Source organism: Capricornis sumatraensis, chromosome 1 (genome assembly GCF_032405125.1).
Source record: "Capricornis sumatraensis isolate serow.1 chromosome 1, serow.2, whole genome shotgun sequence".
In the NCBI taxonomy this organism is placed as follows: domain Eukaryota; kingdom Metazoa; phylum Chordata; class Mammalia; order Artiodactyla; family Bovidae; genus Capricornis; species Capricornis sumatraensis.
The window spans coordinates 201,849,478-202,137,835 of NC_091069.1; the positions used below are offsets into that span (position 1 = coordinate 201,849,478).

A 288,358-nucleotide genomic window follows, 5' to 3' on the forward strand; every position below is an offset into this window, starting at 1 on the left:
GCACAAGTTAGGCATAAAGGATAAGCACCTCACTTAATGGACTGTAATTAGAATTATTTTAACACAACCCAGGCAAGCATTTCATTCTCATTCTTTCTCATGAAACCAGTGCTTGTGTTGACACCATCTCCTAATTCCATCCAGGATTTTTTTTCTCAATTTATTTGTTTACTTACTGAGGCATAGACCCTTGATCTGATGATTTCTATACAGTAAATTTTTTTACACCCTGATTTCCTAGTACCAGTGGCTCAGGAAGGCTATGAAATCTCCCATAACTTAAAAGGACCATATGTTCATTGAGAAGGAATTACTAGAAATGATGAATGTAATTTTTATTCTTTGTCATGACTCACAAACCAAGTTGGGTCTGGGGCAGGAAGGTGATGCCTGACTTCAGATAAGGCTTGTGTTTCTTTGGCCTTGGGGTCCTCCTCACCAGTACCCCCAGAGCTGGTGCAGAGCAAGAGAGAGTGCACAGCTCTGGGGCAGAGGAGAGTGACTACCTCAGCTGGCAGTGTAATACGTCCTGAATGGGTCTCTGGGCTCACCAGCCACCCTCGAACCTCTTCTCAGAGGACAGGCCTGGAGAACTCTTTTGGCCTAAGTAGAGGCTTGATTTTCTTCGATGTGTAGATCCATTGATTAATGCTGCAAAAATGGGCCTAGAATTATATTCATAAAGGATGTTTAAGCGACCATGATTAATTGAAAATACCCTCATCATTTAGTTCTGCCTTGTATCCCTCAGCGTTGTAATCAGTCCACTTTGATCTTATCCAACTTACTTTCCTACTGTTGCTGATTGTTGATTGAAAAAAAAAATGCAGGAAAAAGATAGCTCTGAGGGGCTGCTGTGAAGAAGTAAGGGAGGAGCCAGGATATGTAGGACTTCTTGCAACAAAAACCAGGTAGTCGGAACATCCAGAGGTTGCTGTTAAAGAAAACCAGACATCTCAAGTTAATGAATTTAGTGCTTTTCTGTGTATGGGAAGATGCAAAAGTCTGGGTTCATTAAAATTATTCCTTTGACACCTGACCTGCCTCTTGAGAAACCTGTATGCAGGTCAGGAAGCAACAGTTAGAACTGGACATGGAACAATAGACTGGTTCCAAATAGGAAAAGGAGTACGTCAAGGCTGTATATTGTCACCCTGATTATTTAACTTATATGCAGAGTACATCATGAGAAACTCTGGGCTGGAAGAAGCACGAGCTGGAGTCAAGATTGCCGGGAAAAATATCAATAACCTCAGATATGCAGATGACACCACCCTTATGGCAGAAAGTGAAGAGGAACTAAAAAGCCTCTTGATGAAAGTGAAAGAGGAGAGTGAAAAAGTTGGTTAAAGCTCAACATTCAGAAAACAAAGATCATGGCATCCAGTCCCATCACTTCACGGGAAATATATGGGGAAACAGTGGAAACAGTGTCAGACTTTATTTTTTGGGGTTCCAAAATCATTGAAGATGGTGATTTCAGCCATGAAATTAAAAGATGCTTACTCTTTGGAAGGAAAGGTATGACCAACCTAGATATCATATTGAAAAGCAGAGATATTACTTTGCCAACAAAGGTCTGTCTAGTCAAGGCTATGGTTTTTTCCATTGGTCATGTATGGATGTGAGAGCTGGACTGTGAAGAAAGCTGAGTGCCGAAGAATTGATGCTTTTGAACTGTGGTGTTGGAGAAGACTCTTGAGAGTCCCTTGGACTGCAAGGAGATCCAACCAGTCCATTCTAAAGGAGATAGTCCTGGGTGTTCATTGAAAGGACTGATGTTGAAGCTGAAAGTCCAATACTTTGGCCACCTCATGTGAAGAGTTGACTCATTGGAAAAGACTCTGATGCTGGGAGGGATTGGAGGCAGGAGGAGAAGGGGACGAGAGGATGAGATGGCTGGATGGGATCACTGAGTCGATGCACATGAGTTTGAGTGAACTCCAGGAGCTGGTGATGGACAGGGAGGCCTGGCATGCTGCGATTCATGGGGTCACAAAGAGTCAGACACAACTGAGCAACTGAACTGAATTGAACTTAGCTATCTAGGGCCAGTATCCTGCTTTTCTCCATCCTGAATCCTCTTAGGATGCACAGTTGGAGGTGGCTGCAGTGGTTGTTGGCTTGATGGTCAGAACATCTTTTGCTTACTGATATGGCAGGCGGTATTTCTCATTCACATGATTACACCCGGGTCCTCTGCACTGCAGACAGATTCTTTACCCTCTGAGCCACGAGGAAGCCCTATACAACAGTAGGACAATCTTACTCCACCAGTGTGGGTGTTACCTGGATTCAGTGGCTTGAGTGCTTTTCCCTTCCCTTTAAAGTTTCTTTTGGTTTCACATTTTAGGGGTCTATCATTTTACAAATAAGTCATGAAAAAATAGAAAACAGGTTTTACTATTCTCACATGACAGCCATCACAAAACTCATAAGGAAGAACAGGACTTAACAAGTAACAAGTCTCTAAAAATTCCAAAGATTGAGATAAAAGGAATGAAATATCAAGAATTTAGCCAACTTTAAATAGAAGGCCCCAAATACATGAGAAATTTTAAAATGTATTCATGTTGGTCCATGCGAGGTTTTTTTTTTTTTTTTTTCATATTTGCATGTTTTGGTCAAAATCTGTTTACTTAAAAAGTAATCTTGAATAATTCAATAATCTCTTAATAATTCAAAAAGTAGAAGATAACCACAATACAGTATAATGTGGTTTTAAAAAGGCTGAGTTTGCCTCAAAAAACCATTCTGTGAGCATAATTTACTTGTTAATAGAGACCCCAGTGTGAAGTTTGAACAATATTTCTTCAGTGACTGCTTATCCTTCTGTTCCTATAGAGTTTCACCTTTCATGTAAACAGGGCGTCTCTAAGTAAACCTTCTTGGCCAGCTCAACTAATTCATCATTTTGAAGATGACAGATTGAAAATGGCCTGATGTGTTTATTTTACAATCTGTCATAATTAGGTAATGCATCTCCTCCTCACTGTAGACTTCTATGCATGGATTCAAATGGTCTAAATTCCCTATCAGAAACTGTGGATGTGCTGCAAAGAACTCTGGTCTGTTATGCAGGACAACCTGAGTTCTGGTTTTGTCTCAGCAACTAGCTCAATGTGAGCCTGGGCAATTTATTTTCGGAAATTCTGCCAGTCCTCTTATCTGTTTCAGACCGGGCCTCTGGAGCTAGGATGAATTCGTCTTGATCCTCACCACTGCCCTCGGGGGATTTATGGTTTAGTGCAGCCGTTCTCACACTCCACTGTGCCTAGGATTCCCCTGGAGGGCTCTGAGGGCTCAGAGTGCCGGGCTTCACACTAGAGTTTCTGAGCCAGTAGGTTGGCTGAGCTGAGAATTTTTGCGTTTCTAACAAGTTCCCAGATGCTGCTGATGCTGCTGGTTTGGGGACTGTGATTTGAGAACCACTGGTCTAATGGTTTAGCTGACACATCAGTAACCACAATTCAAAGATTAAATGCTGTGAAATAAGTACAAGTAATGTGCAATAGGAAACAGAGTGTGGAGAAGTGGGTCAAAAGATTAACAACCAGCTGGAGATCTAAGAAGCCCTCATGGAAGAGAGAGAGGTTAAGCAGGATCTTAACAAGTGGATAAAGCCTAGACAGGTAGGACATTTGGCAGGCTGATGCTACCCAAGTCTCCTGATGGGAGGGAGAGTGCAGAGTGTGTGGGGGAGCAGGGATGTCGGCTAGCCTAGATGGACTGGAGGGTTGATATGGGGGAAGGAACAACCAGAAACATGGAATTGAGAATGAGAGAGCTGGAAATTTAAACTAAATATGTTTTTGTATTTTGTATTTTGGCAACCAGGAAACAGCACGATCAGAGTCACATTTAATAAGGGCAACTCCAGCAATGTGATGGATGGCTTGGAAAGAGAAAGAATGATTTCAGGGGAGCTGGTTAGGAATGACTGGGGATTAGACTGGTTAGGAATTCTAAGCAAGAAAAGCATGAAGTGGGGAGGATTTGTGCAGAAACCACAGATTTGGTCATTGATTGGTTCCTATGGATCAAAGAGATGGAAAGGTCAAGAGAGAGAGAAGATTCAAGTCTGAGTTGTTGGGGAGGAACGAGGGTGGCTGGATCTCTCAGGGGAAGTAGTTTGGATAAAAAAAAAAAGATGAACCTAGTGGGACCTTGGTTTCTTGAGGAGGGGACTGAATCAGGTACCCTTAGAGGTCTCTTTTTGTACAATTCTAATCAATGTTTTGAGGGTTGTTGATTGTCTTAAATATTACAGAATATATTTGTACAGAAAGTAAACGGCTTATATGTAACAGGTACTGATATATTTGGGCTTCCCCAGTGGTTTAGGAGTAAAGAATCCATCTGCAATGCAGGAGGCTTGGGTTCGATCCTTGGGTCAGGAAGATTTTCTGGAGGAGGACATGGCAACCCACTCCAGTATTCTTGCCAGGAGAATCCTGTGGACAGAGGAGCCTGGTGGGCTATAGTTCATGGGGTTGCAAAGAGTTGAACTGAAGTTACTGAGCACGCACGTGTACACACACTCATATATTTGTGGATCGGTTGATCAGGGTTAATTATTAGCTGTCAGATATTTGCATTTGTAAATAGGCTTCTTTTCTGAACTTTTCTTCATTTTGCTTATGGTTTTCTTAGTATGTTGACTTGCTCTTCCTCCATTTTATGTACTATGCATGTGAACATGTTTTTGGTGTATGTTCTACGTGTATATGTATATATATGTTTTTTTTGAATGAGTATAGCAAATATTTTAAACCCTCTGGCCTCATTCTTCCATTATAATCATCACACTCTGTACTGGTATATTTGTGCACATCCCTAACTTTCCCTCTGGATATAAACTTGTTTTGAGTAAAGAGCATGTCTTACTCAGTTTTGTTTTCCTTCCTACAGTCCTCATAAGTGCTTGTATAAAGTGGCTAGAAATGTTTGAGGGATTGGGTTGAATCACTGAGTAAAAGTCTATTACTCCCCGCTTCTTTAGGGAGAGACAAAATGGTTCAGGCAATAAAACATAATTGTTTACAGAGAAATGGAAATCCATGTATCTTGGGAGGCTGAAAAGGAAACATTTAATTCAGGAGACCTTCAGGACTAGAGTAGAGATATTCATGGGCACTTTAGGAACCCGAAGCAGAAGCCCATAAAAACAAGGAGCGTTTTCAGCTCTGTCTTAAATTAGCTCTTGAAAACCTTGCGCCAGACCTCCGTTTTTTTCATTTGTAAGTTTATAGTTTTAGTACCTCCCTGCACATCCTTTGGGGAGAAGTCTAGGCAGAGGGAACGGCAGGAACAGAGCATCAGAGGTGGAAGAAAGTGTGTGCATTCTTTGTGACCAGTGTGATACGCTTGGGAATGAAGCAGGAGAGGGAGGTAGAAGTCCAGGTGCAGAGGGCCATTGCTGTTGAGATAGGAAGCTTGGACCCTATCCAACGGGAGAGTCTTGGGCTAGGTAGTTTACTTGGGAATGCCATCTGGGGAGCAGGAGTGCAAGACCAGAGTTACACGAGGAAGGAAGCAAAACCAGTACAAAGAGGAGTTTAATGAGTTGGCTGTTGTTCTCAACAACTAGTTGTTTGTTCACAAGGGGTCTTCTTAGGGAAAGGCGTATGAAATGTGTCTCAGCATAGTTCAGCTGGAGAAAAAGACGGGAGAGAATTTTATTCATTTTTCTCATCTCCCATTGATTAAAGGCAGCCTGACTTTTTCAGACTGGGCATGTCTGACTGCCATGCAGGTTCCCCTGGGCACCTCATGAAACAGCATCAGAGGAGCTTGGGATGGAGAGGCCCTGGCAGGTTTCACATGTGGAGAGCTGGCTGGATTCTTCATGGAACTGGCTGCCATTGCCATGGCAGGAATACGAGGTGAGTTTGAGAGGATCTGAAGTCGTGCATACAAGGTGGCTGACACAGGGAGCTGCTGAGGGAATTTTAACAAAGGAACCAGCTGATCAGATTTATACAATGGTGTCCTTGTTTTTTGTTTTCTTTTTTTTTGGTCACGCCGTGTGGCAGAGGATCTTAGTTCCTCAACCAGGGATCAAACCCTTGCCCCCTGCTGTGGGAGTGTTGGTGTCTTAACCACTGGATTAGCGGGGAAGGCCTACAGTGGAGTGCTTGTAAATGTTTAGCAAATGTTTAATCAGCTGTCCAGAAAAATAAGTGCATCAGTAATAACTTTTACTGATATAAAAGGATGTATAGTACACAGTTTACAAATAATGATAAAATAGACAATATTCTTTATTGTAAAGTCCACATAGCTAATTGATTCTGACAGGTTGGCAGTTTTCACTGAAGTCTTGTATGCATAGCCAATCTATGGTTACAGCTGAGGAGAGAGGATAGCTGATGCTTTCCTATTACAGTATGCAGTAAGATGAAAGTGAAACAATGAAGGCATAGCCCAGAACTTCCGTTGCTCATTAAACATCTTCATGAATTGAATAGTATAGAAGAATATTTTCTCAACTTTTTGTTACATTCACAATATAACTACAACGGGCACCACACATTAACATTTTCTCTCTCACCTTCTTGAGCTTAGACAATCAACTGAACAAAAAACAACAACAACAACAAAAAGCTTTGATTTGTCAATTTCCATATGAGAACATACCCATCATGACCAATTTCAAGTTACAGGGAATTAGGAAAGGATATACAGTAGACAACATTATAATAGCATTTCCACAGATAGTAAAACAGAACTAAGTAACCCAAGAGCATAGATATTGCTCACATGTTCTAAAGCAATAAAGAAGGGATGAATTTCAAGTGTTTATTACCTTTGGGGATAATATAATTTATTTCATTGTTTACATTTATATAATTTAAGCATTAATCCTTGTTAATGTTTAACAACTGATGCATAAAATTTCTGAAAATTTACCAGTCACTTCTCAGAATCTAGGATCAACCAGCTCAGAACACTCCTGGAGTTATAGTTTTAGGAGATCTGGTAGCAATCTGTAGGAACATTTTGAAGGAAAGTAGTCCAGGGTTCGGGGGGGAATGTACCTGAGCTATGTTAGAAGTCCACATCTAAGGTCAGGAGTGGGGGCTGCACTTTGCTAGAGTGGCCGTGAGGAGATACTCTACGTCTGATGGCAAAGGAGAAGCCCCAGCGAGATGATAGGAGGGGCAAATTCGCATTTAGAGTCAAACCCCATTCCCACCAGAGATGCTCAGAGGGCTCAAACAAACCTTGTGTGCACCAGGACCCAGAGACTCCACAGAGTCTGAGACAGAACTGTGTTTGAGTGTCTCCTGTGGAGGTACGGGTCAGCAGTGGACTGCCGCAGAGGCGGGGGCTCTGGGTGCAGCAGACTTGGGTGTGGCATAAGCCCTCTTGGAAGAGGTTGCCATTAACCCCACCATAGTGCTGCCAGAACTTACACAGGACTGGGAAATAGACTCTTGGAGGGCACAGACAGAACCTTGTGTGCACCAGACCCAGGAGAAAGGAGCAGTCCCCACAAGAGACTTAACCCAGACTTGCCCAGGAGTGTCCAAGAGTCTCCAGTGGAGGTGTGGGTTGGTGGTGGCCTGCTGCAGGGCTGGGGGCACTGAGTGTAGCAGTACATGCATGGGATCTTTTGAAGGAGGTCACCATTATCTTCATTATCTCCACCATAGTTTGGTCTCAGGTAAATGACAGGGAGAGAACACAGCTCCACCCATCAACAAAAAATTGTATTAAAGATTTACTGAGCATGGGCCTGCCCATCAGAACAAGACTCAGTTTCCCCCTCAGTCAGTCTCTCCCATCAGGAAGCTTCCGTAAGCCTCTTATCCTTCTCCATCAGAGGGCAGACTGAAAACCACAATCACAGAAAACTAACCAATCTGATTACATGGACCACAGCCTTGTCTAACACAATGAAGCTATGAGCCATGCTGTGTAGGGCCACCCAAGATGACCCAAGGGTCATGGTGGAGAGTTCTGACAAAATGTGGTCCACTGGAGAAGGGAATGGCAAACCACTTCAGTATTCTTGCCTTGAGAACCCCATGAACAGTATGAAAAGGCAAAAAGATAGGACACTGAAAGATGAACTCCCCAGGTCCGTAGGTGCCCAATATGCTACTGGAGATCAGCAGAGAAATAACTCCAGAAAGAATGAAGAGACGGAGGCAAAGCAAAAACAACACCCAGTTGTGGGTGTGACTGGTGATAGAAGCAAAGTCTGATGCTGTAAAGAGCAAATTGCATAGGAACCTGGAATGTTAGGTCCATGAATCAAGGCAAATTGGAAGTGGTCAAATGGGGGATGGCAAGAGTGAATGTCAACATTTTAGGAATCAGCTAACTAAAATGAACTGGAATGGGTGAATTTAACTCAGATGACCATTATATCTACTACTGTGGGCAAGAATCCCTTTGAAGAAATGGAGTATCTTAGTCAACAAAAGAGTCTGAAATGCAGTACCTGGATGCAATCTCAAAAACAACAGAATGATCCCTGTTCATTTCCAAGGCAAACCATTCAGTATTACAGTAATCCAAGTCTGTGCCACAACCAGTAATGCTGAAGAAGCTGAAGTTGAACAGTTCTATGAAGACCTACAAGACCTTCTAGAACTAACATCCAAAAAAGATGTCCTTTTTATTATAAGTGACTGGAATGCAAAAGTAGGAAGTCAAGAAACACCTGGAGTAACAGGCAAATTCACCCTTGGAGTACAGAATGAAGCAGGGCAAAGGCTAACAGAGTTTTGCCAAGAGAACACACTGGTCATGGCAAACACCCTCTTCCAACAACACAAGAGAAGACTCTACACCAGATGTGGACAAGGGACATCACCAGATAGTCAACACCGAAATCAGAGTGATGATATTCTTTGCAGCCAAAGATGGAGAAGCTCTATACAGTCACCAAAAACAAGACCGGGAGCTGACTGTGGCTCAGATCACGAACTCTTTATTGCCAAATTCAGACTTAAATTGAAGAAAGTAGGGAAACCACTAGACCATTGAGGTATGACCTAAATCAAATCCCTTACTATTATACAGTGGAAGTGACAAATAGATTCAAGTGATTAGATCTGATAGACAGAGTGCCTGAAGAACTATGGATGGAGGTTTGTGACATTGTACGGGAGGCAGGGATCAAGACCATCCCCAAGAAAAAGAGATGCAAAAAAGTAAAATGGCTGTCTGGGGAGGCCTTACAAAGCTGTGAAAAGAAGAGAAGTAAAAAGCAAAGGGGGAAAGGAAAGATATACCCATTTGAATGAAGAGTTCCAAAGAATAGCAAGGAGAGATAAGAAAGCCTTCCTCAGTGATCAGTGCAAAGAAATAGAGGAAAACAACAGAATGGGAAAGACTAGAGATCTCTTCAAGAAAATTAGAGATACAAAGGGAACATTTCATGCAAAGATGGGCTCAATAAAGGACAGAAATGGTATGGACCTAATAGAAGCAGAAGATATTAAGAAGAGGTGGAAAGAATACACAGAAGAACTATGCAAAAACGATCTTCATGGCCCAGACAATCACGATGGTGTGATCACTGACCTAGAGCCAGACATCCTGGAATGTGAAGTCAAGTGGGCCTTAGGAAACATCACTATGAACAAAACTAGTGGAGGTGATGGAATTCCAGTTGAGCTGTTCCAAATCCTAAAGATGATACTGTGAAAGTGCTGCACTCAATATGCCAGCAAATTTGGAAAACTCAGCAGTGGCCACAGGACTGGGGGGGAAAAGGTCAGTTTTCATTCCAATCCCAAAGAAAGGCAATGCCAAAGAATCCTCAAACTACTGCACAATTACACTCATCTCACACTAGCAAAGTAACGCTCAAAAGTCTCCAAGCCAGGCTTCAACAGTACGTGAACCGTGAACTTCCAGATTTTCAAGCTGGTTTTAGAAAAGGCAGAGAAACCAGAGATCAAATTGCCAACATCCACTGGTTCATCAAAAAAGCAAGAGAGTTCCAGAAAAACATCTATTTCTGCTTTATTGACTATGCCAAAGCCTTTGACTGTGTGGATCACAATAAACTATGGAAAATTCTTAAAGAGATGGAAGTACCTGACCACCTGACCTGCCTCTTGAGAAATCTGTATGCAGGTCAGGAAGCAACAGTTAGAACTGGACATGGAATAACAGACTGGTTCCAAATAGGGGAAGGAGTACGTCAAGGCTGTATATCGTCACCCTGCTTACTTAACTTCTTTGCAGAGTACATCATGAGAAACGCTGGGCTAGATGAAACACAAGCTGGAATCAAGACTGCCGGGAGAAATATTAATAACCTTAGGTATGCAGATGCCACCACCCTGATGGAAGAAAGTGAGGAAGAACTAAAGAGCCTCTTGATGAAAGTGAAAGTGGAGAGTGAAAAAGTTGGCTTAAAGGTCAGCATTCAGAAAATTAAGATCATGGCATCTGGTCCCATCACTTCATGGCAAATAAATGGGGAAATGGTGGAAACAGTGTCAGACTTTATTTTGGGGGGGCTCCAAAATCACTGCAGATGGTGACTGTAGCCATGAAATTAAAAGATGCTTACTCCTTGGAAGAAAAGTTATAACCAACCAAGACAGCGTATTAAAAAGCAGAGACATTACTTTGCCAACAAAGGTCCGTCTAGTCAAGGCTATGGTTTTTCCAGTAGTCATGTATGGATGTGAGAGTTGGACTCTAAAGAAAGCTGAGAGCCAAAGAATTGATGCTTTCGAACTGCGGTGTTGGAGAAGATTCTTGAGAGTCCCTTGGACTGCAAGGAAGTCCAACCAGTCCATCCTAAAGGAGATCAGTCCTGAATATTCATTGGAAGGACTGATGCTGAAGCTAAAACTCCAATACTTTGACCACCTGATGTGAAGAACTGTCTATTTGTAAAGACCCTGATGCTGGGAAGATTGAAGGTAGGAGGAGAAGGGGATGACAGAAGATGAAATGGTTGGATGGCCTCACTGACTCAATGGACATGAGTTTGAGTAAACTCCGGGAAGTGCTGATGGACAGGGAGGCTTGGCGTGCTGCAATTCACGGGCTTGCAAAGAATCAGACACGACTGAGCAACTGAACAGAACTGAACCATTTTAGACATGAAAAGTGGGACACAGACTTAGGAAATCTCTTCGGGTCCCACAAGCATGAGGCTTCAAAGGAAGTTCAGTTACTACAGACAAGGCAAATTTCACTGGTTTTTGTCCAAATATGGATATGTAGGACTTTTAGTAAGTCTCCTCCAGATACTCTTGGAGCCTCTGAGATATCTTACTTGTCTTTCCTTTTTGGCCTTCCTGTTGATGACTATGGGTCAAGGGGATTTGAAGGTGAGGCCCCACCCCTGCCAGAGCTGAGAATGGGATCCGGGCCAAAGAAGCCACCTGCTAGACTGCTTTCCTAAGTTTGGAGATCTGGGAGAGGGGGCTTTCAAAGGATGTTGGAACCCGGCATTTGCCCCACAGAAATTTATCTCCAGGAACATGAAGTCACTGGGTTTCTCTATGACTCACAGAGGCAGGGGGAAGACAGCCTGCTCCATTTCTTCCTGTAACCGCTCACTGTCGCAGCCCCAGCCAGGCTGGAGCTGGCAAGAAAACGCCCCCTCCCCTCTCCTGGTGTGGCCCCCGGAAGTCATAGAAGTGTCTCTAAGACGTCCCTCTCCCCTTGCAGAGCAGCTGGTGCAGTTGAGTTCCTGACCACCAGGAGCCCTTCTGACCCATCTGATCTCCCAGAGCATATGGATTTCATATGGGGGTTGTATAGCCCCCACTGCTCTTAGCACAAAAGTGAAGTGGAGCAGATAAGGGCTTCCCTGGTGGCGCCAGTGGTGAAGAACTCGCCTGCCAGTGCAAGAGACAGAAAAGATTCAAGTTCAGTCCCTGGGTCAGGAAGATCCCCTGGAGGAGCGCATGGCTACCCACTCCAGTATTCTTGCCTGGAGAGTCCCATGGACAGAGGAGCCTGGCAGGCTACAGTCCACAGGGTCACAAAGAGTCAGACATGACTGAAGCAATTTAGCACACATGTACGGAGTAGATGAAAGGTGGAAGTGGGCCCTGGAAATGTGGTGGGGCCAGTAACTGAGCCATGGAGTATGGTTCAGTTCAGTTCAGTTGCTTAGTGAAAGTGAAGTGAAGTCGCTCAGTCGTGTCCGACTCTTTGTGACCCGTGGACTGTAGCCCACCAAGCTCCTCTGTCCATGGGATTCTCCAGGCAAGAATACTGGAGTGGGTTGCCATTTCCTTCTCCAGGGGATCTTCTCGACCCAGGGATTGAACCCAGGTCTCCCACATTGCAGGCAGATGCTTTAACCTCTGCACCACCAGGGAAGCCCTTAAATACAAGAATACAGTCTCTCAGAAAACCTCCTATAGAGACTAACATCAAAGATTTCAAGGGAGGAAAGGAAGCCATGTTGAAAGAAGAAGGGGGAGGAGGCGGGAGAGGGAGGCGAAAAGGGTGCCTTACAGACGTCTCCTGCCACCTACAGATACCCAGGCATTATGGGACTTTTCCCTGGGCCTCCAGAGAAGGGAGGACTGGAACTCGGCCCTACCAGAAATCAGACCAGACCAGAACCAGAATTCAAGTTCTCTACCAAGAGGAGGTGATCAGTCTCCAATCCTCAGCTTAGGCTGAGGGCCCTTCGACCAGATTCCTGCATCCAGGACTGGGGGACTAGAAAAACGGGAAAGGATAGGAAGGGTTAAGGAGAGGAAAGAGAGAGGGAAGAGGAAAGAGAGAGGGAAGAGGAAAGAGGTCAATAAAGTCTCCTGTTCCTTACCCAGTCGCTTAGTCATGTCTGAATGTTTGTGACCCCATAAACTGCGGCTCACTAGGCCTCCCTATCTATCACCAACTCCCAGAGTCCACCCAAACCTATGTCCATCAAGTCGGTGATGCCATCCAACCATCTCATCCTCTGTCATCCTCTTCTCCTCCTGCCCTCAAACTTTCCCAGCATCAGGGTCTTTTCAAATGAGTCAGCTCTTTGCGGCAGGTGGCCAAAAGTATTGGAGTTTCAGCTTCAACATCAGTCCTTCCAATGAACACCCAGGACTGATCTCCTTTAGGATGGACTACTTGGATCTCCTTGTAGTCCAAGGGACTCTCAAGAGTCTTCTCCAACACCACAGTTCAAAAGCATCAATTCTTCAGTGCTCAGCTTTCTTCATATTCCAAGTCTCACTGGAAAAACCATAGCCTTGACTAGACGGACCTTTGTTTGCAAAGTAATATCTCTTCTTTTTAATATACTGTCGAGGTTGGTCATAACTTTCCTTCCAAGGAGTAAGCGTCTTTTAATTCATGGCTGCAGTCACCATCTGCAGTGATTTTGGAGCCCAAAAAAATAAACTCAGCCACTGTTTCCACTGTTTCCCCATCTATTTGCCATGGAGTGATGGGACTGGATGCCACCATCTTAGTTTTCTGAATGCTAACCTTTAAGCCAACTTTTTCACTCTCCTCTTTCACTTTCATCAAGAGGCTCTTTAGTTCTTCTTCACTTTCTGCCATAAGGGTGGTGTCATCTGCATATCTGAGTTTATTGATATTTCTCCTGGCAATCTTGATTCCAGTTTGTGTTTCATCCAGCCCAGCGTTTCTCACGATGTACTCTGCATATAAGTTAAATAAGCAGGGTGACAATATACAGCCTTGACGTACTCCTTTTCCTACTTGGGACCAGTCTGTTGTTCCATGTCCAGTTCTAACTGTTGCTTCCTGACCTGCATACAGGTTTCTCAGCAGGCAGGTCAGGTGGCCTGGTATTCCCATCTCTTTAAGAATTTTCCATAGTTTATTGTGATCCACACAGTCAAAGGCTTTGGCATAGTCAATAAAGCAGAAATAGATGTTTTTCTGGAACTCTCTTGTTTCTTCGATGATCCATACTCCATGTGGCTGGGCTGTGGGAAGGGGAGGAGGATGGAATGAGGTTTGAGGTAGAGAAGTTTAATCTTGCTCAGTTCTGAATTTCATAAAAATAGATGCCTGAGGGACAGCTCAGTGGGTACTCGGCATTCAGAAGAAAGAGTGGGAGCAATGGTGGCATTGAGAGGAATAAAACTAGTGAAACCACGGATGACTGTGAGACACCCTGCCCTCCCCAAGAGGATGCAGAATGAAAAGTTGACAGGTGGCCTAGTGAGGGCTCGGAACCTCAAGAACAACGGTGTTGAAGGGATGGTGTGGGGATTAGGATCCCAAGAACCACCGAGAGAGGAATATCCAGGGAATTCTGAAGGGAAGGAAATGGCATGAACAGAGGAGCTGACGCAGGACTGTGGCTTCTGCTGGGAATAATTTGGCCTATTGTGTTTTCGGCTTACAGTTTCCCGTCGGTTTATCTCTTTGGAGTTATGATGATATTAACCTCGCCTCTTCTCCGCCCTCTAATAAAAAAAGGAGTCAACACTGCAGTATCATAAATGATCCAGGGATGGGAAGACATCTGACACTTTTCTACCATGTAAATCCTTTGATCCAGCCTTTGATAGTCAGGGTGAGAAGAAAACAAATTTACTTTAAGCTAAAGGTTTTGAAGCTAAAGGAAATGTCAACTTTTCCCTGTTTGATGTTTCTTGCTGTGTTTTCCATATTAATCATTTCATTTTCCCCTTGGTCACGGGCTTGATTTTTTTTTTTTTACAGTTGTCAGCTGCCTGGTGTGTCAGACAGTTTTTCATCATGATGTAGGGACACATTAAGAGCCCAGGCTGGCAAAGCTACCGCCCAGAGTGTTTGCCACTCTGGGTGGTTATGCTCATGAACGTCCAGAAAGCTCAGTGCTATTGAAGTGAATTATAGGCTTTGAAATGACTGTGTGGTTTGTATTCAGCAAAAAAATATACCCCAGATGTATTCAAGGGTTATTGGTTTGGAAGAAATTAGATGACTCTGACATGAAAAGGCAGAGCCTATCTAAAGAGATACTGCCCAAATCTGTCGAATAAGTGGATTTGGATATGACCACAGGTCTGCCATATGAAATTCTATTCCATGGGAATTCAAGTTAGTGGCTTTGTGAAGGCATTTATCGCAGACTGTAAACTTTTCTTGTTTTCTTTTAACAAAGCGTAGAAGCATAGAGAAAGGTGGGCTTTTTCTGTGATGGCTTATCTACTTTAATCTTCTTAAATACTTAATGTGTCCCCATGCACATAGTAGTGAAAGTAAATACACCTATTTCTTATAACGTGGTAACTTAGATGTATTGGTTGACTGCTAAAGGAGTCAGAAGAATAGAACAAACAACCCTTATATCTGCTGGTTATTGTCTTTAGCTACAAGTATTGGAGACTCCCAGACAGTGGCTTTATTTCCCATGTAAAAGCAGCCTGCGAGTAGGCAGTTGAAAGCTGGCATGATAGCAGGAATCATTAGGCTCTCTTTAGCTCTCCAATCTGCCATCTCCAGGATGTGGCCCATGTCCAAGAGGGCTGCTGGAGCTCCAACCATCGCAGGCGGCCCTCCATTATCGTCTGGTTTTGCATCCAACCTGGACTGAAGATATATCGGGAAAAGAAAAGCATTTTCCAAAAGGTGGATTTCTAAAAGCAAAACGGGAATTTATCACACACTGGCAACTATTTGCATAGCATTTACATCATATTAGGTATTATAAGTAATCTAGGGATGATTTAAATAAACTAGAGGATGTGCATAGCTTATATCCCAATACTATGCGATTTTATTTTAATTTTTGGTTGCTCTGGGTCTTCATTACCGCACGTGGGCTTCCTCTAGTTGTGGTGAGTGGGGCTCACTATTTGTTGCGGTGCATGGGCTTCTCATTGTGGTGGGTACTCTTGTTGTGGAGCACAGGCTGTAGGCTCAGGGGCTTCAGTAGTTGCAGCGTGGGGCTGCAGTAGTTGCGGAGTATGAGCTTAGTTGGTCCGTGGCATGTGGGACCTTCCTGGACCAGGGATCAAAACTGTGTCCCCACAATTGGCAGGTGGATCCTTATCACTGTACCACCAGGGAAGTCCACTGTGCCATTTTATATAAGGGAATTTAGCTTTGGCAGATACAGGTAGGGAGTGGTTCTGGAATCAATCCCCAAAGATACTCGGGATAACTGTATTTACATTATAGGCAGAGAATGAAGAGGGAAGAAGGACTCCCTTCTTCCCTTTCAAAAGAGCCATCTCCCTTTCAAAAGAGTTGTCTCAGATTTCCAATATTCCTGCTCACCTCTCATTGGCCAGAGCTTAGGAGCATAGTCCTAAAAATAGCTGCCAGCATTGTGTTTAATTCACTCCATACCTCTAAATAGTTATACATCTCACTTTTTGAAGAATTAATTAACCCACAGTCTTATGTTCTCCTGGTCATTATTGCAAGAGATTGAGAGGGAGCATGTGCAGGAGTCTTTAGTTCTTTCTAGATGACTCCCACCAAGAGGTCTTCTCTGTGCCTTCTCAACAGTAATAACTACATCATCAGGAGTCAGCCAGTTTCACCCTAAAGGCAGAACTGGTAGGTTATATGGATTAGAGGTTAATCTATTTTGAATTGGTTTACTCAGTTGTGAGGCTGACTAGGAATGCTTGAAATTCATAGGGCAAGCAGTCAAGAGGAGAGTTGCTATTGGTGGGCTGGAGCAGGAGCTAAAGCTCAGAAACTCTGAATTCAGGGAGGGCCGAACTCCTCTTTTGAAGGGCTTTGAACTGATTACAACAGTTCCACGTAGTATACTTTTGACTGATTAAAATCAACTGATTAGATATGTTAATTACATCTGCACCGTCCCTCCACAGCTAGATTCATCTTTGATTGATTACCTGGGAAAGGGGTATGTACACTGCAGCATAGCTGCTGCCTATCTTTTCCCCAGCTCTCAGGAGTCATTATCCGTCGTAGTTAACCCAGCTGGAGACACGTATGAAAGGGAATTCCGGGGAATGTAGTGCCACTAAGCCAAGCTGACACATCCCAGAGCCATCATATGCTATTCCTTAGTTGTCACCTAGAGAGAGAGAGAGAGAGAGAGGGAGAGAGAGAGGGTCAAAACAAATCAGAGTTTATTTCTTGTATTCTGGCAGAAGGTAGACTGATGCTCTGATGCTCTGGCAACTAAAATGAGAACTTGGCATTTTAATTATTTTTCTGCTTTGTTTTCCTTCTCTGGTTCTCATAGATAGTTAAAACTTTATTTTTGATGTCTTATTAGGCAAGTAAAGAGCCTTTAGGCTCATTGGAATCATTATGAACTCATCAAAGTTAAGAGAACTTAAGATTTGTTTTTGAAACTAATGGTGAGCTGTTCAGGTTTTTCCTTTCAATTTTATTGACATATAACTAACACAACAGCACTGAATAAGTTCATACAGCATAATGATTTGACTCACGTATATCATGGAATGATTGCCACAGTAAGTTTAGTGAACATTCGTCATCTCGTACAGATAAACAATTACAGAAATAGGGAAAAAATTTGTGATGGAAACTCTTAGAATTAATCTATTAACCACTTTTATGTATTACATACAGCAGTGTTAATTGTATGTATCATGGTTGTATGTTACCCTAAGATGTCCAGTTTTTTAGTCTTTTGTTGAAATAATCCTCTATTCTCTTTTTTAAGTAATAGCTTTATTGAGATACAATTCACATACCATGAAGTTCACCATTGTAGATAGTACAATTCAGTGAATTTTAGTATGTTCACCAAGTTGGGCATTGGTCATCACTAATTTAGAACCTCTGTATTCTTTTGTATTAAATAGTAAATATAGATGTGAATATTTTAAGACAAATGAAGAATTTGAAAAACTCAGTTCTGTTGTCTGATTTAAATTCACGTGAAAGCAGAAATTGGTGACATTTGATCAAGGCAGAGATGGCAAACATTTGGTCTTAATTTTGTGAGGAGAACACACATGAGGTCTTCATTATGGGATTTTCTACCAATTTATGTATGTAATTCCCTCAGAGGTAGCACAGAATTGGGGCTTTCATTCATTTACTTAGCCAGTATTTATGGAACCTTTACTTTGTGCCAAGCTCAGTGCTGGGCACTGTCATTCCCAAGTAAAAGGAGGCTTTCATGGACACCTTGAAGCCGGGGGCAGGGGGGGCGGGGGGGTGGAGAGGTTGATGAGGTCATTCTCTGGCCTTTGTGGTGCCGTCTTGACTGTGAGCTCAGAAGGCATGAAGCCATCTGTGCTAACATACATGTGTGCAGGCATCCACATTATGGGAGGGAGGGAAGTGACCATATGTGTAAAGAAGGCTTTGAGAACATATCTTGAACATTCCACGGGAGACCAGGTTTTGTGTGGGGCTGGTTTCACAGTAGCCAGGGGTGAAGTTGCTAATCTCTTCTAAGTGGGTGCATATTCTGAGAAGCGCAGTGAATGTTGCTGTAGTTAGTGAGAACCGAAGGTTTCCCTCTGCAGTGGGGTTTGCATCCTCACGTCCTCTAGGGCTCTATCATAGCACCTATCGGAGAGGCCTTCCCTGACCGTCACTCTCAAATAGGGCCCTCTTCTGCACCGCCACTTTGCTCTGTTTTCTCTCTTCTGATCACCATGACGCTGAACTGCCTAACCCAGTGGCCTCGCTGCAGTGTTCAGCTGGTCCATTGTGGGTTTCTGTTTCAGCCTGCTGACTTACACCCCTGTCCTCCTGAAGCTGGTACCATGACACTCCACTTTCCCTCCACCCTCTAGTTTGCCTTTGCAGATCTCTGGAAATGGTGTTGCCCACACCTCCTTGTTTAAGTAAGAAATGTGGTCGTCTTTAACCTCCTGCATCCCTGCCTCCCAGCTCAGCTCATTACTAACTTCTTCCTTGATGCCTCCTTTCCATTCTCACTGTGGGCACTGCCCAGGTGGGCCCTTAGTGCATAAAATACTGGAATATGATAATTCTCTGCCTCCAGCTTCACAGAATGCTCTTTCCTAAGACACTGGTTGTGCTAAGGCCTTCTATGCTCCCCATCTCCAAAGACTGGATCTAAAATTCCTTAGTATAGCATTCAAGGTCTGTCTCAGTCCTTCATGCTGTTGTAACAAGAGACCACTGACTGGGTAGCCTATAAACAACAGACATTTATTGCTTACCATCTGGAAGCTGGAAGTCCAAGATCAAGGTGCCAGTGTTGTAGGAAGTGGTGGGGGAGGGCCCTCCAGGGCCCCAAGAACGGGCTCTTGTCTAACACTCGGAAAAGAATTGTCCGAGGAGACACGTGCTGACAAAGCAAGAGACTTTATTGGAGGAAGGCACCTGGGCGGAGAGCAGCAGGGTAAGGGAACCCAAGAGAACTGCTCTGCCACGTGCCGCGTGGCTCGCAGTCTCGGGTTTTATGGTGATGGGATTAGTTTCCGGGTTGTCTTTGGCCAATCATTCTGACTCAGAGTCCTGCCTGGTGGTGCACGCATCGCTCAGCCAAGATGGATGCTAGCGAGAGTGATTCTGGGAGGTGGGCGGACACGCAGCGTCTCCTTTTGACCTTTCCTGAATTCTTCCGGTTGGTGGCGGCTTATTAGTTCCATATTCCCTACCAGGACCTCCTGTCGTAAAACAACTCATGCAGGTGGTTACTAGAGAGCCTGGTCAGGGTGCTTCCCCTAACACCAGCGTGGTTGCTTTCTCGTGAGAGCCCTCTTCCTGGTTCCTAACCCAGCCTTCTCACTGTGTCCTTCCATGGCTGAAGGGGCCAGGGGTCTCTGACTCTCCTTTATATTCATTCCATTCGTTAGGATTCCACCTGCATATTTGGAGCACCACCCCAGGACCTCACATCCTAATACCATCACCTTTTGGGAGTTTGGATTTTAACATGTGAATTTGAGGGGGACACAAGCGTTCAGACTCACAGCAAGACTGTGAGTGCGGCAGTCACGTGGCTTCTCAGTTTTGGTTACAGCTTCCCCAGTATATGTACACACAGCCTCTCCGCCTCCCTGCCTTCTCCCCTTCCTCCTCCCACCCTGTCTGTCTCTGTCTCTGCCAGTCTCCCGTCTCTCTGCAAGGTTTCTTGTCTTAGAGCATGCCATGTGCTCTCCAGTCTCACTTGTTGCTGTATTATTTTTGTCTGTGGCTTTGGTTTTTATTTGCGAAGCTAAGGAGAGGCAGGCTGTTAGAAAACCCTGAGGCAAGCTGTTTGGCTTATTGACATATTAGCTGAATGGATTCCGTTATATGGGTGATCAAGGAATCCATACATTAAGGAAAAACTGATCATCACCACCTCGCTGGTGTTGGTAGCCTGTGAACTTGGCCCGGTTTCCTCAGCAGGTGGTAAATTGATCATGCCGTTTCTCTCCGTCCATCACCTGTCTCATCAGTTTACAGGTCAACATATCCTCTGTTCAGGTCTTACAAAGAGAAAATGCAGGTGCACTCACAGACACAAAGGTTCATTTTGTCCTGTAGGCAGATGATAATAATACTTTCTTTTAAATAAAAAAAGAATAGCTTTCTTCTTTTTCAAAAAACCAAGTTAGCTCTCCTGTTATCTGAATTTCATTAGATTATTTAAAAAAAAAAAAGAGATTTCCTTTTCCCAAATGAGAATGCAGGTACTATGGAGTTGCTGCTTCAAAGGAGGCATCAGCCCTTAACTTGTATCAACCTTCCTTGTTTACCTGCTCCTCCACCCCCAATACACAGCACACCATAAGCGTTAAATACCATAAACACAAACAATTCCCCAGGAATGTTAAAAAAGGAGAAAAATGTCCTTAATTTTATTTTCTCAGCCCGTTGATATCTAAGTGAGTTGTTACATATGCCAATATACGTTAGATTCTTTTCCTGGTGAGTAAATCCATAAGATTTTTTCTTGGGTTAGTATTATGATTATAAAGTTTTTCTTGGGTGCTGTATTTTGTATAGCCAGCTCTTGTAGTATGAGAGAAACTTCAGCCACTTGGGGGCACCCAGGTATTTACTTAGTGAAAAAACTGAAGGAATTGCCAAGGGAAAGTAATTTGATCATAAGAAAGAAGGGAAAAAATACACAGTAGAGATTAATCCAGAAAGTAGGTTTGTGTTGAACACTGATGACCATATCCTAAGGAAGGAAATTCACTAGACAGCCTAATTTATTGTACAGAGGCAGTAAAACCCCAGAGAGTTTCCTGTTTATTAATGGGACTTCTGCAGAGGCACGCAGCCTTGGGGATCTCAGATCTCCGGTAGTAGACAAATAGAATGGACAGTGATTGGAAAGAGAATTCAACTGTAAGGTTACCCAGGGCCAAAACAGTGTTTTCTTATTCTCTGTTGTGTGCCAGGTGCCCAGCAATCTGTGGAGATGTGTATCCAATAAATGCTTGTTTTCTGCATAACTTCATGGGTGAACTGAGTAAATATATGAAGGGTGTAACAAAAAAATGGCTAGACAGAGGCTGGAAGATTTGAAGCAATGATAACGTGTTAATGAAGGGAGCTAATTAATTAGCATGAGATATAACTACAAGGCATTGCGGGTATTATAAATATTTGCTTGGCTCAAACATTTGCATGAAAGATGAGAACTGGTAAGGAAAATCCCACATCACCTATTCTAGTTGAAATTTTGTCAGGTTGAGCTATTGTGTTATATACATTTTATATAATACATATAATTGAATTTTTCATTTGCATTTTGAGTATGTAATCGAACAACACAGAAGCTCAAACAACATGGATGCTCAAATTATAATTTTTATGGTAACATCCAGTGCAAATTTATGATTATAATGTTGCTGTTTGAGGCATAAGAGATTCTGAAATGCCTTTTGAATTCTCAAATAATATTCAATTTATGTTAAAATGTATTTTTAGTGTTCCTAATTTTTTTATCCTGTTCTAGTTCCTTGAGAATTGGAGACCCAAGCAACTGCTTAGGTAACCTGATTTGGTCGTCAACCCTGATTCAGTAGACAGGAGTTTGGGATGGAGGATCCATCTGACCAGCTATTTTTTAGATGGATTTAGGAGTGACTGCTCCTTGGTTTTAGCTTCCTAAGTATTTTCTTCAGTTTTATAGCTTTGAAAATTCACTTTCATAAAGTCAGCTAGGAGTGAATAAACCCTACAACATGTGCTAGAAATCAAACTCACTGGGGACTGATGAAGACAGTATACTATTATATTTATCCTGAAAAATTATTATTTCCAATCTAGTTAGGATATATTAATTATTAGTGGGTAAAATATTCTACCAGGAATTTCTGCCATGGAATCACAGTAAGTTCATGAGGCTTCTCGGAAAGAACAGAACAGAATAAAGCTTCTCTTCCAGTATCACGCTGGGCATTTAAACTGGGGAAAGTTTTTTGAAAGACAGTTTGGCAATATCTCCTAAGGATAAAGTCTAGATGTCTATGCTAGTTACCTTAGTATTAGACACAGAATGCTGAGCTTAAACTGGCTCCAAAATCACTGCAGATGGTGATTGCAGCCATGGAATTAAAAGACGCTTACTCCTTGGAAGGAAAGCTATGATCAACCTAGATAGCATATTCAAAAGCAGAGACATTACTTTGCCAACAAAGGTCTGTCTAGTCAAGGCTATGGTTTTTCCAGTAGTCACATATAGATGTGAGAGTTGGACTGTGAAGAAGGCTGAGTGCCAAAGAATTGATGCTTTTGAAGTGTGGTGTTGGAGAAGATTCTTGAGAGTCCCTTGGACTGCAAGGAGATCCAACCAGTCCATTCTGAAGGAAATCAGTCTTGGGTGTTCTTTGGAAGGAATGATGCTGAAGCTGAAACTCCAGTACTTTGGCCACCTCGTGCGAAGAGTTGACTCATTGGAAAAGACTCTGATGCTGGGAGGGATTGGGGGCAGGAGGAGAAGGGGACAACAGAGGATGAGATGGATGGATGGCATCACGGACTCGATGGACATGAGTGTGAGTGAACTCTGGGAGTTGGTGATGGACAGGGAGGCCTGGCGTGCTGCGATTCATGGGGTTGCAAAGAGTCGGACACGACTGAGCGACTGGACTGAACCATTGTGTTTAACTTTCCCTTAGCAATATCTCTGAAATATATCTTTGAACTGGCAATAGCTGTTTATGTGTGTGCTCAGTCGTGTCCGACTCTGTGGCCCCATGGACTGTGTAGCCTGCCAGGCTTCTCTGTCCATGGGCTTCTCCTGACAAGAATACTGGAGTGGGTTGCCATGCCCTCCTCCAGGGGATCTTCCCGACCCAGGGATCGAACCACGTCTGTTACGTCCCCAGCATTGGCTGGTGGGTTCTTTTTACCACTGAGCCTCCAGGGAAGCTAGAATTTTCCAGACAAGAATACTGGAGTGGGTTGCCATTTCGTACTCCAGGGGAGCTTCCTGACACAGGGATTGAGCTGGCATCTCTTGCATCTTTTGCATTGGCAGGTAGATTCTTTACCACTAGTGCCACCTGGAAAGCTGTTTACTGATTAGCTTTTATGCCAGGCACTATGCGAGGCATTCTGAGTCCAAGGCAAAGGCAAATCATGGGCATGTCCAGATAAGAATGATCCTCTCTAAGGGGGCAGATTCTATAGTTCTCAAATAGCTAAGATACCAGACACAACAGCTTAAGAGCTGTGGATGCAGACCTGTGGTAGTTCCAGAGGAATGTGGTCTGTGTTTGACTTAGGGTCTGTGCTCCGGCTGGAGCCTGAAGGATAACAGGTGTGTGTGACCAGAGACAGGGCAGGTGGAAGGGACGGCCTGGTTTAGGGAGCAGCAAGGGCAAAGGTGCATGGGTGAGGCAGGAGCGGTTTTGCATAAGGAATGGGAGTTCACTTGCCTGGGACATGATGTGTGTACAGGGGAGAAGGAAGGGATTGGAAGCCCAGGCTGGGGAAGCTGGACTTTTTCCTGTAGTACGTAAATGCCAGTGAGAGTGTGGTACCTTAAAATGGTTTTCTTTCTTTCTATTTTTGATAGGTAACAATGCTTAAATGTTTTAAAAAGAAATTCTCTTGAAATAATTATTAATACTATGAGTCTAATTTTCTTCAGATCCTGCAAATGTAGTATGTGCTTTTTAAAAAAAATCTTATTCATTCATTTACCTTTTTTTTTTGGCCGTGCTGGGTCTTCACTGCTGCATGGGCTTTTCCCTAGTTGTGGTGAGTGGGGGCTACTCTGTAGTTGAGGTTTACAGGCCTGTCATTGTGGTGGCTTCTATTGTTGTGGAGCACAGGTTCTAGGGTGCGGGGCCTTCAGTAGTTGCGGCTCCTGGACTCTTGAACACAGGCTTAATAATTGCAGTACACAGGCTTACTTGTGCAGCTGCTTGTGGGGTCTTCCTGGATCAGGGATCTAACCCATGTCTCCTGCATTAGCAGGCAGATTCTTTACCAGTGAGCCACCAGGGAAGTCCTGTGGTGTTGCAGGAAGAGGGAACCCTTCCAGGGCCCGAGAGTGGGCTCTTGTCTAACACTCAGAAATGGATTGTCCAAGGAGACACACGAGCTGACAAAGCAACAGGCTTTATTGGGAAGGGGCACCTGGGCAGACAGCAATAGGGTAAGGGAACCCAGGAGAACTGTTCTGCTGCATGGCTCACAGTCTCGAGTTTTATGGTGATAGGATTAGTTTCTGGGTTTTCTTTGTTTCATTATTCTGACTCAGGGTCCTTCCTGGTGGTACATGGCATTGCTCCGCCAAGATGGAGGCCAAGGAGAAGGATTCTGGGAGATGGAAGGACACGTGGCATCTCCTTTTGACCTTTCCTGAACTCCTTGAGTGGGTGGCAGCTTATTAGTTCTGTATTCCTTACCAGGACCTCCTACTGTAAAACAACTCATGCAGATGGTCACTACGGTGCCTGGCCAGGGTGGGCAGTTTCAGTCAGTGTGCTTCCCCTAACAACTCCCCACTGAAAGACTTCATACTCAAGATACTTCCTGTAAATTGGGGCAGAGGTCTCTTCCTTCTGTAACTACTTCCTGCTGGGTGTGTGCGTAGTCCTGCCTAGCAGAGCAGAAGTCTTTGATCTAAGTCACGGTATTCCATACCTTTAACTGGCTTCCACCCTTGTAGTAACAGCGATTTAGCCTGAAACTGCTGGACCCTGTCAGAGATGAAGCAGACAGGGGTCAAACAGGAGGCCAAACACAGTCATCACTGGGCCCAGAAAAGGAAGGCAAAATTTGGGGTGAGGGCTTCAGGATGTATGACTTTCTTCTGATTGATTGGTGGTGAGGCAACCAGGGTGGTGCTCCAGGAATCTTGCAGTCAGCCCAAAGTAATCATCCTCTACCTGGGTGGGGCCCCAGTTCTGCAGAAGACCTTAAAGATATTTTTATGCATAATCCTTGAGTAGGAACCCAGATCCTGCCCCAAGGCTGTACCACCTCTTGATTGTGAAGTCGCTCAGTCGTGTCTGACTCTTTGTGACCCCGTGGACTGTAGCCCACCAGGCTCCTCTGTCCATGGGATTTTCCAGGCAGGAATACTGGAGTGGGTTGCCATTTCCTTCTCCAGGGGATCTTCCCGATCCAGGAATTGAACCTGGGTCTCGTCATTGCAGGCAGACGCTTTACCCTCTGAGTCACCAGGGAAGCCCAACCACTTGATTGCTCCTGCCCGGTTTCTGTATCCCCTCCCTTCTCTGATCAGCAGCTGTTTGAATCTGCCCTTTGGAACTCATTAAGATCAATGAGGCTGAATTAAGTCTATATCCTACAAACAAGAAATGTGGGACACAGAAAGACCCCAGAGCCTCACAGAGTCCTGTTCAGTTTTAGTGACTTTTAGCCAGGTAGCCAGTTGCCTAGTTTTATAAAAAGTAAGGTTGCAGTGACTAGTTGCCAACAGACATTGTTTTGATAATGTTCAGTGACATCCAAGTCTGACTTGACTCAGGAAGCTCAAGTTCTTAGCAATACAAGGACTAGTCTGAAATTACACCTTATTATTTCCTTGGATGTCTGAACCATAGCTACTCTATTTTGACTTTCAATTGTAATATTCTCCTTAATAGCCAAAGCAGATATCACTATTAATGATGTTACTGTTTCTCTAGGTATGAGAAGATGCAAGAATTGGTACTCATAAAATCTTCTCCTGGAAAGAATCTAACTCTCTGAAGACCTTTTCTGCCAATTTTTCCTAGAACACAGAGTATCTCATTCCTGATCTCCATCCTGAACTCCTTTCAGGGATGTTGAAGGTCAGCAGCTGCAGTGACCATAATTTAATCTTTGTAGAGGTAGATGGCAAACATCAGTTTCCAGTTGGCAGAGCCCCTTCATGGTTATAAATTTAAGCATGACTTGTGTGTGGGGGGGGTGCATTTCCTGACCATGTTGTCCCACTGTACTGAGAATGCTCATTCCCTCTTCTGGCAGATTTCACCATAGGCCACTCAATGTACTGTTAATGGACTAGGCCAAAATTCTCTGGACCACCTGTCTCTAGCCTCTTGGTCCAGGAAAATATTCCCTCCTGTTGCTTCTTCCCATATCTTATTGTTGTTGTTCAGTCACCCAGTTGTGTCCGACTCTTTGTGACCCCATAGACTATAGCATGCCAGGCCTCCCTTCCCACATCTAGAGTTACATTATTACAATCATTGATCTCATATTTATCTATATATTATTTTATCAGAGGCTCAGTTACACATTTGGAAATGTAAGAAACAACAATTTTATAAAACAGGTGAAATACAGATTACACAGCTAGCAGTATTTAGTAAAGTCATAAGTAAGACTTAAGCTAGAAGCTTTAATGGCTTGGAGGGTAAAGCATCTGCCTGCATGGTGGAAGACCTGGGTTTGATCCCTGAGACCTGGGTTCGATCCCTGGGTCAGGAAGATCCCCTGGAGAAGGAAATGGCAACCCACTCCAGTACTCTTGCCTGGAAAATCCCATGGATGGAGAAGCCTGGTGCAGGCTACAGTCTATGGGGTCTCAAAGAGTTGAACACGACTGAGCGACTTCACTTTCACTTTCATTAGATGCAGCCCAGTATATCTCAGGTCAATTGACTTAGTCTATTTTATATCAATCCTTATCTTTCAGGGAAATTATATACTGGCATTGTCCATAAGGCACACAGCCCAGTTTTGTGGTGTTACTAGACTGATTATTTTAAGTATGATTTAATTGTTGCCAACATAGAGGAGATTTGAAACTTAAATGACTATAGCCTGGTGGTGTCAACTTTGGCCACCTCATGCGAAGAGTTGACTCATTGGAAAAGACTCTGATGCTGGGAGGGATTGAGGGCAGGAGAAGAAGGGGACGACCAAGGATGAGATGGCTGGATGGCATCACAGACTCGATGGACATGAGTCTGAGTGAACTCTGGGAGATGGTGATGGACAGGGAGGCCTAGCGTGCCACGATTCATGGGGTCACAAAGAGTTGGACACGACTGAGTGACTGAACTGAACTGGTGGTGTCTATATAAATCCATTCCATAATTGTGGGAAATATTATTCCTTGGCTGAAACTTTGCTTGTTGCTCTGATTGAGCTTATTTTGAGCTTCTGTTACTCTATTACTATTGAGTAATAGGAGAAAACTCGTATTTATGGCCAGGGTCAGAGCAGGCATTATTAACTGACCAGATTCCACCTAGTAATAACAATTGTGACCTGATCATGACTATAATTTTTCCTTTAAAGTAAATTTCTTCAGAGAAACCAATTAGAGCCTTGGAGTGCAGAAATTCACCAAGGTGACCCAGAAGTACTAGACACAGTACTAGACACAGCCGTAAACCCAATGTTTGGATTGATTTCTAAAACTAGCATAGGATCGTTTCTATGACAGAAAAGCATTTGAATCACATGCAAAGGTTAAGAAGTTAAGAAAACATTATAAATGATCATACAAGTCACATCAAGAATCTTGGGCAAGCTGTCTATCTCTGATGTCTTCTTTTTCTTGTCTTGGTGTGAGTGTAGTTCCTCTTCTCAGAGTCATTTTAAGCTAATTTTGAGGTCAGTCACCCTCTCTATAGGCCAGTCCAGTGCAGGGGCCCTACAAGGGTCCCTGTGTACAGATTGGAGCCAGCACTTCAAAGAATCATGACTGATAACATTTTACTAGGATATATCAGATTTTTAGCAACTCCATATAATCTCTAGAATATCTATATTAGTAGTATTTACCATCCAATATAGCCAGCACTGGCGGGTGTATCACTTAGCTTGCTCGTACATCACAGTGAGTGTATATGGAGGCTCAAGGTCTAGTGAAGTCGACTCTGCCATCTTGGACCTCGTTGGTTCTATGGCTATGGCATTCCTAACAAAATCCATTTACCCAACTAAATGCAACCCACTCTTAGAAAATCCTGGTCATCCATAACTCATTCTTTTCAGTACTTTTTCATTTCTCACACCTTTTACTGAAAACTTTTCCCTTAAAAGTTTTTTTTCCCCCCACATTGACTTACTTTTCTTATTGATAAATTTGTAACAGAATACCAGGTATTACTTTAATACAGAATTTTTCCCAGTTCATATGAACCTGAAATTCATTTAGGTTAATTTTTCTTTTATTTAGAATTTTTTGATTTGTAAGTGCTTACTTTTCTTTAAGCCAATTAAATAGAGCTAATTTACAAATTAACCACAGCAATATTATCCATAGATATATTCTGAGACATACATATATACAGACAGACATGAGAGATCTAGTTTCATTTTCTAAACTTGGTCATGAATCAGATAGCACAATAGAAAATTCACTAATTTATAAATAGCATTTTGAATAAATAAAAATTTTAAGGCCTTCTTCCTTTTTTCCCTCAGTCTCAGAAATTAGAGATGATCTAGATAAGAGCCTGGTCTCCTGAGGAGAGCCTGGTCTCCTGAGAGCCTGGTCTCAAGGCACAGGGAGAGAAAATCAAACTCTACTAGAACTTGTTCCATCTCAGGGCCAAAATTCTGAAAATTCATTTAATCAAGCTTGCTTTTACTAACTGATTGTGCAAAAAGAACTCGCTTTGGAACTAATTTTTAACACTCTTACCTAAACCAACTTTCTCTGAGGTCGAAATAACATGGCAGCAGATCTAGACAAAATGGTGGACACACAAAGCAAAATGGCCGTCACAAATCACAACACAGAACGCTGTACACAAGCCCAGCCACCCTAATCAAACACTCCCTTAAATACAAGATTGCAGTCTCTCAGAAAACCTCCTCCGGAGACAGAACTTCAGATCCAAGTACTAACAGAGTAAATGGAAATATCTCTTCAGAGATTTCAAAGGGACGAAAGGAGGCTAAGTTGAAAGAAGAGGGGGAAGGAGGCAGGGGAGCGGGGGCAAAAGGGGTGGCCTTACAGATGTCTCCTGCCACCTGCAGACACCCAGCCGTTGCAGGACTTTACCCTCGGGTTCCAGGGAAGGGAGGACTGGAACTCGACCCTACTGGAAATCAGACCAGAACCAGAATTTGAGTTCTCTGCCAATTGGAGGCAATCAGAATCCGACCCTCAGCTCAGGCTGAGTCCCTTCTACCAGGCTCCTGCATCCAGGACCAAGGGACAAGAAAAAGATGGTAAAGAAGAGAGGAAAGGAGGCAGAGGAAGGAGGCCAAAGAGGTGGGCTTATAGACGTCTCCTACCACCTGCAGACACCCAGGAGTTACAGAACTTTCTCCTGGGCTTCCAGGGAAGGGAGGACTGGTACTCAGCCCTACCAGAAACCAGAGCAGGCCAGAAAGAACCAGAACAGAACTAAAATTCGAGTTCTCTGCCAACCGGAGTCTATCAGGCTTTGACCCTCAGCCTAGGCTGAGGCCCTTTGACCAGACTCCTGCATCCAGGACTGGGGGACTAGAAAAAAGGGTAGGGTAGGAAGGGTTAAGAGGAGAAAAGAGAGGGAAGGGGAAAGAGGTCAATAAAGTCTCTTGGTCCTTACCCTATCTGGGCACTCTGGCCATTTGTCCATGTCAGGAAGAGACCAGGGACAAAAGAGCCTCAGTTGCAGCCACTGGGTCTTGTGCATTGGCAGGTGAGCAGACTCTGAGTACCCCAGGTGGTCAGCTGCAGCAAAGAAAGTCCCCACCAGAGTTGCTATTTGTTGAAGGAAGGGGGAACTGTTCCAGGTTCCAAGAGTGGGCTCTTGTCTAACACTCGGAAATGAATTGGCCAAGGAGACACACAGGCTGACAAAGCAAGTGACTTTATTGGGAAGGGGTGCCCGTGGGGAGAGCAGTAGGGTCGGGGAATGCAGGAGAACTGCTCTGCCCTATGGCTTCCAGTCTCAGGTTTTATGTGATGGGATTAGTTTCAGGGTCCTTCCTGGTGGCACATGCATTGCTCAGCCAAGAGGGATGCCAAGGAGAAGGATTCTGGGAGGTGGAAGGACAAGATGGCATTTCCTTTTGACCTTTCCTAAACTCTTCTGGTTGTTGGTGGCTTATTAGTTTCGTTTTCCTTACCAGGACCTCCTGTCATAAAATAACTCATACGTGTGGTTATTGTGGTACCTGGCCAGGGTGGGTGGTTTCAACCAGTGTGCTTCTCCTAACAGTGGTATGTGTTTTGTTCCAAGTAGCAAAAGGGTTGTTTTAGTAGTGGGAAATAGTAAGGCATAAAGGGATGTGCTGAGAGACAAGAGAATAACTTTTTTCTCTTGTAGCCAGTTTGTTGAAATGAAGCACGTTAGTCCCTCAGTCATGTCTGACTCTTTGCTATCCCGTGGACTGTAGCCCACCAAGCTTCTCTGTCCATGGAATACTTTCCTCTGTCCAGGCAAGAATACTGGAGTGGGTAGCTATTCCCTTCTTCAGGGGATCTTCCTGACCCAGGGATCAAACCCTTCTCTTCTGCATCGCAGGCAGATTCTTTACTGTCTGAGCCACCAGGGATGAAAAATCACACCAGCTCTTTGTCTTGTATTTCCCAATTTCATGAAAATAAAAACACTTTCTTTAAAACTTATTTTTGAGGACATGAGGGCACATCGTGCCACTGAGTCTTGAAAAGATCAAATTGGTACACAGATTGTCCAAACGCAGAGATTTATAGAGGACAAGAGTGCTGAAAATGCTAGGCAAGGAGGGGTGGGGGAGTTACAGTTAGGAGCATGGACTTAGGAATCAGACATCTGAGTTCAAACCCAAGCTCCACCATCCACCAACTTCTCTGCTCATTTATGATATCCCAGATGAACAATTTCACCTATGATCCTCTGGCTCTGCCACTTCTGCTCTCCATCAATGACCTGTATATTCCCCCTCTACTCACGTTACATCCCATGGTTTACTGTTGTGTCACCTTTCTCCTTCCTCTTTCTCACTCTCCTGAAAAACCCAACCCTGGTTAAAATCAGGGTTGTCCAGGCATAACCTTGTACCCTACCTAGACACACACACACAGCTTTGATGATACTGAATTAATTAACCTACCCACTGTACCGACACTCAGCACTCTCTGGCAATTCTACCATGTTCTCTAGTAAATTCATTCTCTCACTTTTCTAGGTGATTATTCCACACCTTTGTCTCTTTGCTCAAACCTCCTGCATCCCCTCCTGTCTCTCAGCCAATGATCTTCCTGCTGATTTCAATAGGAAACTAGAAGTAGTCAGAAGAAAAGCCTCTCATTTCCCGCCAAATCCTACTGCATTGTCTTATAATTCTATTCTCCAAACCCCCACTCTTTGCTACAGGGGAACTGTGTGTGCTCCTGGCTGAAGTCTGTCTCATTCCCCACCCACCAGATCCTTTGCTCTTGCCTGTTTGGAACTTTCTTCTACAGTATCCTCCCACTAGCTTCATCAAAGTTCCTCTTTTTACTGGATCATTCTTATTCAAACATTTTTAATATCTCCCTTCTTTAAAAATACCCTCCTTAATCCTTTGTCTCCAGGAAGCTTTGCCCCACCTCTCTGTTCCTCTTTAAAGCAAAACTCTTTGAATAAGTTGTCTGTGCTCTCTGCCTCCAATAACTTACCTCAGACTTTCCACCCCCACTCCATCTGTTATTATGAATATTTTCAAACACATAAAAAAGTTGAAAGAATTTTAAGTGAACTCCATATAACCACCACCTAGACTCTACAATTAATGTTTTGCTTTATTTGTTTTATCTTTTCATTCCGTGACTATTTCATCAATCGAACTTAGGTTTTGGATGCATTTTAAACAAGTTGCAGGCATCAGTACATGGTCTATTAAACACTTTAGTGTGCATATTATTAGTTAGAGCTCAGTATTTATTCATAGCTCTTCTGTCTTTGGAGATTAAGTGAATCACCCAGGGTTCTGACATATGAGTACACTACCTTTGCAATCCAAACATTTAAGATATGGAGCACGACTATCACCACAGAAAGTTCCCTCATGCTCCTTCTCAATCAATCCCCAGCCCATCCTCCCATCTCCTGCCAGAGGCAACCTCTGTTCTGATTTTCCCCCACCGTATATATGTCTGGATGTGAGGGTTGGGCTGTAAAGAAGACTGAGCGCCGAAGAATTGATGCTTTCAAACTGTGGTGCTGGCAGAAGACCCTTGAGAGTCTCTTGGACTGGAAGGAGATCAAGCCAGTCCATCCTAAAGGAAATCAGTGCTGAATATTCATTGGAAGGACTGATGCTCAAGCTGAAGCTTCAATACTTGGGTCACTTGGTGCAAAGTGCCAACTCATTGGAAAAGACCCTGATGCTGGGAAAGATAGAAGACAGGAGGAGAAGGGAATGACAGAAGATGAGATGGTTGGATGGCATCACTGACTCAATGGACATGAGTTTGAGCAAGTTCCAGGAAATGGTGAAGGACAGGGAAGCTTGGTGTGCTGCAATACAAGTGGGTCGCAAAGAGTCAGAGCCACTGAGCCACTGAAGAACAGCAACATCGCATACAATTGTTTGAATTGTACATGTACACTTTTGTGTCTGTTCTTTCACTCAGCATAATGTAGTTGAGATTTAGCCATAAAATATGTGTTATTCATACCTTTCTATTGCTCAGTATTATTCTATTGTTTCTACAACAGTTTGTTTATTCATTTTCCTGTTAATGGATCCCTAGGCTGTTTTGGGGCTTCCCAGATGGTGCTAATGGTAAAGAGCTCACCTGCCAATGAAGGAGACTTGAGACGTGGATTCAATCCCTGGGTCAGGAAGATCTCAGTGGTGACATGGCAACCCACTCCAGTGTTCTTGCTTGGAGAATCCCATGGACAGGGGAACCTGACGGGCTACAGTCCATAGGGCTGCAAAGAGTCAGACAACGACTGAAGCGACCTAGCACACAGCACACACAGGCTGTTTTTAGCTTGGGGCTGTTATGAATAAACTTGCCACAAACAAACACAAAGTTCTTTTTTGTGGATGTAGGATTTCTTTTTGGCTAAATACTTAGAAGTGAAATTATTGGGTCATAGGGTAGGTGTATTTAGTTTTATAAGAAACTGTTAGAACTTTTTTAAAAAATGGTAGTATTGTTTTACACTCTGACCAACAGTATATAAGAATTTTGATTGTTCTGTTTCCTGGTCAGTAGTTGGTTTTGTCAGTTTTTTTCATGTTTATCCATTCTGGTGAGTAGGTAGTGACATCTGCTTGTACTTTTTATATAAATGTATTTGATGAATATTAACATTCAGTATTTTTCACGTCCTTATTGATCATTCGTTTATCTTCCTCTGCGAAGTTATCAAAGCTTTTGTTCTCTTTTTATTGAATTATAAGCGTTCATGACATATCCTAGATATGAGTTCTTTGTCAGATATATGATTTGCATATGTTTTCGCCTAGACTTTGATCTACCTGTTCATTTTCTCTCTTTTTTTCGTTCTTTGGCTGCACTGTGTGGCATATGGGATCTTAGTCCCCCAGCCTGGGATCAGTCTTGCGCTGCAAACAATGAAGGCACAGAATCTTAACCACTAGACTACCAGGGAAATTCCCTGCCCCAGCCTTGCACCCATTCATTTTCTTAAAGGTGTCTTTTGATGGGCAGAAAATTTTAATTTTGATTGTCTATTTTTTTTAAGTTAATTGCTTTAATATCTAAAAGTTTTATAGTTTTAGCTTTTATATTTAGGTCTAGGATACATTTCAAATTAATTTTTATATGTGGTGTGAGGTTGGGGTCAAGATTTAAATATTTTGCCTTACAGATATGTATGTTGCCTTAATGTCATTTGTTATAAAGCCTTGTCTTTTGCGGTTGGATTTCTCTGTCAACTTGTGAAAATTCAAACTATCATATAAGTGTGAGTCTGTTTCTAAGTTCTCTGTTCTGTCTCATTGATTTTTCTTATTGATCCCATGCCAGTGTCAGACTGATTACTATAGACTTTCTAGTCAAAGTTTTAAAGTCAGGTAGTGTAAGTCCTCCAACTTTGGTCTCATTTTTTATAATTGACTTGGCTATTCAAGGTCATTTGCATTTCTGTACACATTTTAGAATTAGCTTGTCAATTTCTACAGAAAGCCCAGTGAAATGATCATGATTGGGTTTATTGAACTAATAGATCAGTTTGTGGAGAACTTACATCTTAATATTTAGTCTTTTAATCCATGAACATGGTATATCCATTTATTAGATCTTTAATTTCTCTCAGCAATGTCTTATAGTCACAGTTTCATTTGAACCTATTCCTTTTAGGTTTTGTGCCCAAATTCCCCTGAAGCCACTCTTGTCTAGGTCACCAGTGACCTCCGTGCTGCTGTGTCCGATGGTCAGTTCAGTTTTCCCCTTCCTTCATCTTTCAACTGCCTTTGACATAATTGATCACTCTATCCTTGAAGCATTTTGTTCACCTGGCTTTGTCGCCCCATGTTCTCCTGGTCTTCCTCCCATCTCATTGGCAGCTCCTTTTTGGCCTCCTTCGCTGGATCTTTTTCTTCCAGATGTGAGAGGTCCCTAAGCCTCAGTCTTCAGAGTTCTGTCCTTTATCCATTATCAGTCATTTCTCATGGTGTGACTATGTTATATAAAGCCATCACAGTGTCTAAAGCCATAAGACTCCCAATTTCATATCTCAGTCCTTTATCCAGGACTTAAATATACAAACCCCAGACTTATATATTCAACTTCCTATCCATCTTCATCTGGAGATCTAAAAGGTATCTCAAACTTAACCATTCCAAATGGAACTCATGATTTGCCTTTGAAATGTCTTGCACCTTCTGACTCCCTACCATCCACCATGTTCCCCAACTCAGTAACTGGACTTTTATCCTTGTTCCTCATATGTCAGTCTTACAGTCTTCCTTGGCACCTCTCTTTCTTTTACACTGTGCATCACCCTATAACCAGGAAAGGTTAATTTTGAATTCACACTGGATCTGCTCTGTGACTTTAACCCTTATCTTGCTGCTTTTGTTATTATGCGTGCGCATGTGCTAAGTGGCTTCAGTCATGTCTGACTCTTTGCAGCCCTGTGTACTGTAGCCCACCAGGCTCCTCTGTTCGTGGGATTCTGCAGGCAAGAATACTGGAGTGGGTTGCCATACCATCCAGGGGATCTGCCAGGCCCAGGGATCAATCCCACGTCTCTTATGTCTCCTGCATTGGCAGGTGGATTCTTTACCACTGGACCACTTGGATATCTCAAGGCTTCCCACCTGGGCTTCCCAGGTGGCGCTAGTATTCATGGGGCTACAGTCCATGGGGTTGCAGAGTCAGACATGACTGAGCACAGCACATTTCACATTTGTTATTATAGGCATACATAATGGCCTGCCTCAGGAAGATACCCTGCCCCTGCCCACGTGTGATGGACTGTGACATTCTTAAATTCTTTGTCTGGCAAATGGCTCAGCATCTGGCTCCCCTGGACTCCTGCTTACCAGGGTGGCCTAGAAATTCACATTTGGGTAGGCCAGAATCGCAGATAGACGTGGCATCTTTGTTGATATGACAAAAGATGTTCCATTTTACACCACCCAAGAAATGACTGTAAGGAAATGAAACTAACCCATCTCCCTGCCTGAAGCTTGCCATTCTAGGAGACTTTGCAAGGATTGAATTGTCTTTTTACTTTGTTTCCTCACCTCCCCCATCTCTGATCCATTAAAGAACCTGGCATCCAGGCCCCAGTGAGATGGCTATTTTGAGGCATTAGCCCGTCACGTTCTCAGTCAGCCACCTCCTGAATAAAGTCCCTTCCTTGTCCCAACACCTGCTCTCAGATTTAATGGCCTGTAGTGTGGGGAACAGAGTGAGCTTGGACTCGGTAACAACCCTACATTAGAAAACCCTCTTGGCTCTATCGTAGAGCTCTTTCTACTTCTTAGCCATCACTCTACTCCAAGCCACCATCATCTCCACCTGGTTTACTCCAATGTTCTTCTAAGTAATCTGCTTTGTCTCACTCTATTCTTTATATAACTTGAGTCACCTTTAAAAATGTTTAATCAGAGGAGCATTTCACTCCCATGATTAAAACCTTCTAGAACCTTTCCATTATATTTAGGGGGAAGAAAACTTCTGCAGTGGTTTAAAAAGCCTTAGATGATCAGACTTCTCTATTCACTCTCTGACTTCACTCCATTCTGTTGCTCTTTCTTTCACAATACTCTTGATTTCATCGGCTTTTTTGTTGTTCTTGCACAGTCTAAGCTTCTTTCGGCCTCAGGGCCTTTGTGATTTCTGTTTCTTCTGCCTGTAACCTTTCCCCTAGATAATTATAAATCTTGTTACTTTATTTCATTCTGGTCTCTGCTTAAGTGTCATCTCCCCAGAGGGGCCTTTTTTGGCCACCCTATGTAAGGAGAGTGTCCCCTCACCCCATTGCTCTCCACTTCTTTACTCTGCTTTGGTTTTCTTCTTACCACTTAGCATTATCTGGTTTGATATGTGTTTTATTTGGTAATCGTCTGTTTCCTATTAGAATACATACAAACTCCCCGAGGTCAGGGACTTTCTACTTTGAAGGGTTAATACTGTTACCAATGCTTGTCATATAGTAAGTGCTCTATAAGTTTATGTTGATGAATGACTGTGGGTAAGTTAAACTTGCTGGCCTCATTTTCTTCATCTGAGAAATGGGGAAAGTAATGGTATTTACCTATACAGCAAATGTGAATGCCAAATAAGATATTGGGTGTAATAAGACATTGTGGCAATAGTGTTGGCTGATGTGATTATTACTGCTATTCAGTAACATAAACAATCTAGGACTTTGCTGGTGGTGCAGTGGATACTAATCCACTTGCCAGTGCAGGGGACACGGGTTGACCCCTGGTCCAGGAAGATTCCACATGCTGTGGTGACATGTGCCGCAACCACTGAGCCTGCGAGCTGCAGCTACCGAAAGCTGAGCACCTGGCGCCTGTGCCCTGCAACCAGAGAGGCTGCTGCAATGGGAAGCCTGCACCCCGCGGCTGCAGACAGCCCTCGCAAAGCAGCAGAGACCCAGTGCAGCCAAAGATAAACTATGTACACGATTGAAATCTCTTATGATTAACCAACAGATACTTACGCTACGTAGGGTGGACTTTGCCTGCTGTATACTTTTTACAGTGGTTGATGTCAGAAGTATAACCTACAATCCAGTTATTGGTAATTTAGTTGGAGGGAATAGACATAAGTACATGAAAAGTCAAATGCCAAGTGAAAGTCGCTCAGTTGTGTCCAATTCTTTGCGACCCCATGGACTTCACAGTCCATGGAATTCTCCAGGCCAGAATATTGGAGTGGGTAGCTTTTCCCTTCTCCAGGGGATCTTCCCAACCCAAGGATAGAACCCAGGTCTCCCACATTACAGGCAGATTCTTTACCAGCTGGGCCACACAGGGAAGCCCAAGAATACTGAAGTGGGTAGCCTATCGCTTCTCAGTGGATCTTCCCGACCCAGGCAGATTCTTTACCAACTGAGCTATGAGGAAGGCCTAAATGCCGTTGAATATTTAAATAACCAATCAAAACAACAGAACAAATGTTATCATAGTAATAGTTGTCTAATACATTTGCTGATGATTGTTCTAGGTCTAAGAAATGAAATAAAAGCTTTTTATTTTTTATAAAAATAAAAAGCTTTTTTTTTTCTTTTTTAACTAGAGTCGTCTGAGGAGGCTTCATGGAGCATGTGGATTTGGACTGCCTCTTGAAATGCTGGGGAGGATTTTAATCCTTTATTGGCCATGAGGTGGATGGGCATCAAAGGTGGGGCAGTGACATAAACCCTAAGAACTAGGGGAGGTAAAGAATGTAATAAATCGGTTTGGCAGGAGGGAGAGGTCTTGTGAGGAAGCAGTTTGAGAGCAGCACAAAGAAAACAAGGTAGGAATGAAAGCAAATGATTCAGGCTACAGGAACTGCCAGGGTGACAGGAAGCCCGTCCTTACTTGGGTTGGACGAGCAAGGAAGGAAGTGCTTCTGGGTGGTTAGGAAGAAGGTAACGCATCACAGGCTTGCCATTGCCAGCTTCACTCCCTTCTCCCCCACAGCACAAGTGCCCTAGGGTGTTAACTCTCTGATGCCCAGACAGTGGGCTGGCTTGCGAAGTCCACGTGTCCATGTATCCAAGGAGAGGCAGCCACAGGAGGACACTGCTCTTCTGTTCCCAGAGCCTGTAAGATAACTTTGAACTCTTTTTTTTTTTTATCCACAAGAATTCTCACTCCAAGTGGCTATGACTCAAAGGCAAGGGACAGTTTTCACTATGGTTTCTTATTTAAAAGAGTAGAAAAACTACATACAAAAACTTAGCATTGGATTTGGGTTTCCTGCATCATTGGGAAGGGGTGGGAGGTGGGAGGGAGGTTCCAGAGGGAGGGAACATTTATGTATCTATGGCTGATTCATGTTTATGTATGGCAGAAACCCACACAATATTGTAATTATCATGCAATTTAAAATAAAATTTTTTAAAAGACTAGAGAAACTTAGAAATTAAAGGCCAATAAACATAATAATTTACATTTTAATATGCATATTAAGAAATACTCAATTTTTTCACTCCTCAGTAGTGGATGAAAGTGGGAAAAGAGCATGTTAAGCATTTCCTTCTTTTTTAAAAGAATATAAAGAAGTAGACTAAGGAACAAATAAAAATATTCATATATTTGTTCAAAAAAAAGAAATACTCAGGTTTTCTGAACAATATGAAAGAGAAGTGTATGTCACCCTAAAATATGCTACTTAGGTGTATTGATTATTTTGAATTAAAGTTATTTAAGAAACAGCTGATACAAGAATACTCTGATCCTCCTTTGTCTCCCTGAGAGCAGGAGATAAATCTCCCAGGTGGAAGGGATCTTCCCTGTACCAGGAGGGTTGAAGGCATCCTCATTGCCAGAGTCAGGGAATTCAGGGCCAAGAGGGTTGTATAAACAAACTTTGTTACTTCACTGATTTGCTGGACCAAGCCCAAACCCTTGAATTTTGTCATTTCTTCACAAATTTATTGTTTCTTTTGTCTAAAAATTATAAAAGCTACCTTCTTTGGCTACTTCTTTGCATCCCACATTTTTATCACCTCTCATATATACAAAATTAGTTTTTCTCTTGTTAATCTGTCTGTATCAATTTAATTATTAGACCAGCCAAAGAACTTAGAAGGGAAAAATTTTCCACTCCTACAAGCATATTTGGTCAGTCATGTATAGCCACCTTCTCATTATCATGTGAAAGGAAACACCTTATATGAGAAGAGGCCAGAGTAACCTGTGAACTGATCAGATCGTTTTTTAAAAAGATGGGTTACCTAACCAACTATGAGATAAAATTTGCTTTAATAATATAATGTTATGTAGATTTGCATCAGTCTAAAAGAATGTGTGTGTGTCCATTAAGTTTTTTTTTTATCAGCAAGTTAATAAATGTAACCTTTTGGAGCATTAGAACAGATTTCAGAGCAATTTGTAGTAATTAAGAAAATGATCCTGTAAAAATAAGAGAATCAAAATAAAACAAAAAAAGATGCAGAACAGATATGAGCCATGACATGTGGCAGAATAGGGAACGGACATGAAGACAATAAGACACATTGTTGTTAACACAGCCCTGACAACACGTGTCCCAGATTAAATAATGAATGCGGTTGGTGGGCATAGCCAGGAGAGAACAGAGAGCACATTGTTTTAGCCTGTCTATCTATTTTCAGACTAATTGCTTAAGTATAGGCTTCTGTTCTGGTTACAGCCAGAGGAAAATCAAACAGTTGAAATACTGTAAGTCCTGTAATTCACCCCCATCACAAATCAAAATGAAATAAGAGTTAAGAGCAAAGCATCCAAGTAAATCGTTAGGCCTGCCTGCAAATGGAAGCCTGAAGAGAAGCAGGGTCTGCTTGTGCAGTCACTCTTCCGTCCTCTCCTGATCAGGTTCTAGCTAATGTGATATGAGGGCTTGTCATCGCCTCTTCTGCGCTCAGGACTACAGCTTCAGCTCCGTAGGGTGGGGCGGCAGATCCCAGGTTCCATGCCTGGGACTGGCCCAAGGAGTGGTGTCTTCTTGGGCAGCGGCTTCTCTGAGGTTTCAGGCAGATTGGTATCACCTGCCTTTTCCTACTTTCTACTGGGTCTTTGTCATGAGCTAGTGAGCTGTAACCTGTGAAAGTACTTTGTTGACACAAATGAAGGGATTCTGTTTTTATTGTTTTAGAGTGTAGAGTTGGTGGAGGAAAGAACACAAATCAGTATCCTGGATTTGAATCCTGGTCATCTCATACTCCGTCTCCCCTTTTCTGAATTCTTTAAGTGTCTTCCTGTGTTACCTGCCCCCCACCCTTTGTATCGGACGTTCTTTGCTCTTTTGAGAGTTTGCAAGGACCCCTTTGGCATTCTAGTGAAGCTAATGAATCCCTTTACAGAATAATGTTTAATGCATTAAATTAAATGCATACATTTAAGTGAATAAAATTAGAGGTTCTAGGCATTTCTGCAGTAAATATCTTTGCCATAAAGCAGTTTTACTGCACAACTAATTGGCCGTAAGGCAGTTTTGCCATAAAACAGAAAGTGACTGGTTGACAGTTGGTTTCAACTGTGTTATAGCAACTTGATAGAAAATACAGTGATAAGAAAACTTACTGAAGTGTGAAATAAGAGAATGTAAAGCCAGACTGAATACTGTACTAGAAAATGATAACAACAGTTTGCTAATCATTTCATGGGCACAGCCATCTCTCTCTTGTCAGAACCAAAAGTTTACCAACCTATGGCAAATATAAAAGCAGAGGCTAGTGATACAGGACACTGTTTGAGAGTATTACGTATTGGTTCTTTAGCTCGTTTTGATACAACATCTCATCTTGTAATGTCGCCTTTACCAGATTTATCACTCAGTATTAGAAGTTGAAAGCAAAAGGAGACTCAGACTCCTCCAATATCCCCCAAATAAATGGTTACATGATTCTTGGTAAGTTTTATGAAAATGGTGACATTTTTTGTTGTTTGATAGTGCAGAACATGATGTAGACAGAATTTTGGTATTTGGCACAGAATCTGGCTTAGGTGATTTGATGAAATGAGGACTGTCATGTAACATTTAATGTAGTCCAGATATGCACTGCTTTGTATATATATGTTTGTATATGTTATATATATATATATATAAAAGCATCCCTTGTCTGTTCATTCTACTTACAGGGAAATCTGAAGAGTCTTACCGCAGGTTTTTTTTTTATACCATGGAGATGTATGTCCAACATTAGACCCTGCATCATTAATGATTGACTTTGAGAAAGGAAGTATCATTGCTTTCAGAATGTTTCAAGTAGTTTTAAGGTTTTGTTATTAGTTTTTCAAGCTTCATTATGTCCTTTTTAATGTCCCTATTTTAATTTATTTTCATGATTTTGTCTTTTATGGTAAAGCTGTCCTACACCCAATTAGTTGCAAGGCAAAAGTTCTTGCAGCAAAGATTCTTAAGAGAAAATACCAGACTGCATAGGGTTACGAAAGAAACCAATTAGGCTGATATACAGTTATCAGTATACCAAAAAAGTAATAACATAATACCCACCCCTTATTGATAGACTCCAAAAACCACCTCCTTGTCTTGTCCATCCCACCCCTCCTTCTGCCAGCCGACTCTTCCTCTGTGTGCCCAATTCTGTTGGTGGTATTAACAACTTCCACATGGCTCAGGCCCCGAACCCAGCTTGAGCAAGTGAGCATTGCTGCTGCCAGGATTGCTGCCCCAGTCTCCTTGATAATATCTGTGGAAGTGTAGACTTGTATATTTTAAAGCACTGGTATGTCATTTCCTTTACCTAGAATGTCTTCTAAACTTCTGCTTACCTTTCAGGGTCTAGTTCCTCCTTGCTTCTCTTTCCAACACACATATCTGGTCACATTATGGCTTAGAATCTCTTGGTGATGCCTCTTTATCTCCATGAGGTGACATCAGAGGACTCCTGTCTCCCTCACAGAGTTTCTTCTGTTGGTCTCCCAGCCTCATCAGGCTGCCTGTGGTCCCTCTGGTGGCCTGCTTCCCACTACCCCCTTTGCTTTGGCAGGCTGAGTGAGTGCCCTCTGCTTGGGGATCCCTCACCCGCCTTATGGCCTCCAGGTCTCAGTTCTGTGGCCTTTCCCAGCCAGCACTATCACAAGGACTGTCCACAGAAAGTACTTGTCCAAGCATCTCCTGCTCCCTTTCATTTGACCAGAGTCTGGCAGAGTTTCACAAGTGGTATGCACAGAGGAGGACAGCTTTATTATCGTACGTGATTAGCAGCACTGACTTTAGAGCCAGATGACCTGCGTTCTAATCCCAGTTCCACCACTAGCTCTTTGATCTTGGCAAGGTACTTACTCTTTAGAGGCCTCAGCTTTCTCATCTGTGAAACTGGCAAAATAATAGATTGGTGTGATTTAAATGAATTAATCTCTTGAAGCACTTTAGAACCATGCCTAGCTTATTGTGAGAGCTTAAATATTAGCTATCAGTTTTAGTTTCAGTAAGTTTTGTAATATTAGTCTTAGTTTCAGTAGTATGGCTTGGGCTCCTTTAAAAGTCACATCCTATTATACTTTTATTTTTGCTGGAGTTTTATTAAAGACTGTCATGTAATTCAAAACCCAGTGTTTAACTGTTCTTCATCTCCGCTGAGGATATCAGAACATCGATTTTAACAGGAATAATTTATATTAGACAAAAGGAAATACTGTTTGAAAGAAAGATAGGAAGAATCCTGGGGATATAGCATCTTAACAGAATGATGGAGACACAGTCCCACCAGCAGTTAGCTAGCTGAGTTGGGATGTATCCAGGGTTCTTACATTTCAGAGATTATGCTGGTCTCACAGGAATTTTTCTTTCAGCCTTCTGGGTAAAGGAGAGATCAACATTATTTTTCAGAGTATGTCTCTGGGAATGCAAATCATTATATATGCTTGCAAACCAGATCCACAGGTTTTGAATGTAATTATAATACTTTTTCTTTTGCATGAATATTTTCATACCCTCTGTAAATATTCTGGTCTGTTGTGCTCTTATAACTCACCCTTTTCTTCCCCTTCTTTTTTTTTCCAACGGCCAGTATTTCCCCTGAGGTTTAATTATTTCAGCCTATTCTTGGTTTTGCCACCAGGTGGGGCACTGGCTCCTTTATAACGCATGGGCCAAAGTCTTGAGGCTGGTTTTCTCATTGAGGTGGCCGCCTTGCTCCCCCTCATTCTGAACTGACTCCTGCAGAAACTGTTGAGCTCTGACCCTGGGAGTGGATGGGGGAGGGCGGAGGGCGAATATTAGATCTGAGGGAGTTACAGGGCTTTTCATGCCTGATTTTGTTGAGCTAATATGCTAATGACTTATGTTTCACAGGTTTTGAGTAACTTGGATTTTACCATAAATACATGTAAATCTACTTGGCAACAAAAGAATCAAGTGTTATTAAAGTACGTGGTTAGTATTGCAAATTTTCCTTGGGAATATTTGGTCCCATCTTCATGGCTCAGAAGAAACATTGAATTTGGTAATCTTGACCATTGTGTTAAACAGGTCTTCTAAAAATAAGGTAGAAATCGTGGAAACAAGAATTAAAACTGCTCTTGGTGTTGAAAACTTGGGAAAAATTTTGTATACCATGAGCACTTTATGTTAAAAAGCAGAGCATGGATTTTTAATTCTTTCTTAAGAAGCAATATGTTGGAATATTATTTTTTAAAATAAATGTCTTAAGGAAACTATCAATTGTTTTTTAGAATGAAAAATAAATTTATTATTTTAAAACCATAGTGAGTTATATTAGGCTCTAGTTTAAACTGTAAACAATTATAAAACTACCAAAAAAACTTTTTTGTTTTATAAAATAACCTAACTGTAGATGGTAGAATTGAATTACAAGTAATTTTCAGATTTATAGACACCATGTCAGACTCAGAAGTTAGGTAGTTCTTTGATAAGTTTTCCCCCTGAACTTTAACTTTTAGACTTCAGTGATTAATGAGGTTATTTTTCCTTATTTAATGTATTTTAAGAGACTTCCCTGGTGGCAGTAGTAAAGAATCTGCCTGCCAATGAAGGAGGTGCCGTTTCAGTCCCTGGGTCAGGAAGATCCTTTGGAGTATGAAATCACAACCCACTTCAGTATTCTTGCCTGGAGAATCCCATGGACAGAGGAGCCTGGTGGGCTACAATCCATGGGGTTGCAAAAAAGAGTCGGACTTGACTTGGTGACTAAACAATAACAGTATATTTCAAAAATGTAGGAATAGTGATAGTATGTAACTTTGATTCTTACTAACAATAATTTAATATGGTCCCTCTTAGGCAATGTGAAATTATAGTGCTATGTGTTCCAACACCACCACCACCAACTTGGGCAATAATATAAAACTCATTTCATGGCCCTAGTTGAGGGCAGACTGTATTCCTCTTGTTTAGAATGAATGAGTCACTTTAAGTCTCTCTCTGAAGGGAGAGAAAGGAGTGAGAATGCTCTTTGTTTAAGTTGGTGTGTTACAGCTTTCTTGGGCAGCAAGTACAAAAACGAAGCCCGAAGTCTTAGCTCATTCTGTACATGGATTTTATTTCTCATAGTAGCCCAGTGTCTATTTAACATATGGGAGTGGTTTCAAGTTCATTACTAAAGCTTATAGGCTAAAGTGCTTTGTGGGCTTGGCTACGACTTAAGTTGCCTTTGGGGAGTCAGCCAAAAACGGGGCTTGCTTTCCTGTGTCTGTGGATTCTCCGGGTGGTCAGTTTCTTTTCCCCTCTCAGCTGTCAGCTGCTCTGGAGATTAGTTTCATAGTAAGGATTCTTTCTTTAAAGCAATATGAAGCGACTACTTTCACGGGGGCACCAGGTTAGTAAATAACATTTTGAACTTTCTGCTTCATGTGTCAGACTTTCTTTCTGTTCTCACGGGGCAATGACATGACAGTTGGCATGGCATTTTGTGCTGTTGCTGTGTTTTTTAAGAAAATAATGTTCATTGATCTGTGGAGGTCTGAGGTTTATAGTCTTCCTTATCATATCTGCATTGTTGGACAATATTAAATGCAGGAGGAAGCCATGAAATAATGACTGGTTTGTGTTAGATGTGCAGTCTAGAAATCTGTACTTGTTTGTATGCATTTTCAGTTCCTTTTTCAGAATTCCTTTCATTATATCTTCTCATGATGTCTTCTAGGAATAGCTATGATTTTATACATGGTTTATTTTACTTTTTGGAGCACAAGGCAACAGTGTGCTGTGTCCCAGCAAGCATGCAAACTTGTCTGATGTATGGTTTTCTCTAGGGCCTACTACTTACAGTTAAAGGAACCAGAATATCATTTTAATTTTCTTTTTGAAAAGCCTGGCATTTTTCTAGAATGCCTCGGAAAATACCTGTGTAACAGTTGACGTGTACAGACTGCACAGGTGGATCCAGCTGAACGGAATCCCTTCCTTAGTCATCCCTGTTTTCCTTCTTAAGTAATTCCTCAGGATTGAAGATTACTCTAGGAGTAAATATGACAGTCAAAACGGAGTGTGCCTTGTAAGGCATGAAATTATCGCTAATAGTATTAAAATGAAATTGTCAATAAAGTGAAGTATCAAGAGAATATCTTCCTTAATTTCATTAACTTAGACATCTCGAGAGCAATTTTACCTTTGTTCACTTGTCACCAAAGCAATCTGGTATTAAATAGTTTCACAAGAGTAGTTCGATTTGATGATATTTTCAATTTTGTATATGAAGTACTTATGAAGTATACTGGCTTTTATGTAACTTTAGGTATGGTTTAGTTCAAGGTAAGCACTAGTGTTTTAAAATATGTGAATATACTTCTATTATTACCATTTTAATCTCCTCTTTGTTTGCCCTGTTGGGAAATACAGTGTTTCAGAAAGGGTCTGTTCTCTCATGTTCTCTTCTGTCTAAAAATATAAACCTGAGGGAGAAGGAAGACAGAAATAGATATTATACTTAGAAAAATCTCTGAGGTGATTTGCTAAACTTTAGAGTTCCCAGTCCTATCTCTGCTGAAGCTGTAGTTATAAAGTTATGTCTGCATGCCATCTCAGAATTGCAAAACAGACTGGACTTTATCCCCTCCGAGACACAGTTGTACAGCTGTATTATTGCCCCTGTGTCTGCAGATATTTTCTTCAACAGTAAATCCCAAAAAAGAAAAAAAGCAGAGATTGCTGTGATTTGCTTAATATTAATGTGTTAGTACTGCATAATGCTATTATTATTAAATACTATTAACTTAAAATTTTAAAGAAGACTTTTGTCAATCTGAATATACCTGCTCCCTGATTTTAAAGGACAGTGTTAAGACATTCTGCTTGTTGATTACTCGTTTGTGCTTAATCGGCATTGATAAGTCTTAAAAAGCTCACGTCAGACACATGTATGTCTGGTAGGTCTCAATTTCTATATTCCCAAGTGCTTCACAGCTTTTTCTTCTACAGATGTTAACAAAACAAAATATTACTGATTAGAAACAGAAAAAAAACAACGTGACAAAGGATAGAATAAGAGAAGAAACTCCATAAAAACCAGATTTTAGGGTTTTCCTAAAGAGTATCCATTACAGTAAGCTTCCTTCAAACACGACAGGAAAGAAAGACTGTACAAGGGAGTGCTCAAAACCTGTAACTTGGGATCAAAGCAAATCTTACTCCTGATTCCAGGCTTAGCACACACATTGGAGTTCTCGTTCTCATCTTGCCAGACTGGTTTACTTTTGTTACATCTCTGCCTTTTGGCTAAAATCAAGTAGAGACGGGCATTTTTCCCATTCCATATCAGGTTAAACTCTGAGCCGATTAAATTTTATCCAACATGCTTTCTTGTTAACAGTCAGAAGTACTCCAGATGCCTCATAAATCTCAGATGGTTATGAACACAGTTTATGTTCCAGAAGCATGTGATCCTTATTTCCTTTTAAAACAAAGCTTAGATTCAAAGTTGGAGACAAATCCTAGGGCAGATTATTTCAACACAAATTGGCCCATACCCCAAACACTGGGAATGATGGATGTCACTAGAAAATAAGGACTCAGAGGAAAGAAATGAATGATCAGGAGGAATGATGATATTAGGAGTTGGTTTTCTGACTTCTGAACCTTGATAAATGTTCACCTATCAGCCTGGTCTGTTCATGTCCCAGATCAGTCTCATTCCTGCCCGTAAGCTTGATCTTCAGTGTGCATGTTTAGGGAGCTGTCAGCTGTTGATTTACAGTTTCTGGTCTTGTCAAATTCGTGTATGGCCACCTTTGCCTTTTTCATGCCTGACTCCCTGAATTCTTGTTCCCAACCCTGCTCATTGAAGGTGCCCGCATGAATGGGTCTTGTGCTTATGTTATCAGCAACTCAGACAGAAGGCAAGAGGTGCTGTGAAATTCACTATTTTAGTAATGACAGTATGTACTAACTTCCCAGAGGGATTGCAAAGGCTGAGGACAGATTCTATTCCCAGGGCTGATCTGACCATAGACACCCCCCATTCCCTCTTTCCTTCTAAAGAACCCAAATTAAGTTTGACCTTCTGGCATTTCTGGAGGTGATGATATTAGTAATCATGGCAGGAGTAGTAGAGGCAAGGTAATAGTAATAGTAACAGCTAACACTCAAAAAGCATTTCCTAAGGGCCATCCCTTGTGTCAGCTTCTTATTTAATCTTCACAACAACCCTACGATGTCAATTGTCTTTATTATCCCCACTTTACAGTTGATGAAACTGTCCCAGGGAGTTACGTAATTTGTCCCAAGTCATAACAACTAGTTGGCAGTAATATTGTTGTGCTTCAGAGAGACGATGTGGTGGGGAAGAAATGGAGTGAGAAGTTGATGTCTTTGGGAAATATAATCCAATCCTTATTATTACTGAGAAGCAACCATGAAATACTATTATCTGTGCTGCCCTTCCTACTCAAGGATGCCCCTGTTGACCCACCATCAACCAGTAAGGCATGTGCTTTGTGTTCTTTTTCCCCTGGGTGAGGGTTGAGCTTGTGCTCTGCTTCCTCACATGCTCTGCTGGTGATGAGTGGGGAGAACCAGTGGCAAAGCAGAATGCAGAGCTTGGTCAGTGGTCAGTAAAAGAGACCAATGGTGACTAGTCCCCGTGGAGAATAAGCCCACAGTTTTAAAAACTGTCTTTTAACTGCATAAGCTAATCTTGGGACTTTTGAGACTTTTTAAGGCTAAAATAATAAAACCACTAAGACTCAAACCTGGGCCTTTTGCTTGTTTAGCTTTTATTTGGCCTGAATGAGTGGTGTCCTCTTCATTCCTGACCAGTATGATTTCCTGCTGACAATCAGAGTTCTGGTTGTTTTGTCATTCCTGAAGGCTTTCTGAAGTTTAGTGGAAAGCCAAGAATATGAAACATGTATTTCCTTTAAAAACATAAATGTGCTTTTGAAAATGTTGTGCAAATAGCTTACTCTAGATTTGGCCAAAGCTTAAACATGTGGCAAATAAGTTTGGAATCTTTAAAAATACAGTCCATAGGTTAAGGAGTTAAATTTAAAAAAAGAAATCAAACAATAATTCTAACCATTGGATTGGGAAGTCCTTTCTCTTCCTAAAACCAGTAGTTGTTGTTTAGTCAATAAGTTGTGTCTGACTCTTTTTTGCAACCCCATGGACTGTAGTCAGCCAGGCTCCTCTGTCCATGGGATTTCCCAGGCAAGAATTCTGGAGTGGTTTGCTATTTCCTTCTCCAGGGGATCTTCCCAACCCAGGGATCAAACCTGCATCTCCTGCAATGGCAGATGGGTTTTTTACAACTGAGCCACTTGGGAAGCCAAAAACAATAGAGGAAATCACAAAAGGATTAGGGCAATAGATTGGAATTTTCCAGATAGGAGTGCAAAAGCTTTAACTACAAAAATATTCATTGAAGTATTATTTATTATCATGAAAAGTTGGTAACAATTGAAATACACACTAGAATAAAATTGTGCAATGGATCATTAAGCTGCTATTACTACTTAGGAAAAATTATCAGGGGAGGAAATGGTGGTGACAGATATTTAAGTTAAAACACTGGATCTCAAACTATTTGTGTCTCTCATACTTGGCCATGTTTAAAATATATCTCTCTGTATGTGTTATTCTTAGGGAGATAGCAGAAGGGATGGTCACCTCAAGTTAATATGGATTTAGGGATTATTTTAAAGGTAGGAATTTCTGGCAGTTTTAATTTTCTTCTTGTATTCTTCTGCATGTTAACATTTATGTTTCCTTTCAGTTCAGTTCAGTCCTTTTATATTTGAAAAATATATAAATTATTCATGGAAAAAAGAAAAATGAAGACAAGATATACAAAAATTTAATAGTAACTTAACAATCACCCATAATCTATTTAAGATGGTAGCTCTAAGAATGATTTTAATTTCCTCAAATAGTTTGTAAATTTAAGGTTTCCTTTAAGAGGAATTTATGTTTTATAATAAAAATTAAAATAGATGAGGAGTTAAGTTAGAGTTCAGGCCAGATAAATTTCTGTAAGGGAGAGGATATTTTTATTCAGAGGAGCAATTATTTTGCTGCATTTATACAGCTGCCTTTATTTTGAGGTGGGCATGGCAACCCACTCCAATATTCTTGCCTGGAGAATCCCAAGGACAGAGGACCCCGGAAGGCTACAATCCATAGAGTCGCAGAGTCAGACACAACTTAGCATGCATGCATTCATTATTTTAGGAAACTGCCTTTTGATTTTTATGTACCAGGTTTAAAATCTTAGTCAGATGTTATAGCTAATAAAATGATAAGATAGATAGTTTATTAAATAAGGGCTGTGGGAATAAGTACACTTAAATACTTGAGACATCAGTCCAAGAAAGACACTCATGATTTCCAGTGTGTCCAGATGTCTTGATAACAATTCCCCTTTGTCCAAGCCTGTTGCTGGTGTTTAGAATGGGACATGGGGCTTCCCAGGTGGCTCAGTGGTAAAGAATCCACCTGCAATACAATAGACACAGGAGACACAGGTTCAGTCCCTGGGTCGGGAAGATCCCCCGGAGAAGGCAATGGCACCCCACTCCAGTATTCTTGCCTGGAAAATCCCATGGACGGAGGGGAGGAGCCTGGTAGGCTGCAGTCCATGGGGTCGCTGAGAGTTGGACACAACTCAGTGACTTCACTTTCACTTTTCACTTTCATGCATTAGAGAAGGAAATGGCAACCCACTCCAGTGTTCTTGCCTGGAGAATCCCAGGGACGGGGGAGCCTGGTGGGCTGCCGTCTATGGGGTCGCACAGAGTCGCACACGACTGAAGCGACTTAGCAGCAGCAGCAGCAATACAATAGACACAGGAGACACAGGTTCAGTCCCTGGGTCGGGAAGATCCCCTGGAGAAGGAAATGGCAACCCACTCCAGTACTCTTGCTTGGAAAATCCCATGGACAGAGGAGCCTGGTGGGCTACAGTCCATGGTGTTGTGAAAGAGTTGGAAATGCCTGAGCACACACATGCATGCCCAATGGGACAAATCAGCACACTGAGACAGTCCTTAGAAGATACGATTTGACTGGAATGTTGAAGATGGAGAAGAACCTTGGAGTAGTTGACTTCATTCTTCCCCCTCGTCCTATTCCAGATGAGGTCCCGGAAGCCCAGAATGATTGAGATCCCGAGGTTCTAGTTGACTTAATTGGAATCTTTGGGAGCCTTTAGAGGTCATTTGATTCCCTTGTTACTGCTATTTTTAATATTTCTGTCTTACAAACATTTTAGTAATAAGGAATGAAACTGTGTTTCCATTTTCCCTGGGTTGGTAAAAATCAAAAGCTAATACCATTCAGCACTAACCTCATAACACTGGAGAAAGAAGCTGAAGGCTCAGTGTGGCTTCCAAGGAAAACTGACCAGCTTCACAGGTGTGGCCTTTATTCTCATCGTTGTTGTTCGAACATTTTGTTCTTGGATAAAGGCTTACTTAATGCACATCTGGTTCCCATGTTTATTCTGGAAGACAGCAGCCACAGGGAGTCACTGAAGATCACTGGACACCGAACCCTGGGAATTATGTTTTAGCAGCTTTATTGAAATTGTGTATTGTGTAATTTACACATCACAGGGTTAACCCCTTCAAATCATACAATTCTGTTTCCTTTAGTGTATTTACAGAGTTGTATAACCATGTGTGCTGTGCTTAGTTGCTCAGTCATGTCCGACTGTTTGTGACACCATGGACTGTAGCCCACCAGGCTCCTCTGTCCTTGGGGATTCTCCAAGCAAGAATACTGGAGTTGGTTGCCATGCCCTCCTCCAGGGGATCTTCTCAACCCAATAATTGAACCTGGGTCTCCTGCTTTGCAAGCAGATTCTTTACCAGCTGAACTATCAGGGAAGCCCTGTATAACCATCACCGTAACCTAATTTTAGGACATTTTCGGCACCCCCCAAAGAAACCTTGAACCCATTCTCTCTCCCCCACTCTCTTCCTCACCCAGCGCTAGGCAACCACTGTTCTGCTTTCTGCCTTTCTAGATTTTTCCATCCTGAACATTTCATTTGAATAGAATCATACAGGTGAGAAAGCTGGAAATTTTAATGTGATGGTCAAAGACCACTTCGGTGAACATGACCTGGTTACTCCATGGCCCCTTTCTTCTCAACAGTGTCCTGAAATGTCAGATCGAAGCCAAACGAACTCACTGTTGTCACCTATTTACTAGATTAAATGGCTTATTCTTGTTTTCTGGAGTCCCTACATTTAAGATTTAAATAAAAATATTTAGTATTCAAATTTTTAAAATATGTGGGAGTACATATCTATTAGTATGTGATTGTTGTAGGCCATGTTACAAAATTGTTGGGTTCGACCACTGCTTGTTGGAATCTTGAGTGAAAACTGGACTTCTGTAAGACTCAATTTCCTTATCTATAAAATGAGGATTATAATACTAGTACTTACCTTTCAGAGTTCTTCTGAGTACTAAATGAAATAATTTATATATAAGGCCTCCCAAAATACCTCATGCACAATGAGTGTTAAGTGAATGTTACCTATTGTTGTTATGAGTGTCATTTATAATAAACTATAGAAGTTATTTTATTTCATTCTTTCTGACATCATCTATTAAGGATCATCATCTACTAAGGATTTGAGGTGGTTTGCAAGAATATTTGCATACCATTAAACACATACACCCACTCTCACAGGAATAAAAGCCAGGGATGATAAGGTTACTAGAAGGACAATATCGAGGAAATAATAACCATAGCAACAAGAGCTAACATTTATAGATAGCAGGTTATGAATGGACATTTCTTTAGTGTTTTTCCTGGTGAGCTGAGGGAATGTTGCCAGATCAGAAATGGGCAGAGACATTCAAATAAGAGTCCCAGGCTAGGACATAGGAGGGAGCTTGATGGTCTCTAGTCTACCTCGACTTATACCCCAAGCATTAGACATAGCCAGAGATGACAGCTTGGTTTGGTGTGGATACTCACAGTGTGAAGATGAGTTCTCCCATCTCATAGTATGGATAGCCACTGGTTATTAAGCGCTTACCATGAGCTAAGCTACAATTAGAACGGAAAGTGACTCCAAAACTAGATAATTATGAAGTAAACTTGTCTACTCCAGACAACCAGTTTCTTTGTTAATAGTCCTTCTTTAAAGAATGTTCTTGTATATATTAAACTGAAATGTACAATCTCATAGGCACCCTGCTTTCCAATTCTTATAATACCTTCTACATGGAGAAACAAAGACCTAATCAGGTTGTCCCCCAGATATCTGAAAACAGTTGTCGTGGCCCTCACCCTGCCTCACTCTGCTGCTCACACACGCAAGGATATTGTTATTGTTCTTTAGGTTAGGTAGTCCAACATACTATCACTGTTCATTTGTCTTGGAATATGCTTTCTCTTCTGTGCTCAGTAAGGGCTTCCCTGGTGGCTCAGTGGTAAAGAATCCACCTTGGTGCGGAAGATCTGGGTTCAGTCCGTGGGTCAGGAAGATCTCCTGGAGGGAGCACATGGCAACCCACTCCAGTATTCTTGCCTGAAGAATCCCATGGACAGAAGAGCATGGCAGACTGCAGTCCATAAGGTCGCAAAGAGCTGGACACGACTGAAACGACTAAGCATGCAGACATGCATGCTCAGTGAACTCCTACCCAGCCTTCGAGATTCCTTGCCAGTGTGCCTTTCCAGCAGTAACCTTCCCCATACCTCAGGTTGAGCAACTCCTGCTCTGACCTCCTACTGCACTTCTTACACGCTAAGAGTTAGCTCTTAAAAGCCTGTCTCCTTCCCTGGACTGTGAGCTTCTGATGAGAGCTGTTAACCTTTGTGCTCCTAAACTCCATTCTACCACCTGACTCATGGTAGTTGCTCAACACTGTGGAAGAGAGAATTTTGATCTTATGTTATGTGAATTCCTAACTATACCTGGTTTTACAGAATTTTCAATTATAAGAAATGTTTTTGACAAAAGAAGTTTAGGTAAACCTTGACTAACAGAGGACTGAGCCATAGCCTATGGCTTCTCTTGGACCCAAAGTAGCATCATCGGGGAGTAAGACTGAAGCCCTTCAGGAGGTTGGTTACTGAGCTATTCATCTTCACCTGGTAGAAGTATCCACTGATCACTTGATGTAAACAAGGCACTTGTTTGTTGCAAAAGGTTAACACCCACCGCCTTTCATCAGAGAAATTTAGATAAAATGATTGCAACACTGATGATGTAGTTGAATCACAAAGTTCACAGTAAGCTTAAACCAGGGTTCATAAATGTTAAGTTACAGTCCAAAGTTACGCATCTGTTTTACTCTGGGATCTTAGCAGGTTTTCATAGAGTATGGGTAAAAATTATTCCCTAAAGCATGGATAGAGGCTTAACTTAAGGTATGGAACTGGGGCAAGAAGGCCTACATCTGAAGGAAAGAATGTGGATCTCACCAAGGCTTTGCTGTCATTTGTAAAACTGGCCTGCACCTTAAATGGACTCATTAGGGTTGAACCAGAACATTTAGTAGGTCAGGCGCTGGCACTGCCTCTTGCTGCACAAATTCAAATCCGTCAGTTTTCATCTAAACTGCATCTTTACCTCCCATGTGAGTTGCTACAATACTGGACACCCCAGTGAATCCGTCTTCTCCTCCCTTTGCTTTTTGCCAGGTTCATGGTTTTGTGCTAGCTTTTCCCTAGACGGAGCCCCAGCTGGTGGAGGCTGAGGGGGCCACTTCTGCTCAGGGTGGTCCCCAGAAGTCTGGCCTGGGTTTGGAGGAGGAAGAGTCAGACTTGGTATTCTAAAGCTGAAGTGGACACAGGGTGCAGCCTCTGAGACCAAGAAGGAGGCTTTTCTGGAGCAAGCTGACACGGCGCCATCCAGGCACTGATGGAGCACTTCCTGTTTTAGGAAGCTCTCCGTTCACCAGGACTCTCACTCCTAGAGAGCTCAAATGAGAAAGCATTCTCATTTCTGCTCAGCTTAAAAACTCCAGCTTGAAGGGAACCCTCCTACACTGTTGGTGGGAATGCAAACTAGTACAGCCACTATGGAGAACAGTGTGGAGATTCCTTTAAAAATTGCAAATAGAACTGCCTTATGACCCAGCAATCCCACTGCTGGGCATACACACCGAGGAAACCAGAATTGAAAGAGACACATGTACCCCAATGTTCATCGCAGCACTGTTTATAATAGCCAGGACATGGAAGCAACCTAGATGTCCATCAGCAGACGAATGGATAAGGAAGTTGTGGTACATAGACACAATGGAGTATTAGCCATTAAAAAGAATACATTTGAATCAGATCTAATGAGATGGATGAAACTGGAGCCGATTATTCAGAGTGAAGTAAGCCAGAAAGAAAAACACCAATACAGTATACTAACACATATATATGGAATTTAGAAAGATGGCAATGATGACCCTGTATGCAAGATAGCAAAAGAGACACAGATATGTAGAGCAGACTTTTGGACTCAGAGGGAGAGGGAGAGGGTGGGATGATTTGGGAGAATGGCATTGAAACATGTATACTATCATGTAAGAATCGAATCGCCAGTCTATGTCCAATGCAGGATACAGCATGCTTGGGGCTGGTGCACGGGGATGACCCAGAGAGATGTTATGGGGAGGGAGGTGGGAGGGGGGTTCATGTTTGGGAACACATGTACACCCATGGTGGATTCATGTCAATGTATGGCAAAACCAATACAGTATTGTAAAGTAAAATAAAGTAAAAATAAAAATTAAAAAAAAATGAAATAAAAAAATAATAAAATAAAATAAAATCAATCAATATAGTATCAATACATCACACTGATATAACCAAGGGAAGAAAATACATAATCATCTCATTAGACACTGAAAAGGCAAAAAAAAAAAAAAAAAAAAAAAAGAACTCCAGCTTGTTCCAACCCTTCCTTATAATGTCATGTTTTCAGACTTCTTCAGCCTGGTCCCTATTCTCTGAGTATCCATGGTTTGCCTTTGTCGTTCTGTGACCTCAGTCAGGTCCAAGTGTAGACCGACCAGCAAGGTGGAATTGTTGGCTGCTTCTCTGGGTACTGGGCTTCCCAGGCGGCACCAGTGGTAATGAACCCACCTGCCAAGCAGGAGACATAAGAGACATGGTTTCAGTCCCTGGGTTGGGAAGATCCCCTGGAGGAGGGCATGGCAACCCACTCCAGTATTCTTACCTGGAGAATCCCATGGCCAGAGGAGCCAGTGGGCCAGAGCCAATAAGGTTGCAAAGAGCCAGACACGACTGAAACAATGTATCCTAAGAGTGTATCAGTTCTTAATAATCAATGTTAACATGTGCCATTTGCGGGGGACAGTCACTATTTTCAAGGCAACGTGCTGAAGTCCTTTATATACCTGATGTTATTTAGTCTTCACAATGATACTAAGGTCAGTGTTACTATTGTATTCCTTGATTCTAAAACACTGTTCATGACAAGATAATCCCGTCAATTAAATTTCAGCTTTTCGGGGAAAAATAGAGAAAGAAAAATGCCATCTTGTTAAACAGAGACATAAAATGCAATAGTCATGCCAGTTTCAGAAAAGTTAAATGTGTATTGGGGGAATGGGGACAGAAAGCACATGTGAGAATCAAAGAAATATGTTATCTTCCTTCTGGAGATGAAGAGCCTGTCGACTGGAAAAAATACATGCAACCTAAAAGTTGAAAGTTAGGTTTTATTTGGTAGGAATGTTTGGACTCGAGCCAGAGTCCTGACTCCCTCTCTCCTGATGGGAGACAGAGAGCTGACTCCGAAGAGGAAGGGGAGGGTCCCGGCTATATACAAGTTTTGCAGCAAGGGGCAGGTAATCTGAATATTAAAAGATTACTGTTAAATTAAGAGGAGTTAAATTTCTCACATGAGAAGATTTAGTAATCTGTGTATGGGAAGATGCAAACATCTGAGCTTGCCAGAACCATTTCTTTTGTATACATCTATACTGGGGCCAATCTGGCTTTCTTTATTGTTCATTTCCTAATGGCCACCTCTCACATCCCCCTAGCTCCCCAGCGCTACTGGGGAGAAAATAGCTGATGGCTTGTTTCACCTGGGCTTAGATATTTGCATTTGGAAGAGGCTTGTTTCCCAGTAGATCACAGAGCAGAAACATTTCATTTCACTTAAGAGATTTGAGTGACTTATTGCAGTCTGTGGGCTTCCCTGGTGGCTCAGATGGTAAAAAAAAAAAAAAAAAATCAGCCTGCAATGCAGGAGATCCAGGTTCAAGTCAAGGGGAAGATCCCCTGGAGGAGGGCATGGCAACCCACTCCAGTATTCTTGCCTGGGGAATCCCATGAATAGAGGAGCCTGGCAGGCTATAGTCTGCTGCTGCTGCTGCTGTCGCTTCAGTCGTGTCCGACTCTGTGCAACCCCATAGACAGCAGCCCACCAGGCTCCCCCATCCCTGGGATTCTCCAGGCAAGAACACTGGAGTGGGTTGCCATTTCCTTCTCCAATGCATGAAAGTGAAAAGTGAAATCGCTCAGTCGTGTCCAACTCTTAGCGACACCATGGTCTGCAGCCTACCAGGCTCCTCCATCCGTGGGATTTTCCAGGCAAGAGTACTGGAGTGGGGTGCCATTGCCTTCTCCAAGGCTACAGTCTATGGGGTCACAAAGAGTCGGACACGACTGAGCCACTAACGCTTTCCCTTTCACTGCCGGCTCTAGAAGGGAGAGCCGATTCAGACCAACTCTACTGACTGTGGTATGTGTTCCCACCATTCTTGTTACTTCCTCCTCAGGAGCCCTGAAGTGAAACTGGTTCATCCCAGATCCCCAGGGCTTTTTCACGAAACGGCTGCTAATCTGGGCAACCACAGTCTGTACCTGTGAGTGTTTAAACCTAAACGCAGATGTCTGCATTTGTCCTTGGCAGTGAACCGCTTTCTGTATGTCCCTTTCTCTGTATTTTTAACGTGTGGTTACCAGAGCAAAGACCATAAATATTTTGTGACTCTACAAACATAGCGCTGAATTATGCTCCGAAGCGGTGGGTCTATGAGCAGTGCCACCGGCAGTGAGGTTGGGTTAGCACAGTTGCAGCTGGTTTTCAGTATGGTCCTTTGCTGGCCTCATTGAGATTGGGAATTTGGGTCTCTTGTAGGAAACTCTTGTATATTTGATTCTCTCATGGGACCCCTCAGGCCTCTACACACCCCATCGTTGACTGACTCAAGCCTGTGGGTTACACCTTCAGTGCTTCTTGGTGTTAATACATGTCTTCCTGTTTCTGTAGTTTCTGGACTCAACTCTGAATCAGAATCCTTAGGGCTGCACTGCTCTAAACTTTGCTCTGCTTCCCTGCTTGCCCTCTGACTTTGAGCATGCCCAAATCCTCTCTTTGACTTTATTGTAAAACTCGGACATATTTGATGGCGTTTGTATAGAATCTCTGAATTCAGAGGACAATTCTTGATGGTAACAGAACTTAAGTGGGTTGAGTACTAAAAGCATTTCTTTTTTCAGATGCACTGTGGTGAAAGCAAGCCTTCCAGGAGATATCTGGATGGTTACTTAGCAAGAAATCCATTCTGATTGTTCTAGTTCTCCCTAGATGAAGACAGGAGGAAGTAGAAATTGTCAAGAATATATAGTTGAAAGTTTGAAAGAGAAGAAACTGTCTAGTAGATTTCAAATGACTGAGAGCATAGAACTGAAGAAGAGAATGGATTTCCACCTGTGTGGGGCACATTTAGTGCTGGGAAGCATAGAATTGCGACTAGGAAAGGACTGTAGTTTTTTTTCTTTTAAAAGTGGAAATAAAGACAAAAGTGACTTGTATATCTCACTTCCTACTAAGATAACTTTTAGTCATGTGTGTGACTTTTAGTTGTGTGGAGCTACTGGGGTTTTATAACTCTGTTTAAGTGAGTAAGAAATAGTGAGTAAAAATTAGCTCCTTCAGATGCTTGTTTAGATTCTGACTCAGTGCAACACAACTCATACCTCTTGTGAGAGAAGAGTTGCTGTCTTATACTTCTTGGCCAAAACTATAGGCCACTTTCTGTCTGGAAATGTAGGTGTGTATTTTGCAAAGAAAGCCATAAGCCATATTGAAATAGCTCAAGTTTATTTATTTAAAAATTTTTTTAAATTTAAATTTATTTATTTTAATTGGAGGCTAATTACTTTACAATATTGTATTGGTTTTGCCATACATCAACATGAATCTGCCACAGGTATACACGTGTTCCCCATCCTGAACCCCCCTCCCTCCTCCCTCCCCGTACCATCCCTCTGGGTCATCTCAGTGCACCAGCCCCAAGCATCCAGTATCATGCATCGAACCTGGGCTGGTGATTCGTTTCATATATGATATTATACATGTTTCAATGCCATTCTCCCAAATCATCCCACCCTCTCCCTCTCCCACAGAGTCCAAAAGACTGTTCTATACATCGGTGTCTCTTTTGCTGTCTCGCATACAGGGTTATTGTTACCATCTTTCTAAATTCCATATATATGCATTAATATACTGTATTGATGTTTTTCTTTCTGGCTTACTTCACTCTGTATAATTGGCTCCAGTTTCATCCACCTCATTAGAACTGATTCAAATGTATTCTTTTTAATGGCTGAGTAATACTCCATTGTGTATATGTACCACAACTTCCTTATCCATTCGTCTGCTGATGGACATCTAGGTTGTTTCCATGTCCTGGCTATTATAAACAGTGCTGCAATGAACATTGGAGTACACGTGTCTCTTTCAGTTCTAGTTTCTTTGGTGTGTATGCCCAGCAGTGGGATTGCTGGGTCATAAGGCAGTTCTATTTCCAGTTTTTTAAGGAATCTCCACACTATTCTCCATAGTGGCTGTACTAGTTTGCATTCCCACCAACAGTGTAAGAGGGTTCCCTTTTCTCCACACCCTCTCCAGCATTTATTGCTTGTAGACTTTTGGAGCGCAGCCATTCTGACTGGTGTGAAATGGTACCTCGTTGTGGTTTTGATTTGCTTTTCTCTGATAATGAGTGATGTTGAGCATCTTTTCATGTGTTTGTTAGCCATCCGTATGTCTTCTTTGGAGAAATGTCTATTTAGTTCTTTGGCCCATTTTTTGATTGGGTCGTTTATTTTTCTGGAATTGAGCTGCAGGAGTTGCTTGTATATTTTTGAGATTAGTTGTTTGTCAGTTGCTTCATTTGCTATTATTTTCTCCCATTCTGAAACCTGTCTTTTCACCTTGCTTATAGTTTCTTTTGTTGTGCAGAAGCTTTTAATTAGGTCCCATTTGTTTATTTTTGCTTTTATTTCCAATATTCTGGCAGGTGGGTCATAAGAGGTTCCTGCTGTGATTTATGTTGGAGAGTGTTTTGCCTATGTTCTCCTCTAAGAGTTTTATAGTTTCTGGTCTTGCATTCAGATCTTTAATCCATTTTGAGTTTATTTTTGTGTGTGGTGTTAGAAAGTGTTCTAGTTTCATTCTTTTACAAGTGGTTGACCAGTTTTCCCAGCACCACTTGTTAAAGAGATTGTCTTTAATCCATTGTATATTCTTGTCTCCTTTGTCAAAGATAAGGTGTCCTTAGGTGTGTGGATTTATCTCTGGGCTTTCTATTTTGTTCCATTGATCTATATTTCTGTCTTTGTGCCAGTACCATACTGTCTTGATGACTGTGGCTTTGTAGTAGAGCCTGAAGTCAGGCAGGTTGATTCCTCCTGTTCCATTCTTCTTTCTCAAGATTGCTTTGGCTATTCAAGGTGTTTTGCATTTCCATACAAATTGTGAAATTATTTGTTCTAGCTCTGTGAAAAATACCGTTGGTAGCTTGATAAGGATTGCATTAAATCTATAGATTGCTTTGGGTATGAAATAGCTCAAATTTAAATCAAGATTTTTAAACTCAAATTTAAGTTGACTTTAGTGTTATGCTAAAAAAAAATGTGTTAATATTCAAAAGGATAAAGTTACCTTGTTAAGAACTGACTCTTGGATTGTGATCGAGCGGTAATATCTATCATCCAGGTCTTGAGTTTTATCAGTCCATAGCACAGCTCTGCCCTTAGCCTGATGAGAGATTCAGTATTTGCCGAAGATTTTGTATATTTTTATTTGCCACATGATATGTTCTTCTAAAAACACGGGTTTGGTGATTTTAAGAGGGTGGGAGACTATAGGTATACTCCCTATAGATTCAGCTGTTGTCTCATCAATTCCCTAGGCATTTTGCTGCTGTTGCTGCTGCTAAGTCAATTTTGCTAGGTCCTTTATAAATATCTGTGTGCCATTATCTAGGTGAATAAAGGTCCTGACACAGCTGTAGCAAGCTGGTTTTGTTCTCACTGACTATAACATTTCTATTGTATTTTCCTTCTCAGGCCTACTTTCCTCCTGTCATAACATGTATTAACATCATTTTGGAGCTAGTCTAAATCAGTGCCTGTCAAACTGAGGTCTCTCTGAATCACTGGGTGTCTTGTTAAAGCACGGATTCTGTTTCTGGAATATGGCTAAGATTCTGCATTTCCAGCAAGTTTCAGGGTGATGTTTACATTCAGTGGACCGGGTTTTGAGTAACTAGGATCCCAAGGTTAATGCTCCTAGGAAGACAGGTGGTGGCAAAAAGCAAGCAATAAAAGAAACATTAAACCGGAGGAGCCTCATATGTTCATTGATGACTATGATTACTTTGGCCAATGCCCAGCCGAGTTCAGAGAGGCAGTAGTGCATAAATGCACGCTGATTAACAGCTCTGGGCCCTGCAGTCCTCTTTCTGACACTCAAGCAGCTGAGTCACATGGGCATATTACTAATCTCTCTAAACTGCAATTTCTGAATTTGTGATATGCAAGCAATATGAAAATCTACTTTATAGGATTACTGTAATGATTAAATGATATAGTGCATATAAAGTACTTAGGGCTTGCTCAATGTTAGCTATCTATAGTGATAATTCAGAAGACATTTGTTGAGCATCTACTATATGCCTGGTATGGAGGTGTGTAAAAATTCAGAAGCAACTCTTTCCTTTCAACAGGTATTGAATTCAGTTTTTGGAGAGTTCCCAGAGTTGAGATTAGATCTAAAACTTTGACTCTGAGGCCAGTGCTCTTCCTGCCTAATTCTGTGCCTGATTCATTGGTTGTCTCTTGTGTACCATATTAAAGCTAGTCTGGCTTCAGGCACCTTTAAGTGACACCTGTGTGCTGAGTCACAGTGGATTCAACATGTTTTAACTTAAAGCCCAAAGTGAGTTATGTTTGGTTCCTTGGGTTTGAGCAAGCGATCTCAAGGATAAAAATTGAAGGGTAGGTTTTTGTGTTGTTTTATATCATCTGGACTGTTTTGCTTGATCAGCTGAAACTGAGTGAGATCAGAGGACAGGCATAGTTAATTTCTATTCCAGTGGATCATATTCTGAGCATACACCTACCTTCCACTTTTTATTTTATTGTATTTTATTAATTTTTAAACTTTCTGTTTTGTATTGGAGTATCGCTGATTAACAATGTTGTGACAATTTCAGGTGCACAGCAAAGAGACTCAGCCATGCATGGTATCTACCTTCTGAAATGATTTCCAAAGGACTCTGTCTTTGCATGAACGAACTTGTTTTTCTGAGAGAGACTAAAAACGTTACACCTTGCGTCTTTCCCAAAAAGTACCCAGCAAGTGTGCTTACAAGGAGCTGAGAGTTGCCGCTTTTCATCTATCTTTCATACATTTCTTTCAAACTCTGTCTTGAAAAGGAACTGATCACTGAGAATTTGTCTTTTCTTTATCGAATTGTTTCTCTAGTCATTGAAACTTGCATGCCTTTTCTGAGCTTGTAATAGTTCTCTTTGTGATACATATTATAATTTCATAGATACTAATTTGGCAGAAACTTCCGGATGTGATTATTGTGTTTGTGAAAACATAATAATCTCACTGAGCAGAGTCTTCTGGTAGTGAAAACAGTGAAATTAAAGCAATATTCAAAGTAGAAATGGACAGATTGCTTTCTTTAAGTGTTTTGACAATGTCTTTCCACCTTTTTTTTTTTTTTTGGTTATTAGTAGTTTGCCTATTTTTGTTACAAGAAATAAAAATGACTTTTGTTGTTGGTTGTTCTGTAGGATCAAGGAAAATTACTTGTTCTTTCTTTGAGTATTGCTATGTGTTGACTGATTTTTACAACTCTACTCATTATTTCTGTCTTGGCAGATTTTATTAAAAACAGCTTCTTAGGGATATAATTTATAAGCCATAATTTTCACTTATTTAAAGTGTACAATTCAGAAGTTTTCAGTATATTCACAGTGTTGTTTTTGTAAATTTTTACTAGTGTATTTTTCTTTGCTCTTTCTACTGTGTGTGTCCACCCTGCCTCCATATTACCATACCTTTAACAAATTTGGTTAATGTTTATAGTTTGGGGCAGATATAGGTGGCATAACAAGGTACTCTTGGAAACTACTAACTTAAGGTACTTCCTGATTACTGTATGGCTTTTTATTAACTTTATATTAGTGCCATTTTAATGATGAATTGATCATCTGTTAGCTGTGACTGTGAGTCATTAGACCCAGCTTGTTTCTCATCTCTCCTATCCTCCTGTCCCCTAACTCTCACCCTCATATGCATCCAGTTTAACTTGTTTACCTTAAATATTGCATTGTTTCCCAAAGGTGGCAGAACTGAGCTCTGATGGTTCCATGAAGGCACTACTTTATGTCCCTGAGACTTATCTGGAAATCATTATTGTCTACAGTAACTTTATAAAGAGAGCAGCCCCAGTATTCTATTTAGCCCAGTATCTTTTTTATTTGGGAAACCACATTGGTTAGTTGGGGAGTAAAAAAGATAACCAATTGAAAATAATGTTACTTATCCTACAAAATCCCATTTTGAACAGCTCAAAATTATTGTCATTGAATACTTTTTAGCTCCAGGACTCCAGCATCAAGAGTGGGAAGTGAGAGCTGGCGGATGAGGACTTTGAGATAAAATCTAAATACCTTAGCATCACCTGCACTTAACCCTATGCCCAACTACACTGTACTTTTTTTCATTTCCTGAAACCTGTCATGATTATGGAGATAAAATATAGTGGTTAGATTGAAGATATATTTAGAATTTGACAGGACTTATTGTTTGGATATAGAGAGTTAGGGGAAAAGTATGGCTGCAGATGAATTCCAGGATTTGGTTTATGCAGCTGGGTAGATGATGTTCCTAGTTCATTCAGGAAGGAAACCCAGAACGAGGAAATGTTTTGGGATTTGGAAGATGATGATTCTATTAGGAGAATATCAAGTTCACCCAAGTGGGATATTCACAGGTAGTTGGGTATATATGTCTGAAGCTTAGGAAAAATAATAAGGCTGGAAAGAGTTACCAGAAGCCCAGTAGACACCAGTGTCTGGGAATACAGAGGTGGCTCCTTGTTCAGGGAGCTCCCAGTCTTCCAGGGGAGACAGAGGGCAAGTGGGAAGGAATGTGTTCAATGGCGGTATCACCTGGGAGCCATAAAAACACCAAAGAAAGGAACCAGAAGTATGTATTGTCACCAACTATTGCCATGAAGGAAACCACCCCTGGGAGGTGAGGAGAATCTGAAAGGAAGATCGTGGGACCCTGAATACTACCAACATGTAAAAGTTGAGCAGAAGAAGAACAGCCTCCAAGAAGATTACCTCTCAGTGGCTGAAGAAAGAGAAGGAAGACTAGAAGAGTGCGGGAACATGAAACCCAAGAGGAGACTCTTCAGGAGGGCGTCAAGCAACAGAAAGGTTAAGTGAGAGAAGAATGGAGACAAAGGCAAAGTGGAAGAGAATGTTCTCAATGGACTCATCTAGATGTGGTAGGAGCACCGAGGAGAGTCATCTGAACCAGGCTGCAAGGACAGGGAGGTGTCCTGAAGGAGGTGGCACCCGGGACAAAGAATGAGTGACAAGAGTTAATTAGACAAAGAAGAAAATCGGAGTAAGGCAGACTCCAGAGGGAGCAGCCTGTTGGAAGGCTGAGATGTCAGAGAGCATGAAGCATGTGTGGTTCAGTCTAGCTGAGCAGGGAAACAGAAATCCTTCAAAGACTTGACTCAAGTCACAGCAAGAGAAGTTGAGTGGAACATATATGTAATTGAGGTGCTTGTGAATATTTTAAACAGCAATAGGAAAAAACAGGAAGCAAGAGAGGTTGATAAGGGAATTGATTAATTGAGTGATGAGAGGAGGGTTGGAAAGAAGCACAGGTGGGAGATAGCAGATATGGAAGGAAGGGCATTATTCTGGGGTTTTAACAGGGAAGGAGGTAAATACACAGGTGAGGTGGAGGGTAATGAGAGTGTGCTTTTCACAGTGAAGTAAATTGTGGGAAGTCATTTTGTTTCCCCAGCACCCACTATGGTGCTCAGCATATTGTGGTTGCTCCATAAATACACGTTGAGTGAATTATATCATCCTGAGTCGCTTGAGAAACCCACAAAGAGGCACGCCTGGAAAGCAAGATGGCTTGCCAGTCTGGCTGGCACACACTGACTCTCTCCAATTCACTGAGGTTTGGCAGCCTATCTTTGTCTGCCATTTCTTGTTAGCATTAATGCAATCCATGTGCTTCTCAGGGATGTTGCAGAATTAGGTGTCATTAGAGTAGCTCTGTCCCTTAGTGACATTCATAAGAGCAGCTATTTCTTGAGCAAAGACCAAACTAGTTCTTTCCCTGTGAAGCTGGCAGTCAGTCCACATGTACTGAACAGAGTCTGCCTGCAGCTGAGACAATAGCAACTTATTCTGCCTGTCTGGTCGTACTCCTTACGCATTTGGACATGGTTCACAGATGCATTATATGGAATGAATCTGGCCCAGAAACAGGCTTGTGTTAGCATGTGGAGCATGAAAGAGGCCTCAGTTCCAGTCTTGCTTCTGCTTTCTCTGTGGGATCTTGAGCTTCTGTCTTCTTCTCAGTGCATCAAAGGATGTGAACCCAAATGATTGCCATTACTAGAATGGTAATTATTAGAACTACTAGATTCTCATGTGTACTAGAAGTCACCGACCAGGGTTTGTATGCACTGGTTTCATCAGTCCAAAGACTGTATCCTCAGTTCTTGACTGAGGATATTATTATCCTTATAGATATAAGGTATAATTATATCTTCATTATTCACCTTGTTTTATGTTAAAAAACGTAAGAAGGCCAATTTTTAATAACAGCAGCTTGCAAGTATCTAGCACAAATTTGGTCCAGATATTATTTTTAGTATTTTGTGAAAAAAGCGAAAGTGAAAGTCACTCAGTCGTGTCTGACTCTTTGCAACCCCATGGACTATACAGTCCATGGAATTCTCCAGGTCAACATACTGGAGTGGGTAGCTGTTCCCTTTTTCGGGGGATCTTCCCAACCCAGGGAAGATCAAACCCAGGTCTCCCGCATTGCAGACAGACTCTTCACCAGCTGAGCTACATGTTGACTGATGTAATTCTCACAACAATCCAATGCAGTAGGCATTACTACTCTCCCCACTTTATAGATTGGGAAATTAAAGCACAAAGAAGATAAGTTACTCACATAGGTTCACACAGCTTATAAGTGGTGGCATGGACATTCAAATTCAGGTGTTCATATGACTCTACTATGCTGCATCTCAGCTGGAATCCAGGTGGTAACTGGGCCAGGGACTCAGGTGTTTCCCTAGTAGGAAGGCTCCTCTGTATCTCTTTACAGTCTGAAATATCTGTTCTCTGTTATTTCACTGAGACACATATTTTAAGCCCTGGCCCATGGACACTATAACTGAGAGACCAGGCACAGAGTCTCAGCTCACTCACCTTGGCTGTGGAGATGACAGTAATGCCTCCTGTCCAGGCTCTGGAGTTCAAATGAGATCAAGCCTAGAAGAATGTGTTAAAAGAAGGAGAAGGCTGTTGGTCGTAATTTTAATAATCATTATTACCTGTGCTTGTATATTTTTGAAGAATTTGTGAAACGAGTTTCACTGTATTTTAAAGCTTGGATTCCTACAATAAAGGAAGGAACTTCCTAATTTAGATACCCAGTGCTAAGGAGGGGAAATTTTAAAATGAATTTATCAAAGCTTTCTTGCTTTAGAAGTTTAATCGAAGCAATTTTAATAGCTCCTCCAGAAAGAAAAACTTAAATAGAACTTCAGTTTGATGACTTTTTCCCTTACTGGAACATCACTACTGTTAATAGTGGACACCCCAACTTTATAGACAAGAGCCATGGAGCATCAAGGCCCTGTTTTGAGAGTTAGTTTAGTTGTCTCAAAAGAGGTCAAGTTTACTTTCAGTTCCATATGGGCCTATTTAACTTCATGTTTTTACTGTTTTTTTAATTAATCCTCAAGCATGACCAAGAACTGTAGATGATTACTGTTTACTCTAAGGGGAATCAGGTTGAAGTCTACAAATATGCTTTCCAGAGGGTGAAGCAGTTTAAAATATCTTGCACATTGCCCTGTTAGTGGGTCACACCTACTGGCTGAATTTAGAAAGAAGAATGAATTTTATTTGTTTGTAAGGAATGCAAAAGTCATTAACTATAATTGAATTAAGGATATTAGTAAAGTGTCGCATTTGGCAGTTATCTTTTCCAATTGTTTGCTTTAAATGAAGTATTTAAAAATAGGAATATTTAGGGGAAAAACCCTATATACCTATAACATCCAGATTGAAAGAAAATATATATTAAGTCCTCTTTATACTTCTGATTATTCGCATAGTTAGAGGATACCCACCCTTTCTCCATAAAGGTAACTATGCTTCTGAAGTTGTCATATAGTTATTTACTTGATTGCTTTTTACATAGACAATGTACAGGATTGTTTTGTTTTTTAATTCTAAATACAACTGTAAGCTAACTTGTTTTTCACCAAACTTTGTGCTGATACATTTATTTTCTCTGCTATATAGTATTGATATCTTATTTAAAATATAACCCAACTATCCATTCTCTGTCTTTTCCAAAATTTGATAAATTGTTTTAGTCATTATTTCAAACTTTTGTATGTGTGTCTCATTTTCTCTCTAGCCTGACCTCCTGGGACTCAAATCACATAATTGTTAGATCTTTCGGTATCATCGTATAGGTCACTGAGGCTCCGTTCATTTTTTAGAAATCTTTCTACCACTTTGTCTGTTCTTCACTTTGAGTAATTTTGATAACTCAGTCTTCAAGTTCACTGATTCTTTCTGTCATTGCCATTTTGATGTTAAGCCCATCCACTGGGCTTTCTTTTTTGCTGAGATTTTCTACTTGTTCATTCATCGAAAACACATTTTCCTTGACATCCTAGTGTGTGTTATGATATTTGCCTTAAAATCATTGTCAGTTAATTTCTACATCTCAGGATGGGCCTCCATTGATGTACTTTTCTCCTTAGAATGGATCACATTTTCCTGTTTCTTCTTTGTCAAATAAGTTTAGATGATATTGTAATTGATTATATTATAGACTCTGGATTTAGTTATGTTCTTTGCAAAGAGTTTGTTTGTTTTTGGAGGCGGTTAACTGGGTTGGAGTCATGCTTCACACTCCGTATTTCCTGTGGTGAGGAGTAGCAGAAACCCCTACTGAAGTCGTTGTGGTACTGTCTGAGTTCTTTGGCGTGTACGCTTGCATACATGGTTCAAGGGTTGGCCTAAGCAGAACTGGATGCTCCCTTGGTGTGGCTGTCTCCTCTCCACAGTTTCCCAGTGTACTTTTAAACTGTTGTGGCTGCCATTAAAACTGTTTCCTGGTTCTTAGAGCCAGTACAGTTATGGATTTTCTTTCTGAGTTTTAGTCATCCCACTTGGCATGAATTAGGTGTGTCCTTGGACAAGAATAGCGCCTTCAGTTTCTTCCCTATGTCGGTCCCTTTCCAGTTTCTGCTTGCTTTCAGTTGTTTTTCAGTCACTTATGTTTTATGTTTTGTCCAGAATTTAGAGTCATCTTCTGTGGGATGGCTGGCCTAATAGAGCTACACCTGTATTACTAAAAGCTAGAACTTGCGATCCTGAATAATTTTTATATGAAATGTCTTATTTTGTAGTTTCCACAGTTTCATGCGGTTCCTTTTCAGAACTGCTGGGTATGCTTCTTCTGGTCTCATTTGAACAGATTGTGCAGCTCTTTGAGGCGCTGCATTTTTGTAGGATTCTCATTTCTAGGTCCCTGCCTCCCATAGTCCTAAGATCATGTCTCCTTACAGTCACATGGGGACAGAAAAGTAATCTCAGACCCTTTATCTATGATCAAAACCCTTTGGGCCTCTTCAGCCTCAGTTCCAGTATACCCATCTGACTTTATTTCTTCACTGTTGGAAACTGGAAGCTTTTTCTCATTATTGTTTTTGGTGCTGCTGTCTCTGTTTTTATCTTTAACTAAGTATTTTTAAAAATTGATCTGCAGTTTATTCAGCAGTTCCATGTTTGTAGTGGGAAATGGGCACCTGCATTAGCTTAAGCCATTTTGTTTTCAGACAACTGTAGTATTTTCTTTGTTATTCTTAGTGGGAAACAAATAGACCATCCCCAGAACACAACTCTGGCTGCTAATTCCTTTACTAATGAGGGAACTGAGTTCTAGTACTGATATATGGAGTTTGGACAGAAGACTTGTAGCTCTTAGAATAGCTAAGGGCGTAGGAGGAACTAACATTGTTTCAGCATTTACTATGGCCTGAGCTCTGAGCTACTCACATCATTTGATTCTTGTAATTCCTTACTTTAGTAGTATTACCTCCACTTTAGGCAATGGAAACTTCCAAGAGCCATGAATACCTTGTTTTTCAGCCTAAGGAGAATTAGAAATCAAGCTATTTGATTCAAAAGTCACATACTTTCCGTGGTACTCTGCTGTCTCAAAAAATATTTTTGTAAGTATATAGATGATTAAAAAATTGAGAGTTTGCTATGTTTACCACTAGTCAAGACAAAAGTTTGAGAGCTCATTAGCGCTGTAGAATGTCTAGAGGAGTTTACACGTGTATTCGCCAACTTCATTCTTTTCATGGGTGAAATTCATGGGTTATCAGTGAAAATGCTTTCTGTGCTGACTCACACTAATGGAGGTTGTTTGCCAATTCTTTGGAGGGAAGTGAAAAAAAGGAATCATAGAGTTTTAGACAGCTGGACAGAGTTTTAATGATCAAGTCTATGTGTAAGAATATAGTTTCGTCAGTTAAACAGCACTGCTGTCATAAGATGCACAGAACAGTTTTAAGAGAAAGAAGCAACAAAAATAGAATGAATGATTATATGAAAACTCTTGAGTTAATATCTATAGTTTTTTGGTCAACATGTATCATCAAAAATAACATTGTGTTCATTAAAAAAAAAATGTTTACCTTTCTGAGCCAGTGAAAGAAATTTTTTCTTAAAGTGATTTTAATAGAGATTAGCTCTACCGTGGAAAAATGTTTATCTTGTTCATCTGTTGTTCACCCACTGAATCACTGGTGTTCTTAATCTCCCTTTGTAAGAAAAATGTTTATGTTAATATCATTTAACATAATTTATCAGCCAGAATGGAGCATGTTTCTATAAATTTATGTGCAGTTAGCTTCCTCTGCTGAAGACCCATCACAATGCATGCATATTCTATTCTTGACCATAAAAACTTGAGTATTCATTTAACATTGAAGGATATTATTTTTAGAAGTCTGACCACAGTTTATAGCAATGTTAGTTACCTTTCTTTTTATAAAAAAGAATGTTTCCTTTGGGATCCTTACTAGATTTAAGTCAGTTTATTGGCTGTACCAAGTCTCTCACTCATCATATCTAATAGCGTATTAACAAACTCTGGAGTCAGGAGGGCCCCTCTTACGTTTTCTCTTCAGTACAAATGTTGATATGTGCATTGTGACTTATAGAGGCAGGAACAAATCTTATTTAGATATTGGCTCAGAATCATCACCTGAATACCCTTTGCATTTGGGCTAGGTTTTAATTTCCTGGTTGGGGTTCCTTAGAATGTGTTCTTTTCTCTGACATTTAATGGTGCTGAAAGAGGAGTTTTCCTTATAATAATGTACTTGCTGTAAAGTCCTAAATATAGAGAGTTGCTTGTTAATTTCAGTTTTTACCTGAGGAAACTGAGTACTAAAGTCCAGGTTAGTAAGGCAAAGATAGAGCAAACCAGGCAGCTGACTCCCATCAGATTGCTGTGTGACCCTGAGCAAGTCACTTAAGCTGTCTGTGTCCTCAGTTTCCTTGTCTATATAAAAGGATGTTAGAATAGAACCGTCTCCATAGGGCTGTTGTGAGGGCAGATTGAATTAGTGCATGCAAAACGCCTGTATCACTGCCTGGCACATGGTAAGCACCATTCGAGTTTACTTTTTATTATTACCTTTAACTTCAGCATAAAAGGAGTTTCTGCAAGAGAGGAGATAGTTCAGTGGTTCACACTGGTTCTAACACTATCTGAACCCAATTTCCTGGATAATAGAACCCTAGGGCAGCAAGAAGGAGAGGGAAAGAGAATAGAGGCAGGAAAGTGTCGAAGGTGGTACATTCCTTGGCTGGCCATAGCTTCACAAAAGTCAGCCAGTGGTTTGGTCACATAGGAGAGTTTCCACATCAGCTGTTTGGGAGCAGTGTGCTCAGCACAGTCAGGCGAGGAGAGGGGAGAGGAGTACATCTTCCATTCTCACAGATTCTGTGGCTTGGCCCCCCATCCCCGCTTTGCCCCCTCTCCCTGCCTGCCCAGCACACATGCACAAATCCCGAGGAAGCCAGGTTCCAGCCCCTGGTACTGTAGCTCCTCAAGAGCCTCAGAATGAAGCAGGCCTTCTGCCAGTCTAGCCAGTGGTGGGTGGAGCCAGAATGCTGGAGCTATGATAACTCCTGCTGAGTTGCACCGTGGAGGCTGTGTGGAAGCCCTGCCCTTAGCCAGGAGGAAGTCAGGATGACTGGCAGCATTAGGAGAAGAGGTGAGAGTGGTGGTGATGGGCATCTCTAGTGAGCTAGAGGCAGAGGCCAGGGGGCCACCCCCCACCATTCACGTCTGTGCACCCTCAGTAAGCTGCTGTAGCTCCATGTCTTTGATTCTAAGTGAGATTTTTTTGTGGATAAGTGATTCATGTAATGTGCCTTCAGTGCTTGGCTTAGAGTTGTTATTTAGACACTAAGTCGTATCCCACTCTTTCGTGACCCCATGGACTGTAGCCCACCAGACTCTCCTGTCATGGGATTTTCCAGACAAGAATACTAGTGTGGGTTGTCTTTTCCTTCCCCAAGGGATTTACCCAACCTAGGGATGAAACCTGTGTCTTTGGCATTCACAGATGTGTTCTTTACCACTGAGCCACCAGGGAAGCCCTCAGCTCAGAATAGGTGCTCAATATATAACAGATAATATTTTCCTATCCACTCATATTTGAAATAGACATTGGTTTCTCTTAACACTTGTATTTGCCTCTGGAAATGAAATATCTATTTGAACTCAAAGATATGACAGAGATGAACTAGAAAAAGCTGATATCACTGCAAAGAGGGTAATATTTAATCCTAGAACGTGTCAAAAGAAATGACTGAGAAAGCCTGAGGCAGAGAACAGAGGCCATCAAAGAGGTCAAAGGATTTAGGGAAAAATCATGGGAACTGAGAAATTATTTTCCTGCTAAAACTTGCTTTTGTAATTGTAGATTCATTTTTGTTTTTAGTTAAGGAAAAAGAAAAGAGAACATGGTTTCCAATTCCTGTTCTGTGGACACAGGGAATGAGATGTTTTGGCACCGTCGTCTCCAATCTTGATACCTCAAGGGAGAAAAGCAGTCAGTGTTAGGCCAGATATTTATCCAAGGCTTACTATGGTGTCACTGGAATTTGAGTTTAGTACTTGAAAACACATGTATGATTTTTGCATTTCAGGGAGTGTCAAATAATTTTGTACAAATCCTTGCTGTGTAAAATGTTTGGGGGGATTATATAGTATGAATCTGCCATTTAATTTCATCAAAATGAAAACTCTTGGTATAAAACCAAGAAAGAAGGATGAGTAAGTGAGAGATTTCTGGGCTCTGGAGGCTTCAAGACCAGATTAGATATGAAGCTCAAAAGGAGGATAGTGTTTGGGAAATAAACTTCCAGCTCTGGGAACCGTGTAAGTAATAGCAAGTCTGTCCTGTTTGCATTTTACAGAGGAGAACCCATGGAGGCTGTTAGTTGCCCAGATTACACTGATAATAAGGGAAGAATGAACTTAGATCATCTGACCTATTCCCTACACCACTGACATTTAATTATCTGTTCAAGGTTCAGAAAACCCTCCAGTGATATTTGTATAACCGACGTTCTCAAAAAAATTCAAAGATCTAAATTCTGAAGGAGATCAACCCTGGGATTTCCTTGGAAGGAATGATGCTAAAGCTGAAGCTCCAGTACTTTGGCCACCTCATGTGAAGAGTTGACTCGTGGAAAAGATTCTGATGCTGGGTAGGATTGGGGGCAGGAGGAGAAGGGGATGACCAAGGATGAGTTGGCTGGATGGCATCACTGACTCGATGGACATGAGTCTGAGTGAACTCCGGGAGTTGGTGATGGACAGGGAGGCCTGGCATGCTGCGATTCATGGGATTGCAAAGAGTTGGACACGACTCAGCGACTGAACTGAACTGAACTGAACTGAAGTAAACATTGAGTTGGGTTTTTTTTCTATGTTATTTTCTCAAAATATATAAATTGGAATGTAAAATATGATAATACCATTTACTTTATTCAAAGTCAGCTAAACTCAAAAAATTTTTATCCAAGGCTTACTATGTCACCAGAGATTGAGTTTAGCACTTGAAAACACATTTATGGTTTTTGCATTTCAGTTCAGTCAGTTCAGTCGCTCAGTTGCGTCCGACTCTTTGCGACCCCATGAATTGCAGCACGCCAGGCCTCCCTGTCCTTCACCAACTCCCGGAGTTCACTCAGACTCACGTCCATCGAGTCAGTGATGCCATCCAGCCATCTCATCCTCTGTTGTCCCCTTCTCCTCCTGCCCCCAATCCCTCCCAGCATCAGAGTGTTTTCCAATGAGTCAACTCTTCGCATGAGGTGGCCAAAGTACTGGAGTTTCAGCTTTAGCATCATTCCTTCAAAAGAGCATCAAGTCATTTTGTACAAATCTTTGCTGTATAATATGTTTGGGGAGGTTATGCTGCTGCTAAGTCGTGTCAGTCGTGTCCGACTCTGTGCGACTCCATAGACGGCAGCCCACCAGGCTCCCTCGTCCCTGGGATTCTCCAGGCAAGAATGCTGGAGTGGGTTGCCATTTCCTTCTCCAGGTTATGGACCTTCCCAATTAATGGGGACCTTCCAATTAATTTCATCAAAATGAGAAATGGGAAGACAAGAAATTCCCATGACTCCATTTGGTTTTAAATGATCTAATTATAATTCACTTCATAGTCATCTGTTGTGATCTTTTATTTAGAAATCCATTGCATTTATTTCCCTTGGTAAGAAAACATCACATATTAAAAAAAAATGGAGACAACTTTCTAAATTAGAAAGAGAAGCAGGAACTAAATCACCATCATCTTCACGAAACAGAAGTTGAAATTATTTTTATTATTATTACTATACCTTTTTTCATTGTTTTATTCTAAGAGTGTGCAAAGTAAGGAGTACAAGTGTCCATCCATCCTGCCATTCCCCAGTTCCACATCTGGCTGGTTAAGGAGCTGGACTTTGGAGTCAGACCAAGCAAGTTCAAGTCCAGCTCTGTCACTTCTAGCCAGGTGCCCCTGGACAAGCTGCCCACCTCTCATCTTAAAAGTGGGAGTGATGATGGGACTTGGTTCCTAAGGTTGTTGTGAGGAGTCACTGAGGGCATGCAATTAATTTTTTTGTATAGCGCCTGGCATATAGTACATATTCAGCCAATATTAGCTAATGTTAATATTTATTTTAACATTAATAGGTGTAGTTAATATTATTATTCTTGTAGTTTAGCTAAGGCAATATTTGTGCACAAATCTGGAAAGGAAAATATCTGTTCTCTTTGATGTTCTGCTTCCTGATCATGTTGAAAATTAAAGATCAGAAAACTCTAAATTTCTCTGATTTCACTGTTAGATAAGTGTAGGTAATTATAATTAAATGTTCCCTGAAAGGATGTTTAATTCTAGTATTTAAAACCAGAAAGGAAAAAAAAAAAGCAAAACCATTTACTTCCTGGATACAGATGCAAATAGAAATAAAACACAGCTGCTGTTATCATTCTGTGGGCTCCATCTCTACCTGGTACCAAAAGAGATAATGATCTTGCAGTATATTTATAAGGAGGTAACAAAATAAATCACATTATCTCAAGTGTACACACTGTAGGCTTTATCTTGTTGCTGGTTAAAATAGGCTATAACTGTGACAACTGCTCACCCACCATTGTAGATTATTTCAAATGAAAGAAATACAGGACAATAAATTATGATTTGACAACATAGGAGTGTCAGTGGCCTTGCAGTTTGATATTCAAGAATAAAACCAGCAGTACAATTGTTGGACAAAAACTCAACACAAAGCAACCATGCATTCAAGTGAAGGCAGTGATGGAGAAATAATTTGGTTCTTTTTCCATTATTAAATGGTAAGATCTTCAAAAAAGCCTGAACAAACCTAGAAAGCCTTTGGGTCAGCTGAATTTCCGTGGAACCTTGTAAAATATTACAAACCATAAAAATAAAGGCTAAGACGAAGTTGAGGAGAGTGTCAGGTTCTGTTGTTTCCAAAACTGTAAGGACAGTGGAGCCAATAGGATCACTTAGAGGGGTGGTGATTAAAGCAGAAAGTATCTGTTGTTACAGAAGTTTAGCTTATATAAATGACTAATTTATAGACATTCAAGCCCATAAAATAAAATTAATAATTACAAACTTATATAACTAAGTCCATGAGATTTCAGAGCCAGACAAATCTGTTTTATAAATTCAACACTGACATGACTGAAATAAGCTTAGATAGATTATTTAACTAAATAATCAAGGTTTTGAATGCAAATTATTCAGATTAATCATAAGTACCAGGTAGGATCTTTGTGGGTACTAAATAACATAACTGCTAAAACAGTGCTGCGTGCATAGTAAATACTTGAGGATAAATTATAAGAGGATTCCTTTCTGTTTCTTTTCTCACTCTTAAGCTTTTCACAGATTTATATCCATTTACCTTCCTTACCTGAAACATGATATCTTTTGTTAGATTGATCCAGTAACTCTGTACTATTTATTACAATTAGCTTGCAATGTGTAAATTATTCTCTGTGTATCTTAAATTCAACATGCATTTTTAGCAACATTAACACATTAACATTTTAACATTAACATTTATTCTTTTAACAGTAACACAGTCCAAATGGAAAGTTATTTGAAGCAACCCTTATTTTCCTTTGCTGTGCTGAGAAAGTTAACTAAGTTACCCATTAGACTGTTTAATCAATGGAAAATACCTAAGTCTTGACAGATTCACAAGTAGCAATGATATGATGTAATTTCTTACTGGTTTTTCCTTGTTTCATTTCCTCTTAAGGTTTTCATTACCTTGTATTTTAAATAAAGCAAACCCTGGCTCATTGTTGGCATTTAATAGGTGTCTGTTGAATTGAGAGAGAAGGAATTAAATGTTTTAATTATGGCCAGAGGCACTGACTTCTCATATTCATATGAAAAACTACTTCAGTTAATTTCTTGGGATGGGAAAAGGGTTAAATGGATTACATTGTAAGGAAGACTGAACAATTTATAGCATCTTTTATTTACCCTTAAGGTTTTATTGTTAAAGGAATCCTGGAGATGAAATGGCTCAACCTCTTTAATTTATAGAGAAGGAAACCAAGGTCCTGAATTTAAATGGCTGAAGGATGCAAGAGGAATTCATTTATTTTTCTTTACATTTGAGTCAGCTTCTAAAGGGACTTGCTCAAGGGCACTGATTTTACTAAAACTTCCATCTACTTTAGGGGCACTTACATATCTACAAAAAATATACAGAAGATAAAGACTATGGTTAAGAACATCAGCTTTTGGGTCAGAGAGACCTGGTTTCAAATTCCTTCTCCATCTCTTACTGGTTATATGACCTTGGACAGATTGTCCAGAGTAATCAAATTATGCAATCTCTCCATGCTTCTCCGTATTTCCTTATCAATAAAGAAAGAACGATAAACCCTTGTCCTCTTCAAAGTGGAAATAACAAACCTTCATAGATTTATTATTAATGATAAATATGATAAGGTATATAAAAGATTATCACCAAGCCAGGTGATGGTAAGTAATCAGTATACATCAACTATTATTATAACATGAATTAGAAGTGGGAAAGTTGAAGGGAAGTGATAGAGGCAAAGATAGTCCTGTATTTTGTTAGTAGTGGGCCACTAGTTGGCCCCAGGCTTCTTACAGCCAACATGGAGGAGCAAACTTAGACATATTGAGTCTGTTTATCTGGCCAAATCAGAATCTCCCTCCTCTACTCCTTTCTTTGTATTTTTATACAATTTCTCTTTCTACCAAACATATCAGTATAGGCTTTAGAGACTTGCTGAGTAACAATAAGGGCTCCCCTAGTCTGCCCAAGACTCTCTCTTAGCACTTCTCACAAAGCCTTCCTCTGCTCCCCACCCCACAGTTCTTGATAGCTCCTGAAGGAGAGAATCCGCCTAAGTGTCTTCCACTTAGCACATGCCATTCTCCAAGGCCAAGACTGTGGGGGAGGCCAGGGATGGATTTGAGGCCATGTAAATGGCAACCCACTCCAGTGTTCTTGCCTGGAGAATCCCAGGGATCGGGGAGCCTGGTAGGCTGCTATCTATGGGGTCGCATAGAGTCGGACACGACTGAAGCGACTTAGCAGCAGTAGCAGCAGCAACTCATTTCTCTCATCTGCATTAGAAACTCCTTCCTCCCAGGAACCAGCCTTCTTCATCTTTACATATTCACTCACTCCATCTCGCAGTGAGTAGGTGGTGGCCAGTCTTGCTCATCTTTACATATTCACTCCATGTCACAATGAGTAAGTGGTGGATACTCAGTAAATGTTTGTGATTTGCAGTAACAAATGCACCTATGTGGAGGAGTTACTGGTATGGAAGCCCTCCTATTTTTGAGTCTGGTCTGGAGAGATTATTACAACCAATATGGATTTTTCACCCAACTCCAACGACAGCACTCACAGCTGAAATCTCAGTATTTTAAATGAAAAATAAAATCTCTATGAACTCTTCTTCCCTAGCTACTGATGTGCAACGACCTGTGTTATTAAATGTCAGAATGAAATAGAACCAGTTTTCTTAAAAAGAGAGAAATATAATTCTTGCATTTCTGGTATCTTTTAGAAAAGGTACACTAATCAGTTACCTTCCAGGACACGTACATCACTGTAACTCACGTAAAGTCAGGGCCAAACCTCAAATCTCAAAAAAAATAGAATACACTCTGCTTGGGATGACTCTTTGTGACCCCATGGACTGTAGACCTCGAGACTCCTCTGTCCATGAAATTCTCTAGGCAAGAATAGTGGAGTGGATTGCCATTCTTTTCTCCAGGGGATCTTCCTGACTCAGGGAGCAAACCTGGGTCTCCTGCATTGCAGGCAAATTCTTTACTGTCTGAGCCACCCTAGAAGCCCTCTATCACCTGTAGGGGAAATGTATTGACAGAATGGTTATACTACATAAAAATACTTTTAAAATCTGTATATTGAAATTATTGTAAAATACCTTAAATTTTCTGTAGAAAATATTTAAAGTTAGTTATTTTGATGATATTCTTTCTTTTCATGTTTTTGTTAGAGTGAAGAATCAATTCCTTTTCACTGAAAAAAATGATTTCCAAATCCATCTATCTTGAGTCTCTTCTTCTTAACCACATTTAATAAAATTAGATGAAAGATAATACTGGCACTTATTCAATGTGGTGTTTCTTTTTCTTGCTTGTTTACTTACTTGGTATACAATTAAGTATCTCACTCCAATTTAAATTACAAGCTAGGAATACTTTAAATGTTAAACTGGAAAATAAATTTAAAGGTTGTTTGAGGTAACAAGCTAGGAATACTTTAAATGTTAAACTGGAAAATAAATTTAAAGGTTGTTTGAGGTAACTTGTTTCCATATGCTATATGTAAGCCTGGATTCAAATAATAGAATAGGGCTTAGGGTTTTTTTGTTTGTTTTAAATAAATTTCTACTGGAGTATAGTTGATTTACAATGATGTGTTAGTTTTTGCTGTATAGCAAAGTGAATCGGTTATACATATACATATATCCACTCTCATTTTCAGATTCAGTCCCATATAGGTCATTACAGAGTATTGAGTAGAGTTCCCTGTGGTATACAGTAGGTCGTTATTAATTATCTATTTTGTGTATCATAGTGTGTATATGTCAATCCCAATCTCCCAATTTATCCCTCCCTGTCCCCTTTCTCCCTTGGTAACAATAAGTTTTTCTGTGTCTGTGGCTGTATTTCTGTTTTGTAAATAAGTTCATTTGTGCCATTTTTTTTTACATTCCACATATAAAGAATCTCTTCTGATATCTGCCTTTTTCTGTCTGACTTACTTCACTCAGTATGACAATCTCTAGGTCTATCCATGTCGCTGCAAACAGCATTATTTCATTCTCTTTTAAAATTTGACCGAAATAGTAAGCCTGGTAACTCTTTTCTTCTTTCCCAGCCCCTTTGCTTTTACCCTGTCTCAAGCCAACATGTCACTGAAAAATGAGCCAAGAGTAAATACCTCTGCACTGCAGAAAATCGCTGCTGACATGAGTAATTTGATAGAAAACCTGGATACGCGAGAGCTCCACTTTGAGGGAGAGGAGGTGGACTACGATGTGTCTCCCAGCGATCCCAGGATACAGGAAGGTAAAGAGTGATGATCTGAGTGAGGAGTAGAAAGTTTATCATGGTTGCTTGGCAGAACACAGATTTGAAATAACCAGCAAGTGATTGATCATCCTTGCCGATGTCACAACACTGGGCTGAGTTTCACTAGCTATTTTCTTGTTGTAGCACATTATAATTCTTAAAAAAAACGCCTGTAACAGGCAAGTGATGCTAGTATCATTGTATTCTTATGACAATTTTATTTACTTTTTTATTTTTTAGTGTATATCCCTTTCTCTGCTGTTTATAAGACTCAAGGATTTAAGGAGCCTAATATACAGACGTATCTCTCCGGCTGCCCAATAAAAGTTCAAGTTCTGGAAGTGGAGCGCTTTACATCTACAAAAAGGGTCAGAGCGTATATGGACTCAACTTGTATTCATCAATATTTATGACTTAACACATTGACTTTCATTTTCCTTCCTCCTGGCTATGACTGTCTTTAACTTTCAGTTTGTGTTTATGTTTATCACTTCTGAGTCCTCCTCACCTCAGATTTTTGCATCCTTCTCATTTAGCCTTTATTTCTTACATGCCTCTTCCCCCACTCTGGAAAAAAAATTTTTTTTAAGGTAATTAAGACAGTTTACAAATATGATACATTGCAAAGTGCCTCTCCTACTCTTCCTCTCTCCCCAATTTTCTGTTCAGTGTGGACTCAGGGGGTATTGCTATTCCACCTAGAATACTGGTTATAAACCAAGGAAAAGTTTAGCTTTCTTAATACTTGTTCAGTAAGAGAATAATAATGCCACCTGACTCTCAAAAGGAAAACATTTGGGAGGCTGCATGGTCAGTGCCTTTGCCTGGAAGTGCTGCTGAGAGATTTCTTTGCACGTTCTCTGCCACTCTGGCTTGTTCCTTACACCACCCCTTATGTGAGAGTTGGATTGTGAAGAAGGCTGAGCGCTGAAGAATTGATGCTTTGAACTGTGGTGTTGGAGAAGACTCTTGAGAGTCCCTTGGACTGCAAGGAGATCCAACCAGTCCATTCTGAAGGAGATCAACCCTGGGATTTCTTTGGAAGGAATGATGCTAAAGCTGAAACTCCAGTTCTTTGGTCACCTCATGGGAAGAGTTGACTCATTGGAAAAGACTCTGATGCTGGGAGGGATTGGGGGCAGGAGAAGAAGGGGACGACCGAGGATGAGATGGCTGGATGACACCACCCCTTAAGCTTCATTCATATGCTTTCTCTTTAAGCTCTGGAAAGGCACTGGGAGTAGGATCTTTTCAACAAGGAAACCTGAACCTCTTGAAGAGGACTGGACTAGGAGCCGCTGTTAGGGTAGTTGTGTTTGCTGTATTCCTGACTGAGTTGCACACTTGTTAGGTCTGAGCGTAGAGAACGTTGCTGCAGGCTGGTGGCCTTTGTCCCTTCCAGTTAAGCTCTGACTGGCAGAATAAGGCTGTCGTTGACTTCTGCCTCTGGGGAAGTGGGGAAAAACCTTTCTGCCTGGGGCAGACTCTGGAGGGTCGCCTGTGCTGCCTGCATTTTGGTGGTTTTGCCTGTTGCTCTGACCTGAGCTTTTCCCGGTAGCGCAGATGGTAAAGAGTCTCCTTGCAATGCGGGAGACCCGGGTTCAAGCCCTGGGTCGGGAAGATCCTCTGGAGAAGGAAACGGCAACTCACTCCAGTATTCTTGCCTGGACAATCCCATGGATGGAAGCACCTGGCAGGGAACAGTCCATGGGGTCACAAAGAGTCAGACACAGCTGAGTGACTTCACTTTCACTTTCTGTCCTGACCTACCTGTGCATATCCTAACCTCTAGTTTACAGCCACCTCCGTGTCCAGCTTTCCTTCAGCATCTTCCTGATGAGTTGGGTCCTTATCTCCGATACACCACTGAAAACAACCTACCAAGAAATGTCTCTAAGATGATTTGCCTTATATCACCTACCAGCATTTAGATTGAGAGGTGATAACATGTGGAATGGGTGAATTTAACTCAGATGGCCCATTATAGCTACTACTGTGGGCAGGAATCCCTCAGAAGAAATGGAGTACCCATCATGGTCAGCAAAAGAGTCCAAAATGCAGTACTTAGATGCAATCTCAAAAATGACAGAATGATCTCTGTTCATTTCCAAGGCAAACCATTCATTATCACCGTAATCCAAGTCTATGCCCTAACCAGTAATGCTGAAGAAGCTGAAGTTGAACAGTTCTATGAAGACCTACAAGACCTTGTAGAACTAACACCCAAAAAAGATGTCCTCTTCATTATAGGGGGGTGGAATGCAAAAGTAGGAAGTCAAGAAACACCTGGAGTAACAGGCAAATTTGGCCTTGGAATGTGGAATGAAGCAAGGCAAAGACTAATAGAGTTTTGCCAAGAAAATGCACTGGTCATAGCAAATACCCTCTTCCAACAACACAAACAAGACTCTACACATGGACATCACCAGATGGTCAACACCAAAATCAGATTGATTATATTCTTTGCAGCCAAAGATAGAGAAGCTCAATACAGTCAGTAAAAACAAGACTAGGAGCTGACTGTGGCTTAGATCATGAACTCCTTATTGCCAAATGCAGACTTAAATTGAAGAAAGTAGGGAAAACCGCTAGACCATTTAGGTATGACCTAAATCAAATCCTTTATGATTATACAGTGGAAGTGAGAAATAGATTTAAGGGCCTAGATCTGATAGATAGAGTGCCTGATGAACTATGGACCAAGGTTTGTGACATTGTACAGGAGACAGGGATCAAGACCATCCCCATGGAAAAGAAATGCAAAAAAAGCAAAATGGCTGTCTGGGGAGGCCTTACAGATAGCTGTGAAAAGAAGAGAAGTGAAAAGCAAAGGAGAAGAGGAAAGATATAAGCATCTGAATGCAGAGTTCCAAAGAATAGCAAGGAGAAACAAGAAAGCCTTCTTCAGCGATCAATGCAAAGAAATAGAGGAAAAAAACAGAATGGGAAAGACTAGAGATCTTTTCAAGAAAATTAGAGATACCAAGGGAACATTTCATGCAAAGATGGGCTCGATAAAGGACAGAAATGGTATGGGCCTAACAGAAGCAGAAGATATTAAGAAGAGGTAGCAAGAATACACAGAAGAACTGTACAAAAAAGATCTTCACGAGCTGGATAATCATGATGATGTGATCACTCATCTAGAGCCAGACATCCTGGAATGTGAAGTCAAGTGGGCCTTAGAAAGCATCACTACGAACAAAGCTAGTGGAGGTGATGGAATTCCAGTTGAGATATTTCAAATCCTGAAAGATGATGCTGTGAAAGTGCTGCACTCAGTATGCCAGCAAGTTTGGAAAACTCAGCAGTGGCCACAGGACTGGAAAAGGTCAGTTTTCATTCCAATCCCAAAGAAAGGCAATGCCAAAGAATGCTCAAACTACTGCACAATTGCACTCATCTCACACGCTAGTAAAGTAATGCTCAAAATTCTCCAAGCCAGGCTTCAACAATATGTGAACCGTGAATTTCCTGATGTTCAAGCTGGTTTTAGAAAAGGCAGAGGAACCAGAGATCAAATTGCCAACATCCACTGGTTCATCAAAAAAGCAAGAGAGTTCCAGAAAAACATCTATTTCTGCTTTCTTGACTATGCCAAATCCTTTGACTGTGTGGATCACAACAAACTGTGGAAAATTCTGAAAGAGATGGGAATACCAGACCACCTGACCTGCCTCTTGAGAAATCTGTATGCAGGTCAGGAAGCAACAGTTAGAACTGGACATGGAATAACATACTGGTTCCAAATAGGAAAAGGAGTACCTCAAGGCTGTATATTGTCACCCTGCTTATTTAACTTCTATGCAGAGTACATCATGAGAAACGCTGGACTGGAAGAAACACAAGCTGGAATCAAGATTGCCGGGAGAAATATCAATAACCTCAGATGTGCAGATGACACCACCCTTATGTCAGAAAGTGAAGAGGAGCTCAAAAGCCTCTTGATGAAAGTGAAAGAGGAGAGTGAAAAAGTTGGCTTAAAGCTCAACATTCAGAAAACAAAGATCATGGCATCCGGTCCCATCACTTCATGGGAAATAGATGGGGAAACAGTGGAAAGAGTGTCAGACTTTATTTTGGGGGGCTCCAGAATCACTGCAGATTGTGACTGCAGCCATGAAATTAAGAGACGCTTACTCCTTGGAAGGAAAGTTATGACCAACCTAGATAGCATATTCAAAAGCAGAGACATTGCCAACTAAGGTCCGTCTGGTCAAGGCTATGGTTTTTCCAGTGGTCATGTATGGATGTGAGAGTTGGATTGTGAAGAAGGCTGAGTGCTGAAGAATTGATGCTTTTGAACTGTGGTGTTGGAGAAGACCCTTGAGAGTCCCTTGGACTGCAAGGAGATCCAACCAGTCCATTCTGAAGGAGATCAGCCCTGGGATTTCTTTGGAAGGAATGATGCTAAAGCTGAAACTCCAGTACTTTGGCCACCTCATGGGAAGAGTTGACTCACTGGAAAACACTCTGATGCTAGGAGGGACTGGGGGCAGGAGGAGTAGGGGACGACAGAGGATGAGATGGCTGGATGGCATCACTGACTCGATGGATGTGAGTCTGAGTGAACTCCGAGAGTTGGTGATGGACAGGGAGGCCTGGCATGCTGCAATTCATGGGGTCACAAAGAGTCGGACATGACTGAGTGACTGAACTGAACTGAACTGAACATGTGGAGGTTAAATGCACAGATTACAGAGCCAAACCATGTGGTTTAATTCCTGCCTTTGTATTGTGACCCCTAGCCAGTTATTTAACATCTCTGTGTTTGAGTGTCCTCATCTGAATAATGGGTATAATAGTACATATCTTATAGGTTTGTTATGAGGATTTAGTGATAATTATAAATGGTATTGTATAATATGGACTTCCCTGGTGACTCAGATGGTAAAGCATCAGCCTGATATGCAGGAGACTTGTGTTCAATCCCTGGGTTGGGAAGATCCCTTGGAGAAGGGAATGGATATTTAATAATAAGAATAATACATGGTATTGTATAATACCAGAATATAATATATTGTATTATACAAGTATATACTATATAATACTGTTTATTATTATTACTATGTATCTCCTACGTTATTCATGAAAATAAATATTCAAGCCACCAAACCAGGACTTCTCTTTGCTCATACTTTTCTATTAGTAAAATGTTTAGTTCTATTCTTTTTTTATATATATTAAAATTTTTATTTTAGATCCTAGTTTCTAAAGTATAGTTGATTTCCAATATTATATTAATTTCACACTTCAGTTCAGTTCAGTCACTCAGTCGTGTCCAACTCTTTGTGACCCCATGGACTGCAGCATGCCACGCTTCCCTGTCCTTCACCAACTCCCGGAACTTGCTCAAATTCATCACCATTGCATCGGTGATGCCATCTACCCATCTTATCTGCTGTCGTCCCCTCTCCTCCTGCCTTCAGTCTTTCCCTCATCAGGGTCTTTTCCAGTGAGTCAGTTTTTCACATCAGGTGGCCAAAGTATTGGAGTTTCCGCTTCACCAGTCCTTTCAATGAATATGCAGAATTGACTTCCTTTGGGATTAACTGGTTCGATCTCCTTGAAGTTCCAGAGACTCTCAAGAGTTAATTGATTTCACATTTTGTTTTAAATCTTAGTCTGTGTAGGAAAAGCTAAGGATCCTCCTTGTCCTACTTAGTGTTTAGTTCACTAGGAAATATGAACTGACTCCATGTAGTTTGAATGTCATTCAGGTAAATAAAAATAACACCTTTCCATGACTGAATCTGTTCTGTGTGCCGGCTCATGGTAGGTGCTTCTCTGTTCACTCTCATGACAGCCCCCTAAGGACAGATGCTACTACCCACCCTCCCCAGCAGGAGGTCTCCCACGTGTCCCTCCTGTTCCCCCTCCCTCCCTTTGCCTCTGCCTCTCGAGACTCCCCTGCCCTTGTCCTCTAGCAAGCTCCAGCCATGGAGAGCCCAGACCCGGCTCACTCTGGGCTGGATGCATCCCTTGACCTAGGCACCCCCCCACACACACACCCAAGGTAGCCTCTTTAAGTGGCCCTCTCCTTCCTGCTCCAGCACCTGGTCCTACCCTTTGTCCCTTGAGAACGAGGTGTGCCTTCCTGAGTCCCAGGTTACTGCCCTTGTGATTTCCTTCCTCTTATCACGCCTTCATGGGCAGTCCCTTTATTACAACTTCTCACACTATTCCAATTCCAAAGCATTCCGATAATTCTGCTGAGATATTATCTGACTGAAGTGATGCTTGGTTAAAGCTTCATAGCTAGTAAGCTGTACCAGGCAATTTCAAACCTTTAGATGCTTCAAAAAGGATGGGACAGGCAGTTGCCATTGCCCCACACTGTCTTAGAATGGCTACAAATTGTCCAGAATTCTTGGTTTATGTGTGAGGGATAGAACTTGACATTTGTAATGTTTTTAAGTATTCAGTTTTGTTAGATTGGGAAATATAATCCTAGAATATGTGGCGGCTTGCATAAATTGTATAGTTGTTCTCATTTATTTGACTTGTCTTAAACTGAGCATTTTTCACTCAAATGCAGAGTTTCTGGTCACTCTGAGTTCTCCTGCATCCTTCTTTGTGAGACACGATGCAGCGTGATGCCTGTAATGTTGGTCAAGGTGAAAGGCAGCATATAATATTAGACCCCAGAACTGGGTCCTTTTGACTTCTGGCTGTAGTCATTGTCATGGATCCCAACTGGAGGCAAAGCAGGAAATAGATTTGAGTGTTTGCCAGTGATATATTTGGATTCTAGACCTAAGAGCACAAGTTACGTTGATTCTGGGCTCATTTTTTTTTTTAATTAATTTATTTTTTGGCCACACAGTAGGGCAGTGGGATCTTAGTTCCCTAGCCAGGAATCAGATTTGCTCCCCATGCATTAGAAGCACAGAGTCTTAACCACTGGACCACCAGGGAAGTCCCCTGAGGCTCATTTCTTTATACTACAGTTATACAGAGTGGTCACGCTTTAGAAGTGACATTGCAGAATGTACCAAACATCGGTAATGAATGGCACCAGGCGTGGTCACCCATTGGGTTACTGATACCAAAGCCTGGATAAACTAGCAAAGGAGGAGACATTTACTGTTTCTTGCCCCAACACCTGTCAACACATATGGGGCCTGGATCTCCCAGTAGGGGCCAGTGTCCTCTAGGTGATCCAGTGTCCATTACCCTCCCTTACTCCCCACACACCATGGGAACTTTCAAGATCTCCTGTGCTTTATAAATCTCTCTCCATCTTCTGACACTTTTTGCTTTATCAAAACTTTTATCCCTCAGGTCTGTTAGTGCTTCTGACTGAATCACTAGTCACCAAGATATATATATCTGCATTTTAAGAAGAAATGTTTTTTAAATGTTAAGTGGAAACTCATCCTAGTTAAGTAGTTAGGGAAATATTTTGTGTGTAGGAAGATCAGTTGTCCTTTTCCTTCTAATCATCCTGTACCTTCCTAGTCACTGGTGTAGCTAAGGGACAGAGAGCTATTGTAGACCAGGATGGACCTCTCAAGGCATTTCAGGAGAGGGCATTAGTGTCATTTGTGAAGAGCAAAATTGCACTAAGATTGTGCTCCACAATGGAACTCATTTCCTTCAGCTTCCCTCTCACCCCCTGCGTTGTCTGTTCACTGCTTGGACAGTCTCTTGATGGCTAATTAGGGCTTTCACTCACTGTCTCTTTTACCTGGCTTCTTGTTTCAGAGGTATGTCTGTATGTCTTTGTATTTAGAACAATAAGATTTGTGGAGATTTGATTTGATATGTCAGTTTGTCTTGCATATATCATAAGATGAATATTTAAGAGAATATTACTTCTGTAATCAGTCATTTTAAAAAAACATTTTGCTTCCTTACTTACACAAAATAAGTAAGCTGGATTTAAAGGTACTTCCATGTTACTTTTTAATTAGCTATTGTACACAGAGAGATGTTGTTATCTAAAATATCAACCATTTTTATTTACCACTGTAGGTACCAAGCATCAATCTTTACACTATTGAATTAACACATGGGGAATTTAAATGGCAAGTGAAGAGGAAGTTCAAGCACTTTCAAGAATTTCACAGAGAACTACTCAAGTACAAAGCCTTTATCCGAATCCCCATTCCCACCAGAAGGTAACCCAGAATTGATCATAAAATTATCTCAGTATATGGGTTGGATAGAAAGAATATTTTGGTTCATATTATTGGTTAACTAGTCCATTGTTGCTAGATATTTCTTTTTATTAAATAGACTCTTCTAAAAATAAACCATCTCATGAAAAGTACTATGAGAGTCATGGTTCAATTAATAATAAATATTTACATTGTGTGTGTGTGTGCATTTTAGACACACGTTTAGAAGACAGAATGTCAAAGAAGAGCCTCGAGAGATGCCAGCTTTGCCCCGCACATCTGAAAACATGATCCGACAAGAAGAGCAGTTCTTTAGTAGAAGGGTAAGTGCTTTCACTCTTCTGTTGTTCTGAACAAACTTCTGGTGCACTGTAGAAAGATGGCATTGACTGAAGGTTGAGGTGGGCCTCGATGCAATTTCCCTTACCCACTGATCCCTCACCTAGGCTGGTTTACCTCTCGGGAACTAATTAGGGAAGGCTTCTTCCCCATGCCACTCTGGCCCTGGGGAGGTTGCATTTCCCCAAGGAGGAAGAGGGTTCTCCATCAGGAGTGATTTTATGAGGAAGCTGCACTCCCTGCAGGAAACTTTTGGGATTCATTGTGAGTCAAGACTGAGCTCATAGTTGAGGGCTTTGAGATCTACTCTTTTAAAATAATCTATTTCCATATATTTGCTTCAGAATCTATGGTGGCTTATCCTAAATATATGTAAACTCTCATTCCCAGACCATAGATGGAGCAGGGAGGGTCTGAGAAGAGTAGGACAGAGTACAGACACATACAGCAGGACAGACACCTCAGGACAGGGGACACTTCTGCCCACTCGGCTTCAGTGATATGGTGCTGCCTAGGGCAGAAGATTAATTCATTTTTAAATTGAATTAACAATTAAATGTCAGTGTTGGGGGCTTCCCTGGTGGCTCAGTCGTAAAGAATATTCCTGCTAATGCAGGAAACATGGGTTCGTTCCCTGAGCTGGGAAGATCTCACATGCCTCAAGCAGCTAAGCCCATGTGCCACAACTGCTGAGCCTGTGCTCTGGAGCTTGGGAGCCACAACTGCCGAAGCCCATGTGCCCTGGAGTCTGTGCTCTGCAACAAGACAAGCCACTGTGATGCGAAGCCTGTGCACCAAACTAGAAAACAGCCCGCGCTTGCCACAGCTAGAGGAAACCCCAGGCAGCAACAAAGGCCCAGCGCAGCCAAAAATAAATAAAAATTATTTTTTTTTAAATGTCAGGTGTTTTTTGTAATCTGGAACTTTTATGTTTTGAAAGAGACGTGTTCAATGTTCCCTGTCCAGTGATAACATTAATGAGTAATTGAATGACTTACTGAAGATGGAAGGATCGTGCCATTGTCATTAACTGCTTACATTTTCCTTTAAGTATGATGGTATCTTTAATCTGAAATATATGTATTACAGAAACAGCTGGAAGATTACTTGACAAAGTTACTAAAAATGCCCATGTATAGAAACTATCATGCAACAGTAAGTACTTTTCAGTGATTTAAATTCTGAAGTAATTTTATAAAATTGTAAAGTGTCAGCTACATTTTAGATCATTTTATTAACACAAGTGCTTGTCCACTTCTGCATTATTCTTTGAGTTAAACTAAACTAAATAAAATGAATACAAAATTGATTTTATTGTATAGCACAGAGACCTATAGTCAGTCTTCTATGATAAACCATAATGGAAAAGAATATTTTAAAAAAGAATGTCTATATGTGTACCACTAAATCACTTTGCTGTACAGAGAGATTGGGATGACACTGTAAATCAACTATACTTCAATAAAAACGTAAAATTAAAAAATAGGAAAACAAAATTGATTTGACAGCAAGGATCCAGTTTAGGGTGATGCTATTTTTAAAATATCAACTATGATAATTAATATAACAATAAATTTAAATGAACTTGAAATACTACTAAAGATTATCTAGAAATCAACCTCCTTCACTCCTCAGGCTTTCAGAGGAGAAAATGCCAAAATGCATTTCTAACACTGAAGAAAAAAAATCATTGAGTAGTAAGTGATGAAGACAGCTGAACAGAGTTGAATACCCAAAGACTGTGCTGTAATTACCATCTGACTGGCCTGTGATGCCCATGGCAGGCCTGTCTTTTCATGTGAAAGTGAGAAGCATGGGAAACGCTAAGGAGAGGAAAATCTCTTGAGAATTCTCAGAAAAGAGAGGAGAGGTGGTGGGGCTTAGAAGCAACTGCAGAGGTTACGTTTGGGAGGCACTTAACTGGCAAGCAGGACTGAAGTGGGCTTTACAGAAGGTATCAGAAAACAAGAGCTCTGCCTTCAGAGGCCCTTGAAGGTGGGATTAGATATTTAAAGGGTTAGCTTTCGTTATCCAAAGGTATCATTGAGAGGTTATCATTTGAGAGGGTTATCATTGAGAGGACACCGGATTGTTAGAGTTTGCACCTGTGTATGTATAAACTGTACTGCTGTGGAGCGTGACCATGTGTATATGGTGTATATGTAGAATTTCAGAGTAGGTGCGGTTATGATCCTGCCTCTGGTTTAGAGAATAGCATGAACAGGTGAACAGAAAGAGCGAAGCCCTCTGTATTTAGGAAAGGAAGCAAGAGTGCCTTGACTCTCCGGAGTTTTCTTGCTGCCCTATAGATGCCTGCCTCTGTTATTTGGAGCCGGGCAGGGCGTGCACCCAGCTGATCCCCTTTACACACAAATGACCTGGGACTAGAAAACCTTCTGCAGCAGCTTGCACTGTGACATTTGATGGTCTTAAAGGAGCTTCTGTGGTTTCAGAGTCCTGAAGAAGAGTTTTCCCAGGGAAGCCAGCAATTTGGGTTCAACCAGAGACTCTCAAGAGAAGGCTAATGGGAAATATTTCTTCCCTTCTAGAACTCAGGAATGTGCTTCTTTGAAGGAACATAATGAATAAGGATGTTACTTCTATTATTACTAAAAATGGGAGTCTAATGTTGGTTTTAAAATGTTTACTTTTATTCAAATGTTCATATTAACTTCCTTTCCAATCATAAAAATCTTTTAAAAGCTGAGCCATGTTGTATTTAGATACTCCAGTGTCTTCTAAACATTTCCTTTGGAAAGGGAAAACTAGTTACAACTGATAAAAAAAAATGAGAAGTAACATATATTTATTCAGTTTTGTTTTTTGGCCATGCCTCATGGCTTGCAGGACCTTAGTTCCCCTAGAATTCCCCCTGGAACTGAATCCAGGGCCCCAGCAGTGAAAGCACCAAGTCCTAAATACTGGCCTGCCAAGGAACTCCCTCATTTTTTTTTTTTTGGAACTCCCTCATTTTTAATGGCTACTTAGATTATTCTCCCCATGAGTGGTATACTCCAAAAGGCTTCAAGTGTAGGATACAGTTTTATCTGTCTGAACATTATTTTCCTCTCACACTAATGATAATCTGACTTGGAGACTAGCTTGCAGGGCTCTGCCTGTTACTTGTGAAAATAGATTGGCATCCGTGTGTCTCTTTCAATAATTGTGAGACATATTCAAATTTCTGTCTGCAAAAAGCAGATAGAAATATTAAAATCATTTTAATATAATCATATATAATTAATTTATGTTTTTACAAGCATAAGACTAGCCCCAGAAATTTTGAGAAATTTTTTTCTCCTGAGTTTGTTACTTGTCCTTTAGCATGGGAACCCTTGGTCCCCTATTTTCCTAGCATTTAAATTTAAAAAGTTCTTTTGGAAAGACAAAGGATATTGACTAGTACATTATTTAGAGATCAATAGCCCAATGGAATATTGTCAGACTAAATTAATCATTAAATTCTTATTCCTGAGATTTGCCTGCTCAAGTCGAGAATAGGATTTTTATCACCAAAGATGCATTGAGATATTTGGGCAATACAAAGTTTGTAAAATTTCAAATTGTATTATTTAGGTTTGTTTCTAAATTGACTTGGTCACATTTGTTTTCAATCCCATAAATCTATATTAGAATATTTATTGCCAAGGATTTTTTTTCTATAATAGTACTAGTTCTTTATTCAAATTTCTCTTTAGTAAGACATTAGGATAAATTTGAATTTTTTCTTAATACACAGCTTTAAATTTTCCACATTGCTAATGTGTGTTTTTTTAATTTAGATGAAATTCTCTACACTTAGCAAATTTTGTATGATATTCTGAAGTTATGGTTTCTGAATTATTTCAAATAATATTCCTGTTGTCAATGATTTGATAATAGCTATATGTACATAAGAAAATATCCAAGTATTAGATGAATAGTTTCCCTGATTTTTGCTTTTCATTTCCTATTCTTCTGTTCAGCTAGTCTCTGACTTTGCATAAATTAGTTACACCTCTGGAGAAGTTTCTTCCAGTATAAACTAGGATTAGTATTTTTCTCTCTGCTCCCTAGAGATAAAATGAGAAATTCTGGCTTAGGATTTCAAGACATTTCAAATTCTATGGCTTAAAGTCTGTAATATCATTTCTAATAACCTATGTATTTCTATATTTTCCAATTAGAATACATTTCCACAGATCAGAATTTTAAAATGTATGATACCGAATCACCATGTTTGATGTAAGAAATAAAATATAAAGACCTTGACTTTCAAAATCCTCATAAAAAGTGCTATGTGAGAATATGTTTGATCTGAGGTTTTTAAAGATATTTAAATCCTTTGAATTTTAAAGACGTCTTCCAATCACCCTAAGAAAGAAAATCAATTGGACCTCACAGTACTGACAGCTTTGAGAGATGTGTAATTTTTTCTTACAAGGTTAATATTAGGCAGTCACAATCACATAAACAAAACTTCAAAGGAAAATTGTTATAGTTCATTTTATTAATCCCATTTATAAGCCCAGATCAAACGCCATTTCCTCTGCAAGGTCCCATTAGCTAGGAAGTGGTCATCCTCTCCCTGCACCTCTATTAACAACTACTTTCACGTGTAACTGTCATGGTTCTTCCCACAGAACTTGATTGATGTGGACTGTTTTCTGTGTCTGGTCTCTCCTCTGCCTCCTAATGCCAGGAGTGTATCTTTTTGTCTTTGGTTTTCTATTTCTTTTTGGTTGTCTATGGTCTACTATTGTTGGCAGGTCTCACCATGACCTTCTTGAGCATTTTGTCTCTACATCTTAGAGCACATGTCACTATCTTGATTGTGTTTTAATTGTGTATATCCTTCTAAAAAATACTTTTTCAGGGCAGTGCCATTGTGATCTGTGTAATCTGTAGAGTACCCCAGATGTGCTTATACATGGAGATACATAATATTTTTTGAATGCCTGAATTTTTCCTCTTCATTTTTTGCTTTCTAACATACGGATATTGGGCCTCTTTTCAGACAGAATTTCTTGATATAAGCCAGCTGTCTTTCATCCATGATTTGGGACCAAAGGGCATGTAAGTTTCAGTATTGGATCTATAAGGAGAAGTATGAAAAGTTGATGAGCATTGTAGCCTTTGATTTATTGGTGTACCAAGGTGATGGAGCTCCCCTGGCTTCACTGTTTCCTTCCCAACAGAGTCAGAGCAACTGTGGGACCTATTTATACAAAACAGAATATCTTGCTACATTAAACAAAGGTGCCAACTGCTCTGCACTCCTTCTCCTCTTACCCCACAGTAGTGGGTGTTTAACACAGATAACAAATATGATGTGTGCAAGAGTGCATTAAAAATCAAATATACAAGATCCCTTCTTTTTATCACATATAAAAGTTAGCTATTTACCATTTATTTTATTGACTAAAAGTAATACTGTATAAAATGTATGTTATGTAACAAGATTGAAATTTACTTAATTCTTATCTTCTGATGGGCTACAGTCCATGGGGTAGCAAAGAATTGGCCACAACTGAGCGATGGAGCACATCCTTCATGATATGAGAGCTTGATATTACAAAGAGTTTAACTTTTCTAGTCAAGAACATTGTTGGTAGTTCTTTTAATTTTTTGTTTGTTTGTTTGGTTGGTTGGCCATTATTGTTTTTTCACATCTTTCAGAGTTAGGATATTTCTCCTGCCAAAGTAATGGCTTTGCTTTACTTCTTTGACATGGATTGGTCCTAGAATTGTAGGTGAAGGGACGCAGAAATACCCTGGAATCTGTGGGTGAGCATTCTCAATGATCTCCATAGCAGATGAATCTTCCCCGTGCCGGCATTTGGCAACATGTGGGCTCTTTTTCAGGCTGTCATGGTGGCTGGGAGAATGCTCAGCATTTAGAGCCGGAAGCTGGGATGCTTAAGGTCCTGCTGTGTGTGCGGTATGCTGTCCCCACTGCCAACAGGCCTACATCCACCAGGGTGCTTTTAAAGATTGGCTTTGGAGTTCTGAGCCTAGTTAACATAGCATTGACCTATTTGACAGTAAAAGCAGAAAAAGTAGAGAGGTAGGGCATGGGAGAATAGAACAGTTTATTTAGTTCCCAATTATAAGGCTGTATCAGCTAAGTGTGAGCTGGAAGTTTAAAGATGATGGGTTGACTTAATGTCTCTTTCAGAGAAGGTATGATAATGAAAAGATCCGGAGGGCACAGAATACCAGGCCTGAATTGCTGTGGCCAGGGAAGAGCCTGCTATCGGTGGGCAAAAAGGTGAGACTTGAGAGTTTTGTGTGTTTGTCTTAATAAACTGAGTATTGGGGGAGTTTTTATATTCTAGTTTTCAATTATAAATCTTTGAAAGTCATGGCAGAGCAAATTTTAAATTATTTTTAAGTTCCAGGTTTCGGCTCTATTTAAACACTCTATTCAAAATTGCACTTGTAGGCAGAGTATGCCAATTACATACATAAAAACCCAATGGGCCATAGGATTCAAAAATTGGTCAGCCAGGGAACATAGACAGTGGCAAATTAGCACAATCCATCATGCTTAACATCACTAGTCATTAGGGGAAGATAAATCAAAACCACAGTGATCTATGACTTTACAGCCACCAGGATGGCTGTGATAAGCAAATTGGACAATAGCAAGTGTTGTCAAGGCTGTAGAGAAATCAGAACCCTCATACGTTTCTGGTGCATCATGTAAAATGATACAGCCAGTTTGGAAAACAGGGTGGCAGTTCCTCAAAATGTTAAACATACAGTTACCACATACCCCAGACATTTCCAAACAGAACTGAACAAATATATCTCCATTAAAACTTTTTAATGAATGTTCATAGCAGCATTATTCAGAGTAGCCAAAAAGTGTAAAAAGCCCAAATGTCCATCCCCTGATGAGTGGCTAACCAAAATATGGTACAGCCCTGTGATGGAATATTATTTGGTCATAAAAAGGAATGAAGAATACTAAAGGATATGGGATTTCTTTTCTGGAAAATATCTGGAATTAGATGACCATGGTGGTTGCACAAATTTGTGAATATATTAAAACCACTAAACTGTACATTTTCAAGGGGTGAATTATATGGTTTTTTAAATTATATTTGAATATTTTTTAATTTTAATGAAAAAAAATTAAAAAAAAGAAATGAAAGACTGATGAATGTTGTCATATGAATTAACTTGGAAACATTACACTAAGTGAAAAAGAAACAGCCACAGAAGGTCACATATTGTATGATTCCATTCACATGAAAGGTTTAGAATCAGTAAATCTGTAGAGACAGAGTATATTCATGGTTTCCAAGGGCTGTGGCACAAGGGGAATGGGGAGTTACTATTACTGGGTGTGGAATTCTTTTTTTAAATTAATTTATTTGTTTTAATTGGAGGCTAATTACTTTACAATATTGTAGTGGTTTTTGCCATACATTAATGTGGCTGGATGGCATCACTGACTCGATGGACATGAGTCTGAGTGAACTCCGGGAGTTGGTGATGGACAGGGAGGCCTGGCGTGCTGCAATTCATGGGGTCGCAAGGAGTCGGACACGACTGAGCGACTGAACTGAACTGAACTGAACTAAATGTGAATCAGCCATGGGTGTACATGTGTCCCCCATCCCGAAACCCCTTCCCACCTTCCTCCCCATCCCATCCCTCAGGGTCATCCCAGTGCACTGGCCCTGAGCACCCTGTCTCATGCATCGAACCTGGACTGGCGATCTGTTTCGCATATGATAATATACATGTTTCAATGCTATTCTCTCAAATCATCCCACCCTCGCCTTCTCCCACAGAGTCCAAAGGTCTGTTCTTTATGTCTGTGTCTCTTTTGCTGTCTCACATATAGGGTCATTGTTACCATCTTTCCAAATTCCATATATATGCGTTAGTATATGGTATTGGTGTTTTTCTTTCTGACTTACTTCACTCTGTATAATCGGCTCCAGTTTCATCCATCTCATTAGAACTGATTCAAATGTATTCTTTTTAATGGCTGAGTAATATCCCATTGTGTATATGTACCACAGTTTTCTTATCCATTCATCTGCTGATGGACATCTAGGTTGCTTCCGTGTCCTGGCTATTGTAAACAGTGCTTCGATGAACACTGGAGTTCATGTGTCTCTTTCAATTCTGGTTTCCTTGGTGTGTATGCCCAGCAGTGGGATTGCTGGGTTGTATGTCAGTTTTATTTCTAGTTTTTTAAGGAATCTCCACACTGTTCTCCATAGTGGCTGTACTAGTTTGCATTTGGATGTAGAATTCTTTTGGGGTGATGAAAATATTCTGGAATTATATATTAATGGTGACAGCATGCAAATTTACAAATATAGTAAACTAAAATACACTAAGACCCACTAAACTTTACATAAAAAAATAAACCAAAAAAAAAGGTAGTGATCAGGGGTAATTTTAGAGTTATATTTGTGAGGATGTATATTGTGATAAGTGTGATATAGACAGAAAACTTTAATTCATGTCCTATGTCCTGTCTAATTAAAGACTCCTTAGAGAGGAGTATTCTTATCTCATTCTTATTTGTTACTCAAAGCATCTATGACAACGTTTTTAACATAATAGACAACAGCTATTTGTTCCAATAATAATTTACTGGAATTTTAAAAACTATTAAGAGATGTTTGTTATTTTTCTAACCTTGAAAAAAAATATGAACTCATGTGTAAAGAGGAAATTATGTGTGAGTTGAAGATAAATAAGCTTAAAACTAGGATCTTTAAACGTGTATTTCAGATACATTGCCAACCAAAAATACCATTAGATCGGTTTCTTATTTTCTGAGTTTTTAAAGAATAGAAGAAATTACAAGGGAAAGATCAAGACATTAAGCTAGAGGAAGTTGAGGATTTCTATATAACAAAAAACAAAAGATTTTTTAACTACAGTAAACAGGGGACTAGTAGACTAGACAATATTTGTTTTCAAATAAACTTCTGTAATTTATTTAAATGTCCCCAGAAACTTGGGGTATAAGTAACATCACAGGAAATTCAGAGACCCCCACTTGAAGTAGCTTCCCACCCTCTCCTACCTGCAGTGGTACAGAACCCTGGGGAACGGTGTGTGCCAAGCCAGGAGGGGCGCAGAGCGTGAGCCAGCCTGCTCCTGCCCTTATGAACTTCCCTGGTAAAGAATCTGCCTGCAGTGCAGGAGACCTGAGTTCTATCCCTGGGTCAGGAAGACCCCCTGGAAAAGGAAATGGCAGCCTACTCCAGTATTCTTGCCTGGAGAATTCCACAGACAGGAGCCTGTGGGCTGTAGCCCATGGGGTCGCAGAGAGTTGGATACGACTAAGCAACCAACACTTTGACTTCCTGCCCTTGCTTCCTGATCCACACCATGCCTCTCGGGGAGGCAGAACCTCCAAACCCCTGAGGCCCTGGCACAGATTCCTCTCGCCTACTCCCCGGTCATCAGCTTTGCCTAAGGTTGCTACTAAGTGTTGAGTATGGCTTTTGGGCTGTAAGCACTGGTGAATCTTTGACTGAAGACTTGCTCTGGGCTGCCTGAGCAGAGTAGGCTGGAGGCATTTGCAGGCCCTAGCAACAACCTTAAGCCAAGAGCTGGCGGGAGTCCAGCCCCCTCACCCCTCAGGTAGGGTGATTCTCCAGCAAACTCTGCACTGTCTTGCGAAGTTCCCTGGAAGATTTGCAGCACAGCTGCCCGCAGTCCAGTGCATGAAAACACATCCTTGATGGCTCCCTTCCTGCCCTTGCTTCCTGTCCTTCCCTTCCTCTGCTTCCTACTAAGCTCCCTAATAAGTACCTTTACAAACCGCTTTCATTGCCATCCTTGTCTCAGAGTTGACTTCTAGAGCAACCCAACCTAAGACATCTACTCAAGAAATGGAAGCCTGGATCTGGTCCATTCTGTCATTTATTGAGTGCCTAATGTTTGCCAGGCTGTGTTCTAGCCACAGTAAGAACAGCGGTGAACAAGGCCACGTCCCTGCCCTCACAGAGCACTATTGGAGGAGATCACAGACAGTGGAGAAGCCGACAAGCAGCATGAATGGTGTTAGCACAAGTGTTGATCAGAGCTTTGAAAGAAAAAGAAGGTGATGGGACAGTCAGGGACACGAGGACTTCAGACGGAGGCTTTAGCTACAGAAGTCAAGGAACTGACCTTTGAGTTGTAACCTCTGTGAGAAGGGGCAGCCCAAAAAGATAGAAGGGGGAGGCTTCGTTATATAAAGGAAATATACCTCCCCCACTTTTTAAAGTCTGATATATCAGATTTCAGTCTTCCCTGGTGGCTCAGTGGGTAAAGAATCTTTCTACGATACAGGAGACACAGGAGATGTGAGTTCAATCCCTGGGTCAGGAAGGCCCCCTGGAGGAGGGCATGACAACCCACTCCAGTATTCTTGCCTGGAGAATCCCATGGACAGAAGAGCCTGGTGGGCTACAGTCCATGGTGTTGCAAAGAGTGGGACACAACTGAAGTGACTGAACACGCATATCAGACTTCAGCCAGAACAATCTAAAAAGATATGATCTTCCCTAGAATAAAACGTCTCTTCATTTTAATTTCTATAAATTTTTCCCTGAAACTTGAAGCCTTAGTTCCATATTAATAAGTATTCCCTGAGTTACATTCATGGGGTATAAAATGTCAGTACCAAACAAAAATGATAAGATGTAGCTGACAAATTTTGTTTGGAAAATTTCCCACACTAGAAGACTGCTGCTGCTGCTAAGTCACTTCAGTCGTGTCCAACTCTGTGCAACCCCACAGACGGCAGCCCAGCAGACTCCCTCGTCCCTGGGATTCTCCAGGCAAGAACAGTGGAGTGGGTTGCCATTTCCTTCTCCAATGCATGAAAGTAAAAAGTGAAAGTGAAGTCACTCAGTCGTGTCCAACTCTTAATGACCCCATGGACTGCAGCCTACCAGGCCACTCTGCCCATAGGATTTTCCAGGCAAGAGTATTGGAGTGGGTTGCCATTGCCTTCTCCACACTAGAAGACTATTGGTGTCTAAATGAGAGTTACTTTTAAGGGCAACACTTGGTCATATCTTTTTAAAAAATTTTTGCATCCATTAAAAAAAAAAAGATTCTGATCATTTTGTATATTCTGTATTGACAAACTGACATAGGCAAACAAGGCCATCAACCTTTCAACCAAGTCTCAGGCACAAGTATGAAGAAGAGAAAACAAAATATTTCTTCTGTTCTGCTGGCAAACACAGCAAGCATTTCTCCCCTCAATTTAAAACATCTGCTTAAACAGCACATCCTATTGATGGGCTCAATGATAAGTTTCTTATCTCAAATAATATCTTAAGAGATAATTTATAAGAAATAAATTTAGCATTTACTAAACTGTGAACTATACCAAGAATTACAATTTTTAGACAGTGACCATGTCTAAATGATTTTATTTATGCTCCAGGATCTATTTGTGCAGCTGCTATTCAGGCAAGAGTGTTGCTTTGCCTGAAGAGCTTGTCTGGGCCCTGGGGAGATACCAGTGGACATGACACACATTCGCTGTTTTCAAGGATCTCACTTTCTAGTAAAGGAAATACAAGAAACAAGCAGACAAATAAATAGTTCCAGACAGTGATAAGTGCTATGAAGAAGCTAAACAGGATGCAGAGGCGGGTGGGATGGGAGCCAGGAAAACCTTCCCGTGGAGAAATATTTAAGCAAAAGATTGATTGACAGGAAGGGACTGCTCATGGGAGGATCTGGAAGAAATAATTTCTAAGTGAGGAAGAGCAAATGTAGAAGCCCAGAGAACAAGGTTAGCAAGTCTCAGGACCAGTGAGACCAACGTGGTGGGAAGGAAGAGTAGGAGATGAGGCTGAGAAGGTGACGTGTGACTTCGGTGGCTTTATCTGCATTTTCATAACACAGTTTATAGTAGAACAGGTCACATCTTGTTAGAACAGACCATAATCTCACCTGGTATAGAACAAGAGAATTCATAAAAGCTCACATTTATTGGTTCCAGGCATTGTGCTAAGCAACATCCTTAAGTCATCTCAGTGAATCCTCAAAAATACTTATGAGCTGGATATTACTCTTATCCTTGTTTTATGGATTTAGATTTCAGGCTCAATTACCCCAGGTCACAGAAAAGGGCAAGTGACAGAACCAAGACTGGAGCCCAGGGAGGCTGACTTCAAGCAGACACTTAATCCCTGAGCAGCAGGTGCTGACTCCCAGAAGGCTGCTTGACGAATTCCTTTCTTGATGCATATCCTCCTGCTAAAGAAAAAAAAATCTATTGACAAAAGAGACAAAGAGGAGAAACAAGAAAAGGTTAATGAATGGCATAGTTAAGAGAAGCTTTAAACAAAGGCCTGGCATCAATTCACCTTATATCTAATAACTGTTACAGAGAACAACTCATCATCGTCAAAACAGAAACCACTATCTTTTGCCTTCAGATTTCAAAATCCAGCAGTCACTATTAAACACTTCTGTACTTCTTCGTCCATCACTGTTGTGTCTGGTGTGGAGCTCTGGCTAGAGCTGCCATTCAGGGGACCTTGACTTCTAGGCAAGTCCCCAAGTCCGGTACATTTGACTTTTCTTTGTCAGTTTGACACACCCACCAGCTGTGGTTTTCAAAGCCTGTGGCTCCTTCCTGGTCAGCAACACTGCTGCTCTGGGCCTGCCCTGCCATCTGCTCTCTAGCTTACATAGAAAGTCAGGCTGGGACAAGGGGCCACAGCTGAAGAAGGACCTTTAACAGATATGTGATCTGTCTACTCTCTTTAAACCTTGACCGACTTTTCATCAAGTAGTTTTATGTAACTCATAACTCAGCCCCATCAGAATGACTGAGTTTCTATTTGATATCATGACCTTGGCAGTTATATTGAGCAGTGTTAAGAGAATTCTTGTAAAACATGAATTTCTGCATTTTCTGAAAACTATTGAGAGTGTTATCCATGAATATTGTTCAGTTGCTTTATGTTAGGTTCCAAGTGAGAAACTTTCTTTGGAATTTATCTTTTTGTTGGGTGACTTCTTTATTTCCTTAATTTGTTCATTTGATAAGAAAAACCAGGAAGCTCAAACCCACATTGGTGTGTCATCACCATAATTATATTAGTGTTGTGGTTAGATATTTGCTTTCTCTGACCTTGATGTTTTCCCTTTTGTTAATCATAACACATGTATCACCTTTACTGTGTTATCCTAAATCCATCCCACCCCCTTTAATTGGAAAGGAGACAGCCTGTATATTAAAAAACAAATGAAATGAAACCATGTGGAAGTCAATGTAGATTGTCTACATTAAACCCTAAATTAGAGAGCCACTAAAATGTAATGTGGTTAGCAATTTCACTAATGATTTGTTATAGGTTTCCTTTAACTTCTGACTTCACGTGTTACATTTACAATATTTGTTCATTTATGTTCAGGTATTCTGGCCTTACCTATTTCATAACGTGCTTTATGTTGCCTAATATGTGATATAATATTCCCATTGTTCGTTTCTTTAATTATTGACCAATTCATTTCACCACTACACAATTGCAGGTGACTATGACATTGCCTACATGGCCTTCGGACTCTCCTCAATGTGGCCTTTGCCAGGCTCCTACCCACTCCCCACACCTCATCTGCTACACTTCCTGAAACCCTGGCCTCCCCAGACTGTCCCCCAATACAGGCAGCGTTCCCAGCCCTAGTGCCTTTGCTGACTCTTCCCTCCATGTGGGATGTATACCTGGACTACCTCTCTGGGCTCTGCTTGTTGGGCTCCTTCCTGGTTTTGCTCAGACAACACTTTTTTGAGAAATGCCACCAAGCTCTTTCTCTTAGATCTGAGGACCCCTTCCTTACACACATCTCTTTTTGCTTTCCGCCTCTAATACCTATCCCATTCAGCCTAGCATTGTAATTGTGCCCCACCAGCCTAATAAGTTCCTTCGAAAACATGTCTGATTTATCTTTGTGCCATTCCTACCTCTGCTCTAACTCCCAGTTTATCACTGTACTTTTCCATCAGGAAGCTCTTAAATATATATTGAATTGATTGCAGATATACCTTTGAGAGATCATGTTCCACTGAGCATCATTTATTAATAGTCCTTGCTGCTGCTGCTGCTGCTAAGTCGCTTCAGTCATGTCCGACTCTGTGCAACCCCACAGACGGCAGCCCACCAGGCTCCCCCGTCCCTGGGATCCTCCAGGCAAGAACACTGGAGTGGGTTGCCATTTCCTTCTCCAATGCATGAAAGTGAAAGTGAAGTCACTCAGTCGTGTCCGACTCTTCGCGACCCCATGGACTGCAGCCTACCAGACCCCTCCGTCCATGGGATTTTCCAGGCAAGAGTACTGGAGCAGGGTGCCATCGCCTTCTCCGATTAATGGTCCTTAAGCCACCAATGATTTGAAATGAACAATATGCAGAGTACTGGATGCTTATTGAATCTTTTTAAAGGGGAATTTTTACTTACACAGAGACTCAGTTGCCTCTTCTGTGCTGGTTTATTTCGGCCAGCACTAACCCACCCCGTTTTCCAACAGCTTTGGTTCCTGCTGTGCACCCTGTGAGCACCGCCCACCCACATCAGGGACATTCTTCCAGGCTTTGCCGTTAGTGTCTAAAGGGCCAGTGAATGGTCTTGAACTGCTTGGTGCCAGTACTTCTCGGAAACATAACAGGAAGATTTTTGTTTGTTTGTTTTTCTGTTTCATAGTGTTTTCATGTTTTAAAAAATAGATCCCTGTGTAAAAGATAAAATTATGCTTACTGTCTGCTAGAATGCTTGCTTTAAACTTGTAATAACTTGTTCCCTTTGTTTCAGTAATTCAGTACGACTTCAAAAATATGTGTTTTCTTCTTACAGGTGGTTGATAGTAAAAGATTCCTTTTTACTGTATATGAAACCAGACAGTGGTGCTATTGCCTTTGTCCTGCTGGTGGATAAAGAATTCAGAGTTAAGGTGGGGAGGAAGGAGACAGAGACGAAATATGGACTCCGAATTGATAATCTTTCAAGGTAGAATTTGGAAAGATTTTTAAAAGATTTCTCTAAAAACGGTTTTTCTCCCAACCTTAAGTGAAGAAGAAGGTAAAATAATTTAGGTGTTAGAAAATTATTATTTAGAACTCATCCTCAATTAAAAGTAATTAAACTACTTTTTTATATCTTTAAGATGCAGAGTATCCTATATGCAAGAGTCAGAATAAATGGTACCATGTATTGCTGTGTGCCTGTTTTAACAAAATATATGCCTCCTTTAACAAAATTGACTACCCATTAATACCAATTTACCAAACAGATAAGGAGTAATAGTTCTTGTTTTTAAAAAGTAGAATTTTACTTTATAAATGGATACCCTTTAACTAATAAAACGTGTACAAAGTGATCTGATTATAAAAATTCCATTTACATACAGAGTTTTAAAAAGATACCTTGAAGGATACTCAACTGTACATTTATTATAGATTTTATTAGTGAGTTTGTGTGTGTGTTGATAAACATTTCTTTCTGAAAGGCTGTAGTTATACAATATATGTGTGTCTTTTTCTTTCTGATATATATATGTGTCTCTATAAAGTTCAGGGTCATGTATATGAATACATTTTTGTTGTTTAGTTGCTAAGTTGTATCCCACTCTTTTGTGACACCATGGACTATAGCCCATCAGGCTCCTCTGTCTATGGAATTCTCCAGGCAAGAATACTGGAGTAGGTTGCCGTTTCCTACTCCAGGCAGTCTTCCTGACCCAGGAATTGAACCCACATCTCCTCCTTAGCAGGCATATTCTTTACCACTGAGCCACCTGGGAAGCCCATACGAATACATACAGATATACAAAGGTCCATATAGTCAAAGCTATGGTTTTTCCAGTAGTCATGTATGGATGTGAGAATTGGCCATCAAGAAGGCTGAGCACCGAAGAATTGATGTTTTTTGAACTGTGGTGTTGGAGAAGACTCTTGAGAGTCCCATGGACTGCAAGGAGATCAAACCAGTCAGTCCTAAAGGAAATCAACCCTGAACATTCATTGAAAGGACTGAGCTGAAACTGAAGCTCTAATACTTTGGCTACCTGATACAAAGAGCTAACTCTTTGGAAAAGACCCTGATGTTGGGAAAGATTGAAGGCAGGAGGAGAAGGGGACAACAGAGGACGAGATGGTTGGATGGTCACCAATTCAATGGACATGAGTTTGAGCAAACTCTGGGAGATGGTGAAGGACAGGGAAGCCTAACCTGCTGCAGTCCATGGGATCTCAGAGAATCAGACTTGACTGAGTGAGCTGAACAATGACAACAATACATTTCTCTCTATACACACTGACTGACACCAAATATATATATATATTTACTATAAATATGCTATTTGTACTAATATATTTGCATGTGTGTGTGAAAAATGCTGAACTTACCAATCTCAGACAATGGGAGATTCAGGATGTTATTGGAAATATAATGATGCTGCCATTAAATCTTCCTCCTGGAAATTCCCTGGCAGTTCAGTGGTTAGGACTGTGTGCTTTCACTGCCAAAGGCCTGAGTCCAATCCCTGGTCAGGGAACTAGAATCCCACAAGCTACACAGTGTAGCCAAAAAAAAAAAAAAAAAAAAAAAAAGCCACGTCCCTCCTGGTACTACTTCCCTGTTTTCTGGAAAACCATAGAAATCAGACCACAATTTTCAATGGTCGCGGTGACAGTTGCTTTACTGGCCATCTTATCTCCATTTCCTGCCATCACTCACTTGTGCACCCTTGCCAAATGAATCCATACAGATCCAGGTTTCATCGGCTCCCCCTCTGGTGTAAGTGGTCCCCCTCCTTGTATCAAAGAAGCCCAAATTCCTCCCTTTACAGTCTGAGGCCTTTCGTCTCTCTACCTTCATTGGCAATCCCTCCCTAAAGCAGTCTTTCTGTTCTTTAGGGACAGTTCTCTTCACACCCCTCCTCACACATTGTTTAATTTCACCTTGCTTTCTACCTCCATGTTTGGAATGGTTCTTTTTTTTCCCCCTAACCTCTGATTCACATCCTGTGATAAGACTTCTGTTTGTCCTTTATCTCTTCTACAATATCTTTTTCTCATAACTGGTTTTCAGAGGCATTTCAGCTCAGTTGGAGCAGTGCTTGCATGCTGGGTCAAGCCCAGGCATTTCCTGTGCCCTGGTGACCTCTCTGCAGAACCCTGTATCTGCCTGCTGCGGCCAATGGAGAATGCCTCGCTCCTCCCACCACATCTCACCTCGCCTCTCCGTACACCCCAGACAAAAGCCAAGCCTAAGCCTAAGCCTAAGCCTAACCCTAATTTTTTATTATTTACCAAATAATTTTTCTTTTTTTCTCAATCTCTTTTCTAGTTAACATCAATATTAACGCTGACATATCATAACTCTAGATATCTCTGACATATCTAGGGGACCAGTTTGGACATCCCTAATCTTTAGAAATAATTATTTTAGGGTCTATACATATACCTCCTTCCCTCCTTCTTATCAGGATCATTGCATTTCTTCCCAAAGCAAACTCTCCCTGCTCACTCACAGCACTGGTCCTCTATTGGGGCAAGTTTCTGCCTAAATGGCAGGGAGACTGCTGGCTTCAATACCTTGTTTTCTCTGGGTTTTTGTTGTTGTTATTGTTCTTGTTTTTTTTTTTTTTCTTCATTTTGGCAGTGCCTAGAGAATACCCCATGGACGGAGGAGCCTGGTAGGCTGCAGTCCATGGGGTCACTAAGAGTCGGACACGACTGAGCGACTTCACTTTCCCTTTTCACTTTCATGCGTTGGAGAAGGAAATGGCAACCCACTCCAGTGTTCTTGCCTGGAGAATCCCAGGGACAGGGGAGCCTGCTGGGCTGCCATCTATGGGGTCGCACAGAGTTGGACACAACTGAAGCAACTTAGCAGCAGCAGCGGAGACATACAGATTCCTATTTCACTGACCTGGGATAGAACCTGGAGTTCTGGCAGTGAGAGCATGGAGTCCTGCCCACTGGATTCCCAGGGAGTTCCTACACCTTGTTTTCTCTGAACTTCAAATTTGGATAACTCATTTCCACCTCTTAGTGGTAGTCACCTCTTCTGGCATTTGCTGTGTAATAACTTTTTGTAATCTCCCACTCTGAATTTTTTTTTCAGCACTGACAAATCTGTAACCATTTAGGATCATTTAGTCATTTGCAATAGAAAAATCTAGTGCAGTCTGGGTTACATCAGAAGTAATTAATCAAGTATGTTAACCATGACTGATTCCAGGGCTCCAGCGATGTCACTGAGGTGCATTTTCCTGAAGTTTCTCAATTCTGTCCCCTGGGATCTGCTCCATCCTAAGGCTGATCTCCTGGTGGTAGCAAGATGGCTGCCTCTTACACTCAAACCAAGTTTGGTGGAAGGGGAAGAGTCTCCTGCTGGCATTTCTGAGCAACTCCTTGATTTTATTCTCACTTTTTGGGTGAAATTGGCTTATGAATATCATCCTTGAACCAGCCTTTGGAATCAGGAGCTGGAGTATGCCATTTTGTTGGCTTTGGTAGACCCAGAGAAGGCACGGGATGATCAGGCTATTTCCAGAGGCTGAGGGAATGGACACCAGGTGGGCCAAAGGGAAATGTCCTTTACAGGAACCAACAATTTTCTAAGATTTAGATGTAGGACCTCACTTTATGCCTCTTCCATGTCTTCCTCACAGCTTGGCCCAGAGAGCTCTAGACCTTTACACACGTTTGCATAAGTGAATGAGGGAATAAGTAACCTGAAAGTTTGTTGGTGCTACATTGAATATATTTGTATATACTGCCAAGACCATTTAAAAGTCTGTTTTTTTTTTTGTATCAGTAGGATGCTCTTTTGTCTAAAATGTTCTTTGCTGCAGTACCAAAACAAATGGGACATGTTTAATTCTTAAATTATTTAAAGAGATAGAGCATAAAGTGACCATTCTTTTCCACATTTTGCTTTTCTTTGAAGGACTCTGATTTTAAAATGCAACAGCTATAGACATGCTCGGTGGTGGGGAGGGGCTATAGAAGAATTCGTCCAGAAGTATGGCCCCGACTTTCTCAAAGATCATCGATTTGGATCATATGCTGCCATCCAAGAGAACACTTTAGCCAAATGGTAAGATCTTTTTGCTCTAAGACTGTGAAGATAGTCATAGCATTTAATATTACAGTGGTCTAAGTTCACCTGGAATCAATTTTTGAAGCTGTGAAAAAATATTATGTATTATACTTCACAAGAGCCTTTATAGGACTACCTGAGCATAAATTATTTTTCCATTTTTTGTTTTTATGATTTTTTTAAAAATGAACTTTAGATAGCTAGCTTTAGATTGTGAAGTCTGATTTTAAAAGTTAACTTCATACATTTTCTTAATGATGCAAATGAAAAGTTTATTTAAGTCATTAGCCATAATTTAAGCCAGAGAAATTTACTTGGTAGGTATTTCTTTTAAATAAAATTTTGCTTAGCATGTTATTCTACCCATGGGTTAGAAACTGGTCTGCTTTCAGTCTCAGAAGAACAATGGTGTGTGAGTTCAGCAGGGTGGGAGAGTGCATCTGACCTCATACAATGATGAGAGCATTCAATTTGTTATTCTCTCAGCAGAAAAGAATCAGATTGCCTGCTTCTGTCTACTTACTGTATTTCCTGCATAGCAAACAGAACATAGTATTCTCAGTTTTTGTTTCCAGTTATACAAAGTTAGCTGGTGGTTTTGTAGAGATTCTAGGCAGTGGCTTCCGTCTTCTGTTTTGCCATATGATAGATTTCTTTTTTTATCTTTTTTGTTAAAAAAAAATGAAACAGAAAATTTGTCTTTCAGGTATGTTAATGCCAAAGGATATTTTGAAGATGTGGCAAATGCAATGGAAGAGGCAAAAGAAGAAATATTTGTCACAGATTGGTGGTTAGTATATGTCCCTGGGGAGTTTGGAGATCTCTGTGTTTAGGAATATACAACAGTGTTGTACTGTTCTAGAATCAGACATTAAGAAAGACAGCAGTATTCACAGATGTTTTGGTCAAAATCCCAACTAACTAATTGTAGTAGCCTCCACTGAAAGGTCTTTTCAAAAAAAAACTTCACATCCATATCTATTGTTAAAATATTTAGTTTAAGCAATTTTGGTTTTGTTTTTCCCTTTGGAAGCAAATAACCAATATTTATTGTAGTAAAGATTATTTTGCAATGCAAATATAGGTGTAGAGATAATGGAAAATAGTCTTCCTTGGATATCTTCCATGATGCTGGTATGTCTGTCACAAGGTCCAGTGAATACACTTCCTCTGAATTGTCCCTTTGAAACTGGAATATTTCCATTTACCTATTAGTATTAAAATATCCTTTGTAATGACTAAGCCTGGTTAGCTTTTCTAGAGATGCATCAGATTTCAACTTTCTAATCCCCTTTAAAATCATCCATGAGAGTTAAAATGCTCATTAAAGCCATTGCAAGTCTCTTGTATCTAAAATTCACTTAGCTTTTGGGAAATTTTACTCCTGGAGTAGGTGTAGGCCTTGTAGTATGACTTTAGTTCCAATAACCCATCTGCCTGGATGGTTAAAACCCATTGCTGATGCTAACATTTCCTACAATGGAAATGAAAATGTCTAAAATGTGTTTTCCTTCTAAGAACTTAGTTGCTTAAAATGCTCCTCCCACCCCCATTTTTCCCTCTCCTATTTCTTTCCAAATGCTATCTTTATTGAACTATGAAAATAGCATCATAATTCATTTCTTCCTAACTCTAGGTTTTGGGGGGAAAGGAGAGTAATTAGGAATGTGAACTCATCTTTTTGTACTGTTTTACCTCAGTGATGAGGAAATGTTTAAGTCTAGGGCATGCTTTCCCAACCTTGGCACTACTGACGTGTGGAGCCAGATAATTCTTTATTGCGAGGGCTTGTTCTTTGTATTGTGGGGTGTTTAGAACCATCAGCATCTCTGGCTTTTGTCCACTTGATACCAGTAGCAAGGTCCCAATTGAGATAACCAAAATATCTTCAGACGTCATCAAATGTCCCCTGGGGCGCACAGCCCCTCTTGGTTGAGAACCATTGATCTAAAGTCAGCAGATAAGGCTTGTGATAATCAGTGCGTCTGTGCTTCTGTTTATTCTCACATTTATGCAGGAGCTTAATCTTTGTCCTTTTATTCTTGCCAAATTTTATCTCTTCAAGTCAGCTACCAGAAATAAAAGAAAGTTTCATGCTTATGAGCTATTTCTTGATTGAATACTTTCTACACACTTATGAGAATAGGTTCAAGCTTAATGTAGTAGGTATCTTCCTTTAAAAAGTATTTCTGAAAGTTTGACTAGGACATGAAAGAGACTGTAAATAGCATTTCCATTGAGTCCATGTTATCATGTTTTACACAAGCAAATAATAGATGTTTTGAAGGTTCTGAACACTGAAATATAGGCTGTCATTTAAACATCTAAAGAGATGGAATGTTAAATGTTTCTTCTGTCAGCCAAAAAAAATAAATCAGCAGGTTATTTCTTTTTCATGACTATGCTAGGATAACATCTTATTACAACACTCTCTTTGAAATAAAACCTTTGCAGAACCTTCCCTCAAAACAAGTGAAGAAAATTGTTGTACAATTATATTGCAAAAGTGAGCATTCAGAAACTTTATCACACCCTGATATATCTGGATCTGAGAGAATGAAAAGCATAGTGAGAAGATGCACATGCCCTTTAGAAGCTTCTAATCTAAATCAAGAGACATCACATACATGAGTGAAAACTGTGTTACTTTCTTTTTGAAACAATTAATATGCAAGCAAAGGCAGATTTGAGCAATCCCCGGCAGTTGGTGATGGACAGGGAAGCCTGGCGTGCTGTGGTCCATGGGGTCACAAAGAGTTAGACACGACTGAGTGTCTGAACTGAACTAAAAGGCAGATTTAATGAAATGAGAAACAACCTGGGACCTAGAAGTGCTTAGTTCTTTTGTTCGTTAATTCATTTAACTACCCATTCTTTCATTTGTTAATTTATTTACTCATTCATTTCTGAGATACTTAATGAGCAGCCACTATGTGACAGGCACATGTCCAGAATGATGAATGAAAAGCAGCCCCTACCCTGGACAATACACAGTCAGGAAATTATGTGCAGGACAACAGATTGGGGCCTGCTCAGTGGTGAAGTCGCTCAGTTGTGTCTAACTCTTTGCAACCCCATGGACTGGGGCCTACCACATTCCTCCATCTACGGGATTTTCCAGACAAGAGTACTAGAGTGGGTTGCCATTGCCTTCTCCAGAGAAGTCGACTGAGCAACTTTACTTCTTCACTTCAGTGGTGAAGATCAGCATAGCAGAAGGCACAGGGTGAGGGTGGGGTTGGGGGAAGCTCAGAGGAAGGGGCAGTGACTGAGCCTGCAGGAGCTGTGGAAGCTTCACAGGAGAGGAGGCTGGCCTGAGTCCTGGGTGATGGAGCTGTCCAGATAAAGATAGGTGAATATTTTAGGCAGAGAGGTAGTAAGTTATAGTTAGAATTTTATTGAAATAATGCAATAAGAAAAGGTAGGAAAGAAGACAAATGAGAGTTGCAGCTTAAGTGGAAAAATGAAAGTGAAAATCGCTCAGTCGTGTCCTACTCTTTGTGAACCCATGGATTGTACAGCCCATGGCATTCTCCAGGCCAGAATACTGGAGTGGGTAGCCTTTCCCTTCTCCAAGGGATCCTCCCAACACAGGGATCGAACCCAGGTCTCCCACATTGCAGGTGGATTCTTTACCTTCTGAGCCACAAGGGAAGCCCTCAGTGGAAGTTAGGGGTATTATTTTGTGCAACTTTTATTTCAGTAGTCAGTAGAAGACTGATTGATAGGTAGGTAGGTAGGTAGACGGATGGATGAAAATACTGGGATGAATACATAATGTATTCCTGTGGCTTATGACCCCAAAAGTCCAAAAGCTTCTGACTTTCAACAGGGTTGGCGAACATTTTCTGTAAAGAGCCAGAAAGTAAATATTTCAGTTGTTTCAGGTGACATATAGTCTCTGATGCATATTCTTGTTTGTGCAAGTGTGTGTGTGTTTAATAAACCTTTAAAAATGTAACAGCTCATGGGCCATACTAAAAGAGGCAGTGGACCAAATTTGATTCATGGTGCATAATTTGATAACCCTTATCTTAAAAAGTAAATTCAAGTTATTGCATTATATCAATACTAAGAGCGACTTTCACTAAGAAACTGTCGATCTGTTTTCTGAAGTGCGTATACTAACAGTGTTTGGGAATTTCATCCCTCCTCATCATTGCGAGCACTTGCTGTTGTGAGTCTTTTTCGTTGTTGTTGTTCAGTCACTAAGTCGTGTCTGACTTTTTGCAACACCATGGACTGCAGCACACCAGGCTTCCCTGTCCTTCACTGTCTCTCAGAGTTTGCTCAAACTCATGTCTGCTGAGTTGATGACACCACCCAACCATCTCATCTTCTGTTGCCCCCTTCTCCTCCTGCCCTCAATTTTCCCCAGCATCATTCTTTTTTAATGTTAGCCATTCCAAAGGGTATTCAATAGTCTCTCGTGATTTTAAGTTGTATTAGCATGTCTTTTCATGGCAAGCATATTTTCCTGTGACTTTTGGACATCTGTTGAGTTTTTTTTGGAGGAATGTTCAAATCTTATTTTTCTTCTTTTTTTTATTGGATTGTCTTCCTATTACTGAATTGCAGAAGATCTTTATGCATTCTAGTTACCATTTACTCCAGTTCATTCTGGCCTCAGTGTTTTCTGATGAAAAATTCATGGTCATTTTGATTTATTGTTCCCCTCTTATATAATGCATTGTTTTTCTTCTGAGTGCTTTTAATATTTTCTTCCTGTCATTAGGTTTCAGCAATTTGATTGTGGTGTTTGAATTTATCCTGTTTGGAGTTCACTGAGTTTCTTGAATCTGTAGGTTTATGTCACTCATCAAATTTGAGAAATTTTCAGCCATCATTTCTTCAAACTTTTTTCATGCATTTCCCTCTTTCTCCTCTTTTTTTGAGTCTCTGATGACACAAATCAGTATCTTTTTGTGTTGTCCTATGGGTCTTTCAGGCTTTGTTAATTTTTTGAAAAATCTTTTGTTACTCAAATTGGATAATTTTTCTTTATCTCTCTCTAAGTTCATGGATTCTTTCCTTTGTCACCTCTGTTCTAGTGACCCTATTCACTGAGAGTTTGATTATTGTAGTATTTTTCAGCTTGAAAATTTCTCTTTGGCTTTTATTTATATCTTTATTTCTTTGCTGAGACTTTTTGACCATCTATTCATTTTAAGAGTGTTCACCCTTACTTGTTGAAATATTTTTATAATATCTAGCAAAGAATTATATTAAATAATTCCAGCATATCATTTTGGAATTGACATTTGTTGAATGGCTTTCCTGCAAGTTGAGATTTTTCTGATTTTTTTTTTTTTGGTATGCCAAGTACTTTTTCATGTATTCTGGAAGCTTTGAATATTATGACTCTGGGTCTTGTTTAAATCTTACAGAAAATACTGGTATTTCTGTTTTAGCAGGAAAGTGGTCCATTAGGTCCATGCAGAATGTTCCAGCTAGTCTTCTATCTGTGTGTCTTTGGTGACATCTTTCTTTTTAAATCCTTTGCAGTGCTGTCCAGATCTGTCCCCCATGTTCTCCACCTAATGGCAAATTTGGGCAGTGATTTGTTTCTTATTTCAGTTCTCAAATTCTTCTATATAATATTTAGGATCAAATTTATGTGTGTGCAGCTTGGGAGTGAGCTAGAAGTTCATAAACAACTTTATATAGCATTACTTTTCTGAGCTCCTTTCCCTCCATGATCTGCCCACTACTTGTGGGTTGCCTGTTGCTTCCCTTTTCAGTCTTCTGGCTATTGAGAGAAATGTGCCCTGCTCTGTTACACAGTTTCTGCAATGATACTTTGTATCCAGAGCCAGGCAATGAATATTTGTGTCATCCTCTTGGAACCACATTTCTTCCTTTGGGAGGGAAAATTCCACTTCCTCAGGGTTTTTGATGCCTGTGGCCCAGTCCCTGCCACCGCTAGCACTGCCAGAAGGTCCCACTCTTCCTTTCCTCAAGCCTTAACCAGAGGACTTCTGAGGCTCTCTCTGCCTGTGCCAATGCCCATTTCCAGTTCTCTTCCCAACTGAGAAATCAGAGGGAAAAGAACAGTAAAACCACTACTCACTAGAAGATATGTCAAGAACAAATGTGTTCGTTCTCAATATTGAGTCTTCCAATTCATGAATACTCTGTATCTCTCCATTTTTTTTTAGATCTTAAATTTTCTCATCAATGTTTTGTACTTTCCACATACTTGCAGTTATCACCAAGTAATTCATGTTTTTTATGTTTTTGTAAATGGTATTTTTAAAAGTTCATGTTCCATTTATTTGCTGCCAGCATATGGAAATACAGTTGATTTTTTAATACTGATCTTACCTACTACAGTCTTGCTTAGTTCACTTACTAGTGCGAGTAACTGTTTTGTAGATGCCTTAGGATTTTTCCCCATAGATGAACATATGGTGTGTGAATAATGACAGTTTTCCTTTTTCCTTTATAATCTGTATGCTTTGTATTTATTTTTTCTCTTCCTTTCTTTCTTTCGCCTTATTGTCTTGGCTAGCATCGTCAGTAAAATGTTGAATTGAAGTAGTGAGAATGGACATCTTTCTTGTTCTCAGTGTTAGATGAAAAGCTTTCAGTCTTTTATTATACGCTTCAGGTATATTTTTAAATAGATGACTTTTCTTTGAGGAAATTCCTTTCTACTTAAAATGTATTGAGAGTTTTTATGCTAAATGGGTATGGAATTTTGTCAAGACTTTTTTTCTGCATATATTGATATAATCTTTCTGTTTTCTATTAATGTGCTGAATTATATTGATTGATTTTAAACCAACCTTGCATTCTTAGGAATAACCCCATTTTGTCATGATCCTTTTTATAAGTTATGAAGCTTTGGTAGAGATTTTTACCTCTGTGATCGTTAGGGATATTGTACTTAATATTTTCTTTTCTTAGATTCTCTTTTTTGGTTTTTATATTAGGATAATGCTAGCCTCATTATATGAGTAAGTATATGTTTTCCCTGCCTTTGTTTCCCAAGTGAATCTTGGAAGAATTGGTACTGTTTCTTCCCACAAAATAATCAACTCTCTTTTTCTTTTTTAATCTAGCCAGTTTGTCAGTTTTATTAATCTTTCAAAGAATTAGATTTTGGTTTTATTGAGTTTGTTGTTTTTCTGTTTTATGTTGCATTAAGGTCTATTCTTATCTATTATTCCCATTCTTCTTACTTTTTCTTAATTTATTCTCTTTTCTATTTTCTTAAGATGAACGTTCTGATGATTTATTTTAAACATTTTCTTTCTCATATGAGCATTTAAAACTATAAAATCTTCTAAGAAGAGCCTTTACTTAGAAGTACTTTTTAACATCTCTGAATTTGGAATGCATCTCACACTCATTAACATCTTATAGCTGTCATCATTTTTTCTTTCTTACTGGTACACACAGTAATATGCATCTTACATTCACTGTTGTCCAAAACCCAATGAAATGTAGTGTTACACAATTCTTTTGAATTTTGCTTAGCTAATAATTACTTAGTTAAGATCCTGACATAATGATGCTTGTGAGTCATAGCTGTACTGTACTTGCCATTTGTTTATAGCATGATTGTCATTTTTCATAGCGTGACTATTTTTATCTTTTCATACATTATGCTCAAAATCGAGATTTCCTTGAGAGCCTGCCTAAGATCCTCCAAAGTATCTAGTAGAATCTTCTGCATACAGGGTACACAGTGTTTTTAGATTTTAAAAAAAATGATAAAGACTTAATTACAGAGTATAGACCTGAAAATGGCCGCCACACTGAAGCCCTCTGAGCCCATAATTAATGTGTGCATTGAAAATTGCAAGCACATATATGTTGTTGGGTATGTCCTACTTTCCGTGAACTAGCAGCGCTCAGTGACACACTTTTCTATTTAAAACAGATTTGTTTTTAATTCATCTTAGATCTTTTCCTGTCAGTTGCTGTATTTTTTGTTCAAGTTGTTTCCTATTTTAAGCTAAATATGTAAATATTTACACTGTATACACAATGGCACCCCACTCCAGTACTCTTGCCTGGAAAATCCCATGGATGGAGAAGCCTGGTAGGCTGCAGTCCATGGGGTCGCTGAGGGTCGGACACGACTGAGCGACTTCACTTTGACTTTTCACTTTCGTGCATTGGAGAAGGAAATGGCAACCCACTCCAGTGGTCTTGCCTGGAGAATCCCAGGGACGGGGGAGCCTGGTGGGCTGCTGTCTATGGGATCACACAGAGTCAGACACAACTGAAGTGACTTAGCAGCAGTAGCATACCCCTCTATTATCTGTTTCCTTATTTATCTTATCCAATGCAAGTTTCTTTTAGATACTTTTTCTCTGGATTTTTATTTTCTTTAACTGAATTTAGTAGAGCGTAAAATTATTTCTTTTAATCTCCTTAGCTCCTTAAAGCCCTGTGGTTTTCCCATGCTTTGAAGACCCCCTGGCAAGGCACTACTTCACCCTACGTTCTGTAAGACTTTGATCCTTACACAGGTTACCCTGCTCCTCCAGGTCTAGCATTTCAGCAGATGAAACTTTATTGCTTTTTTTGTTTGTTTTTCCCATTACAGAAGAGAAATGGGAGAAGGAAACGGCAACCCACTCCAGTCTTCTTGCCTGGAGAATCCCAGGGACGGGGGAGCCTGGTGGGCTGCCATCTATGGGGTCACACAGAGTCAGACACGACTGAAGGGACTTAGCAGCTTAGCACACTACTTACCAGTTTAAGTCAGGCAATGACTTTGAACCTAACCCTGAGGGAAAAAGTGACTCTCTTGTACTGTGCTGCCCATGGCATTACTACGAAGAAGCCAGGGGTCCATTCTCACAGTGGGAAAAGCTTACCTATCTATCAGCAAGCCTGCTTTCTTCCCTGCTCGGAAAGCCCAGGTTCCCAAGGACACTGCTCCTTGGTATAGGAAGTCAGTGTTCATGTTTATCAATTAGAACACTTTTGGCCTGGGTTGTTAGAATACTCAACTGAAATTAACTTAAACAGTTAGGATTTATTTCTCTCATTGAATGAGAATTCTAAAGTTAGACAGTACTAGGGACTTCCCTGGTGGTCCAGTGGTTAGGACTTTGCCTTCCAAAATGCAGGGGGTTTGGGTTCAATGTCTGGTCAGGAAGCTCAGATTCCACATGCCTCATGGCCAAAATCCGAAACATAAAACAGAAGCAATATGGTAACAAATTCAATAAAGACTTTAATAATGGTCCACATAAAAAAAATCATTAAAGTTAGGCAGTACTAGAGTTGGTGAAGTTCTCCAGTGATGTTAGGGTTGTGGCTTTGCCCTTAGAATTTCAGTGTGGCTGCAGCTATCTGAGCATCATGCCCCCATACAGCATCCATCCCGGAGCCGCTTTCCCTGGGGTTTTGTATGTGTGCCTGTGTGTCTCTTCCTTTCATTGGAGGAAGAACTTTTTCTATTTACCGCCTCATACATCTCATTGTCTGTGTTCGGTTCAGTTCAGTTCAGTTGCTCAGTCGTGTCTGACTCTTTGCGACCCCATGAATCGCAGCACGCCAGGCCTCCCTGTTCATCACCAACTCCCGGAGTTCACTCAGACTCACGTCCATTGAGTCCGTGATGCCATCCAGCCATCTCATCCTGGGTCGTCCCCTTCTCCTCCTGCCCCCAATCCCTCCCAGCATCAGAGTCTTTTCCAATGAGTCAACTCTTCGCATGCGGTGGCCAAATTACTGGAGTTTCAGCTTTAGCATCATTCCTTCCAAAGAACACCCAGGGCTGATCTCCTTCAGAATGGACTGGTTGGATCTCCTTGCAGTCCAAGGGACTCTCAAGAGTCTTCTCCAACACCACACTTCAAAAGCATCAATTCTTCAGCGCTCAGCCTTCTTCACAGTCCAACTCTCACATCCATCCATGACCACTGGAAAAACCATAGCCTTGACTAGATGGACCTTAGTCAGCAAAGTAATGTCTCTGCTTTTGAATATGCTATCTATGTTGGTCATAACTTTTCTTCCAAGGAGTAAGTGTCTTTTAATTTCATGGCTGCAGTCACCATCTGCAGTGATTTTGGAGCCCCCCAAAATAAAGTCTGACACTGTTTCCTCTGTTTCCCCATCTATTTCCCATGAAGTGATGGGACCAGATGCCATGATCTTCGTTTTCTGAATGTTGAGCTTTAAGCCAACTTTTTCACTCTCCTCTTTCACTTGCATCAAGAGGCTTTTGAGTTCCTCTTCACTTGCTCCCATAAGGGTGGTGTCATCTGCATATCTGAGGTTATTGATATTTCTCCTGGCAATCTTGATTCCAGCTTGTGTTTATTCCAGTCCAGCGTTTCTCATGGTGTACTCTGCATAGAAGTTAAATAAGCAGGGTGACAATATACAGCCTTGACGCACTCCTTTTCCTATTTGGAACCAGTCTGTTGTTCCATGTCCAGTTCTAACTGTTGCTTCCTGACCTGCATACAGATTTCTCAAGAGGCAGGTCAGGTGGTCTGGTATTCCCATCTCTCTCAGAATTTTCCACTGTTTATTGTGATCCACACAGTCAAAGGCTTTGGCATAGTCAATAATGCAGAAATAGATGTTTTTCGATGATCCAGTGGATGTTGTCTGTGTACTTCCTCATATATCTCATTGTGCAGGATTGTGTTACTTTATAAACTGGAGCTAAACACAAGAGTGAGGAAGCAATTATTCAGAATATTCACATTTAGTCATGGGAGGTAGGCCCTAATACCAAGGAAGGAAAAGGTGACAATGGTTGTTGGGCAGACAGTCAATAGTATCTGCAAGTGTGTGTATGTATGATATGTGAGTAACAGAGAAATGGAGACTGCCTTTTTTTTTTGGATAAAGGTTGTTGTTCCAGTATGAAGTTGTACATGGACTCATAGAGAACTTTGGGTGACTTGCCACAGTGGAGGATGATAATAGCATTCGGGCTAAAATTACTGTTGCTTCCTATGACACAATCAGAACTGAATATTTTGTTTTAGTTTTTTGAAATCTTGGTTTTGTGATTTCAGGTTGAGTCCAGAAATCTTCCTGAAACGTCCGGTGGTTGAAGGAAATCGTTGGAGGTTGGACTGCATTCTTAAGCGAAAAGCAGTATGTACTTTACTAACATGCTGATATAATTGTTTAAATGTTTATTGCCTCTGAAATGCCTTTTTTTAAAGCCCTTCATATACACTTATAACATTTTTCTTTAGAATTTGACAAAAGAATACTTACTATTTTCAAGTTTATTTTGTTATTTTTTTTTCCCATTACTGTTGAAACATAACTATTTTCACCTAATTCACAGCATGAATTATACTAGCAGCTCTATTTTTTTTTTGTTTTATAATCAGTTATGGGCAGTTAATTTTATAAGCAAAAATTGTAATGAAATTTCATCATTGAATAATAAATGATAAAAGGAAATATAGCATTTTATTTTTTTCATTATTTGTCATTCGAGCAAAAGACAAAGTCATCTGAGAATAATTTCAGTCAGATGGGGTCAAGCGGATGTTGAAGAATATCAAAGGAAGGTCATAAAAAACCACTGGTTCCAGTTTGGAAACAGTTTATGGTAATTGACGCTATAAATTCTGGGAGAGCATTGATTGTGCTCTTTCTGTTATAAAAAGTAAATAACTGAAGCAGTATAGGCTCACCAATGACTACTTTGCATTCATATTTCTAATGAATTTTTGGGCTTCCCCAGTGGCTCAGCAATAAAGAATCTGCCTACAATGCATGAGAGGTGGGTTCAATCTCTGGGTTGGAAAGATCCCCTGGAGAAGAAAAAGGCACCCTTCTCCAATATTTTTGCCTGGGAAATTCCATGGGCAGAGGAACCTTGTAGGCTACAGTCCGTGGGGACATGAAAGACTTGGACACGAGTTAGTGACTAAAACAACAGAAAACAATAACAATTAATCTTTTTATGTGGTTGACCCTCAAGTTAAATTAAGTTGAATTAGGATGGATCTAACTTTGTTATTAATCATGTCCAAATTAGGGAGTGCTAGTTGGGCACGACTGAAGTGACTTAGCAGCAGCAGCAGCAGCAGCCTTTTTATTGGGCTTCCCTGGTGGCTAAGTGGTTAAAGAATTCGCCTGCCAACACAGGAGACATGGGTTCAATCCCTGGGTCAGGAAGATCCCCTGGAGAAGGAAATGGCAACCTACTCCTGTATTCTTGCCTGGATAATCTCATGGACAGAGGAGCCTGGCGGGCTACAGTCCATGGGGTCACAAAGAGTCAGACTTGACTTAGTGACTAAACAACAGCATCAAAGCCTTTTTACTATTATTTGAAACTGTCTTAATTTTTTAAGTTCTGTAATTAAACATTCAAGCAGAATTTGCAGATCCTGAGTAATTGAGGTCAGCATTTTCTATTTCTCACAGCCATCACTCATTTCTTTTTTCCCACCCTCTCCATTCCCATACCCCTCTCCTCACTCACCTTTCCCCCTTTTTTCCATGTCTTTTCCCCATGCATTTAGTTTAGGATATCCAGGGGTAGGTATAGGCACTCCTCACTGCTGATGTTCAAGGCAAAAGAAGTTGATTTTCTTTATTTCTGACACATGTTCTACCAAAGCATCATTTTCTAGGCTAGTCTGTCTGTTATCTCAAGAGACTTCCATTCACAAAATTGGAAATTCTAGTCTTACATGTATTCTTTGCATATTCATTACATAATCCAGCATACAGTTACTGAGTGTGTCCTCTGCATCTGGTCCTATGCTAATAACTAAGAATGTCATGTGTGTGACTAGGACCCCATCCCTGCCCCTGGGAGGGCTTGCTGAAGGACTCGCATCCTGGGCTCAGCCCTAGCCTTACCAGACGTCTTTCTACGTATTGAATGGGCTATAACTTTCTCCATGTTTTTCTCTGTGAAATAGCACCTCTCCTATTTCTCCTCCAGAAATAAACTCCAGAAATGCCACTCTAATCCATTTTTCCAGCTTTGCCCTTCCAGTCATCAGTCATACCAGTAAATCTTCCCTTCACGTGCTTATCAAATGCTTTACTCTTTTAGGTTTCAGCTGATGTGTTTCTGTTGAATGCCTGCTACGTTAGGGCACTGGCTAATCATGTTAGCATGTACAAAGATGAAAGACCCGATTCTCGACCTGAAGGAGCTTAAAGATCTATATAGAAGTCAGCTGGGTGCAGAGTCAGTGCCAAGATTCAAAGCAGGAGGGAGAGCATTGGGTAGGTCTGGTGTGGAAGCCCCTCACAGCATGAAGGGTTTAGAGCATTCAAGATGGGCCAAAAATTTTAACAGAAGAGATTTCTAGGTATAGGAACTGTGATGAGGAAACATTCTGGAGGCAGGAATTCTAAGTCCTTGTCCATCACAGTGAGGTGACAAGGTTGATGGTATATGAGTGTTAGCATATGTAGGATGGGGCATCAAGCTGAAAAAGCAGTTGGGATGGGGAGGCTTTGGAACCAAGCCAGTGGTTTGAACTTCATGGAAAAACAGTGGGAGGTGTGATGGACGAAGGGTGATCTGATCAAAATGGTGTGTTGGTAGAGTGAATGTGGCAGAGGAAGGAAGTGGGAAGAACCCAGGGTCAGAGAGCTACATTTTAGATCATGCGACTATGAGGTACCTGCAGGACACCTAAGTATGCTCCAGAAAGCTAGTAATTTTTTTCCAGAGCAGGGCTCAGGAGAAAGGCCCTGCAAGTCTGGTCCTCCACTCCGTGTTGGCTGGTGTGTGTATGTTTATTCCCCTCAGCGTACCTGTCCAGGTCCCTTTTCTACCACTGTCGTGATTTCTCTTTGCTTTTATGGCCCATGAACCCTGTGAGGTATCAGGTAAATATCATGGCCAAATAAATATTGCTGACTGATAATGGTGCTTTGTTTCAATTTCATCTGCTTTTTTGAAACTTGTAATTTTTAAATTACATGTAATGATTTTTTAAATCTCCTAAGGAAAGAGTAATACTATTAAATATTAATTTCTCAGTGGTGCATTTAATAGAATTTCTCTTCTCTAATCCAGCTACACCATATTATTAAATTTTTAACACTCAGAACGTTCCAAATTGATATTTCATATGCTCATAAACACTGCTTTACATACATAATTTAGTTTCTGAAAGCCACTAGCTTCACAAAGTACTGGGTTGAAATAGCATTTATTCTTGCATTAATGGATCCCAGAGGTCCATAAGGTTGAATGAAATAAATTCTTTTTTTTCTTCTATCTGATTTTGTAGTTCTTTGGGGAGAAATTTAGTGTCTCTACCTTATAGCCAACAATAGGCAAACATCTTTTTTAATGGCTGTTTCTGAGGGGAAAAATACAATATTTTGTTTCTCTGGTAGTAACCAAGTTGATATTTCCTGTTTCTTTGGTCTTCGGTTATCCCCCGTCATCATTTAAAAAATTTAAACCGATGTTGAGAGACAGACTGTTTACAACGCAAAGCAGCATCCCAGGGTTTGTACAGGTTTGAATTTATTATACTGGAGGTAAGATAAATTGCATGATGCTTATGGGTAACTGCATCCCTGTATCCAGTTTGTATATTTTAACCATAGAAATACATGACATTTCTGATGAGAACTGCACCGGAAGATTCTTCAAGTGCAGCAATCTGGAGAACTATAGAACCTTAGTTCTCAGGGGGATTTTGTCATCAAGTTAGTTTCTTTCTGTCCTGGACCGCAGAGCACATTCTAAAGTTGCAATCAGGGACCAAAAGCAGGGAAGGATGTCCACGTTCATCAAATGAGATGAATAATCACATCACTGAACAGAAAAATCAAAGAGAATCTTATCCAAATAGTGGGCCAGAAGGCTGAAATAGGGAAGGAGAGAAGGGATCTTCAACCTTAAGGACTGTGCTTTAAACAAAATTGTCTTGGAAAGAAAAAGAAAGGCTTATGAGCACTTGCGGTGTTACCTACCCGTGCTGCTTGCATTTCAATGGTGAGGATATGATTCCTTTTTATCCTTTACTTTTCATTTTCTTAAAATATTACAAACCATCCATCCCTGCCATGCTACTCCCCAGGAAAGTCCTTGACAGATGATAAAATTAGTGATTATTCTGGGGGTGTGTTAGCTAAGCTGTCTTTAGGCAGTGAACCAACTTTACTACATTTAGAAAATATTTTGACCACTGTGCTTTGAACAATCAGAGAAAAAGCTGGCTCAGAAACAAAGTCTCTTGATTTCAACTGTAAACATTTTTTTATTTTTCGTTTTCTTCATATGCATTTGTATGTGTAAAGCACCTAAAAGTTCATACTGTTTATAGTATTGTATCTGTTCTACTTGATTAAAAATGAATTAGAAAAGAGGATAGAACTTTTATCTTTCTAAAGTCAGGTGTCATAAAGTTTATTGTGTGGAATCCTTGGGTTAGCTGACTTCAGCAAAGATAAATAACATAACATAGAAATGTAAGAAACACAGTCAAGTCTAGGGCCATCTGTTTTCCCACTTACCCTATTAATACTTTTCTTCTGAGCAAAGGGTAATTTCCCCTAGAGTCACTGAAAGGCTTTGATAAAACATCAGATTCTTCAAAAGTGTTTTTTTAAATTACAGAATTAACATCAGTCCTTTTGTTTCTGATTTGGCTTTCACTGTGTGCAAATATTCCCATATTTTGTATTAGTCTGCACTATTAGGACCCACCAAATGCCTTCATTCCAAGGGGATATATTTGGCTTTGTCCTTTATAGCTGAGAGTTTACGATAGTTTGTAATGCCTTGACCAAAAGAAGAGGAATTTATTTCCTTATTATCACAAGAATATTGTCACTAATCAACTGTTTATTGTGGGTGTGGTGTAAGTAAACAACTGTAAACCAGACTACATAAAAATGAACTTTTTATATTTAATTACTTCCTTATTAGTCATTTCTTTTTAAGCTAGAATGACTTAAAAGTCTGTATCCTATTTCCTATAGGTTAATTTATTTCAATGAGGAAAGACACAGTAAAGAAGAAAATGTCAGGTATTAGTAGATGGAGGATAATATCAATACTATAATCCATTAGTGCCAGCATCTCTATTGTTTAAAAAATCCATTCGTTATGCAGATAAATGGAAAATTATAAGATTCACTCCAGTTCCTAATTTGCAACTACTGTCCTTCTTGAGTAATAATCTCACAAGCCTAAGAAGTAAAATATCATCCATTTTAAAACAAATGAACCGTGATGAGAGATGTCAGGTGTAATGCTCTTTAATTTAGGTTGACATTGGGGGTTTTAAACTTTATATTGCATCATTCAGTGAGAGGCAATTTTTTAAACTGTTACTCATTGCTGAATCCTAAAATATTTAAACAGAAAAGTAAATCTAAAGAGTAGAAGACAAAAATAAAATAATGTTCTAGTTTTCATTTAGAGCACTCACTGACCAGATCACTGGAAATTAATCTGTTCACTTCCTGCCTTTAATGAATTAATCCTTTCACTTCCTTATTTCTTTACTCAAGTCTGTACTTTCATGCTGCTGCTAAGTCGCTTCAGTCGTGTCCAACTCTGTGCAACCCCATAGACGGCAGCCCACCAGGCTCTCCCGTCCCTGGGATTCCCCAGGCAAGAACACTGGAGTGGGTTGCCATTTCCTTCTCCAATGCATGAAAGTGAAAAGTGAAAGTGAAGTCGCTCAGTCGTGTCCGACTCTTAGTGACCCCATGGACTGCAGCCTACCAGGCTCCTCTGCCCATGGGATTTTTCAGGCAAAAGTACTGGAGTGGGGTGCCATTGCCTTCTCCGCTGTACTTTGGTACTTGATTACAGTAATAGTTGCATAATGTATAAATGATAAGCAAGTTCTAAAAGTCAGTTGTTAACCAGAGAAATAAAATGACATATGTATTTTAATCCTGTTTTTTTCAGAGCAAAAATGGTCTTCTGCTAGTACTCAGGTTTCCTTAATGCAGTCCAGAATGTAAATCAGGTGTATCCCTTCAGAAATATGACACTTTTCAAATATTACTAACACCAAGTAAGACAAAGTTAGTTTCTTGAAGTGATGTGTTATTCTAAAGGATTTAGGGGCTAAAATATGCTCCTTAGTATTGGCAGAGCAACACTAGGGAATTGTAAACATGTTTTGTTTACTCCAAGGTTTTATATCTTGCAGACTAAAAATGTTAACTCCTATGTTTTTTTCACATTTTTGTAACATTGAAAAAATGTCCAGTTGTTATAAATTTGATGTGTTCAATCCAGTAAGTCTTCTTAAATTTGTGACTCGAATGTCCTTATGAACAATGCCTAATTACCATGGATTAAGAATTGATGCTTTTGAACTGTGGTGCTGGAGAAGACTCTTGAGAGTCCCTTGGACTGCAAGGAGATCCAACCAGTCCATCTTAAAGGAGACCAGTCCTGAGTGTTCATTGGAAGGACTGATACTGAGGCTGAAACTCCAATACTGTGGCCACCTCATGTGAAGAGTTGACTCATTGGAAAAGAACCTGATGCTGGGAGGGATTAGGGGCAGGAGGAGAAGGGGATGACAGAGGATGAGATGGCTGGATGGCAACAACAACTCAATGCACATGAGTTTGGGTGAACTCATGTTGGTGATGGACAAGGAGGCCTGGCGTGCTGCGATTCATGGGGTCACAAAGAGTCGGACACGACTGAGCGACTGAACTGAACTGATATTCAAACTATAACAAAATTATTATTCATCACTATAGTTTATTAGATACACTTGCATCTCTAATACTCTAGAAAAGATTATGGAAAACTTCTTGCCTTTAAATCTGTAGGATATTAAATGTCTATGTGTAGCTACAGTATCCTGTATATGGTTTCAGAATCATCCAGTATGGTTTCAGAGCTGCTGCGTATATTAAATGCAAATTCAATGTTGCAAACTACACAGCAATACTGAGGATGCAAACCTAAAAAGTAAAAAAATGACATAAGAAATGAGGATAAACAATATAGAGTTTCCTGGAGGAGCTGTATGTTAATGGGGGAACCATATAAGAGGACAAGGAGAGGGGAGAACATTCAAGTGTCAAGCAAAATTAACCATAAGCTAAGACCTTGTTACTACCCAGAACTAAGAGAGAAAAATAATGGTACTTTCCTATACTACCAGCTGTTGGACATTCTTTTTGATGGTTAATATTAATGACAGATATTATTTATATAGCATATTAAAGTTTATGAGTAACTTTTGATTCAGTATGACCTTCACAATGGCTTTGTCTATTTTCCTTTAGGTCCAAGGTCTAGGGACAGATCAATGTTAATTTGTGGGCTGCTGCTAAAACTCAGGGGTTTTTGATTGTTAGAGAAGCTGACTTCTGAAGAAGTCATTTCAGTGGTGAAATAGGCCTTAATGATTTAATTATGGGTGAAGAGTGTGAACCAACACATTCATTTCTGAAGAGTGAGAAATATTTTTCCACTGAAATAATTTTTAATAAAGAAAAAATCTATGAAAATATCCCCCAAAACATTTAAGGCATGTTTAGCATATTTTATCATCAGAGTGTTAAAAAACACTGTTATTTCAACTCATTGTGATATGATAAAAACAAAAAGAAGACCCTAATTCTGTAACAATGAATCAGATCAAAACTTTCCTCTAATGTCAAGTATTTGGAGGTGTTCAAAGGTGTAAGACTATCAGACATTTTTAGTATTTAAAGTTGCAGTTTCAACATTCTGGTTGTAATTAGTCAAATATTGACTCAGTATGCATAGAAAGGAAAGGAGGTAGCTTTTTATTTTTTATATTTGTGTCTTAATCTACACATTTCAGCTCCTTCTGTGGCAGTTTTCATTAAATATTTTATTATACTTGTTTATAGAAGAAGTTTTTAGAAAATACAATGCCCAGAAAGGAGGAAGAAAAAGAAAATCATAGCATACTTCCAGAAGTTCTTATTTTTCCCCGTGTTTTTTTCTTGTGACAGCAACAAGGGGTAAGAATCTTCATTATGCTCTACAAAGAGGTGGAACTTGCCCTTGGAATCAATAGTGAATACAGCAAGAGGACTCTGATGCATCTACACCCCAACATAAAGGTATTTGGGTCATCTTGCTGAAAAACGTTTCTTCTTTATTATTCTACAGTTTTCAGATATGTTTTGCATCTACCCCCCAACATAAAGGTATTTGGGTCATCTTGCTGAAAAATGTTTCTTCTCTATTATTCTACAGTTTTCAGATATGTTTTGCGTCTACACCGCAACATAAAGGTATTTGGGTCATCTTGCTGAAAAATGTTTCTTCTTTATTATTCTACAGTTTTCAGAGATGTTTTGCTTTCAGCAGTGGCAATCTTTGGAATTCCCTCATGTATATTTTGAGTAAATAGTACTATGAACTTTATGGGCTTCCCAGGTGGCGCTAGTGGTAAAGAATCCACCTGCCAGTGCAGGAGATGCAAGAGACGCAGGTTCAATCCCTGCGTCAGGAAGATCTCCTGGAGTAGGAAATGTCAACCCACTCCAGTATTCTTGCCTGGAAAATTCCATGGACAGAGGAGCCGGGTGGGCTATAATCCATGGGGCTGCAAAGAGTCAGACACGGCTGAGCACACATACTTTCTTATATTTCTGATTTTGATGGGATCATCAGAGTTCTCATTTCTGCTTCTTTTACCCTGATCATTTAGCCAAGGACATTATTCCTAGAGTTGTTTTAATATTCAAGAGTCCCATCAAGTTTCCATACTCTTCATTAAGGTTATCCTGAAACCTCTTAGATGTGAGCTCCCTGGGACATCCCTTGAATACCGATAGACACAGAAAGAGTTCCTTTAGGATTTAAAGCGCTTTCCTTAAAAGCTGTTAGTAGAAAGTACTACTAATGTGAATAAACATGATAAACAATTTGAAAAAAGCCATTTGATATTTTACCAAGGACAAGCCTATCAGTAAATATTGCCCAGTTATTGAGATATTTCAGGACAATAATAAATCTCCAGTAGGCTTAAAGTATATAATGATTATATATTTTTCTTGATTAAAAGAAGGTAATCCATGTAAATAATAACCAAAAAAAGGCAGAAATGACTATACTAATATGGGTCAAAATAGACTTTAAATCAAAAAAGTTTACAGTAGACAAAGAAGGATGTTATATATTAATAAAAGTTTCAGTGCAGCAAGAAAATATAAGCATTTACATACCTAATAATGATTGTCAAAATATATTATGCAAATAAGGACAAAATCAAAGGATGAAATAAAGCAGTTCTATAACAGTTGGACACTTTAATATCACACTCTCACTAATGAATTGGCATATACATGTAATGGAATATTATTCAGTCTTTAAAAGTAAGGAAATTCTGACATATCTTAAATCATGTGGATGAACTTTGAAGACATTATTCTAAGTGAAATAAGCCAGTCATAAAAAGATAGATTCCTTTTACATGAGGTACCTAGAGTAGTCAAATTCACAGAGATAAAAAGTAGATGGTAGTTGTTAGAGTTTTGGGGGAAGATGGAATGGGGCTTTATTGTTTAATGAGTGTAGAGTTTCAGTTTTGCAGAATGAAAAGTTCTGGAGATGGTTGTACAATATGAATATGTTTAATACCACTGCACTGTACACATAAAAAAAGTTAAAACCGTAAATATTATGTTATGTGTATTTCACCACAATAAAAAAATGTTGTTAAACAGTAAAATTGTCTTCAAAGTTTTTGATATGTTTCCACTTAAAGACATACAAAAATAGGTCAGTCTGGGATCATTTAGAGAGAATTCTACTTGAAAGCAGGAGATTAATAACTTCTCAAAGTACCTTTAAAATCAAGAGCTGCCAAAACATCTATATCCCTATATCATATACTTACTACTTCAACTCAATGACTGCTAAAATATCAATACACTTAGTAATTTTTGTCACAGATAGACGCTGGTTCAAAAGTTTCAGTGTTTTTTAAGTAATACCACATACAATGTAATCCTTTGGTGGAGGGAAGGGAATCTGCCTTCCCACTGAGCTGACCTTTATTGAACTATGTGGCCAAATTTCAAGCTGAAACGTAGCTCCCCACAAGTGTGGGGGTCTAGAATGGGCAGGGGAGTCTTGAAAAGTAACCAAGGATCTTCCTTTGGTAAATACTGAGGATAAAATTAGAAGTTTGGGGATTCCCTTCAATGTATAGATAGCACATTTTAGTATTTGAATTGTAGGAAATGCTCTTCGAGGGTATGAACAGACCTATTTTGTTATAGTATGAAAGGCATTTTAGAAAGCATACTACATGTGTGGGTCTTTTCCTCTCAAGGTGATGAGGCACCCGGATCACGTGTCATCCAGCGTATACCTGTGGGCTCATCATGAGAAACTCGTCATCATCGACCAGTCAGTGGCCTTTGTGGGTGGGATTGACCTGGCTTACGGGAGGTGGGATGACAACGAACACAGACTCACGGATGTGGGCAGCGTGAAGCGCGTCATCGGGGGACCATCTCTGGGTTCCCTCACAGTTAGTAGATTTCATCTTTATGGAACTGCATAAAAGGGACACAGTTTGTATAAGTGTGTATCAGAAACATGATTGGTTGGCTGATGGGTTGAATGAAAGGAGGAACATTCCTGGATAGTTGAGTCCAACATAGACCTGGTTTCAAATACCACCTAAGGAGTCTGTTAGTCTCAGTTTCTTCTCTTGTAAGAAAACTAAATAGATTCCATAAAATATTTGCTATCTCATAGTCAGTTCCTTGGGTTTCCATTTAAATTAAATATTTAATTCCTATTTGGGGGAAAAAAGTTCATAAAAATGTGCAGCACAATTGGACTTCAAGTAAGCAGCCTTATTACAAGTTGCTGCCAAGGTTTTTGAAATGTTCCTTCTTACAGACATATGAAAATAAGATAAGTCAGTCTGGAGACATTTAGAGAATTCTATTTGAAAACAGGAGGTTAATAACTCCTCAACGTACCTTTCAAATCAAGAACTGCCAAAATCTCTGTACGCCTATATTCGTGTAGTTATTATTTCAACTCAGATAGATGGTTGCCAAAATATCAATACACTTATTAAAAATTTGATGGCCTCCATCTTATTTTTCTGCTGTATATGTTGGTGAGTTTCCTAGGAAAACAGAGATTTAGTGGAAAGGTAATGGGGAAAATAATTGACAGAAAAATCATCACTTACTTAATGTTTATCAGAGGAAGTTCAGTACCTCAACAGTGAGTATAACTCATGTAATTATATCTGAAACTGAAAGATTAATTGGCATAAAATTGCAAGAATTTGATGCAGTGAAAGAGGAACTGTAATGGACTTCCTGGTGTCCCTTTGAAAGTGTTTAAACAGCTCACAAGAATCCCCCCACTGCCCTGCATGTGACCTCACGCACATTATTGTGTGTCTTGTAGGGAGCCAGCAACACGTGTAAACTTTAACTGGAATTAAAAGACCACATTGCAGCATATATTATGCAGTTTCTTTTCATTTCTCTTTTTTTTTTAAATAATTTTCTCAGGCTGAAACAACAGAATCTATGGAATCCTTACGCCTCAAAGATAAAAACGAATCTGATAAAGATCTGCCCATCCTGAACCCTCCTGATGATGCAAATTCAAAACTGAAAGGAATAGGAAAGCCCAGAAAGTTCTCCAAATTCAGTCTCTACAGGCAGCTGCACAGACACCACCTGCACGACACAGACAGCATCAGCAGCATTGACAGTGCCTCCAGTAAGTCACGGTCTGCCCTGGAGTTTTTCTCGCCGACTCTATTCCTTCATAGCCAGACACGGGACACCTGTTTGCAGAACCATTATACCTAACATGGAGTAAAGCAAGCAATGTTTAAACGTCATTATATCATCCTATTCAATCTCATACCATTTGGGGGCTCTGTTTGACTCATTGTAGAGGAGATTTATTGTTTTATTCACATCAGTACTCATAACACTCACAATTGATGCTTCTAATGGTCACAGAATGGCTAAGCATTTCTAAACTAATACCAAGTTATGAAGGAAAAGTATTAGGTGTACTTTATAAACTTGTCATAGCAGAGATTGCATATCTCTTCCTGTCCAGAAATACATCAAGCTTATGTCCTCAAACATCAGATTTTCTACATTTTGTACATTTACTATTCTTTTCAGATTTGTCTTTAAAACTACAGTTTCTGTGGCACAGAATTTGTGACTGATTTTATAGCCTTGCCTACTTTTAAAAGTGATTGAACCTGCTTTCCAGTTTAGAAAACTTCATATATGTGTGTATATATTTACATATATATATATATATATCTTTGTAAAAAAAGAACTCTTAACTTTCTCCAGGTTATTGTAATCACTGTAGGAGTCGTCAGCATTTAATCCATGGTTTAAAACCCCACTGGAAACTCTTTCGCTCTTCCAGTGAGTCTGAGCAGGGGCTTACTAGACCTAACATTGGTAAGTGGTGTGTGAAGTGCAGAATATCCATAGGCTTCGGCTTTTGCTGCATAAGCAGAGTGACTGTATTTCTGGATTGCCTCTCTGTTCTCACAGCTTTTACCCTGCACGTATTATTAGAAATGATGATCTGATAAGCTTTTGTAAGAATGAGGTACTCAAATAAATTAATCAGGGCCTAAAATATGGTGGGAATGAAGAGGGATTTGGCAACAGATAAGATATAGGGACAAATAATGGGCGTCCCAGGTGACTCTAGTGGTAAAGAACCCGCCTGCCAATGCAGAAAACATAACAGATGCAGGTTTGATCCCTGGGTTGGGAAGATCCCCTGGAGGAGAGTATGGCAACCCACTCCAGTATTCTTGCCTGGAGAATCCCATGGATAGAGAGGTCTGGCAGGCTACAGTCTATGGGGTCACAAAGAATTGGACACCACTGAAGTGACTTAGCATGCATACACACAATCATCATAGTAAATAGCAACCACAGTAAAATGTAAGCTAGCTTTTATCATGTGCAGACTCTGGCTCTCACTGCTGGGAACACTGGTGGTGCTTGGTTATAATAGTGTTATCTTCTTTTTACAAATGAAGGTTTAGAGATGATAAGTGATGTGCCCAGTGAAGTTCCATTTTCTCAGCCTCCTAGAAGTCACGAATCAGATTTGTGATTTAGCAGAAATGCAGATGACCGAAGCAGGACCTTTTGGCTAAATTCTCAAGGCCACAGTTCTGTGTACTGTTTAGGAGATGACTGAGATGGAGCCCAGCAAGCAGGGCTGGATGTGAGTCATTTGTGGCTGTTAGGGGCTGCTGCTGCTGCTGCTAAGTCGCTTCAGTCGTGTCTGACTCTGTGCGACCCCATAGACGGCAGCCCATCAGGCTCCGCCGTCCCTGGGATTCTCCAGGCAAGAACACTGGAGTGGGTTGCCATTTCCTTCTCCAATGCCTGAAAGTGAAAAGTGAAAGTGAAGTTGCTCAGTCGTGTCCGACTCTTAGTGACCCCATGGACTACAGCCCACCAGGCTCCTCCATCCATGGGATTTTCCAGGCAAGAGTACTGGAGTGGGGTGCCATTGTCTTCTCCGATTAGGGGCTAATGACCCTGAACACTAGGCTGGACCTTGGGCAGTGGTTCCAGCATTCTTTAGCCTGGGGACCCAGCAATTTTTAAAGTGATTGATTATTTATAGTGAACTAAAGCACCTATGTAACTGTTAAATCCATATGCATTCATAAATCTCAACAACACTGATACCATTAAAATATGGAGAAGGGCATATATGGGGAGACATTTTGTCTGTTTAGCATACAGCTAGCCCTTGATGCTTATGTGGATTCGGGGAGAGCTCACAGTAACTCCTGTGCTCCGTAGAGCGGCATAGCCCTGAGACAGGGCACTGGGAAGCCCAGAGAGCCAGGTCAGGGGCAGACTTTAAAGACAAGGGTTACAAATAGGTCCAGATTTTGCTTTGTAATTCCAGCATGTGGCTTTGCTATGTTAGGACTGAAGTTAAGATGGAGCAATGAGGGGACTAAATGTTAGTATTGCTGACAACAGGATTGGAGGCAAGTGGAAAAGAAGATGCAAGCTGAGTGCAGAATATATTAAGTAATTCAGGCTGGTAATAGACTGAGGGGGTGAGTCCCACAGTCATGAGCTGGGGACAGCAATATGGTTGTTTTTAGGTGTTGATGGAAATCCTCTCTTTAATAAACTGGATACACATCCAGTGCAGTGTTGTCGTTTTTGTTTGTTTGTTTGTTTGTTTTTTAAGGGGGGGGAAGTAAACACCCTAAATATCCAAGAGAGGATGGAGGATGGTTCTAGAACATAATGAGCAATCCATTCCCTTGATGGAATTGCACAATCATTAAAAATTGTAAGTGGGAGTACAAAACTAAATATGTATGACTCATTTGTTTATTAAATAAGTACTCACTGAACTCCTGTAATATGTCGACCATTGTTCTGGGTACTAGGGATGGGATGAACAACATAAATGAGATTCAGTTATCTAGTGGGAAAGTGAGGATGGGAATTGGAAATAGAAATAGACCATCAAACACAGTGTGTCAGGTGGTACGAATTATCTCGCAGAATAATAGAGCAGGGGAAGAGAGAAAGGGCAGAGGGAAGGAGTGATTATTTTATATGAGGAGGGAGTCAGAGAATGCTTTTCCACTGAGATGAGTTTTCGACAAAGATCCAAAAGGAGAGAAGTAGGATAAGGGAGGGAGACCAGCCAGTGTAGACTGTGAGAAAGGACGGGATAGGTGACTTCCAGGCATGGCTGAAGTTGGGAGGGCAGGGGATAATGATAGGAGCAAAGTTGGACAGGGTTGAGTAGGTTATAGAATTTTGCCTTATACTTTGAGTAGAAAAAGGAAGTCATCAGCTGGTCTTGAGCAAAGGCCAGACAAGATCTAAAAAACATTTTTTACAAGCTTATTCTTCAGAGCAGACAGGGGTGGCAGATCGTGACCAGGCAGGTACTGAAACCATCCTGAAGTAGAGGTGACGGCACGGCTGATGCACTGGACACGGGAAGGGGGGCACTGAGAGGACTCTTTCCATTAACTGTGTTAAGTTACCAGGTTAGCTTTTTAATATGGAAAAGAGTTCACTTACTTAAAAACCAAAGCCAAAGAATAGTTGAGTTCTTCTGAAACAGTGCTATACCGAGTCTGTTCCTTAAATCCTGGTGTTTCTCAGGGAGTTTTGAGGATACTACTAAAGACCCAGGCCCCTCCTACCTTAATTGCTACCTGCTTCAACCAGAGAAATCCCACTTACATTTGTTTTATATATTGGACTGCCATGTGAATTTGTTTTTGGGGAAAAAAAAAGTAAGGTTCTACTATTAATGGAGAAGGAAATTTAAAGAGCATAGCCCTACATTTAAATCATGTAATGACTCAAACTGTATGGTCTTAATTCTTGGACTAGAAACCCAAATTAAGCATAGAGTGACTCTTCATCATAAGTTTGAAACTGAATGTTTGCTTGAGTTAATAGCTTCCTTTCCTAAAAGTATGAACTGGGTTAGCTTCTCTGCAATGTTTCACTTGAATGCAAAAGGCCGCACTGAATGGGGTTCCGAGTGAACCTTACTGGTGATGTGTAGAAATCAGCAGAGTGTGCATACAAGATCATTGCATGTTTCTAAGTAGAAAAAAGTGGAGTAAAATCAGCTCATCTTAAATGTGATTAGTAACTATGATAGATTTCTATAGTATATACTTTAATCCAAAATCAGTCAGCCATCCTCAAGACTTTTTTTTTTCCCTCTCAAAATTATGTTGCAAGAGGGAGAATGTCAAACACATTGTTTCCTTGATACAGTCATTTTAAAAGGGTTAATTTTATTCTTTTTATATTCAGTAATTGTTTGCTGATGATTTCTGGTTAAGCATGATTTAATAGATGGCTAATGGGGAAGATAATGCTTGTCATTTAGCTGAGGCAAATGTTTCACACTCAGATATTTAATCATAAGGGAGCATGAATAGCAAGTTAAGTCTTTTCTCAATTCCATTCTCAGGGATGCAGTGGTAAATTGTATAACACTTATTTTTGCTCTCAAAGAGCTTGTTATCTATTAAATAGTAGAGAAGTGTTGGGATTAAATATTTTACTAACTTAGTGCCTTAGTGATTCAGCAGGGGGAAATATCCTACTGACAAGATTTGGTTCTGTTTAACCTTAATATTTCACTGGTTCTGAAGAGGACCCTGATTAATTTGCACTGGTGTAGGCCATGACCAAAACCAAATTTGAATTATGAGCAGACTGAATTCAATTAGCACCAAGATCATTTTCTGAGACTAAGAATTTACTTTGTTTTTCTTGTCAAAATAGATTATTAGATGAAAGTTAATTTTTAAACAAGTATATGTGTATATATGTAAACATTTAGCCCAAAGTTTCTCAACTGATGAAAACAAATTTTATATATATTTTTAAATTTTACTTTGGAATTGACCTGCTATTTATCTTCTCTTTATTCCCATTTTTAATTTTTTTTTTTAATAAAGTGCCATGCTTCCTATAAAGAGCCTACAGGTGAGCAAATACACCTATCAGTACTTTGGCCTTTCAGTTTCAGAGAAAAGGAAAATAAATCCCTGGGAGAAATGAATAGAATTCTAATTTTTAATATTATATAATTTTGTTCATTGTTAGCACTTCAAGACATTTTTCTTTGGAGATTAATTATTCAGTTTGGGATAGAATACTAGCAGATTATTCCTTCCGTGGTGGCTCAAAGGTTAAAGCGTCTGCCTGCAACGCAGGAGACCCGGGTTTGATCCCTGGGTCGGGAAGATCCCCTGGAGAAGGAAATGGCAACCCACTCTAGTATTCTTGCCTGGGAAATCCCATGGACGGAGGAGCCTGGTGGCTACAGTCCATGGGATCGCAAAGAATCAGACACGACTGAGCAACTTCACTTTCACTAGCAGAGTGCATAGTGATTGTTTAAAATTCTTCACTCTGCAATTATTATTAATTGCCTACTGAATGCCAGGAGCTACACCAGGCACTGAAGGGATGCACTCCCCACCCCTGAGTTTATAGATGAGTGAGTGGCGGACAGGGAGGGACAGATGAGTCACAGAGTCAAGGGCCCTGGGGTGTGCAACTATGAATGATTCCACAGCCTCTCCCTGCTGGGTTATGGGGAGTGTCTCTAGGACAGGTGACAGCTAACGTGGCTCTTGAAGGATGAGGAGGAGGTCAGAGCAAGAGGGTGGGAAGAACATTCCAGTCTGAAGGAATCATGTACTGGCTGCATGACAGATAAGGCCTGTCACAATCAGTGAGAACGGTGGTGTGCCTGGGGCCTGGGTTGTATGGGGAAAATGAGGATGAGAAAGAGAGATTGGCAGCAGTTTAAGAACTGCCTCTGCACACTAAACCCTGAGGATTTGACCCCCTTGTAGGCAGGTCATCCTAGAAGGCTTTTAAATAAGGAATCTGCATTTTTGGAAGGACACATCTGGGGCAGTATGGTGGTAGGGGGACCAGTCCAGTATTTACTCTGGCTTCTGTGTGTGGTACCATTTATTCATTCAACAAATGTTTTGCATCCAGTGTCTGATGGTTAAGTGTCTCTTTTGTGCCAAGCGCTGCATTTTGTGATTTGTAGTTCTGCTAGTTCCCTGCTTATCTGTCATTGTGATTGGCATATCCCATAAATGTACAAACTATTTAAGTCAACATATTTACTGAACTGAAAATGTTCCTGCCAAAGCTTTTTGTGAAATACTGCAGTAGATGCTGCTTTTGCGCCTATGTGATCCTAAGCTTCTTCTATTGTTATGATATTTTATGGAAGTCATTTATAATCGTAGAAATATAGAATGTTAGAGCCCAAAAGATCTTAGATGATAGCTGGGCCAAATTCTTCCTCTGACCCAAAAGGGTGAAGCTCAGTGTCACTTAGCTAGTCAGTTCCAGGGCTAGAATACCACTGTCTGCAAATTTGAGGTTCTTGCATTTTGAAATGCAAAAGACAAGAATTACACATTAGATGTGCACCATATTGGTTGAGCAAAAAGAAGAACATGACTTCTTGATGGCCTCGGCATTTCATGTTCCTCCAGCAGACCTGGCTTTACCGCTCTCACCCAGCAAGTTAACCGTGTGATCCATTCTGCCAGTGATCTGCTAGATGATGAGAATAAAAATATTAAATTTCTTTTTTTAATATAAATTTATTTATTTTAATTGGAGGCTAATTGCTTTACAATATTGTATTGGTTTTGCCATACATCAACATGAATCCGCCACGGGTGTACACGTGTTCCCCATCCTGAACCCCCTTCCCACCTCCCTCCCCATACCATCCCTCTGGGTCATCCCAGTGCACCAGCCCTGAGCATCCTGTATCATACATCGAACCTGCACTGGCGATTACCCTGTATGAGAGGCAACAAAAGAGACACAGATGTATAGAACAGTCTTTTGGAGTCTGTGGGAGAGGGCAAGGGTGGGATGATTTGGGAGAATGGCATTGAAACATGTATAAAAATATTAAAATCTCATTGTCAAATGATGAACCTGGTTATAGCCCCAACTACCCAGCCCACAGCCAGCCCACAGCCTTAGATGGAATGAACCCATGCCACCCTTGTGATGAGGCTTAAGAAGAAAAGTTAGGAAGTGTTTAGGTGTTAATAAAGGAGAGGTGAGCCTCCCTCCCTGGGGCCCACCTGAACCACAGCCTTTGAGTGAGTCTTGCTGCATTTACAGACACAGCCTCCCTCCGAAGTGTGCAGACACGTGTGGGAGAGCTACATGGGGAAACCAGATTCTGGCATGGAAAGGACTACTGCAATTTCGTCTTCAAAGACTGGGTTCAACTCGATAAACCTTTTGCTGGTGAGTACCGTGGTGGTGGGTGGCTGCGCATTTTTTGTCTTTTCCTTGTTAGTATCTCAACAAGTATGCATGTGCATGATCTAATATCTTGTTTTGTTTTGAACATTTGGTGAAACATTGGAGACCATGATTTAGTCATATACTTAAGGGTTTTTCCTTGTGAGTACAGTAAGAACAGAAAATGAAATACAGCTTACTTGTTTGAAATCTCCAGATTGCATATAGGCATATTTTAGGCATCATAATCTGTAATTCTCCAGGAGATGTTTCCCTTCCTTTGATGACCTCCTTTTTTCTGCTTATCATCTTCATCTTCCCACATTAAAATAACACATTTCAGATCATCTAAGTGCTTGCACACTGAACAGGAACTAGAAATGGTAGTCCATACATAGCTTGACATTATTTCAACAGAATAGAAGAGAAAATGTAATATCACATTGATATCTTTAGATAATTTGTACCAACTCACATCTGCCTTTCTCAGTGATTCTCTAATAGTGGAATGGAAACTTCATATTGGGAGAGGTGCATAGGGACCATGTGCCTCAATGTGAGATCTATGCTTCCCTTGGCCATAAAGGTATTATTCTGTCCGAGTCAAGAAATATACATATGGTGGACATCACCACTTTTTTTTTTTATGTATCATAGTTGGGGTCAGAGCTGGGGTCAGATGGTTTATGTGCCTTGTGGGCACAGCAGTTAGTGTGGATCCTTGCCTGGTGCACCTGGGCAGATTTCATTGACAGGCACTCCACCCCCCGGATGCCGTGGCATGACATAGCCTCTGCAGTCCACGGCAAGGCAGCTCGCGATGTGGCCCGTCACTTCATCCAGCGCTGGAACTTCACGAAGGTACATGGGTGGTTTTAGCATGATTCAGTCCGCATGTAGAGGGACAGGCCAGGAAGAGGCGACGAGAAGGGGCTGATGTGGCCGCAGCTGTGCCACTTCATCCACTGTTGAGTGTCCGGTTGTCAGAGCACCTGGGACTCTGGGCAAAAGAGAAAAAAAAAAAAATAGTTCCTGAACTTTTCCTCCACAAATTATTCAGAGGGTGGAGGAATGGTACTACCATCACAGACTATGGTTTAACCATTAACCTGGGACCCCCAGTTTAAGCATCTCACCTGGGTTGATAGTCATGTGGAGGGCTGCTGAGCTGCTATAGCGGGGATGGGACCCTTGTTCAGGTGAGAGCTGCAGCTTTCAAGTCCTTGCAGTCCTGGTAATGCCCTGGATCCATGTTGGCACAGGCTTCTGAGAGGCAGTTCTGAGCAAAGTGAGCAATATGAGAAGATGGAGCTACTTCTCTTTCCTCCAGATTTTGTCCTCTTTCATAAGATATCTTCATTATTTACAAAAATTTGACCTAATACTCATAAGTTAAGTGCCTATTGTCTTGGTGTTATTAAGATTCCCTTTTATTTATTTTAAATGGTGATGAGGCATTTCTTCCCTACAGTTTGGATATAATTTGGGGAAAAAATTTAGTTTTGTTAACTCAGAGTGTCACCTTATTTTTCACTTAATTTACATTATAAACAGTTAGTGGGAGCACTTAGAAATAGTGGAAATATTTTTAACAAGAATTTAGAGGTGAATGGAGGAATAAATAAAAGGATATTATTTTTAACCTATTGGACTGGCAAAGTTAAATACACTGCAGAAACCCACAATTGGGTTCAGGATCTTTGATGCTCTTATACCCCACTCCTGGGAGGATAAATTGGTATAATCGCAAAAAAATTTTTAGAGGATGTAACCTTTGACTCAGAAAATCAATTTCAGGTATTTAAGCTAAAGAAGTTATTCAGTAAGTAATTTATTTTGACATTGTATCTAATAATTCATATAAAATGAGAAATAACTGAAATCTTCATTAATAGAAATTTATTAAACAAATTATGATTGTTCATGACATTTTACTATGAAATTAGTTTTTAAAGGACCTGTAGTGATTTATTGCTGTTACGAGATATCGACAACATAGTAAAAAATCAGTTTATAAAATAATCCCATTTTTGCAATTGTATACTTCTACAGCTCTCAGTTCAGTTCAGTGGCTCAGTTGTGTCCGACTCTTTGTGACCCCATGAACCGCAGCATGCCAAGCCTCCCTGTCCATCACTAACTCCCGGAGTCCACCCAAACACATGTCCATTGAGTCAGTGATACAATCCAACCATCTTATCCTCTGTCGTCCCCTTCTCCTCCTGCCCTCAATCTTTCTCCAGCATCAGGGTCTTTTCAAGTGAGTCTACAACTCTAGGTTATATTTAACTTTTCTTTAAAAATATGAAACAATAGCTCAATTGGTGAAGAATCTGCCTGCAATGCAGGAGACCCCGGTTTGATTCCTGGATCAGGAAAATCCCCTGGAGAAGAGATAGGCTACCCAGTCTAGTATTCTTGGGCTTGCCTATTGGCTCAGCTGGTAAAGAATCCATCTGCAATGTGGGAGACCTGAGTTCTATCCCTGGGTTGGGAAGATCCCCTGGAGAAGGGAACGGCTACTCACTCCAGTACTCTGGCCTGGAGAATTCCATGGACTGTCCATGGGGTCTCAATGAGTCAGACATGACTAAGCAACTTTCACTTTCACTTTCAATGCTCACTCCAAAAGGTAAAAGAAGGAACAAAGAAGTTTTCTGCCTCTGGGAAATAGAAAACATAAATAAATAATCTGTTGTCTCTTCAGCTAGAAACACCCACTGTTAGTATATATTTTTCTTTTTCAAATGAACCTGTATATCTTTTAGAATCACAAAGTAGGAAAGACTGGAATTATTTTTTCATTTGAATCTTTTTTACCTGATTCTCTTTATTTTAGATTATGAAACCAAAATATCGGTCCCTTTCTTATCCTTTTCTGCTTCCCAAATCTCAAACAACAGCCCATGAGTTGAAATACCAAGTGCCTGGGTCTGTCCATGCTAATGTACAGGTAAGTTTGGTTTTTGTTTTTCATGAAATAACTACTGGGTACGATCATTCATGTGGACTAAATGCCTATTGACTTCAAGTTTTTTAAAGCAGACAACTCCGAAACAAATCTGAATAGATCTTTTAAATTTTAGTATTATATTTTCAATTTTAAATGTATTCAATTTATCCTCTTTTTAAAACTCTTATATAAATGTAATAAATACATGTCTTTAGAAAAAGCCAGTCAAGGAGAGGCTTGTCTTGTAAGTCCTTCTGATTGATTCTAGCAACATGAAACCCAGTAACCCTGGGACTGATACTAGTGAGGCACCAGGAATTTGGTTGAAACTTAGCATCTTGGAAGCTATAGTTCAATCTAATTTTAAGTTCCTTAATTAACCAAATACCTTTTAGAGGCATTTTTAAAAGAATGAGAAGTTTGCTTATTAGAGGCACAAAATTTGACTACATGCAGTCCAACGTTCTCAAATTACAAATAAGAAAATTAAGACCCAGTGAAATTTTGAAACTTGCTCAGGGTCATTGAGGGTTATCAGTAGAGCTGGAGCTTGAAATCCTAGTTGTTACCTAATCTGAAATCCATTGTTACCTAATCTGCTCCCTGGACCAACTCCAACTCAAGTATCTTGATATCATGCAGATCTAGAGCTGGCCACCTTGGCATTGCCTTTTGTTCGAAATCATCACTATCTGCATCAAAAGTATTGTTTAAGTACAGAACAGATTGGTGTTTGCCACAGGCAAAGGGTGGGGTAGGAGGGTTTAAGAAGTGGGTGACAGTGGTCAAAAGTACAGACTTCCAGTTTTACTCTTAATTAAAAGTCCTTGGGATGTACTATACAACATGGTGACTATAGTTAACAACACTGTATTGTTTGAAAGTTGCTAAGGGAGTACAGGGCTTCCCTGGTGGCTCAGATGATAAAGAATCCACCTGCAATGCAGGAGCTGTTGCTGCTGCTTAATTGCTTCAGTTGTGTCTGACTCTTTGCAACCCCATGGACTGTAGCCTGCCAGGCCTCTCTGTCCATGGGATCCTCTAAGCAAGAACACTGGAGTGGGTTGCCATGCCCTCCTGCAAGGGATCTTCACAACCCAGGGATCAAACCTGGGTGTCCTGCATTGCAGGCAGATTCTTTACTGCTGAGCCACCAGGGAAGATCACAATGCAGGACCAGGTTCGATTCCTGGGTTGAGAAGATCCCCTGGAGAAAGGAATGGCAGCCCACTCCAATATTCTTGCCTGGAGAATTCCATGGACAGAGGAGCCTGGTGGGCTACAGTCCATGGAGTTACAATGAGTCAGACATAACTGAGGGAATAACACTTTCACTTTTTACTTTCCAGGAAATACAGCTTAAAAGTTCTTATCGCAAGAAAAAATTTTGTAAATATGTGAAGTTATGGATGTTAACTAACTTGTGCTAATCATTTCACAATGAATAAACATACCAGAATTTTTAAAACTATTGTTTAAGTAAAGATCCAGTAGTCTGCTGCTAACATTACTATTATGGATTTTTATAATTTGGACATGGATTCTAACACCTAAATGAAATAAATGAAATGCCTGAATTAGTTACTTTGTACTGTGTGCAAGTAGAGGTGTGTGTATATAAGAAATAAAAAGACATTTCAAACCATAGATCAAATAATAGATCAAAAAGATAAATCACTTAAAAGAATTATCTACAGCAAACAGTCATCCCAGGCTAAAGGAGATAACTAATTTAAACTTAGAAGCACAGATAGATATGCACGCATTTGTAAATTAATGAATATTTTATGAACGTGTTTAATTTTATTCTACTTAGAGGGGAAAAAAGTTACCTATAAGATAAAATAGGAGCCTTGATATTAAGAAAACAAGAGAGTTTATTTTAATATTTGAGATGGCATTAAAATTGACTCAGTGATCAACTTACCAAAGTTAGCAGATACTAATTAAGCAGCTGTTGAAATGATATTGCTGGGCATTGTGTATTTTTATGATTAGCAGATGTTTTATCCTAGTGTTTGCATATACATATGTCTTCTGATGCCTTTGGTACAGCCCTGTTTTACATATTCTCATCCTGCTGCCCTGATGAGACAGATAGATGCTCTGCATGTCCATCCTACGAAGCACCTGCCCTGGTTCACCTTCTCTGTATCATGGGATGTTGTGGTAGAAATGAAGCTAGATCAGTGACCTCTTATAAACTCATATGTTCATCCCTGAATGCCCAGGCTGCCTGGAGTTTACCAAGACTCACTGACTCATTAATTCATTTACTCAGTCAGTCTATGCCTTTCAAGTGCCATCTTTTTACACAGCCAGATCAGTGCACACCTGGATACCGAGGAAGCAGACAAGAAGAGTTCTCCACCTCCTTTTGGCAAAGAGTTAGCTGGGAAAGCGAAAGCTCTAATGTTAAAGAACTGAGTTAACAAGGCGAGCTGTGGTTTAGGACAAATGCAAGTCTTGAGAATGCAGATCAGTGTGCCATGAGCGGTTGGTGAATGAGAGGGACAGAGCTGGGTACCCCCTCTAAGGAATAAGAAGGTAGAACCCCTACAGCAAACCATTCGCTCTTGAAGAGGTAATAGATAAGGTTCAGACAGCATATGGCCAGATTGGGGGTGCCCTGAAGTGCTGGTCTTGTTCATTTCAACCTGATCCTGGAGGTATTAGTGAACTGTGGGCTTTTATTGGTCATCTGAGAGGAAACATGATATACGAATGTTTCATGAAGGCAGAGGATGGATGGTTGGATGGCATCACCGACTCTATGGACATGAATTTGAGTAAGCTCCAGGAGTTGGGGATGGACAGGGAAGTCTGGCGTGCTGCAGTCCATGGGGTTGCAAAGAATCAGACACAACTGAGTGATTGAACTGAACTGAACCTAGATCAGAGTTTCCCAAATTGGGTTTTGCCTGTGACATACTAGTAGCTATTCCACAAAAAAGGTTTCCATGGACAGATAAGTTTTTGCAGATTTTTAAAATATAGGACTTCTCAGTGCCTTTGTGATACTGGTATATACATCATGGAATCACTAAGACTAAATATACTATGTGCATTTCCCAAGCTTAACTGATGTAGGATCTCTCATTCTGTGACATGTCTATTTCAATTTTTCCAAACAAACACACTTTGAGACCTAAAATTTATACATGTGAAAACATACAATATTAGAAAGAGAATGAAAACGAAGAGACAGGTAAAGAGATTGCTATAATAAATCCAAGAATACACTAATTTTGTATTTATAAATTGATATTCTCTTTCTTTTTTTTTTTTTGATATTCTCTTTCTTAAAGAAGATTCCTCCCTCGTTTAAAAGCTTTAGACCTCACAAAACATCTACTGGTTGCCATCACTGGAGTGATGTAATATAGCAAGGGGAAGGGGCAGATTCTATAGTCAGACTGTATTCAAGTTTCTGTTTCACTACATATGAGCTGTATAGCCTTGGGACAATTATTTCACCTCTCTGAATGCATTTCCTTCATCTTTAAAACAGACATCAGAATAGTACCTGCCTTAGTTCCTGATCAGAGAACTAAGATTCCACAAGCTGCGCAGCATGGCCAAAAAAAAAAAAGGAAGAATTTGGTAGTGTGAGGCAGATTCTTGAACAAAGTCCATTTCTGCCGTTTCTTGCCTGCAGTGCTTCTCAACACAGACTGGAAGAATGAAGCTCAATAATCTGACCACTTCTTTTCTCTCCCTGACCCATGCCACTTGTGAGCTGCAACATGGAGGCCAACTTCTGTATGAAAAGACAAAAAAAAATTACTTTTGATCTGTGATTGACTTGGGAGCTCAGAGAAATAAAAAGGAATTAAGATATGTACTGGATTTATAGGGAATAAAAGCATTACAGTAAGAGAACAGGAACTAGGGACAAATAGAAAGAAAGTTTTCCTTCAAGAAACATCTACTGGTTGCCAGTAGATGTTTTCAGAACTGCCAAAATAACTTCAGTTGTGAAAACAGTGGGTATGGCCAGACAAGTGTGTCTTTTTGAAGACAGGAAAATCTGAGAGGACCAGACGCTGAGGAAAAGAAATTATACTGCTCCACTTCTCCTTTTCTCTAAAGTTCTGACCACAGCACTATTTCGCTTCACATTGCTCACTGGCTGTAAACATTATTCATCTTGTTCTAGACATTGTTGTCAAGTTATGAGAGTCTAGTGCTTAGAGGTTGAAAACAGTAGCCGAGTCCAATCCTTGGTTTTCCAGAGAATCCAGAAGATAGCAGGGAGTTAGGACTTGGCTGTGTAGGAGGCTACTTAATTTTTAAAGAATTTGTTGTCATATTTTCAAACCTTTCTCTCTCTCAGCTATCGTGTGGCAATAGACAAATGACTGTTTGAGAAATTTAATAAAATTCTTCCTTAGGTTTATTCTTTTTAACATTGATTTTAAAACATTTTTAAAACATTGATTTTAAAACATTGATTGAGTTTTTTTTTTAACATAGTTTGTAGTTCATAATGTAATTTAGAGACCACAAGCTTACTTAACTGAAAAGGAGTGATGTAATATAGCAAGGGGAAGGGGCAGATTCTATAGTCAGACTGTATTCAAGTTTCTGTTTCGCTACATATGAGCTGTAAACCTTGGGACAATTATTTCACCTCTCTGAATGCATTTCCTTCATCTTTAAAACAGACATCAGAATAGTACCTGTCTCATAGGGTTGTGGTGATAGTTAAAGAAATTAATCCATGCAAATCACCTAGAAGAATACCCTTGTTTGAATTATGTCAGTATTAGCTACAACCTTCAGGCATTTCCTAGTGTTCAAAAGTTTGCAGTGAAGAAGTTGACATTTATCTGGATGGGTGACAGGTTAGTTCTGGATACAAAAATCTTTATACTGTTTGTACCATATATGTTGAAATGGAGAAAAAGAACATTGGATACAATAAGGTAAAGAAATTCATGCTGCTCTTTCATCTGCAGCAGAGAACCTAGTTATTTGATTTTTTAACACAAAAATGTTGAGCCCATTCACCCTGAGGCACATACTACTGTTAATTCCAGCTATATGCACAGCTGTTGCAGACGACTGACACAGCCAGCCAAGGAGACTAGAGGTCCAGCAGGCAGAATGGAGACCTGCCCCCACCAGCATGAATTTCTGCTTCTAAAAAAAGTCACCCAGTCCTGAGATCTGACTTCAGCCACTTCCACTGACACTTAAATAATCTCAGTTGTTTCCCCTCAGTGCTGTGTGTTCCCAAAGCTTGCCAAGAGCGCTTGGACAAGACATAGCAGGAAAAAGGTATGGGGAGGCGGGTGGGAGGAAAGATGATTCTGAAACTGCCTATGCACAGAGTTTATAAAAGAACTTGTTTCCTCCCTAAAAAGAACAAAGTAGGTTCCTGAATGCTATCATTTCCATTTACGATAAATGACCAAGACAGAAGACATCTGACCTGTCTACTAAGATAAAAGAAAGCACTTGATGCCGAATTAGCATCAATGTGGAATCGATACATGAAATAGTACCTTTTATTAAATTGGGCAGCTTACAGTAGAAGAGTCATTTCTTAGACAGTCATTGCCAAGAAGTCCTTCGAAAGTGAGGGAAATAATCCACTGGAGACGTGTCTTCAATCTCTCTGTCTATTAAAAGAAAAGAAAAAATATATACAGGCAAATGTAAATAGCATTCCAATTATATGATTGGAAGAATTTGCTCTTCCACTTAGGGAAAATGTCCAAATGACACTCCAAAGGATGTCAGTGTAGGAATCAATGTTTCAAAGAACAGCAAAATGTTTTATACACTGATAGAACAAAGTGGAGACTAGGAAAGGGAAAAATAGCCACTTGGCATTTCTAAGGAGGTTTCTTAACCTGGAAGCTGTTTTCCATTTACAGACCAGGTCCTCATATGGTAAGACTTCTGTGCATGTCGCTGTGGATCTTGGCTGGCTGAAGCCACATGAGCGGGGAGTGTTTACCCTGTGCTCAGCATTGCACTGATTTGTGGATTATCTCATTTTATACTTACCAGTCTTGAAGTTGTGTTCTCTTTGACCCCTTATTTTTACATATGAGGAAACTTAAGGCTTTGAGAGGTTAAAATAACACAGTGAGTAATGGAAGGGATGAGACTGGATTTTTAGCAGTCTGACTCCAGAGCCTGAGACCATAGCTGCTCAGCAGAAAGACTGTCTCCAGTAAGCCCCAGGATGGTTGCAACCACCAAGGGCCCCAGCAAGGCAAAGCTGCATGGCATGCTTGCCTTTTGAGATCATCCTTTGTGGCTGCAGACCCAAATCCAGCCCCAGTTCTCCTTTTGCTTCATTCCGGCTTCCAAGAGCTCTCAACTATATGTTTTTTCCTAGGACTTCTCTCCCCTTAAGTCTTGTTCTTCAAAAAGTATATTCTCTTCCCTCCCTTCACCCTCAAGTTTAACTTCTCACTATTGCTTAAGCCAAAGGATCATACTATTGGAATAATGACATACTGTGATGTGTGTGTTGATGACACTTGACTTTAGGCGAATGGTTCTTAGAAGGAGGAGCTTGAAATTCCCTGTGATCCAGTGGCTAGGACTCCATACTTTCACTGCAGAGGGCCCAGTTTTGATGCCTGATCAGAGAACTAAGACCCCACAAGCTGCGCAGCATGGCCAAAAAAAAAAAAGGAAGAATTTGGTAGTGTGAGGCAGATTCTTGAACAAAGTCCATTTCTGCCGTTTCTTGCCTGCAGTGCTTCTCAACACAGACTGGAAGAATGAAGCTCAGTAATCTGACCACTTCTTTTCTCTCCCTGACCCATGCCACTTGTGAGCTGCAACATGGAGGCCAACTTCTGTATGAAAGACAAAAAAAAAAAATTACTTTTGATCTGTGATTGACTTGGGAGCTCAGAGAAATAAAAAGGAATTAAGATATGTACTGGATTTATAGGGAATAAAAGCATTACAGTAAGAGGACAGGAACTAGGGACAAATACAAAGAAAGTTTTCCTTCAAGAATAGATTTCTGCATTTTAGCCCACATATTCAGCTTGGGCCCACTACATGTAAGGGGATTAGAGCTTATGGATAAAGAGGTTATCCTTTAAGTCAAAAAATAGGACACCGTACAAAGGAAAATGACTGGTTCTAGTTACAATCTTGAGGCTAAAGCACAGAATTAGAAATATGTCCTTTAAAAAGGGCATACGTGTACTTTAAAATTGTGTATTCAAACTTGAGATTTGAAAAGCATGGGTTAGATATGGATCTCAGTATACTTGGGGCAGTAAGATAAGCCACATTTCTGTGCATGTGAGGGGGAGTTTGAAGTTTGTCTCAGTTACATTGGTTTGAAACAAAAATGTTAAGACAAGTTGGTCAGGTCAGTTAAGAAAATAAGTGAGTAAATCTTAAGTTTAAAATAAAAGTAAGTCAATCAAAATGCCTTTGGCTTTCTTGCTAGATATGTTTACAAATTTTCTAGATTATCAATCATTTAAAGCAGTTGAGTTGATTTGTACATCACCTTAGGGCCTCTGGTTCAGTGGTAAAAGAGAAATTCATATTTTTAATTATCTTATGATGATAAACAGATTTTAGCTAATCAAAATCATAATAAATGAGTAATAGTCTCAAGTAATTTTTTTCTGTATTATTTGAAGGATATGTTCAAGTTTAACCAAAAATGATGACTTTTTTAAGTTAAATGAGTTTTCATTTTGAGAAAATGATACAGATTTGGATTCAGACAATAAGATCAGTTCAGTTCAGTTCAGTTGCTCTGTCGTGTCCGACTTTTTGCGACCCCATGAATCGCAGCACGCCAGGCCTCCCTGTCCATCACCATCTCCCGAAGTTCACCCAGACTCACGTCCATCGAGTCCGTGATGCCATCCAGCCATCGCATCCTGGGTCGTCCCCTTCTCCTCCTGCCCCCAATCTCTGCAAGCATCAGAGTCTTTTCCAATGAGTCAATTCTTTTCATGAGGTGGCCAAAGTACTGGAGTTTCAGCTTTAGCATCATTCCTTCCAAAGAAATCCCAGGGCTGATCTCCTTCAGAATGGACTGGTTGGATCTCCTTGCAGTCCAAGGGACCCGCAAGAGTCTTTTCCAACACCACAGTTCAAAAGCATCAATTCTTCGGCGCTCAGCCTTCTTCACAGTCCAACTCTCACATCCATACATGTTGGAATGTGAAGTCAAGTGGGCCTTAGAAAGCATCACTACGAACAAAGCTAGTGGAGGTGATGGAATTCCAGTTGAGCTGTTTCAAATCCTGAAAGATGATGCTATGAAAGTGCTGCACTCAATATGCCAGCAAGTTTGGAAAACTCAGCCGTGGCCACAGGACTGGAAAAGGTCAGTTTTCATTCCAATCCCAAAGAAAGGCAATGCCAAAGAATGCTCAAACTACTGCACGATTGCACTCATCTCACAAGCTAGTAAAGTAATGCTCAAAATTCTCCAAGCCAGACTTCAGCAGTACGTGAACCGTGAACTCCCTGATGTTCAAGCTGGTTTTAGAAAAGGCATAGGAACCAGAGATCAAATTGCCAACATCTGCTGGATCATGGAAAAAGCAAGAGAGTTCCAGAAAAACATCTATTTCTGCTTTATTGACTATGCTAAAGCCTTTGACTGTGTGGATCACAATAAACTGTGGAAAATTCTGAAAGAGATGGGAATACCAGACCACCTAACCTGCCTCTTGAGGAATCTCTATGCAGGTCAGGAAGCAACAGTTAGAACTGGACATGGAACAACAGACTGGTTCCAAATAGGAAAAGGAGTACGTCAAGGCTGTATATTGTCACCGTGCTTATTTAACTTATATTCAGAGTACATCATGAGAAACGCTGGACTGGAAGAAACACAAGCTGGAATCAAGATTGCCAGGAGAAATATCAATAACCTCAGATATGCAGATGACACCACCCTTATGGCAGAAAGTGAAGAGGAGCTCAAAAGCCTCTTGATGAAAGTGAAAGAGGAGAGTGAAAAAGTTGGCTTAAAACTCAACATTCAGAAAACGAAGATCTTTTTTGACCAGAAGATGGCATCTGGTCCCATCACTTCATGGGAAATAGATGGGGAAACAGTAGAAACAGTGTCAGACAATAAGACAGATAATGCTAAACCTCCTTAGGGTATAGGTAACCATCTACCTTGTATGGGTTTATAGGCATCAGGGGTGGGCTTCCCTCTACTTTATTTATGCTCTCCCACAGGCTAATGACAAAATGGTCTTCCTTTGGCTTACAGGTGTACTTATTATAAACATTTAACTGCTTCTAGAAAGGAAAACATTTACCATTATCCTTCACAGGAAAGATGGCAGATATGTGACCTTCATGCTTTCCCTCCTGGCCGCACCATTAACCCAGATTTCTTCCCCCATGTGTCTAGTTCCAAGAATCCACTTTTCAACATAGCTGTCCAGGAAGCCACTTGGAATCAATTAGACTTGACCTTTGAGTTGACCCTTGCTCAACACTCCTGATATATATCTTATGTGAATAAGTTTATTAAATCGTTGAAGGGACAAAATTTGAAACTGAGAAAGTAAAGAAAGTATAAGGTGTATGGATATGAGGGCAAGACTAGGACATTACCACCAAGGGTAGTATATAAACTTTGCTCATAACATTTTAGGATGGTGTGTGTGTGTGTGTGTGTGTGTGTGTGTGTGTGTGTGTGTGTGTGTTAGTCACTCAGTCGTGTCTAAGTCTCTGTGAGCCCATGGACTGTAGCCTGCCAGGTTCTTCCATCCGTGGGATTTCTCAGGCAAGAATACTGCAATGGATTGTCATTCCTTTCTCCAGGGGATCTTCCCAACCCAGGGACTGAACCCCGTCTCCCGCATTGCAGGCAGATTCTTTACCATCTAAGCCACTAGGGAAGCCTTTAGAAAAGTAGATCTACCATGTATCAAATATCTACTGTGTGCTGTATAACAATGCTTTGTGTTTGTCATGCCATTTTTTTTCTTTACAGCAGCTCTGCATGGGAGTGTGTGGGTGGGCAGGTATGTGTGTATGAGAGAGAGAAAAACAGGGACAGACAGAGCAATCTCAAGTGTTTAAAGGAGGAAATCAAGCCTCCATGATATTAAAATGACTTGTTCAAGGTGAAAGAGCTAGTAAGTGCAGAGTGATAGGGCAGGTCTCAAGTGTTCCTACCTTTCCAGTATACTCTGCAGATTTACAAATTGCTGACAAAGTAATATAGAATTGTATCAGGACGTGTGGCCAGAGGATCTGCTCAAGATGACCTGCATTTTCAGAGCCATACACCTTAGCAACAAAATTCAACATAAATTTGAGTGAAAAAAGAATTGAAACCTCTATTTTTTTAACCTTTGTTATTTATGCTGATGAACAGTAATGCAGTTCCCTGAAGATTATGTGAATCAAGATACTTTCCCAGTGTGCATTATATTTATCTGTTTTCCTTGTAAGTTTCCTTCTGAGATATTTGACTATTCTTGCTAATAGTTAAATTTTCTAATTTCATTATACATACTTATCAGATAGCATTAAATAAAATGCTTTTTGGGGAGCTATATTATAATAAGTACTTCATAATGAATAAATAAATAACATTCTGAGCATGGCACAATCAGTTTTAGTATTAGGTTTGGATTTCAGTAGTATTAAAGCTCAACATTCAGAAAACGAAGATCATGGCGTCTGGTTTCATCACTTCATGGGAAATAGATGGGGAAACAGTGGAAACAGTGTCAGACTTTATTTTTTTGCACTCCAAAAGCACTGCAGATGGTGACTGCAGCCATGAAATTAAAAGACGCTTACTCCTTGGAAGAAAAGTTATGATCAACCTAGAGAGCATATTCAAAAGCAGAGACATTATTTTGCCAACAAAGGTCTGTCTAGTCAAGGCTATGGTTTTTCCAGTGGTCATGTATGGATGTGAGAGTTGGACTGTGAAGAAAGCTGAGCGCCGAAGAACTGATGCTTTTGAAGTGTGTTGTTGGAGAAGACTCTTGAGAGTCCCTTGGACTGCAAGGAGATCCAACCAGTCCATTCTGAAGGAGATCAGCCCTGGGTGTTCTTTGGAAGGAATGATGCTAAAGCTGAAACTCCAGTAATTTGGCCACCTCATGCGAAGAGCTGACTCATGGGAAAAGACTCTGATGCTGGGAGGGATTGGGGACAGGAGGAGAAAGGGACAACAGAGGATGAGATGGCTGGATGGCATCACGGACTCAATGGACGTGAGTCTGAGTGAACTCTGGGAGTTGGTGATGGACAGGGAGGCCTGGTGTGCTGCGATTCATGGGGTCGCAAAGAGTCGGACACGACTGAGCGACTGAACTGATCTGAACTGAGTCTTACATCAGTATGTGCAATTTTTAAAGTTATTGATTAAAGCAAAATTTTTACCAGACCTTTTATTTGTAACAGACATAAAACTGATTTTGTATTGGATCATTTTATAAATTTCTAATGCTGCTGCTGCTGCTAAGTTGCTTCAGTCGTGTCTGACTCTGTGCGACCACACAGATGGCAGCTCACCAGGCTCCCCCGTCGTTGGGATTCTCCAGGCAAGAGCACTGGAGTGGGTTGCCATTTCCTTCTCCAATGCCTGAAAGTGAGAAGTGAAAGTGAAGTCACTCAGTCGTGTCCGACTCTTAGTGACCCCGTGGACTGCAGCCTACCAGGCTCCTCCATCCATGGGATTTTCCAGGCAAGAGTACTGGAGTCGGGTGCCATTGCCTTCTCTAATAAGTATGGGCTATTCTTTTATTTTTAATTTCAGTTGACCTCAAGAGGAACAGTTTCAGTACTCATTTCAAATCAGAATTAGAGATTTAATAGTGATTTAATCAGGATTTAATAGTGATTCTTCTATGATAACATTCTATTGCGTAACGAAAGTCAAATAATAAGTATTTATTGAGCACCTACTATATGCCCAACAGTATACTGAAACACTGGTTAGAATGCTGGAAAAAATTACAACCAATGGATTCTTAGTGTTGAGAAAGCCTTCCATGTGGCCAGACTGTAGCATAGCTATCGTCAGAAGTATCTATGGAATGATCTGCTACAGCTCGAATGCATCCCCTAAGGCTCTCATTAATAACAACAAACACTTGTGTACTACTTACTAGGTGCTCAGCCTCCTTCTGTAAACTGCACACTAATTCTTTGAATCCTCTTATAAACTTGCAAAGTGGATACTCAGTTTTATAGAACAAATCTGAGGCACAGAGAGGTTAAGGAACTTGACCGAGATGAAAGCCACTAGGTGGTTGAGCTAAGCTTTGAACCCAGGCAGGCTCACTGTGCATTCATGTGTTTACCATATACTAGGTGTCTGAGCTGGAAGCTCTTATTGTGATCCAGGTGGGAGCAGGGAAGTGTCTAAAGAGAGGGAGGTGGTATGAGTGAGAAACTTGACAGTTGGAGTGGTACATCAAGGATCAGACAGTTAATTAAAATCAGAATCAAGGTTATGTGTCTAAATGAATCTATTTGTATTTTAGAATGTATTATTCTGAAAGTTGCCAACAAAGATCTGTATAGTCAAAGCTATGGTTTTTCCAGTAGTCATGTACAAATGTGAGAGTTGAACCATAAAGAAGGCTGAGTGCCAAAGAATCGATGCTTTTGAATTGTGGTGCTGGAGAAGACTCTTGAGACTCCCTTGAACAGCAAGGAGATCAAACCAGTCAATGCTAAAAGAAATCAACCCTTTAGGAATATTCATTGGAAGGTCTGGCTGCTGCTAAGTCACTTCAGTCATATCTGACTCTGTGCGACCCCATAGACAGCAGCCCACCAGGCTCCCTGTCCCTGGGATTCTCCAAGCAAGAACACTGGAGTGGGTTGCCATTTCCTTTTCCAATGCATGAAAGTGAAAAGTGAAAGTGAAGTCGCTCAGTCGTGTCCGAGTCTTCACAATCCCATGGACTGCAGCCTACCAGGCTTATCCATCCATGGGATTTTCCAGGCAAGAGTACTGGAGTGGGGTGCCATTGCCTTCTCCAGACTGATGCTGCAGCTGAAGCTAAAATACTTTGGCCCGCTGATGTGAAGAGCTGACTCATTGGAAAAGATTGGAAAACAAGCTGATGCTGGGGAAGACTGAGGATAGGAGGAGAAAGGGGTGACAGCGGATGAGATAGTTGGATGGCCTCACCAACTCAATGAACATGAGTTTGAGCAAAGTCCAGGAGATAGCGAAGGACAGGGAAGCCTGGTGTGCTGCAGTCCATGGGGTCACAAAGAGATGGACATGACTTAGCAAATGAACAACAGCGGTTCTGAACAGTATATATTTGAGGGAAAAGAGTAATTACATTATCAAGTCAGAGCTAGGGTGTCCATATCATATGATTCAAACCAGGACACTTTTGGGAGTAAAAGTGTTAATAATGCACCAGGATTCTGTTATAATTGTGGGGCCATCATGGAATGAAGAGTACAAATGGTCACCCTACTCACAGCCACTGAAAGAGGTGCTTCTGAAATGCTCTTTTTAGAAACCACAACCTCCTGATTTCCAGTCATAAATGAAAATAATCCTGGGTGAAGAGCATATATTGAGGACTGGATTTCCAGCTGGGCTTCTTTATTGTGGATTATATCTAAGGACCAGTTCCCTATCCACCTTCTCTCCCTCGTGCACACATGTCACACAAGCCACTGTAATCAATTAGCTGTTTGGAAGAAAAAAGGTGGACTTCATTATATTAATTCCTCTGGCATCATCTCTGTTGTCTTACATTTGCTCATTTCTGATTGCTGCCTTATAGTCACTCCGCTCTGCTGCTGATTGGTCTGCTGGTATCAAGTACCATGAAGAATCCATCCATGCTGCTTACGTCTATGTGATAGAGAACAGCAAGCACTATATCTATATAGAAGTAAGTCTTTTTGAAACACTTATTTATTTATTGGCTGAATTGGGGTTTGGTCGTGGCGTGTGGGACCTTGGTTGTATGATGTGGTATCTTCTTGTGGCACATGGACTCTCTAGTTGTGACACGCAAGCTCTGCAGTTGTGGCACACAGGCTCCAGAATGTCTGGGCTCGTAAATTGCAGCCCACAGGCTCACTTGCTCCACGGTAGTGGGACCGTAGTTGCCCGAGCGGGGATGGGACTTGCATCCCCTGCATTGCAAGGTGGACTCTTAGCTTCTGGACCACCAGGGAAATCCCTAGAAGTAAGTCTTGCTCCTTAAATTGGTATGACAATCTGCCTTCCTGTAACATCACACAAACAGTGCAGGGCCCCTACTCAGGACTTGCTCCATTAATGAGTGTGTGTTAAGATGTGAAGAGGTCACCTGAAATTTGACTTCCCTGGCATACCTGACATTCACTCTGCATTTTCATTAACCTGGGACTCTAATAGAAATTCCTCAAGTCCTTATTATCAGAATGTATCAATTTATAATGTTATTAGCCAGAAATATCCCACCATGGAGATGTAAGTTTTGATCTGGCTTGAGTTGGAGGGTGTAAAGATGAGGTGCGTGCTGCTTCAGGAGAGAACATGGAGGGGTAAGCTCTTAACTGGTTAACGTAGAGACCACTGGATGCCATGGTTCAGGGATGTTGGAGCAGGGAGAGGCCGGAAAAGGGAGAAGGAAGAATATTGAGGGCAGGTACCACCTTCTTCAATTCCATGTCAACTGCTATTCGTTATAAAGCTTTTTCAGATCCCAGAGTTTGTGTTTAGAGACTAGGAGAAGATCTGCAGGTACTAGTTCGGGAGCCTTAATCGTCTTCAAAGTAGATCTGAAGCCAGCTCCAAACACTTGGAATAACCTTTAAAAATAAAAAGTCATGACCATGGAAAAATAGCTCAGGGCACATCTATCCTCTTTATTTCAGTCTTTTCTTTCCCACTGAATTTTAAAACATATGTGGTGAGGGACTTCCCTGGCAGTCTAGTGGTTAAGACTTTGCTTTGCAATGCAGGAGTTGTGGATTCCATCCGTGGCTGGGGAGCTAAGATCTCACATGCCCTCATGGCCAGAGAACCAACACATAAAACAGAAGCAATATTGTAACAAATTCAATAAAGAGATGGGGTTGCTGGGGAAAAAATTCTAGCCCCATTTTCCTTCTCCTTGAGTCCGAGCCCTTCCCTTCCATGAAGTAACAGTTCATTAAAGGCAAGTGAGAAAGAATTGGAGCTTAATTTATTTCATAGGCCTAGAGAAGGAGAAGGCTGATTAAAAATATTAGCAGGCTACATTTAGTGTGGTATCCTGGATGGGATCATACAATAGAAAATGGACATTAATGGAAAAATTAGTAAAATCTGAATAAAGTCTAGAGTTTAATAAAACTAATACTGTTAGTATTACAGTTCTAACAATTGTTCAGTAATAATGCAAGATGCTAATAGCTGGTTCATCCATTGCCCTGCATCCTTTTGCTTTGTCTCTTTTTCGTAGATTAAATCCGCTTTTCTTTGTAACGTTACCATGGCAGTAAACAAGGTCAGTAATGCCATGTGGGTGCACGTGGCTCCAGACATAAACTTGGTTGAAATGCCTGTAGCCAAAGTAGGTGGTTGGCATGCACCCTCCTGTATCCAAAAAAGGAGAAGTTGAAGGACGTGAGTGTGTGTTACAGCTGCTGAGGAATGCTAAGCTTCTCTGTGATAGGAATTCAGAAGAACAAACATGGTTTGGTAGCCCTTGAGATTTTGATTGTTTGCTGCCCTAAAGGGGAAACATATTCTCAAATGAGTTTTTGAGCAAAGACTTCTAAGTTTGTCTTTTGGAAGCTGTTAACAGATTTATGCACTGAAGTTTAAAAGCTCATGCAATAGTGAAAATGATAATGTGGCCAAAGGATGATAACCCTATTTTGAGTTATTGTCTGTTTAACACTTTATCTTAAGATGATTAGCAGAGGTTACTCTGTGATAACTATACTTATAAATTACAGGTGTGTTAAAACAATTTGTATAGTAAATAGAATATGTGATATTCATAATACTTGTACCTAATTTTCAACAGTCCTTTATGCAGCAGCTAAATCTTTCATACCATTATAATAATAATCTTGTACCTGGTTTTTTTTAGTAACAGTTTTAAATAATGATGCATGAATTTATAAGCAGAAGTACTTAAAGCAAAAAAAAAATATTTCTCTTTCCAGCTTATTGATTGATTTATATAGTACAACATACTAGCAAGAGAGATTTATAACTACTTAAAAATAGAAGTTCAGGAATAGTAAGAGACCTAAACAAATGTGATAAGGCCAAAGCAGATAATAGGAAATAGTGGAGAAAATTAAACCAGGATTCTGCCATCTACCCTGTTCAGAAAGTAAACTTAGCATGAGACAGAATGTTTACCAGTACAGGATTTTTGATCCTAAGCATCTACACAGTATGTCTAGAAAACCTGATTTCCCTATTAAGTTCAGAATGTTCCTACCCTTCTAAGAACGTAATCTACAAGGAATTTGCATAATTACACAACTGTTTAGCTTTCTACTTGACTAAGATGATATGTTGCTGTTGTTCGGTCACTAAGTTGTGTTCGACTCTTTGTGACCCCATGGACTGCAGCGCACCAGGCTTCCCTGTCCTTCACTATCACCTGGAGTTCGCTCAGACTCATGTCCATTCAGTCAGTGATGCCATCCAACCGTTTCATCCTCTGTTTCCCCCTTCTCCTCCTGCCATCAATCTTTCCCAGCATTAGGGTCTTTTCCAATAAGTCTTTAAATCAGGTAGCCAAAGTATTGGAGCTTCACCTTCAGCATCAGACCTTCCAATGAATATGCAGGGTTGATTTCCTTTAGGATTGACTAGTTTGATCACCTTGCTGTTCAAGGGACTCTCAAGAGTCTTGTCCAGCACCCAGTTCGAAATCATCAATTCTTTGGTGTTCAGCCTCCTTTATGGTTCAACTCTCAAGTTTGTATGTGACTACTGGGAAAACCATAGCTTTGACTAGACAGACCTTTTTTGGAAAGGTGATATCTCTGCTTTTTAATACTCTCTCTAGGTTTCTCACAGCTTTTCTTCCAAGGAACAAATATCTTTTAATTTCATGGCTTCAGTCACCATCTGCAGTGATTTTGGAGCCCAAGAAAATAAAATCTGTCAGTGTTTCCACTTTTTCCCATCTATTTGCCATGAAGTGATGGGACTGAATGTCATGATCTCAGTTTTCTGAATGTTGAGTTTCAAGCCAGCTTTTTCACTCTTCTCTTTCACCCTCATCAAGAGGCTCTTAGTTCTTCTTTGCTTTCTGACATTAGAGTGGTATCATCTAGAGAATGGTGCAACAGAGGATGAGATGGTTGGATGGCATCAATGATTCAATGGAAATGAGTTTGAGCAAACACTAGGAGATGGTGAACGACAGGGAAACTTGACATGCTGCAGTCCCCATGTGGTTGCAAAGAGTTGGACAAGACTTAGTGACTGAAAGACAAAAACAACAACAAATTTGCATATCTGAGGTTGTTGCTGTTTCTCCCAATGATCTTGATTCCAGCTTGTGAGTCTTCCAGCTTAGCACTTTGAATGATGCACTCTGTAGACAAGTTAAATAAGCAGGGTGACAATATACAGCCTTGACCTACTCCTTTCCCAATTTTGAACCAGTCCATTGTTCCATGTCCAGTTCTAACTGTTGCTTTTTGACCTGCATACAGGTTTCTCAGGAGATAGGTAAGGTGGTCTGGTATACCCATCTCTTTCAGAATTTTTCAGTTTGTTGTGATCCACACAGTCAAAGGCTTTAGCATAATCAGTGAAGCCAAAGTAGGTATTTTCTGGAATTCCCTTGCTTTATCTATAATCCAGTGGATATTGGCAATTTCCTAGCTTGAAGGAGTTGAGCATTACCTTGCTAGCATGTGAAATGAGCCCAATTTTATGGTAGTTTGAACATTCTTTGGCATTGCCTTTCTTTGGGATTGGAATGAGAACTGACCTTTCAAAGTCCTGTGGCCGCTGTTGAGTTTTCCAAATTTTCTGGCTTCTTGAGCACTTCCACAGCATCATCTTTTAGGATTTGAAATAGCTCAGCTAGAATTCCATCACCTCTACCAGTTTTGTTCATAGTAATGTTTCCTAATGCCCACTTGACTTCATATTCCAGGATGTCTGGCTGTAGGTGTGACCACACCATCATGGTTATCTGGGTCATTAAGACCTTTTTTATTAGTTCTTCTGTGTATTCTTCCCAACTCTTTATAATTTCTTCTGCTTCTGTTAGGTCCTTGCTGTTTCTGTCATTTATTGTGCCCATCTTTGCCTGAAATGTTCCCTTGGTATCTCCAATTTTCTTGAAGAGATCTCTATTCTTTCCATTCTGTTATTTTCCTTTATTTCTTTGCATTGTTCATTTAAGAAGGCTTTCTTATCTCTCCTTGCTGTTCTCTGGAACTCTGCATTCAGTTGGATATATCTTTCCCTTTTTCCTTTTCCTTTCACTTCTCTTTTTTTCTCAGCTATTTGTAAGGCCTCCTCAGGCAACCATTTTGCCTGTTTGCATTTCTTTCTTTTGAGGATGGTTTTGGTCACCACCTCCTATATAGTGTTACAAACCTTCACCTATAGTTCTTCAGATATTCTGTCTCCCAGATCTAATCCTTTGAATCTGTTCACCACCTCCACTGTCTGTCTAATCATAAGGGATTTGGGATTTGATTTCAATCATACCTGAATGGTCTAGTGATTTTCCCTACTTTCTTCAATTTAAGCCTGAATTTTGCAATAAGAAGCTCATGATCTGAGCCACAGTCAGCTCCAGGTCTTGTTTCTGCTGACTGTATAGAGCTTCTTCATCTTTGGCTACAAAGAATATAATCAATCTGATTTTAGTATTGACCATCTGGTGATGTCCATGTGTAGAGTTGTCTCTTGTGTTGTTGGAAGAGGGTGTTTGCTATGACCAGTGCATTCTCTTGGCAAAACTCTGTTAGCCTTTGCCCTCCTTTATTTTGTACTCCAAGGCCAAACTTAACTGTTACTCCAGATATCTCTTGACTTCCTACTTTTGCATTCCAACCCCCTATGATGAAAAGGACATCTCTTTTTGGTGTTAGTTCTAGAAAGTCTTGTAGGTCTTCATAGAACCATTAGACTTCAGCTTCTTGAGCATCACTGCTTGGGGCATAGACTTGGATTACTGTGATGTGGAATGGTTTGCCTTATGAGTGGATTCAAACTATCTGGGACTCAGAGAAGCCCAATACTTAGAAGAACTGGAAGTGGTAACAAAAAGTTGTGTGGAAGATGATATAAGTGATATTGTTTAGAACTGCATGAGACCCGGAGTGAGATGAGACTTCCTTATTAGTTATTCTCATATAACTTTATATTGTCATTCTCATCTCAGTTATTCCCAGTGTCATTTTCAGGATCAGAACATATCTGCTCAGGGAAATATATATATATTTAATATCAGTGTAATTTTTAAATTATATACCACATTTTCCTTACTGCATACTTCTAAGATAGAAATTTATTATATAATTATCTCATTTATTTTGCCTAGAACCAGTTTTTCATAAGCTGCTCTGATGACAGAGTTGTGTTCAACAAGATTGGCGATGCCATTGCTCAGAGGATACTTAAAGCTCACAGGTAAGCTTTTTAGCATTTTGGTAGAAGCTGTTACTGCAGATGTTCTTGCATTTACTACTAAAATGAGTTTTGAAAGCCCATTTTTAAAATACCGTCTTTTCCTAGCAGACATGACTTTTGTTTAGCTAGCAGTAGGTTATTGAGTCCTTAAATCTGCGTCAGTCGCTGAGAATTTTTGAGTCTGTTTTTGAGGGACTCTGAATGCTCTCAGAGCAGTCATTTTTTCCTGGCCAGTCTCTTTCCCACGCATTAGACTTGTGATTTGATTTATTTAAAGGCAGACAGTGAGTTGTGTTCACTTAAAAATCAAAGCAAAATAGTCAAAACATTTTCCCATAGGTTATATTAAAATTCTTGTTACCCTCTGTCTTTTTCAGCTCATGTCATTGTTTTCTTTAATAACACTTTTATTAAGATATAATTCACATACCATACAATGCACCCAAAGTGGACAATTCAGTCATTTTTAGTATACTCACACGGTTGTGTGCAACTATCTCTGAATCAATTTTACAACATTTTCGTCACTCCAGAATGAAACTCCATACCTATTAGCAGTTACTGCCTATTCTTCCTTTTCTTAGCCCCGGGCAACCACTGATCTACTTTCTTTCTCTGTAGATTTGCCTGGTTTTTGTGGCATCTAGAAATGCCACATGTAAATGGAATTATACAATATGTGGCCTTTTGTGACTTGCTTCTTTCACTTAGCTAAATGTTCTCAAGGCTCATCTATGTCATAAAATGCATCAGTATTTCATTTATTTTTATTGTCAGATAATAGCCCATTATCTGTATATGTGTCATATAAAAGGACTTATCCATTCATCAGTTGGTAGATACTTGGTTTGTCTCTATTTCTTGGCTATTATGAATAGAAGTGAAAGTGAAGTCGCTCAGTCGTGTCTGACTCTTTGCGACCTGTCCATGGGATTTTCCAGGCAATAGTACTGGAGTGGATTGCCATTTCCTTCTCCAGGGGATCTTCCCAACCCAGGGCTCGAACCTGGGTCTCCCACATTGTAGACAGATGCTTTACCGTCTGAGCCACTACCATAAATATTCTGTACTGGTTTTTATGTGCAGACATGTTTTCTTTACTTTAGGTGTAAAATTACTGGATCATATGGTAACTCTATGTTTAACATTTTAAGGAACTGTCAGAATGTCTTCAAAAGTGGCAAAACCATTTTACATTCCCATAGTATATGAGATTTCCAATTTTTCTGTATCATTGCTAATAATTACAATTATCTCTCTTTTTGACTGTAGTCATCCTAATAGATGTAAAATGGCATCTCATGTAGTTTTGATTTGAATTTTCCTGGTGACTGATAATACTGAGTATTTTTTTGTTTATTGGCCAGTCGTGTATTATCATTGTCCATTTTTAAATTAGGTTGTCTTTTTATTATTCAGTTGTAAGAGTTCTTTATATATTCTGCATACAAATCAGATTTATGATTTGCAAATATTTTCTTCCATTCAGTGTGTTTTCTTTTTTTCTTGATACTGTCCTTTGAAACACAAAAGTTTAAAATTCTGATGAAGTCCATTATCTTCATTTCCCTTTATTGCTTGTACTTCGGCTTCATAGCTGGAAAACCATTGTCTGGTCCAAAATCATGAAGATTTATCCTGTTCCCCCCTCTAAGAATGTTATAGTTTCAGCTCTTGTATTTAGGACTTGATTAATTTTGAGTTACTTTTTGTGTATGCTGTGAGATAGAGGTCTAACTTTGTTCTTTTGTATGTGGAATATTCAGTTGTTCAAACAGCATTTGTTGACAAGTCTATTCTTTCCCTGCTGAATTGTCTTGACACGTGGAACTAGTTCTTTTTATGACTGATTTTAGCTCTGTATAGGAAGAGCAAAATAAAGAAAATCACTGGTTGTGGTTTTATCACTTAGTCATGCCCAACTGTTTGCAACCCCATGCACAGTAGCCCACCAGGCTCCTCTGTCCATGGGATCTCCCAGGCAGGAAACCTGGAGTGGATTGCTGTTCCGTTTTCCAGGGGATCTTCCTGACCCAGGGATGGAACCCAGGTCTCCTGCATTGCAGGCAGATTCTTTACCGAGTAAGCCACTAGAGAAGCCCAAGAAAATCATTACATTTTATTGTTTCAATTCACTGAACCTATACAGTGGAGAAGGTTAAGTACATATCCATTTGGAGCTTAAACCATTTTTTGACTTCCAGTGCCATGTAGTACTTTAATATCTTTATTCACATATAAATTATTGGGGCTTTTTAAGAACAATTTACAATGGCAACTACCAGCATTTTTTAACTATTCATTTGTTTACTTATGGTTGTGCTGGGTCTTCATTGCTGTGTGGACTTTTCTCTAGTTGCGGCAAGAGGGGGCTGCTCTCTAGTTGCAGTGCATCGGCTTCTCATTGTGGTGGCATGTCTTATTGTAGCACAAAGTCTCATCAGCTGCGGGTCCCACGCTCTAGAGCACAGGCTTCATAGTTCCGGTGCACGGGCTTAGTTGCTCCAGGGTATATGGGATCTTTCTGGATCAGGGATTGCGTCTGTGTCTCCTATATTGGCAGGCAGATTCTTTACCACTGAGCCACCAGGGAAGCTCACAGCATTTTATATGATTCACAGTTTCTATCTACAGACTCTTATTGAATTTTCACAACTACTCTTGAAAGTAGATCATATGGTTTTGTTGTTGTTACTATTGTTGCTGTACGTTTTTGTTTTTTTTCTGTTTGATGCCTTTATTAGCATTTAATACCTTTTCATTTTTTTAGTGATTGGTCTGGGGATTGCAATATGTATCTTTTTCTTTGCCCCATTTTTAAAGTTAAAACTGAGATGAAAGAGGTGATGTGCATTGTCTGGGACACTAACAGCAGAAGGCAAAAGCAGCTTTGAGGCTAAGTGTTTGGACTTCGGACCAGCTGCATCCCATAGCAGCTTGCAGCTTGGCTCCGGCCCCACCCATGTCCAGCTCTACAATTCCGTGGACTGTAGCCCACTAGGCTCCTCTGTCCATGGGATTTACCAGGCAAGAATACTGGAGTGGGTTGCCATTTTCTACTCCAGGGGATCTTCCCAATCCGGGGATCCAAAAGGCATCTCTTGCTTCTCCAGCACTGGCAGGCAGATTCTTTACCACTGCGCCACCTGTATCTCCCATTCATTGACAGCATTCCAGACCACTTCAGGGTTGCTCCGCATTGAGGCAAGCAGTTTGGGCCTTTATAATCTTGTCCTCCCTTTGACCGGTCATTGGATGTAGGCCGACTCCGGGAAATGGGTATGACCTTGAGTGAGGCAGGCTCCTTTGGCCTCTGGATGTCAGTTCCTGAGAAGGACCACCCTGCATGAGTGGTGAGGGGCAGCAGCCAGCACTCTCAGCAGCTGAGGGAATGGCTGTCTTGAGGCCACAGTGAGGGCCTCTGGGCAGTGCAGCGTAAGACTCACCCATCCTGCAGGACCCGTTCCCACGCATCATAATCACCATTTCACAAAAACACAGAGGGCTTAGCTCCACTCCAGCCTTACTGGATCAGAATTTCCTGAAGGGGAACCCAGGCACTTTTATTTTATAAATGTTTACAAGTAATTCCAGGGCACAGCCAAAATGATGCAGCACTCATCTAGAACAGCATGCATGCATGGTTCAGTCATGTTCAACTCTTTGCAACCCTTCCAGGCTCCTCTGTCCATGGGATTCTCCAGGCAAGAATACTGGGGTGAGTCCTCCTCCAGGGGATCTTCATGTCTCAGGGATCGGACCTGTGTCTCTAAAGTCTCCTGCATTGTCAAGCAGGCTCTTTACCACCAGCGCCACCTGGGAAGCCCCTAGAACAGGATATATGGCCATAAATATTAATAACGGTCTATGTTTTTACAGGTGACCTTTATTCTTTGCCTTCTCAAATGCTTTTATTAAGAAAGTCACCATAAGACTGTTTCTGAGATAACTTAAAAACAGTCTGTTTACAGTTAAACATACACACACGAGAGATTCCTTGCATCCTTTTCAGTCTCCCAGTTTTAGGGAACAATTTATGTTTACAAAACTGCATTATATTTCTGTCAGCTCTTGCATTTTATTGATACAGGAGTGTCCTTTTGGTCTCTAAAACACACTGAACAAAAAAGAAAAATAATTTTTTCATGAAATTGAAATAAGTCACAAAAATACATTTAGTTGACAAATGAGCTCATTGAGCTGAGCAGTGAATCATGAATTTTGGGGAGCTGTGATCAGCTAATCAGGAGAGTAGGATGAATCTCAGCTTCACTCATCCCCGTTAATAGTTCCCTATAGTATATGGTTTAATAAGTATCTGTAAGGTTTGTTTTTAACTGTTTGGAACCTGAAAGGATATTTTTCCTTAGCATATTAATTTGTCTTCTGAAATCTGCACTTGTTCTAAAATTATAGCACTTTTTAGAGCTGGAAAGAACTTTAAGATATATTCTGATGGAGTATTTCCCAGTGACCCTGGGATCCATGGTTAGAGAGCCTGGCAAGGTAGCATCTGTTGCAGATTTTATCTCATGCCTGGGAGTTCACAGAGCACATTAAAGATGGGCCATTTCAAGCTCATTCTGTAGAAACTAGGAAACAAAATCATCAAGTTTCAAATTCACTGTGTGTCATTTCACTTTGATCTCACAGTAGTCCCACTTGCTTTGACAGTCACTTCAAAGCGGTATGTGTATCACTCATTCAGACTTCCAGTGGGCACACATACGTATCCCAGAATCATATTTCACATTTTCCCCCTTCTCTGTGTCTCCACATTATTGTTTATCTCCTGTGTTAATTTCAAATTATAAAATATATATTTATGGAATAATTTCAAACCTGTGAGCTTGTATTCTTAGGAGAAAGGTAAAAGGAGGCTGCAGGCAGCCTCCTTCTCGCTGAGAGCCGTCATGGGCCATCCCCAAGCTCACCCCTCTCTCTTCCTTCCTCTCTTCTCAGTCTCAGAACTGCCCTGCCAGGGTCACATGCCTAGCAACAAGCATAATTTTGGCTGTTGGAAAAAGAATAGAATCCAGCACAAAGCAGATGGAGGGAAACAGCAATCAGCATTCGGCCAGCCTAACCAAGGAATGCAGGCTCTCTTCCAGAGCCCTCCCACCTTAGAGAGGTCGGAGTCTTTAAATTGCTCACTTTTCTACCAGACCTGTCAGCTCCACACCAGTTCCTACAATGAGTTCTCTGATCTCCTTACTTTTTCCTGGTTCCTTCTCAGCATCCATAATTCTCTACAGAACCAGGCCAAGCCTCCATGTTCTGATTCATAACCTAGAGCCTCATCCGTGCTGAACCAAAAATAGCTGTGGAAATCTCTGCAGAAAACAAAAGGTCTCCTCTAAAAACCAAAACTGTCCTGGAGGTGTGACCAGCTCTCAACCAGCTAGAAGTCTGTCTTTGACAACTCAAATAGGACTAGAGATCAGGGAGAAGAAATCATCCACAGCCTATCACTGACGCTTTGTACCATGTCTGAATAAGCCAAAAGACAGAGTATAACCAATTGATCCAACTAGAAAACGTGAAACAGTGTGTGCATACATGGATGGTTTCTGAGCAGGAGACCATTTTTGCTTATGGAAACTTCACATGCATGATTTTGCTGCCCTGGTGAAAATTTTTGAGCGAAACAGTGCATTTTGCACCATTATCACTACGAGGTTGACACAGGCAGTGAAATAGGAAGTTGATTTAAATGCATCTGTATTTTGATATTAAACTGCATTGGAAAATACAGTTTTGAAAATTTCTCAAACTCTTCATGCTTCCTACAACTGTAGAATAGTGCCAGATGATGCTTACAATTTGGCCATGAGTGATGGTATGAGGAACCTCCTCTGGAGAATCTGAAAGTAATTGGGAACCTGATGTCTGGAGATCTGGGTTCTTCCCAGCTCTGTTGTCTACAGGCATTTGACCTTTCGAATCTATCATTTCTGCTTTTATGGGCACTCCATTTTTTCACCAACAAGGAGAATAATAATATCTGCTCTACCTAACCCATATGAATAGATGTGAAAGCAATTTGAAAACTGTCAAGGACCAGCTCATGTAAGAAATTACTATATTATTTCCAGGATATTCATCATCTGGAAATGTGCTAGCTCACACTAAAGTTGAGCAGGGATAAAGAATCACAATTCTCGAATCAACTATTTATTGTTGTTGTTGTTCAGTCACTAAAGTCATGTCCAGCTCTTTGTAGTCCCATGGACTGCAGCACACCAGGCTTCCCTGTCCTTCACTATCTCCCGGAGTTTGCTCAAACTCAAGTCCATTGAGTCGGTGATGCCATCCAGTCATCTCATCCTCTGTTGTCCCCTTATCCTCCTTTCTTCAACCTTTCCCATCCTCGGGGTCTTTTCCAATGAGTCAGCTCTCTACTTTAGGGGGCCAAAGTACTGGAGCTTCAACTTCAGCATCCTTCCACTGAATACTCCGGGTTGATTTCCTTTAGGGTGACTAGTTCAACTATTTAGAAACTATTTAGAATTAATACTATTAATTTCTATCAATTATTCAGAAATTAATATTTATGTTAGAAACAAGTGTTTTCCTAAAAAGATGTTGAATGTGACCCATTTTAAATTATTAGATGACTATTGCTGGATAAGGACAACCTACTTTGGTTCCCTATGACTCGTGCTTCCTCATTTTGTGACAAGTAGAGGCACATGATTGAAACTTTGTCTAGAGATGTCCTTCCAGAAATCTATAGCTGACTCCTCATAGGAATCAATTTTTGGATTCCTCATTATTGACTGGATTACACCTTCCTCCCAAATATAAAATAAAATGTATTCCGAAACATAATGTGAGTTCAGTTTTGCTTTAACTTTAGGCATTTGAAGGTGTACAAGCTTTCTGATTGAAGTCACTGGCTGTTGACTGATTAATAATGTTATCAAATCACTTTTGAGTCATTCCACATCCAACATGCTTTTTATGCATTCCTTTATTTAATTCTTGCATCAGTTCTCACATGAAATGGATGCAAATGATTTCCATTCTGTAGATGAGGCAGCTGAGGCCAAGCGTGATTATGGTAACTTGCCTACATCATACAACTGTTGCTGAGTGTAACTGAGGCTCAGATCATGTCTTTAGGACTTCAACTTGTGCGCTTTACCTTGTACCGTTGTAGCTTGACTACAAAACTTTGCTTATTCCAGGGGAAGAGGAAATATTCTCATTTCTCCCAGAAATCTAGGAGAGATACCTTACCTTAATTTTTTTTTAAATCAGATGAACATTTTCTTTCTTTTTTTTTTTTTGAAGTAATTGCTTGATAGATAAAAATTTCTTAGGTTTAAAGAAAAATCTACATCCTATAATTACCATATCCTATAATTTGGGTACCAAGCTGAAAGAACACGTTGGGTATGTTTCAGAATCACTGTCTTAAAGAAATTTAAGCTGCAGTTATAATAAAAAAAAGAAGAAAAATATGAAATTTAAGTATACCCATGGCTGGTTTCACATTTTATCTTGTGGGATAACCTCCAAATTGTGTAAAATTCCTGGAGAAGAGGTTACATTAAGGCAGAGATGACAGAATGTGGCAGGAGAAGTTTGGATTTAGATCATTTAGTTGTTCTTATTTGATTCTAAAAATTAGATAAATGGTTTCTCGGCAGAAAGATTAATACCAGGCAGAAGCCAGCAATCATTTTGAGTCTGAGCACGTGACTTGGCAGAGAGGAAAGAAAGGAAAGATTCTTTTTCTAAAATGAGAATGAAAATGACTGGGCTGTAGTGTAGTTTCATAAGAGATTTTTCTGAGTCTCATTTGAGACGTCTTATTTGCACTGAGGGACATGCCTGCCGAAGGTTATCAAGCCTAGACTGAAGTCTAAGTTACACATGCTGGACTAACCCTGAACATTCTTACATTTAAAAGTTTGCCATTTTGGGGGCTTCCTTGGTGGCTCGATGGTAAAAAAAACAACAAAAAAAAAAAACCTGTCTGCCAATGCAGGGGACACAGGTTCGATCCCTGGTCTGGGAAAACCCCACGTATCATGGAGCAACTAAGTCCATGCACCACAACCACTGAGCCCACGTGCCACAGCTACTGAAGCCCACATGCCTAGAGCCTGTGGGCCACAACAGAAGCCACCACAATGAGAAGCCCACGCATAGCAACTACAGAGTAACCCCTGTTCTCTGCAGGTAGAGAAAGCCCACCCACAAGCAGCAATGAAGACCCACCCAGCCATAAATTATAAATAAATAAATAAATTCTTTTTTAAAAGCTTGCCATTTTCAAAAAACAACCAATGAAAAAAATTGTGTGTGTGTGCACACACAGTATGCAATGTCCTATCTATAAAAGTCTCACATATAATGTGCAAAGTCGTGCTAAATAGAACCAGCATTTCTAGTGGGCTAGCAATAATTTTCACCAACTCCTTCATTTACAGAAGAAAGAACTTGAAGTCCAGAAAGGTTTACTGCATTTGAAAAGATTTGCCAAACACAAAATAAAATGGGCCATGTCCCAAACCACAGAGAAGCTACAGACCAACTCTCCCATAACTGATAACCACTGTAGAGTACAATTCTCCCCATAAGGAAACACGAAGCCCCAACCACAATTATTATTTCTGGCAACATTACTGCTGCAAAATCTACAACAATGAGAGGATTTATACCAGCTCTTGATGTTTATGGCAATGAAATATGATCTATAAATCTCAAATTCTCAAAAAGTGAAGAGTCTCGTCACAGGAGAAGTACAATGTGCTCCTCTGAGGCCGTCTTATAGGTCCTGAGACCTTCCTCTGAGCAGAAGACCCCTCTGCCGTGCTGAGGGGGAGGGGAAGGAGGAGGGGATTCTACCTGAGAGAAGAGCAGGGAGGGCAGCCTGAGGAAAGCCACTGCTTGAATTAGGACTCTTTTTAAAGGGACAGGCAGCATTTCAGCAATCACAAAAATTAAAAATATTAGAGATCCCACATTCTCACCACCTTGACAATTTGCTTTTTATTTTCCTATTTTCTTTTTGGTCCATATTCATATATAGACATACTTTCTGAATTGTAATTTATTTCCTTTTCCCAAAACTCACTTGGAGTTCTGTCTCAAGTTTTACTTCCATACAATAGAAGGAAGATTAGTTTAGTTACTTCCTGATAAATGAGACCAAATTCAATGATTTGTGGTTATCTCTGCTTCATATTCAGCCCATCAGGATGCTCCCTGGTCTCTCCTCGTCTCCCACATCCTTGGTATAGACTCTCGGGGACCTGGGTCTCTGGGGAAGGGCTCCTAGCACTCAGCATTGATCTGGCTCAAGCCCCTTCTGGCATCTGTTTACTGTAGCCTGGGGGCCTCAGCCTTCTCCTTGCAAATCTGCCTTTCTGTCCTTTCTCTTCTATTGCTTCCACATCCTGTAGGCTGATAATCATTTCTGAGCATTCCCTGGAAGCAAGGCTCAGATCCTCGTGGTTCCATAACCTGTTTGAGAGCAAATAGGGCCTGTCATGTTCTCCCTGGAATTCTACTTGAGGACAGAGGACAGGGTCCCTGCCCTGAGTCTCACTCATTTCCCTATTTTACTTTTTTTTTGGAGTGTAGTTGCTTTACAATGCTGTGTTAGTTTCTACTATACAACACAGTGAATCAGCCATACATATACATATATCCCCCCTTTTATGGATTTCCTTCCCTTTTAGGTCACCACATAGCATTGAGTAGAGTTCCCCGTGCTATACATTAAGTTCTAATCATCTATTTTCTACATCATACCGGCACTAATGGTAAAGAACCCGCCTGTCAATGCAGGAGATATAAGAGATGTGGGTTCGATCCCTGGATCAGGGAGACCCCCCTGGAGGAGGGCGTGGCAACCCACTCCAATATTCTTGCCTGGAGAATCCCATGGACAGAGGAGCCTGGAGGGCTGCAGTCCCTGGGGTCACAGAGAGTCAGACATGACTGAAGTGACTTAGCCTGCCTGCATAGTATCAGTACTGTATGTATGTCAGTCTCAGTCTCCCAGTTCATCCTGTTGCCGTCCTTTACCCCTTGGTGTCCATACATTTGTTCTCTAGGTCTGTGCCTCTATTTTCTGCTTTGTAAACATGATTACACCGTTTTTTTCAGATTCCACATATATGCATTAATATACAGTATTTGTTTTTCTCTTTCTGACTTACTTCACTCTATATAACAGTCTCTAGGTCCATCCACCATCCATGTCTCTACAAAGGACCCAATTTCATTCCTTTTAGTGGCTGAGTAATATTCTCTTGTATATATGTACCGCATTTTCTTTCACACTCTTATTTCTTTAAACTCCTGCCTCAGCTCAAAGGGTCTCTGCCCAATTCCTTAAATCTAAGAAGCTGGTATCTTTGTGCCCTTACTCCTTTGTGAGAGCGTCATCCTAGAGCAAGGCCTCCTTCAAATCTCCAGTTGCTGAGGGGGGAAGTAAACACATCTAAGGAGGAAATCGTAATGGTTAATAGAATCACTGCCACATCTGTGATTGTCTTGTGACTGCAGCTGTGCATTAGGGCCGTCACTGTAGCCTACCAGAAGTACTTTGCTAGGAAGCGATCACAGTGGTCGTTTTGTGGCTGTAAGAAGTTATATCCATGAGTGGCTATAACATAATTTAGTTAATCATCTCCCCATTATTGGACATCTATTTCCAATTTCTAGCTATCATACGTAACACTGCTGTGAGAGTGAGTTTTGAAAGAAAAATTTATTTTAACAAAAAGCCTGAGAATGCAGTTTTATAAAAGTGTTCTGAACTAAAGTGGATAAAACGATCACCTGCATGATGACCTGGTGCCCACTAGCTCTTCTTTTGCTTTTAAAATCATAAATAATTCTGCACAGTAGGGGCTCAGGTTCTTGCCCTACACCAACGGCTGTCATTTCACCACCTCAACGTTGTGAGGATGTTTCAGAAGAGGTTAGAATTCTTAGCAGTCAGGAACCATTGTTTTCTAAGGACTGGATCAAGAAGGGAGACTGGACATGCTTGCACATAAAATTTTCTCTTCATTGACTTAAACTTAGCAAAAGTTTTATAGTTTATAATTCCAGAGCCCTTTGTTTTTTATGGCAGTGAAAATCTAAGTCATTTCTGCTAATTTCCTGAACACAATTTAAAGATTTCATCATTAAGGAGATTTTAAAACTGCTACATTGAAAAAAGAAAAAGAGCAAAGACATTGATATAGAACTAACAGAGTCCCAAGAACAAGCAAATGTGAGTAGTCCGATTTCTACAAACTGACTCTTCAAGAATGTTTTGTCTAACGATAGGAGATTTTTATAGGACATTTCCAAATGTCTACATTTGGAAGTCATCTTTGCTTTTAAAAAAACACAAGGATACAAGGGAACTATCTTTTACAAACAGAATAACCAATACTTGGTATTCAAGACCAAAAATGTTACTTCTGAGATTTTCTAACCAATGTGAAAGACAGCTTATGTGCGTCAGCACACATAGCAAAATAGGTATTTTGGAATTTTGGCATAGCAAAAAATTTGAAATGATTCAATGCCCACCAAAAGAGAACTGGTTTAAATATTATGGCATGGATTTGGAATACTGTCATTTTGTTTTTAAAAATGGGCATCTCTCTAAGTACAAATATCAAAGAATTTCCAAGATCCATTGATAAATTCGTTTTTTAAAAATTCAGAAACGTGTTTATAGTATTCTAACATTTGTGTAGAAGGAAAGAATACATATATATGTTTATAAGTTCATAGACTATTTCTGAAAGAATGTAAAAAGTAATACGAATTGCCCTTAGGGAAGGGAAATGAAGGCTAAAAACAAAGGAGTGAAAAAGGAGTTTTTTCACTGTGTAATCTTCCACTTCTGAAGACTTGTTCTGTGAGCATACGTTATCCATTCAAAAATGTAATTTATTTGGTGATTCCTCAAAAAGCTAAACAGAGAATAACTATGTGACTCAGTAACACCATTCCTGGGTATATAAAATAAATGAAAACAGGGACTCAAATATTATATGCCCACATTCCCTGCTGAGCACTGAAGAATTGATACTTTCAAATTGCAATGCTGGAGAAGACTCTCAAGAGTCCCTTGGACAGCAAGGAGATCAAACTAGTTAATCTCCTAAAGAAAAGCAATCCTGAATGTTCCCTGGAAGGACTGATGCTTAAGCTGAAGCTTCAGTACTTTGGCCACTTGATGTGAAAAGCTGACTCATTGATAAAGACCCAGATGCTGGGAAAGACTGAGGGCAGGAGAAGCGGGTGACAGAGGATGGAGTGGTTGTATGGCAACATCGACACAATGGACAGGAGTTTGAGCAAACTCTGGGAGATAGTGAAGGACAGGAAAGCCTGACATGCTGCAGTTCACAAGGTTGCAAAGAGTCCGACACAACTTAGCGACTGAACACCAACAATGAGAAATCCACTGCAGCATTATTCAAGATAGCCAAAAGCTGGAAATAGCACAAGTGCCCACCTACAGGTGACAAGATAAACTAAATGTGGTCTCCACATGTAACAGAATATTATTCAGCCATAAGAAGGAAGGAAATTCTGACTCATGCTACATCATGGATGAATCTTGAAAGATATTATGCTAAGTGAAATAAAATCAGCCACAAAAGGTCAAATACTGTTTGATTCCACTTAACTGAAATATCTAGACCAGGCACAATTCTAGAGACAGAAAGTAGATTAGACATTGCCAGAGGTTGCGGGGAAGGGAAATGGGAAGTTATTGCAAAATTATCAGAGTTTCTATCTGGCTCATGAAAAACTTTCGCAAGTAGAGATCATGATGGTTGCACAAGATGTGAAAGTAACTGATAACGCTGAATGGTACGCTTCAAATTGGTTAACATGGTAAATTTATGTTACATATATTTTACCACTGGCTTCCCTAGTGGCTCAGACAGTAAAGAATCGCCTGCAGTGCAGGAGACATGGGTTTGATCCCTGGGTTGGGAAGATCCCGTGGAGAAGGAAATGACAACCCACTCCAGTATTCTTGCCTGGAAAATTCCATGGACAGAGGAGTCTGGTGGGCTAGAGTCCATGGGGTCCCAAAGAGTCAGACACGACTGATTGACTAATACTTATGTTTTACCACAATAAAAAAATTCAACTAAGATGTAATCTAATTTAAAGAAAAATATCCTGTTGAACCTCTTGTCTATCAGAGGTATTCCAGAAGCAAGCATTCTTCCAACCATACCCCATCCTCTCAAAGCAAATAGTACCAGGTGCATGCTTTGTGCAAAGGTTCTCTGTTGGGCACCGCCCAAAATAGAAAGCTAAGTGGACATACATCCTCTGTTTCAAAAGGGCTTATCACATATCCTAGCCAGCAGACGTACCTGTCACTGTTGTGTAAAGCAAAGAAGGTGCTGAGTAGGCATGCCAGCCACGTGCAGCAGGAATGTGGAGGCAGAAGCAAGTCAGTTCTGACTGGCATATCCAGGATGGCCTGGCACGAAGAGCCGGTCATCAGTCCCGCAAGAGGAAGAGGGGTCCTGCGAGGAGAAGGACATCCAGGCTCGGGGGCAGTTAGGTTGGCTGACCTGCTTTAGTGTGGGTGAAACTCTGAACAGAGGGCAGTGGTGTCCCGTCCCTGGAGTGTGGGTCTGGGAGGATCAGACTAAAGGTGATTCTGTAAAGACAGTGGAGACCATGTGCCTGCGTGCTCAGTTCCCATAACCCACCAGGTTTCTCTGTCCATGAAATTTCCCAGGCAAGAATACTAGAGTGGGTTGCCCTTTCCTCCTCCAAAGATGTATGTAACTGGCTGTGATTAATGATAAACACCATTGCACTCAGACCAGCTTGTTGAGGCGAGATAGTGTCAATTTTCAAGTGTAAAATTCATTTGGACTTTTAAATACTGTGGCTCAGATAGTAAAGTGTCTGCCTACAATGCAGGAGACCTGGGTTCTATCTCTGGGTTGGGAAGATCCTCTGGAGAAGGAAATGGCACCCACTCCAGTACTCTTGCCTGGAAAATCCCATGGATGGAGGAGCGTGGTAGGCTACAGCCCATGGGGTCGCAGAGTCAGACAGGACTAAGCAGTTTCACTTGGTGGGACAGTAGCTTCGGTATTCTTTCTGTTCTTCCCATTTTCTAGCTTAATATCTAGGAATGTGAGCTTTTTACCCTTATCTGACAGAGAACTTTTAACACTTCCTATTTAAAAAAAAAAATTTGCCAACTCAAACTGTGTTTGCCATCTAGTGATTAATTCATGCCATTACAGTACCCTAGTTCAGATTTCCTCATTTCTAGGCTCTGCAGTTAAGCTCAAAAGCGTCCAGACTCTGTCCTGTTGGCTGTGGCTTCTGCCTCGAGCCACACTCTCCCTAAGTCTTCATATGGTAAGCTGACATCACAGACCTCAGTAATGAAGTCTGACCCCTCTGAGAGTAGTAATAATATTCACCCAAAAGAAATATGTAGCAGGTTTGTTTTTTTTTTTTAATGTTGCAGTTTAAAAGAAAATGCACTTTAAGAATTATGTATTATGAAAAGTTTAGGTAGATTCCGATTTGAAAATTAACCTGCAGCAGCGTCTTTGTGTGAATGTAGACTTCTCAGATAAATGGGTGAGATTCTGACCATAGTGGATTCCATGGCCACCTTCAGACTTGCCCTTCTTCCTGTGTGTCTTCCAGAGATAAGGACAGTAACAGTCTCGCCTCCAAAGAGGCAGTATCTATTTGAACATAGTTCTCCAAATTTCCAACTTTCTGAACACAGATCAAAGTAAGGACCCACACTTTCTTCTTCTAAACATTTGTTACATCCTTGAGTTAGCAAAAGCAGCTCAAAGGCTTTTCTTTCAAAGGCTGTTGTTAATCAGTTGGGAGAGTGAACCAAGAAATATTTTGTATATGCAGGAGATTTAAAACTCAACATCAGTTACTTAAAATTCTTGACGGGCCCAGGGTAATATTTTGCATTTGAAGCAGAGTTTTCAGGGATGAATCAGAGCTTCTGAACGATGATTTCTGCACTAGAAAATATCCTGGGTCCAATATCTTGTTTTTCCCCTGAGATTTAGGCTGTGGGAACTCATTTACTCAGTGATTGCTAACTGAATGTCTACTGTCCGCAGGAAATGGTTAGGATGATATCTTTTCAAAACTTTATTGTAACCTCTTCAGCTTCCATGGGATCCATGCAAGGCCTTCTTACAAGGAATTTTGTCCTAGGAAGGATTGTGCTGTAGAGAGATAGTGGATACAGTTCCCACTTGACTGCCAGGGGCAGCTTATTTTTCAGGTTGTTACGAATGGTTAGCCTGATAGCTGCTTCTGGCTTCCAGTCTAGCAACATGCCTTTCTCTGCCAAAGCCTGGAACGTGATAGAGGGTATTGTGGGAAACCATTCACTCAGTCTCCAAAACCATGTGAACTGCTTGGCTGTCATTTTTAACTGTTACTGTGTCTTTTTTTTTCTTGTGATGAAACTCTACGTCTGACTTTTGCAGGGAAAGCCAGAGATACCGGGTGTATGTTGTGATACCACTTCTGCCAGGTTTTGAAGGAGACATTTCAACCGGTGGAGGAAATGCTCTACAGGCAATAATGCACTTCAACTACAGGTGCCAAAGTTCTGAAATCCTCTGTTTTCAGCTTTCAGTCAGTCATGCATGTAAACTGGCCAGAGGCATGGAAATGTTTTTCTACATCTACTCAGTGGAGCGTTGAACAGATGGACACATTTCTTTGTTTTGCATTTGAATCTTGGTCTGTTCACTAGTTGATAAAACTCAAATAGAGCCTAAAATCTTACATGGTAGGCCTAGGATACTTGGTAAGTATAAAAGAACTAAAATATTAGTCTCTCTCTTATACTAATTGCCTATCACATATGTGTATATATACATATATATATATATAGAGAGAGAAAGTAGAGAGTGCTTATCTCCATTTATGAGATATATACACACAATATATATACAAATATAAAAATACTAATATTTTAGTTATTTGTTGTTTTAGTCGCTAAGTTATGTTTGACTCTTTTGCAACCCCATGAACGATAGCCCTCCAGGCTCCTCTGTCCATGGGACTTCCCAGGCAAGAATACTGGAGGAAATACATTTCCTGCTCCGAGTGATCTTCCCGACCCAGGGATCAAACCCGTATGTCCTGCACTGGCAGGTGGATTCTTTACCATTGAGCCACCAGGGATTTAGTACATATTAATATATATTATAAATGGAGATAAGGACTTTATATACATATAACATTCTTTATATATAATTATTGTCTTCAAGCCATAAATAGTTATTGAGCTTTCCATATTCCTTGCAGTAAGTAGATAAAAGAAAAAAATTAAATGCTTACAGTGACATGATTTGCACATGATGGTTTATGAGTATTTTAGGCTACAATCCTTCAACAAGGTTGGTAATAATAGTCTCTGCCTGTAAATGAAGCATGAAGGTTCTTTCTTGTCTCCTGGAATTTTAATTCTGTTTTCCCTGCTATCTCATTGTTAGAATTTTAGGGAGAATGCTAAGTCCTGTTCTCAATATTCTGAAAAACAGAGTGTCCATATTCACTCAAAAAGGCCCACGAGGCTTCACATTTGGCCAGGAGATGATGATGAAAGGACTGAGAGGTCCTAGCCGGTGGGCAGTATAGAGAGGTGGTGCAGAAAGTGATGGAAACCAACCCCCCACCGCCTTCCTGCCTGGCCTTCTTTCCGGGTCACTTAGCTGAGAAGAGTGACCTAGTAACAAGTAAATGCAGCAGCCCTGGCGTAAATCCAGCTCCCAGTTACAAACCCTGTGGCTTGAGACACAAAAGTGCCTACTCAGGATCATATGTCCAAGCAGGGACTAGCACTTGGGCAGTTTCTTTCAATATCCCGCTTTTTAGAACCATTTGTAGTTTCCCACCTTTCTAATCAAATTCTTTTGTGGGGAAGGGACAGATAAGGTCTTGTCCCAAATCCTCAGTGTGTGAAGCAGAGAAGGATTCAGGGCCTTGGTCAGATTGGAGGTGGGGGCTTCGATGCGCTCTGGCTTGTGTCCTCGTCCCTAGAGGCACCCCTTTCAGGATCTAAGGCCTTCCAGTGGTTTGAGTGTACCACTGTGGTGGAAACCTTTTTTTTAACCCTCTTGTTTCTTTCTGACTTTTCAAGCATGTATCTTTCTGTCTGCCAGGGTTTCAAGTAAAGATGTTTTGTTTCTTCTGGGGTAATTTTGCCCGGTGACAGTATGAGAAAGCTTTCCCTGTGCTTTGGTCTATACACTTGAAGATTTGCCCACTTCTCGTATTATCTGATTTATAACATGACAAACAAAGCTTTTGAAGTATTTAAGGCACAGACATAATGTTTAATTTGGTTTTATCCACTTCATTTGCCATGCTAATATTATTTTTGGAATTGTAATTACTTCCTATGACTGTTTTCTTGGGTTTGAACCAGCTGAATGAAATAACATGTTTGGCTTTTGTTCAGCAACCGAAACTATAACCTTTTATTATGCAAAAACATCTCTATTTGCTGGCATCATCTTTAATAATATCAGCATTTCCTAGGCATAAGTGTAGTTTTAATTACTTTCACAGAGCAAGCAGATGGAGCATAGAATTTTTTGTTTTGTCAGAGTCTAATTCGTCATCTATTATCAGAGTCTTGAGAAACAAGGCCATTAGTAGAGTCAGCTATTCGAGACTATACTTTTCACTTTTAAGGGGTTTTCTAGCTTTCCGGAGAGAGCTCAGATACAGTAGTTTCTTTAATTCCAAAGGAACTAGTGCCACCTTTTCTAAGAGGGAAAACTCATTCATAATCCATCTTTTTAAAATAACATCTCTTTCTGGGCTTCCCTGCTGGCTCAGATGTAAAGAATCTGCCTGCCAATGCAGGAGACAGGTTCGATTCCTGGGTTGGGAAGACTCCCTGGAGAAGAGAATATCTACCCACTCCAGTATTCTTGCCTGGAAAATTCCAGGCCAGAGGAGCCTGGTGGGCTACAGTCCATGGTGTCACAAAGAGTCAAACACCACTGGGTGACTAACACTTTCACTTTCTGAAATCTAATATCAACTTTGTAACTTTTCCATTTATCCACCTCAAAACAACTTGTCCCATCAGTAACAGAAGTGACACTCAAATTTTTTTTCTTTTAAAAAGGCTATGTAGCATCTTCTCATTAAAGCACTTCCTCTGTTTTTACTTGGATTCAGTTCAGTTCAGTTCAGTCGCTCAGTCGTGTCCGACTCTTTGTGACCCCATGAATCGAAGCACACCAGGCCTCCCTGTCCATCATCAACTCCTGGAGTTCACTCAGACTCATGTCCATCGAATAGGTGATGCCATCCAGCCATCTCATCCTCTGTCGTCCCCTTCTCCTCCTGCCCCAAATCCCTCCCAGCATCAGGGTCTTTTCCAATGAGTCAACTCTTCACATGAGGTGGCCAGAGTATTGGAGTTTTAGCTTTAACATCAATCCTTCCAGTGAACACCCAGGACTGATCTCCTTCAGAATGGACTGGTTGGATCCCCTTGCAGTCCAAGGGACTCTCAAGAGTCTTCTCCAACACCACAGTTCAAAAGCATCAATTCTTCGGCTCTCAGCCTTCTTCACAGTCCAACTCTCACATCCATACATGACTACTGGAAAAACCATAGCCTTGACTAGATGGACCTTTGTTGGTAAAGTAATATCTCTGCTTTTCAGTATACTGTCTAGGTTGGTCATAACTTTCCTTCCAAAGAGTAAGCATCTTTTAATTTCCTGGCTCCAATCACCATCTGCAGTGATTTTGGAGCCCCCAAAAATAAAGTCTGACACTGTTTCCACTGTTTCCCCATCTATTTGCCATAAAGTAATGGGACCAGATGCCATGATCTTCATTTTCTGAATGTTGAGCTTTAAGCCAACTTTTTCACTCTTCTCTTTCACTTTCATCAAGAGGCGTTTTAGTTCCTCTTCACTTTCTGCCATAAGGATGGTGTCATCTGCATTTCTGAGGTTATTGATATTTCTCCCGGAATCTTGATTCTAGCTTGTGCTTCTTCCAGCCCAGTGTTTCTCATGATGTACTCTACATATAAGTTAAATAAGCAGGGTTATTGCAATTGGGATTGATTCCTTTGAAATCTCTTTAATTGTTTCTTTCTTTTATATGTTTTCAGAACCATGTGCAGAGGAGAAAATTCCATCCTTGGACAATTAAAAGCAGAGAGTGAGTAACTGCTTTTCTTTTCCTGCATGGTTGTTTCTTGGGACACATTAGGAATTATTAGTGTTTTTACAGTGTGGTTATAGGACTCTTCACAAAAGATAGCCCACAAAAATGCTTAGCAGAAATAAATTACTTATTTTCACTAAACTGTCTAAACAGTTGTTCAAATGAAGCCATCACAGCATGAGATGCATAGGTGATAGAAATGAGAGTATTTTTATAAATTTTTAGAAACTTTTTACACTTTTTATTTTTTTTTTTGGCCATACCTTGCAGCCTTTGGGTTCTTAGCTCCCTAACCAGGGGTAGAATGCAAACCCTCTGTGGTGGAAAGCTGAGTCTTAACCACTGGATGTCTGAGGAAGTCCCTATTTTTACAGTTTTTATAATTTATTTTTATTTACTTATAGTAATTGTTTTTATAAGAAGTGGGATTTGTAAGGCACCTCAAAAGACCCCACGTGTATACCTATGGCTGATTCACACTGATGCATAGCAAAAACCAAGACAATATTGTAATTATACTACAATTAAAAATTAAATATAAATTTTAAAAAATGACTTCATATGTATCTTCTCCTGTGATCCCTCACCACAGTCCTAGAAAATAAACAGAAAGGGGTCATCCTTGCTTTAAGGATGAGGAGTTGGTCAACAAGTATGTACGTGGCCTCCTGTGTGCGTGCATGCTAAGTCGCTTCTTTGCAACCCTATGGACTGTACCCCACCAGGCTCCTCTGTTCATGGGATTCTCCAGACAAGAATTCTGGAATGGGTACCTATTTCCTTCTCGAGGGAGTCTTCCTGACCCAGGGATTGAACCCAGATCTCCTGTATTGCAGGCAGATTCTTTACATCTGAGCCATGAGGGAAGCCCCATGGCATAGTAGGGACACCCCCAAATCCACTTCTAAATAAAAGCAACAAAAATGCTTGCAAAAATTGTCAAAAATCAACTTCTGCAGAACTTGGGAAATTAACCAAGGGCATGTAACAATTTGTTTATTCAAGAAGGACAGCAGAATCTTGGTAAAAGCAGCCAGCTTTTTAATTTGCCATGTGTCCATCCCCTTCTCCTCAGTTCCATGGAAGCCTTGAGAACCAACTCACCATCACTGAGAAAGGAAACCCATAGTCTGCCAGCTACTGGGAGGAGCCGAATAGGTTGAAAGTTCCTACTTCCCACAATCCTCAGAGAATAGTCATAATTTGACCTGACAGACAGTTCGAAAGACTTTAAAATAGCTAGTTTAACTATGTTAAAAAAAACGGAAGGAAATAAATCAAAGGAACTAAAGAGAGGTATAAAAACAATCACTCTCCAAATAGAGACCATAAAAACTAAAAATTTTTAGTAATAATCAAATATAAGTTGAAATAAAATGTACATTAGAGATTTCAGTAGCATACTGGAGTACGCAGATAAATCAACAAACTTAAAGATAAGTCAATTGAGATTACCCAGTCTGAGGAGCAGAACAAAAAAAGAATGCAGAAAAATGAATGTGGCCTTTAGAATAGCCCCTGTTGTTGTTCAGTCAGAGTCGTGCTGACTGTTTGTGACCCCACGGATTGTAGCACACCAGGCTTCCCTGTCTTTCATCATCTCCTGGAGCTTGCTCAAACTCATGTCCATCGCGTCAGTAATGCCATCCAACCATGTCATCCTCTGTCACCCCCTTCTCCTCCTGCCCCCAATCCTTCCCAGCATCAGAGTCTTGTCCAATGAGTCAGCTTTTCTTGAAAAAGAACAATTGGGAGGATTCACACTCTCGATTTTAGAACTTACTATAAACCTACAGTAATAAAACCAGTGTGATCCTGATATAAGGATAGACATGTAGGTCATAGGAGTAGAACTGAGAATATAGAAATAAACTCCTATGACTGTGATCACTTGAATTTCAACAAGGGTTTCAGGACAATTGCATGCCCTGAAATGGTGTTTGAACAACTGGATATTCACATACAAAGGGATGAAGTTGGGCCTTATACCATATACAAAGAAAAATAAGTCAAAATGAATCAGGACCTAAATTGTAAAAACTCTTAGAAAAAAACATAGACAAAAATCATTCTGACATTGTATTAACATAGGTTTCTTGGCTTTACAACAAAAGCATAAAAATAGATTGTTGGATTTCATCAGGCATAAAAGCTTTTATGTTCCAATGGACACTATCAAGGAACTGGGGAAAAAAAGACTGAAAAAAGTGTTTACAAATCATATATCTGATAAGGGATTCATATCCTAAATACACAAAGAACATTTACAAGTCAACAATAAAGAGATAATCCAATTAAAAATGGGCCAAGAATCTAAATAGACATTTCTCCAAAGAAGATATACAAATGGCCAATAAACATATGAAAAGATACTCAACATCATTAGTCATTAGAGAAATTCAAGTAAAAATCATAAGATACAACTTCATATCCCCTAAGATGGCTATGATTTAAGACATAAAAAAGATAATGATGAGAATATGAAGATTTTGGAATCCTCATACATTGCTGTTGGGAATTCAAAATGATGTGGACTCTTTGGAAAGCAGTTTGGTAGTTCCCCAAAAGTTAAACATAGAGCTAACATGCACTCAGTTACTCAGTTGTGGCCCACTCTTTGCAACCCCATAGACTGTAGGCTGCCAGGCTCCTGGAATTTTCCAGGCAAGAATACTGCAATGGATTGCCATTTCCTTCTGTAAGAGTTACCAAATAACTTAGCAATTCTGCTCCACTGAATATACCCAAGAGAATTGAAAACATGCTCACACAAAAACAAGGGAAGGAAAATAAAACAACCAAAAGAGAACTACTACTCCTTTGTTGGAGCAGATTCCCAAGGCCAGAAATGCCAGAAAATCCTGACTCTTGTGGCCAAATATAGGTAAATATAATGGGTATGGCTTTTATTTTCAGAGTAATTAAAATACCTTAAAATTGGATAGTAGTGATGATGGTACAACTTTGTGAATATACCTTTTTTTAAAACGACACTGAATTGCATACTTTAAAGAGGCAAATTTTATGGCCAGTGGATTTTTCAAATGATTTGGAAGCCATAAAAATAATGAATTAAGCCTATAACACTATATAATTTTAAACTTATTTATTTCTATTTAGTATTCAGTGATTTTTCACAAATGTTCTCCTCAATCTAAAAATCTTGAGAAAGAACTTTGGACATAAGACATGTACATCACCAATAATAAATACTTTCAAAAGTTGAATCTAATTTTATCCAGGACATAAATTTACCAGGGGCTTCCCTGGTGGCTCAGTGGTAAAGAATCCACCTGTAATGCAGAAGATGAAGGAGATGCGGATTTGATCCCTGGGTCAGAGAGGTCCCTTGGAGGAGGGCATGGCAACCCACTGCAGCATTCTTGCTGTGAAAACCCAGTGGACAGAGAGGAGCCTGGTGGGCTACAGTTCATAGGGTCACAAAGTCATACACAACTGAAGCAACTGAGCGCTCACGCACACAGATTTATCAGAGCATTACCCTATCTCTAGGGTAGTGGCTTAAAATGAAGTTGATAGTGAATGAGTAAGGTTCTAAAAGATCTATTGATAAGAACAAAATCAGGGGACTTCTGCAGTGGTTAAGACTCTGTGCTTCCACTGCAGGGGTGAGGGTTGATCCCCGAGCAGGGAACGAAGATCCCACATACCATATGGTGTGGCAAAAAAAAAAAAAGGCATGAAATTTGAAAGTAGATAAAAATGGATGCATCTTTAAAAAAGAAATAAAATCAGGACAGTCATTCAGTAATGACAGTGGCTAGGAAAAATGCAAAGGTGAGGTTATAGGAGAATAAAAAGTCAGAACAAGACTATTATTTAGTTTCTCAATCACAAAAATATCCTGAGCTTATTATAAAGCATTTCCTTTGACTCTGGACCTTTTTTCTTCCTTTGCCTATTCAGGGGAAAAATTGGATTTTAGCATAAGAAGTAATTTCAGTGTTAAGCCCTTTTACAAAATGAGTTCCAAGTACCCTGGGAACAAGTCAAAATCAGGCATCTCTGTGGGGGAAATGCTCATACTCTAAACATGGAAGAATAGGTTAATTACATAATGCCCCTTTTTGAGGTGCAGCATTGTATTGTCGACTTTGTTTTCGTAAAAGTATAGTGGGTTTTAAATACATGAACTAACTAATCTCTAATTGGATAGAGAACTGTTGTTTTCTCCTGTTTCAGTTCTTTAGAAATAACAAAACTGCTGCTACGAATATGTTAGAATTCCTGAAAAGAAAACCAGCTGTGATTAGTGTATAATTTTGTGATATGCTAATCTTCAGGGATTTAGTGTTTAACTTAAAGCATTTCTTTATCATTTTTTGTAATTGTTGTGAATTATGGCATTTTAGCAGCCAATTTAGTATAATTTAACACAAGGCCTAGAGGTATTCAATCAGGATTAGAAATGTACATATAAGAAGTGCTTGTTTAAGCAGCAAACGCCTGTAACAACTCCAAGTCCTTTCACAAAATGTCCTGATAAACTTAGATTCTATTGTATCAGATTTCTCATCTTTCAAGCTATATCTGCACCAACATTCACAATAGATATGTCTTGGGGGCCTATATAAAACTCCAGATTCTCAAATACCTCCATGACATGTACTTTGGAAGCCCCCATGATTATTTTCTGCCTATTGCTCTTTATTAGTACCTGTCATGCTCCTGGCTTTCTCACGTTTTATTCAGAAGACACTGTTTCAGCATATTCTCACACCACAAGTTAACATCACCAACATTGTTACTCTGTTGAGTCAGTTTCCTTCACAAAATAACAAACACTCAACTGTACTTTGCAGGTTCCCCGGCCCACATTCAACCAACCGCAGATTGAAAATATTTGAGGGAAAAAAACCTAGAAAGTTCCAAAAGGCAAAACTTGAATTTGCCAGAAGCAGGCAACTACTCACGTAACACCTACATTGTATGAAGTATTGTAAATAATCTAGAGATGATTTAAGGTGTACAAGAGGATGTGTGTACATCACATGGAAATGGTGTACGACTTTAGATTAACATAAAGGACTAGAGTAGGGCAGATTTTTTCGTCCTTGGGGATCCTGGAACCAGTACCCTGTGGATACTGAGGGATGACTGTACTGGCCGAAGTAATTTCTCAGTTTTCTTCTCACAAGAGTGGGTAGTGGATCTGTTCACCTCTTTTGACAAGACACAACATATCTACTTTCTAGCTTGGAACCCTTATCTTCATTTTGGTCCCTGTGACTGGTACTCACCCTGAGCTTTCTTTTTAAAGGCATTTTTCATAAAGAAATAAAGATTTCTGCCACTCCATAGGAATTATTTCATAGCAAGGGTGAATGGGGAGTAGGTATGGAGTGTGGCCTGTGAGGCTTTTGATGTATGCCCATCAGCCTTTTTTCATTGGCACAAGGGGTCTGACCCATCTTATACATTCCCGTAACTAGCCAGGCAATCAACTGTTTCCTCAAGGAACTTATATAGGTTTGTCCCCAGTTGCTCAGCTGGTAAAGAACCCACCTGCCAAAGCAGGAGATGCAACAGACAAGGGTTCAGTCCCTGGGTCAGAAAGATCTCCTGGAGAAGGAAATGGCAATCTGCTGGAGTATTGTTGCCTGGAAATTTCCATGGGCAGAGGAGCCTGGCAGGCTACAGTCCATGAGGTTGCAAAGAGTAGGACACAACTGACTACCCAGAAACCAAATTCTGGGTAGTAAGTATGATCATTGCTGCTGGGATATTACTGCTGTAGGCTCTTTGCCTGCACATTATCTATCTGTCCATCTATCTATCATCTAATCTCCATACTGATACTTATAATTTCAGTCCCATGCCACAGGATTCCTTCTTGCCATCTCTCTATTTTTTTAACTTCTTTATCTCACAATAAGAAACCTACTTCTATTATCTATAATATATATATATTTCCTCAATCTTAGAATACACAGAAATTGCTAGCCCAACTACTATGAAAAATATATCTCACTAGAATCCACTATTTGTTTATACTTCTTTTTGTCTTTAGCCTAAAAGTATCATCAAGAGCTAGTGTTCCAAGTATCCTTGGATTATGGTTTTAATTTGAAAAGCAGTTAGGTTCACTTGCTTTAGTTGGTATTTCATTTGGGGTTCTTTTTCCCTATGTCTTTCCTGATTTTTATTTTTCTTTTTTGAGTGTGTGCAATAGACTTCCCATAATAAGAACTGTACAAAAGGCAGACATGCTTAGACAGGCGCCACTCCGCTATACCTCCTTTCGGCTTCTTCCCACCGTCTTTCTCACCCTAATCTACTCACCCTCTACTGGTAACGATTTTTTTCAATTTCTAAGTTATTTGGGCTGTGTTTCTTTTTGTACAAATGAGCAGAAACATGTATATTTTCTTATTTCTCCAAATATCTTTCATAAGAATAACATACCACATATTCTTTTGTGTATTTGCTCTTTTTAAATTTACGCCCCATCCTGGAAATCACTCTGAATCAGTTCATAGAGAGTTTCAATCCTTTCTGCCTCTGCACAGTCCCCCGTGTACAGATTGGCCATAGTTAGTCCAGTCATTCTCTGTGTGAGCATTTAGGTTATCTTCAGTATTTTTCAATTACAATAATATAATTAGTAGCTTTGTGTACATATGTTCTTATTTGTTGGAAATGCATATTTAGGGTAAGTTTCTAGAATGGAAATGCTGGGCTGTAGATAATTTTGTTGGATATTGACAAATTCCCCTCCAAGTTTATACCAGTTTGCACTCTCAGCATCAATGCAAGAGAGAGCTTACTTCAACCGAGTCTCAACAACAGAATATATTATCTTTCTTTCTTTTTTTTTGGTCAGTCTCATAGGTTAAAAAAAATGGTTTCTCAGTATAGTTTTAATTTGCATTTCTATTAATTATGAATGAAGATGACTGTCTTTTCAGATGTATCTTTTAGTGTGTTTGAATTGTCCATGTCTTTTACCTATTTTTCTATGAAGACTTTGATCTTTTTCTCCCTTCAGTTCTTCTTAAAATTATTTGTTTATTGTGGCTGTGCTAGGTCTTCAGTGCCTTGCACACCCTTTCTTTAGTTGCAGCAAGTGGGGTCTTCTCTTGCTGCAGAGCACAGGCCCTAGGGCTTCCGTGTTGCCGTGTGCAGTCTCAGAAGTGGCGGCTCTGGGGCTCTAGGGTGCAGGCTCAGTGGTCGTGGCACCCTGGTTTCCTTGTTCTGCAGCAGGTGGAATCTTCCTGGTACAGGGACTGAACCCGTGTCCCCTGCATTGGAAGGTAGATGCTTAACCACGGGATCACCAGGGAAGTCCTTTACCTTTTGTTTTTGCTTATTGTGTTTTGTGTCATGCAAATGAGTTTGTTTTGTTTTGTTTAGCCAACATAATTGATCTTTTCTTTTATTGCCTCTAGATAGTTGTGAGCCTCCCCTACACTCAGGTTACCAGGAATTCACTCGATTTTCTTCCAACACCTGTATGGGTTTATATGCTTACATTTTCATCTCTGATTTATTTAGAGTTTTTATGATTGCTGGGAGGAATGTATATAATTTTTATCTCTTTCAAATAGCTATGCAATTATACTAGCACCTTTTCTTAAAAAGCCCTTTTCCTAGAGCTACAACCTTTATCATATGCAAAATTTTCATAGTTACGTGGGTCTGTTTCTGGACGTTCAATTTCAGACACTGGTTTGGCTGTCTATGTACCAGTTCTGCACTGTTTTAATTATACAGACTTTATAGTATGTGTTAATACCAGATATGGGAAGTGTTATCTATAAATGGAAGAACCTCTATATATTACCTGTGAAAAAATTTCCTTCCAAGATACCTAAATGTAATAGGCTCACTGAGTAACATCAACAGCAAAATAGAAAACATCAGTAATACCTGGAAACTTCAGTAAATGAAACATGAACTACCATTGATTCTATCAGTGTGCTTCAGATTCTCTTATAAAAATTTATATTCTCCTTCTATAAGAATCTGTGATGCTTTGGTTTCACTCCATTTATTCTTAGTATCACACTTAGCTTATCCAGGACAACTGCTGTGTGAGAGGGGGACCATAAAATCTCGTGACTAACACTCACGCCAGAGTAATGATTATGGGTTAATTTGATATGGAATACAGTTCTTATCACATAAATGACCTTCACACAATGAGAGGGCTACATTTTAAAGTACAAACCTGGTACTTCTTACTCTGAAATAAATTCTCCAAGGTCAAACGTACTTAGGATTTTTTTGTTTCCCTGATTTCAATGATTTAGAAGGAGGGATGTTATTTAACTGCCAACATTTTTACTTACCCAAAGTCTGTAAAATTTTCACTGCTGCTTTGCCCTGAGTTTGCTACTAAGTATGTATATACATCAGATAGTTTGGGCTCACATCTTGCATCTGATTTAAACAGCAGCAGGTGTTGGGACTTCCCCTGGTGGTCTGGTGGTTAAGAATCTCCCATCTCAACCCTCTTACACTGTTGGTGGGAATGCAAACTAGTACAGCCACTATAGAGAACAGTGTGGAGATTCCTTAAAAAACTGGAACTGCCTTATGACCCAGCAATCCCACTGCTGGGCATACACAACAAGGAAACCAGAATTGAAAGAGATATGTACACCCCAATGTTCATCGCAGCACTGTTTACAATAGCCAGGACATGGAAGCAACCTGGATATCCATCGTCAGACAAACAGATAAGAAAGCTGTGGTACATATAAACAATGGAATACTACTCAGCCATTAAAAAGAATGCATTTGAATCAGTTTTAATGAGGTGGATGAAACTGGAGCCTATTATACAGAGTGAAGTAAGTCAGAAAGAAAAACACCAATACAGTATATTAATGCATATATATGGAACTTAGAAAGATGGTAATGATGACCTATATGCGAGACAGCAAAAGAGACACTGATGTAAAGAACAAACTTTTGGACTCTGTGAGAGAAGGTGAGGGTGGGGTGATTTGAGATAATAGCATTGAAACATGTGTATTATCATATGTGAAGTAGATCGCCAGTCCAGGTTCGATGCATGAGACAGTGTGCTCAGGGCTGGTGCACTGGGATGATCCTGAGGGATGGGATGGGGAGGGAGGTGGGAGGGACAGTCAGGATGGGGAACACATGTACACCCATGGCTGATTCATGTGAATGTATGGCAAAAACCACCACAATATTGTAAAGTAATTAGCCTCCAATTAAATATTTTTAAATGGCAAAAATAATAAATAAAATAAAATTGGATTAAAAAAAAAAAAAGAATCTGTCATCCAATGCAGGAGATGTGGGTTTGATCCCTGGTTGGGAAACTAAGATCCCACATGCTACAGAGCAACTAAGCCCATGTACTGCAACTAATAAGCTCACAAGCCACAAACAGAGAGAAGCCCACACACCGCAATGAAAGAAATCCCACAAGATACAGTGAAGATCCCGAGTATTGCAACTAAGACCTGATGCAGGCAAATAAGTAAATTTTAAAAAATAACAGAATAAATAGCAGCAGGTGTCAACCCAGACAGATGCAAATCTTAGGTTGTCCCACTGTGGCTATACTTCAATTATCACTCTTCAGTAGTTACTCAAGAAATCTTTAAAATAAAAAGTTCATATTTGAATTTATTTGGGGATCACCTAGCATTGGGGATTCATAGAAATCACTTCAGTCAGATATTTTGAAATTATATCTCCATGTATATTAACAATATAAAAGTCTTCAGAAAGTAAAAATAGATCCTAGATGCATTCTAAAATTATGTACACCCACATACATATATATGTTATGCAATCTATTCTTAACCTGTTGAAGTGGTATATTTGTTTCGAAAGACAGTAAAATCTAAGATGCCTTTATTGAGCTTGGTCATATTAATTTTAGTGATTTCTTGTTTAATTTACAGTTGGCAATCAGTGGATAAATTATATATCCTTCTGTGGTCTTAGAACACATGCAGAGCTTGAAGGAAACTTAGTCACTGAGCTTATCTATGTCCACAGCAAGTTGCTAATTGCTGATGACAACACTGTTATTATTGGTAAGTACTTGGTCTCTAATTGTGTTCCTTGTCAGTTGACTTACCTCATGCAAAAATCATTCTTTTTATTCCTTTGAAGCTTCCTTTGCCGTTGAGAGTATCAGTATCTAAAACATTTCTGAGGCAATCTTTTCTGCTTATGTCCTTCCTAATCCCTGTTTTTATCTATGAAGCAACAGAGGCCCAGAACAATTAAATGGCCATTGTGCAAATTACAGTGTCCAGGGACAGCAGTCTAACCCAGCAGTGCAGCAATCAGTCTGTGCTCATTAATTCTTTATTATTCCCCTTTTAAAAACAAGTACCTAGATTTCAGGGCTGGAAGGGAGAGGTTTGGGAAGGGAAGTGTGTCATAAGTGAGCACCTGGTTGCCTGCCCGTACTTTGTATGTGCTCCCACCACATCCAGCTAGCCATTACCTCAGATCCAAGGTTTTTGCAAGAGTCAGGATCGGAAGGATGTTAAAATATCACTGCATCTATGCTTGGAGCTTCCCTGGTGGCCCAGTGGTAAAGAACTGGCCTGCCAATGCAGGAGACTGTGGGTTTGATCCCTGGATTGGGAAGATCCCTTGGGGAAGGAAATGGCAACCCACTCCAGTATTCTTGCCTGGGAAATCCCATGGACAGAGGAGCCCGCCAGGCTACAGTCCACGGGGTCACAAAAGAGTTAGATGCAACTGAGCAACTATCCAACATCAACAACAATGTCTATGCTTACCATTTTTCCCCTGGAGTCAGTATTTTGGGTGTTACTAATCTGGCGTGCTGCGATTCATGGGGTCGCAAAGAGTCGGACACAACTGCGTGACTGAACTGAACTGAACTGAATCAGGGTACAGAGTAGACCAGCTTGTGTAGTAATAATACAGTATAGCCCTAGACTAAGGTCTGCAGTCTTTTCCTGCAGCCCTCACCCCATGACAGATTCAGAGGTGTTACTGGTTGTACTTTTACCCAGATTAGAACAGCTTGTTGAGAACGGTGGGTTTGCAGCTCCATTCTTTTGTACACCTGGAAAGCTTCATTTTCCCATCGTGGGGTTGGTTTGCCTTCTAATATCATGTTACATGAACACTGAAAGGTCAAAATGAGAAAATGAGTATTAATAACCAGCCAGATAAATGGACTGACAAGGGTGAGGGGATGTTACTGAAGAGATATGCTGTGTCCCACTGTTGGGCATTCCACTCATCTGTTTTAAATGAAATGTAGTTTCTCAGCTATAAGACATCTATTCTTTAAGAAACTAAGTGTCATGGAGTGTTCTGGAAAAAAAATTGACAATACATATGCCTTTTCCATTTCTGTCCTCCACTGAGAAAAGAAAGAAAAATCTCATACCTAGGAGTAATGAGACTGTCTTCTCTGGAACATGATTTGAAAAGAAAAGCAGTTCTGAAGCCAGAAAATATGTAGACAGTGTGGTGATACACACACACACACACACACACACACACACACACACACACACACATTCTTTCAATACTTACTGGGCCTTTAAGAGAAAAATCTTGTGTCTTCAATCTCTTGCCCAGTAGGGATCGGAGCTCTTTAAGGATTCATTTCTTCCCCTATCTCCCCTAATAAACAAGTTTTCTCTTATTTCCCCAAGCTATTCTTGTCTTTGCCTCTTTAGAAGCTAATCTCAGAATATTTTTATATTCAAATTGACAGTGACAATAAGGAAAGCAAAAATACTGATGCTTGTTGAAATGGAAAAACAAACAAACAAAGCCAGATAGAGGTCGGTTGATCTCTTCAGGGAGATTTCAGAATTCTTGAAGTAAAAATTGACAGATGTAAATATTTTCCTTTTAAAAGTCTTTTTGACTTTCAACCTGCTTTACTTTTACATCAAGTATAAATGCAAAGTAGTTTTTAGTATTTGAGTTAAATAAATCTGTAGGGCTTTTGACTTACTTTATAGAAAGGTCTTTAAACTCTCAAAGGCTACAATTTATTTAGACTAGCAATAATTGATCCTTTTTGCATACAGTTGTTACCTACTTTCTTGAAACTGAAGATGTGACCTTGGGAGTATGAAGAAGTCTCACTTGCTAGTCTTTAGGGGCTGGATTTCTTTTTCTTCTTCCCCAAGGGCAGGACAGATTTTCCTCTGGAAAATCCATGGAAAAATCCATGTATACTTTTGTTCTTTTCACCTCTGTGGGAACTCTGGAAGAAACAGACTCGTTGTTGCTGCTGTCAGACATTTGGCCTGTTTAAGTTCATAACACAGAGAACAATGTTTAAAGTTCTCAAAGAGGAACTTGAGAAATTAGGTTGAGGATATTTTACAGGTGTTAAGTCATTAAGAGCTTAAAAGAAGTTAAAAGTAACCTGTAATTAAATTTTCTAACATGGCAGACTTACACCAGAATTACTGAATAATCTATCGTAAGAAAAATGACTAAATAGTTTATCCTTAATTTTTCTTCACAAGGAAATACTTGGTTTCGCACACTGAGATCTCTTTCATGTATAGCTTTAATTATGTCTTACCCCCAGTGGCCCTGTTGGTTCCAAAATCTGTGACCAAGTCCAGTTTTCTAATTCATCTTATTGACATGTAGCCAAACTAACAGTTATTGTATTTCCTAAATAAAACAAGGGTATCCTTAAGTAAAATTTAAGTCTATCCTGTTAACTAAATGAAATGATTTTTTTTTTCTTTCTTTTGGTTTCACTAATTCACTGCATGGGCTTCCCAGGGAGCACTAGTGGTAAAGAACCTGCCTGCCAATGCAGGAGACGTAAGAGACGCAGGTTCGATCCCTGGGTTGGAAGATCCCCTGGAGGAGGGCATGGCAGCGCACTCCAGTGTTATTACCTGGAGAATCCCATGGACAGAGGAGCCTGGCAGGCTACTGTGCACTGGGTCACAAAGAGTTGGCCATGACCGAGGTGACTTGGCATGCACACATGCAATCCACTGCACATCACCATAGACACAAAACATGATCACACAGTGCCACTACCCCACCCACCTCAGGGTCTACAGGGGAGGCAGTAGTGTTTCACCAAACACCAGAACCATTGGGATGGATACTGATGAACTGGTGCTGAGAGGCAGTCAGCAAGGGTGATATGTGGGAAACCCCATGGAGGAAATAGATCTCAGTACTTAAAGGCAGGCTCGAGGTAAGTGTCTGTAGTTGAAAGGCTACCCAGTAAGGAGTGAGTCCCATGGGTCTCAACCCTGACTGCCTTAGAATTGCCTAGTGGCTCTTTTTCATGTGTGTTTTGTGGACTATTCTTTTTTAATTAATGTATTATATATGGTAAATGGCACAAAACTTCAGTGTACAGCTTAATGAATATTCACATATGTTTACATTTATGTAACCACCACCCAGAACAAGATACAGAATATTTCCATCACTCTGATAGGAGTCTTCCTATCTCCACTCAGTTAATCAGATGTTTTCACTGTCACCACAGAACAATTTTGAACACAGATGGGTTTGAGTTCAGATAAATGGAACTGTCATTTAGGGGAAAATTTATTCATGTCTGCAATTTACTTTCAAATAGATCCTCTCCCCCTGCAAAAGAAAGATGGGTTAATTGATAAAAGAATGGAGTGATGTTGGGAGAAAATACTAATAATGCCTGGTTCCTACTTCCAGAAATTGTGATTAATTGGTCTGGCTTAGGGCCCAGATATCAAGGTTTTTTTGCTTTCTGTTTTTGTTTTGGCACCATTATCTTTTGAAAGCTTCCTAGGTGATGCTCCTGTGCAGCCAAGCTGAGAACTCCTGAACTGGAGGCACAGGGAACACAGGCGGTTAGAAGGTACTGAGTAGCCCGCTAAGGACTTCCCTGGAGGTCCAGTGGTTAAGACCCTGCACTTCCAATGCAGGGAGTATGGGTTTGATCCCTAGCAGGAGAGCTAGGATCCCATATGCCGCATGGTGCAACCAAAAATAAATAAGTGAATTAATTAAAACACATAGGCCTAAATAGGGTAGAGTTGGTGTATTAGTTGTCTATTACTGCTGTAGCAAATGACCACAAACTTAGTGACTTGAAACAGCACAAAATTATTATCTAAAAGTTATGTAAGTTAGAAGTCCAACATAGATCTCACTGAGTTAAAATCAAGATGTCAGCAGGGCTGTGTTTCTTCTAGAAGCCTCTCAGATGGAGCTAGTGTAAAGAACCTGCCTGCCAATGCAAGAGATGTAAGAGATGCAGCTTCGACCCCTGGGCCGCAACCCACTCTAGTATTCTTGCCTGGAGAATCTCATGGACAGACGAGCCTGGTGGGCCACAGTCCTTGGGGTCACAAAGAGTAGGACAAAAGTGAAGCAATTTAGCACAAAGGAGAATCCATTTCCTTGCCTTTTCCAGCTTTGAGTGGCCACCCTCAGTCCTTGGTTCATGGTCCCTTTCTTCTGTCTTTGAAGGCAGCAATGTTACCTCTCTGAAAGTCCTCCAAGTGTCAACCCATTCTTCTGCAACCATGTCTCTCTCTGAATTCCCTTTACTTTTAAAGACTCTTGTGATTATACCGAACACCTAGATAATCTAGGATAATGTCTTTATTTTTATGGTCAGCTGATTAGCACCATCTATTAATTCCATCTGCAGACTTAATTCCCCTTTACCATGTAATATAACATACCAACTTTGGGTATTATGACATAGTCATCTCTAGGGGTCATTATTCGGTCTATCACAGGAGAATTAACAATTCTTAAACAAGACATTTAAAAAAAGCAAAATCACAAAGGAAATGACAGATAAATTTAACTGCATTAAAATTCAGAACTTTATTCATCAAAATATGCTATATAAGTAAAATAAAAAGATAAACCACAAACTGAAAGAAGAGTATTTGTGACACACTTAATACTCTTTGCAACCCCATGGACTGTAGCCTACCAGGCTCCTCTGTCCATGGGGATTCTCCAGCCAAGAATACTGGAGTGGGTTGCCTTGCCCTCCTCCGGGGGATCTTCCCAACCCAGGGATCGAACCTAGGTCTCCTGCATTGCAGGTGGATTCTTTACCTTCTGAGCCACCAGGGAAGCCCATTCAAAACATATAAAGAACTAAATCAACAAGGAAAGACAATATCCAAAGAAAGATGGGCAGAGGAATTGTATAGGAGCACACCCAAAAAGGACAAATCTGAGTCCCATAATATATGACAGATGTTCATCCTCATTAATATGGTAATGAGGAAAAGAACAGGTTTTCAAAATACCAATTGGCAAAAATAAAAAACTAGACAGTCCAAGTGCTGGCAATACTAAGCAATACCAGGGACGCCACTCTTGTGTACAGAGCCCCGTGAAACTCCCACATGTGTACATCAGGAAACATATACACCACTATGTAGAACATAACTGTGTCTCATAGCAAAACTCTGGAAACAACCCAAACATCCATCAACAGTAGAATGAATAAATAGGTTTGTGGGTGCTCATTTAAGGAAAATAATGCATTACGATATGTATAAGATAAATCCCAAAGATATGATGTCGAATGAAAGAAGCCAGTCTCCAAAGATTATCTACTATATGGTTCTATTTACACAAATTAAAAATAAGCCCAAAGTAAACTTGTTTGTTCAGGAAAACATCATCCTAGCATGATGAACACAAAATTCTATATAAAGTTTCTCTCCTGGGAAGGGAAGGACTTCCACAGGGAGATAGCTGAGTTCTTCTAGAATGTGGTAATGTTCTGTTTTTCAGCTTGGGTAATAAATTCGATGATTTTCTAAAGTCATTACCTAAGTTGTACTTATAAGTTTTCATATACTCTTTTCTATTTTGCTATATTTCACAGTATTTAAAAAGTTCCTTATAACAGGCTTAGAAAATGTCATTTTCCAAAAATTAAGTGGTTTTAAATGATCAAGACAATGTCCTAATAAACGAAAGGACTGCAGTCACCATAAAAATACAGAGTACATTTGTTGAAAACAATTCAAATTCTAAGGACTCACATAGAGTAAAAGGTCAAAATTCCCCTTAGTGTCTCCTTCCCTTTGCCAGAAAGCACTCACCACCCTTAACTCTTGAGTGTGTATCTTCCTAGAGTCCTTGCCCATTCTTCTTCCTCATATTTTCTGTAGAAATGGGTTAATACTATAGCCTGCTGTTCTGAATTTGATTTTCAGAATATGGGAATGTTTAACAACAAAAAGGGAAATAATATTTACCTCCATCAATATCTCATTTTTAGTATCTCATTTATTAAATTCATCTGAAGTTTTCTCTTCCCCTTCTCCACATTCCTAATAAGTAGTGGCCAATTCTGTTATCCTGGCTTCTCTGATGGCTCAGTGGGTAAAGAATCTGCCTACAGTGCAGGAAACAGGAGACGCAGGTTCCGTCTCTCGGTCTGGAAGATCCCCTGGAGGATTCCAGTATTTCTGCCCAGGAAATTTCATGGTCGGAGGAGCCTGGTGGGCTACAGCCCAAAGGGTCGCAAAGAGTCGAACATGACTGAGCATGAGCGCAAGAGAAGCACAGCTCACTTATCCAGTGCGGTCGAGAGTGCCCTGGGAAACTGCTGACGGACCCTGGAAGTACAAGAAAACACACCCTCTAAGAATTCTAGTTCAGAATGCCAGGAATGCATTCCTCTCCTGGCGAGTGTGGGGCCCACAGTGCTGGGAGGGAGTCTAGGGGGACCGGTGTGAAAATGTGTGTGTGTGTGCGCGCACGCGCGCGCCTCTGTGTGTAGAAGGCTTTGCAGAGGGCTCATTTGCTCAGGCTGCCACACAGTGAAGAGCAATGTCTTCCCAATTCAGCAGCCCCGGCCCGACAGCGGCCTCTGCTGGGGACATGTGGTAGTGACGTCCCAGCACTGCTCGATCAGATGTCTGCCTCTTTGAGACCCCATGGACTGTATAGCTGGAGAAGGAGCTGGCACCCACTCCAGTACTCTTGCCTGGAAAATACAATGGATGGAGGAGCCTGGTAGGCTGCAGTCCACAGGGTTGCTAAGAGTCGGACACGACTGAGCGACTTCACTTTCATGCATTGGAGAAGGAAATGGCAACCACTCCAGTGTTCTTGCCTGGAGAATCCTAGAGACGGAGGAGCCTGGTGGGCTGCTATCTATGGGGTCACACAGAGTCGGACACGACTGAAGCGACTTAGCAGCAGCAGCAGCAGGACTGTATAGCCCGCCAGGCTCTTCTTCCATGAAATTTTCCAGACAAAAATGGAGTGGGTTGCCATTTCCTACTCCAGGGGCTCTTACCAACCCAGGGATCGAACCAGTGTGTCCTGCTTGGCAGGAGGATACTTTACCACTGAGCCACCTGGTAAGCCCCTAAGCAGCACTTGGGGGACCTTATTCCTCACCCCTGACAGTTCACACACCTGGGTAAGGGGCAGTTCACGCAGAGAGGAGGCTTCTTTGCTACATACGCTGCTGCTGCTAAGTCACTTCAGTCGTGTCCGACTCTGTGCGACCCCATAGACGGCAGCCCACCAGGCTCCGCTGTCCCTGGGATTCTCCAGGCAAGAACACTGGAGTGCGTTGCCAGTTCCTTCTCCAATGCATGAAAGTGAAAGTGAAAGTGAAGTTGCTCAGTCATGTCCGACTGTTTGCAACCCTTTGGACTGCAGCCTACCAGGCTCCTCCGTTCAGGGGAGTTTCCAGGCAAGAGTACTGGAGTGGGTTGCAAGGAGCCTGGCGAGTTACAGTCCATGGGGTCACAAAGTCACAGCTGAAGTGGCTTTAGCAAGCATCCACGCATGCAGTATTGTGGCAAATGGCAGTGAAGTCTCTTTAGGAGGAGCTGGCTTCCTCTCATGTCTAGCATCCTGCCATTTGGGCTAATACCTTCCACCCTGATGGCCCCATACAGAGGGTAGCCCTGAGCTCCTTTTCAACCTGACCCTTCTGCTCTGAGTCTGCAGAAGCAGTGGAGCGTGGGGCTAGAGCAAGAGGAGCAAGAAAGAAAAAGAGAATCAGCCAGGCCCTTCTGTAGTTTGTAGAATACCTCAAGGATTCAAAAGTGCAGATCCATGATGGTTAATGCAGAAAAAGTAACAATATATGACAGAGGAACGCAGAAGATACACATTGAATTAATATTCAAATACATGTGAAAGTTGACATTCTCAGCTCATTTGGATTTAAAAATAGAATGGAGAGAAGTTGATACAGAAGCCATTGCTGGGCCTCTCAAGTGAGGCAAGAGAATGGAAACTCATAGCCACTAATGATAGTCTGTGTTTGAGAGTGGATTATATTGCTGTGAAGGTCTTGGATTTTGACATTTATAATTATATGACCATGAGTTAAAGTCTGCAGAATTTAATTATTAAGTATAAAAGCTAACTGAACTGAACTGGTAAGCATTCTTGTTTCTTTGTGTGCTTAATGATTATATCAGTTAGAATCCCTTGAGCCACAAGATAGAAAATTCAGCTAGAGGTATGTGAAACAATAGAAAAGATAAGGTAAGAAGGTTAAGAAGTTCTAGAGTTGGCTAGTTCAGTGACTTAAAGACCCAGAATCTTTCTTTCTGTTCTGCTGTCTTTAACTTATCTGTTTGTCCTCTTGGTTACAAAAGAGCTGCTACAGCTCCTAGAATCATGCTTTCATACAACATTTCAAGCCGGAGTATCCAAAGACTGGAAGAGACATCCTGTTCTTGTCTCTGTTAATAAGAAGTAGAAAACTTTCTCAGAAGCCCCTGGCAGATTTGCCTTCATGTTACAATGGCTGGAATCGTGACAAGTGCCTATTTCTAAGCAGTCGCTGGCAGAAATAATGTCATGACCATCGTTGACTTAGATCGAGATTCACCCCTGGATTAGGGAGGTCACTGCTTCCCTAGAGCACCGCACCTCTTGATAACCAAACAAAGTGAGGGTTTATTTAGCAAGGAAGAATCAAGTGTGGAGGACAAGAGAGTGTCTACCTCGACAAGAAAATTGTTCAGTTACGCTGTTTCTCCTTATAGGCTCTGCCAACATAAATGACCGAAGCATGCTGGGCAAGCGAGACAGTGAAATGGCTGTCATTGTGCAGGACATGGAGACAGTCCCTTCGGTAATGGATGGGAGAGAGTACCAAGCTGGTCGATTTGCCCAAGGACTTCGGCTTCAGTGCTTTCGGTGGGTCTCTGAAGCTGGGTGTCCCTCTGCAGTAGGCACTGCGACCCAGCCCAGCCTCTTAACTCTCAGCACACCTGCCCTCTCCGGGTTCTTCTTTTTTCAAAACAGTGTCCCCAGAACACAGGATGTGGTGCAAAATGGCTTTGTGTGGGGCACAAACATTTCCTATTTTAATAGCTTTTATTATTTTTATGTGTAAAAAAAAAACAACTAGCATTTTAAATCTGTTAATAGATTTAGGACCAAGTCAAACCACCTAGTGTCTATTTAAGTTTTTTATAGTGAGTCCACTTTTAGAAATTGAAATAGTTCCAGTGATACAAGGGTATGATTTTTAAAATCACTAAAGGAGAATGCTAGAGATTACTGGTGTTAAATTTAAATGTGGAAACTTCAGTTCTCAGATTTGAGGTACCCCAGGCATAGAAGATTCCTGATCTTCTACAGGAAGATGTGAGTTTTAAACAAATCTGTGGTCCAGCAGAGAGAGCACTGGGCTGAGAACCAAGGATTGTGTGGTCCTAAATGAGTCCTTCATTCAGTTAAGTTCCTCAGAACTTCCCTGGGCACGGCTCTAACTGGCCCCATCCCAGCCCCTGTATCCCAGTGTCAGTGGACAGAGTGATCCTTCGAGAACCTAACTCAGATCCTGTCACTTCTCTGTTCCCTCCACAATGGCTTTTTTTTTTTTTCTAATGGCTTCTTATCTCTTCTCCCTCTTCCCCAGTCACTGCAGACACACTGAGCTCCCACTGTCTATGAAACACCCCAACCACCCTCCCACATGTAAGCTTTTTCAGGAAGTCCACAATTGTATGATTCTAGAATCTGCCTGCAATGCAGGAGACCCCGGCTTGATCCTTGGGTCAGGAAGATCCCCTGGAGAAGGAAATGGCAGCCCACTCCAGTATTCTAGCCTGGAGAATCCCATGGACGGAAGAGTCTGGTGGGCTGCAGTCCATGGGGTCACACAGAGTTGGGCACGACTGAGTGACTGAAGCCCACACAGAAAGCTATATTGGCCAGGACGGGATTTCAGTGTCGTCTCTACGGTGAGATCGAGACAAGTGCCCCCAGTTAAAGGTCGTGCTTTAAGCTTTCTGGGGAAAGGCAGCACACACACGGTGGCAGTCCTGTTGTTGTGACCTTTCCCAGTTAACAGTCGCTTCTGGAAACTGGCTCACTGGCAGACAGACACACCGCCAGCACTTACCTCCTGCAAATGCTAGAGGCCCTTCCCTCCTACCCACTCCAGACTCTGGCTTTTGAGAACCAAGCTTCAGTTCATTCTGCTCCCTCTGCCCCAGGAACTCAGCAAATTAATCCCTCGGAATATGTCAGACCTCTGTTTTTATTCACATTTGTTACTAATTGTTTTGCCAGTAAGATTTTTTTTGTCTAATTATTGATATTTCAATTAGCTTCTAATGTAAATTTGTTTTGTTTGAGGGGAGAGTTTAAAATTAGTATCCTGTTAATCAACCCATTGATTGCCTACTGTAGGTTATATAGGGAAAGAAATATTTCCTCCTGTAAACTAGAGATAAATGTCATACCTTTTCAGTTCCATGAGAACTTAAGTATTCTCTCTAAAGGTGTGGGCTTCTTTATAAATTTCTAAATGTATAATAATTATAGAGGCAGAGAGTTCTGATTTCAACATATTTTCATTATAGAAAATTTGGCAAACACAGAAAAACAATAAGAAAATTAAATTTATCTGTAATCCCACCACCCAGGGCTAATAATTTTAACATGGTGTGTATCTCATTCCACTTTTTTCTATACATAAATATCACTGTGTTGTATTTCTTTTTTTAAACATAATGGGTTCTTGTAGTTCCACAAAGTTCTTTATTATTTAAACAATGTTGCACACACTTTTCCATGTCATTGTGTTCTATAGCATTTAATAGCTACATTGTAATGCATTTAATGTCTGCATTGTATCACATCATATGCTAAGTTGCTTCAGTCGTGTCCCACTCTGTGCAACCACATAGATGGCAGCCCACCAGGCTCCGCCGTCCCTGGGATTCTCCAAGCAAGAACACTGGAGTGGGTTGCCATTTCCTTCTCCACATCATATGAGTATGCCATAATTTCTTTAAGGAGAACCTCAGTAACACCCGGATTTATCACTGACTTACAAAAGTGGGTGTGGTTGTAGAAGCATCTTGCTCACCTCCTTAATTGTGCCTTAACTAAATCCTAGCCCTGGAATTTCTAGCCAAAGGAAGTGTGTCGTTTCCTTTGCCCTCTGACTTCATATTGTATCTCTAACAATGTTTTAGAGGACTTTTCCCTCCCATCTTTTCTGAATTCTGTTATTTTATTTAAGCTTTGCCGATTTGTTGGGTTTCAAAATGAATTTTCCCTTTTTTAAAAAATGTGCAATTTGAGAGTTTAAAAATGTGTCCATTACCCATTTGTACTTGTTCTTTTGTAAACTGTCTAGACTATTCATGTCTTTTGTCCATTTTGTTGGAATGTTTCGCTTTTTTTTTAATGACTTATAAGGAATTTAAGTATAAAGAGGCTAATTTCTTTCTCCCATTTGTTGCAAATCTGACTTGCCAATTGCTTTTTAATCATGTTTATAGTATTTGGGGGAAACTTCCTCTTATTAATCAAATCTATCAGTTTTTTCTTTTTTCTCCCCATTTTAATAAATATGCTTAGACTAGCTTCCCCAACCCAAGACAAAATATTTCCTATTTCCTTATATTTTATCTTCTAGTGCTTGTTTAATATTACTTTTTATTCTTTTATATATACTTATTTTTTAATATTTACTTATTTATTATTTATTTGGCTGCATTGGGTCTCAGTTGCACACGGGATCTTCAGTCGTGGCGTGTGAACTCTTAGTTATGGCATGTGGGATTTAGTTCCCTCCCCAGGGATTGAACCTAGGTCCCCTGCCTTGGGAGTGTGGAGTCTTAGCCACTGGACCACCATAGACGTCCCTGATACTATATTTTACATTCAGCATCTGCAAATTATTTTAATGTTAGAAAGGAAGTGGGTACTCTAACTCGTTTTGCTGGAGAAACCAGCTGATCCGAAGTGCACGACTACAGTACTGTTTGCCTCTCTAGCCTGCAGTGCCTCTTCATGCTGTACCAAATTGCCGTACATCCTAACCTAGTTGTACTCTCTACTGCTTCCTATGGAAGTTCTGTTGGCTTGCATGCCAGTGTGGTATCATTTTAATTATCATCACTGTGCACTTTAATACTACTTCCTTCCTACCATACCACTTCCCCACATTAGTCTATTTTTTCCAAAATAACCTTGGCTACTCTTGTTCATTCTTCCACATGAACTTTAACATTGTTTATTCAAGTTCCCTCCTTAGTTTTTTCATCATGACTACAGCATATTTATTGTTGCTGTTGCTTAGTGTCTAAGTTGTGTCTGACTCTTTTGCGACCCCATGGACTGTAGCTCACCAAGCTCCTCACTCCATGGGATTTTCTAGGCAAGAATACTGGAGTATAGATTAACAGAAAAAGAGCTGATGTCTTTATAATATTGAGCCATCCTATTGAAGAACAAGGTATGTACTTCAGTTTCTTCAAAATCTTTATTCTTCAGTAATGCTTTAGGGTTTTCATTACTGGAAGCAGGAGTACTTCTGCTTTGCTGACTACGCCAAAGCCTTTGACCGTGTGGGTCACAACAAACTGGAAAATTCTTCAAGAGACTGGAATGCCAGACCACCTGATCTGCCTCTTGAGAAATCTGTATGCAGGTCAGGAAGCAACAGTTAGAACTGGACATGGAACAACAGACTGGTTCCAAATCAGGAAAGGAGTACGTCAAGGCTGTATATTGTCACCCTGCTTATTTAACTTATATGCAGAGTACATCATGAGAAACGCTGGGCTGGAAGAAGCCCAAGCTGGAATCAAGATTGCCGGGAGAAATATCAATAACCACAGATACGCAGATGACACCACCCTGATGGCAGAAAGTGAAGAAGAACTAAAGAGCCTCTTGATGAAAGTGAAAGAGGAGAGTGAAGAACCTGGCTTAAAACTCAACATTCAGAAAACTAAGATCACAGCATCTGGTCCCATCACTTCATGGCAAATAGATGGGGAAACAGTGGAAACAATGACAGACTGTATTTTGGGAGGCTCCAAAATCACTGCAGATGGTGATTGCAGCCATGAAATTAAGACGCTTGCTCCTTGGAAGGAAAGTTATGACCAACCTAGACAGCATATTAAAAAGCAGAGACATTACTTTGCCAACAAAGGTCCGTCTAGTCAAGGCTATGGTTTTTCCAGTAGTCACGTATGGATGTGAGAGTTGGACTATAAAGAAAGCTGAGCACTGAAGAATTGATGCTTTTGAACTGTGTTGTTGGAGAAGACTTTTGAGGGTCCCTTGGACTGCAAGGACATCCAAGCAGTCCATCCTAAAGGAGATCAGTCCTGAGTGTTTATTGGAAGGACTGATGTTGAAGCTGAAACTCCAGTGCTTTGGCCACCTGATGCAAAGAGCTGACTCATTTGAAAAGACCCTGATGCTGGCAGGAGGAGAAGGGGATGACAGAGGATGAGATGGTTGGATGGCATCACCGACTCAATGGACATGAGTTTGAGTAAGCTCTAGGGGTTGGTGATGGACAGGGAGGCCTGGCATGCCTCAGTCCATGGGCTCACAAAGAGTCGGACACGACTGAGCTACTGAACTGAACTGAAAGATTTTTGGTCTTGTCCTTTTGGCTTTTTGCTGACTCTATACATTTCGTGATAAGTTTGTCCCTAGCTGCTTTATTTTTCCTGGCAACTTTTAAACTGTCTTAGAGCAGCAGTTGTTCTTGAACAAGCATTTTCACTCTTCCACAATAGCAGACACAAATAATACATTGAAAACCACCCCAAAAACCTTATGTTGATTTTAGCTCTTTTTACTGGGAAATAACCTCAAAGATAAACATTGTGACCTAGAGTTGAGCCATTTTCCTCCTTAAAAAAATGCAACTTCAATCCATTTCCCATCTGGCTAATTTTTGAATAAAAATAGAGAGACACATTTCGCTGTGACATCGGTGCTAAATAGAATCAACCATCACAGTACTGCCCTGTATGTCACAACTACATGCCAAACAATTCATTAAGTCCTAGAAAATTATCCAGACTTTACAGATGTAGCCATCACTCATCAGAAACCATTAGCCACACAGGTAGAGCTCAGAATTAGTGACAGTGGTAGACATAGCAGTGGAAAGAACAATTTTCTGTGCCCTTCCTACTGTCCCACTGATAATGTAAACAAACATTCAATAATTGCCATTATTCACATCAGCACAAAATCAAATTCATTTTCTCTGAAACCTTAATCCCCAAATACCCAGGGTACTTCATATTATATTTACTGTACTTTTTAATATAAATTTTTAATAATTAAACTGACAGGCAAAATAATTTATTACTGAATATTATCTGTTATAGGCTTATATAAAACTTTTCCTACTCCCAAGTTCTTAACTGATAACTTGACAGACACATTGCCTCACCTCTTGCCCTCATTTAAAAGCAAAGTCACAGAAGTATTCTTTTTTGCTGTTTTCAGCTGCTTAGACCCGACCCAAATCAAAGGCATTATTATAATTGGCTTATTGTTGTAACTTGCACTGTCCTTCAGATTTGACACAGTTACATTTTGCTTTGGGTCTTAAGGAGCAGCAGCCTCTGTGTGCAAACATCATCCTTTAGGATCTTTGCTGAAAGTTATCCCTGTATAGTCTGCACGTGTGTGTTCATGCTCAGTTATGTCCAGCTCTCTGCGACCCCATAGACTGTAGCCCACAAGGCTCCTCTGTCCATGAAAATTTCCAGGCAAGAATCCTGGAGTGGGTTGCCGCTTCCTCTTCCAGATGATCTTCCCGACCCAGAGATGGAACCCGTGTCTCCTGCCTCTCTCGCACTGGCAGGTGGATTCTTCACCACTGAACCACCTAGAAGACGTAATTTGAAGTAGAAGTAGAATTTCGAGGTTGTAAAACACTAAGAATCATGGTGAGCCCAGGTGCCAGATTCATTTGCTTTAGATAATTTTTAAAATTTATTATTATTTTTTGGCTGCACCACTTGGCTTGTGGGATCTTAGTTCCCTGACCTGGGATTGAACCCAGACCCTCGTAGTGAAAGCACCAAGTCTTCACCACTGGACCACCACGGAATTCCCTTTCAGAGAATTTTTATACGATAGAAAAAGTGCAGACTAAAACTCAAGTGAGATGCCTTTTTATCCTCATAATCTGACTGAGCTTTTTTAGGTATTGGTAATATTGGAGTTGACTGGGGAGAACACGCATGGTAAATACTATGTGTGTTGGAATAGTCTTTCCTGAGGTAAATTTTGCGTAATGTTTGACCCAGGAATTTTACCTTTTAAATTTCTCTGAGTGAAATAATCATAGAAATTCACAAAGTAATTATATGTGATGAATAAATTATGTTCATTATAGCTTTGTTTATAATCATGGAAAACTGGAAATAACCCAAAAGGTCATAATAAAAGAGCTAGTTAAATAAATTTTCACATAACTGGAAATTCTGCAGTCATTAAAAATGATGATGCAAATCTACATACTTAAATACTAAGAGGGTAACAATATTGCGATCTCCACCCTGTTAAATCCAACGGTTGGTTCTCATCAGAATTTAACGCTGTGTTGGTCCAGGATACTCACCCACCGTCTGGCTTTTCTGCAGCCTCGCTGACTGCTGCTTCCCTCCCCTGCTGTTGAGGTCCTCTTCTCTGTCTATACTCAATCACACGGCTTTATGAGTATACATTTGTGGACAATTCTCAAAATTACATCTCCAGCCAAACCTTCTCTCCCAAACTCCAATTCGTTTATCGAACTGCCTACTTAGTATCACCACTTGAATATTTAATAGATGTCCCAACAGGTTCAAAGTTGAATTCCTGGCCTTCCCTCACTGACTCTACCCACAGAATTCCTCATCTCAGCTAATGGCAACTACCTTCATCTAGTTGTTCAAGCCAAAGCCCTCGTCATCCTATTTTTGTCACACTCTGTGTCCACTGCATCAGTGAAACCTGATCTCCCCACCTTCCTCTCCACTGCTCAAGCCACCATCATCTCCCACCGAGATCACTGCAGTGACTCCCAGCTGGTCTCTGTGTTTCAGCCCTCGCCCTGCCCAGTCTGTTCTCAACGCAGCAGCCGTTTCTGTAATATGTAAGTCAGATTCTCTCACTCCTTGCTCCAGTGCCTACAGTGCGTCCCAATTTCATGCAGTATAAAAGCCAAAACCCTTCTGAGACCTGTTTCTCCACTTGTTTCCAGTGCAGCACAAGCCTTTGTATTTATTCCTTGAACCTGCCAGGCATGTGAGAAAAGGGCTTTGGACTCAGCTTAGATTCTAGCTCTGCTAATAGGATGTCTCCAACCTTTTGTTTCCCATTTGCAAAATGGGAATCATGCACCATCAACCTCACAGCATTAAAATAGACGTGCTTTTTAACTCTCAGGCTTTATGTAAGTACAAGAGCTCTTATCATTTTCAAATACGACCTCTGAAATTTGTCTTGCTTTGCTTGAGAATTTCTTATTATTTCTAGTCCTCTGTTTATATTTGATCAACTCAGACAATCTACTGCATGTCTTCTTTTATGCCAGGTACTCTGGGGATATGAGACTAACTAAATCATGTTCTCTCAAAGAATTTATGCACTAGAACTGGGAGATGGGCCAGTTAAAAGCAAAAAGTGCATGAATATTGCAGGTGTTCTGACAAAAACAAAGCATATGTGAAGCACAGTGTGGGGCACAAGGGAAGAAAGATTGACCGGCAGAAATAGGAAATGGGAGAAGGAGGAGCCATAAGAAGTTATTTAGAGGCAATCTTGTACTGAATCCTGAAAGATGGTAGGTGGGGAAGGAAAAGACTCCCTGGCTACTCCCATCTCATACTCTTAAAACACACCTGGTATTTACCACATTTCAACCAATTCCTTCTGAAGGTGATTCTTTATTCAATGTTGATCTTACCCACCAAAATAACTCCACCCAGAGAGGCTCCATGTCTTTCGTGTTCATTTCTATACCCTAGAGTTCAGCGTAGTTCTTGGCCCAAGGGAGGGAAGAGGGAAGGTTAGAAGGGAAAAATGGGGGTAAGAAGGTTGGGTCTTGGTTAAGAGCACAGGTTTAGGAGTTAGGTGATCCAGGTTGGAGTCCCAGATTGACAGCTTATTAAGCTGTGTGACCTTGAAAGAGTTACTTAAACTTTCTGTGCCTAGTTCCCTTTTCTGTAAAAGGAAAATAATAATAGTTGTTCCCTTTTTATTATTTAAAAAAAATTTTTTAATAGTTACTTCCTCATAGGCTGTTGAGGATTTACTGAGATCATTTTTGGAAAGGGCTCAGCATATTGGCTGGCACATTCTTTGACTACCAGTCCTATCTTCCAAGGTCCTCACCTTTCTAGGCCAAATTACAAGGACTCTCTTAGAATGAAATGAAGGTCTTTCTTGTCTAACAGTTAAAACTTTCAAGCTTTATAACAACTTAGGGTTTTTTGTTTTGTTTTGCAACTTAGGATTCTTTTTTTCATAAAGACACACACTTAGTCTTTTTCTGTATATTTATTTATTTTTAATTGGAATATAATTGCTTTACAATACTGTGTTGGTTTCTGCCATGTATCAACATGAATCAGCCATAGGTATACATGTGTCTCCCTCTTGACCCTCCCTCCCACCTCCTACCCCTTCCCACACCTCCAAATTTTCACAGAACACTGGTTTGAGTTCCTTGAGTCATACAGCAAATTCCCACTGGCTATCTATTTTACGTACGGTAATGTGTATATTTCCTCAATTCGTCCCACCCTACTCTCTCAACTCATCTCACGTGCTCTCTCCCCTACGTGTCCACAATCTGTTCTCTGTCTTCAGCTCCATTACTGCCCTGCAAATAGGTTCATTAGTACCATCTTTTAGATTCCATATATATGTGTCAATATACAATATTTGTTTCTCTGTGACTTACTCCAATCTATAAAATAAGCTCTAGGTTCATCTACCACATTAGAACTGACTCAAATGCATTCCTTTTTATGGCTGAATAATATTCCATTGTATATATGTACCATTGCTTCTTTATCCATCTGTTGATGGACATCTAGGTTGCTTCCAGGTCCCAGCTATTGTAAATAGTGCTGCAGTGAACATTGGGGTACATGCTGTCTTTTTCTCTTGTGGACACATGGCTTCCTTTAATTTCCTTTAAAAAAAAAAATAGGCTTGTATGGTTGAGTGCCTGAATTACTGTACCATTTGAAACAGTGCCTGCAAACAAACTGCTTTTGTCTTAGTTACTCATTCAGGAGGACACTTATATTTCAGGGTTGTTCTCGGCTATCTTTCTGGCCCCAGTGAAGACATTCAGGATCCAGTGAGTGACAAATTCTTCAAGGAGGTGTGGGTTTCAACAGCAGCTCGAAATGCTACAATTTATGATAAGGTGAGATTTTCATATCCTCCTCCTTTTTAAATTGAATCACATCACAAAAGTATATCATTATTTCTGCATGTTATTGGTACAGAGTATTCTTAACGAGTGTAAAAACACAACATACCTCCAAATTATAATCAAATAATTCTTTGTAGACATTAAGAAAACAGAGTCAAAAAGACCCATGGATTATGGTTTAGAAGAGACTTCAGTGGCATTCTGGTCTCAGATTCCAGAATCCCATCATAAGCATCCTTAGCAGGTGGTTACCCAGACTTTGCACATGTCTAGTGATAAAAAGAAAAAGTAGATGGGATCAAAAAATGAGTCAGACCTGGGTTCAGCCCAGCTCACACAGTTGCTGGTGGTATGAGTATGTGTATAGTAATTTCATGTTCTGAGCCTTCCTTTCTTTCCTCTCTTATAAACTGGAGGGAATATTCATGAGGTGGTCATGAGGATAAAAAATAATCTGTTAAATGTATTTAGTACATAGCACATGGTAGATTATATCCATTCTAATGATGAAGCTTATTAATGATGAGAAACTCCCTCATTTGGACAGTTGTAATTTTGGAAAGGTGTTTTAAAACCAGCTTCATCTGTTAGGGAAGCCAAATGCTTCTTCTAGTACATTCCATCCATTAGTGATGACAAAGGGTGTGCAAGAATTAAGACTCTCCCAACCCTGGAACAGGCTATGTCATGAAGTAGCTAGCTTTCTATCACAGAAAATATTCAAGCTGAGATCCATTGACTCTATCATGTGACTGTCTATCATAAACAGGATAAGAGGGCATTCTTCTTCTGACTTCCAGACTCCCTTCAGCACAGAAAATTCATCTGTGAACACAAAAATTCATGTTTCTAATGAAACAACAATTATCTACATAGATATATTTCATACTGAGGACTCAAGGCCATGATTAAATAGGTCGTGTGTGTGGAGTATTTTAAAATGCAGGGCACAGCCTAGTTTGGATCCTGGATTGGGAGGAATAACAGCTCTAGAAGACATTTGGGGAATAATCAGATCAATCTCAATATGGGCCATATCTTAAATGACATGAAATTGATTTTCTGAGGTGTGAGAATGGTATTGTGGATACGTAGGCACATGTCCTTATTCTTAAGAAATGCATGCTGAGGTATTCAGGTGTGAAGTGTTACGTGAAACTTATTTTTAATTAGCAAAATACATGTATAACTGATAACTGTAAGTGTAGGTACTGACATGAACATTTTTCAAAATAAAAAGTTAGAGAAAATATACAATTTTTCTTTTAGACGTGAACCTCCAGTGAAATTCAGGGATGATTATTATCCAAAACAATTAACCTTAAAGCGGGCTATCACTCATAAATCTCCTCACCACTGGGTTGACATTATCCTGTGGTCGGTCACGGGATAATGCAGATTAAACATGCATGTGTGCGCTCAGTCACTCAGTCACGTCTGACTCTTGTGACCCCATGGCCTGTAGCCCACCAGGATTCTCTGTTCATAGGATTCTCCAGGCAAGAATACTGGAGTGGGTTGTCATGCCCTCCTCCAAGGGATCTTCTCTACTCAGGGGTTGAGCCCAGGTCTCCACCATTGGCAGACCAATTCTTTACCACTAAGCCACCTGGGAAGCACCCCTCCCCCACAGATCAGATATAGGATCTATCTTTTTTTTTTTTCCATACTGCATGGTATGTAGAACTTCTCCAGCTAGGAATTGAGCCCATGCCCCCTGCATGGAAACTCAGAGTCTCAACCCCTGAACCACCAAGGAAGTCCTCTATGTTTTTTTTTTGTTTTGTTTTGTTTTTTTTATGGAAGCAAACGTAGGACTCTCTGTAGCAAATAAAAGAAACAAGCCTTCAATCAGGTCTGTGATGTAACATAAAACTAATATATGTTTCATAAAACATAGGCTTTGTCTGTCAGAATGAGTATTTTCCAGAAAGGGGATATGCTTTCTTTTAAACTTATCACTCAGTTTCCTATTTGCATTTTAATCAGGTGTTCCGGTGCCTTCCCAATGATGAAGTACACAATTTAATTCAGCTGAGAGACTTTATAAGCAAGCCCGTATTAGCAAAGGAGGATCCCATTAGAGCTGAGGAAGAGCTGAAAAAGATCCGTGGGTTCTTGGTGCAATTCCCCTTTTATTTCTTATCTGAAGAAAACCTACTGCCTTCTGTTGGAACCAAGGAAGCCATGGTGCCCATGGAGGTCTGGACTTAAGCGTTATGCTTGTTCGCAGCTCCGAGACTTCCGCTCTGAAGAGTACACGTCACATTCTGACTTTCTGGAGACCCAACAGACAGACCCAGACCCAGAGCACACATCCACCCCTTGGATTGCAACTTTTTGGGTTAACTTGGAAGGGCTGCCGTCATACTGATGTAAGGACAATGAACATCGGCATGGCTTTATAATTCCTCATGCCTCTCCTTGTGAAAAAGGGACTGCATTCTTAGGTAGCATATACCCAACAGCATCAACACATATTTCAATTCCGCAATGTCAACACGTATTTCAATTCCGTGATGTATACCAAAGTGCATTTTCTTTGCTAACAAGAATTTATCTGTAACTGATCTACGTTGCCCAAAGTTGTCTGAACCTCCTTAATTTCCTCTGACCCTCACACATGCAGCTGTTGTTTGCTTGCTGGGCCTTGTAATCCATACAGGCTCTGTTTGACAGTGTTTATTGCTAGAAGATGTTGTGATGCTGCTCTGAGATTCTTGAAGGTTCCATGGGATGCTCTGCCCATCTGGTCCTAGAGTCGTGGTGTGCGCCCAACCAAGGATGTGGTCCTTCTTCCTTTCCAGTGACTGAAAGGGCTGGACAGACCTTAGTCTATATAGCAGCCCATGTTAGGTACTTTTGATAATATTGTTGGTGTGTATCTTGACACGATAGAGCAACAGGAAAGAATTAAATTTGGTTATTACAGCAGAGATTTCACTTTACCTCCAAAGGCACCGACAAGATGTGTCCTTATGATAGGGCCCACCGGATCAGATTTGAAAACATGTGTAGGATATTTGATTACACAGCAACCCATAAAACTCAAAGACAGAGCATATAGCCTTCGGAAATCACCAACATGTTGGTGGGAATCAGATTCAGATAAGGAAAGAACATTTCTTACAGTCCTGTAAAATTTCCTGCCATCCTTAGCTGCCAGATTGATTGAAATTGGAGTTTCTACATTTCAAAATAAAACCAGAAAATACAACTTGTCTTTCAAGAGAATCAGGGGCTTCATAACTCATGCCAAGTGAATGAGTATGAGCCCAGCCTTATTTGATATTCAGCTCTCCAGCTATGCTACTTTCTAGAAGAAAAATTGATTGTAAAATACATGTACCATCTCTTGCATTATTAAATAAGCATTAACATTCCACTAGAGTTCCAAAGAGGTTAGGATTATTTATTAATTCACACTATCCTCATCTGTGAATTGTTCAGGAAATACATTTCTCCTTTTTGGATGTTAACATACCCTTTGATACCCCATAGCTCTAGTTTTATTAAGCAGAACTACTCTTACAACTTGAAGAACTAACATGGGTTCCCAACAGCCCATAAATTATGGTATAGATGGGGCTTCCCTGGTGACTCAGACAGTAAAGAATCTGCCTGCAATGCATGTGATCTGGGTTTGATGCCTGGGTCAGGAAGATCCACGAGAGAAGGGAATGGCAGCCCACTTCAATATTCTTGCCTGGAGAATCCCACAGACAGAGGAGCCTGGCAGACTATAGTCCATGGGGTCACAAAGAGTAGGACACGACTGAGTGACTAACACTTTCACTTTCACACTTACACTGGGTGCAATGATTACACTTTTATGGGTTACCAGACAGAATCCTGTCCAAAGAAGTAAGGACCCATACCTGTTTCATAGAGCTGATAGTCCAGTGGAAAAGATTAAATAGGAACATAAAGCCAGTGAAACAGCATAAAGTCAGTTTGCAGGAAAGAGACAGTGTTACATACCCACAAGAGAGTTTTACAAATGAGGTGAGGCTGTGTAACCAACAATGGAAATTAATATGCTTTTATGGCGGCTGAAGATGAAAAAATGGCTTCATTCTATAGCCGTCATAAATAAGACGTTTGCTATTTATGAAGTTTAGATTGGCATTTAAAGTGTTGAGTGTATGTGGAATACCTAAGGATTTCTCATATTTTCTTTTTAAATGTAGAAGAGTCAAACGACTGGCTCTTGAAAGGGCCCTTTCTCTTTGAAAAAAAAAAAAAAAAGCACGTAATACAACCTCTCCCCACTTTATAGCTGAGGAAACTAAGACCCTTGTTAGTTGATGGGCTCACTGAAGTTCACCCATTAGGACTAATGACATTGCTGCAGTCCACTACTGGCCTCTCGTTTCACTCATCACTGCCCCACAATGAGGAGATGCAATAGATTTCAGAGAGGATGTCTCTAAACTATTTTGAACCCTGTGATCTTATGGATTTATGTGCTTGTCCATCTCCCTCAACTAGAATGGAAGCTCCACGGGGCAGGGACTTTCCTGTGTTTTGTTCATAACGTTATCTCCAGAGCTTGAAACAGAACCTGGTTCATAGGAGGTGCTCAGTACATGTTTGTTGGATGAATAAAGGAGATGGAGGAGAGAGTTAATGAAATGAAAACCTTATGGAGTCTCAGACAAGAAATCTTCCTGCTATTGCTAAAGAAACTGTTAGCAAGGTTCTTTTCTACTGAATCTTCTCAAAGGCAAGATGTTTATCTGCAAAGAGAGGGGCTACAAGATTTATTTGGGTAGATTTTATGGGAAGTTCAGTGCCACAATTCCTTGCTGTGCAGTGGCAGTTTACATAGTGCCCCATTCTGTAAAAATTGCATGGGCTGTGCACACAAGAGGTTAGACGTAATTACCCATCGTTCTCTGACACCATTACTACCTACTAGAAGTTCAAATATTTTAACATTGCAGTGTCTGATATAAACTTTAAAATGCAAGGGATTTTGCATCTTGAAAAACTATTACGAATCTGTACAACATTTTAAATTGACTATAATGTTTTGAAATTACAAAAGGTAATTATAGCCTTTAAGTGATGTACCTGAGATTCTGATAATCCATGTAATAATATTTGCTTTCAAGAAGGGAAAAAAAAATCTGTGATTATAAGAGGTGAAGGGTAGAAAGTGGTCATGGCCTATTAAAGCTATTCATGCTGGCCAAGCTTAGTCATTGGAGGACACTCAGCACAGCAGGTCAGGCGCAGGCGTTTGCTCTGGAGCAAGTATCCACTTGGTGACTCACCCTCCAATGGGACTGTCTTCTTTTTCAGCTGTAAAGCATCACAGAAGGGCTTGGAGAGCTGGTCATTAGATAATTGAGTGACATATTGTAAAACAAAACATTGATTTTATTTTAATAGCATCTTTGGAAAAAAATTTTATTTCTAGGTAATCAAAAATGTAAGCAGTTAACCTCTTATGTAATAATGGGAAAATGTAATATATTGTGAATTAACAGTCTTCCAGATGAAAACACAAGCCAGGAAACCTTTTGTAGCAGATGTAAGATAACAGGCAGAGCAGGTTTTATAGACATTATGAAGACCCTGCACTTCTTTCTGCCTCTCCTCATGCCTTATTCCTTCGACCACTGGCCCCATCCAGAGCCCTTCCTTATTATGGAAACCATTTTAGAGGACAAGAAAGAGCTTTCTGGGGAAAAAAGAAAAAAACCATGAGGCCTCTATAATAAATTTTCAGTTTAACTCACACTTTCAAGTGGCTGACAAAATACTACTATTTTTTAACAGAGGTAGTGGTTCTTTTTGACATTTCTGATCTGATGCAGCACGTGAGCCTTCTCAGATGCCTGTCACCCTCTGGAGAGGGGCTGAAGAGGACTCTTCATGTCGTCTCACCCCTCTCTATTCTCTCATTCTGAAATGAGCAAATGTTATAGGATTTGCAGTGTGCTTAGGAATCCTCTGAGGTCAATTAATACTGGCAATTTGGAGGTTTAAAATGCATTTTACCAGGCATCAGTTCAGTTCAGTCCCTGAGTTGTGTCTGACTCTTTGCGACCCCATGGACTGCAGCACGTCAGGCCTCCCTATCCATCACCAACTCCTAGAGTTTACCCAAATTCATGTCCATTGAGTCGGTGATGCCATCCAACCATCTCATCCTCTGTCAGCCCCTTCTCCTCCCACCCTCAATCTTTCCCAGCATCAGGGTCTTTTCAAATGAGTCAGTTCTTCGCATCAGGTGGCCAAATTACCAGGCATAGGCCTTGAGAAATTCTTGAATCTAGAAATTCACTGGAAAAGGAATTCACCATCTATCAAAAAGTTGCAGGTGAAGAATCAATGGATTTGCCTTATGTTTAGGGGAGGCAGATACCATCACAAATGCCTAATGGCATTTAATTCACATGTGATATATTACTAGGTTTGACTTCAGATTAGAAGGATTCATTAAAGGAAACAAAAATGCTGTGACTGAATTTATTATAGGTTATCTTATTTTTTCCTTTATATCAGTTTTAAATTTTAACTTAAAAACAAAAAGTTAATCTAAAATAAATGAAAATTTGTCACACTAATCATTTTAAACTTTTACGTTTTAAAGTCAGAGACTGGGATGGCTGTCCAACCAAAATGTAGGCTTAAATACTCTTTTCTATCTCCAGCAACTCAATTGTTAACTTTATTCTAGTTACAGGCACTTAAGTGAATGTTGTCCTACTTCTGCTCAACACTGGGAAATATATCATCCTGTTCTCCTAAGGTATATTCCACTTGGATTCATCACATAAAATGGTCTGGGTCAAAAATACTGATACTCTTCCTCAATCATTCTAAAAATTCATACTAGAGTATTGTAGTTGGAGCACATGTCTCTCACACAAAAACCAAATACATACTGATGAACATTCACCCATTCAGAACATTCAGGTATTCTGGACAGAACTCAGGCCCCTAGCCTCACCCTTATGACAGGCTTTGGCAAACTAAGACTGAGCCTCCTGTGTCTGTAAATAAAGTTTTACTTGATTGCAGCCATGTCCATTTGTTTACATGCCTCATGACCAAATGATCTGCAAATCCAAACTACTAGCTATCCTTAAGAAATGTTTACTGATCCTTCCTCCAGAGAGAGCAGAGAATGTCCAGTTAGAATACCTCAACCAAACAGATTTGGGTGAGTTTTATTCTCTTCCATGAGCAAGGTTTTCAACTCTTCCCTATCCCAGACCCAGCATTCTATAATAGAATAATGGTAACAAGGTCAAGTTCTTTCAGGAATGAAAAGTCATATGAGTTTTGGTTCTGAAAGAGTTATTGTCAACTCATGCAATCTCCTCCCAGCTGAGCACTCAATATGAAGCACTGTTGATAATGTTTTTAACTAAAATGTTCAATGAGGATGGATGGACCTAACGGTTTGTATTCAGAAAGAATTGTGAACTCAAGAAACTCAGTCTCCCTGGATTTTCCTCCTGTAAAGCCATGGAAATGATACATGTATCCATTCTCTGCCTCACAGTCAGTGCTTTCGATGCCGACTCCCTTAACTGACTTTTAAAATGTAAATATTCATTAATTAAGCAATTAAAAGTGTGAAATCATCAGTGTCCCTCTCTTTGAAAAGAAGATTCCTTCTTCTGCACATCAGGTTTTTAGAGCCAGCACAATGTAGGTCTGAGCTGGAGACAGAAGTGTCACCCTGGAGCAGGTGTCAGAGCCCCAGCGTCCCCTGCCGTTCCCAGTCCTTCTCACAAGCTTCATGCACAAGTCTCAGCAGCACCCAGAAAGAGAAAGAAACAGAAGCTGCCCTTTTGCCCCCTCCTCTTTCAGTTACTACCTATTCCCTGAAAGCCGACCACTTTCCCTAGGTTTTGAAACACAGGTTAGTTTTGTCTATTTTCGTACCCCACTGGCTTTTTCAACAAGGACACCCTCAGCCTTTATCTCTACTAGGCGTCTTGCAAGCTCTCTTTGGCTTCCAGGGGACTGCTCACATTTGTAGACTCATCCTGGGCTCCTCTCTCTCCGTTTCACTTCTTCAGGGTCTGGCTTGTTCTTCCCATTCCACTCAGATTCAATGGTTTCCCTGCCATCTCTCTGCTCACCTGCAGCCCTGCTCTGCCTTCTAAGCTCCAGACACATTAGATGTCTGAGCAATAACTATCTCTACTTCTCCACATGGGTCTGAGAGAGCGAGTCGACAGGCAGAGAGAAACCCATCAGAGGCAAAACTGTAGCATGGAGACCTGCCCTCTGCAGCACTGGTGACCTCAGAGGTAGGGGGACAGCCTGTGTGGTGAGGCATCAACAGTGCCCCCTAGAATGGGCCTGTGGATTTGTTTTCATAATATAGTAATTCTTATTCTAGAAGCTTGTAATTTCTTTGAAGACAAGGGTCTTCTTTCTTCATACTTCACGTAGGGCTTGTCACAATGGGTAGTATATTGTTCAGGTCATGTGGAAAGTGATTTGAAAGCTTTCTTTGCTCATGGTACGTGAGATTCATCAGGCCAATCTGTAAAGAGGGTGAGAACATAAAGAATTGAGTTGTTTTATGTTAGAGTGGAGGGGGTAAGGAGTAGATTTCTAAATTCCTCTTTATATTTACAAAGTCTCAATAACTTTTTAAAATACAGTCTGAGCTGTGATAATGGAACCTTTAAACATCGTCAAAATCACATTTGAAAGATTAAAGAAAATTAAATAGGTTTTCCAATGATATTTGGCTATTCACTTTCTAGACAGTAAGTAGGTCAAAAGGTGGGTTTAGAATTGCACCAGAAAACTCAGTGGGCAAACATTTGCTGATTTATGAGAAACAAAAACAGGAGCGGTACTTTTAAAAAGTCTTTTAACATAAAGACAATTTCTGAGCCTCTTTTTCATAACAAGTCTTCATTCATAAGAAATTTTGCATTACAATGCATTCCCTAGATAAAGAGAAGGGGACACTAAGGTAAAAGACAAAATCAGAAAATTTTTTTTCCCCACATTTTGCTTATCCCACTAAGACTTTCTTTTTAAGTTTTTTTTTGAAGTACAGTTGCTTTACAACACTGTGTTAGTTTCGGTTCTACAACAAAGTGAATCAGCTAAACGTACACATACATCCCCTCTGTTTTGGATTTCCTTCCAAAGGAAAGGAAAAAAGACACAGCTGTGTATAACGGACTTTTGGACTCAGAGGGAGAGGGAGAGGGTGGGATGATTTTGGAGAATGGCATTCTATCATGTATACTATCATGTAAGAATTGAATCGCCAGTCCATGTCTGACGCAGGATACAGCTTGCTTGGGGTTGGTGCATGGGGATGACCCACTGAGATGTTATGGGGAGGGAGGGGAGGGGGGTTCATGTTTGGGAACACATGTAAGAATTAAAGATTAAAAAAATAATAATAATAAAATAAAATAAAAATAAAAAAAAGAAATTCAATAAATTAAATTCTATAGTGCTTACAATTTTCAAAATTTCCATATACATGATTTCATATAACCTCATAATAAGCCCCCCTTTTTTAAATCCCCCGTCCCTATTGCCCCTCTGTTCCCTCCCCATTGGTAACTTTCAGTTTGTTCTCTGTATCTGCGAATCTACTTCTTTTTTGTTTTATTCACGAGTTTGTTGTATATTTTAGATTCCATTTGTCTTTGTTGTCTGATTTATTTCACTTACCATAATACCTTCCATTCATGTGGCTGCAAATGGCAAAATTTAAAGTCAGGAAGCTCCTGACTGGCTGCTTAAATTATCTTTCCCTCACCCTGCTAAATACCTGCTCTTACGCCCAGAACAGCCCAGCCCCGGATCATAGATGCCTTTTTGTTTGAAATTGGTGTGAGATGTCACTGTGCACTACTCCTTTCTATCACACTTTCATATGCTCTTTCTTTTGAAACTCTGGATTTTTTTTCCAGTTTTTTTTTTTCTTTAATTTTAAATCTCAACTTCTAGTACAGAATACTGAGTAAATCACATTCCTCAGTCCAAGGTCCATTAAGACTCCCTCTCTTGTTTAACTCATTTGTTACTTATTTTAATCTACACATTCCATTCATTTTCTCCTCCTTGCAGTGATCAGTATTAATCATTTTAATGTATTTTTGTGTATCTTTTTACTTGAATGTATTCTTGTAAAATGTGTACTCTTGTTTGAGGAATTTTTATTTACGTAAATAATATTATTTCTGGGAAAGCACTAATTTTAATACCTAGGTATGTTTATGTATGTAGGTCCGACCTCTTGCATTTAATCATAGAGCTTAACTGTTATGCAATCATCACATTTCATCCATCACTTTCCCACAAACTGACCCCAGGTTACCTCCAGCTACCCAGCACCACGTACATGCTGCCGTGAAAATACTCATACCATAGGGCTGCTTGAGTAGCCTCACAATATGGCAGTTAGCTTCCTTCAGAACGAGTGATCCGAGAGAAAACTAAGCAGAAAACATGTCTTTTATGACGTAGTCTTGGAAGTCACAAACCATCATTACAACACTATCCTATTGATTACATCAGTCGGCGCTGTTCAGAGTGGGAAAAGACTAGAGATCTTCCTTGACTTATGATGTGGTTATGCCCCAATAAACCCGCTTCTAAATTGAAAATATTGTTAAATCGAAAATGTATTTAGTATGCCTAACCTACCAAACACATTAGCCTTGCCTACCTTAAGTGCGCTCAGAACACTTACATTAGTCTATAGTTAGGCAAAATCAACATAAAGCCTATTTCAAAATAAATTGTTGAATACCTCATGTAATTTATTGAATATTATACCAAAAGTGAAAAACTTGTGTATGGTTGTATGGGTACACAATGGTTGTAATAGTGTCAGTTGTTTACCTTTGTGATTGTGATGCTGGAAGCTATGGGCTTGCCACCACTACCCAGTACCACAGAGTATTGCACTGCATGTTCTGAGCCTGGGAAAAGATAAAGTTTTATGTCTGAAGTATAGTTTCTATTGCATACTTATCCCATCAAAAGTTTTAAGTCAAACCATCGTTAAGTCAGGGACCATATATATATACAGCATGAGTACTGGGAGGTGGGGTCACTGGGGTCATATTGGTGGCTCGACACCATAAACATCAACTATTATACTTCTTTTTTATTTATTTGTTTTTAATTGAAGGATAATTGCATTACAGAATTTTGTTGTTTTCTGTCAAACATCAACATGAATCAGGCATAGGTACACCCATGTCCCCTCCCTCCCGAACCTTCCTCCTCATCCCACCCTTCCAGATTGTCACAGAGGCCCTGTTTGAGTTCCCTGAGTCATACAGCAAATTCCCACTGGCTATCTATTTTACATATGGTAATGTAACTTTCCATGTTACTCTCTCCATACATCTCACCCTCTCCCTCCTCCCATGACCAAAGGTCTGTTCTCTGTGTGTCTCTCCATTGCTGCCCTGAAAATAAATTCCTCAGTACCATCTTTCTAGATTCCATATACATGCATCAGTATATAATATTTATATTTTTCTTTCTGACTTACTTCACTCTGTATAATAGGCTCTAGGATTGTCCACCTCACTAGACCTGACTCAAATGTGTTCCTTCTTCTGGCTGGGTAGTTTCCATTGTATATACGTACCACAACTTCTTTATCCATTCATCTGTCGAAGGGCATCTAGGTTGCTTCCATATTCTAGCTATTATAAATAGTGCTGCAGTGAACATTGGGGTACATGTGTCTTTTTCAATTTTTATTTCCTTGGGGTATATGCCTAGAAGTGGGATTGCTGGGTCTTATAGTGGTTTTATTCCTAGTTTCTTAAGTAATCTCCATACCATCTTCCATAGTGGCTATATCAATTTACATTCCCACCACCAATGCAAGAGGGGTCCCTTTCCTCCACACCCTTTCCAGCATTTGCTTGTAGACTGTAGACTTTTTGATGATGGCTATTCTGACTGATATGAGGTGGTCTCTCATAGTTTTGATTTGCATTTCTCTAATAATGAGCAATGTTGAGCGTCTTTTCATGTGTCCGGTAACCATCTGTATGTCTTCTTTGGAGAAATGACTGTTTAGGTCTTTTCCCCACTTTTTGATTGAGTAGTTTATTTTTCTGGTATTGAGTTGTATGAGCTGCTTGTTTATTCTGGAAATTAATTCTTTGTCAGTTGTTTCCTTTGCTATTATTTTCTCCTATTCTGAGAGTTGTTTGAAGTTTCCTTTGCTGTACAAAAGCTTTTAAGTTTAATTAGGTCCCACTTGTTTATTTTTGTTTTTATTTCTATTACTCTAGGAGATGGGTCAAAGAGGATCTTGCTTTGATTTATGTCATCGAGTATTCTGCCTAGGTTTTCCTCTAAGAGTCTTATAGTTTCTGGTCTTACATTTAGGTCTTTAATCCATTTTGAGTTTATGGAACGAGATAGAGAGCCCAGAGATAACCCCATGCACCTATGAGTACCTTATTTTTGACAAAGGAGGTAAGAATATACAATGGGGCAAAGACAGCCTCTTCAATAAGTGGTGCTAGGAAAACTGGACAGATACATGCGAAAGAATGAGATTAGAACACTTCCTAATGCCATGTATTTTTATGTTTTCCCAGACTTCTTGTTTCCTAGATAGATATTTGGTTTTTCTCTGTTCTTTTCCTGAGTTGATTACCTGTGTGATAATTCTGCTACCTAGAAGATGTACATTACCTTCCCACACATGCAAGAATCCCAAAGCTTCTTGTTTGCATATCCACACTGAGTTCTATTATAAGAATTGTCAAATGGTTGTCAAATGCCACTCATAAAAGGGGAAATGACACTAGGTTTACCCCTGAAAAAGGAGCCCCTTGTATTCAGGATCCCAAATTTCAAATAAGCCATGGTATTTTTTTGTTGTTGTTAACTTAAGCTGACCTCGACTCGTCTTTCTATTGTTGTAAGTAGTGAGCCCTGTTTTACCTGATTTCATTTTTTAAGATGTATGTGTGAAATATCATGTATATTAGTAAGATAGCTGGTCGTTTTTAGACGTCAGAGGTATAGATGGCAGAAGCATTCTCTTTGAAGCTTTCATAGGTCAGAAGAAGCTACAACAAATGTGGTGGTCTCTGAAAGGAATGTTTTATTGCAAATAGAAAGTGGTCATTAGTAACAACTCTGACATTATACTGCATGAAACATTTACATGTTGAGTATCCTTTCTGCTTCTGCTAGTCTGCGACCCTTGAATTTTTCACACATGAAGACATGGATGCATATCAAATAAAAGATTAAGGATCATGGATAATAGCAGTACAGTGGGGAACCAAATGTTCATGTTTCATTAGGAAAAATAAAAAGAAAGAGAGAAACTTATCACTGCCATTTTGTATTTATTGACGCAAAAATGCTGTTCAGCACAAATGTAGCGATTACCATCCAAAGTGAGATACAGATGAGTATTGAGAGTCTGAGGGGAAAGCAAAGGCCTTGAGAGTTTCTCCCATCACATAGACCAGCAAAATAAATTATTGAACCATACATGAGCCCAAAAGCAAACTACTTCAATTTAATTCTTCACCCTTCATTCCTATGCTAAGATAAGCATATGATGGACCATTAACAGCCTCCTATGGGAAACCTGCCTCTGGTGGAGATTATTTGTAATAACTCTGCTACCTAGAAGATGTACATTACCTTCCTGCACTTGCAAAAATCCTCAGTGGGTGCTCGGGATCCCTCTGTCTGACCTAAGAAACGCCAGTCAAGGGACCACCAATTTATCCCCTTCCCCGATGTCACCAAAACCGGTATACTTCAGCAAGACTAATAGACTTGTGTGTGTGCCTTGCTTGATCTCTCTGGAGATTTATAGTTAGGAATGGAAATTTGGAGGAATCAAAGATAGATAATTACTAATTGAACATCCATCATAAGCAAAGCTTCTGATTTCACTGTTGAAGGTAAGACTTGTAGTAAAGAATACATAAGTCAATCAATGAAAGTGCCTAAAAATTATAAAAGGCCATATATAATATAAAGCATGTACCTAGGGCCAGAAATAGATTCAGGGTTACTGCTTTGAACCTGGCAGTTCCAGACAGCATGCACTAGACCCGAGTACCCTGAATTTTCTATGGTAAATGTATCTCTTCTACTCTATAGCAAGGAGTCTGGGCAAGGAAAAAGTTTGGTCCTGAGATGATATGGGGTGAATATGTGGGTATCTTCTCCATTGACTATGCTGCTATTTCATTCACCACTTCAGGGCCTTCCTTCATCAGATCACACGAGGGACACATAACAGATATTGACCAGGTAAACCTACAGAAGTCCAATAAGACCAAAAAAGGTCCTCCCTTCTCCAAAGAACTTCAAATATTTCCAGGTATGATCTCAGAATAGATGCTCATCATGGCAACCCACTCCAGTATTTTTGCCTGGAGAATCCCAGGGACAGAGGAGCTTAGTGGGCTGCCGTCTATGGGGTCGCACAGAGTCGGACACAACTGAAGCGACGTAACCACAGCAGCAGCAGCAGATCAGAGCAGTTGTCATTTGTTTGCATTTCCTGGAGCAGAGAACTGAGAGATTAAATGACATGGGTAGGGTCTAAACAGGGCTTCTCTGGTGAGTCAGATGGTAAACGCTCCACCTGCAATTCAGGAGACACGGGTTTGATCCCTGGGTCAGGGAAGATCCCCTGGAGAAGGAAATGGCAACCACACCAGTATTCTTGCCTGGAAAATCCCATGGAAAGAGGAGCCTGGTGGGATACAGTCCATGGTGTCAGAAGAGTTGGACGTAACTTAATGACTAAACCATCACCACCAGTATTCCCTTAGGTGGAAATAACAAATTTTGTTCAGCCATTCATCAATTTACATACATTTGGGTTGTTGACATCTGTTATTTTTATGCATAAGGCTGCTATAAACACTTGCCCACAAGTTTCAGTGTGGACATATGTTTTCATTTCTCTTAAATCCATATCTGGAAGTGAAATTGCTGGATCATAAGGTAACTCTTTTACTTTGGGGGGAACTGCCAGATTGTTTTTCATTTCTGTCACCATGTATGATGGTTCAATATCCTCACCAACACTTGTTCTATCTGATATTTTTATTATAGTCATCCTAGTTGGTGTGGAGTAGCATCTCCTTGGGGATTTCATTTTCCCTGTCCTGAAGGCTAATGTGCTCTTTGGCCATTGGCCTATCTTCTTTGGAGAAATGTCTACTCAGATCCTTTGCCCCTTTTTTATTGGTTTGTCTTTTTGATATTGAGTTTAAGAACTCTTTACATAATCTATACAGAAGTTCCTTGTTAGATATACGATTTTCAAATATTTTCTCCTATTATGTGGTCTGTCTTTTCTCTTTGTTCCTAGTATCCTTTATAGCACAGAACTTTTAATTTTGATAAAGCCCAATTTATCTTTTTGTTTTTGTTGCTTATGCTTTAGGTGATGTATCTGAGAATCTGTTGCTAAATCCAAGGTCACAAAGATTAACCCTGATGTATTTTTCCAAGAGTTTTGTGATTTTGACTATTATATTTAGGTCTTTGATCAATTTAGGGTTAATTTTTTTATATAGTGTGAAGTAAGAGTTCAACTTCATTATTTTATATGTGACTATCCTGTTGTGGAAGGAATGATGCTAAAGCTGAAACTCCAGTACTTTGGCCACCTCATGTGAAGAGCTGACTCATTCGAAAAGACTCCGATGCTGGGAGGGATTGGGGGCAGGAGGAGAAGGGGACGACAGAGGATGAGATGGCCGGATGGCATCACCGACTCGATGGACATGAGTTTGAGTGAACTCCAGGAGATGGTGATGGACAGGGAGGCCTGGTGTGCTGCGATTCATGGGGTCGCAAAGAGTCGAACACGACTGAGTGACTGAACTGAACTGAACTGATCCTGTTGTTTCAGCAGCATTTACTGAAAACACTATTCTTTCCCATTTGAACGGTTTTCACATCCATGCTGAAAATTAATTGCCATAGATACATGTGTTTATTTATAGACTTTCAGTTTTATTTTGTAAACATACATGTCTATACTTAATGCCAGTATCACAGTCTTGATTACTCTTGCTTTGTAGTAGGTTTTGAAATTACAAAGTGTATGTCCTCCGATTTGTTGTGCTTTTCCAAGATTGTATTGGCTATTCGGGGTACCTTGTGCTTTCATACAGATTTTAGTATCAGCTTGTCAGTTTCTTTTGAAGAACCAGCTGGTATTATGATTGAATTGATCAATTTGAGAGTATTGCCATGTTAACAATATTATGTCTTCTGATCCATGAACAAGGGATTTCTAAATCCCGTTTATTTAGATGACCTTTAATTTCTTTCAGCAGTGTTTTATAGTTTTCAGTGCCTCTATTAGGTACCTCTTTTCCCTGGTGGCTCAGATGGTAAAGCATCTGCCTACAATGCGGGAGACCCAGGTTCAATCCCTGGGTTGCGAATATCCTCTGGAGAAGGAAATGGCAACCCACTCCAGTACTCTTGCCTGGAAAATCTCATGGATGGACGAGCGTTGTAGGCTACAGTCCATGGGGTCGCAAAGAGTTGGACACGACTGAGCGACATCACTTTCACTTTCACTTTGTTAAATTTTATAATGAATACTTTTTTAAAATAAATATTTCTCATGCATACTTGTTCTCAAGTATGGATATACTTACACTAAAAACTTATACCTTTGTTTATCTGAAATTCAAATTTAATTGATCATTCTGTGTTTTACTTGGCAATCCTACTTTGAAAGTGACCAAACACAGAATGAAGCATATGAGCCTACAGCTGTGAAGGGCATCTGAGTATTCAGAGACTGGAAGAGAAAGTTAATTAGGTCTATATAAAAGCAAATATTTAGCTCATAGGAGGTTATAACAGTTAATTAGCATAATCTATTTTATCCTGAGATATTGTTCTACTTTAAACTTCACTCTGAAATATGTTGCTTTGAAGAAGAAAGTAAACATTTTGAAAATAATTGCCATTAATCTGAACTTAAAAAAATATTTCAGTATCAGGCTTCAAGGCAGTAAACCCTGAACCATGTCTGTTACTCTCAGCAAAGTCACGTGTATTCTGTATAGACAGAAATTTTTCACACCCATGAAGACTATGTGATACAGATGTGATACGGTGGCACAGTTACACCCTTGAGCTCTTACTAGCATTGTTTCATGCTGGAGAAATTATTTTTTCATCCTGATATTTATTAAGAAATAACTCTTTATGTCAAAGTTCTGACCTAAACTTTAATCCCCTCCCTTTGTGTGTGAGTGGACCTGGGACTTGCTTCTAGCAAATAGAATATGGCAAATGGACCACAGCCTTGTCTAACTCAATGAAACTATGATCCATGCCGGGTAGGGCCACCCAAGACAGACAGGTCATGGTAGAGAGTTCTGACAAAACATGGTCCACTGGAGAAGGGAATCGCAAACCACTTCAGTATTCTTGCCTTGAGAACCTCATGAACAGTATGAAAAGGCAAAAAGTTAGGACACTGAAAGATGAACTCCCCAGGTCAGTAGGTGCCCAATATGCTACTTGAGATTAGTGGAGAAATAACTCCAGAAAGAATGAAGAGATGGAGCAAAAGCAAAGACAACACCCAGTTGCAGAAGTGACTGGTGATAGAAGCAAAGTCTGATGCTGTAAAGAGCAATATTGCATAGGAACCTGTAATGTTAGGTCCATGAATCAAGGCAAATTCATTTCAGTTCAGTTCAGTTCAGTTCAGTTCAGTCGCTCAGTCGTGTCCGACTCTTTGTGACCCCATGAATCACAGCACGCCAGGCCTCCCTGTCCATCACCAACTGCTGGAGTTCACTCAGACTCATGTCCATTGAGTCAGTGATGCCATCCAGCCATCTCATCCTCTGTCGTCCCCTTCTCCTCTTGCCCACAATCCCTCCCAGCATCAGAGTCTTTTCCAATGAGTCAACTCTTCGCATGAGGTGGCCAAAGTCCTGGAGTTTCAGCTTCAGCATCATTCCCTCCAAAGAAATCCCAGGGCTGATCTCCTTCAGAATGGACTGGTTGGATCTTCCTGCAGTCCAAGGCAAACTGGAAGTGCTCAAACAGGAGATGGCAAGAGTGAACATCAACATTCTAGGAATCAGTGAATTAAAATGGACTGGAATGGGTGAATTTCACCCAGATGACCATTATATCTACTACTGTGGGCAGGAATCCCTTAGAAGAAATGGAATAGCCATCATAGTCAACAAAAGAGTCCGAAATGCAGTATTGGATGCAATCTCAAAAATGACAGAATGATCTCTGTTCATTTCCAAGGTAAACCATTCAATATCACGGTAATCAAAATCTATGCCCAGACCAGTAATGCTGAAGAAGCTGAAGTTGAACGGTTCTATGAAGACCTACAAGATCTTCTAGAACTAACACCCCCAAAAGATGTCCTTTTCATTATAAGGGACTGGGATGTAAAAGTAGGAAGTCAAGATATGCTTGGAGTTACAGGCAAATTTGGCCTTGAAGTACAGAATGAAGCAGGGCAAAGTCTAATAGAGTTTTGCCAAGAAAACACACTGGTCGTAGCAAACATCCTCTTCCAACAACACAAGAGAAGTCTCTGCACAAGGACATCACCAGATTGTCAATAGTGAAATCAGACTGATTATATTCTTTGTAGCCAAAGATGGAGAAGCTCTATACCGTCAGCAAAAACAAGACCGGGAGCTGACTGTGGCTCAGATCATGAACTCCTTATTGCCAAATTCAGACTTAAATTGAAGAAAGTAGGGAAAACCACTAGACCATTCAGTTACAACCTGAATCAAATCCCTTATGATTATACAATGGAAGTGACAAATAGAGAAAAGGGACTAGATCTGATAGACAAGAGTGCCTGAAGAACTATAGGCGGAAGTTCATGACATTGTACTGGAGGCAGGGATCAAGACCATCCCCCCAAAAAAGAAATGCAGAAAGGCAAATGGTTGTCTGAGGAGGCCTTACAAATAGTTGTAAAAAGAAGAGAAGTGAAAGGCAAAGGAGAAAAGGAAAGATATACTCATTTGAATGCAGAGTTCCAAAGAATAGCAAGCAGAGATAAGAAAGCTTTCCTCAGTGATCAGTGCAAAGAAATAGAGGAAAACAATAGAATGGGAAAGACTAGAGATCTCCTCAATAAAATTAGAGATACCAAGGGAACATTTCATGCAAAGATGGGCTCAATAAAGCACAGAAATGGTATGGACCTAACAGAAGCAGAAGATATTAAGAAGAGGTGGCAAGAATACATAGAAGAACTGTACAAAAAAGATCTTCACGACCCAAATAATCATGATGGTGTGATCACTCACCTAGAGCCAGACATCCTGGAATGTGAAGTCAAGTGGGCCTTAGGAAGCATCACTATGAACAAAGCTAGTGGAGGTGATGGAATTCCAGTTGAGCTATTTCAGATCTTAAAAGATGATGCTGTGAAAGTGCTGCACTCAATATGCCAGCAAATTTGGAAAGCTCAGCAGTGGCCACAGGACTGGAAATGGTCAGTTTTCATTCCAGTCCCAAAGAAAGGCAATGCCAAAGAATGCTCAAACTACCACACAGTTGCACTCATCTCACATGCTAGTAAAGTAATGCTCAAAATTCTCCAAGCCAGGCTTCAGCAATACGTGAACTGTGAACTTCCAGATGTTCAAGCTGGATTTAGAAAAGGCAACCAGAGATCAAATTGCCAACATCTGCTGGATCATTGAAAAAGCAAGAGAGTTCCAGAAACATCTACTTCTGCTTTATTGACTATGCCAAAGCCTTTGACTATGTGGATGACAATAAACTGTGGAAAATTCTGAAAGAGATGGGAATACCAGACCACCTGACCTGCCTCTTGAGAAACCTGTATGCAGGTCAGGAAGCAAGAGTTAGAACTGGACATGGAACAACAGACTGGTTCCAAGTTGGGAAGGGAGTACGTCAAGGCTGTATATTGTCACCCTGCTTACTCAACTTCTATGCAGAGTACATCATGAGAAACGCTGGACTGGATGAAGCACAAGGTAGAATCTAGATTGCCAGGAGAAATATCAATAACCTCAGATATGCAGATGACACCACCTTTATGGCAGAAAGTGAAGAAGTACTAAAGAACCTCTTGATGAAAGTGAAAGAGGAGAGTGAAAAAGTTGGCTTAAAACTCAACATTCAGAAAACTAAGATCATGACATCTGGTCCCATCACTTCATGGGAAATAGATGGGGAAACACTGGAAACAATTTTTGGGGGCTCCAAAATCACTGTAGATGGTGACTGCAGCCATGAAATTAAAAAAACGATTGTTCCTTGAAAGAAAAGATATGACCAACCTAGATAGCATATTAAAAAGCAGAGACATTACTTTGCCAACAAAGTCCATCTAGTCAAAGCTATGGTTTTTCCGGTAGTCATGTATGGATGTGAGAGTTGGACTGTAAAGAAAGCTAAGAGCTAAAATTGATGCTTTTGAACTGTGATGTTGGAGAAGACTTTTGAGAGTCCCTTGGATAGCAAGGAGATCAACCTAAAAGAAAGTCCATCCTAAAGGAAATTAGTCCTGAGTGTTCATTGGAAGGACTGATGTTGGAGCTGAAACTCCAATATTTTGGCCACCTGATGCAAAGAACTGACTCATTTGAAAAGACCCTGATGCTGGGAAAGATTGAAGGCAGGAGGAGAAGGGGACAGCAGAGGATGAGATGGTTGGATGGCATCACCAACTCAATGGACATGAGTTTGAGTAAACTCCGGGAATTGGTGATGGACAGGGAAGCCTGGCGTGCTGCCGTCCATGGGGTCGCAGAGTCAGACATGACTAAGCAACTGAACTGAACTGAGCTGATCCTGGGTAACACTGACTTAAACAAGTGAAAGTCCTTAGCGAGGGACTGGGCCTTCGTTGAGGCCAGAGATTCTTCTCTGTTCACTTTAAAGAAGCAAGTCATCATGAGTCCTATAGATGCAAGGCAATGAATTCTGCCAACAACCTGAATAAATTCTGAAGCAGACTTTTCCCACTTCAAACCTCCATATGAAAACACAGCACTGGGACTTCCCTGACAGTCCAGTAGCTAAGACTTTGCCTTCAATCCTGGGGGATTTGGTTTTGATTCCTGGTTGAGGAGCTAAGGTCCTACATGTCTTGAGCCCAGGAAAACAAAACATTAAAAAAAGAAGCAAAAGAAATAGTGTAGCGATTCAATAAAGACTTTTTAAAAATAAATAAAAATACAGCCCAGGTGACACCTTGATTACAGCCTTGTATGACCTGAGCAGAGGACCAGCTGAGCTATAGTGAGACTACTAATGCACAGAAATTGTGAGATAATAAATGTGTGTTGTCTTAAGCCACTAAATTTGAGATAATTTGTTATGTAGCAATAGAAAACTAATACTTTGTTACCCAGCGATATAGCAACTATACAGCCTCATTACTAGGTATTCAGTCCTGTTGTATCCATAGGCTGACCCTTTGAAAGTTCTACCACCTTCTAGTGCATAAATCCAATGACTGCCTCATATTAGTACTGGAATCCTGGGTCCCAGGCAATCCCTCAGTCCAAAGCAAGCCGGGGTGGTTAGACACCTAACACGTAGTAGGTCACTATCACACGGAGATGTGCCGCCCATGTCTTTCTGCTCAAGGGAAGATACAGCTCTTTCACTGAGGATCATGGCCCACCTCCCTTTTAACGTCTATCTTCAACTCCATGAGCTTAATTCCCTTTATTGAGCCAGAAAGCTATTATTCCCTCCAACCCCCCAGGAACATAAAGTGGTGGGGGTATGCAGAGATGGGAAGTAGACAGAGCTACATGCAAAGAGTTCAGGCATTTTGAAATATAAAAATTCCTAGTTGGGAGTGGAAGAAAGACCTTTTTCTAGCAAGTTGAAAGCAGCCAAACAAGCTGCAACATACTGGGTAATCCTTTTCGTCTTTTTGTTCTTCATAACTCATCTTGTTCAGGTAGAATAAGAATTTGGGAAAGCGGGCCAGTATGAACGGCACAAGGCTCTGGCTGCTACTCATGATTGGCAGGCTGAGGCCAAGCATTTTCCCTGTTCTGATTCTTACTGAGCCTGGCTTCAAACTAGCTTGAAGCCCTAGTTGAGCAAAGCCAGTAGGACTTAGCAGAACCACTCCAGCCATGCAGAGGGACCCAGAGTGTCTCTCCAGGCCCTGGTCCTCCCTGCTTTCCATTCCTGCCTGGTCCTGACTATATTGCCTCTGTTTAAGAATATCTTTATTTGGCTGTGCCCAATCTTAGCTGAAGCATGCAAACTCTTACTTGCAGCATGTGGGATCTAGTTCCCTGACCAAGAATCGAACCTGGGCCCCCTGCCCTGGGAGTGAGGAGTCTTAGCCACTGGACCACCAAGGAAGTCCCCTGACTGTATTGCTTGTTAATGGTTTTAGTGTCTTACTTTCCAGTCCTTTCCCATTGGTGCTTAGGATTGGTCCTTGCTAATACCTGTGCTGTCCAACAGCCAATCCCAATCTCATACCCAACCCTGGCTGCTAGAACTCCAGCCTGGACTCTGAGCCCTAAACCCAGCATTTATCTAAGATGGAATTAAGATACATCAGACAGCATAATGCTGACCTCACAGGCAATTAGGAATGCTTAAAGTTCCAACCTAGACCTGGCCCCATGCTTTATCTCAATTCCACTGTCCATTCAGCTAAATTGGGGGTTCCCTGGGCTGCCCATATGGCTCCGACACCCTCTCCAATCTCACATTAAACCAAAGGCTCTGACAGCTCTTAGGAGTACCCAGGGTTATTCTATAAGGCTGATAAATAAAAATTTATGCTGCACAAAACCCAATTAGATTTGTAAAGAGATGACTTTAAGTGGAAAAACAGAAAACTGACAAGGATCTGAGGAGGGAGGGTATAAAAAGATGAGAAGCTTCTTCAGAGTAGACTATACTAAGTAAAATTAATTATCTAAATAAAAATCTGTGTGCACTTCTTCCCCAATCCCCACCCCATATAAATCTACACAGAAATTGTTTTGTTCACTCTCAAATGCACCATCAATTTTAGATATAAGACATGCTCAGGTTTCTGCAGAAATTTTAACTTTTTGTTATCCTTGCAAGAGTTGTTTCAAAGATGAAAATCTGATGGTCTGTAGATGAATGTTCTCTCAGCTTCCCTTTAAACTAACCCTGTAAAATAGTCATCTGCATCAGTAGCCCATCGTCACAATAATGCTGCTTGATGGCTTCAAAATCCAGGAGCTTTAAACAGCCATAAGTTGGCTGGGCGTGGGCTGATCTAGGTTGAGCATATTTCCACATCTGCTTCATGGATCTGTCCTCCTCCTTCTCCACTGAGCTAGCCATTTCCCTCTCATGACAATGAGAAGGCAGAAGCGCAAGAGGAAGGCACAACTGAAACACAAATGACTACTAAGGCTTAAGCTGGAACGGGCACAAGGTCACTCTGCCCGCATTCCATTGGCCACAGCAAGCTGCATGGTCAAACACAACACCCGTGCTTCTAGTGGGAGGACCTGCAGAGTCACAAGGCAAGGCTTCACAAATCTGAGCAATCCGTCAACGTACCAGAACAGCTAACAGGATGCTGGGTCCTATCTTTACAGTATCTCTAACCTAGTCGACTTGATCTGGTTTTCCCCTCAGTGCCCCAGTAGTGCTCTGAACATATCTGAATTTCTTTCTTTGACTGACAAAGCTCATTTTTCCGGTGATGGTGATGAACCATCCATTGACTTTCCTCCTCAGGTGATGGCTTTCCTCCACAGTAAGCTTTCTGGAACTCACAGTCACTTTCACCTCTTAAGTGTATCAGCTGGGTGAATGTGAAGGTGGGTACTACTCATGGAAGACTCATCTGGCTGGCCCTGAATAAAATAAAAGCCTTCAACTTTTCTTGGGGGAAATTTCCCTGATTTAAATACTTTTGAATATGTTGTGCTGTCATTTTAAAGAATATGGTTCTGTTGAGTGTTGGATGTATTTTTTCCTGCGACAGGATACATATTTCTTTCCTTTGTTTTTCCAGAGACTGAATATGGTTCTGGCCATGTTTTCCTGACTACAAATCAGGTGCACAGACTGACAGGGAGAGGAGCAACAAGAAGGTCTATTTAAAGCTGGCAATTACTGCTTTTGACATATTGCCTATTACTGAGAATTTGTATTCTTCATATTTCCCCCCACAGGGTATTAAATTTTGATTAAACCCAAGGACCTCTGACTGCTTTCCATAAATAGGGAAAACTCTGTAGAGTCCTAGGCAGCGTTTTTATATGCACAATGAGTTGCTAGCTTATCATGCTAATTGTTCCGGTGTTTATACCCTGAAGTCCTAACTGCTCCCTTTAGATTCGCAGTAAATCTTCCCACCAGCCCATGGCATTCTGGGCGATAAGCAGTATATTTTTTTATAAGGTTCCATTTCCACAAACTATATCACTTCGAAAGGAAATTTACACCTCTGGCCAGGATCTCTGGGCAGAAACATCCAATGAAAAAATGAAAGAGGGTCTCAAAAATAAACAGAGGTCAATGTCACTGTTTCTGGGTGTCTAGGGTACAATCCAATCCTATAAAAATAACCTCAGAACTCCCTGTGTACCAGGCCCTATGCTAAGTGCTGTGCACACACCATATTAGTCAGTCTTTCCAATAACCCAGTAAGGTGGGTGCCATTGCCTCTCAGGGTACTGATGAGAAGACTGACCAGCCAAATCCTTACGTATGTTGACAGAGCCTGGATTTGAACTCAGATTCATCTGACCCCATGTGAAAGAAAGAAAGTGAAGTCACTCAGTCATGCCCGACTTTGTGACCCCATGTACTGCAGCCCACCAGGCTCCTCCATCCATGGAATTTTCCAGGCAAGAGTACTGGAGTGGGTTGCCGTTTCCTTCTCCACGGGATTTTCCCGACTCAGGGATCGAACCTGGATCTCCCACATTGCAGGCAGACACGTTAGCATCTGAGCCACCTAAAAGGTCTCATTGACTACTATCTTCACATGAGGAGGGATTATAATGGGAATCCCAACTTCAGATGTGTTACCAAGTCTGCGTCTGCTACATATTGTATTGACCCAACAAGAAGAAATTCTTTTTTAAAAAATATTTATTTGGCTGCACTGGGTCTTGGTTGCAGCATGTGGGGTCTTCATTGTATCATTGTGGCATATGGACTGTCTAGCTGTGGACGCTGGTTCGGCAGTTGCTCTGTGGGCTTAGTTGTTCCTTGGCATGTGGGATCTTAGTTCCTGGATCAGGGATCAAACCTGCACCCCCAGTTTTGCAAGGTGGATTCTCAACTACTGGACTACCAGGGAAGTCCCAAGAAGAAATTCTTTAAGAACTATCTTGGAATCCTTTTAATCCATCGAAGCAAATCTTGAATTATTCCCCTGTATTTCTTCTATGTTTCGGCAAGAATGTGCTTCCAAGAACCCACTTGGTTCTTGGGCAGACATACTGAACCCACAACCCAGATACCTTCCCCTTAGGCATCTCCAGAGTGTTTAACTTAATTTTTCCCCAATACACAATATGTATATAATTATTCTTCTTCTACACATTTTATTTACTTCCCTGCTTAGTAATGAAAGTTTCTTGCTTAAAAAAATTACTTTCACTTGAGTATTCATAGTCAGTTTAGTTCAGTTGCTCAGTCGTGTCCGACTCTTTGTGACCCCATGAACCTCAGCATGCTAGGCCTTCCTGTCCATCACCAACTCCCGGAGTCCACCCAAACACATGTCCATTGAGTTGGTGATGCCATCCAACCATCTCTTCCTCTGTCGTGCCCTTCTCCTCCTGCCCTCAATCTTTCCCAGCATCAGGGTCTTTTCCAGTGAGTCAGCTCTTCACATCAGATGGCCAAAGTATTGGAGTTTCAGCTTCAACATCAGTCCTTCCAATGAACACCCAGGACTGATCTCAATAGCAAAAAATTGAAAAGAACCCTAGTAGTTCTGAAATACTGATAAACCTCATAGTGAAAGTGAAGTCGCTCAGTCGTGTCCGACTCTTTGTGACCCCATGGACTGTTGCCCACCAGACTCCTCCATCCCTGGGATTTTCCAGGCAAGATACTGGAGTGGGTTGCCATTTCCTTCTCCAGGAGACCTTCCCGACCCAGGGATTGAACCCGGGTCTCCCGCATTGTAGGCAGACGCTTTACCATCTGAGCCACCAGGGAAGTCAATAAACCTCATAGTGTAGCATTTATCAGTATTTCATTTCTTCTTATTGCTGGGCAGTGTCCCATTGTAAGAAGAAACGAAAGACTGATAAATGCTACACTATGGATAAACCTCTTTGGAGAGGGAAATGGCAATCCACTCCAGTGTTCTTGCCTGGAGAATCCCAGGGACGGGTGAGCCTGGTAGGCTGCTGTCTGTGGGGTCACACAGAGTTGGACACGACTGAAGCAACTTGGCAGCAGCAGCAGCATGGATAAACCTCAAAAACATTATACTAACTGGAAGAAGTCAGCCACGAAAGAGCACATGTTGTATGATTCCATTCACGTAGAATGCCCAGAAAAGGCGAATTTATGTAGACAGGAAGCAAACTAACAACTGTTTGAGGCTGAGGGGTTGGAGAGAGGAGGATTAAGTCTAAAAGAGGCAGACAGGATCACACAGTGATAAAAATATTCTGAAACTGAGTTATGGTGATGGCTGCACAACTTGTAAATTTACTAAATATTAATGAATCATATATTTAAATCAGTTAATTTTACAGTAAGTAAATTATACCCGAGTAAAGTTGTTTCCAAAATAATCAATTCATGGAGAACATTTTCAGTTACATAAAAATTGGTCAAACTCTTTGCACTGTAAGCTCCTGAGAGACAAATTTCTTTATCCACACAATGAAGATAGAAATTTCTAACTCAAATATAGTTACCTGAACATCAAATGAGATATTAAAATGAAAACGTTTTGAAAACTGAAAAATGGCTGATAAAGATTCCTTTGACTTAGCAGTGGATAGAAATTATTTCATTCTCCCCTCTAGGTGGCGATAGAATCTAAAAATGAGCATGCCACTGCTAAATGCAGCTGTTTTCTACAAAATTGCCTTTCCCTAGGAGGTTACATCCCTAAAGGGAGTTTTTAGTCCACTGTCCTTCAGTCCAGAGCCTTCTCCTGAACTAATATTAGGATAATAGACATCCAAGTTCAGTGTAAACCTCCTAATATCTCACAAATTGTCAACTGCACTTTCCATGTTGCATGGTCCCCTCTTTGTCCTGGGAAATTAGCCCTCTGAATAAACCACATTCATCTTCCATTTCTCTCCATCTTCGTGGAAACTTTACTTTCCAACATAATTGTATATTTATGTTGCATTTTCAATGCTCTCGAGTGGTTTTAGAGTTTCATTTAATTGGGAATGAGGGTCAGTTCACCAAACCATTTATAAAATGTCTCAAAAATAATCACAGGCCTAGCAAACATAGGCACATCAAGGAAGAAATGCCACAGAAGGCCCACTGCGGCATGTGTTGGTAGAAGGAACAGCTAATGTGCTCTTACTTTGCTGTGGGCCATGTAGCTTTATGGGATTGCGGGGAGGCTCAGTGATACGGATTCTGCCTGCAATGCAGGAGATACAAGTTCAATCCCTGGGTCAGGAAGATCCCCTGGTGGAGGGAATGGCCACCCACTGTGGTATTCTTGCCTGGGAAATCCCAGTCCATGGGGTCTCTAAGTCAGACATGACTTAGTGACTAAACAACAAACGTAGCTCTATACATAAGAAAATTAATGCCTTGAAAGCTGTAAGGTGAGAATCTATCTCATGTTCAAGACTTCAGTCTGAGTCCAGCTCCTTGTCTTCTCTTCTCTCTTTTAAAAGAAAAAGAAGGGTTTTTAAATTACCTTTTTTGCTCTTCATCTGATGGTGTCTGGGAGTTGGTGATGGACAGGGAAGCCTGGCATGCTGCAGTCCACGGGGTTGCAAAGAGTCGGACACAACTGAGTGACTGAACTGAACTGATGGTGTCTGGAAGAATTTGGTTCGAGTAGAAGAGCCAAGAGCCCAGAGTGCAAGGCACGTGGGCACTGCTGTGCAACAAGAACACTCAGGGCCATTATATGAGCCCTGAACTCCTGCAGCTCTTGCTTAACTCAGTTCCAAGGGCGCCAGGGCTGGTCTTTCAAGGGAGCATGAAAGCCGAGGCTTGGGCCCCATGATGTGTCTTGCAAAGGAAAGAATACAGAAGCAGCACGAGAACACGTGCGCAGGAGTTGTGCAAACAGACAGCTCATTATTGCGAATTCTTCACTGGTGAGAATGCTTTCCTACAGGGGGAAGGGTTTGAAAAACAGCTCTTGTCTACTGGAGCCTACTCGAAGGTGGGAACAAATCAGCTTTTAAAACACAATACCATAAAAGCTTTAAAAAGTGGTATTTAAGGAGCAGGGAAATAGCCTATGAGAAGTTAATGCAAAATCAATTCAGGCACACAATTTACATCTGCTGCATTACCCAGAATGGCTCTCTTCCATAACTGGAAATCTATGGACCTAAATCTGCGATGACTGGAAGGAGTTTTATGTCTTCTGGGATGTAGCTGCACAATCTGTCACCAGGAGGGAAAATCTGTAAACCCTTAAGGGCCAGCAGAAGCTGGGGCCCTATCGTTAGAAAACGCACATTTAAAATCACCCAACAGAGTAAGTGCTGTTCACAGTTCTAGGCCTTTAAGCCCGGCCCTCTGTCCAAACCTGTAGTCTTTCCACACCCAGCAGGCTTTGTTTTCCCTAAATATAGTTCCTAGCAAAAAATGAGCTGCTCCTGCTTTGAATGTTAACAGTGAGTGCCTGGGCTGGAGCTTGGGCTGGAGTGCCCAAGCTCATCGCTGGGCTGGAGCTGGAACTTGGCTTCTCACGCATTCGGTGAGCAAACGCAGGGTCTGCCGTGCACCTTCCTTGTGAAGTTTGCCCACCCCCACCCCTTGGCATGATGCTGAGTGTTTAGTTCACCCAAACCATTGTGAAGGACTTCTCTGGTGCTCAAGTGGTTAAGATTCTACGTTTCCAGTGCAGGGGATCTGATCAGGAAACTAAGCTATTAATGATACATGGCATGGTGTGGCAACCCCCAATTTTTTTTTAACTAAAAAAAAAACCAACCCAGTGTGAGTTACTTATGCACAAAGCATCTTTAAAGTTCCAGGTTTTGAAATTACCTATAATGAGATCAAGAAGGAACATCAGAGGAATAGAACAGAAAAATGTGGTTTTGGGGGAGTCACTAGAATTGCAAGAAAAGGGAGTTCCAAGGAAGAGAAAGTTGGTAAGAGTGTCAAATGCCACAGAGAAGATGGGCAAGGTAAGGACCCTCTGTGCCCGTGGGGCCTGACCTTTAGGACGGCACTGTGTACCTGGAACTTCCCAGGTGGCACTAGTGATAAAGAACCCGCCTGCCAGGGCAAGAGACATGAGACATGGGTTCGATCCCTGGGTCAGGAAGATCCCCTGAAGGAGCGCATGGTAACCCACTCCAGTATTCTTCCCTGGAGAATCCCATGGACAGAGGAGCCTGGCAGGCTACAGTCCACAGGGTTGCAAAGAGTCGGACACAACCAAAGCGACTTAGCACGCACACACTTTCACCTGGGGAAATAATTCATGGGCACGGGAGGGGAAGCCAAAGATTGAGTGAATGAAGCTGAACAGACAGCCTGTGTTGGCCCTGTCTCCTCCTGTGAAGGGAAAAGGGAGGAGTTTGAGGTGGAGGCATTAAATAGAAAAGAGATATTTTCCCACTGTAAAGACTTTCTTGAGACAGGACATGCCTCTATCCAGTGCTGAAATCACAGCCCAGGAACTCTGATCTGGCCATCCTTCTCTGAACAGCTCATGGTAGGGTTTCAATAAATATCTGTGGAAGTAAGCAAGGCTGCACTCTTAGAACTGCCTATATGCAGGCTGTTGAAAGCAGAATTTTTAAAAAAATCATATTGAAATAGTTCTACTTGTTTTTTAAGGTTTTGCCGTTCTTAATTGTGTGACCTCGGACAAGTAACTTCTCTGGACCTCAATTTCCTCATGTATAGAAATATGAAAGTGAATGGCTCATTGCATAAGAGTGCATAGCTCAGAGTAAGCATATTATACTTTCTTGTTGTTGTTATTCTTATTCTCTTCATAGCTATTTGCCATCCTGGGAGCAACAGGAGACCTCTGACACCTGTACTGCTCATCCAAAGCACTCCCAGAATATTTCTGCATGAGGGGAAAGGTTTGAAAAACAGCTCTTGCCTCTTGAAGCCCTCCCTTGGTGGAAACAAAATTGCTTTTAAAATACAATCTCTTTTAAAAATACTAACACAATTCCAAAAAAGTTCTTTAAAAAAGTCAATGCCAAGTATACATCCTAAGATGTAGGTTCGTCAATTATAATAAGTATACCACTCTGGTGGGATGTTAGTAATGTGTGGGGGCAGGGAATCTGTGGAAGATCTTTGTACTCTCTGCTCAGGTTTTAAAAAAGTGAAGTATAGTTGACATACAATGTTGTATTAGTTTAAGTATATAACAAAGTGCTTCAATTACATACTTTTCCAGATTATTTTCCATCATAGGTTATTATAAGATATTGAACGTAGTTTCCTGCACTACACGGTAGATCCTTGTTTATCTGTTTTATATATAGTAGTGTGTATCACCAGATGGCCAACACCAGAATCAGAGTGATTATATTCTTTGCAGCCAAAGATGGAGAAGCTCTATACAGTCAGCAAAAACAAGACCGGGAGCTGACTGTGGCTCAGATCATCAACTCCTTATTGCCAAATTCAGACTGAAATTGAAGAAAGTAGGGAAAACCACTAGACCATTCAGGTATGACCTAAATCAAATCGCTTACGATTATATAGTGGAAATGAGAAATAGATTTAATGGGCTAGATCTGATAGAGTGCCTAATGAACTATGGACGGAGGTCCATGACATTGTACAAGAGACAGGGATCAAGACCATGCCCATGGAAAAGAAATGCAAAAAGGCAAAATGGCTGTCTGAGGAGGCCTTACAAATAGTTGTGAAAAGAAGGGAAGTGAAAGGCAAAGGAGAAAAGGAAAGATATACTCATTTGAATGCAGAGTTCCAAAGAATAGCAAGCAGAGATAAGAAAGTCTTCCTCAGTGATCAGTGCAAAGAAATAGAGGAAAACAGTAGCATGGGAAAGACTAGAGATCTCCTTAAGAAAATTAGAGATACCAAGGGAACATTTCATGCAATGATGGGCTCAATAAAGCGCAGAAATGGTATGGACCTAACAGAAGCAGAAGATATTAAGAAGAGGTGGCAAGAATACACAGAAGAACTGTACAAAAAAGATCTTCACGACCCAGATAATCATGATGGTGTGATCACTCACCTAGAGCCAGACATCCTGGAATGTGAAGTCAAGTGGGCCTTGGAATGCATCACTACAAACAAAGCTAATGGAGGTGATGGAATTCCAGTTGAGATATTTCAAATCCTGAAAGATGATGCTGTGAAAGTGCTGCACTCAATATGCCAGCAAATTTGGAAAACTCAGCAGTGGCCACAGGACTGGAAAAGGTCAGTTTTCATTCCAATCCCAAAGAAAGGCAATGCCAAAGAATGCTCAAACTACCGCACAATTGCACTCATCTCACATGCTAGTAAAGTAATGCTCAAAATTCTCCAAGCCACGCTTCAACAGTATGTGAACCGTGAACTTCCAGATGTTCAAGCTGGATTTATAAAAGGCAGAGGAACCAGAGATCAAATTGCCCAACATGTGCTGGATCATCAAAAAAGCAAGAGAGTTAAAAAAAAAATCTATTTCTGCTTTATTGACTGTGCCAAAGCCTTTGACTGTGTGGATCACAACAAACTGTGGAAAATTCTTCAAGAGATGGGAATACCAGACCACTTGACCTGCCTCTTGAAGAATCTATATGCAGGTCAGGAAGCAACAGTTAGAACTGGACATGGAACAACAGACTGGTTCTAAGTAGGGAAAGGAGTATGTCAAGGCTGTATATTGTCACCCTGCTTATTTAACTTCTATACAGAGTACATCATGAGAAACGCTGGGCTTCAAGAAGCACAAGCTAGAATCAATAACCTCAGATATGCAGATGACACCACCCTTATGGCAGAAAGCAAGGAAGAACTAAAGAGCCTCTTGATGAAAGTGAAAGTGGAGAGTGAAAAAGTTAGCTTAAAGCTCAACATTCAGAAAACTAAGATCACAGCATCTGGTCCCATCACTTCATGGCAAATAGATGGAGAAACAGTGGAAACAGTGTCAGACTTTATTTTGGGGGGCTCCAAAATCACTGCAGATGGTGACTGCAGCCATGAAATTAAAAGACGCTTACTCCTTGGAAGGAAAGTTATGACTAACCTAGACAGCATATTAAAAAGCAGAGATATTGCTTTGTCAACAAAGGTCCATCTGGTCAAGGTTATGGTTTTTCCAGTAGTCACATATGGATGTGAGAATTGACTATAAAGAAAGCTGAGCGTCGAAGAATTGATGCTTTTGAACTGTGGTGTAGGAGAAGACTCTTGAGAGTCCCTTGGACTGCAAGGAGAGCCAACCAGTCCATCCTAAAGGAGATCAGTCCTGAATGTTCATTGGAAGGACTGATGCTGAAGCTGAAATTCAAGTACTTTGGTCACCTTATGCGGAGAGTTCATTTGAAAAGACTCTGATGCTGAGAAAGATTGAAGATGAGATAAGAAGGGGACAACAGAGGATGAGATGGTTGGATGGCATCACCGACTCGATGGACATGAGTTTGAGTAATCTTCGGAGTTGGTGTTGGACAGGGAGGCCTGACATGCTGCAGTCTATGGGGTCGAAAGAGTGGGACATGACTGAGCGACTGAACTGAACTTAACTGAGTGTGTATCTATTAATCCCAAACTCCTAATTTATCCCTCACTCCCACTTTTCCTCTTTGCTAAACATGGTTTATTTTCTGTTTCTGAGCCTATCTCTGTTTTGTAGATAAGTTCGTTTGTATCCTTTCTTTAAGATTCTACATGTAAATGATATCATATCATATTTGTCTCTCTCTAAGTATGATAATCTGTAGGCCATCCACGCTTCTGCAAATGGCATTATTCCATTCTTTTTTATGTCTGAAAAAATAATCTTTAAAAAAGTCTGACAGCAATGCTCTATCTAATCACATTTGTAGAAGAGAGGAGCCCCTGGGTCATGCCAGGAAGATGGTAGACCAGCTGTGCCAGGGCAGCTGTGGCTCTGGGTGCCTGGAGTTGGGGAGACAGCCTCTGGGTTCTGTGAAAGGCAGCCAGAGGAATGGACGAGGATGGGTGCAAGCCTGAGACTGGAGTCTGACAGCACCTAGTCGCTATATTCTGTTGATCTTCCTGTATAGTTAGGATGGAAGGGAACTCCTGGGAGAAGCCTCCAGTTGGACTCAGGTTACATGGAGTGCCCCATACTCTTGCTGATGACCATGATGTGGTGTACTGTGGCGTTTCTTAGAAAACACCCTAAAACGGGACAGCATAGCAATCTTATAGAAGTAGGCTGTCAATGGCAGAGGCCAGGGAAGGGATGCTAAAAGGTGACTGCCTTGCCTTGCTAATTGTACAGGCCTATTTTGAAATTTTGGCCTCATCACATGGCTGACTGACCTTAGGCAAGTTACCTAACTTCTGACACTCAGCTCCTCGTATGTTGAATGAGGGTAATGATAAGATCTGACTCAAGGGTTAAAGGGAGGTTCTGGGGAGATAGTGTGTATATAAGGTCGTTTATGAAGGCTTCCCTGGTGGCTCGGTGGTAAAGAATTTGCCTGCAATGCAGGAGACTGGGACAGGAAGAAATGGCAGCCAACTCCAGTATTTTTGCCTGGAGAATTCCATGGAGAGAGGAGACTGGTGGGCTAGTCCATGGGGTCGAAAAAGAGTCAGATACAACTTAGCGACTTAAAAACAACAACAACAGGCACTACAATGCTTAGTGAGCAATGGCTATTTTTTTTCTTTTTTTAAAATCAGTGAATTAACTCATACTACCCTCTGCTTTGTCCTTCATGGAAAAACAAACACATTTCTACCTGTTACTTCCAATTCCTGGTGTTTCATTAGCCTTGTGAGAAGATTTCCTAGTGGAAATTTCCTTCCTTATTCTCACAAAGATCCAGGATTGAATGGGGGAAGAGTTAGTGATAAAATTGTTTTTCTTCTTTCTAAAGGTCAGAAGCTAAGTCCATGCTTCTCTTGTTGGTTTCTCTCTGACTCATCCTCATGCCGGAAGCAAATTGCGTATTTCCTGTCTCATTTTCTCAGTCAGAAAAATGGGCTTTATTGAATCCTTTTTCTCTCCCTGCCTTTCAGCACAACCTTGTTTGGGGCATTCTATAAACTGCAGTGGGATGTTTTGCTTCCAGTTTCCTCTTTCAGGTGTTTTAGACTCCTTTCCAGCAGTAAGAAATGGGGGATATGTTTCTCCATGGATGTGTCTCGGAGAACAATAGCAGAGAGCAGTGATTCTCACCTCAGGGTGACTTTGCCCCAGAAGACATTTGTCATTGTCTGGAGACATTTTTGTTTGTCACAACTGGGGGCTCTGGTTGCTCCTGGATTTCATGAGTATAGGCCAGGAGTGCTCTAAACCTCCCACAATGCATAGGACAGGTCCCCACAACAAAGATCATCTGGCCCACACGCCAGTAGTACTGAAGCTGAGAAACCCTTCCATAAAGATATATTAACTTCTCTCATGTACTTTTTCTTTTTACATTTTTGTCCTTGGTCTCAGTTTTCTTTATCCCACCTAATCCAACCTCCTTCCCTCTCTCCTATAGATCTTACTACTCCTTCCCCTTCCTACCACTAAGTCTTTTTTCATTCTCTCTATCTTCTGCCTTCTCACTGTTTGATGATCCTCCAAAGTTCCTAGTCCTTGAAAAATACTCATGAATTTGCTTTTCCAACTCAGTCACTACCATGGGCCTTTGGGCTGGCCATTCTAACTCTCTGGGCTCCAGCTTCCTCCCTGTACAAGGGCACAGGACTGAATGACCTTTAAGGCTCAAATCTGTGACTGACAATTGTCCTGACAATTCAAATGCCTAACATTCTTACAAGAAAGTCTTAGTGTAAGAGAGGACCCCTATTAAAGTACACTGGGTTTATCACTAAATTATGAGAAAAAATAATGTTTACCTGAGTGTGGGAGTGTATGGAAATTCAATCTTGCAAAGGCAATTAGGGATAAGATAAAATCTATGGGAAAATTAAATGAGCTAAAAAGATAGGTTGCAGCATTATTTGTAATAATAAAAAGTTGTAAATGATATAAATAGCCAACAATTGTGGACTGAGACAAAAAAAGTATGGTATAATTATATGATGAAATACCATGCAGCTGTTAATAATAATTAGGAAGTTTTTAACAATGTGGAAAATACTAAGATGAAGGTAACAAAATCATATGTAGTTTATACTCATGTTTAGTGAAAGCATTTTCTAGAATGAACATTTTTAAATGGAATTATTTTGTCCTTTCTTACTTCAAAGGTAATACATGCTTATTTGTAAATGATTTCAAAAATTCAGATAAAACAAAAGAAAAATTATCTATAATTTGACCACCAGAGTTAACCCTGAGCTATCTTTGCAGTCTTTTTGCATTCTATTTTTAAAATAATAATAGGATCATATGTTTTTGTCACCTGCCTTTCCTTTGCTTGGGCTTCCCTGGTAGGTCAGATGGTAAAGAATCTGCCTACAATGCAGGAGACCTGGGTTCAATCCCTGAGTTGGGAAGATCCCTGAAGAAGGAAATGGCAACCCCTTCTAGTATTCTTGCCTGGAGAAGTCCATGGACAAAGAAACTTGGCGGGCTATAGTCCATGGGGTTTCACAGAGTCAGACATGACTGAAAGGCTTTCACTTTCACTTTTTTTTCTTTTTTCCATTTTTTGCTTTCCTTGTCATTATAGTCCTCTGCAAAGGCATTTAATTGCATAACATTCCTTTGTATCTGCACTGGATCAAATTAGGGGAAAGTAAATAAACTTTTAAACAATGAAGAGTGCCAATTCACAGTTAGGAGCTTGGTGGACCTGAATGTTCTTCTCTTGAATCTCCCTCAGGGGATAGCTTCAGTTATGTTGGGCTTGGCAGCTCCTATCACAGAATCATCAAATGGCAAGTTGAGTGGGGATCTTGGAAGTCAGGTAATGCAACCCATTTCTCTCTCTCTCCAGACATCCCCTTCCAACTAACCTTCCAACTAACCTATGACCTGGTGTACTTGGGCCGATCCACCCCTAGCAGGGAACCATGTGGCCCTCCACTCCCCTCCAGCTCCCTCTCCCCTCCATCCCCAGTGCATCTGGCTGACATGATGGGCCTGCCTGTTTCCCAAACCCTTTCTCCCCGGATAGGGGTGGGGGGCCTCAGGGCCTTTTTGTCACCAGGTTCACGTGACACAGGCTCAGTCTCAGACGCTCTTCCCTCTGTGATTCACTGCCAAGTCTGCATCCTGCTTCCCTGTCTGGGGACGTGATGACGTCAGATTTATCTGGTTAAAGAGGGAGAAAAATGCTTACCAGCTCATTTTTCTACTGCGGGCACTCTGAAAAATCTTCTAAAGTTCTCACAGCCTCACCACCGGCATCAAAGCCTCAAAAAGCCCTCTAGGACACTCCTCTGATCAAGGCTACCAGCCTGAGTGAAATTCCAAAGAAGACAAAACTGCTTTGTTTCAGAAACCCCTCCCTCCGTGTCCATCTCCCATTTCAGACTCCATTTCCCAGTGCTCTCCTGGCAGAGGAATTTTCCCATCTGCTGGCAGTCGTAAAGATATCTGTGTGTGCATGCGTGCTAAGTCGATTCAGTCATGTCTCTCTCTTTGCAACCCCATGGACTCTAGCCTGCCAAGCTCCTCTGTCCATGGGATTCTCCAGGCAAGAAGACTGGAGTGGGTTGCCATTTCCTTCTCCAGGAGTTCTTCCCAACACAGGGATTGAACCCAGGTCTCTCACGTCTCCTGCATTAGCAGCAGGGCTCTTCACCACTAGTACCAATCCAAGATGTTGTCAGGGTGACTATGGGACCCCAGGTGTCTCCTGGGGCTGTTTGACTGAGGCACTTATAGGGCTTTCACCACAGGCTTTACCCCCTTCACTCACCCCTGAAGGGTTGAGTTAGAGGGGAAGCCAGAATTCAGGAAGCCTCAAGTGTGCCAAGCACGGTGCCCAGTGCTTTCTGTAGGTTTCTGCATTTATTCCTCACAGCACCATGCACTGCACATTGTTAATCCAATTTTAATACAGAAGAACTGGGACTTTAAGAGATTAAGTCATTGACAGAGGAGCAGAGGCAGGATTTGAACTCAAGGCTGCTGATTCTAATATTACATCACAATGTTGCCTTCCCATAAGATCAGTGCCTGTGCATTTGGTTACCCAGTCCGGTATTCTTAGGGATTCCCTGGTGGCTCAGACAGAAAAGAGTCTGCTTGCAGTGCAGGAGACCTGAGTTCGATCTCTGAGTTGGGAAGATCCCCTCGAGTAGGAAATGGCAACCCACTCCAGTACTCTTGCCTGGAAAATCCCATGGCCGGAGGAGCCTGGTGGGCTACAGTCCATGGGGTTGTGAAGAGTCAGACAGGACTGAATGACTAAGCACACGTGCTTTTTCAAAGAAAAACAGAATGCCTGAGCCCTAAATCAGTGTGCTTCTGCACTCCAGCTCATAGGTTAATACAAATGTCTTTGCACACAGTAAACATTTCTGAATTTTTGCTCCAGACATCAGGAAGGCTGAAGGTTAAAAGGACAAGCAAATTCTCCTCCAATTCACTAGTAATGACTCTAAGTACTGCCTCTCCTGCTTCCCTTGTCCTTTTGCAGTTGCTTCCCTGGAGTCACAAAAGTGAGCCTGGAGGACCTGGAGCATTAGTTCTCAAAGTGTGTTCCTCGGACCAGCATCTCCCGGGAATTTGCTAGGAATGCAGTTTCTGGGACTCTGCTCCACATTTGAATCAGAAGCTCCAAAGGTGGGGCCCACAATCTGTATTCTAACAAGCCCTCTGGGTGGTTCTGATGTGCTAAAGCTGAAGACATACTGACCTAGAGAATGATTGGCATAGACCCTTGGCTCTAACCCCTCCTCCAATCAGCCGCTGAGCTCTGTGGACCCTGCCTCTGCCTCCTAGCTTGTGTGCTTTGTCCTGACTCAGGCCCAGTGAGCTCTTGTCTGCCCTGTGACAGTGCCTCCCAGTAATTCACCTCTCATCCCTCACTGACTTCTAATCCCTGTTGCCCTCTGATATTGCCCTATCTCTCCACTCTGATGATGTCGTGTGGCTACTGGAATAAAATCCAAATTCCTTAGCTTGGTACTCAAGATCTTCCAAAATATGCACCAGACCTTTATTTATGTCCTACTTATCCTCCCCTTTATGTATCCTATACCCAAATGGTGCAAGAATGACTCCCTGTTTGCTACAGATTTATGCTTTCTCACTGCTGTGACTTTGCTTATGCTGTTGGTCCCTCTGCCTGGAATTGCCTCCATTTATCCCCATGTAGCTGTTAAGCTTCAGCCCACATGTCATCTCCTCCATAAAGTCTTTCTTCATCCTTCTAAATACTTCCCATTCTTTAAAAAAAAAAAAAAAATTGAAGTAATTTATTTAATTCCCTATAGAATTAAGTTAAAATTTTGTCCTTTTGCACTTTTAAGTTTTTTATTTAATTGAAATACATTTGACCTACAGCCTTATGTTAGTTCCAGATGCATAGTATAGTAATTCGATATTTCTATACATCATATGATCTCCCTTCCTTCCTTTTGAATTCATAGAATTTATATTTACTTCTCTTATGGTGCTGATTAAATTATACTTTATGCCTCCTTGTGAAGGAGGCATATTTCATATGTTTTATATCTACCATACCTTATACTTTATATTTCCCTTCCAGGTGGTAAGATGACAGAGTTGTGCTTTTTTCCATCTTGCATTTCCTACAGCACCCACAGTGACAGAGCTTAATACATGGTTGTTGAATGAATGAATGAGTGAGTGAATGAATGCTGGATCCACAAAAATAAAATTGAAAGATTTTTCATCCCCTATTCTAAATAAGCCTATCAAAAATAATTGATATTGCTGTGTTTCTAACAAAATAGTGTCCATTTTATCTCCTCTAAAACTGGGCCAGTTAGAAAGATTACATTATAGCCCAAAGTTTTCAGGGTGATGGTGTGGGTAGAAACGGATTGTTCCCATAATATCTGTGGCTTGAGTAACAATACAGGAGAACGAAATGACAATTTTGTTACAGACCTTCGCCTTGAGCAGCATAATGGACACCCAAGCCCCAGCAGGTTCTCTGAGTAAGCAAAGGAAGAGTAAAGCAGCAATGACTCTCAAGGAAACAATTGCTGGAACCTTGGAAGTCCCCAGTCGAAGTTGCTGGCCTGGCTTCAATCCAAAGTTAGGAAAGAGATTTCTGCTCAGACAAAATTAGTTCTGTAGATCATGTAATACTCTGCTCCATCTCGACAAGGCCTTGACTCATTGAGGACCTTCCTCCATAGGGGCTGGAAAATGTGACTAAGCACAATTTTGGGGGCCCTCAGCCATGGAGCACCAGCAACAGTGTTCTAAGCTCTGAACAAAAACCAGGGCAGAAACGATAACTCTGGGTCCCTGGCCTTACTGTTCAGTGGGAGGGGCTGTGACTGTGAGAAGCAGAAGTGTCTGGTGTTCTTCTAGGACAGTCATGACTCTGATGGGTTTTAAGTTTCCCTGAAAACCCAATTGTTAGAGAAGCAATCTCTCCTTTTGCCGGCTCTGGGCTTCTAGTTCTGTGTGGTTGCTTGACTTGCTTCCTCACACTGACTCAACAATTGTTTGTTCTTGGAAAAGACTTCATCATCTTTCTAAATCTCACTTCAAGAGGGCATTAGGCAGAGGGCCTGTTCTCTCCAGCCTCCACTTGGGCAAAAGGAAGAATTTGGAAAGGACACCAGGTCACAGAGTCAAGCCTGGCTGGCGTGGCTCCACTTGAAGGAAAGTGGACGCTTCTGCTTCCACCTCACTGAGCAGGATGTCTCCCCAGCCTTGAGCACCTCTTTCTGGCTGACATCTCAGCCCTGGCACTTTGCTGTCATGCCTGGTGGCTTCAAGCGCTAAGTCTCTATGTGACTCTCCACTGTTCCTCCTTTGTTTTCTGCTGCGTGAAGTTTCTTAAAATAAGGCCCTAGATTCATTTTGTGTATATTGCTGAGAGTCTTACCTGTGAATGTTTTGAGTTCCTAGACACTTGTTTTTAGCAGGATGCTTAACAGTCCCTCCTGTATCTCAAGATGATTTCCTAGGTGGGCTGACCACATTGGAGTTGATGTCTCTAACTGTGAGGCAATTTTCAGCAGTGTCAAAAAGTGCTCTTGTAAGGATCTTTCTGGTGGTCCAGTGGTTAAGACTCTGCACTTCCAGTGCAGAGGATACAGGTTCGATCACTGGATGGAACTAAGACCCTGCATGCCGCATGGTGGGTTGCTGTTGTTCAGTCGCTCAGTCGGGTCCGACTCTTTGCGACCCCATGAATCGCAGCACGCCAGGCCTCCCTGTCCATCACCAACTCCCTGAGTTCACTCAAACTCACGTCCATTGAGTCAGTGATGCCATCCAGCCATCTCATCCTCTGTTGTCCCCTTCTCCTCCTGCCCCCAATCCCTCCCATCATCAGGGTCTTTTCCAATGAGTCAACTCTTCACATGAGGTGGCCAAAGTATTGGAGTTTCAGCTTTAGCATCATTCCTTCCAAAGAACACCCAGGACTGGTCTCCTTTAGGATGGACTGGTTGGATCTCCTTGCAGTCCAAGGGACTCTCAAGAGTCTTCTCCAACACCACAGTTCAAAAGCATCAATTCTTTGGTGCTCAGCTTTCTTCACAGTCCAACTCTCACATCCATACATGACCACTGGAAAAACCATAGCCTTGACTAGATGGACCTTTGTTGGCAAAGTAATATCTCTGCTTTTCAATATACTATAACGTGTACTCACACACAAATACGTGTTAAAAGGATAGATATTAAGTATTAACAGTAGCTATCTCTAGTAAGTTTTGTGTTTTGATTTTTCTCTCCTGGTACATATTTTTATTTTCCAAAACTCTTACCATGAAGAGATTTTGTTTTGGTGATAAGCAAAGAGTAGTGCATATTTTCAATTTTCTAAATAAATAGGTCCTTGGGGAAAAAAGTTTGCAGAAGGATCCCTAGATTGGTACCTACTGGGGTTTAGATACACAGCAGGATCCTCTGGTCTTAGCAATATGGTGTGAGTGAGCAGGGGCCACTGGGGCTTTGCAAAAGCCCAACATGTGAGGCAGGTGGGACCTTGGCTTCATCCCTCTCCAGCCATGGTTGACACCAAAGGAGTGAGCCAGGTGGCAGGAAATCCTCAAGGCTCTGGCAGGCAGGCTTTCTGCCTCAGATTTGGCAACTGAAGCCACAGGGTAGGAGGAGCAGTGGCCCCCACTCTGAGGAATGAGGCACCATCAGAGGGCTGACATGTGGTCCCCTACCTTCTCTCAGCCCCCTCTTTACTGTTCAGAGTGAGTTCTGCACCAATTTCAGCAAAGCTTTTAAGTATTAATGTTCTCTAAGTGCTAGGCCCATTTTGTAAACACCCAGTTTCAGACAAATTGCTTGTTTTCCAAGGCCTGACTAGATTAAGTGCTAGAATTTTGAAAGATGCCATTTACCTGGGCTGCTTGGGAAAGTTCACGTAATTGTGCTCCTGGCTCCTTTCTTTTCCATTCCTGCCTCTTGTTTCCACCCTAACCTGTTAAAAGGGTCAACCATGCTCATTTTTGTAACTACTCTATGGAAAGGCAACCATCAGTGTGGCTCCAATGCACATTTTAACCAGAGGCAAAGAGCCCTGAACACACTGCACCCTTGAGAACTGCCTTGTGTGGCAGCACTGGGGCGCTCCATGCCCTGAATCTGGGATGGGAGAGGCTGGAGCAGAGCAAGACCCACTACTCCTGGCACTGCTCCCACTTCTCCTCGGTCTTGTAGAATTCCTCAGTTTCTCTTCATCTTGCTGTCTCTTCATCGCGCAGATGGATATAACAAGGGAAATGTGTGTATGGGGTGCTCGTTCTCTTGCTGAGGCTCATGTTTTCTAGATGGTGCTACACAATCTGTTTACAGCTTGAGCCTGAACACATGGTCATTTAGCAAAAACCTTTCATTTTATTTTTAACACCAAAGCACTTAATAACTCCTCTTTTCCTAATGTGTGCTCCCCGCAATAAAGACCACTTGTTTATAGTCCCAGGGCAAAATTCTTGGGTTGTGGGGATACACAGTACCCAGGGCACTGCTCCCAAAGCTGCTTTAAAAATCTAGTGGTTCCAGTAATTCCCTGGTGGTCCAGTGGCTAAAACTCCTGGCTCCCAAAGCAGGGGGACAATTTTCAGTCCCTAGTCAGGGAACTAGATCCCACATGCCCCAACTAAGAGTTCACATGCCTCAATTAAAGATCCTGCATGCCACGACTGAGATTTGGCACAGCTAAAATTAATTAATTAATTAAAACTAAATTAATTAAAGAAGTAAAATCTAGTGTTCTAAGTCAAATCTCAGAGGTTTGTTAGGAAATAATAATAGGAATAAAAAGTCGAGTATTTTTATTAATGGTGAACCTGAACAGACAGCTAGAAGTCATATCTAACATGTATGTGGCTAAGAATTTGAGACTCTGGTTCCACAGCTTAAGTCCAATAAAACTATAACCCAAGGCATTTTTTAGGAAGTATTGAATCTCTTCTCTTAATGGCTAAACTCTGTGGTCCCGACCAAATGTTCCCATCTCTGCTAAACTACTGAAAATCATATTACAAATAAATTAAATGACATAAGCCTTCTATCCTCCCTATGAGAGATTTCATAATACCTTGAAATGGAAATGTGATTTTAAGAGATGAGACTAGCATCATCTCAACTGCATTTAAAAAGATATTCCTAAAAGCTTCGGCACATCAAAGAAAACCATCAACAAAATGAAAAGGAAAATAGGAAGAAATATCTGCAAATCATATATCTGATAAGGAGTTAATATTCAAAATATACACAGAACTCATAAATTGCAAAAACAAAAAAAAACACCTGGTGTTTAAATGGGCAAAGATTCTGAACAGACATTTATCCTAAGAAGACATATAGATGGTCAACAGGTACATGAAAGATGCTCAACATCACTAATCACTAGAAAAATGCAAATCAAACCACAATGAGATAGCACCTCAACCTGTCATATTGGCTATTATCAAAAGACAAGAGATACCAAGTTTTGGTGAGGATGAGGAGAAATAGGGAACCCCGTGCACACTTGCTGGCAATGTAGATTGGTGCAGCCACTATGGAGAACCATGTGGAGCTACTAAAAAGTTAAAAATAGAACTACTATATGACCCAGCAATTCCACTTCTCAGTATTTATCCAAAGAAAATGTAAACACTAATTTGAAGATGTATGTACTCTATGTGCATTGCAGCATATTTTCAATAGTCAAGATATGGATACTTCTTGATGATGAATGGATAAAAAGAGGTGGTACATGAATACAAGGAATGCTATTAAGCATGAAAGACAGAATTAAGCCTTACCATTTGCAATGACATGGATGATCCTTGAAGGCACCATGCTAAGTAAAAAGTCAGAGAAAGACAAATATGTTATGATCTCACTTACATATAGAATCTAAAAGCAAAAAAAAAAAAAAAAAAAAAAAAAACGCCTACTACCAATGAAAAACCAAGCTCATAGAAAGAGAAAACAGATTGGTGGTTGCCAGAGATGGGGAGCGGGCAAAATGGGCAAAGAAAGTCAAAAGGTACAAACTTCCAATTATAAAATGATTAAGTCACAGGGATGTAACATAGCATCGTAACTATAGCTAATAATACTATGTGTGTTAGTCACTCAGTCGTGTCTGACTCTTTATTATCCCACGGATAATATTACCCGCTAGGCTCCTCTGTCCATGGCATTCTCGAAGCAAGAATACTGGAGTGGGTTGCCATTTCCTACTCCAGGGGATCTTCCTGACCCAGGGATCGAACCTGAGTCTTCTGTATTACAGGCAGATTCCTTATTATCTGAGTCGCTAGGGTAGCTCTAGTAATAATACTATATTGCATATTTAAAAGTTGCTAAGAGAGTGGATCTTAAGAGTCTTCATCCTAAGAAAAAAATTTTTATAACCAAATAGGGTGACTCATATTAACTAGACTTATTATGGTGATCATTTTACAATATGTACAAATATTGAATCATCATTCTATACACATGAAATACAATGTTATATGTCAATTATGCCTCAATTTTTAAAAAAGATATTAGTATGCACAGGAAAATTCTCCAGAAAAATGTGCTAAAATGAAACCTTTAGGTAGTGAGGTTGTGGGTGATTATTTGCTCCCTTTGTTCTCCACAGTGAGTAGACTTCACTTTCATGATCAGGAAGAAGATTAACCATTTCAGAAAGGAACGTTGAAGGCTAAGCCACATTCCTATGGGACTCATGGAATCAGCTCGGTTTTAATCTGCAGTTGGGTCCTTTTTAATAATTGCCTCAGTTATCTGTTTGGCCAACAGATCTTTGAGGACACACAACTGCCTGGGTCGTGTTTAAGAGAAATATGTTTTTTCAGCTACAAAAGAAAATTCCAAGTTGTCAGGCGGGGCCAAGCTTATAAAAAGAAAGCTTTTGAGAAAGAAGCCATTTTCCCCACCCTTCATGCATTCCACCCCATGACCAGTACTGCGTTAATGACAGAACTCCTGTGTGCAAACGTGTGTGGGGAAGTTTCTACAATACAGGGTTGCATTGTACAAAGAGCCTGTGTTCCGGAGGCCCACAGCAGCTGTGTGCCCTCGGGTCAGCATGAACAGATTCCCCTGCAGAAAGAGAGCCCCCCAGAGAGCTCAACGAAAGCTACTCAACTAGGAAAGCACGCAGTAAGAGCTGGAAGTTTAGAGACCTACAGAAGGTAGCTCCAGAAACCGTTTAGAGTATTCAAAGCCTACTTTAAGACCCCTTTCTAACTTGAATCTGGTTGGAGGGTTGAGGGGGAGAAACTCTCCCACTGCATTTACCTACCTTTTCTTTCCCATCTTTCTTTCCTCCATCACTGATTCACAACTTCCTGTTGACAAGAGCTCCTTTGCCCTGTGGGTGATTTTTCCTTTGTTCTTGTTTTAATTGCTAAGTCCTGTCCAACTCTTTTGCAATCCTATGGACTATAGGTGTCAGCTTCCTCTGTCCATGGGGATTCTCAGTTTTGTAAAGTAAAATAAAGTAAAAATAAAAATTAAAAAAAAAAAGAATACTGGAAGGGGTTGCCATTTCCTTCTCCAGGGGATCTTCCTGACCCAGGGGTCAAACCTACATCTCCTGCATTGCAGGCAGATTCTTTACCACTGAGCCACTTGGAAAGCCTGATTTCTTCTTGCTGACCTCTAAGAGTCGAGGAAAGGGTGGCCCAGTAGGTAAGACTCCACGCTTCCAATGCAGGGAGCTTGGGTTCGATCCCTAGTTGGGGAACTAAGATCCCATATATGCATGGTCAAAAAAAAAGAGGAGTCTAGGAGAATCAGAAAGCAAATCAGGGAACTAAGCTATGTGCTATCATTTGCTGTGTACAAGGAGATAGAAGAGGCTAATTCTGTGACTACCATGGACAGTGTGACTGTCAGGAATCTACAGGAAGAGTGCTAGGAGGTTATATCACCAGCTCACCAATGGAAGAGTCTGGAAAACACTCCAAAGTTCAGAGTTCTGAATTCTCCTGCCTGACTGTTGAGTCTTATCAACCTTCAACGACTCAGATTCTCTGGTGATCAGGGCTGGAAGCAGTATCAGAGATCATGTTACCTAAGGATTGTCACCTCAGATGCCTACAGAGGTCTGGAAAGTGACAAAAATGAGTGAGGAACACTGGGTAAAAGGTCACAAGGAATGGTGGGGGCTGAGGCAAACCGGAAATATAGGCATTTGCAAAAACACTGTGTGGGCAGAAAACAGGGCTGCTAGCCAACATCGTCATGCAGGCTGCTCATGTGTGACATATGGCTCCAAACTAATTTTGTGTATGAAGAAATAAAGGTTCAGAGAGATGAAGTGACTCACTCCAGGTCACACAGCCTCGCAGCGGTGGAGCCGGTCCTGACAGCCCAGTCTGAACTTTGTGCCGGGACTCTCCCCACCCCACCATACAACCCCTTAACCTGCCCCTTGGCTGAAGCTGGATCACCCAACGGTATTCCTCTCTCATCCAGTGAAAGCTGATATCAGGCATTTTAGTGAGACTCAGAGACCTTTTTCCTGTAACTCCACATTCCCATTTTACCTAAGAGGTCAAACCAGTTGCAAATGCTACCATCAGTTATAGCTTTCCCACACCCTGAATTTCTTCCTTGCACAGCATGCGAAGTGTTTTCTTCTGTTGGGTTTCCCTCTGGGTACAATTTGAGAACTGGTTGCTCCTCATTCCAAGGCTTCAGGCAACAAAACTACAGTTTAGGTCTAAAACTTCTGAGTAAGATATTCGGAGCATTGGTGCAAGTTTTGTTGGAAGTTGACTTTAAATTTGTCCTTAAAATGTTGGGGAAATTAATTACTAGTTGTAAAGCACTCTGAAAATTAGGGATGAAAGGATCCATGGATCTACAAAATATTATTATAATTAATGAATGCCTATCAATAAACTATGATTAAGAATAATGGATGTTCTTCACAGGTTATCAAGCTAAGGGATCTTTCACACGGGTACTTGTAGTACCATCTGTTTCGCCAGAAATATTCTCTTTGTAATTTGCTCATGAGAGTGTTGGTTCAGTGTGAAAAGGTACATTTTGTGCTTTGAAGAGAATATTACTGATATTTTTATACACCATGAGTTAGCAACGATGGATACTACCCTTAATTTCCATTTATAATTACTGTTGGGAAAACTTTTCAAATATTCTCAAGCTTTGTTTCAAGGAGAATCTTGTCAGATATTATATATGTTTAGGTTTCCTCCCCCGACTCCTCCTCCATCTAAGAACTCAATGTCTTTTTGGCTTTTCAAATTGGAGAGATTCTTTTTGGGTTTAATTTATTCATTTTTCATTGAAGGATAATTGTATTACAATATTGTATTGCTTTCTACCATACATCAACATGAATCAGCTATAGGGTATAAATAGCAAACACCAGAGCTCAGGGTCTACACATAGCAAATGCTCAATAAATATTTGATGAGTGAGTGAGTGAGTGAGTGAGTGAGTGACAGGCAGGCCATGGTTGCCTGAGTCCTTTTTGGGAGTTCGGATGATGTTAGCACTCGGAGTTGTGAGGCTATCTTAGTTCTTTGCGTAAATGGACAGATTGTCTCCTGGCTGGAATCCTTCATTTCTGAAGCTTGGTTTGGATTTCCAGTCCATCGATCAAGCCCATTTAGTGACTGGTAGTGGTATCCCTGCTCAGTGATGATAAAGACTGGCTTGATGATAAAGACTGGCTTCATTACTTCATTTGTTTGTGGATCATTTATAAAAATTCCAAAGTTATGGGGCTTGGAACAGAACAAAGCAATTGCGGTGATTCCCCTGAGTCTCACAAACCACACAGGTGCTGCTTTGAAACAGACATACTTAGGTTCAAATTCTAGACAATAATAATGGCAAATATTTAAGCAGTGATTACATTATGCTTAGTACTATGCTAAGCACTTTGCATGGATTATCTCATTTATTTCTCATGATTACCCTAATGAAGACAGTACTATAATTATGCCCATATTAAGTTGAGAAATAAGAGGCAGAGAAGTAAAGTAATTTATCCTAAACAACACTGGTAGGTAGCAGAGCTAGGATCTGAGCTCTGATCTATCTGATTCTAGGGTCTGACCTCTTAATTCCTATAATTGCCTCTCATCAATCACAGCTTTGCCACTTATTACCTCTGTAACTTAAAGGAGTCCTTTGACTTCTCTAAGACTTGGCTATCTCATTTTTTAAATGAATATTGTCACAGCCACTTTTCAAAGTGTGTACCTGAGCATAAGCCTCTTCCTTATTCCTCTCTCTCAATCTAATAATAAGGTTCAAAGAAGGCTGTTCTTTTCTCATAGTGCTTACTTGTGACCCCACTGATAGGCAAAAAGGTGAGCCCATAATCCTGAAAGGCTAAGTCTGAGTGGTCTATCTCTTTGGCCATAGTTGTTTTGTCAGGGGGTGGACAGTGGACTCTAGTCAGGTATTTTTTAACCTGGCACCAGAGAAGGTGAGCTTCAGCCCCTTGATAGTGATAAAACAGAGAGATGGGAGCCTGAGTGTGCTTCAGGTTCCCATCTGCAATGCTGTAATAGCAGAAAGAGTATCAGACAGAATGAAGCCAATGTAAAGACTGAAGCAGAAGGGATTCGGTGGAGAAAAAAAGCCCAGGTTTAAACACACCCAAGTCCTAGCAGCTCCCCTGCCACTTCTCCAGCATAGCTATAGAACCAACAAATCCTCACTTATGCCTAAGCTAATTTGAGTTATGTTTTCATTTACTGACACTAAAATAAAGAGAACCCTGTCAAGTACACCATTGCATTGGATATATATAAGCCTAAATGAGCACATGTAGGGAAACCCATTTATGAAGAGTCCAGATTTCAGACATACCATTAGTGGGCTTACAAGGAAGCTTGGGTAAGTTGTATCAGTACTGGGAATGGTGTCTCCTGGAAATCACAGTACATAACATTTGCAATCAAGTGCCACAGATATTGGAGAAGGCAATGAAAATCCACTCCAGTACTCTTGCTTGGCAAATCCCATGGACAGAGGAGCCTGGTAGGCTGCAGTCCATGGGGTCGCTAGGAGCTGGACATGACAGTGACTTCACTTTCACTTTTCACTTTCATGCATTGGAGAAGGAAATGGCAACCCACTCCAGTGTTCTTGCCTGGAGGATCCCAGGGACGGGGGAGCCTGGTGGGCTGCTGCCTATGGGGTCGCACAGAGTTGGACACAACTAAAGCGACTTAGCAGCCATAGATATGATCATAACATCACCCAAAACTTGATACCTGGCCCATCTCCTTCCAGTGCAAACTTATTGCTAATTACAAGCCTTTGAAATCTTGGCTTTTACCAGTAGTTATATTTTGCTAAAGAGCTAGCACCAAGTATCAGAGAGAAAATTAAACATAAGCAAAATTCTCAAAAGCAGAAATGACAGAAAGGATGGGGAATTAGAAGAAAAAAACAATAAAAGAGTTGTTGGAAATATGCTCCATGTGCTCAACAATGTAAAGAAAAATATGAATACAATAATAACAGGAATAAAAGAAATTTAAAAAGACCAAGTTGGAGCATCTAGAGATGAAAAATGCAATATTTTAAATAAAAATACACTGCGTAGAATTAGATGCAGATTAGGTATTATAAAATAAAATATTGGTGAACATGAAGAACTAAGGACAAATTATCCAAAATAAACCATAGAGAAAAAGATTTTTTGAAAAAGAACAGAGATTTTGAAAAAATGTCAAGCAGCCTAGCATATGGTAACTGGAGTTCTAAGAGGAAAGGAGAGCATGAAAACATATTTAAGGAAATCATGATTGAAAATCCCTAAAATTTAATAAAAGTGGTGATTTTATGGATGTGAGAATCTCAACAAACTTCAAATAAAATAAACAGAAAGAAAATAACATAATGAAAAAGAGCAGCCAAATAAAAACAGCAGGATATAAGAACACATTTCTTGTCAGAAACGATGAGCCAAAAGACAATGGAGGGACACCTTTAAAGCACTGAAAGAAAACACAACAGTCAACCTAGAATTTTATATTCACTGAAAATGTCTTTCAAAAACAACAGCAAATGCAAGATCTTTCAGAGAAACAAAAGCCAGCAGACCTCCACTATAAGAAATGTTAAAGGAAGTTCTTCAAGGAGAGTGGTAGGAAGGTGGAAATTTGGCATCACAAAGGAATAGAGCACATTGGAAATGGGAGCTAACTGGGTCATATAAAAAAATGTCAATTTTTCATTTTTTAATTGTAAAGTTTATACCGTATGTAAAGTAAAAAGGAATGACATCAAGAAGCAGATGAAAAATTTTATATTATACATAAAGTTGAAGGTAGATTATAGTAAACTAAAGATGTATAATATAAATCCTAGTTCAGTTCAGTCACTCAGTCATGTCCTACTCTTTGTGACCCCATGGACTGCAGCATGTCAGGCCTCCCTGTCCATCACCAACTCCCAGAGTCCACCCAAACCCATGTCCATTGAGTCGGTGATGCCATCCACCCATCTTGTCCTCTGTTGTCCCCTTCTCCTCCTGCCCTCAATCTTTCCCAGCATCAGAGTCTTTCCCAAATAAATCCTAGAGCAATCGATAAAAATAAAGAATAAAAATTACAATAAAAAACTAAAGAAGTACTGATAATAAACCAATTGTAAAGCTAAAATGGGAACATAAAACAAGTAAAATAAACAAGTAGAAGAAGAAAGGAAACAAAGAACATATGGGAAAAATAGAAAATAAAGAACAATATGGTGATTTTAAATTTAACTATATCAATTACAGGTGGCAAGAACCCATAGAAGAACTGTACAGAAAAGATCTTCACAACCTAGATGATAGTGATGGTGTGATCACTCACCTAGAGCCAGACATCCTGGAATGTGAAGTCAAGTGGGCCTTAGGAAGCATCACTACAAACAAAGCTAGTGGAAGTGATGGAATTCCAGTTGAGCTATTTCAAATCCTGAAAGACGATGCTGTGAAAATGCTGCACTCAATATGTCAGCAAATTTGGAAAACTCAGCAGTGGCCACAGGACTGGAAATGGTCAGTTTTCATTCCAATCCCAAAGAAAGGTAATGCCAAAGAATGCTCAAACTACCACACAATTGCACTCATCTCACAGGATAGCAAAGTAATGCTCAAAATTCTCCAAGCCAGGCTTCAGCAATACGTGAACCATGAACTTCCAGATGTTCAAGCTGGATTTAGAAAAGACAGAGGAACCAGAGATCAAATTGCCAACATCCACTGGATCATGGAAATAGCAAGAGAGTTCCTGAAAAACATCTATTTCTGCTTTCTTGACTATGCCAAAGCCTTTGACTGTGTGGATCACAAGAAACTGTGGAAAATTCTGAAAGAGATGGGAATACCAGACCACCTGACCTGCCTCTTGAGAAATCTGTATGCAGGTCAGGAAGCAACAGTTAGAACTGGACATGGAACAACAGACTGGTTCCAAATCAGGAAAGGAGTACATCAAAGCTGTATATTGTCACCCTTATTTAACTTATATTTAACTTATATTAAATATTTAACTTATATTCAGAGTACATCAAGAAAAATGCTGGGCTGGAGGAAGCACAAGCTGGAATTAAGATTGCTGGGACAAATATCAAGAACCTCAGATATGCAGATGACACCACCCTTATGGCAGAAAGTGAAGAAGAACTAAAGAGCCTCTTGATTAAAGTGAAAAGGAGAGTGAAAAAGTTGGCCTAAAGCTCAACATTCAGAAAACGAAGATCATGACATCTGGTCCCATCACTTCATGGCAAATAGATGGGGAAACAGTGGAAACAGTGGCTGACTTTATTTTGGGGGGCTCCAAAGTCACTGCAGATGGTGACTGCAGCCATGAAATTAAAAGGCGCTTGCTCCTTGGAACAAAAGTTATGACCAACCTAGACAGCATATTGAAAAGCAGAGACATTACTTTGTCAACAAATGTCCGTCTAGTCAAGGCTATGGTATTTCCAGTAGTCATGTATGGATGTAAGAGTTGGACTATAAAGAAAGCTGAGTGCTAAATAATTGATGCTTTTGAACTGTGGTGTTGGAGAAGGTGTTTTAGAGTTCCTTGGACTGCAAGGAGATCCAAGCAATCCATCCTAAAGGAGACCAGTCCTTGGTGTTCATTGGAAGGACTGATGCTGAAGCTGAAACTCCAATACTTTGGCCACCTGATGTGCAGAGCTGACTCATTGGAAAAGACCCTGATGCTGGGAAAGACTGCAGGCAGGAGGAGAAGGGGACTATGGAGGATGAGATGGTAGGATGGCATCACTGACTGAATGGACATGAGTTTGGGTAAACTCCGGGAGTTGGTGATGGATAGGGAGGCCTGGCATGCTGCAGTCCATGGGGTTGCAAAGAGTCAGACATGACTGAGCGACTGAACTGAACTGAACTGATATCAATTACTTGAGATGGTTAGATAGCATCACCAACTCAATGGACCTGAATTTGAGCAAACTCCAGGAGATAGTGGAGGACAGAGGAGTCTGGCGTGCTGCAATCCATGGGGTCACAAAGAGTTGGATAACACTTAGAGATGCAACAACAATGACAACAACAATATCATTATATCAGATATAGTCTAAGCATTCCAATTAAAAGACATAGATTATCAGCTTGGAAAGGAAAATAAGAACGACTCTATATTATCTATAAGAAGCATCCTTTAACTAAAACAACTCAGCTAGACTGAAGGAAGAGGGTAACAAAACACAGCTTTGAAACAATAATAAAAGGAAAACTAGAGTGATAATATTAATATCAAACAAAGTAGACTTCAGAACAGGATATATTACTGAAGATGAAAAGGAACATTATATAGTTAGAAAGAGATTAATTCATTAAGGTATCATGACAACCCTTAACTTGTACACACCTAATAACAGAACTCCAAAATACCTGAAACAAAAACTGAAAGGACTGAAAAAAGAAACAAATGCTCAATTATATTTGGAAACTTCAATATGCCTCCTTTGGGAACTGATTGAACAAGTTGGCAAAAATCAGTAAGTACAGAGAAGAGTTGAGCAGCACAATTCCCTTGATATAATTGAGTTGGTTTTCAGAATCAGACTCTAATGATAGAATTCTGAAATTGGTTCACTCACTAGCCAGATGACAATGACCTCCTCACTAGTGGTAGGTATTGATAGTTCCTGAAATGCCATAACAAAGCAATTACTAAAGCTTTCACCTTTAGAAAGTAGGGATGACATAAATGGGGAAGGGTACACACCAGCTTGGAAAATGTCTCTGACGATTTCAAGGGTCGGAGGGGAAAGAACTCTAAAGACTGTGAAACGGGGTGGTCAATTTAAAGCAAAGCATGAGACCTGGACAGCACATAAAGAGACCCTTATTTCTTTCTCCAGAGGTATGGCAGGAGCTGAATGCCAGGCATAATAATTAATTGTAAGAGAGGTAGAATTTAGGGAAGCTGAATTCTTAGGCAGGCAAGTCTATGTCAAAGTTAGAACCACTCTGTTTGCAAACCCAATCAGCACATGCTTCAGCATCTTATACAAAATCCTTCCCAAATTCAATTGCTTTCAAGAATTGGCCTGTAACACAAATCCTGAGATGGGCCTGGCCAAGGCTGTAGTGGACAAATGACCAGGACTACACCAAGTCCAAGAAGTCTACAGTTTTCCCCTGAGAGCCCGGCTCTATTACCTCCCTCAGTCAAGCAGCCAAGGGTTTGCCCTGTGGTCAGGGAGGAACAAACACTTGGAGCAACTCCTCTCAGTTGACCTCACGTCCCTAACGGTGTCATTTGAGAGGATAGGTGATCTTCTGAATGCAGTTCATTTCTTTCTAGGAGCGTGCTTCTAGACATAGCAGAGTAGCTGCAGGCAATTTCTGTTGCACACTCAGGGTTGAACTTCAGAGAGGGGAGAAGCAAAATTATTTCCCTGGAGGAAAATTCAAAAGTACTGGAGAAAAAGTCATGGGAATTTCCATATGTATGGGTCTGGAAACATCTTGCTAGTATTGGTCAGTTCAGCAGAAATTCCTTTTGCTTATGGTTGGAGGGGGTTAGTGCAATAAGGAGATTCTAGTACCTAGAGATGTTCAGAAGGTCATTTAGTGTATTTCAGAGTTCCCATTTTATTGCAGCACTTCCAAACCATACTCCAGTTACTTAAGTCTCCTATATTTTCTTTCAAATCATCAGTAAACAGTTGGGCTGGTCTCATCTCTTCTAAGAAAAGAAGGAGAAAAAACTGGCATGAAGACAGACATATAGACATCAAGAAAGACAACCAGCAACTACAAGAACTACAAATCCTGTCTAATCACACAAACTGGTTTGCCAGGTGGCTCTGGAGCCAGCTACACTTGCACACACTTTTGTTGGATTGCATCACCTGTTTCAGATGCTCTGGCCTTGGGAGATCCTCTCCCACAGGGAGGGGTTCTGTGATGAGAAGAACACGAGCAGGAGTAGCTAAGCAAGGTGACTCAGGTTCTGGATTGCTGCATGTTGAACAGTCAAGCCCTGTCACTGGAGGCGAGCGGCTGAGCCCTCGGAACAGACAGAACCAGCCCCTGTGGCAGGGTTGGTACACGGGTCGAGCCGCCCTGGCTTCAGACAGGTCTTCCAGCCACAAACCTGCTTCTTGAGGTGGCTCTCCTAGCTGTGAAACTGTGATTTTTATTTTTGTATTTGGCCATTTGCATGCTTTTCATTTATTCTGCTTTAGCTTCTATTAGTCCCTGATTAACCCCCTCTCCCTGCCCTGCCCTTGCCTCTCTGCCCTCCAGCTCTCCCCACACAATGATGTATTTTCCATACCCATGCCCCTCAAGCCTATTAGGACTGCTCGCTAGATTCTTAAGGATGTCTCATTTTCTTACATGGCATTCAAGGCCTTTTCCAAACACAACCAATTAAGTTCCCACTCTCCTCTCCCACCTAATCTCACCCCTCTTATACATTTGGCAAGGCTGCAATAGACATTAGAAGCCCAAGTCAGAACATTTTCTTGCCCAAGTAAAAGAAAAATTGTGAGTCTATTGGCAGAGAATAATTTCAATCTGTATAATACTGGAACAGTCTAGGTCTTATGGTATAATTTCTCCTTCCCATCTCTTGCCTGCCTCTGTGTCACTGTTCTTTCTGCCTAGAAGCACTTTTGACTTCCTCAATTTCCCAACTCTGATTTCCCAGCTTGTTGATAGTCTATGTGTCTGTTCAGTCCTAGGTTAAATTCACCCCCTCCATTTCACAGTTTAAATTAATTTCTCTCCTTTCTGTGCCGTCTGCTGCTGCTGCTGCTAAGTCGCTTCAGTCGTGTCTGACTCTTTCTGACCCTGTGGACTACAGCCCACCAGGCTCCCCCATCCCTGGGATTCTCCAGGCAAGAACACTGGAGTGGGTGCCATCACCTTCACCTCTGTGCCATCTAGTCATTTAAAAATCCTTTCCATATTTTCTCTTTATTAAAGAAGAATGTGTGTGTGTTATTCACATTTATGTTTCCCTTTAACATCTGGCTAAAAAAAACCTTCCTTGAGCTTCTGGTTATGTAACCAGCTCTCTCATTACCTCATCTGGATCTCACAACAAACTTCTCATACATTATTACCATTTTCCCACTGAGGAAATTGCATCTCATAGTGGTTAAGCAATGCATCCAGATTCTCACAGTTCATAAGCCGTGGGTCTGGGTTTCAAACCGAGTTATCTGTGGCATCGGAGCTCTGCACACACAGGAAGTGTTCAAAACACAGTCTTCAAAAACTGAATTGACTCAGGTACAGCAAGAGATAAGGAAACCACTCTTTAAAAGAAGCTAACACTGTAGAGATTAACGACCCTCAATATTTTTTCTTCATAACAAGGGAGATACCAAATAATTGATTAGATTTCAAAGATCATTGTGGATGAAGTATGAAGGACATAAATACGAGCAGAATAAAAAAGATCAAAACAAAAGGACCACAAAAACCCTTTTTTCAAAATATATTTCCTCTCTCCTTTATCAGAGATGAACATGTTCCTTTTTGCTGCTGCCTGAGTAGTTGCTTGGACATCCTGATACATAAAACGCCAAGATAGCAATGCTTGCTCTTTCAAGAGATGTCAGCAGAGTGCAGGCCATAGGGGACTGCGGAGGACACTGAGTTCACTCCCCAGGCCACTCACTCACCCTCCATGCCACTGACCCACCCCCAGTGAAAGGTATCACCTTGACACAAAGTGAAGGTCAACAGATGAATTCACCAGGGATGACCAGACAACAAAACTGACACCACTCTATTGGAAGTACGCTGAAAAGAAGGCTGATTGTGAAAACACAGCGAGCTTAAGTGTTCTTGGAAAATGTTCTCGGTCTCCTCTTGGTGCAGGAAAGGGCCCAGCCTGGTTTCATAGGCAGGGACCAACATGGGGAGTGGTATCATAATTATTACTGCTATTAATATTAATGTATGGATCCCACTTCTATCAACCTATCTTGATGACTTTATAATGGGTTCCTTGCAGGTCTGACTTGTCTCAGGCTTCCAGAATAAAATTGCTTCATCAAATTTGGACTTTCTTGATGAGACGCCTCTGGCTTCATCACGTGATCAGTTTTCATAGAGTTGAAAGCCGGCTGCTATTCCATTTTAATTTCTTTTTCCTTTCTCCTCTCGCCCTCAGGGATTTTGGATAAAAGAGTTTATTAGCTGAGTTCACTGGCTTGTCTCCGCAAAGCCTGAAACTATACTTCAAACTCAGCCAAGGCCCTTCCTTTGAGAGCGTGCCAGCTACGGAAGCCAGACAAGCAGGTGCAAACTGTTTGTTCCAGCCAGCCTTCCTGCTCAAGAACATCCCACCAGGCCAGCAAGAGACTCACGACAGCAGAAAACACTAGCGAGTGGCCATCCTTGTAGTCCATATGCAATTCCACAGTCCAGTTTCCACACACCTAAAATCCAAAAGGCTCTGAAAAACAAGTTTTTGCTGTGCTTACAAATCTTTAGCAATCTCAGTTGGTAAAATCTGACTGACATGAATGGGAATAAAGTTATTTATAATCTTTGTTTCATTTAATATGAACATTGATACATTGTGCTGCAAAAAATTAATGTATTTAATTATAAGATATTCCCTGCATGTGTGTCTGTGTGTGTGTGTCTGAAATAACTCTAAATGTCAAAGCATGTACAACCCCAGAGATTGGAGACAAGGAATTGTATGCCCATAATATAAAAACACAATAAAAATCCCTGTTTAATAATGAAGGAAAACTTTGACTCCATCTTGACTTTCATGAATTTCTATGTGTCTCTATTAGTGAGTTGGAACTTCCTTGTTGGCCTAACAAAAGGTACTTTACTGGCACAGAAACAGTCTTAGACTGTGAGCTGGGAGGCCTAAAAGAAATTATTTACCCTCTCTGAACCTCAGTTTCCTCATCAGTGAAATGAGGATGAAAATTCCAGTTCTAATTTCTTCGGGGGAAGGTTTGAGACTCAAATTAAAAAAAAAAAAAAAAGCATGCTCCATTGTTCATCTAGGTCCAACCTTACCACCATCAATTTGTGAATCTTGATGCCCTCTCACTCTTCAATCACATTGGATAAGTATGGAAGACCAAACCTAGGCAAATTTATAATTATATATGTGTGTGAGTTCAAAAGCATGTGTACACACCTGCTTAGATTGCATTAAGGTTAAAATATTGCCAAACAAGACCTTCTGGTACTTTGATTAATAAAAACCTTTGGGACTTCCCTGGTGGTACAGTGGGTAAGAATCTGGCTGCCAATGTAGGGGGCAGAGATTCCATCCTTGGTCTGAGAAGGTTCCACATGCTGCAGGGCAACTAAGCCTGTGTACCACAAGTACTGAGCCTGAGCGCCCTAGAGTCCATGCTCCACGACAAGAGAAGCCACTATAATGAGAAGCCGGAGCATTGCAACAAAGAGTAACCTCCACTTGCCTAGAGAAAGCCCAGGCTCAGCAGCGAAGAAATTAAAATAAATTTTAAATTAAATAAATAAATAAATATCTTTGGTAACACCAATGTGTTTTTTAAAAAATGTTTTTTTCCACTTTGAAAAGAGAGCAAGACTGAGTGAAAGAGTTTATGCAACACAGCTGTGTATGGTGATTAATCTTAAGTGATTTGTATTGGTGGATCAAAGGAATACCCACAAGTAGGCAGATAAGATCCTAGTCACAGGCTGGAACTGGAGGAAGCAGAAACCAGCCCAACAAAACCAGATATAAAAAATAGAGAAGATACAGAGCGAAGAGCAGGGAGTCTAGAACCCCTTAGGGCTTTTGGCTGATGTACATTTGCTTTTCACGTGGCAAATTACTCTCCGTTTTCAGAGCTTCAAAATATACACCTGTGGAACATATGTATGAGTTAGGTACCTTGAATAAGGACCTCAAAGAGGCCTAGAATTAAACAGCAGGATGAAAATAACAATTTGCAATTTACTGACTGCCTATTCATAATCCTCACACCATTTCTATGCAATAAGTATGGTTTTCACTCTCATGCATCCTATTTATTGCTGTTTAACAAACCACCCCACAAGTCAGTGGCTTAAAATAATAATTCCTTATTATCCTTTATAGTTCTGTGGGATAACAGAGCTCAGCCGAGCAGCTGTCTTTCAAGATTTTCTTCAGTCACTGTAGGAAGTGACTGGAGCCGGAGACACCTGATGACTCCATGGTGGTGGGCATCCTGATGGCTTCTGCACTCGTGTCCGCCTCCTTAGCTGGGATAGCTGGAACATCTGGGGTCTGGCTAGGCTTTTCTTCTCTCTCTGGGTCTTCTCCACAGGCTAGTTTGGGCTTCCTCCAAGCACAGCAACCTCCGAGTAGTTGGATACCCTGTATGGCAACATTCTTCCCATCCAGGGGAAGTTCCAAGGGAACGAAGTGGAAGCTGCAAAGTTTCTCATGGTCTAGCCTCAGAAGTCATGCTGTGTCTCTTCCATGAATTCTATTGGTCAAAAGTGAGTTACAGAATCAATCCAGATTCAAAGAGAGGAGTTTATACAAAGGTGTCAATAGAAAGCCGTGTGACTCAATGAGGGACCATCTTAGGAGACTAGCAAATAGAAAACAAATACAAATATAAATATCTATAACAAACCATGTTATAAATGAGAAAATTAAGGTTTGCAAGGTTAAGTTACTTGTTCAGGATCTAATACCTTGTAGGTAGTCAAGGTGGAGTTTAAATCTAGCTCTGTATGATTCCACTTTGCCACACTCTGGCTTCTCAGGTGGTGCTAGTGGGAAAGAATCTGCTGCCGATGCAGGAGACACAAGAGACCTGGGTTCGATCCCTGGGTCAGGAAGATCCCCTGGAGGAGGAAATGGCAACTCACTCCAGTATCCTTGCCTGGAGAATAACCATGGACAGAGGAGCCGGAGAGGTATAGTCCCATGGGACCACAAAGAGTCAGACATGATTGAACACACACACGAGAGAAAGCTACATTGTATCTATTAAGTAAAACTATCTCTGAATATGACTTAATTTACTAAAACAGTATGTATTAAGGCACTGCACAAAACCAAGATCTCTATCCTCTAAAAACTGTACCTGGAAGGCTGTGGTCTAATGTGAAAACAATACTGGACTTGAAATAGGAAATTCAGAGTTTGAATCCTGACTCTGTTGTAACTACAGACATCTCATTTAAAATCTTTGAAACTCACTTTATCATGGTAAATTGGAGAAAATAATGGCCTTCCTACACACCTGGTGTAAAAATCAAACAAAGCAAGAGACATGGGCATAATTTCGTCAGCGATAGAGTATTATATAAATGGTAGGCTTTAACTGAGAAGAAAGACATGGACCCACCAAAGGTTATGTAACAGTGTAAAAGAAACGAATGCCTCTTTCCAAGATGCATGCAAGTTGAAGTTTGATAGATGTCACTTCTAGGAAGTGACCCATGCAACTGCTGAGACACTGAACCAGGTGCTCTGTGAAGCTCCTTCCACCTCTACACTCTCTGACACCACACGTTTGCCTGGAAAACTCCAACGATCTGGACTGCAGGAGGCACTTACTCCTTCACAAGATGGCAAAATACCATTTTGTTAAGGAATAAAGAAGACACCAGGGTCCCAAAGAGCAGAGATTGAGAGAAAATTCACTCCTTACTTGATGTGGGCAGATCACTTGAGAAGGAAATACTGTAGAAGTTCAGAGAGAGCTGCAGCTAAACCCTAGTTTGAACTTGAGTGTGACTGTGTCTGGTGAGCTGGGCTCAGACAGCCCAGTAGGAGTAAATGGGTATGGATGGAGGAGAAGAGCACCAAGCAGGCCCTGAGCTGGGTCCCTCCTCCAGTCGGAGCCCTGAGGAGAGTGCACAGCAACCACAGGCACTCACACTCCCAAGATTTTCTGTGATGTTCTGGGGACAAGCAGTGTGTCTTTCAGGCAAAGGGGAGACAAAGAGAGAGACAGGGGATTGGACCAATTTTTCCTTCCTTCCTGAAGCTCCATGTGATTTGGCACAGAAAGGGTACAAAGGCTGTTACGTGGGAACGGGGAGTGAAACTCTGAACTGTAAGGAGTAATGTGAGTGCCACCTTGTTTGGATATAAATGAATTCAGGATACAGGACAGCTGACTCCTAAAAGAGATTCATCTATCCTATAGCAGTGTTTCCCAAACATCTCTCCAAGGATTTATGTTTATTCCTTTCCTTTCATATGTTCTGAATAGTGCATGCGTGCATGCTAAGTCAGGCTTCCCAGGTGGCGCTAGTGGTAGAGGACCCACCCACCAATGCACCAGACGTAAGAGACGCAGGTTCGATCCCTGGGTCAGGAAGACCCCCTGAAGGAGGGCACAGCAACCCACTCCAGTAGGACACAACTGAAAACAACTTAGCTTGAATGCACGTATGTATAGAGGTTGATTTGTTGCTTACAAAACAAAGTTTTTCATAATGGTATCTGACTGTGCAACCCTATGGACTGAGTCTGCCAGGCTGCTCTGTCCATGGCAAGAATACTGGAGTGGATTGCCATTTCTTCCTCCAGGGAATCTTCCCAACCCAGGGGCTGAACCCACATCTCTTATGTCTCCTGCACTGGCAAGCAAGTTCTTTACCACTAGCACCACCTGGGAGGCTTGTTCTAAATACTACTACCCATGAAACAAAAGTAACTTTTTTTTTTTTTTCTGCACTGTGTAGCACATAGGATCTTAGTTCCCTGACCAGGGATGGAATCTTCTGCATTGCAAGAGCAGAGTTTTAACCACTGGACTACCAGAGAAGTCCCCTCAAAATAAATTTTCAAGTTTTTTTTCTATGTTTTTAAAATGTCCAATTCAGTAGTTTTTTTTAGTGTATCCACAAACTTACAGTCATCACCATCTAATGCCATAACATGTTTATCACACCAAAGTGAAACCCATTAGCAGTCATTCCCCATTCTTCTCTCCCCAAAGTCTCTGGCAATCACTCACTTACTTTCTGTTGCTATAGATTTGCCTATTCTGGACATTGCATATTAATGGATTCACACTCTCTATGGACTTTCTGTCTGGCTTCTTTCACTTAACGTAACGTTTATCAGAACTTTGTTTTTATTGCCAAGTAATATGCCATCACATGGGTATACCAGATTCTGTTTATCCATTCATCAGTTGATGGACATTTGGGTTGTCTCCACCTTGAAATTATTATAAGCATTCATATGCAAGTTTTTCTATGACTGTATGTTTTACAATTCTCTTGGTCATACACATACCTAGGAGTACAATTTCTTGGTCACATGGTAGCTTTCTATTTAACTTTTTATGAAACTGCCAAACTGTGTCAAATAAAATATTTTGATCAGTAATTTTTTTTTCTCAATGAAACCATAGACATTAATCATTGTGTCTGATCAGCATGAGATTATGCTTATTACTGTATTGACATCTTACCTTTTAGGCACAAGCAGAGAAATTTGCAGTCTAGCCTATACAGACTCACTGTGGGCAAATGGTAGTTTTGTCTAGACTTTTGGAAACTTTTGCCAATAGTTCAAGGTATCATCCCTAGAGTACCTTTGAAAGTCCACAGGGTCCTGAACTCCAGATTGGGAATGAGGCAAAGAGTAAGAACAGCTTTTGGAAATGTTTTATGAGACTTTAGGACATCTGTGCTCTCCTCTTTCTCCTCTTCCCTCAATCAGAGACCTTTATTTTTTCACTCATAACTAACATAGATCAATGGTTTAGGATTTTAGGAACTAATAAAACAATTTTTCAAATAGTGAAGTTACATAGGATTTCCAACTTTCTATGTTCTCAAACAAGAACAGTTAAAAAAAAAAACTTCTATGACAATAGTATAATTAAAGAAAAACCAATGCCAGATAGTAGACTAAAAGATGGTTTTAAAAATTCATTTTAAAAATTGTTTTTATATGCTTATTAATTTATTTTTCTTATTTTGTTATGGCCCACTGAAAACAACCTCTTAGACCAGAAAGACAAATCCGGTTATACCAAGTGGGGACAGAATAATTAAGTCTCCTGCTGCTGCTAAGTCACTTCAGTCATTTCCGACTCTGTGTGACCCCATAGATGGCAGCCCACCAGGCTCCCCCGTCCCTGGGATTCTCCAGGCAAGAACACTGGAGTGGGTTGCCATTTCCTTCTCCAATGCATGAAAGCGAAAAGTGAAAGGGAAGTTGCTCAGTTGTGTCCGACTCTTCACAACCCCATGGACTGCAGCCTACCAGGCTCCTCTGTCCATGGGATTTTCCAGGCAAGAGTACTGGAGTGCGGTGCCATTGCCTTCTCCGAATTAAGTCTACACAGCTGTGTTAAAGTGTAAGTGATCCTATTCTCACCTACCTTGCTCCCATTAAGGAAAAATTACCTGGAATGTTAGGTCCATGAATCAAGGCAAACTGGAAGTGGTCAAACAGGAGATGGCAAGAGTGAACTTCGACATTTCAGGAATCAGTGAACTAAAATGGGCTGGAATGGGTGAATTTAACTCAGACGACCATGATATCTACTACTGTGGGCAGGAACCCCTTAGAAGAAATGGAATAGCCATCATAGTCAACAAAAGAGTCTGAAATGCAGTACTTGGATGCAATCTCAAAAATGACAGAATGGTCTCTGTTCATTTCCAAGGCAAACCATTCAATATCACTGTAATCCATGTCTATGCCCCGACCAGTAATGCTGAAGAAGCTGAAATTGAATGGTTCTATGAAGACATACAAGACCTTTTAGAACTAACACCCCCAAAAAGATGTCCTTTTCTTTACAGGGGACTGGAAATCAAAAGCAGGAAGTCAAGAAACACCTGCAGTAACAGGCAAATTTGGCCTTGGGAGTACAAAATGAAGCAGGGCAAAGGCTAACAGAGTTTTGCCAAGAGAACACATTGGTCATAGCAAACACACTCTTCCAACAACACAAGAGAAGACTCTATACATGGACATCACCAGATGGCCAACACCGAAATCAGATTGATTATATTCTTTGCAGCCAAAGATGGAGAAGCTCTATACAGTCAGCAAAAACAAGACTGGGAGCTGACTGTGGCTCAGATCATAAGCTCCTTATTGCCAAATTCAGACTTAAACTGAAGAAAGTAGGGAAAACCACTAGACCATTCAGGTATGACCTAAATCAAATCACTTACAATTATACAGTGGAAGTGAGAAATAGATTTAGGGGACTAGATCTGATAGAGTGCCTGAAGAACTATGGACAGAGGTTCATGACATTGTACAGGAGACAGGGATCAAGACCATCCCCATGGAAAAGAAATGCAAAAAAGCAAAATGGCTGTCTGAGGAGGCTTTACAAATAGCTGTGAAAAGGAGAGAAGCCAAAAGGAAAGGTAAAAAGGAAAAATATACCCATTTGAATGCAGAGTTCCAAAAAATAGCAAGGAGAGATAAGAAAGCTTTCCTCAGCGATCAATGCAAAGAAATAGAGGAAAACAGTAGCATGAGAAAGACTAGAGATCACTTCAAGAAAATTAGAGATACCAAGGGAACATTTCATGCAAAGATGGGCTCAATAAACCACAGAAATGGTATGGACCTAACAGAAGCAGAAGACATTAAGAAGAGGTGGCAAGAATACACAGAAGAACTGTACAAAAAAGATCTTCACGACCCAGATAATCACGATGGTGTGATCACTCACCTAGAGCCAGACATCCTGGAATGTGAAGTCAAGCAGGCCTTAGGAAGCATCACTACAAACAAAGCTATTGGAGGTGCTGGGATTCCAGCTGAGATATTTCGAATCCTGAAAGATGATGCTGTGAAAGTGCTGCACTCAATATGCCAGCAAATTTGGAAAACTCAGCAGTGGCCACAGGACTGGAAAAGGTCAGTTTTCATTCCAATCCCAAAGAAAGGTAATGCCAAAGAATGCTCAAACTACCACACAGTTGCACTCATCTCACACACTAGAAAAGTAATGCTCAAAATTCTCCAAGCCAAGCCAGGCTTCAGCAATACATGAACCGTGAACTTCCTGATGTTCAAGCTGGTTTTAGAAAAGGCAGAGGAACCACAGATCAAATTGCCAATATCCGCTGGATCATGGAAATAGCAAGAGAGTTCCAGAAAAACATCTATTTCTGCTTTATTGACTATGCCAAAGCCTTTGACTGTGTGGATGACAACAAACTGTGGAAAATTCTGAGAGAGATGGGAATACCAGACCACCTGACCTGCCTCTTGAGAAATCTGTATGCAGGTCAGGAAGCAACAGTTAGAACTGGACATGGAACAACAGACTGGTTCCAAGTAGGGAAAGGAGTATGTCAAGGCTGTATATTGTCACCCTGCTTATTTAACTTATATTCAGAGTACATCATGAGAAATGCTGGACTGGATGAAGCACAAGCTGGAATTAAGATTGCCGGGTGAAATATCAAGAACCTCAGATATGCAGATGACACCACCCTTATGGCAGAAAGTGAAGAAGAACTAAAGAGCCTCTTGATCAAATTGAAAAGGAGAGTGAAAAAGTTGGCCTAAAGCTCAACATTCAGAAAACGAAGATCACGGCATCTGGTCCCATCACATCATGGCAAATAGATGGGGAAACAGTGTCAGACTTTATTTTTGGGGGCTCCAAAATCACTGCAGATGGTGACTGCAGTCATTAAATTAAAAGACGCTTACTCCTTGGCAGCAAAGTTATGACCAACCTAATCAGCATATTAAAAAGCAGAGACATTACTTTGTCAACAAAGGTCCGTCTAGTCAAGGTTATGGTTTTTCCTGTAGTCATGTATGGATGTGAGAGTTGGACTATAAAGCTGACCACTGAAGAATTGATGCTTTTGAACTGTGGTGTTGGAGAAGACTCTTGTGAGTCCCTTGGACTGCAAGGAGATCCAACCAGTCCATCCTAAAGGAGATCAGTCTTGGGTGTTCACTTGTAGGACTGATGTTGAAGCTGAAACTCCAATACTGTGGCCACCTGATGGGAAGAGCTGACTCATTTGAAAAGACCCTGATGCTGGGAAAGGTTGAGGCAGGAGAAGAAGGGGACGAAATGGTTGGATGGCATCACCGACTCAATGGACATGAGTTTGAGTGGACTCTGGGAGTTGGTGATGGACAGGGAGGCCTGGTGTGCTGCGGTTCATGGTATCACAAAGAGTTGGACATGACTGAGCGACTGAACTGAACTGAACTGATCACTTCCAAGTGTGATGTATTTGTCTCTACCGCCTCCTTATTAAGAAAGGTTTCTGTGCCACACGTGTTCCTAGAGTTTGATTTTAAAAGGGGGGGAGAAAGGCCAATAAGGGAAGACTAAGAGGGGTTAAGTTCGTCCAGAGACCTGAGGATTGGGCTGGGCGGTGAAGAAAATTGAGAAAGAGGGAACAGCATCCTCTTAGGCTGAGGGGAGTTTCCTTGGGTGGGTGTGGTCCTGGGAATGGCAGATTCCAGAAAGGGCCTAAAATGTAAGGGACTTAGGTAAGGGTGACAAGAATAAGCAGGAAATGTTGCTGAGATAAAGTAGGTCCTCTTTACTGCTTTTCAGAAATATTTTACAAGAGACTGGAATTCCTTAAAATGTTTTTTTGACATGGACTATTTTTAAAGTCTTTATTGAATTTATTACAATATTGCTTCTGTCTTATCTTTTTTTTTTTTAAATCACAAGGCATGTGGTATCTTAGTTCCCTGACCAAAGATTGAACCCATTCCTCCTGCATTGGAAGGTAGATTCTTAACCACTGGACCACCATGGGGGTCCCTGGAATTTCTTTTTTTAAAAATACAGAAACTGGACTTCATGATTTGAGATTCACAAAGATCATACAAAATGGAACAGAAGTTGATGTCCAGCTTTCAGACCATCAGTCTCCCATTACAACTGATATTTCTTCTCTTCTCCAAGACACTTTTACTCTCTTCCTCTATCTCCTACACAAAACTTTTGCTTAGGAATTAAAGAAACTGTATTTGTACAGGATACTATGCATATAATATATAAATAATCTTTTGCAGTTGGAATAAGTAACTTTAATGACTGTCTTTATCATTCTTTGGTTCATTTATTTGTTTATTCATTCAAAAAACATTTATTGAGCATCTCCTAAGGGGAAAAAATTTGCCTGAGGGCTAGCTAGATAAATTAACAAAATTAATACTTAGTTCTTGAGTGAACAAATATTTGACTCAAGATATGTAAACAAGGGAAATTACAGTGGTGCACAATAATAATATTACAAGGCACAGAGCTGTGGAGTGATTGATTCAGTCTTTGGAGGGGTGGAGCAGGGAGAAAGTTCAATAAAGACTTTCTGGAAGAGATGACAACTGAGTCTAAGAAGGTGGTGGTGGTGGTAGTGTAGTCACTAAGTTGTCTCTGACTCATGGGAATCCATGGGGTCTGACTCTTGTGACCCCATGGACTGTGGCCTGCCGGGCTCCTCTATCCATGGGATTTCCCAAGCAAGAATACTGGAGTGGGTTGCCATTTCCTTCTCCAGGCCATCTTCCCAACCCAGGGATCGAACCCATTCTCCTGCATTGCAAGCAGATTCTTTACTGACTGAGCCACCAGGGGAGGCCCGCCTAAGAAGGTAAGTAGCAGCATATCAGGCAGACTAGGGTGGATAGAACATTCCTGGAAGAGAGGACAGAAAAACGTGAACCAGTCGCAGTTCCACTGTAAAAAAGTGTGGGAATGGCGAACGATTAGGCTGGAGGGCAGCAGTCAGAGGAAGGAGATGGATTTGGGACTTTGGCATGGGCCAGCAAAGAGATTTACTCAAAGAGGCATAATATGATTTGCATTCAGAAACCTCATACTGTAAGACAGAGTAAGCTAGACAAAGAGAGACCAGCTAGGCAGCTCTTGCAGCAGCCCAGGTGAGAGAGAAACAAAGCCAGGCTATGACAGAGATGCAGTCCATCAAGGTTGGAAAGGGGAGAGATTCCTTCTGCCTGGGAAGATCTGGGAAGATATCTGGGAAATGGGATTTGACTGTCCTGAATGAACTGAACTTCAAAGGCACAAACAGAAGAAAATGGGGGACTTCCCTGGTGGTCCTGGGGTGAAGACTCCCTGCTCCCAATGCAGGGGGCCCAGGTCCAATGGATCACTGAGTAGGGAACTAGATCCTGTACGCCACAGCAAAGATCCCACACATTGCAGCTAAGACCCTGCATGGCCAAAAAAAAAAAAAAAAAAAATGAACTACTTGGAGATAGTCTGTGTTGACTCTACAGATCAAGTCACATAGCAACCTTTTAGTGTCTGTTTGTTGGATGAATGAAAAATGAGTTCCAGGATGTGTTAGTTATCTCTTAACACACCTCCAAATTCAGTGGCTGAAAAGAACCACCATTTATTTTTGTTTGCCTGTCTACAGAGCAAACAGACAGCTCTGCTGGTCTGGGCCCAACCTGGTTGACTTCAGTGTCAGCAGCCATCACTCACTCCAGCATCTGCAGTCCTCTAGTAGGTTCGTTAGTGGTTGGACGGCTGTCGGGTTGAGAGACAGGGTGACTGAGAGCCACGTGTGTCTTAGTATCTAAGTAGACTAGCCTGGGCTTATTCCCATGGTGGCGCTGGGGTTCCAAGAGAGTGAACAAAGGCATGCATGGCCTCTTAAGGCTTAGGCTCAGAACCTACAAAAATTGCATCACTTCTGTTGCCTCTTGCAGCCAGAGTAAGTCACAAGGCCAGCCCAGATTCCAGAGGAAGAGAAAAACGCCACTTCTTGATAAAAGAAAATAGAACGTCACATTCCAAAGGGAGGTGGATACTGTGGGGAAAAGAATTGCGGCTGTGTTTGTAATCTATCACACAGGCAGAAGGAAGAGGCAGAGCAGGGTTGGAAGTTGGACTGTACTAAGGATCTTTGGGCTTTCTCAGTTGCTCAGTGGTAAAGAATCCGCCTGCAATGCAGGAAAAGCAGGAGATGCAGGTTTCATCCCTGGATTGGGAAGATCCCCTGGAGAAGGAAATGGTATCATCAGGACAGCATGGAATGACAACAATCACTCACAGGCAGGCTAGGGGGAACGGTGGGGCGGGGAGCTAGGAACACATAGAAAAAGACTGAGCTGGATAAGAATGTAGAAGCCAGACCACAAAGGGCTTTGAAGGTCAGGCTGAGGATGTTTGGACTGTGTTTTCCACTCCCTGGGCAGCTCTCAAAAGTTTTTGTGATAGGAAATGACACCATCAGAAGAAACCTCAACCAATGTGAGAGGCTGGGGGAGCTCATTTAAGCCCTTGGTGCTTGTCATTCGGGAGTGGGCTGTATATTACAGCTATGAGAAAGGCACAGAGCTGTGAGGGCTCTCTTCGGGTCTCTGCATTATTTCCCTGCTGAGTGCTCCCCAGGTGGCAACTGGACTCAATCCAAAAGGCAAATAAGGAGCCAGTCCAAGTTTACTGAGACCACCACATGAGTAAAGATTACAACATTCTCAACAACTTACAATATGTTTGCCAGCCCAGGCTAATTTTTAGCTACTACTTCCTCTTCTTTGGAAGTATTTTGGTCGTAAAGTGAATGCAATTAACCATCTCTTATATTTGTGGGGAATAAATACTAAACCTGGTGGTGGAGCAGTTGGGTTATTTTCAAAGCCCAACCACTCTCTCTTTTAAACTTTAAGTAAACTCAACACACCCTCTTGCACAACCCTTGAACTAACTCAGGGGTTTGCTCTCTCTGCTCTGCCGTGCTGGGAATTCAACCAAAGAAAGGCTAGCCATGGAGAGGGAGAAGCCGGGTCCCTGGCACGTGAATAAGCTGAAATTCTAAGCCATCTTAAATGACAAGTCGTTACCCTCTAGGGATAAACTCCTTGCTTTGATCTTTAAGGTGTACCAACATGACAAAATGCCCGTTCCTTGGTGGCTCAGATGGTAAAGAATCTGCCTGCAGTGAGGGAGATCTGGGTTTGATCCCTGGGTAGGGAAGATCCCCTGGAAGAGGGAATGACAACCCACTCCAGTATTCTTGCCTAGAGAATTCCATGGACAGAGGACCCTGGTGGGCTACAGTTCATGGGGTCACAAAGAGTTGGACACAACTGAGCAACTTTCACTTTCACTTTTTTTCAACATGACAAAACAGGTCCCATCTCTCAGGCTAAAAATGGCAGCATTTCCGAGCGTTTAGCTCTCTTAAGAGGAAATGTGGGATGTTCTTCTCCCCACTTTTCTGTCATTAATTCCTATGCCTCCTCCAGAGTTCCACCTTGACAACATGAACCCAGGACTGTGGCCATCTGCCTCCCTGCTTTATTACTAGGGTCTAACACTTAAGTAGTGCTTACTGATTATTAGTCAAATGAATAACGAATACTGGAGCCAAACACGGTACTCACCTGTGCCAGCTGTGTTTTTGTGGGCAGGTTACTTGCTTAGCTTTCCTAAGCCTCAGATTTATCACATGTCAGGCAGTGATAAGAGGCTCTAGCTCAAAGTTTTCAGGGAAGAAATTACCCATACAGGTTCAGCTCCATGGTGGATGCTCAGTAAACAAAAGTTGAGAAGAACAAAAGAAAAAGCCCCAAATTCTGGCAAGGTGGAGTTCTCTCCAAAATGTGCAGAAGAGACATATGGAGCAAACCAATTCGATTTATCTGCAGCTGGCAGGAAAGTGTCATGAGACTATTCTTGCTTTTTGGGCTCCTGGCATCTCACCAAAGCCATTCCCTTCCTCATCTGGAGGTAGGCTTTTGAAGTGCAGTCCATATGTCAGATGGCAGCATGACATGGACTAAACATGAACTTCCATTACTAAATACAGCAAATAGCTACTGCAGGGGGTATTCTTATGTGCCTCTCAAAAGATGTGTCCAAGTCTTAACTGCCAGTACCTGAGAACATGACCTTATCTGGAAATGAGGTCTTTTGCAGACATAATCAAGTTAAGACAAGGTCATAGTGGATTAGAATGAGCCCTAAATCCAGGGACTGATGTCTTTATAAGGGAGAGGAGAGGGATATTTAGACACTGAGACACAGGGAGAAGGCCATGTGACAGCAGAGAGAAAAATTGGACTGATGTCCCTGGAAGCTAGGTTTCCCCGGTGGCTCAGTAGTAAAGAATCTGCCTGCCAGTGCCGAGATACCGTAGACATGGGTTTGATCCCTGGTCGGGAAGATCCCCTGGAGAAGGACATGGTAACCCACTCCAGTATTCTCACCTGGAAAATTCCAAGGACAGAGGGGAAAGTCCCATGGACAGTCTACGGGGTCTCAAAAGAGTTGGACACCACTTAGCAACCAAACAGCAGCGGTAACAACAACACCTGGAAGCCAAAGAAGGCCAAGGATTGCTGGCAACTGCGGAAGCCGGAAGAGGTAAGGGAAGTTTCTCCCCTAGAGCCTTCAAAGGGAGTAAGGCCCTACCAAAACCTTAATTTCAGACTTCTCGCCTCCAGAACTGTGAGAGACTATGTTTCTGTTGCTTTAAGTCACCCAATTTGTGGCAGTTTGTTATGGCAGCCCTGGCAAACTAATACACATACAAACAGCATTCTTTTTTTTAAGTCCTTAGGATTTGTTCCCAGCCTTTTCTGGAAAAAGTTTCATACACAGAACAAAACACTTTCCGGTCGCAGGACATTTTCAGACATGTGAAATCAACAGTCAGAGGAGTAAAGAAGGGTAACCAAGGGGTCATCAAGAGGAGGTGGCAAAGGAGATCAAGGCAAATGTGGGCATCCGCAGGGCCACAGTGGGCAGTGTTAGCCAGAGCCGGCTTTCAGCCGAGAAGGGCCAGGTGGGGCCGGCTTTGCCAGTTGTTGCAGAAGACAGGTGCCATGAAGTCAGCCTGCCCAGGACAATTGCAAAAGTCATGCAAGGTCAGGGCAGAAGCCAGGCTTGGAAATGCCCATGTCGGGCATTTGAGCATTCCTTCCATCCTACATCATGGGGGCTCTGGGTTTGCTTATACTTGCAAAGGGCCACTCTGGCACTCAGGCTGACTTAAATCATTCCTGGAAAGCTGTGTTTCCTATGAGTTAATGGTCTCAGTCTGTAATGGACCTTTCATCAGCTGCTGGGGTGTCCCCTTATGTGTGTATCACCTATGGGGACTTGGGTCATGCCCTCCTCCCCACCTTCTGTATCCTGATGTTGGAACCCAAACCCCCACGAGTAGGCTGAGCTCACCAGGGGTCAGGGCCAGATAGAGGGAGCAGCATTGTGGGAACGCCACTGGCCACTCACGGAGACACACAGAGGCCTGGAGTGTGGGCTGTTGAAACAAATGACCGTGGCTCCCTCCCCGTGACCTCTGATAAGGGGGAGAAGACTGTGGCCTGTGTGTAATGTTAACTAAAATTTCAAAGCACACATCTATTTTGGAAAGACCCCCCAAGCCAATGGTTGATTGTAAATGTTATTTAAAAATTATTCTTGAGGGTCCTCTCTGTGCAAGACTTTAAGTCTATGGGTCTCAGGCCTCAGAGATCATGACTGTTGAAGGCTCATAATTCTGTGTGGAAGATGGAGCCACGCAAGCCTTTGGAGATGAAGCCGGATGAAGGGCCACGTAAAGGCCAGTGAGAAGGCAGCTAGAGTAGGGATCACACACCTGGTTTTGAGCACCTACTCTGTGCCAGGGGCTGGAGACCCTGGGAATAAGTGAGGGTCTTGGCTTGGGGAAGATTAAAAGCAAAATAACTTCAACATAAGCAGCCAATTTCTGGCCACTTCTCTCTTCCCACCCCGCTCCACCCACTTCCCTGTCCTTGTCATTCTGGCCTACTTTTTTCACAGTATTCTCACTTTCTGAAACAAATTTGCCATTTTCTTTGTTACTCGATCATTGTCTTTCTTCCTCCCTGGAATGTGTGCCCAGTGAGAACTTCTTCTATGCTCTCCCCAAAGTCTAGTGTGGTATCTAGCACTTCACAGTTGCTCAACGAATATTTGTTAACTAAATGGAATACAGCCCAGCAGGAATAAAAGAAACCAATAAAGAAAAGGCATTAAGATTATTGGCTTTGAGTCTCGATTCCCTAGGTTTGAACCTGAGCTCTTCTGCCTATCACTCTTGGACCCTGATCTCTTTACTTAACCTTTGTATGCCTCAGTTTCCTCAGCTGTAAAATGGGGACACTAACATAATCTGCCTCACAGGATTGTTAGGAGGATTAAGTGAGTTCATACATACAAGAAACACTTCAAGCAAGGATTAGCAGACATTTTCTTAAAGAGCCATACAGTAAACTATATTGGCTTTGCAGGTCATATGGTCTCTTTGCAATGACTCAACTCTGCACTTTCAGCACAAAAGCAGTCACAGACAATACACAAAGGAATTGAATGTGGCTTCTTCCCAGGTGGCACGGTGGTAAAGAATGTTCCTGCCATTGCAGAAGATACAGGAGACACGAGTTTGATTCCTGGGTTGGGAGTAGGAAATGGCAACCCACTCAAGTATTCTTGCCTGGAAAATTCCATGGACAGAGAAGCCTGGCAGGCTACAGTCCATGGGGTTGCAAAGAGTCAGACATGACCGAGCACACACGCATTCATCTATCCACATTTCAAGTAAAACGTTAAGAATTATAGCATAACATAAAACATATAAGAATTATAACCCCAAAATAGTAACCTATTGACTGGGAACTCCAAGTCTTTCTTTCACAACAAATTCACTGTGTGACTTGAGAACTCCCTAAGTTATAGCTTTGTTGCTGTTGTTTAGTTGCTAAGTTGATGAATGGAATGGGAGGGAGTTGCTTAGTTGCTAAGTTGATGATGGATGAGAGGAGGTTAAGAGGGAGGGCACATATGTGCGCCTATGGCTGATTCATGTTGGCTTGACAGAAAACAACAAAAATTTGTAAACCAATTATCCTTCAATGAAAAAGCTAATTAATTAAAAAAAAAAGAGGGCTCCCCGGTAACTCAGTGGTAAAGGATCCACCTGCTGATGCAGGAGACACGGGTTCAACCCCTGGGTCTGGAAAATCTTCTAGAGAAGGAAATAGCAACTCTCCAGTACTCTTGCCTGGGAAATCCCTTGGATGATAAGTCTGGCAGGCTACAGTCCTTGGGGTCGCAATAGAGTTGGACATGACTTAGTAACTAAACAACAACTTCCATTCATATGAAATTTCTAGCAAAACTATATAGAAGCAGAAAATAGATTGAGGAACTGGGGTCAGGAGGAGAAGGGATGGCCCATAAGGGAACATGAGGAAACTTTTGAGGGATTTGAGAGTATTCTAAATTTTGATTGTGGTGATGGTTATGTGACTGCATAAATTTGCTAAAACTTATACAAACATATAGTTCAAGCATATAAACTACATGCCAATAAAGTCATGAAACATAAGCGCTATGTATATTTTTTAAGTTCAGCTAGATTATTCTTTCTCAAATTGCATATTTGTTTTAGAAAATGTTCATGGTATAAAAATGGAAAACAAAACCTTAAGCCTATCCACCAGAGATAACTACTATTAACATTTTTGAAGAGTTAAGATTGAAAAAAATAATATACCCTGAGAGTCTTCAGTTCAGTTCAGTTCAGTCACTCAGTCGTGTCCGACTGTTTGCGACCCCATGAATCGCAGCACGCCAGGCCTCCCTGTCCATCACCATCTCCCGGAGTTCACTCAGATTCATGTCCATCGAGTCGGTGGTGCCATCCAGCCATCTCATCCTCGGTCGTCCCTTTCTCCTCCTGCCCCCAATCCCTTCCAGCATCAGAGTCTTTTCCAATGAGTCAAATCTTGGCATGAGGAGGCCAAAGTCCTGGAGTTTCAGCTTTAGCATCATTCCTTCCAAAGAAATCCCAGGGCTGATCTCCTTCAGAATGGACTGGTTGGATCTCCTTGCAGTCCAAGGGACTCTCAAGAGCCTTCTCAAACACCACAGTTCAAAAGCGCTCATTAATGTTAAATCTTGAGCATTTTACAAAATTCTTCAAAAACATAATTTTTGGCAGTTCGAAAAGTCTGTTTTGTGTGCTACAGTAGTAGACTTACTGACTATTCCCTGTTGGACTCTGAGATGTTTCCATATTTTACTCTTGTAAAGTTAGACTCTGAAAGTATAATATAGCTCCAAAGTGAATGTGAAAGTCGCTCAGTCGTGTCCGACTCTTTGCGATTCCATGGACTATACAGTCCATGGAATTCTCCAGGCCAGAATATTGGAGTGGGTAGCCTTTTCCTTCTCCAGGGGATCTTTCCAACCCAGGGATCGAACCTAGGCCTCCTGCATTGCAGGTGGATTCTTTACCAGCTGACCCACAAAGTGCCAAAAGTTATAGTTTCCGAGGCTCTTGATAGATGTTTTAAACTATCTGAGATTCTTTCAGAAATAGCGTGCAATCAGCATGAGAGAGGGACCATATTACTGCCTCTCTGTCAGCACTGTTTCCTTCTTTTTCTGTTTCTTCAAAGATTTCAGATTGCTTTGATTTCTGGTGAGGCTGATTTGTTCTTAAGTGCTGTGGCCGTCCCTGTGGCTGCTTATACACATCCCAGTCCTTCTCCCACTGGGAACAGGATAGATTTTCATTTTTTCCCCCTTTGAGAATAGGCTTGCTTTGCCCATATGACTTGCTTTGGTCAGTGAAATGTGAGTGAAGTAACATGTCACTTCTGGCAAGGAGTTTCAAGAGCCAGTGCAGAATTGGCCACATATTCCCTATTCCCTGCCTGTATGATCATGAAAGCGTCAGTCACAGTGGAGCCTCTGTCGGTCTGGGTCCTTGAGCGACCCCATGACCAGGGGTCCCCAGCCGACTCACACTGGGAGGTAGCACGAGTGAGAAGTAAACCTTATTAAATCACTGAAGTTCAGAGTTAGTTGTTACTATGGCATAATTGAGATTGCCTTGTCTCATGTATTTCTGTATGATAACAAGGCGAAAAACTGACCAAAGTCCTTCCACTTTAGGAAAATGCATAAATTGGTACTAGGATTGTGTAATTATGAAACAAAAGAAACCATATGTCTTTACACAGCCAATGATGTTTCAATCTGAAAATAATTTCCTAATGCACTTCTATAAATAGAGTGAAGAAAGGAAGTTATTTGGTTCACAGGAATAAAGTAAACCATGGGCTTTTATGAAAATGGCTCCAAAAATTCAGTAAGGAAGCAGAAAAATCAATTCTGGGACTTTCAATTGATCCACGTCTAATTTGCTTTGTGGCCTTCTACTGTTGTGACCCAGACAACATTGTGATTTCACAGAAGCACCCCATGCTGCCTTGATGAGAAGTGTTTAGAGGGGTACACAGGACATGTTATAACAATCAAGCCGCTGCCCAGGGATGGAGCGTTTCGTGTTTGGATCTCAAACAGGAAGTCATTTTTCTTGTCAAAGGAAAGACAATAAATGATCTTTCCCAAGGCCACACAAGCAGAAACACACACAGGATGTGGAAGGTCAGGTAGAGCTCCAGTGGTGGGGAAACAGAGACTCACATGAACAGCAAGGAGATGATATTTTGGAAATTGTATCGGCAGACAGATCAGAAATGTTTTGCATAGGTATTAAGGGCTCCTAAGAAGTAGCCTGTCAGTACAAGTAAGCCTGATATTTAGGGCCAGAATCTATACAGAATCCCCAGAGATCATAAATGCAAGAAGAAAGGAAAAGAAATCATAAAAAATGCCACTGGCTAAGTATTTTCACCCTACAAAATGGTAACAAAACTCTCCTACATACATAGTATTTTTTGCTGTTGTACACAACATGTCATATGTGTATGTATACATATATACATACATATGTATTATAGTCTGAGTATAATTATTCTCAAAAATCATTTTACTATCTTTAAAATGCCTGAAGTTTCAGAACGCTTCTGGGCATTGCTATAGAGAGATATCCAGGCTGGCGGATTCTTTACACGGTTATTAGAGTCAAGATTCTAGTGCCCAGAATGGGAAAAACAATAAATAAACAGCACCTATTCATCCCCATGTCTCTGTTAAACAATGCATTGCTTTGAGGGTTTTTGTTTGTTTGTTAGTTTGATTGTTTGCTTGCTTATTGAGAAGAGATATTGGTTAAGTATGCGTGATTTTCTTAATTTACTATTGGAATATTTATAGTAACCTTGATGTAACTGATACAGAGGGAAAAAAAATCAAGTAGAAAGAAATAATAAGAAAATTATAGCTAGAAATAAAGATTTCTAGTGAACGTAGTTTACAACCACAAAATCAACAAACGATTCCTATATTGGGAAGAATCATTAATGTTCAGATTTTTAATTTTGACTTCAAAGACATTTTTAGTGAGAATATAGAAGAATTTTTACTTTTCCAAAATCAGACTATTAGACTATATCTTTTCTGGATTTCAGTAATCACAAAACATCTATTAAGCAGCACAACTGAGCACAAAGGGAAAAAAGAAAAACCTACAGATCTACTTCTCTTGGAGAAGATTATAAAGAAGTAAGAAAACAGGTTGATTTTCTTCCCTTGTACATTTAAAAGTAAATGAGAATAATCCTTATGGTCACAGGGATTTGTTTTGAAGGTTATGATGTCATAATAATATAACTAATATTTATAGAGTATCTACCACACTGCAGACAGTTTAATCTTAAAAAAAACACAGTCAAGTCAGCTGTGGTAGACTCTTACACCGTAGTCCCCAGTTAGCCACATCTCTCAGTATTCAGTCTTATGTATTCCTGTCTGTACTGATTCTGAGCTTGGTTTGGCTAATGAGACGTTGGCAAGCATGGTATAAGCAGAGGCTGGATAAGAGCTGAAACACTGGATTGCCCTCTTGAGATCTAGTTTCCATGTACAAAGCTCAGGCTAGATTACTCAGTGATGACAGGCCATCTGAAATGAGGCTCTGGAGGATGAGAGGTCATCTCAGATTCTTCCAGCCCCAGCCAAGCTCCCTGCTGAATGCAGCTGTCTATGTTATTCAAGCAAAACCGGAGGAAGGACAACTCAGCGGAGCCCCACCCTGTAGAATGATAAAAAAGTAATAATTGTTATATTAAGCCACTATATTTTGGGGTGATTTGTTACAAAGCAATAAGTAACGGAAATGTGGGTAATGTAATCTATAAATGACAAATATGGAAACTGAGGTCAGAGAGTTTAAATATAATTGTCAAAGTCTTAGAATACCATTGTCAATTCCAAATACACCACATAAAATCTCAAGTCCTTTTCACTATTCTCTCCTCTAAATTCATAATTGGATATCTAAACGTCTACTTGAAAAGAAAGTGAGAGTGAAGTCGCTTAGTCATGTTCGACTCTTTGCAACTCCATGGACGGTAGCCTACCAGGCTTCTCTGTCCATGGGATTTTCCAGGCAAGAGTACTGGAGTGGGGTGACATTTCCTTCTCCAGAGGATCTTCCCAGCCCAGGGACTGAACCCGGGTCTCCTGCGTTGTAGGCAGATGCTTTACCGTCTGAGCCACCATGTCTCCTTAGCTGAATAATAAACATCTCAAATCTAAAATGTTCCAAAGTAACTCTTGAGGTCCTCCGCCTCCTCTTTCTGGGTTCCCTACCTCCGTACATGGCACCAGTACTCATCCAGTTGCTCAGGCCAAAATACTGGAGTTATTGGTAATTCCCTGGAGGTCTCACTGCCAGGGCCTGGATTCAATCCCTGGTCAGGGAACTAATATCCCACAAGGTGCTTGGTACAGTGAAAAAAAAAAAAAAATGGAGTTATCATTGACCTGTTTCTTTGATTCATATCCCTCAACTAATCTGGTATCAAGTCCTGTCTACTCTAACTTCAAAGTGTCCTCTCAAACTGACTTACTGCTCATCACATCTTCCTCAACCATTCCAGGGCTGGCTACCAACACACCTCGAACTACTACCATAGCATCTGGGCAGGAGGGGGTTAGTGAGGAACCAGCAACAGAGAGAGCCAAGGGAAAAGGGAAAAGAGACAACAGAGCAACACCTTCTGAGTCAACAGCTCTTGCTGTCAACCCCCGCCATCCCCCGCCATCCCCATCTCTAGCACTCTTGGTTATCTTCAGGGAAATGAGGCTGGAATCTCATAAGGCAGCAAGAGAGGTCTGCCTTCTCTCTTTCCCCTTTTCTCTTTCTCCTTTTCTAGAAACCCATTTCCCCTTCTCTAAAACCTATAAAAATGGGTTTTAGCCCATTTCTGGAAAAAGCACAGTAACTGAATGTTTGCACGACACCCCTCCACACCCCACCATTGATTTGAGAATGAGATTCTACATCTGACTTCAGGGAGATTACAAGGGTAGGAGATTATGGCCTTGAGCAGGTTTTATCCCTGCCTCTGCACACTCAAATGTTGCTTTGGATTTTGAAGGTTTATTTCTCAAGAGAGGAAATCTGGACCAGGTGGGGTGGGTGTGAGTGTGGTTAATTGAGTAAGCAAGGCCAGGACTTCCCAAATAAAATGTTATTTTTAAAAGAGAGAGAGAGAAAAAAAAGCACCAGGATGTGCTATCCCAATAAATAATTCATTGGACTGCCTATTCACAGACTAATAGAAAAATATTGCAGAATGGCCTACATGTCAATCAGTGTGCAGTTAGTTAAATAAGCACTATGCAGATGTCACTTGTAAAACCCAGATTTATACATTAATTGTATGTTTTACCCAGGCAAAAGCATAATATTTTCTAACTTCACTTCAGATTCTATTAAAATCTCCCATGGCCTTGAAAAGGTTACCTGACATCTTGTAGGCCAGATCCAAGGCTGAATAGACATGTCCCCTGCTACTGAGTGTACAATAGCCAAACATTCAAACAACACTTGCTGCCCATCCAGAGAAACACTGAGGGCTGTGATCCTTCTGGCCTACTGGAATCCTCCTGACTTCAGGGTGCACAGCTGCAGCAGCAAATGCAAAGGCAGAATGCGTGTCTGCAAATACCCCAAACCCAGCTCCATCAGCAACTGCCACTTCCACCTCAACAATTTCCTAATGGTTTGATATGCTTTTAAAAGAAAAAGGATGAAGATGTACTATGACTACCATATCGCTGTTACTACTACTAAAAGTCCTACTATGTCCTAGGAATTGTGTTAAGTGCTTTACCGGCCATTCCCACCCCCCCACCGAGTTATTTCTCATCACAACACTGTGAAGCAGATCCCATTTTTATTCCATTTCTTTTTTCCTATAAAATGTCTAGACAATGAAAAAACACAGAGTAATCAAAGTTAGCTCACAGACAATGACACAACAAATTGATATCATGTAGCTCCTGGTGAGACACACTCAGAAGGAACTAAAATCGCCTCTATGGTATTCTTGCTCAAAGTGCATAGCTGGAAGTCAGTCAAAATCAAACCCAAACTGAGCGACATTCTTAAAAATACTGGGTGGTAGTCTTCAAATGCATCAAGATCATGGAAGACAAAGACATTGCAAAGCTGTTCCATATTAAGGGAAACAAAATGAGACAACTATAAGCAGCGCGTGGATATAGATGGGATTCTGAACCAGAAAAGGAACATTAGTGGACAACTGATGAACTTAAGGACAATTGATGGACTTAAGGACTGTGAATCAGTATTTTGCTAATATTAACTTTCTGATTTTTATCCTGTCTCTGTGGCAAAAAAATGCCAATATTTGGGTAAACTAGGTGATGGGTACTCAGAAATTCTTGATGCTATTTTCCTCATTCTTTTTTTGCAAGTCAAAAGTTATTTCAAAACTCAAAGTTGAAAAATGTAAAAAAGAAAAAAAATGTTTTTTTTTTAAAACAGTATAGCACTCCATCAGGGAATCTCAGGAGACATAGCAGCTGGTACCAAATAAGGAATGGAAAATGAGACTGTTTCTCTTCCCACACCTCTTGATATCATTTGAGGTTTGTCCTTGGAGTGGTTCATCCAGAAGATAAATTTCTCTTGTGTAGAATTTTTGTGAGTGACAGTCTGTTGGATTTGGAAGATAACTTAAGAGGGTTTCCCTGGTGGCTCAGACAGTAAAGAATCTGCCTGCAACGCAGGAGACCTGGGTTCAGTTCCTGGGTTGGGAAGATCCCCTGGAGGAGGGCATGGCAATCCACTCTAATATTCTTGCCTGGAGAATCCCCATGGACAGAGGAGCCTGGCGGGCTACAGTCCATGGGGTTGCAAAGAGTTGGACACAACTGAGCAACTCAGCATGCACACATTCTTAGGGAGCTTGTTTTTCGAAAAAGACACCTGAAGCTCAGAAGGGCATGAGGCTGATGGACCTGAGGTCACACAACAGGAGAGCCAAGATTAGCACACAGATAGTTCTTCTGGGTCACGGGATACTATTTCTGTTCCACCACTTTCAAATTCTGAAAGAGGACACCGTTATACCAGAATCCATGGTGTAGGGGCCTCATCCAGTAGCTATGTGTTTCTTTCTAACTACTAGCCAGAGATTTGCTTCTGTGGGTAAGATACTCATTCATTCATTCCTTTAGCACAAACTTATTGTATCCCTCAAGTGCCCAGCACTACTTGAAGGGCTACAGATACAGCAAAGATCAAAAACAAAGTCCTTCAATTCTAGCAGGCTGGCCTGGGTTCTGAAACATTTTCTGCCACTAATGACCTACATGACCTGGGGCACATTCCTTTAGTTTGCCCTTTTATAACCCAGAAAGAAAGAATTACTGAAAAGTTGTTCTGAGTATGAAATAAGATACCAAATCTAAGCTCTTAGCAAAATTGTCTAGCATATAAGCACTCAATAAATGTTAAATAATACTGTTATTTTTTTCTGTCCAACCTGAGACCTTGTCAGTTATGTTAGCTGGTGGAGGTATCTGGGAGTTCTCAGAAATTCTAGAGAATATTTCTAAATGT

General features: G+C 40.8%; 1 protein-coding gene across 2 annotated transcripts; it reads left to right on the forward strand.

Annotated features, from left to right (window-relative positions):
• The first annotated feature begins 79,368 nt into the window (after window positions 1-79,368).
• Window positions 79,369-209,860, forward strand: PLD1 (phospholipase D1). Of its 2 annotated transcripts, XM_068992503.1 has the most exons (26): window positions 79,369-79,528; window positions 79,772-79,899; window positions 87,509-87,654; window positions 87,869-87,977; window positions 89,083-89,148; window positions 92,990-93,048; window positions 94,151-94,243; window positions 102,819-102,971; window positions 106,920-107,069; window positions 107,779-107,862; window positions 118,073-118,154; window positions 125,973-126,083; window positions 128,306-128,506; window positions 129,516-129,729; window positions 130,329-130,442; window positions 136,701-136,829; window positions 137,569-137,687; window positions 139,666-139,779; window positions 153,534-153,644; window positions 159,264-159,352; window positions 174,847-174,960; window positions 178,515-178,564; window positions 188,479-188,613; window positions 197,557-197,710; window positions 207,107-207,224; window positions 209,223-209,860. In XM_068992503.1, the coding sequence occupies exons 1-26, from the start codon at window positions 79,369-79,371 to the stop codon at window positions 209,445-209,447; spliced, it is 3,228 nt and encodes a 1,075-aa protein (XP_068848604.1). In that variant the 3' UTR covers window positions 209,448-209,860. The 2 variants fall into 2 exon arrangements, with proteins under 2 accessions (XP_068848604.1, XP_068848683.1); XM_068992582.1 differs by lacking the exon at window positions 130,329-130,442.
• The last annotated feature ends 78,498 nt before the right edge of the window (window positions 209,861-288,358 follow it).

Bases quoted from the DNA above. Each gene is read 5' to 3' on its own strand.
- PLD1 (XM_068992503.1), top strand. From the start codon at position 79,369: ATGTCACTGAAAAATGAGCCAAGAGTAAATACCTCTGCACTGCAGAAA. The intron at 87,655-87,868 runs GTAACCCAGAAT...TGTGCATTTTAG, and splicing joins ATCCCCATTCCCACCAGAAG to ACACACGTTTAGAAGACAGA. The intron at 107,863-118,072 runs GTTAGTATATGT...TTGTGATTTCAG, and splicing joins ATATTTGTCACAGATTGGTG to GTTGAGTCCAGAAATCTTCC.